We start from the raw sequence: 255,091 nt of genomic DNA, 5'->3' as shown, positions 1-255,091 counted from the left end.
TCTAAGGGGTGCACGGGCCCGCACGTAAGGGCACTGGCCTTTAAAAAATTAAATATTATCTAATCAGAAATTATGCCTCTCAAAGGAATCGAAACTCCAATCCCAGAATTGCAAGATGCAAGTTCAACCACTAAGCTAGGAAGCCCTTCGTAAATCTTAGTTGATTTTAGTGAATTAGTTCGTACAACTAATTAGCAACTCAATTTCGTTAGAAACAGTACCCGTTGTTCACAAAATAATTATTTTATTCTTTTTGAAGTTACTAAATAATTACTTATTTTGGGTGGATTTTGTGTGGGTTTTTTTTTTGTCTGATTTTGTATGTTTTTTAAATTTATTATTGTTTACTAAATAATAATTATATAAAAAGATTATACTCCATATTTGTGAGTTTTTATTTTAATTAATTTAAAATTTTTGATTTATGAGTGTGTTTTAATGATTATTAATTTTTAATTGGAGTTATTGTTATAATTTAAATAACATAGTATACTTTTTATGTAAGGCAAGATATTATATTGTTGAATTGTGTAACGATATAAGAGAATTATCCTTAGGTTTGTCCTTGTTCAAACTTTTCTAAAAATGTTAGACCTTCAACGATCACTCCTCTACGGACACCCCACTATTGCAACCATCAACAGTCACCGCTACGAATGTGATGTGGCCACCACAACAATACCAGCAACGACCACCAACGTTTTTATTAACAATTTTTTTAAAAAAAACTCAAAATTTATGAAAAAAACTATACTTTATTTTATTTTCTAAATTGCAATTTAGACTAAAAATTTTATTAGATTATTTTCTATAATTATAAGTAATATGTGCTCTCAGTGACTGTGAATTCTGAATCCGCCATGCTATTTATTTAAATGGCACTTACTCCATTAGTTATAAGTTATAACTAAGTTGATTCATATTTTGCACCTAATAATTTGCTCCTTTTACCGCCGCTTATTTATACTTAAAACTAAAGGAATAGTATGTAATGCATACGAACGATGAAAGGTGTGCCTTTTGCTTTTACTTTTTTCTGGAAAATACTTGTGTTCACTTTTGTTATTTTTATATATATATATATTTTTTATTTGTCGCTATCTTTTTTATTATATAACCCTTTTTTCTATTAACATTAAATTTTATTTTTTTATTTTTTAATGCTCTTTGAACTTAGTTATCTTTTTAAATCTCACAAATAAACATTAGCCATAAAATGTGAGCGATTTATTTGTGGAGTATGAACTAGTAGTCTTGCTAAATATTTTATGTTTCTCTCAATTAACATCACTTTTTTTTGGTGAAAATTAGTGGAAGGATAATCAAATTAGAAAATAAAATAAAAATAAGTGGATGATAAAAAAATGGTAAAATGGATAAAGAATAAGTTTATGAATAAAATTAAAAATTTAAACTAATATAAAAAATTTAAAATTAGTAAAAAGGACTAAAATGAAAAATAACCAAAAAAAATTAGTACTTATTGGAAGTTTGATGGAACAGGCGAACAGCTCATATAACTCGCTTACCCACTCTAAAATTAATGTTAGGTAATCATTCCCTCCATGCTCCATATATAAACCCTAAAATAACGCCGGGTTATCAGTTTGAATATTTGACATTTAGCTTCCTCAATCATTAATTGAAAGCAGCAATTGGTACGACCGAGTTAACCGGCCGATGATTTTTTTATAAAGAAATTATAAATAATTATTCGGATGCATAATTTATGGGTTCATCTTCTCAAAGAAAAATATTTTTTATCTGAAATAAAATACATAATCAAATTATCTGAAATGTGATCCTCACCGTAATTAAGACTTCATAGAATCTGGGGAAATTCTAAGCATGTTTAACATGTTTAATTGTATAGGGCTTCAAACATTTGAGGCTTTAATATCAATTTACGTAGTACACGTTAAGTGTAAGATACAAAGAGGGTGTTTGGCAAATGACTCATAGCTGATTAAAGTAGCTGATTTGACCAGCTGATTTTATTAATTGGTTTAACCAACCGATTTTGAACTGGCTGCTATTAGCAGCTTTTTCAAAAACAGCTTATTCGTATCAATAAGCTGTTTCAACCAGCTAATCCACCAAACACTAACATTAGCTGGTTTGACCACCCAACCCTCTATTTATATCAAAATAAGCTAAAATTGCTCGTTAATTTACCAAACACCCCCAAAATTAGAAAAATATAATAATTTTAAAAAATTACTCAGAGTCTTTAAAAAAATTTTAAGTATTTTTTGAGTGCTTTCTATATCCATTGATCTTGGAAGATTTAAGATACACTAGCATCACTTTCTGTCACCAGCTTTCATTTTCGGTTACTTGCCCTAAGTGCTACCCATAAGTCTGTCTGAAAAATAGATGTTGGAAAACAAATATTGGTTGGAGCTAGAGTTGTTCAATTGTGATCCCACTTGAAAATCAGAATCGAATTAAAAGTAAATTGACTCGAAAATTTAATTTTTTTTAGGTTTATTGAACTGATATTACCCAAACGGAAGTTGTACCCGAATCGGTTTACAACAGAAAATGGGAAAACTGAATCCGAGCTACGAACGATTTTAACCGACACATAACCGTTAATCAAGATTACCCAAACATAATAATGACCGACCCGAGTCATATCCGAGCCGAATCATGCTTGAAACCGAACTCGATCCGGTTAAAACTGACTTAACCCGAACGGATTTTGCATCGAACTATTGTAACCTGAACCAAATTTTAACATATAAGTATGATCGACTCATATTCATTCATTTTATTAGCTAATCTAATAAAGTGATTGATATTTGAATAAATGAAATTTTATAAATACATGGTTTATATATTTAGAGTTAATAATCAATGGTCAATGTTTATTTAACTACTTTTAATCAAATTATATGAAAAATGATAGAACTATAATTTTAATTTATTGTCAAACAAGTAAAAGTGACAATGTAATAATCACTAATTCATTTGCATTTTAACTATTTTGCTTTAAGTAAAAGGAATTTTATCATCAATTAAAAAATGACTAACAACTTTATCAGATATTGACTCGATCGATAGTAATTAGTAAATCGTAGCCAATTTCTACTTGAAAAGTACCCAAACCCGATCTGTACCCGGTAAAACCGAAATAATTATTAACCGATGACAACTCGAGACCGATTCACACTCGACTCGAACTTCAACCGACACCGAATCGATGCTAACCCGATAGCTCGAATAACCAATTTTCAACCAAAACGTGACTAACCGACCCGATCCGAGTTTCACCGTCATAACACGTTTCCAAAAAATAACCGATCCGAAACACAACCTAGCCGAATGACACCCGTCCGAAATCGACCCGATCACCCGCATGAACACCTCTAGTTGAAACTATTGATTGGTTTGAATAGTGGTAATTATTGGCCAAAAAAATTTATTGTTTAAACTATATGTGTTAAGTCAATTGTTATGGAGGATTGCGAAAATTAATTGTCAGTGTTTATTGTTGATTGGAGAAAAAGTGGATTAAAAGTTAAAACTCAAATTAAGAAATTATTTAAAATAGCTTTTGATAAAACTTAAAAGTCATCTTTTCAACTGACTTAAAATTTTTCATCAAAAACTTTTTTTAACTATTTGACAAATCAAAAACTAAAAGTCAAATTCTAACAAAATAAAAAGTCAAGAAAAAACTATTTATCAAACATTTTTTTGCTAACTTTAGCTTTTATCAGTCTTTTGCCTTATTAAATTTTATACACAAATTCTTGTATGAGATGGTTTCACCATGAGATATGTCCTATATTTAAGTTAAATATTTCAATAATAAAATTTTTAGAAGTTTACGGTGAAATAATCTCATATAAAAGGAGTTGAATATTCATTGTCTTTTTTATTTCGGGCTATTCCTTTGGGGGAGTGGGCTTTTGGGATACCGAACTTTAAGAATCAGTCCAGTCCGTCAATTACCAAACCTAAATTTTGAGGTGAGGGTTCATTAGTTGTTGTTTCTTGTATTTGTTTGTAGCTTATTCGAAACTAAAATCTAAAATACGAAATTATAATAATCGATTTTTATTTTATAGTAGTCGTTTTGAAATTGATTAAATTCCCAAATCCCAATAAAATAGAACAATTGCATATAACAGGTCCAACTTTGGCCAAATCAATTCATCGGATAGTCCATTAAGTGATCTGTTCGTCGGGACGTCCATTGAACTTAATTTTTTTCCAACATGCTTTTCCCTACTACTGACCTGAATATCCGTCCACTTGCTGACGTGGTTCCTTTGATGATATGGATATGCATGTGGCAACACATTTGGCAAGACATGCTGCAGTCACGTGACGAAATAATTTATCCATGACAACACACTGAGACGAAACTAAGCTAAAAATTAGTCCTAACAAACACAATACTTAAAGTTCAACTGTATAAATTATTTTTGACTAAAATTCAACTTATTACGTGTAATTTTACTTTTTGAACCAACCTCACTTTAACTTATTTTTTCAATAATATTCGTTCAAAATTTTTTCAATAATCTTCCTAACAAACATAAATTAATTCTAAACAATTAAAAGTTCTTATTAATATTTCTTACTCATTTCATTTTCTAATATTCTTTCCGTATGGAATTTTTCATCTTAAATAAAGAAATTTGATTAATGTTTTTGAGACATATTTAGAAGATAAAATTTATCCATGTGAGATCTCGTTAGATTCGTCTTAATGTATACTTTTTATTATGTATTTTTAAAATTTTTATATTATGCATATTAAGAGATATTAAAACTCAAAATTTGCTTTGAAAACTGTGCAAAAAGTAAATGAAAAAAATAAAAAAGAATTTTTCAATATACATGTATATGTATATGTATTGAAAAAATAAGTCAAGTGAGGATGGTTTGAGCTCGTGTGGCGCATGGGATCACAAATTTCTAACGACGATTATTGAAAAATGCATTGTTTTATACGACAATCAACATCCCTAATTTCGTTTCAACGTATTTAAGTTGTACTTTTATAATTTAAATAAATAGTGTTAGTTCACTAATTATAATGATCATCATGTGAAGCAAGCAAGGTGTATATTTTCTATGGATAAAATTCATAATATTCCCTAAACTCGCTGTCAATTACAGATTGCCAAATAATGGATATTCCTTTACTCTTGTCAACGACCTTTACTTACTACACGTGCGAAGATCAATTGTGACTTACATTTTTTCAATTCTATCGTTTTTTCCAATTAAGAGTGTAACATACATCATTACAAGTATGGATCATTTTGGATAAATGAAAATGCCATGATATTTTTTTATTTTATGTTTTCAAGACATTTATACTTCACATAATCACATAATATTTTTTTTATTTCCATATTATAATATATAACTATCTTGGCAAAATTACTTGGCCAAATAGTGTTCTAATATTTCTAAGGTAAAAGCTAACAACGTCTGAATAGTGACATGACGAGTTAAGGGATGTACAAGGGTCTTGGACCCTAAGGGTTTAGATGCTGAATAAAATCAAAATGTGGAAATAATAATATAGACATTTGTGTTTGGAGTTTGAATACTTGATTTGTATTATTGTTCATGATGAATTACACTGATATTTACACACAAACTACTTAGCTTTTTAAAGAAAACAATATTAACAATTTATACTACTTTCCTAATTTACAGATATTCTTATATATTATTTTATTTTCTACACTCCCCCACAAGTTGGGGTCTTAGGATCTCCAATACCCAACTTGCGCGGTGTTGTACCAAAGGCTTCAGAACTAACGGCGTTTGTGAGAATATCTGCAGGTTGATCCTTCAATCTAACAAAAGGCAGACTGATGATTTTCCCTTCAAGTTTTTCATTTATGAAATGTCTATCAATCTCGACATGTTTTGTTCTATGATGTTGAACTGCGTTTCCTAAAATGTTGATGGTTGCTTAGTTATCACAATAAAGCTTACATACTGTCTTTTGTGCAAAACCAAGTTCATTCATGAGTTTTCGGATTCACAGGATTTCTGTTATCCCTTTAGCAATTCCTCGAAACTCCGCTTCAGCACTTGAAAGGGCAACGACCTTCTGTTTCTTACTTCTCTATGTAACCAGATTTCCACCCACCAAGGTAAAGTACCTGGAAGTGGACTGTCTACCATCACGATTTCCCGCGTCTGTGTATGCTAAAAGGTCTCGGTGATCATTCTTATCGAAGTAAATGCCTGTGCTGCTGGTCCCCTTTAGATACCTTAGGATTCTCATCACAGCTGTCATCTGTTTTATTTGTGGAAGATATATGAGTCTACTCACTACTCCTACAACATATGCTATGTTCGGCCTTGTGTGAGACAAGTAGATAAGGTTTCTCACCATTCTTTGATATTACTCTCGATCAGCTAATTTCGCACCATTAAGGATTTGAAGTCCATGGTTAGCCACAATCGGTGTTTTAACTGATTTACAGTCAATCATTCATGTTTTTGCAATGAAAACCAAGAATGTACTTCTTTTGATGAATAAAAATTCCTTGTTTTGATCTCAAAACCTTGATACCAAGAAAATATTTGAGGTTACCCAAGTCTTTCATCTCAAATTCCAAGAACAACTTCTGTTTCAGTTCTTGAATTTCCTCTGCATCATTTCCAGTGATAATCATATCATCAACATATATTATTAGACGGGTAATCTTGTCTTTTCCCTTCTTTAGAAACAGTGTGTGATCTCAGTTGCTCCATCTATAGCCAAACTTTTTCATTGATGTGGTGAATCTCCAAAATCAAGCCCTCGGAGATTCTATTAGGCCATAAAGAGCCCTTTTATGTCTACACCCTTCTCCTGCACTAAACTCTTGAGAATATCTAGGTGGTGCTTTCATGTACACTTCCTCTTCAATACTTCCATGAAGAAAGGCGTTTTTTTCACATCAAACTGATGAAGAGGCCAGTCTTTATTTGTTGCAACGGGGAGAACAATGCTCGAATGTGTCTATCTTGGCTATCGGTGAGAAAGTTTCACAATAATCAATCCCATATGTCTGAGTAGGACTGAACAAAGTTTAGTCTAAACCGTAAACCAAATTAGACCAAACCGTAATTTAATTATTTGGTCTGGTCTACGGTCTAAATGGTTCGGTCTAGGTTTTAGAGTTTTCACACCAGACTGGACCGAAAAACCGTACATAATATATTTCGGTCTGGTGAAAATCTTAAATAATAGACCATTAATAAGCTGGTAAGCCTAACACTAATTTCTCATTCATTCTTCCAAATCCAATTTCTCATTTATTCTTCAAGACTAAATCAAGTTTTAATTTTTCTCATAATACATTCTTACTTCATTCTTCCGGTTACCTAACTTCATTCTTCAAGGGGGCCTCTCACTTCTCACTTTCAAGAACTAATGTACTTGAATTATGTTAGTATGAAACATTATGCTTTTTTGTGGTTATGATGAGTCATGACTTTTGGAGACTCAACTAAAAACTCAGAATATATATTACTCATAGTTAAAAAAATACATTAAAAAGAAAAAATTGTAGACCAGACCAAACCGGACCGTTGTAGAACGGTCTGGTCCGATCCGGTCTGGTGTTTTGATTGGTCTGGTCTGGTCTGAATTTTATGTCAAGCAGACCAAACCAGACCATGTGCAGCCCCAGTCTGAATGAATTCTTTGGCCACTAGTGGAGCTTTATATCTTTCAATTGTTCCATCTACCTGGTACTTAATAGAGAACACCCATATGCATCCCACCTTTTTCTTTCCCTTTGGTAGAACACATTTTTCCCATGTTTCATTTCTCTACAGGGCCATATATTAAGCTTCCATAGCTTTCCTCCATCTTTTATCTTTTAGGGCTTCTCTAACATTTTTTGGAATATCGGTGAAGTGTAGAGATGTAGTGAAAGCAATGGCTGTGTGGGATAAGTTTTCTTCACTAATCTTCTACACGGGATATCTAGATCGTTGAGCTTCAAACTCCGAACCATACCTCTTTGTTGGAACACCCCTGGTGCTTCTAGAAGGAAGCTCATACATGTCTGGTATCTCAATATTGGATATAGGTTCTATTTCACAATCAACGATTTCATGAGGTTCAGGAATTAATTCATGACTTACAAGAATTACCTGTTGAGTTTTCGAGTGCTCATCAGATGGGATTTGAGTGGACATAAGAGGGGGATACTATGTTTTTTTTTCAGTAACAACGTCGATGGTCTTACCTACTTACTCTTTTGGGTCCAGGTCAATCACAAATGGGTATGTTAACCATCTTAGGTCATCACTATATGTCTCCCCCTGAGGACCAGGCTGGGGATAGTATTAAGAATGTTCAAAAAGGTCACAATCCATGGTGGTATATAATCGATTTTGGATTGGATAAAAGCACCGGTAACCCTTTTGATTAACCCTATATCCAAACAAACACACATTTCACCGTCCGAGGTTTAAATTTGTTTCTTGCCTGTTTTGGAAGATGTGCATAAACTACACAACCAAAGACACGAGGAGGTAAGGAATGTGAGGAGAAAGAAGGAACATGGGAACTCAGGGTATCACGGGGAGTCTGGAAGTCTAGGGCTTTTGTAGGAAGACAATTAATTAAATAGGTAGCAGTAGCAATTGCTCCAAGCCAAAAATGAACAGGGACATGGGATTCAATCATAAGAGCTCTGGTAATTTCAAGGAGAATACGATGTTTTCGTTCCGCCACTCCATTCTGTTGTGGGGTATTAGGACAAGTGGTCTGGTGAAGCATGCCAAGGAAATATATACTCACTCCCATTATCAGATCGTAAAATTTTGGGTTGAATGTGAAATTGAGTGCAAAGCATGTTATAGAATTTAGCAAACACGGTATAGACTTTAGATTTGTACTTTAAAAAATAAACCCAACTCATGCAAGTACAATCATCCACAAATAAAACAAAATAAGAGCAACCTTTCGAGGCATATGCTGGGGCAGGGCCCCATACATCAAAATTTTTTATAGCACCTGGGTGGGTAGTATGAGTTATACAGGGAAACAGGCGTTTTAAATAACCCAAAAAAAGATGACCTAATCGTCAATGCCACATCCACAGTTGATGATCAGGAGACCCACGAGTTAGCATAGTCTGACCGTGTTGAGTCGTCTCCTCCACATAGTAAAAACCTCCTCGTTCAGTACCACGTCCAATAATTGTTGTGATGTTGGTGACGTGTCGTCGGAAAGTGAACACCGGTGTTGGAGACTCCTACGTTGGTGTTTCTTTGAGGTTCCGATTTCCATATTTTTTGTTTGGTAATTTGTGTTTGGTAGATGATGAATACCGATGTGTTGCTCCGTCCTGGATCAACCTTACGGCTCTGATACCATGAATAAAATCAAAATGCGGAAATAATAATATAGAGATTTGTGTTTGGGGTTTTGAATACCTGATTTGTATTATTCTTAATGATGAATTACACTGATATTTATACACAAACTACTCAGCTATTAAAAGAAACAATATTAACAATTTATACTACTTTCCTAATTTACAGATATTCTGATATACTACTTTATTTTCTACAGACCCGACTCGATCCTAATTTTAAGTGTTTGGGTCCACCTATCTTAGGGTCTGGGTCCGGATCCGGATCTACACGTATGAGACCCAGATTCAACCCATGGATCCATTTACATCTTTTTAAAAAAATAATATATTAGCTATCATGTGTATTTAATTGTTTGATTTGAAATTTTGTTATATTTTTGAATATTACATGATTTTGAACTTTGTCGGTTCATGTAATTCAAAATTTAGTTGTTGTATCTATACTTTAAAAATTAAAGACTTGAGAAATATGACATTATAAGAACTTAAATGTTGAAAATTTACATTTATTTCGCTCAATTAGTATAAAGTATAAGAAGATCCTTGTTAGTCGAAAATGTTTAAATAACTTTATGTAAATGATTGAAAATTGTACTTCATAAGATATTTTTAAATAACTTTTAGAAAAAAAAAATTGTTCTGGATTTGACCCATGCTTGTCCCTAATAATGATGTTTATTGATGATGATAATACTATATTAGTACAGTAATTATGAAATAAAATGAAATAAGATAGATAATATAATATTTTCGAATGTTAAATATACAAAAAGCTTCATACTTTTGTCTTTGTTTTACGATTTACTATGTTTGGATTGGGATCGAGTAGCCCTTGAATCGTTCTTGCGATAGCCTTAGTTGGACTTATTCGTCCTCTTGAAGACCTTCAACCTTTACCATGTGAACAGCCCTAGCTAACTGAGGTTAATTGTGCTAGATTTTATAATTCAAATGTCCGATTCTCTTCCCCTTTTACTTTTTCAAGTAATTAGAATTGAGATTTAAAAATAACTATTCTAACTCTTGTTATTTTCAATATCTTTTACTCCATTCTATTCAGCTTATGTGTCTTATTTTTTTATTGTCGAGTCACTTTAATTGTCCAATTTCTATTTTTGATATGGATTTTTGACTTTTATGCCTTTAGTAACTTTATCCTATTTTCAATTATACCCTCTATTACCCATACTAATTTTCCTCTCTTACATTAAAAACCCATAACACCACTCTCTTTCCTACCCTTAGGGTTCCACTTTTGGCTCTCCTTAAAATCCGTGAAAAGTCAAATAAGACTCTTAAGGTAAATAGGAGAGAGTATAATTTAATATTTAAATCTGTTATTTAGAATAATTGTTTATAAGAAAAATTCACTAAAATATAACCCAACTTTCTATTGATTTTCATACAATAATCTCAATTTTTTATTAAATATAAACAATTTCAATCATATTGTCGCATAACTAAGAACATTGTTCAAATAATGACCGTGCTTTGGAGGTTAATTGCTACAAAAAAAGAAAAATAGAATAAAAAATCAAAATATTAAAAATTAAAAGTTAAAATAAAAAACAATCTTACTTGATTTCTCTTTTTAATTTTTAATTTTTAATTTTTTTTAATTTTTTAATTTTTTTTAATTTTTTTAATTTAATTTTGTATTTACATTTTTATTTTTTATGCAAGATGATTTGTTGTATTTATAAAAGGTTACCTTAGTGCTTTTTTAACAAATATTATTCATGTAGAATCAAAAGCTTAAAATATTATAGAAAGATCAGTAAAATATTGAATTATAGATAAGTTTTTCAAATATATATCCAAACACAAAGTTTAATTTTAAAATTCAAAATTTATGTTATATATTTTTTTTATTTCTCTAACTTTTAAATTTTGTCGTCTCCCCAACCCATTATGAGTGATGAAGCCCACCACTAAAAAAGGGTACCCAAAAAGAGTTGATAAAAATAGAGTATATTAGATGAAGTCATGAAAGTGTAGATGATTCTAGAGACGGAACCCTAAGAAAGGTAAGATGAATAATACTCTTATCCAGCTTGTCCGAGTGTCGTTTCACAATTGCATCTCTATCTAAGAATAGGACCGACAAACTAATATTTTATTATTTTTATAACTAGAGATAATAATATGAGCACATATAAATTTAGAGGAAGACCTTTTTATGAGCACACTTTCTTCTACCTCATTTAATTTATTTTAATTTAATTATTTTGATTCCATTTATTAATTTACTTAATGTTATTTGTTTTATAAATAACTTTTTATTTTTTAAAAAATGTTTGGATAACATGTAAAGAAGAAAAAAAATAAAAAGGACGAGAATTATAAAAAGGCAAAAGGGCACCAAAAAAGCTTAAATTCAATTATATTTCATAAATTTTTATAAGAGACGGTTTATTTGAGAGATCACTTCTAATTTAATTAGTCCATTATCATCTTTATTTTTAATTAAACTTTAATGAATTAGGCTTGATTTATATTTTTATTCTCAATCTTTCAATGATGAAAGAATTCATTTGTACAAATTGCAACATAATTCTTCCCATCACGTTAATTCTTTCAAAATTTTTAGTTATACCACTTCTTTAGTAATATCCAAACAACAACAAATAAAAATTTTTTTTTGTTTGCATTTCCTTTCATCCAAGTAAAAAAAAAATCTCAAAAATAGAGTAGCGATATAGAAGTATTTATATAAGACATTGTGAATAATAGCTTATATGCAATAGCTATTATTTACAAAGAAGGTATGAATAAACTTTTTCCATATGAGAGTAATTCCAATCAAATACTAGTAATTTTTGTAAAAATTTATAGTTAGTTTTAAAATTCTTCATTATTATATCACTACAACATAATATACTATTAGTGATATATATTTGGTGATATTTAATTTAAATATCACTATTTTAAATTTCTAATGGTAAATAGTGAATTAATTTTTTAATATTTATTAGACTTTTTAGCAGCATAATAAAAAATTATATTAATATAATTTTGCGATATTGGACTTAGTACATTTCACACAAATGTCACGATAGATTATAGTGACAACTACATATGTCGCTAAAGGCACAATAAAATATTACTTAATCACTTTATTTTGAAATTCAAAATAAAAAGTAAGATAATGACTCTAAAAATTACTCCTTCCTATTCACCCAATGTGTTCCATTTGATTTTTCACTATTTTTAGGTGATCAAATGGGACCACATGTGAAAGAAAAAAGTATAGTGTTTTTAAATTTTTATAGGGGTAAAGTGGGGTTAATAGGTGTAAACATGTGAAAAAACTAAGTTTAGTAGGGGTAAATTAGTAAAGGTAACATACCCAAAATAGAAATGAGATATTTAAAATAACTCGACCAAATAAGAAAATAAGACACTTAAGATCAATAGGAGGGAGTATAAATTAGCAACTTTTTTCAATGTCACTAAATATATGCCATTAAAAATTAATTTTGCTGTTGTAGCGTGTATATATATAATAATTAATATACTTATACAAACAACTAAAATGGTATTTTATTGACCTTATATAATAGTTTTTTATTAAAAACAATTTTTACTTACCTCAATACAAATCATAAAAAGGGAGAGGCAAACCATAAAAGCGTAGACCCATCATAAACCTAAATTAAAAAAAAGGAAAATACATAGTATTTATTTATTCATATATATTAGTTTAATATTGAACACATTATTATTTATTATATTTCATAATTTTGATTACTTATAGTTACTTTGACAAAATAATTCTATATTTTTTGGAAATTATTCTAGTAAAATATAACTAAATGCAAGGCATTTATTTTTGGAAAAATTACCTTAATATAATAATCCAATCTTTTCATTATTTTCCTACAATAATCCAATTTATTGATTAACCATAAATAATCCCAACTTTTGATGGTATTTTCCTAGTGTAAACCCGATGACCTGATAACTTGTTATAACAAGTTTTATTTTTTTAACAAAAGTTAAATTAAAATAAAATATCGAAAAAAATGTTAAAGATGTTGAAAAAAATTTTGATTTTTTTATATTCACAATATTTTATGTATATTTTAAAAAGTCTTCTCTAATTTTACATTAATTTTCAGTTTATTTTTTTGTGAATTACCTATCATAGCAGGTCATCGGGTTACCCAAGTTTACTCAAGGCAAATATTTATTAAGTTGGGATTATTCATAATTAATCAATTGGTGAAATTTATTATAGGAAAATCATGAAAATGTTGGATTATTCTAGACAAATTTTCTTTTATTTTTCAAAATCTTATTATTGTTAGTAGTAGTATAGTAATGGAATATTATTGTTAGTAGTTGTATGTATAGTAATGGAACAATAGTAGTACTATTTGAATTATCATCATCATTTATATTATTATTATTTTTTCTTGATTACAAGATAAGCTAAAAAAAGGATAAAATTAAGTGAGGAGGAAAATCAATATCTTTTGTGCAAATGGTACTTGCTCTCCACTTGATAAAAGATTAAGTTCTCTATTATTATTACTATTATTATTATTATTATTTAACATGTATGAAATAAATTAATATATTTAAAGTTGATGTATAAAATAATTATATTTTCCAATATTTAGAAAATAAATTGGAGGACGCCTAAAATAATGTTCAAAAGATAATATGGCCGGTGAAGATAATTCTAGAAATTATTTATTTACAAAGCAAAAAAAAAAGAAATAAATATGCATTATTAAAAAGATACAGGCTGGCCAATAAGGTACCATTCCAAATATGTCAACAAATCATGATTTTGATATCTCCACCGGATAACCGGAAACCATCGGTAAAACTACCATTTCTCTCTCTTGTCATACCTTCACTACTCTACTATAAAGTACGTGCATCCATGAGAAAACCAGAACAAATAATACTCTCTAGAATTCCCCCAAAATTCCATTAAAATAATCCTCAAATTCTCTCAACAAAATGCCGATTTCTAGAATTGCCATAGGTCGACCGGAAGAAGCTCGCCATCCCGATACATTGAAGGCGGGTTTGGCTGAGTTTATTTCCACCTTTATCTTTGTGTTCGCCGGACAAGGTTCTGGATCGGCTTTCGCTAAGCTTACTGGCGGAGCTGCAAACACTCCGGCTGGACTTGTAGCCGCTGCAGTTGCGCACGCGTTTGCGCTATTTGTTGCGGTTGCAATTGGGGCTAATATTTCAGGTGGACATGTGAATCCGGCTGTTACTTTTGGTGCGTTCATTGGTGGAAACATTACTCTTCTTAACGGAATTGTTTACTGGATTGCTCAACTTGCTGGCTCTGTTCTTGCTTGCTTGTTGCTTGAATTCTCCACTGGTGGCATGGTTAGTTTTTTTTATATAAAAACATTTTAATTTCCTTGTTATTAATATGACTGTTGATCACCTGTCATAGTTAATGTTGATTTTTCATTGTGGAAATGAATTTTATGCGTATCTGCATAATAAGTTCCGAAGTTTACAGATTTTGAAAATCATATCCGTACATACTAGATAGGGATATATTACTCGTTAAATGGATCGGATTAGAGAGTACAGTATGCTTAATCATCTTTGTTCTAAATCAAATTTGGAAAAATGAAGTATAAATTGAAGGAATTTTACTTTTATGATGTGACGGGGATTTTATAGTATTAGTTATTAATTTATCTAGTCATAAATTTTCAAATTAAATCTATACTTATATTATGAGGGATAGTATTCACTAAATAACTACTCCCTTGTAGCATCATGCATCATGCATCATGCATCATATGAATTGCGCTTGTAAGTAAGACAAATAATAATTATTAGTATAACTAAGTGATATTTTAAACAAAAATATAAGTGGATAAGATTAGAAGAAAATTATAAATAGAAATAATTATTAAAAAAAACATAAAATAAGTAGATGACTTAAAAATAAAAATTAAATTCAAATTAAGTGTTGCGTAAGAGGTATTATAAAATATAGTTTAGCAAGCAATGTTATCTTCGGCCCGTTTGGTTATTGGTACTAAAAACGATGATAATAATAATGATTTATAATATAAATTTTCATGAAATGTATTATATTATTTCCATTATATTGAAACTTTGATCATTAAATTTCTATTAACACTAAATACTATATTTTTGTATGGTAATACGCTAAGTGATTTTTCAAAGAAAATGAGATAATTTGAGGAGAAAAAGTATGACCATTTAATTTGTCAATAATGCATACTACTACATCGTCAATAGTAGTATAAGGTAAAATATAGCTGTGAAAAAAAAATTATTTGATTGTATTGAAGGGAATTTTATTTAAATGTTAATAATGTGCTATTAACATTAATAATTAAGAGTGTGCATTATAAAACCAAAAAAATAGATCGTTTTCAATTAGTGCTCATTTGTTACCATATTTAAATAGATAGATTGGATCAAAGCAAATTAAAGCTTAAAAAATTTATAAGAAAACAGTAAACTTTCAATAATGCATACACCTACTCATTTGTAATTATTCGCTAATGATTATTCTAAATCATGATAACCATCACTTAAATTAAAAATTTGGTAACAATTAATTAATTTATTAATGTCGTGCAGGAAACAAGTGCCTTTGGATTATCCGCAGATGTATCAGTATTCAACGCCCTTGTATTCGAAATCGTCATGACTTTCGGCTTAGTCTACACCGTCTACGCCACCGCCATTGACCCAAAAAAGGGTAACATCGGAATCATTGCTCCCCTCGCAATCGGCTTCATCGTCGGTGCGAACATCTTAGCTGGTGGCGCCTTCGACGGAGCTTCCATGAACCCCGCCGTATCATTCGGCCCAGCCGTCGTCAGTTGGAGCTGGAACAACCACTGGGTCTACTGGGCTGGACCACTCATTGGTGCTGGAATTGCTGGTCTTCTCTATGAGTTCATCTTTATTGGTAACTCTGAACCTGCTCCCGCTGATTACCAGAGACTCTCTGCTTAGAATTTGAAAATTCAATTAAAAATTTGCTGATGATAATTAGGAGTATGTTTATGACTGATTTTCATCTGTACTTGTTTATTTGTTTGGTTAATTTTTATTTCATTATTTGAGAAGTTTGATCTTGTGAAGCGTTATTGTACTGCATTTTGTGATCAATTTTCGGATTATTATGGTGGTAAATTATTATGTGGGTGTTCCAATAATTGTTTGCGCGCTTTCCTTTGTTTATTATTCCTTTTTTTATTTGTTAATGGTGCGGGTTTTATGGATTTATAGATGGTAACTGTGAGGTTTTAGACTTTAATTTGGAAGATATTATATCTCTTGTGGATATTATTATTTATGTTATACAAGTATTTGTTAATTATATCCACCTTTTTACAAAGTAATGCTCAAATTATTTCTAGTAATTGATTTAAAAGGACAACTAGGAAATTAGCCAATTAATTTTATTCCACAAATTAATCTACAATGTGTATGGAAAAGTTGCTTGGAATAAAAAAGGTGTTCATGAATTAAAGTAGCTTTAATTAATTAATAATTTTTTGTTAAGACGGACTTCATAGTAATTTCAAAATAAGATTTAACATAGGATTAGATAAGTTTTACGAAGTGTAAGAAATGGTTTTTTCGAAGAGCAGCGATGAAGAACAGTTCTGAAATGAAGAAGGTTTGCTTATTAAAGGGTCACGTGCGTCACACGTGATAGTCAAAGGTTAGTTTTAACGGTCAAACTCTCAAATCCGTTAGAAGGTAGTCTTTTGCTAACAAAAGTATTACATAAGGTAGTTTTTTGCAAAAAAAATTAGACAAGGTAGTTTTTTGCAAATTCAGGTATAGAATAGGTAGTTTCATAGAATTTTCTCTAAAAATAATGCAAATTGAATGAAACGGATCAAAATAAAAAATACTGTAAATTTAATTATACAAAGAGATTAATACTTATTCTCGAACGTACAGGCATATACTCCCTCCGTCCCAATATTTTCTATTTTGGTCCGTCTCACTTAATTTGCATCATTTCTATTTTTAGACTATGTCCGCCACTTTCTTTTAATCTCATTTATACATTTTAACTCTCTTTTAATTTTAACCATATAATTCATTATCTCTCGGTATTTATTACTATTATCTAATAGAACAATTTTTCTTTTCATTGCTTCAATTTATATAGAACAAGAGTAGTACCTTTTACAAAAAAGAATAGGACTAGGGGATTAGTGCCGTAGAGGTGGGATGGCTATCACTTGTATAATCAATTTTTCACTCGCTCCTTTTGACTCTAATTAAAGTTATAAAGAACATGAGTTGAAAAACGTACTAATTCCGCATCATTTTTTCTTATAGTTTTTTTAATAAATTTTACTCTATTTTTAATTTTAATGATTATTTATATATTTTTAAAAATTTTTATTTACTCATTTTGTAACACCCCAGTCCGAATGAACTACTAATGAGTTTTTATGGTGGCTGTAAAACTGACTTCACATACCATCACAAATATTTTAAGCGCGTTTTTATCTTATTTGTGCACATTTGAGAAGACTACTCAAAAGGTCATACATCCTAAAAACTTTGCTTATTAAGTATATTTAGTTGTAGATATCTTAGCAAATGAGCTTACTTCAAAAGTAAATAAATCTTATTGACATAAATAGTTTACCAATCTTCTAATTTGTTTAAAATTCAATTCAAAATATCACACATTTAATTTATATATATAAATGTACTTGGGGCAAACCTGTAAAATCAAAAAAATAGTTTACATTATTATTTGAGTTGATGTTAACTTATTGTTGCATAGATATGAATTTATTTTTACTAAAATAAGCTGCAAAATTGAAACATTCATTAAAAATCTACAAACTTACATATTTTTTTAAGATTTTCCTCAACAGGAGCTATACATTAGATAGTTAAATAATTTTCTTAAAATAAGTAAACTATCATTGTACTTCTATGCATTTGGATAATGTGAAAACCAATTAAAATGGTGAAAAATAAAAACAAGTATACATAAAAGTTTAAATAGTATGCATATTCGGGTGATAATTTTGTAAATAAATGAACATTTGCTAAAAAGTGTACAATGCATACATGTTTAGATGACAGTTCTATAAATAATATGGACTTTTTTTCTTCACAATAATATATATGTCTTATAAGATAATATGTCTGCCATTTGCCACAATATGTATATTTTAATTTGATTTTCAATTTTGTTTTCAACTTATACTCCTATTATTTACATATTGTAGAGTAAATATTTTGAGGAAGTTCCAATATGATTTTAATTTTATCAATAATAATTGCCTTATCAGCTTTAAACAGATACTACAGAGCACGTGAAACTTGCTTCTATATTACTATGCTTGAAATTTCCAAATAAACTTTAGTATTAAAGTTTCCAGCTCGACCTCAGATTTGAGACTTTATAGTATATAAAAATTTATTAAAAAAGTGCTAAATTGATTTAAACTTTTAAACGCCACAATATATTAATTTCGTAAATATGGTTCACATAAAAATTATATTTATTCTCTTAAAATCCTGTTTGGCGGGAGATGAGAATGTTTGGCAATCGATTATTGGTTGTTGGTTGTTTTACCAACAGAAAATGTTCGCTATTTTTGTTGGCTTTTAAGTTGGCTGAAAAAGTCAGTTGTTTATGAAAATGTTTCGTAAATTTATTTTGGCTTAAAGACAGCTTATTAGCTGTCTTAACAGGCATATACAAAATACTTTTTCGACTGTTTGACCAACCAACAAGCTAAAAGCCAACCAAAATTCCTGTTATTTATGGATACATACTACGAGAGGGGGGATTGTTATATGAGCTACTTATAGCGTTTTTCAAATCGTTTGCTTAATTAAAGACTCGAACTTGTAAAGCATAAATGAAAGAGACACAATATTTTACGTAGAAACTTTCGAGGCCTAGAAGGAAAAACCACACCCCCTTTGGATTTCAACTTTTCTACTATGTTTTAGGCAATTAGTTACAATTACATAAAACAAACAAATAAAGCTAGGCCAACTTCTCTTTCTCTTTCCCTTTCTCCTTCTCCTTCTCTTTCACTTGCTTCATACGAAACTTCTCTCTTTTCCACTAAACTTTCCAAAATCTAGTTACAACAATTCTTTTAAAAATCCTCTTCTCCAAATTATAAGAGTTCACTCACTCTCTTCTACAAATTACAAGAGTTCACTCAAACTCTCTACACTTCTCTCAAAGTACAAACTCATCGTTGGATGAGCATAAAACTCTACGTATAATGAAACTTTAAATTATATTAATATACTTGTGAAACGGAACATACCATTACATGACAGGAACTTTAGTAATAGACTTCAAATATGTATTTATGATATTACGTGAAACTCAATATTTATGAAGTCCATCCTTTAACGAAGTAAACACTCTTGAGGAATGAATACCCACGGTGGAGTTGTGGAGAGTCACTTTCTAATTGATTAAAGAAAATCTTTATATAAAAATGAGAAAAACTATTTTCGGCAAGTTAACTTTCCACTACTTCCTATTAGTTATATAATTTTCATGAACCTTATATTTAGGAAAGTTGAAATATAAATTTAAGGATGATGTGTATGACTTTTACTTTTCTAATAACCACTTTTTAATTTATGTAAAACATAATTTTGTTTTATAAGAAATCTCTTTCACCGTAAAATATAATTTTGTTTTATATAAATTGTTTTCAAATAATCCCATAAAAATATTTAATAATATCATATTTGAAAAGATATATTTTTTGTTATAAAACAATTAGATAAAATAGCTATTAAAAAGATGAGATATTTTCTCTTAAAAAATAGCATACTAAAATAAAAATATCTCCATTAAACAAGTCACACGCCTTTTTTCTAGTGGAGTAAAACTCTCCTATTTTCACTCCACTTTTTAAGGAATTATTTTACTAAAGGAGTTGATTATTTCAAACAAAAACTTCTTAGTAAACACATGGAGTAAAAATTTCTTATTTTCACTCCACTTTTTCAAGGACGGTTTTTCTAAAGGAATTGATTATTTCAAATAAAAAACCTCTTAATAAGACACGTGGCCTATTTATAGCAAATTTTAAAAAACCTCTTAATAAAAAAACCTTTTATTTAAAAAAATCATTTTAATAATAAATTATTAATTTTTATCATTTTATGCCTTATTGTATTTTACGCAGATCTGTTAGCCATATATTTATTAAGGTGTTCCTAAACTGACTTATTCCGGGAGTCTCTTGTTCCTTCATGTATACTAACATATTCTATGTTTCATCATAGTTACATGAAGCTTAGTACACTCATACTTAAATCTTCATATCTCTGGTGATTGGCTTCGATTATATGTTAAATTGCTACCAATAAAAACAATAACAATGTTCACTAATCACTAGTTAGTATGATGGGGTATATTTAATTATTTATTAAATTTAATTTTTAATTATGATCTCACGCGGAGTAAAATACCCAATAAAAAATGTAATTAAATTTGGTATTAATTTACCGCCAATTGAAAAGTGAAGATTTAAGTAAGAAAGTAAATATCATGAATAGTCGGTCAGTAGACTATAGAGGATGCATTGATTGATCAATCACCAACACACCATTTACCACATGCTTACATTGATACTATATACTTTTTCCCTCTCATTAAATTTGTAATATTTATTATTTTAATTATTTTATCTAATTTGTATTATTTTTATTTTTCAATAATAATTTTTTATTTTTCTTTTAATGTCATTTACATATTTTAATTTTTTTTTATTTCATCCATAAATTTATTTTTTCTTTTTATTTATTACTATTTATTATTTTTTTAAAAAAACGCTAATTTTTTTAAGGAGTTGTTTGTAGGATTCATTTGATGAATTTGTGACCACAAATAAAAGCACAAAAGAACAATTTGTTTCTCATGGAATGGACGTCAAGGGCCCCAGCCACGTGAAAATACCTAAATTGTGTACCGACAATTCTGAAATGTGGCGCCGATCTGTCAACGTTACTCCATACTCCACAAACTATAATTTCTTCCTTTTTCTTTTTTTTTTTTGTTTGGTTTACCAACTTTAAGAAGGCTAGTTAAAATTTTCAGATTTTGAAAATTTTAAAATTTTAAATGATAGTTAGATTAAGTATATCACTCTCAGGACAAAAATTTTGGATATATGTTCATATATATTTTTTCTCAATATATCTTGTAATAAAATATATATTTTTTTGCGGATTTATAATTAGTATTTTACAATATCAATATAGTTCGTATATAGGCTTGTATGAGATAAAATAAAAGTGAGAGAAAATTCAAATAGGATAGCTATAAAAGTAGTGTAACCATGATATGTATACTAAGTTGGATGTGCAATAAGTAAACTGCGTATAATTCTAGATATGTATCCAATTAGATCGGTGTGTATATGAAAATTATGCTTATTGATTAAAAATTGCAAATAGGTATGCAAATAAAGGAGTAATACTAACACTTACCTAGTCAATTTTGTCATCTTTACTGATTTGTAGCATTTGATACTTTTTTGTCTTTTATTTTTCAATACTTAATATTGTTGATTTATTAAGAAAAGGGTAAATATAGGGGTGTTAAGTAATTAAATGGTTTTAATTGACTTTTTGATGGATTTGGTCAAAACTTTTTATAAAAAAAATTTGATAAATGACTTTCAAAATAAAATGAAAAGGCTAATTTGATTATGTTTTTTTATTGACATTTGACTGGTTAATCTACTTTTTTCTAACAGAAAACCAACTACAAATTCCAAATTTGACAAAACATCTTTTTAAACAGTTGACTTATTCAACTATCTTGACTGCACTCTCCTACATGGGTATGAGCTACCGACTCTCTTTCCTCCCCAAACCTTGACTATAATTGTCTATGAGCGGGATACACTGGATATGATGATGATGACTTATTCAACTATTTTAAAAGCCTACAAAACCAACTAATAATTTCAATCGGTCAAACCAGCTATGTAAAGATCAACACCCAACAACAAAGAACTATTTACCAAATATTACATAATCAACTAAGTGGATAAGAGAGTTATCAGATAAATCATTTGAAATAGAAATTTTAAAATTAAGAGATCATCTAATAGTGGTAAATAATCAACGACTTATGTTTTTTTTATTACCTAATACCTATTCTTTGAACTCATTAATTTTATGAATGTAGGTTTTTTATAATCAAAATTTATCACTTAAAAAATGAATTCCCAATAAAATTATTTAAGGTTGAAAGTGAAAAATCGTGCACGCAAGTAATAAGATTGAAGATGATATTTTTGTTTTTAGTTATTCTAATATTGAGTCGGCCTAAAAATGGGCCGGCCCCTTGTACGTCGGCATCAATAAAGCACACAATGGGCATGTTCACTTTTGATATTAGTCACCTGTACACAGTCCGGTAGCTTAATTTCCTTTACGTATAAAGGTATTTGAAACAGTTTTATCGTGAGATGCTCTCTACGTATGAAATAAATAGTTTAATTAATAAAATTATTAGTATATGAATTTCTTAATTGAGTTCTCTGTTAATTTTTATAATATGAGTTTGATTCTTACCTCTCTTGCATGTAATTTTTATGTACGAGATGTAATGGGAAGATGATAATAATAATGGATAGCAATTTTCATTGACTTTTGGCTTTTAACCTAATTTTTTTAAGCAAGAATCAACAATTAGAAAATTTTAACTTTTACCAAGCATCTTGTACAACAACTGAATTAAACAGTTGGTTAATCATCAAAACTACTAGCTAGTCAAATCAACCAATAACTTTAACCAACAATTTCAGCTAATTAACAATTATCAAACAGACCAATAATATAATATACTTGGCCTCAACCCACAAGCTTTAAACCACAAGTCTATTATATAACCCTTTGTTTCAAAATGTCAAAGGTAACAGGAATATTTGCAAAAAGCCTTTAATAAATAAGTATTCCTACGTGGCTTGTCAACATGCCAACTGGAGTGATAGGATTGACACGTAAGCAGGATATTTAATAAGAAAAAAAGAATTCTTTTATACTTTGATCGATTCAAACAAAAAATAAAACGTGGCAAAATATAAGTGGTACAATCGACGATGTAATGTTGTACATCTCAAAAGATATCTTAAGGCAGATCCTTGGGACCTATCATATCTTTAACTATCTGGCATGCCATGGCATCATTATCCACACGTTTTTAACACTTCAATCCCATCCTAATTTGATGACAAAGCTTTATTACTACTATATTCATTTTAATGAATAATACTATGTCATAAAATAAAATTTAGAGTTCAATTTAACATAATAAAATCAAGCGCTAATATTAAACTGTCTTTATATTTATAATCGACGTTGTCAAAAAAATAAAATAAATTCAACTCGATTATTTTTTACTAATGAAAAATAAAATACAAATTTATAAAATATTAAAAATAGCAAATAATTAGGATTGTACCTGTGCCATGTGCGGTTGGGATTCACTTTTATTTTTTTACAGATTGTTTGGGTTAATAACATGTACGACCTTTAACAAAATTTAACAAAGCCCTCATATAGAATCTTTTACTACTTCTTGGATATGCACGATAATTATCAATTAAGCATTAACAATTTTATACTAAATGTAATCATAATACATAAGATGCTTATAATGTTATCATGGTGATACACTTGAAAAGATATTATGATTAAATATTCCCTCTTAAATTGGATGTTAAAATTAAATCTTGAAACAGTATATAAGAAATTGGTGAACTCGTATATTTTTGATAATAATTGAAGTAATAATAAAAAATCTTCAATCGCACCATATACTGTTGTAACATGTGTGTTTTGTTTGTATATTATATACTATGGGTATCTTTGATGACTCTTTTTGTTGTGAATTTATAAGATAAGATAAGATTGCATAGGTTACTCTTAATGTACTATTAACTTCATTTCTCAAACGTTTCACCTTCTCTAGTAAACTCCCACTTTATAATGCATTGCATTAGGGAATATAAAGGAGGGGTTAAAAAATAATTACCTTACATTAATTAATCTTATATGAATTTGTGGATTAGATTAGTATTCATATATTAATGTTAATATGAATTTGTGGAGTTTATGTCATCACCAATTGTTTTATTACAATTACAACTACAACTACAAACACTTAAAATTGCATTGTAAGTGTGCTCTTGGCACACATGCTTGTAAAATGTTTTGCAATTGTTGATAATAACAGCCATCATGCCAAATCAAATGATACGACAACAGTGATCAGGGGTAGTATCGTCAACAATAGTCAGGGGTAGTATTGTAATAACAGAACAATGTTTTGTTTCTTCTTTGTATAAAAGTCTCTGTATCAATTGTTATTCTTGATTTCTTTCCCTTATGATCAATTAATCAATAAAATCTCTTCTTTCCTTCCTGCTTTCTATCTTCAATCAAAGATCTTCACTGAGAATTTTATCATGGTATCAGAGCGGGGAATCAAAGATTTTCAAATTTTTCGATTACTACAGTGAAATCAATTATAGCTTCGAATTTCTGCAGATCTCTACAAGAAATCGTGAGAGTTTGAGTGTTTTTCTCTGATAATATCACGAATTGAATCAATCAATCTGCCGGTAATTTCGTTCATACAGATTGAATCAATCAATTTGTTGTTTCTTTCGTTTATTTTCTTTTTCTTTTGCTTGAAAATGGCGGTACATCCGTCAATTCCAATAACTTCCGATCCAACTTCACCTTATTACATCAATCCATCTGAGAATACTGCCTTACCTATCATTTCTGAAAAGTTCTTCGGTGAAGCTTATGGTGAATGGAAGAGGAGTATGATGATTGCACCCGCAACGAAGAATAAATTAGGGTTCATTGATGGAAGTTTGCCGAAACCAGCTGAAGATGACCCAAATTGTGGTGCATGGAAAAGATGTGATGCTATAATTATTTCTTACATTTTGAGATCACTAGAAAGTTCGATTGCTAGGAGCGTTTTGTTTCTGACTACTTCTCAGGAAATATGGAAGGATCTTGAGGAGAGATTTTCTCAGACTTCAGGACCTCAATTATATTCTTTACAACAATCTTTGACGGAATTGAAACAAGGTCCAGAAACTTCTATTATAGAGTTTTTCACTCAGATAAAGGCTCTTTGGGATCAAATTAATCAGATGAATCCATTACCTTCTTGTACAAGTACTGGATGTACTTGTAATCAAACCTTTATGAAGCAACATCAAGAAGAAAGGCTAGTACAATTGCTTATGAAGCTGGATAATAAGTTTAATGTTGTAAGAACTAACATCTTGATGATGCAGCCCTTGCCAACCATTTCTATGGCATATAAGCTGCTCATACAAGAAGAAAAGCAAAGGGAAGCAAGCTTAATTGACGAAGAATCAAGTAATAGAGCCATGGTATTTGCTGCAGATTATAAAAGAAATTACAAGAATCATTATCAGGGTTCAAGAATGACTTTTCAGTCATCTAATGGAAACAGATTAGTGGTAGCAGGAAAGAGACCTTACTGTGAACATTGTAGAATTCCTGGACATACAATTGAAAAGTGTTTTAAGCTCCATAGATATCTTTCCACTTTTGCTAAAGGAAAAATAAAGAAGGTTACAGCAATAGCTCAAATGCAAGAAGAAAATGAAGAGAAAGCAGAACATGTTGCTCATATCTCCTCAGACCAATTCAGCAGTATTCTTAAGGCTCTACAGTCTCAAAGATCACATGAATCTCAAGTACATGTGGCAGGTACATGTTTCTTAACTTGTTCAAATCAAAATTGGATTGTTGACAGTGGTGCTACAGACCATATTTGTTCAAGTCTAGATTTGTTTAAGAATTATAAAGTGTTTGATAAAAGTCCAAACACCATTACTATTGCTGATGGTAGGCATGTGACAGTTGAACATATTGGAACTGTACTCTTTGATAATGGTACAGAGCTGCAGAATGTTTTACATGTGCCCGGGTTGAAGTTTAATCTAATCTCTACTCATAGATTATGTAGAGATTTAAATTGTGAGATAGTATTCACTCATGATAAATGCTTAATTCAGGGACCCACTTTGAGTCAATCAGTGGTGCTTGGTAAAATGGTGTCTGGGTTATATGTTGTTGATGACAAAACTATGTCAAAGACAGAGAAGATACAGAATCAGGAAGTTGCAGTTGCATATGCAGCTAAAGTTGGTAAAATTGCAGAAGATGCAAAACTTTGGCATCTTAGAATGGGACATATGCCTTTCAATAAGTTGCATCTAGTTAATTCTGTTTTCGACAATACAATAGGAAGTGAAGTGATTTGTCAAGTGTGTCATAAAGCTAGGCAGTAGAAAACCATTTTCTGTAAGTTTGTCTTAAGTCAAGAAATGTTTTGAATTACTCCATATAGATACATGGGGACCTTATAAGAATAAAACTCATGATGTTTTTAGTTACTTTCTTACCATTGTAGATGATTTTTCCAGAAATACATGGACATTTCTTATGAAGAATAAAACTGATGCTGTGAGCATTATTTCTGACTTGCTTGTTTTCATTAAGAATCAATACAGCAGCACAGTGTTATGTATAAGGACTGACAATGCCAAAGAGTTATGTGAGGGAGATATTTTGCTTGTGTACAGAAAAAATGGAATTAAACACCAGAAGTCTTGTACTGATTCTCCACAGCAAAATGGAGTCGTGGAAAGGAAGCACAGACATTTATTAGAGACTGCAAGGGCATTATTCTTTCAGTCAAGAGTACCTATAAGGTTTTGGGGTGAATGTTTGTTGACAACTACTCATGTAATCAACAGAATGCCATTGAGTTCAGTAAATTTTGCTTCTCCATATGAGCTATTGAATGGAAAGAAACCAGATCTGAGCCACTTAAAAGTTTTTGGCTGCTTGTGCTATGTATCAACCTTGAAAACTGGAAGAACAAAGTTTGATGAGAGGTCTTCACCTTGTGTTCTATTAGGTTATCCACCTAACCAGAAAGCTTTTAAGGTTTTTGATTTAGAGAAAAACAAAATAATTGTTTCAAGAGATGTATTTTTTTATGAAAAACAATTACCTTTCCACTATGAAACACAAGAGAACACCACAAAATATCCCATTTTCCTTCCCATAAACACACCCTTAGACCTAAATATGAACTATCCCATACCAGAAGCATTTCAAGATTATTCTAATACTGATATTTCTGCAGAAATCAGTAAGTCCAGTTCCTCAAACTTTTTAATTCCACAAAATATACCTCACCCTGTTTCTCAAATAAGACAATCAGACAGACCAAAGAAAAAACCTGCATATTTGGATCAGTATGTGTGTACAACAAATTTCTTGCACAATCATTGGTGTAATATTGTACAATTTGATGCTCTTCCTTTACCAATGAAAGTGCTGATTAATAAGGTCTCAGAAATTTCAGAACCATCTAGTTACTTAGAAGCTTCTCAAGATGCAGGGTGGATAACAGCAATGAAAAGAGAATTAGATGCACTGATTGCAAATGATACATGGGTATTGGTACCTTTGCCAAAAGAAAAAAAACCAATTGGTTGTAAATGGGTTTACAAGGTGAAGCTTAAAGCAGATGGAAGCATTGAGAGGTTAAAAGCAAGGCTGGTTGCTCAAGGATTCACACAAAAATATGGAATTGATTATTTTGAAACCTTTTCACCAGTAGTTAAAATGGCAACTGTGAGATGTCTATTGGCCTTGGCAAGAAGCAAGAAATGGAATTTGTACCAGTTGGACATTAATAATGCATTTTTGCATGGAGAACTCACAGAAGAAGTTTTTATGAGAGTTCCTGAAGGAGTTGACAACCTAAGCAATTATGTTTGCAAGCTTAACAAGTCTTTATATGGACTTAAACAAGCCTCTCGCCAATGGTATGCAAAGCTGAATTCTGAACTGCAGAATATGGGTTATAAACAATCTAAAAACGACTATTCCTTGTTCATTAAAGAGGCTGCTGATGATATCACAATAGCAATAGTGTATGTTGATGATATAATAGTAACAGGCTCAAATGAATCAGAAATATTTTGGTTCAAGGATCATTTACACTCAGTGTTCAGTATCAAGGAGTTGGGAGTTCTGAGTTATTTCTTGGGGATGTAGATCAGTAGATTGCAAAAAGGTATTGTCATGACACAAAAGAAATTCACCAAGGAGTTGCTTCTAGATTGTAATATGGATGTATAAAAGGCTGCTAAAACCCTTTTACGAGCAAATGTGAAGCTTATGATTGATGAAGGAGAGTTGTATGCAGATCCTGAGCATTATAGGAAGATAGTAGGGAAATTGAATTTTTTGAGCCACACAAGACCAGACTTGTCGTTTTCTGTACAAACTCTGAGTCAATTCATGCATCAACCAAGAGTGCATCATGTGCAGGCATTGAATCATGTACTAAGATATGTTTCTCACACCTTGGGTTAAGGAATTATTTTGTATGCTATAGATCGCTTGACTCTAACAGCATATTCAGACTCAGACTGGGCAGCATGCCCCAACACTAGAAGATCGGTGACAGGATATGTATTGTTATTGGGTAAATCTCCAGTATCTTGGAAATCTAAGAAGCAATCAACAATTTCCAAGAGCTCCAGTGAAGCTGAATATCGAGCAATGGCTTCAGCATCTTCAGAAACGACTTGGTTGGTCAGGCTCCTCACTGAATTGGGTGTAACAGACCTGAAACCAGTAACTTTACATTGTGATAATCAAAGTGCTATTCACATTGGTAAAAATCCTGTATTTTACGAACGTACCAAACACATCGAAATAGATTGCCACTTTACTCGTGAAAAAGTTCTTGAAGGATTGATTCAACTAACATACACTCCTTCAACAGAACAGCTTGCAGATATCATGACAAAAGCTTTGGGATCATTACAGCATAACAAGCTGAAGTCCAAGCTAGGAATGTATCTAGATACAGTTCCTAGCTTGAGGGGGGATGTTGATGATAACAGCCATCATGCCAAATCAGATGATACGACAACAGTGATCAGGGGTAGTATCGTCAACAATAGTCAGGGGTAGTATTGTAATAACAGAACAATGTTTTGTTTCTTCTTTGTATAAAAGTCTCTGTGTCAATTGTTATTCTTGATTCCTTTCCCGTATGATCAATTAATCAATAAAATCTCTTCTTTCCTTCCTGCTTTATATCTTCAATCAAAGATCTTCACTGAGAATTTTATCAGCAATAATGACACATGATATAAAATGCTTATAAATGAGTATATTGTATGATGACTACATATTTACATTAATAGAAATAAATTAATTACGATAATTACCCCAATTTGTGCCCCATTTTTCATATATACCATTTTTCATATTTTATAAGTGATTGGCTTTTAATAAAATAACCTCTTCAGTTACATTTATATATACATTTTATTAGAAATGTACAAAATTTTGTTTTTCAAAATACCACCCAAAAAATTAAATCCCTTAAATATTCTATATCTAAAATGCTCCCTACGAGGAACTGTCTCATTTATTTTTACCAAATCTTTTAAAAAATATAAGTTGATTGACATAATTTAAAGTTGCTAAATTAAATATGAATTTCTCTAAAATAAATATGAGAAGTATGCTTAAGATAAAATGAAAGCCAAAACTATTATGCAAGTTAAGAAAATGGCGTTTAAACTTAAAAAAATGTCCAAAATACATTAAATATGAACTTGATAAAGAAGTTGCTAGTTGGCACCATGGTACATATCAAAGAACAAGTCCCCTTTATTTTATTACATACTTTCTATCCCTTCAAGATTAATACAATAACTCTTCAAACAATGTGCTGATTAATTGTTTGAACCAGTGCCTTGCTTTGTAGAGGTGAACCCTTCTTCCGTTTATTGGCTGCAATGGTCTTGCGTTGTACCTTGCATCCTACCAAAAATCCAAAATTCGCAAAAAAAAATATAACATTTTATAAAAATCATTGCCAGAGTCCTTATTTCAACAATTAGCTAAATTTTTTTTTTTTAACATTTTCTAATGCAACTTACATCGTGGACTGCGTCCCGCAGCAATTCCAATTGTTCATTTGATACAGTTCCAATCTTCAAACAAGAAAAATAATGTAAACCATTAGAACGAACATGACTGAATCAAAATAAATTTCTTCAAAGTGAAATTGCAATTTTAATCTGATACCATAATAGAAATATTTTACGTGAATTTAAAATATAAAAATAATAAATTAATTTACAATGGTATATATTCTATTAATATGTTTACTTAGTAGTTACCTTAGTTTCAACGGTCCAAATTACACCTTCATTACAAGCAGGGGTGGTAAGTGAGCCCATGTATCTGTAATACATATTTCCCGGTTTCTGCACGGCTAATGGATTTACTAATCCAACTATTATTTCATTTGTATTATTACTTGATATTTCTCTTAATTCTGCTTCTACCTGCAGTATCATCATGCATTAAGATCCATAATTAATTATTATTAGGATTATCAAGTCAAATTACAGAATTCCAAACACTTGACTTAAAATTCCAACCACTAAAACAGTGGGAATTATGTTATTTAGCCTTAGCTGTAGACATTACACTTTGATGGCCGTAATTCTAAAAAAAATAAAAAATATTAAGAACGTAATTCATAAAAGGCCTAATTTTTAGGATTATAATGAGCAAATAATTCATTAATTAAAGGCAAAATTTTTTTACCGAGGAAAGGAAAGGATCTGGCTGGCCGAGGTCGTATAGAAATCCAATTACTGCAATGCTGTTATCTGGACCTTGATGAACAAAGTGCCCTTCCAAAGGATACCTATCATTTTATTTAGTGTACATAATACGTCATAAAATTCTACAAAACAATTAACATGTTTTTAATCAAATGACCTAAGTATGTTCGAGCCGAATTGGCACGAGTCGGAGTCAATAAAATTTACTTAGAAGGAGAGTGGCAGGGACATAACCAAAAAGTATTGCACAGACCTCTTTCCGTTTATTGCATGCTCTGAAGGAGAGTGCCAGTGACAATTGAGAAGCACATACTCAGTACCATTCAATCGAATTTTGCTTTTTCCATTTAGCCACTCAAGCTGCATGACCACAAATTAATCACTTTTATGTTTGGAAAATCCATATAATTAATACCAAGAATTTATAAATATGGTAAAAGCTAATGTATAGTTAACATGAATAATACTCCCTCCGAACCAATTTAGATGTGTCATTTGCTTGGGCACGGTTATTAAGGATGGCGTGGGGTCCATTAAAAAGGGTAAGTAGTAAAGGGTAAATAGTGAAGGGTAAGTAGTAAAGGGTAAATAGTGAAGGGTAAGTAGTGAAGGGTAGTTGGGTAAGTAAGGTACATGGGGGTATATTCGTAATTACTTGTGTGAACTAAGAATATTTAGGTAAAAAAAGATTGACAAAAATTGAAATGGGACAACTAAAAAGACTTTGCTAAATAAGAAAATAGGACAACTAAATTGATTCGGAGGAAGTAATATATAAGGAAATAAAATAAAAATAAATACAATGTAATATATTACGTGATTTTGTAGATGATAAGAGTCAAATCTCATCATAATTATTGTAAAATAGAAACACTCAACTATTAAACTAATTCATAATTTTCTTATTCAAAATTTTCTTATTCAAGTCTAATACCATACAAAATACTCATCATCATCAAGTGTTTTGGTTAGAAGACAAACAATTTCTATCCATGTATACTCCCTCCATACCCATACAAAATATTTTATAAAGTTAGTAGAAAATGTATGGGGATTATAATCCATATAAAAATGTTAAAATAAAGTTTGTGGAAAGATATATAAAAATCATAAACATTATTAAAATATTACAATGGGAACAGATAAGGTTAATTTTGTTTAAAATTTGTGATATAAATAGAAATATTATTTATTGGAACAACAAATTGAATAACAGAATTAAATTTCACCATTATTTTTATAGTAGTTAAAGTTGAGAATTTGAGAATGACTACTCAAACCTTGTCATTTTCAAATTTTCATTTATGATTTCATAATTTAAATCCATAATTTAAAATGAAATATTTGTTCCCAAACACCACCTTAAAGAACCGATGGAGTTATATTTACTAACCTTGATATCATGACCTCTATTTTTTAGCTTGGCTAGACCGTGAAAATAAGACCTTGAAATTTCCTGAGGGTATGGAACTGGTTGTACTATCCAAGGCAATAAATCGATGGGGGACTGTAATTGGCCGGTGTTACATGTCGCCCATTCTTCCTTGATGTTCCCCCAATTTTCTGGCCCTTTTTTATCTCCTTCAATGTAATTGAATTCTGACTCATCCTCTGCCAATTTTTCACTAAAAAACTTAAATTTTTTTATTTACATAATATAATAAAAAAAACATGTTATTAATAAAATAATTTGTAATATATAATTAAAAAAATTATCATATATTTAAATCAAATGTTGCAGTATAATAGTATTTTGCTAAGCTCATTTGACATACCAACTTCTTGAGCTAAAATTGAGGTTGCAAGTGACAAGAAAAGGAGAAGGGAGATCATTATTAAGGACTTGATATTTGATGATTTCATCATTTTCTTATGTTATTAAGCAAGAATTTGCCAAATTATTTTTGTGTATACACTCCTTTTACTAGGAGTATAGTGTCTTTAATTAGAGAATGCATAATATTACTAGGAGTACTACCTATTTATAACCAAGTAAAGCTTGGGTACTTAGTCCTTTTTCACTTATTAATGATAATGTTGTGAATTTATTTGTTGAAATATAAGAAATGAATCTCCTCAATTCAAACATAAAGAAGAAAAGATAATTTATTTATAAATTTAAAGGAATTTCACTACTAAAATCAACTGGTAGTAGTAAGAGTTACTATTAAAGTTTATAAAGTGGTATTACTTTTTTCTTTTTTTTTTTGATATGAGACAACTTACATATGAATATAATGGGCATTTCAACATGAGTTAAACGAAATTTTATAAAGTTTTTTACTTAATTGTTATGGTTTCATATGAAAATCTAATTTAGTGTTTGACAGATCCATAAAATAGATTTGGATTTGAGGCAATATCACTCTTATATTTTAAAACTATTTGATTTCAAATAAATTTCTTATTCCCAAACACAATCTAAATAAAAAATCTGAAACTAACACGAGTTGGATAATCATTTTTACATACTCAACTTTAAATATTTTTTAAGGTACGGGTGAAAATGTAATTGACACAAATTATAATTTAATTTTTTTTATTTGACGAACACTGAATTTGACCCAATTTTTAAATTTTCAAATGAAATTATTATTCACAAACACAACATAATAATTATTTTTAGTAAAAATTAACACTAAAACTCATTCTCATTATAGCAGTGGTTGATAATACTAACCAAACATTCCTTTAGTTCATCAATGTTCTTCAATTAGGTACCTAAACCGCACAATAGAAAAGATAATACTAATATAACAATACTAGAACAATTTAAATTTGTTTCTTAGCCAAACGAGTATTTAGTTTACATTGGCACATCTCCTGTAAATTGAATTAAAAAACATCTTGAGGAATTAGGTGATAATTTACAAAAGACGTGTAGTATTGTTAAACTACTAGTAATATATAATATATTATGTACTCAATGACAATTATAGATTTGAATTCAAGTGTTAAATGTAGGTCATTGGTGGAAGGGAAAAATTAGAAGATCATCGAAATCATATTTTATTTTGAAAAATAATACTCCTTCCACATCATTTTAATTGTCATATTTTCTTATTTGACAAAATCATATTAAGTGTCACATTTTTATTTTTGTCAATCTTTTTTTTACCTAAATATCCTTAGTTCACACACGTAATTACAAATATACCTCTATGTACTCTACTTACCCAACTATCCTTCACTACTTACCCTTTACTACATACCCTTCACTACTTACCCAACTATCACCTTTTTCATGGACCCCACACTACCCTTAATAACCGTATCCAAGCAAATGGGACAACTAAAATGGTGTGGAGGGAGTACTTGCTTTCCAATTGAAAATACATAAGTTTAGATTATAAAATAGGTAAATATGTTGAAAACTAAAATTAATAAATGTAATAAATCTTTGGAGAATATTTCAATCAAATTTAAACAAAGTTACCTATTTTATAATCTTAACTAACTCGTATATTTAATATATACTCAATTCTAACATCTTAGATTTGAAAGTCATGAGTGTGTGTGTGCTTCCGAGATTTTTCAGTTAAAAGTCATAAAATAGTGTGAACAAAGTCTTAAAAGCTGGATATTATATATTTCTTCTATTCTGATATAGTTGTTATATTACAATCACATTAATATTATTCATATTTCAAGTTTATTTTATATATTGCGACTAATTTATAAAAAAAATTAAATCAAGTGAGATTTTATTTGAATCTTTTACTAGCATATTTTCATAATATTAATTTTTTATAATATTTTAGTAATATTCAAATGTACATATGCAAAACGTTGTGATATGATATAGTTGGATTGACAGCAACACAACATATTGCATATTTGCATTCAACATCATAAATTCATCTAAAGGAAAGGACAATAATCAATAATCAATAGTGAATAGTCAAATTGCCACCTTGCAATCCAACGTATATCGAAGCAAGGGCGATAATTCCGGTATACATGAAAAAAACGTTTAAGTTGGGAAGGTCAGAAGCCGACGAACAATAAGGCGCCGATATTAGAACGGTCGCCTTTCCATCACCAAATTTGAAAGTCGGTCTTAGAATGGCGGTCAACAAGTTAGAAATAGATATTGTTAGACACTCAGCAATATAATTAAAAAATGTAATTAATTTATATTTTTAATGTCATAATTGTTAGTTTTTATTTTGAATTTCACTAAATTTAGTATTACTGATATAGCTCATTGCGATGCTGCATGTGTGATCTAGCATTTCAGAAGGTTCCATAGAAGAACAAGCCAAAGCCAAATAATTGACTCTGTTGTTTTTTAAACCTTCCAGTAATAAAAAGAAGTGGTTATCATAAAGTATTATTTGATGTATAAATACCTTAGTTGATCATCTTTGTATCGGGCATTCATTCTCACAATATTCATCATTAATAATCTCTCAAAACTCTCTTTCTCTATCTTCTTTCTTTCTTCAAAGACAATTCTTCAGTAAATCTGAGAATTGTAACATGATATCAAAGTATAAAAGATCTGCTATATCATACCTTCCGCATAAATTTCTCATCAATTACTAGAATTGTATCAAGATTCTGATCAAAATCAGAATTCATTTTCTTTGTTTTCCAGTTCAAATTCTCAGAATATTGAACTATTTTCTACCATACTCTTTTTTGAATTGTTCCACATTTTTTTTCTTATTCATCAAAATGTTTGAATCAAACTACACTTCACAAAATTCCACTCAAAATCCAATTGCAGATCCGAATTCTGTATATTACATTCATCCGAATGAAAATCCTACTGTTTCTTTGGTCTCAGAGAAATTTAATGGTGATAACTACGCAGATTGGAAGAGAGCTATGATTATTGCTTTTATTGATGGAAACCTGATTAAGCCTGAAATCACTGATCTTCTCTTCAAAGCTTGGGAGAGATGCAACAACATGATAATCTCATACTTATTGAGATCTGTGGATAATACAATAGCAATGAGTGTTTTGTATTTCTCCACTGCCTATGAGATCTGGAAAGATCTTGAAGATCGCTATTCAGTGATATCTGGACCGCGATTGTTTTCTCTATAACAGAATCTGAGCAAGATTAGTCAAGATGACAGTTCTGTTGCTGTATTTTTCACAAAGATTTTGCATTTGGGATCAGATCAGTGCTGCAAATCCTATACCAGTCTGTACATGCAATGGTTGTTCATGCAATTTAATTAAGAAATTTCTCAAGAATCAGCAAGATGAAAGATTAGTACAATTTCTTATGAAATTGGAAGGCAAACACAACGTAGTCAGAACTAATATTCTAATGATGAATCCTCTTCCAACTATTTCTGTTGCCTACAACTTGCTGATACAAGATGAGAGACAGCAGGAGATAGCAGAAGTATACAACAAACATTTTACCATGGCATTCACTGCTGAAGATGGAATCAAAGGAGAAACAAGTAGATCAACAACTTTCAAGAGAAACAACTTGTTAGGTGAATATTGCAAAATGACAAACCATACAGTGAACAAGTGCTACAAGCTAAATGGCTATCCAAAGAATGATAAGAACAGCAAGGCAACAAGAGAAAAAGAGTGGCAGCTGTGACTTGTGAAGATGAGTCAAGTGATGAACAAGATCAGGAAGTTGTTTTGTACAAGAAATTGGTGAATCTGATCAAACAAAGCAAGCATTATGATGATGTTCAGGCTACAGAAAGGGCCAACATGGCAGGTAACAATGCTTGCTTAATCTCTTGTTTCAATTCAAGATGGATAATAGATAGTGGAGCCACTGATCACATCTGTTCTAGCCTGGAATTATTTGATAGCTACAATATCTTTGACAAATCACCTAATAAGATAACAGTGGCTGATGGAAAGAAATTAAAGATAGAAAACATTGGAACTGTAACATTTGGAAGTGGTATCATACTCAAAAATGTGCTTCATGTACTAAGATTACAGTTCAACTTGATTTCAACACATAAATTGTGTAAGGACATGGATTGTGACATAGTTTTTACACATGATAAGTGTATGATCCAGGATCATTCACAGAGAAGTACCCTGGTTCTTGGTAATCTGGACTCAGGATTTTATGCAGTAAGAAATGATGATGTCAGGACGAGAAATTCAGTCAACATTGCTGTTACAGTAGAACTGAAGTTGATGCATTTAAGGTTGGGTCATATACCATTCAATAGGCTGTAGTTTGTTGATGATAGCCTAGCAAATAAGAATTGTCTAGACTGTGCTTGCCAAATTTGTCCTAGAGCAAAACAAGCTAGAAGTTCATTCCCCAAAGTAGGAAGTAGAAGTAAAAATTGCTTTGACTTGTTACATATAGATGTCTGGGGTCCTTACAAAGTCAGAACTCATAATAATTGTACATATTTCTTGACAATTGTTGATGATTTTTCGAGACATACTTGGACTTTCATGATGAGAAATAAAAGTGATTCAGTTGAAATTCTAGATTTTCTTATTGCATTTATACATAATCAATTTGATGTTATTGTGAAAACAATAAGGAGTGATAATGCTAAAGAGCTTTGTGAAGGAAGAATTTTAGATGTATATGGAAAGTTTGGGATTTTGGATTAAAGAAGCTGCACTGATACTCCACAACAGAATGGGGTAGTGGAAAGTAAGCACAGACATCTTCTTAAAATAGCAAGGGCACTTTATTTTCAATCTAAAGTTCCATTAAAGTTCTGGGGGGAATGCTTGCTTATTGCTACTCACTTGATCAACAGAATGCCTTTGAGTTCCATAGAAAATAAATCACCTTATGAAAAGGTGTATGGAATGAGACCTAATATTGATCACCTAAGGGTCTTTGGTTGCTTGGTTTATGCCTCAACTCTAAAGGCAAATAGATCCAAATTTGACTCAAGAGCCATACCTTGTGTCATGATGGGGTACGAGACAGGACAAAAAGGATACAAACTTCTGAATTTAGAAACAAACAAACTGTTTGTTTCAAGAGATGTCAAATTTCATGAGAAACATTTACGCTTTCACTTCTCTGATTCCCCTCAAACTCCTTTAAATCCTATTTTCCAACCTAGCCATACACCCTTCAATCTAGCAGAAGATCAGTCTTTACCAGATGCTTTCATTCTGCCCACAACAAAAACAGACCCTCATGCAGAAACCATACCTATCATACCTGAAACAGAACAGAATATGCAGAACATGCAAACACCTCATACACCTAACACAGACAATATTTTTGAAGAAACCTCCCTCACTCCAAACATACTTGTTCCACAACCACACCCACCAAATCTTATCACCAATTTACCTGATAAAAGACCACATAAAAGGCCTGCTTGGATGGATGACTTTGTTTGTGTTGCTTATAATGACACACAACACTCTTGTAACATTGTTCAGTTTGAAGAAATACCAGCACCCTGTAAAGCATTCATATCTCAGATATCTGTTCTTTCTGAAACCGCAACCTACTTTGAGGCTGCACAACATCCTGAATGGGTAACAGCAATGCAGAAGGAAATAGAGGCTCTCACTGCAAACAACACTTGGGAAGTTACAGACCTACCTAAAGAGAAAAAGGTTATTGGATGTAAGTGGGTTTACAAGGTAAAACTGAAGAAGGATGGATCATTGGAAATGTACAAGGCGAGGCTTGTGGCAAAGGGGTTTACACAAAAGTTTGGAGTGGATTATGCAGAGAGTTTTTCCCCTGTAGTCAAAATGGCTACCATCAGATGCTTACTAGCTATAGCATCTGCTAAACAATGTCCCTTGTATCAACTTGACATAAACAACGCCTTCTTACATGGTTCACTTGATGAAAAAGTCTACATGAAAATGCCACACGATATTCCTAATCCAGAGAACAAAGTATGCAAGTTGCTCAAGTCTCTCTATGGGTTGAAACAGGCTAGTAGACAATGGTTTGCCAGGCTAACTGTTGAATTACAACAGAAGCATTTTACACAAAGCAAGAATGACTACTCTTTGTTTATATACAAAGACAATGTGGATCTGTGCATTGTTGCTGTTTATGTGGATGATATCATCCTCACAGGCACAATACAACAATTCTTAATGACCTCAAGTTACACCTACATACTGTCTTTAGCATCAAGGATTTGGGTGAATTGAGTTATTTCCTTGGTATTGAGGTCTCCAGGGTTAATACAGGAATCATATTAACACATAGAAAGTTCACTAAAGAGCTCCTTGAGAATTGTGAAATGGATGTCTCTAAATCAGCAAAAACTCCTTTGCCAGTTAACCTCAAATTATTGGCAGATGAAGGAGACTTTTATCATGATCCTGCACAATATAGATGTCTAGTGGGCAAATTAAATTTTCTTACACATACAAGACCAAACATTTCTTTTGGGGTGCAAACACTTAGTCAATTTCTTCAAAGTCCTAGAATTTAGCATGCTAAGGCTCTCTCCTATATGTTAAGATACCTAGCTGGCTCTATAGGTCAAGGTATTTTACTCCAGTCTGGTGATGAGCTATCTCTGCAAGGTTTTTCAGATTCAAATTGGGCCTCTTGTCCAAATACAAGGAGATCTGTTACAGGTTACATCATGCTTCTAGGAAAGAGTCCTATATCATGGAAATCTAAGAAGCAATCTACTATTTCTAGATCTTCCTCTGAAGCAGAATACAGAGCTTTAGCCTCAGTAGCCTCTGAGATCACTTGGATAGTGCGTTTATTGTCTGAATTGGGTATTCAAAATTTGAAACCTATTAGACTTTGTTGTGACAATCAATCAGCCATTCACTTGGGCAAGAATCTAGTTCATCATGAAAGAACAAAGCATGTTGAATTGGACTGTCACTTTACTAGAGACAAAGTATTGGAGAGATTATTGGAGCTTGTCTATATCCCTACCATTGATCAGCTAGCAGACATTCTAACTAAGTCTCTTGCTTCTCCTCAATTCTACAGGTTACTTTCCAAGCTGGGTGTTCAATCTGTTGATTCAACCACCAGCTTGAGGGGGTATTACTGATATAGCTCATTGCGATGCTGCATGTGATCTGGCATTCCAGAAGGTTCACAAAGAAGTGGTTATCATAGAGTATTATTTGATGTATAAATACCTTAGTTGATCATCTTTGTATCGGGCATTCATTCTCACAATATTCATCAATAATAATCTCTCAAAACTCTCTTTCTCTATCTTCTTTCTTTCTTCAAAGACAATTCTTCAGTAAATCTGAGAATTGTAACATTTAGTGACACTTTATTTGGATTTTAGTGACATATATAATTGACACTATAGTCTATAGTGACTTTATTATGTCTAATGTTGCAAAAAAATTTAGTATTATGATTTTTTATTATGTTGCTAAATGATTCAATAAATGTCACTAAATCCATTATATACAACATCAGAAATTACAATAATGACGTTTAAATAAAATATCACTAAAAAACCCCACTAAAAATATGTTATGTTGTAGTGACAATTATACTAGTTACTATAGAATCATCAATTTATTTTTGTAAATGATTTTCTTTAGGTGATTTGGTATTATGGACTTACAAAGGGGCATCGGGTGCTATGGCTCAAGCCTCTACCAGAATAAATTCTTTTTTTGAAATATTCAAGAAAAATAGATTGAACGATCAAAAACTTTAGTTAAAGACTCTACAAAAAAAGTATTAATTGTACATATTAATACAATACATAAGTCAAAAGCACTGAACAATCATCCTCTACATGCCGGATAACTAGTTTTTCTTTCCTTGTCTTTTCATTGCTTAACATGTTTTCTAAACTAGAAGGCATACATTTGAAGGTTTGATAATATTAAGAAATTAAAAATAGAAATTGTGAATATCAAGTATGTACTTTAAATCATATAATTATTTTATATATTAATTATATCATTAATATCTATAATGTGGAACTTCAAAAAAAAATCTATAGCATGAGATATGTAATATGTTTTTTACAATATATATTGACCCTATGTTAAATTAGTTGTGTTCTCGCCATAGTTGTAATAAAAATCTAACCACAAATAGATTTCAAAATAACAAACCTTAACAATTACTTTTTATTTTAGTTTGTTCAACTCATTTTGCATTCTTTTGATAATGGAGTCTATTTATCATTTTTTTAATTTCATTCATATATTATTTTTTTTTTCATTTTAACAACTCATTTGTAAGATCCACTTACTTTTTCTCTTATCGATCAACTCATTTTACCTCTATATTAATTTTACACAAAAGGCAAGTAGTCCTAATAGAAAAGAACAAAAAAATAGTCCATTCTATTTAACTTAGGTATTCCATTTACTTTTGGAACACTATTCATCGATCATTTTTATACTGTATTTTATTTTTAATATATAAGTTAAAACATAGTCATGTACTCATGTAGGATTTTATTTGATTCGTTTCAATGTGCAGTTTATTTGTATCAACTTTTTATAATTTTTAGTTATACATAATTAGATATATTAAAAATTAAATAAGTGTATTGTATATAGTGTATAAAGTAAATAAGAGGGAATACATTGTATCTATAAAGTTATTATTGCATATATATATATATATATTACACGTGGAAGGCAAAAGGGTCTTTCATTTATTGGCGGACATAGTATTTGTAATGCCTATACCCATATGGTTTCATATAACTGTTTTAAATATGTTTATTAATGATAAATAAGAAGACAATAGTATACAGGTTTTATTTTTTGTAAGAGCATTATTAAGAATTAAGATACATGGGAATGAAGCCCAAGTTTGGGTATATAGATATTATGTATTGGGCACAAAAGGTTTAGCTGAAGGCTGAAACTAGGGAAATCTTGTATCATAGAGGTTCAACATTCTTCCATTTATTGGTTGCAATGGCCTTGCATTTCCACTTGTACCCTGTCAAACCCACAAATATGTATGTTATACTAATTAATGAGTATGAAAAACAATATGCATCTATATACTGGAAAATTTAAATTCGGTAAAATCCTTATCTCTATGTGTAGAAATTAACTTGATCTGTTACTATTTTAAAATTGCTTAAAATTAAAATGAATGTATAATAAAATTAAATAATTATTTATAACTCCATTTCTTTGTATTTACAATTGAAATTGACTTATTATAATGGAGGAATGTCACTTTCAGTGAAAATTTAAAAAAACAAAAGGATCAAAATTTATTATTTAAATTTTGCAACAACATCATACACTAGTGATCGGGCTATATGGGTTAGTTTTTAAGATTGGACACTTACGTCACCAAGAGCTCCCCGAAGCAATTTCACTTGTTGCCGTGAAACAGTTCCAACCTGGGTAAATAAAAGGATGTAAATCATGAGATTAAACAAAAATAACTTAAAATTAAGAGGACAAGAAATATATGAACAATATCAATAATACACAATTAAAAAATCTGTAAGCGTCAAACTATATAATTAAGTAATAAGAACAACTATAAAAGTAGGCCGCTGGGTTAGGACCCCATTAGTCATTCAGTCCCATGTGGCGTCGCTAGTTCATTGACAACAAAAATTTGTATAAAAAATGGAAATAAAATCATTAAAAGTTGACTTTTTAGTCAAAATTTTAAATAGTTAGTATGAGTAAGACCTTTGATTTTTTTTTAAACCAAATTTTTGGTAATTTCACTCAAATAAGCAATAACCAATAAACAAAATTATCAAAAAACTTCAATTTAAATTAGCTCATACAACTTTTTAGTAACCAAAAAGAACACCAAAGTCTAAAACTATCAGTTATTCAAATAAGCTAGTAGCAAATTTATTTGAAATAAATAATTTATAAGCCAAATGAAAAAAAAATTTCAAGTCAAATTAAAAAGTTATTTTTGACTTTTTTTTTTTTATCAATTTTTAAATTGTTTGACTATATTTTTATAATAATCAATGAATAATAAATAACTAAAATCAACTAATATATTTATTATAATTTACTTATACAATTGTTTTAACGATCAACAAAATCATTTAATATTTTCAACTGTTCAAACAAGTTAATAAAATTCGCTAACACTAATAACAAATTGTAAAACAATGAAAGAAGCAAAGTTGCACTTACAGTTGTTTCGACGGTCCACCAGACCGGTTCAGAACAAGGAGGAGTAGTGAGTGAGCCAATATATTTATAATACTGGAAACCTCCCATCCGCACCGTAGATGGATCAGTTTTACCGCCCTTTAGTTCTGCTGTCTCATGCGAAATTTTTTTTCTTATTTTATCTTCAATCTATTTCGTTTTTTGGACAATATATTGTTAGTATTGCGATATTATTGTGTAAATATTGCGATATTATTGTGTAAATATCTCATATGATGGGGTTAAGGTAATTTAGGAATAATTACTTATTTAGTTACGATATTTTAGGAGCATTTCCTAAATTATCTTTTGCCTAATTTAACTTTCATTGTATTATATATAAAGAAGGAGTACATAATACAACGTATGATTTTTCGGGTGCGTACCATTAATTTCTACATGGTATCGGAGCTTTTTTTTTCCAAATTTTTTTCAAACTTGTGCGTGTCCTTTTCCAATTCCCAATTGTGCCATTAATTGTGCCCCTTTCATAACCAAATTCCACTTTCCCAATTGTGCCGTCTTTCCCGATTCCCTAACCTAATTTCAAACAATCAGTTCTTCTCCTCTGTGCTTTACCTTTCTCTGTGCTTTCCATAATCTTATTCCATTATCTGTGCTTTTTTCTGTGCAATCATGATGGCCGGCGATTCACCCTCTCCACCGCCTCTGTTACAAATTCCGTCTACTTCACCATTTTATCTCGACCCACAAGATCGGCCGGGAGATTTTATTACTAATATTCGTTTAAAGCTTGCTAATTTCAATGAATGGTCTCACGCCATTCGTATTGCGTTGTGCTCTCGGCGGAAATTCGGATTTCTGGACGGTTCAATTATGAGTTTCGTTCCACCGTCTACGAAGGATGATTGGGTGACAATCCATTGTATGCTTGTTTCTTGGCTCATGAATACTATTGACTCGGAGGTAAAATCAATGCTCTCTAATTATGATAATGCTAAAAAGTTGTGGGATGATTTACACGAACGATTTTGTCTTGTTAATGGTCCTCGTATTCAACAACTAAAATCTGAAATTAATAGCTGTGAACAAACGAAAACTATGTCTGTAGGTGCTTATTATAGCAAATTATCTGTTTTATGGGATGAATTGGACAAACATGAGCCTCTGATTAGTTGTATTTGTGGAAATTGTTTGTGTGATGTTGGTAAGCAACACGCAACACGTCGTGATGCAGATCGTCTTCACCAATTTTTACTTGGTTTATATTCTGAATATTATGCATCCTTGCGCTCTAATTTGTTGTCTCAAGATCCCTTGCCCTCGTTAAACAAAGCTTTTCAATCTGTTGCACAAGATGAAAGAGTGCGTGGCATTACTAGGATCAAAATAGATTCCCAACAGTCCCAGCAGCAACCCAACTCGGCTCTTGGGTTTGCTGTCCATGTCACAGCAACAAGAAAGGGTCGTGGTCCTAATGGCAGTAGCTCTAGTGTGCCGGTGTGTGATAAATGCAATAAGCGCGGGCACGATATCTCTCAATGTTGGAATGATAAAATTTGTGATCATTGCAAGAAGAAGGGACATGTTAAAAGTGCCTGCTATGAGTTACATGGCTTCCCGGAGGGTTACACACCTCGTGAAACAAGAGGGGTTCAGTCTTCTACGGGATTTGGAAAGGGCTCTAACCCACGTGCAAATGCTATTGTTTCAGTCCCAGCTTCCCCTGTTTCAACAAATTCAAGTGCTCAATTGTTTACTGCCGAACAGTGGAAAGCAATCACTGGATTATTTGGTAATAGTACATTTCCAGATAACCGATTGAATGGTAAGTTTGACAGTTCTTCTTGGATCATTGATACTGGTGCTACTCATCATGTAACTGGTAACAAATCTTGGTTATTTGATGTTCATTTCATATCTTGTCCTGTTGGTTTACCTAATGGAGAAACAGTATCTGCTACAATGGAAGGGTCAGTCCGGTTGTCGAATACAATCACTCTTATTCATGTTCTTTATGTGCCAAACTTAAGCTGCAACTTACTGTCGGTATCTCAACTTAATGATAATTTACAAACTATTGTCCAATTTAATTCTTTTATGTGTGCAATACAGGACCAAGCGAAGAAGCTGATTGGAATGGGAGTTAGGCGAGATGGACTGTTCTACTTTAGCAAACTAGACGTGATGCCATCAGTATCTGCGGTGGAAGCTTCTTCAACCTTGGAGTTATGGCACAGACGTATGGGTCATCCTTCCGAGAGAGTAGTTAAGTTACTTCCTCATGTTAGTAACAATAAAAGTAGTTTGAATAATGGATGTGAAGTGTGTTTTCGAGCAAAGCATCATAGAGACAAATTTCCCTTGAGTGAAAATAGAAGTTCTAGGATTTTTGAGAAAATACATTGTGATTTGTGGGGTCCTTACAGGCATGTTTCGTCTTGTGGGGCTCGTTATTTTTTAACTATTGTTGATGATTATTCCCGAGCCGTATGGCTTTATTTATTGGTTGATAAAACTGAAGTGTTTCGTTCGTTTATGACATTTGTAGCCATGGTTGATAGACAATTTTCTCACAAAATTAAAATTGTTCAAAGTGATAATGGCACAGAATTTAATTGCTTATTTGATTATTTTTCCGCCATGGGTATACTGTTTCAATCATCTTGTGTCGGTACCCAACAACAAAATGGGCGGGTTGAGAGGAAACACAAACATATCTTGAGTGTTGGGAGGGCTTTACGGTTTCAAGCAAATTTACCTATTTATTTTTGGGGGGAATGTGTACTTTCTGCGGCTCATCTTATTAATCGCACCCCAACTCCTCTCTTACAAAATAAAACTCCTTTTGAAATTTTATTTCAAAAACCTCCCATGTTCGATGCCATTCGCACCTTTGGTTGCTTGTGTTTTGCTCATAATTAGAAAACACAGGGTGATAAGTTTGCTAGTCAAAGTCGCAAATGTGTGTTTGTGGGATATCCGTTTGGTCAAAAGGGGTGGCATGTGTATGATCTCGATGCTAAAGTTTTTTTTGTCTCTCGGGATGTGAAATTTGTGGAAGAAGTTTTTCCTTTTCGTAGTCCGGAAGATATTAATATAGATCCTCATATTGGTGACTATAATGGTGATGTGCATGATGATTTTGCGGATTTTCGTATGATTGATGTGGTATATGAAGATGAACGCGATTTGTGTATGCAAAGCACGTTGCCGGATATTCGTCATACAGGCAATACGCGGGTACAGGAACCACAAAGCACTGGCACCCCCCAGCAGCAGCCCTCCCCAGCTACTGATCTGCTCACTGGAGAGGCTGCCAGTGCTCCCTCTCAATTGCTGCCTATTTCGGGAGGGTCTCAAACTCAATCCAGTGATGCTGCCAGTTCCCTTGACCAATGTATTGAACCAGTCTTAGGTCGTGGGATGCGTGAAAGAATCCCAAATGTGAGACATCGGGACTATGTTGCTCATCATGTGTTTGCTAATGGTCCATCTCCCTTCACTTCTTCTTCAAATCACTCTTCCGGTACCTCGTATCCTTTAGCACACTATATTAAATGTGACAATTTTTCTGTGAATTATCTAACATTTGTTGCAGCTATTGTTAAGAGTGATGATCCAAAATCATTCAAAGAAGCTATGAAGTTCGAAACTTGGAGAAAGTCCATGAAAGAGGAAATACAAGCGTTAGAAGATAATGGAACTTGGACTCTAGAACCTCTACCACCGGGTAAGCGTGCTCTAGGTAGTCAGTGGGTCTATCGTACTAAGTTCAAGTCTAATGATGATATAGAAAGATTGAAGTCTCGTTTGGTTGTGTTGGGAAATCATCAACAAGAAGGGATTGATTACAACGAAACTTTTGCTCCAGTGGCCAAAATGGCAACTGTTCGGGCGTTTCTTGCTATTGCAGCATCCAAAAATTGGGAATTTCATCAGATGGATGTCTATAATGCCTTTCTTCATGGCGATTTAAATGAAGAAGTTTATATGAAACTTCCTCCCGGGTTTGAAACCTCCGACAACTCCTTAGTTTGCAGACTACGAAAGTCCTTATACGGTCTTAAACAAGCTCCTCGTTGTTGGTTTGCGAAGCTTGCTTCCGCTTTAAAAGAGTATGGTTTTCTTCAATCTTATTCAGATTACTCTTTATTTACATTTACTAAGGCCAGCATTCAAATAAACGTTTTAGTATATGTAGATGATCTTGTTATATCTGGTAATCATTCCGCTGCTCTCTGTGCTTTCAAGGCTTATCTCAATGACTGTTTTAAAATGAAGGACTTAGGTCCTTTAAGATATTTTTTGGGAATTGAGGTGGCTCGTAGCTCTGCAGGTGTGTTTTTGTGCCAGAGAAAGTACACTCTTGATGTTATTTCTGAAACAGGGCTGTTAGGAGCTAAGCCAAGTGGTTTTCCCATTGAGCAAAATCATAAACTTGGTTTAGCTACAGGTGATTTATTGGCAGATCCGGAGTCTTATCGCAGACTTGTTGGACGATTAATCTATCTTGCAGTCACAAGGCCTGACTTGGCCTATTCTGTGCACATTTTATCTCAGTTTATGCAAGCACCGCGGCTAGAACATTGGGAAGCTGCTCTTCGTGTTGTTCGTTATTTGAAGGGTGCTCCGGGACAAGGTATATTGTTGCGAGCCGATTCAGACCTTACTTTGCAGGGTTGGTGTGACTCCGATTGGGCAGCTTGTCCAATCTCTCGTCGATCTCTTACGGGTTGGATAGTTTTTTTGGGTAAGTCTCCCATCTCGTGGAAGACTAAGAAGCAACATACAGTGTCTCGCTCTTCTGCAGAGGCCGAATACAGGGCCATGGCCTCAATCACTTGTGAGATAAAATGGCTTAAAGCTTTATTATTGAGTCTGGGGATACACCATTCAAAGGTTGTTCCGTTGTTTTGTGATAGTGAGTCTGCTTTACATATTGCTAAAAACCCGGTTTTTCATGAACGCACAAAGCATATTGAGATTGATTGTCACTTTGTTCGCGATGCTATAACTGATGGTCTTATTGCTCCCTCGTATGTTTCGACCAAAACTCAATTGGCGGATGTGTTCACCAAGGCACTAGGAAAGAATCAGTTTGAGTTTCTTATTTCCAAGTTGGGCATGTTTGAACCCCATGCTCCAACTTGAGGGGGGGTATTGCGATATTATTGTGTAAATATTGCGATATTATTGTGTAAATATCTCATATAATGGGGTTAAGGTAATTTAGGAATAATTACTTATTTGGTTACGATATTTTAGGAGTATTTCCTAAATTATCTTTTGCCTAATTTAACTTTCATTGTATTATATATAAAGAAGGAGTACATAATACAACGTATGATTTTTCGGGTGCGTACCATTAATTTCTACAGTTAGTTATTTAATTGATGGAAAATGTTGCAAATATATATTTCCTTTTTTTGTTACACTTGAATAGTAAATATCTTTCATCTATCCATCTTAATTTACAATTTTTTGAAAATGCATAAAGAAAAATATAATTAATTAAAATTTATTCTATACGTTTATTGCATATTTTCATCATATTTATTTTTTAAAATTTTTTATTATGCACATCAAAAGAATCTTAATGTCAAAATATCTTTCATCTATCAAAAATGTACATCAAAATGTACACTTAAAAACTAAAATTATACTCATTAAAAATTTAAAAAATTTTACGTACCGAAGAAAGGAAAGGATCAGACAAACCAAACTTATAAAGAAAAGCAATAACTGCAATTTTGTTATCCACACTTTGATGAACAAAGTGCGCTTCCAATGCATACCTATAAAAATCAGGTTTTTAATTGATTATATTTTCAGCAATATTCTTTTCATCTCATTAATTTTACATCATACTCTATAATTTAAAAAATTCTTAAATATTTAAATTAATTTTAAAAAAGAGAAATACTCCTACATAATCTTAATACCTTATACCATTAAGTGCATGCTCGGAAGGAGAGTGCCAATGGACATTGAGTAGGAAATAATCAATGTTATTTATTTGAATTTTGCTGTTATTCTTCTCATTCCATTCAAGCTGTATTAAAGATTAATTGCAATTAGTATTGATGGATTAATTATACTTACGGATTGAGGAATAATTTAGCCGACCACAACCTTTTGAAATTTGGCTTTGTTATAATTGTAATTATACGAATATTTTTTAAAAAAATATATGCATCTTTACAATATCCATCCAATTTTCTTTAACTAGTCTATGTTCATAATACCATGTCACTACTTTAACTACATATACTGAATTTTTTTCGTTACAAAATCGAATAGGTCGAGGTGGTTGAAATAGAGAAGTAATAAATCAAATATAATTGTAAAAGTAAAAAAAGATCGACGTAAAAAAAAACATTTACTAATTTCATAAATTATAGTGAAATATAATCAGAAAAGATTTACTTAAATAACATCATTAAGGCAAATATATAGAAGTTGTAGCACAAACCTCAATAGAATGGTCAGTGTTTATGATTGTTTTACCAGGCTTGTAAAATTTTGTGATTTTCTCCGATTTTGGGATTCTTTGTGGTAGTCTTGGAAACAATATTATTGGTGACTGCGTTATGCCTATCTTACAACTTTCCCATTCTTCTTTGATGTTTCCCCAATTGCTTGGCCCATTTTCACTTCCTTCAATGTAGCTGAATTCTACTTCTTCCTCTACAATAAACATACATATACATCATCATTCATCATCCATATATCATATCCAGTAAATTACGCATATAGCAAGGATATGAGGGATAAAATATAAACAATCCATACCCATTTATACATCTCTTCAAGGAGAAGACGCGTGTAATGTGGTCAAGAGATCCTCAGAGAAATAAAGGGCCTTGCAATCAAGGCAAGGCAAAGCGCGCAATAATACATTTAAAGTTTAAGATTTGGTTTGTTTTACATTTTTTTTCGAAATTTTAAAGCCTAAAAACAAAAAGTTAAAATAAAGCAAAAGCAATGTAAATTAATGTAATTAATAATATAATTGGCTTCTAAATCTAGAGAATCATGTATGGTCGAACACCTTACATATTTTCAAAAATACTCTTGCTTACAATACAAGTAGTGGGTCGTATGCTTATATAGATCTGTTTAATTCTATATATTTAATAATAATTCATTCATCATTAAGTATACGTGATGACTTACCAACTTGTTGTGATATAATGGACGTTGCAAATGAATAGATAAGTAGAAGTGAAAACAATTTAGAGAACTTTAGGATTAATGAATCGTTCATTTTTCCTTCTATTTTTAAAAATGTATTTACTTGGCTGTGTTGAAACTTGTTATGTAATTTATACATGAATTTTGTACTTGTTTGAGGGAATACGTACGTTTGTTTTGTCAAGAATTACATGTATTACATTGAAATACTCAATATTATATTAACAGTCATTTACGACTACACCTTTTAGAAAAGTAGAGAAAACATAATCCTTTTCATGTATGCCATCACGATTATGCCTAGGATAATTATTCAAATGTGTCAAATTTTATTCCTTTTAATATAAGAGTTGTTTAACTGCACTTTATTTCCGTAAAATTGTGTAGAAATTAATTGTGTTTGGTTGACATAAAAAATCAATAACACAATAATTAAATATTTAAGGGAAGTTAAAATTTAATCATAATGATACCCCTTCATTATTTAAAATTTAAAATTCATGTATATATTGTAAATCTCCAGAAGCTAACGAAATATTAAAATTTATTTCATAGGAAATTTATGAAGTAAATGATGATTTCTTGGGAAATATAACTACCCGTGCAAATTAAATTCTAATGTCAACCAAACGAGTCCTAACACTTAGTCCTTTTTTTATTTTTATCTCCTTTTAAAACGTATTTCAAGCTTCAATATCTTTAAAAGCATTTTGTAAAAAAAATATACATTGAAATCCTAACAAGATGAATATTTGTTTTACCAAATTTAACAAAATTGTTGTGCGACAGCGGAAGCGAAGATCGAAAACAATAATGAAACAATAAAGATTCAAACAAACAATAAAGAAAATCACACCGAAAAATTAACGTGGTTCACTATCAACGTGATAGCTACATCCACCGGCACCGAGAATAAACTTTTCACTATAAACCGGGAGATTACAAGATGAACACGAGAAACCACAACAATGGCTCTCCAAGCTTTTTCTCTCTTAGTTTTTCTCACTTTGTGTTTTGCATTGCGTCCCGTTCTAATTCTAATTACATGGGGCCTTTATATAGTATACCTCATAATAAAAGGAAATTAGGGTTAAGAAAATACAAAAAACCGTCAAATACTAAGAGTAACCGGCCAAAAACGTGCAAAGAAACCGTCCTTACGCGAGCCGTGAAAAGGAGCAGAACCAACTCCGCGCCCCGCGACCCCGTGGAGGTCTCTCTGCCTGGCAACTTGTTCGAGTCACTCTTTTTCAACAAAAATCAAAATGGCAAATTACCAAAAGTGGTAAAGCTTCAGGAACTGCTTTTGCTAAATTTAACTAATATACCAAAATCAAATTGTCAATTAATTTGGAACTGCTAAAGCTTCAGTAACTGCATTTGGCAAATTTACCAAATTGTCGCCCACCTTAAATTCATCCAAACAAACTCTACATTTTTCATCTTAATTCTCCTGAATTCCATCCCAAATTTGCCCATTGAATTAACTTGCATGCATTATATAGTTGTTGTCTGAATAGCATCATTTAATATTTAAGGTCTTTTATTTTGAGGACTCTAGGTGGTTGGCTACCTCAACTATGCTTAGAACCGGCCTTGCATTAGCTTCGTTCTCTCCATTATTATCCAACCTAAACGATCAGTTGCATGTATTTTAAAGAAAACAAGTAATAAAAAAAACTAGTTTTTTCTATCTAATATGGTATCAGAGCCATAAAGTTATTTCGCTCATTGTATTTGCCTCGTATCAATAGTCATCTTTTATCTCGAACAGCAAAAAAACATAAGCAATAAAAGAAATTATTTCTAAACAAATAGTGGAAACTTTATTAGCGCTTATTTATCTAACTATACCATAAGTCAAACACCATAGGGGAGTAATCTTACAAACACATAATGTTAATCTTAATATATTTGATTAAAAAAAAACTTAAAAAAAAAATAAATAAGAATATAATGACAAACGAGCTAGTTAGTTTAGCACATATGTGCAGAGATGAGTATTCGGCCCAACTACATTACTATCTGAATTTACCGGTGCTTATAAACAACCAATAATAATGGTGGTGTGGTTTATCAATGATGCTTGATTCTAGTATTGTAGAGGCGAACTTTTCTTCCATTTAGTGGTTGCACCGGTCTAGCATTTTTTTCCGCATCCTACAAATTGCCCAAACAAATCACAATAATGCATTTTTAAAATTATTTTATTAATTGTATAATTAGTAATTATTAATTAAAACTATGATGAGAAACTAAAATTCTGTGGTTCAATTTAATTCCTTACATCGTGAACAACTTCTCGCATCTTTGCTACTTGGCTTTCTGATATTGTGGCAATCTGCAAAAGGGAGGAGAAGCTATTTGATTAACAATGCATATAAAACTAATTATTTTATATTCTTAGGCTTTTACACAATTTTATTTTACACTTTGAAATTAAGTTCAATCAATGCTAATTTTTAAAATATAACTTACTTTTTTCAAAAGTTCGATTGTTTGTAGATTCAAATGAAAATATACCCTTTTTTATCAACAGCTGATTGGTTGTTACTAACAACATGCTATTCTTTGCCACAAATTCGAATGAAGAGACATGTTTTATAACTAAGTTCAATTGACGCTTGTTTTTAAATTTATTGTATTAAAATGAACTCACATTTTTCAAACAATCGGTCTCCTAAGAGATCGTTTCTCTGAAAGACGTCTCTCAGGCCTAACCTATTAAATGTCTATTCTTGTCGATATTTTCTTTTATGAACTGACTGTACCTAATTAGAGATGGTCTTTTAAAAAAACCATCAATTATAAAAATATGTGTTTTTCAAAAGCTCGCTTGCTTGTAGATTAAGTTGAAAACATACCCGTTTATCAATAGTCCAAAGTACACCTTCAGTGCAAGGGGGAGTAGTGAGGGAGCCCATGTATCTAAAATACATCTTTCCTCTGAGTTTTATTTCTCCTGGATTTATTCTACCAGCATTTGTCTTGTCCAGAGCATGGGGAACTAATTTCAACTTTTCCATCAACTGTAAATCATTTTCCACAATGTTAAACAAATTCTTTTGTCAATTTAGTAATGCAACAAATGGAAAACATAATAAAGATAATTGTTCCTCAAAATAACACCAAGTAACCCAAGTAACTAATTAGGTGACTTAGTCAGAATTAGCAAGATGTTTGTCTCGAGTTTCTGTAAAATAACACCAAGTACCTTGGAGGTGGCTCGGGGCGATGCCTCCGACTCTCAAAGGAGCCTAAGGAGGCATAAATCAGAACCCATCTACTTACCCCAAGAGCGTGTATATATAAACTACAATGAGAGTCTGGTGTAACCTAGTAGAATTTTTAAGTAGATTTAGTCCATATAGAATATGAGATCATATTTTATGTATACAATTCATTTGTTTATGGATCTTTCCAAATTATCACTACGTAACTTTTGCCTAATATAATTTAGGACCCATAACGCATAACCAATGTTCTAGTATTTGCTTTGTGAGGAAAATAGACCTCAATATGAAAAGAAAAGATAGTGAAAATAATATTTAAGATAACACGAGACGGACAACCTTGTTTCTAAAACATAAATTAGAGGGCTAATTTTATACATATTGATATATTTATATATCTCTAAATGTTTAAATGATTTATTTTGAATGAATATTAATACATTTAATAATTTTTTTTTCAAATGATACATTAAATAAAACTTACTTTCATATATAAGGTTTCATGAAGTAAAAGATTCTATGTACAAACGTAATAGGATACATAACATTTCTATTACCTTTGCATACAAAAGGGAAAACTCTAATATTTTAATTTATTTTTAGTATTTGTTATTGAAGGTTCATATAATAGGAAAATTCCACGTATTAACCTTAAGTTTTTTTAATTTTTTATAAATATTTTCTAAATCCACGTCGTGACCTTGAGTTTTCAACTTTTACATGTGATATACAAAATGATAAGTTTCTGATTAAATTAATTATTTATTTCAACTTAATTTCAAAGTATGTGTTTAGTTAGGGTGACCACCATGTTTGTTTTTTGAAAAAATGTCATTACGTTTGGTAAAAATAGAGTAAAGTTAACTAAACATCTTTCCTTTTGTTTACCACGCGGAAAAATTAAAAGGTCAAGATCACCAAATGGATTAAAAAAAATTTATCTACCATAAAAAAGAAAAAAATTCAAAGTTACTTAATGAAATTTCCCAACAAAATAATTAAGTAATATCAAAAAATGAAGTTTAAAAATTGTACCACATACCCTGTTTAGAAAACGATTAGGCTTGCCAAATTTGTAAAGAAGCCCAATAACTGCTATTTTGTTATCTGAGCTTTGATGAACCAAGTGCAACTCTGCAGCAAACCTAATAAGTTGTTCCATACAAATTAGACGTACTTATTTATTTTAATTATTCTTGACAGATAAAATATTTTTTTTAACAATAAGGAGATTATTCTTTTAAGTGATTTTTACATGATACCTTGTGCCATTGATAGTGTGCTCTGATGGGGAATGCCAATGGCATTGCCTTAGGATGTAATTTGTGCCATTAATTTGAATTTTGCTATCTGCACTTTCCCATTCAATCTAATCCAAAATAAATGAGAAAAAACCTTGTTAAAAAATAAAGATTTTTTATTTAAGACCGTCTCTAAATAAAAAACTCTGAATAAAAACAATAATTTAAAAAAGATAAAAACAAATTGTACAACCTCTAAAATTAATATATTCACTTTATAATTTTCTATGTCTCCCAAAATTTCTATCTCCATAATTTAAGAATTCCACAGGCAATTTTTCTTCAAGTAATTATTTGTTATAGATGATTTTCTTTTTTTGTCGATTTTTATTTTACTTGTTTAATAATAATTTACGTTTTTTAAATGGTAGGAGGTTAATTTCGCCTGTTTATTTATAAAGTGTGTAGTAAAATTTATTCTTTCTGTCTCTAACAAATCGCAATAATAAGATTTCGTACAAACATTAAGAAATAATGAAACTATTTGAATTGTGTATATAATACTTCTATTAAAGATAAATTAAACAAATATGACCATCTTTGCACGAGATTTTCTCACTAAAATTACATTAAATTTCCGTTATCATCCCACAAATTATATAATATCGACTACTAAACTAGTAATAAGAGTTAATTAATTTGATAGAGGAATAAAAAAGGGCAAAGATGGAAAATAGAAAGTTACCATAATATCGTGTCCCCTGTTTTTAACAGTGGCATTACCAGACCGATATAACTTTATAATTTCCTCGGATTTGGGAAATACTTGTACTCGCCGGTGTAATAAATCTATCGGCGACTGCATTTTACCCGACCCGCATTTGGCCCATTCTTTCTTTATTTTCCCCCACCGATGCGGCCCATTCTCACTCCTCCTCATATAGCTGAACTCTGTCTCATCATCTGCCATCAGATTTTAATCATCTATTTAATCAAAGTTTGATGAAAAATTATCTTCAAAATCAAAAATAAAAGAACAAATACCGAGCGTGTTTAAAATCAACCGATTAAAGCAATTAATAAACTCAGGTGATCAAATCAATCACCCTGATCAACAATCAACAATCAACAATCAACAATTAGCAATCAGCAATCAGCAATCAGCAATCAGCAATCAGAAATCAGCTACAATCCATTTGTCAATCACCCATATCAAAAACCAAATTTATTTTATTTATATATATAAAAAAAAGAAAAATTATGAAATTTTTACCAACTTCTTGAGCTGTAATTGACTGTAAGAACAGTACGCAAAGGAAAAGAAGTGAAAGTAATGTAGGTTTCTTCATGTTTCTTGTTTGATTGAGATTAGTGTACAACAAATTAAATAACTTTTGATGTTCTTAATGAGGTTGGAATTTATAGGCTTAAATGTATTTAGCCGTTACTGTACTATCTAACTCCTAAATTTATGTTTCAATTTGTTTGAGTTAAAAAGTAATTATCAATATAAAAAATATGAAAGATTTAAAGTCTCACTTAGTCCTATTTACGTTTTTAAAGAGACGATTTTAAAATAAAAAGATTATATATATTTTTTTAATTTATAATTTTATTAATTAGACTATTTAATTCATATATCTAATGAATGTCTTTGAGTAATCGTTTTTCGCAAAAAAATTAATCTCTTCCACCTCTAATGAAAAATATTATTAAATTAAGCAAAAATCAAATAATTTATGCACACTTTGGCAGAATGATGTTGGATTGAATTTTTAAATCTACCCATTGACTATCTCTACGAGGTGGCGACAGCTAATATTCTGAATTCATATTGTATAAATAAATTTTAACCTCTAATTCGTAATTTTTCTTCTCATATTAATATTACTCCTATTTACTATTATTGTACTACTCTATTTGATTTGCTTTTATGTATTTGTAAACGTATATTGAATCATAAATATCTAAAATTGTATTTAATTAAAAATTATTAAATATTAATGTTAATAAAATTTACATCAAATAAATCATACAAAATTTCACTTGATTATGTTTAAAATAAAATGATCGATGAATTAAAATAATTAAAATAAAATACAATTTAAAAATGATCGATGAATAATATTACCTCTGTTTTTTATTTAAAGCTACACTTCACACGTTTATGTGAAGGCTTTTTGAGTGAATTGTATATAGTATACTACTCATTCCGTTTCTTTTTGTTTGTCCACTTTATCTTTGCACGCATTTTTTAGCAAATTTTAAGTCTTAATATCTTTAATTACGCATCATAAAAAATTCTAAAAATTATATATTAAAAAACTTTACGTCAATACAATTCTAACAAGATCTCACATGAATATATTTTATATTCAATATATACTTCAAAAATTTTATTTAAATTTCTCTCTCTTGAAATGGACAAACAAAAAAATAGAGGGAATATTTACTTTATAAGACGTGAAAGAAAAAAGAATTTACTTATATACAATTAAAACAAAAAAAAGGACTATTAACATTCGCTTTACTTTTCATTAACAAAAATTTTCAATTTTACGCAAATATCGATTTTATAATTTATTCACATTAATATGGTACCCTAACATTCATGTATCCTGCCCACATCTGTCTACCATATATCCAAGCACTAAAAAAATGTATCATAAATAATCTTAAACATTCTATCACCATCTTAAGCATTTTTAAGTGTACTTGTCAATTCTCCAATCGACACATTGAGCATTTATCACAAATATTCTAATCCTTTTTATTAAATGTGGTGATGAACATCTATTAATTTCTTCCATTAAATTTACCCTATTTTAATTTAAATATGTTTTTTTTTTTTTTTTCATCTAAATATTCAATTTAATATTTTAATTTCATCCACATTTTTCTCTCACAGTCTCGCTAATTCACCATTTTTCTTGATTTTCTCACCCTATCATAAGACGAATTTAGTAAGAGACAAGAGAATATATTTTTAAAACCCCTGATAAAACCAAAACTTCTTCCATTGACTTTTTATTTATTTTAATTCCCACATTTTGTCAACCCACAATAGTCAACACATACCCACTCCATATCAAAATTCTTCAGTCTTCAAAGTATCATAGTTAAATTGTTAGCTTTAGGCCTTAAAGTACACCTCAAGGTTCAATAATACCCAAATACTAATGTTTGTGACTCCTTATGATAGACGACTATGTAAGATCAATCACCTTATACATATTTACGGACCGATATACGTTAAATTAATATCATAAAGGACTATAATTAAGGGTTTAAGTAGAAAAATTAATGTTGGTTTGAAAGTATTCGTTGCAATAAAGTAAGAAACTAAGATCTTATTTTGAGTTTGGACCTTGCGTGCAAGCTAAATTCATCCATATCACCATATTGAAAATCACTTTGAAAAACTTAACAGGTTTAACAACCTCATTTTGACTTTTTTTTTATTATTAAAAGAAATTAAAATAAGAGTTGACTCAGCCCAAATTAGACATGTTAATTTTTGATTTGATGATCTAAAGTTAATTATAATTTCAGCCAAATATAAGTTAGTCGATGCTTATAAAATTTGACTTTTATTTAAAATAATCAATAAAAATTAGGTCAAATCTGATCAAACACTAAACATCCCTTTTTTCTTTTCAGTTTTAAGTCTTTTGTGGAGACCAACTATATTTCAAATTAATGTACATTTTAAGTCATTTGTTTCTTACTTGAGCATTAAAAGTGATATTAATCGTTTTATAACCCAATTTTTCAAATGAGACGATTTTACGGTTTGACCATGTACATATACAATCTTAAAATGATCATTTATAATCTTCAAATGATCACTTATAATTTTAAAGTGATCAATCATCATAGTCTTAAATTGATTACTTATAATGTTAAAACGACTAATTATAACACTAAAAGTGATCATTTATAATTTTTTAATAATAAATTTTTATAGTCTTAGAGAGATAACATATAACCTTAAAGTGAAAACTTACAATCTTAAAATAATTAAATAAAAAAATAAAGTGATTATATGAGCTTATCTCATAGTGAAATAGCGTCATACAAAACTTGTTGGTTTTATAAAGAAAAACAAGGACGGGAAGTCTCTTATGGAGCCCCTGTCTTGTGTATCCAATCTTAATTTGTACATAATTAAATTAATAGAGATAAATTCTTGTATGAGACAGTCTCACTGTGAGACATGTCTCATATTTAAGTTAAATAGCCGAATAATAAAATTTTTTAGCTTGTTGGCTTCTTATTTTAAGGTCATCTCACCGTGAGACGGTCTCATACAAGACAGGCTGATTAATAAATAGTTAACTGAGATCGTATTTGCTTTAGTTGTATTTAAATATACTAATATAAAATTTTTACAATTTTAATTATACACAATTAAAGATATTAACGATTAAAATAGTGCATTGACATGTATAAAACCAAAAAGGCACTTCCTGCATTCTAATTTACTTGCAACATTTGTTTTTTCACGCTGTTTAAAATACTAATTTAATCCATAATATCTCTAATTATGTATAATAAAAATTATAAAAATTTGATATTAATAATTTTCGCCATGAGACGAATCAATCAAGATTTCACTTGACTATGTTTTAACCTGTAGATTAAAAACTAATCACAAATTAAGAGTGATGAATAAATAGTGTTATTTTGCATAATGTTGCAACTAATTTGAAACAGAGGAAGTATATAACTGCGAACCAAAGAGAGTAAAAAGTACTTTTTCAATCCTTTTTAAATGCTACATTTATACTTTTTACACTATTTGTAGGTTGAGTTTGGCATAACTGCATAAGATATCTCCCTAGAATTTAAAAAAATTACATAGTCAAATGAGTCGTTAGATTTATCTAAAACTTTAATTAGTTTTCAAATACAAAAATTTTATAATCTTTTGATCACAGTAATTAAACATATTAATGATTCTAAATATTGTATCGAGTTGTTTATTCACATTGCAATCTTGTGTGTTAGTAGGATTTATAAAACCTAAAATCTTTGGATAGTTAGAAATTAGGTAATAAGTATTTTTATTGAAATATAAATAGCAAATAATCTAAATGATCAAAATTTCGATATTGTTTACTAAAGAAATATGTACAAACAAAAAGAAAATGAACAAGTAAAACCCAATTCACACAAATATACAATCATTTTTATATAGAAAAATCAAAATTTACACAACACTGAGTTTGGAGTTGAAATTAAATTTGCCTCTAACTTTTGATACCCGATTTATAAACTACTCTTTTATGCACTCCTTAAAGTTACAGATAATATTTGATAAAAATTGTAATTTTGTTTAATTTGTCTAATAAAAGAAAAATAAAGTGAAACTAACAAAATAAAGATCAATAAATATAAATAAAATCTAATAATCTATATATTGTATTATTATCAAATTACATAGTAAAATTAGTGTGAAATTCATATCATATACTCAAACCAATAAATAAATGCATCGTCCAAATCAAAGAATAAGTGAAATCATAAAGACTTGGTATTTGAATAAAATGGTTGGTTTGTTATAATGTGACAATTCTAATGTACAGCTTTATTACTCGGGACGATTTTTAATCATGTGGGCGTAGAGATGCGTCTTCCTTCCATTAATACGTTGCAAAGGTCTTGCATTTTGCTCTGCATGCTGAAAGAAAACACAAACGATTTATTGCACTGCCAAACAATATTATTTTATTACCCTAATGCTATTAAGTCACTTCTGCAGGGCTGTCATTTAAGTAACTTTAGGATCGTTTCTAACCCTAGGTAAAGTAAACAATTGTTTAAGGCTCAGAGCTAAAAAAGAGCCTAATACCTCAATTTAACAATATTATCACGTAGAACGTAGACATTATTTGTAAAATTGTAAATTTATTTTGATCCAATACCTCAACTTAGCATACATTTTAATTAGATTAGCTCTTTTAATCGTTTAAGATTTATGCCACACGTCTACATGTATACATTTATAATGATAATCATAACATATATAGGTTTGTTTTCTATTATTTTGTCAAGCACCTATTAGAAATCAGCATCAGCCCTCTATAGAGAGGGTCCTGTATTTCAGTATGCTTAGAGCCTATAAAATATCAGAAACGACACTGAGTGACTCTCATTTAAAATATATTGAATTTCAAGAGATAAAATGTATGTAACATTGTAATAAGAAGATAAAGAAAATTTGAACTTACATCATGAACAGCTTCCCTCAGCAAAGCTACTTGCTCTTCTGAAACTGTTCCAATCTGTACGTATATCACCTCTAAGTTAGTAACTTTTTGGCCATTTTCTTACACAAATTGTAGGTTTTTTTAAAAAAACTTTATTGTCTAAAAACATCTAATTTAAAAGTAGTAAGTGTGTGAAATATCATTAATCTGTTAATTAGTTGTAGAAGGTTTTTCCTCTATTGTTCGATATTCACAACAATCAATTTTTATTATATAATTTTAGATATTATCTTTTGCAAATAAACTATTTATAATTTCAAAAGGTACTTATTTTATAAACATATATATATAGTCCTTCATTTAGTTCATATACAATACATTAATTTAATTTTTTATATTTGTATTTGTTATAGTACATAAATAAAGTTATTGAGAATAATAAAGTTGTTACAAATAAGGATACATACCTTAGTGTTGATAGACCAAAGGACACCTTCAGTGCAAGGAGGGGTGGTAAGAGAGCCCATATATCTGTAGTAATTCCTCCCGCTCATTCTAACCCTCACTGGATTTATTATGCCAGCATCTATCTCCTCTGTTGTCTCTGATATTTTTTCTATTTTTTTGTTCAACTGCATTCAATATAATTGACTTTGTCAAAACATTATGAGTACTACGTACCATTTTAATTATATAAGTTTTTAAAAAATTTATCAAATCTATTTTATATAGAAATATCTTTTATTATAGGAGAACAAATATTCAAAAAAATTTTTTATTATAGGCTAATATATATTGTTTAATACGAATTAAAAAGAGATGGAATAGAGAATTTTTGGTTATAGTATCACTATGTGTCACAAATTTTCTTTTTAGTATATAGTATAAAAATTGTATTTTCCCTTTGTTAATTTTTGTTCACGTTGCTTTTAACATGCTTTTTAAAACAAATTTTGAGCATCGATATGTCTAAATACATATCATAAAAAATTATAAAATTATATAATAAAAAACTTTACATTAAGGCAAATCTAACAAGATATCACATAAATATATTTTATCTTCAATAAATAATAAACACCTAAAAACATTGTTTAAATAAATTCTTCTCTCTTCAAAAAAAATTGTAAAGTAGACAAACAAAATAAAACAAACGTATTGAATTAGACCAATATATACCTTAGCAAGGAAGTGATTAGGCTTGCCGATCTTGTAAAGAAGTCCAATGACAGCAATCTTTCCATCATGGCTTTGATGAACCATATGCAATTCCAAATCATACCTAATTTTATTAGTAGACAAGTCAATAATATATCTTTTAAATTTATTTGAAAACATCAATAATAAACAAAAATCTCCTGTAGAAAAATTAAATAAAGTATTACTATATTGTCAAAATTTAATGAGATCTCAAAACCTTTTCCCATTGATTGTATGCTCTGATGGAGAGTGCCAATGTGATTGTTTTAGGATGTACTCTGTTCCATTTATTTCGATTTTGCTCCTTTCATCTTTCCACTCCAACTATTATCAATAAAATAGACGCATTAATTTAATTCTTACTTTAAATTTAATTATTGAGAAATCAATTTAAATTACAGATTATATAAACAATTTAATGGTTGAAGTAATAAGATATAATTATACTAATTTGTTTCAAAATATTTAGGTTAAAAATCTCTCAGACTAAAATTCGAAATGTGACTAATTAAATAGGATAAAAAAATATACTTTATCATATCTTTCAATACAAGAGAGAGTCGAATTCGTGAAGTGGGCAACTCATTCTATGTTAATAGACTAGCTCGTGGAAATATTTAAACTAAGATTAAGGTTGATTAAGAATTAAGATATTTTATATACTAACTTTTACAATAAAATATTTAGCGATTAAAATTTTTAATAATCTATAATATTTCTTTGTAAATCACCAAATAAAAGGTTAAATATTACAAGAATATATTTCAAAGTAAAGTAAAAGTTTAGAGAATTTGCTTTACATTATTATATTTGGTGAAAATTAGTTTATACCAACTTGATAATCAAAGAAATTCTCCAAATCTATAATTTAATTTAGAGACAAAAAAGTATAAAGAGTAGGTGCAATATATTTAAAAAGCAATAAATATATTAAAATAATACAAATCGGGAATGCTTTAAGGCATCTTGTTTTTGTCAAGTTTAAATTGGAACGGTTATATTATTAATGAAAAGGAAAGAAGTAAAATTAAGTAAATTATAGATTTTGGTCCTAGGAATCTCCGTTTTCTTCCGACATGTAACGTGACACTAACAACCCATAACATCATGCTAGTTTATGTTTTCTCCAAAGTTTTTCATAATTTTTAATTTAATTTTTGTATTCCTTTTATTTTGGTATTATATTAAGTCTATGAGTTTTGTTATATTTTTTTTATTTTGATTTAGTCTGTGCAATTTACTATACTGTTATTTTTCATTATGGTTAACATTTTTTTACTTTTATTCAAAATTATCTATTTTAATCCTATTAACACATATCTCTCACTTTTTCATAAATCACACTTTTTACTTAGAGAGATAAAAGTTACTACCTATTAATTCAACTCAAAATTTTCGACAATCATAAATTAATAAAAATGACCCAATAACAAATATTTCATTACTATATTGATGTACGTTGAAATAAAAAAAAAAATTAAATTAGATAAAACCTCAATATCGTGGCCTCTATTTTTGAGAATTGCATGAGTGGGTTTGTACATCCGGATAATCTCCGAAGATTTAGAGATAATTTTGACTCTTGTATGCCACAAATCAATTGGAGACTGCAATTTGCCCGTCTTACAAGTCGACCATTCTAGCTTAAGTTCTCCCCAATGTTCTGGCCCCCTTTCACTTCCTTTTATGTAGTCAAATTCCCTCTCATCCTCTGCCAAACATATTATTATATAATATTAATATCATTGTCATTTTTTATTTTTACCACCAAACATTTTCATAAAGAACTGCTAATTTTTATAATAAATAATATACAATTAAATTTAGGTGCGAATCAAGTTTACGTAGTCGAAATTTGATGGAATTTTAGAATTAATGGTGATTCCAATGTAGTATTTTGGTTTGAATTTTTCTACTTCGGTAGAATATGCAAATGAAAATCAATTTTTTTCATTTAATGGAAATCTACACTTATTAAGCTAAAAGCCATGTTATAGTAATATTAATATTAAGTAACCAACACAATTAAAAGTTTAAACCGCTAGTTAAAATCTCAACATATGTTATACAGTGTTTGAGAACCGAATTTATGACTTTTAACACACTGACTTCTAATAACATTTTTAAGAAACCAACTCAATCAAAAAACTAATTTAATGGTTGAAACTCAAAAATATATTGTAACAGTTAAAAAATAGAAAATTGTTATCTAAACCATTTTTTCCTTTTTATATTTCTTTGTCAAGTACTCAAACAATTAAAAATTAAAGAAAATAATTCTAAGAAAAATAAATTGTTTTCCCTATAAGTAAATAGTGAATGGAGAGTAGTCTTACCAACTTCTTGTGCTAAAATTGAAGAAGCAAGTAAGAAAATGAGGAAAAGAGAAAGGAGAGAAGATTGAAAGATCGGTGCATTCAACTTCTGCATCTTCGTTTTCTTCATGCAAAGGATTTTTACGTGTGGAAAGTATATTATGTACAATCTTGTATTTATAGCCTCCCTTCCGTGTGGATTTGTCAAAGGACCAACTAAACATTAAATTTAAATCTAACCACTTTTCCTTTTTATATTTAAATATATATATTTTTTCCACTTATGTGATGTATGATGCATGAAAACTTAAATGTATAAAAATATAAAGCATAATTTGCATTGAATTAAAAAATAAATTGTGAAAATAGACTGTAAAAACTAAGAAGGTCGTGAGGATAGAATTCTGCTACTGCCGGCCCCATGTAACATCGCCACTGTATATAAGTAAAATTATAAAAATAATTTTTTTAGCCACCTAAAATTAATTAATTTAAAATTTATGGCTCTTTTGAAAATTATCTTAATGGAAATGAATGAAGCAGCCCCTGCATTTGGAAATTGTCAATTTAGGAATCTACCAAGTACCAACCGTATGATAAGAACAAGTCATGGGTTTATTGTTGTTTAGTATCATGCATGTATGATGTATGTTATTTCATTTTTAAGTATATTCTTTTGAATTAATTTTATAATTTTTATTTTTTTTACTTGATTGATTTTTGGAGTTGAAATTTGAATTAATAATTTGATTATTGATATCTAATTACTTATCATAATATATTTCTTTGTAATTAGATCATCATTGACTTTAATTTGATTTTAATTGTACTTCATCAAAGTGTTTTTCTAGAACTTAGTTATTTAATTTACAATAAGAGATAATTATTTTTAAAACATTGTCATTCAAGACTATCAAAAGTATACAAAGACCAAAAACAAAATGAGAAGCTAACATTTCAACACTCATGCTTGATAAGATTTTATTTTGTTACTATTAATTTATTGATGATTTTTGTCAAAATTTATTTTTTCAAAGTTGTAATATGTAGACTATTTTCGTTAATAAATTAAATTAAAAACTAATTTTTGCAATATACTTTTAATATTTCTTGCTTATTTTAGGGAGTTGACCCAATATTAAGCCTTTGACCGAGTGATTTTTAACATAAAAAATTATAAAAACGTTTTAAGCAGCTCTGTAATTTTTAAAAGTAGCTATTCTAAAAATACAATCAATACAAATTAAATAAAATTTTATATGAATATTTTTTCTTATACATAAACAACAAATACAAGATAATATTGGTTGATAAATACTATTATACTACTATTATACAAGTGTAATACCTACTTAAATACGAAGATTGTAAATGTAATAAGTTTGAAAGCCCTTCTAGTTGCTCAAATAAAATAAAATAGTGAATGCATCACCACATTTGGTATGTGAAAAATAACTTGTTTGACTAATATATACACACCCTTTTAAGGTTTTGATTTTTCAAAATTGAACCAAATTAATTAGTACTATTGTACTAACTAAAGTTTCTTATTCTAACTACTTTTTCTTATTCTAATTAATATTATATATTTAATTTTATACATTTATTGATGTAATTATATTTCAGTATTAAATATCTCTAATTTTGCTTGATTAAAAATTATAGAAAGTCGATATTACTAAAATTTTCATTGAACAAATCAAACAAACTAAAATCTCACTTTCCTATTTCAACTTATAGATTATAATAAAATACAGACTAAGAGTAAATGATAATTAAATTATATCAAAAAATGAATTGGACATTTAATTTCCAAATACGGTTTTGATGTGAATACAGAAATTGGGAAATAAGTTTGACAACCTTCTACATGTATTATTGGAAATTACTACTTGCATCTTGTTGAAAATTATCATTTGAAACGGAATAAGTCATTCAATAGTTTAAAGTTTTAAAAAATGCGTCTTATCTCATTGAAAAAAAAATACCTTTTTTATAAATATACTAGATAGATTCCCGTGTAAAAAACACAGACACTATAAATATTATATGATTATATTAATATCATTTTATAATATTAATTCATGTGGAGTATACCCCTCTTGTATGAGATCGTCTCACGGCGAGACAACCATAAAGTCTATAAGCAAAAAGTTTCTATTATTGGGCTTATCCTCTTCATCATCATCCTACCCAGTGTCTCCCGCTCATAGAAAACTAAGGACAGGGTCTGGGGAGGGAAAGACGGCGGCAACTCGTACCCATAAAGAAGAGCGCGGCCAAAGGAGTCTCCTGGCTCGAGGAAGATAAAAAGACGTAGGTCAAGCTTACTTATAGCGGAATTAATTATATCCATGTATAGGGAAGAGGAAACACCCTTCAATTTCCTTTGTGCTTTCACCTTCTTCGTATTCCATTGGGCCTTGGCAATTCAACTTCATCACTTGCGCTTTTAGAGCTATCAACATAGACATTAGTTGAATCTCAAACTGGTCTATATCTTGTGTAAAATTCATTCAAATCAGCCACACGGTGTTGAAATGTAAAATTACTACCACATGCTTGTTTGTAGAGATATGATGCATCCTTCTCCCCATCATTGATACCCAACCCATTAGCTCTCTTTCAATTTGCTTATGCTCATTGTAATATCCACAATGTAACATCAAAATTGATTTGACTTTATCGAGTTTTTTATAGCTATAGAAGCTCCATCGTGAATGATATGTGGTCTTCTTGAGGTCTCTTTATCATAAATTGTGAAGATCTTCCTCCATAATTTCGGACACCAAAAAACGACACATAAATCATCCTCATAAGACCACCTATCTTTGATCATCTTGTTCGCCTTTTTCCTTTCGTTGTTCATTGCCAATGTCATCGCCACCGGATTGTTGAGAAGGATAAAGTTCTTCAAATTGGTGTCTCTTGTTACTTCCATGCGTTCCTGGATAGAGTTGCTTATGGGTAGGGCTACCTGTCAAACTCGACCCATCCGACTTGAAAAACGGACGGACTTAAACTATGTTTTTTTTTTTTTAAAAAAGACGAATACTTAAAGATATATTAAAAAAAAACCATTATATTAAAATAAATTTCTTAAAGTTTGCTTGATATTAGTTACCCCAATACTTTCGTTGTTGAAATCATCTTTTATATTGTTTTAATACCAAATGATTAGTTGAAATTAAATTGAGAGAATTTAATTTAGAGAAAAATTGAAGAAATATTAAAAAAAAAGTCAAGTTAAATACATTGATCAGGTAAAAAAAAAAAAAAAAAAACCAAATTAATTGAGACAGACGGTTTACATGTACTCTCTTTAAGAATTATGATTAGACCTGCGGGGAATTATCTCTCAATTCCAAACAGAGCAAAACTCAACCATCCATGGCCGCAAACCCTTCCCGCCTTATCCTCCGCCCAACTCTAAATGTCTACTTTAAATCTCCCATTTCCAAAACCCTCCATCTTTCTCCTTCCTCTTCTTTCTCTCATATAGCTCCTCGCCGAACTATATCCTTCCATATCGCTACCAGATGTTCGTCTTCGCGCTCATCATCGCATGTCGGAACTTACAATGATTCATCTGCTAATGCCGGGCGCTCTGGTGGATTTATATCTCCGGCGATCACTGAAACTCCGCAGAAAATCGATGTCAATCCGCCTAAAGGTACCAGAGATTTTCCACCGGAGGAAATGCGATTGAGAAGCTGGTTGTTTCAGAATTTCAGAGAGGTTTTTTAAATTTGAGATGTTTTTTTTGTTTTATTTTTGAAATTTGGAGAGTTATTTTTGATGGATTTTGGTTTTAAATTTGGACTTTTAGGTATCACAATTATTTGGTTTTGAGGAGGTTGATTTCCCGGTGTTAGAATCTGAGGCATTGTTCATCAGAAAAGCTGGAGAGGAAATAAGGGACCAGGTGTTTATCTGAATCAACTTTTTTTAATTAATTTTTATTTTTATGGTGTATTGCAATTTTTGTGTATTTTTATACCACATTTTGTTTTGATGATAAGCTAATCTCTGGAACTTTTTAGTAGTTTTAAGTGTCTATTTGGCTGTTGATATTTAATAGCGTGATAACAAGAATAAGTTTAGTTTTAATTTCCTTGAAATATGTTATGTCATTCCCATGCTAATAAGTGGAATATTTTTTTTCTTACTATTCCTTCTATAAATTTTAATATCCAGCCGGACCATTAATGTAAAAACCTCTTATAGAAGTGAACATCTGGATCTATAAGCCATCATTGCCTATGAATTTTGCCCTGGAAGCTAAAACTTTTTTAAAGATAATGTACTAATATAATAACATGGTTGAATGACTGAGAAGATGAATCTAATACAATCTATTATTTTAGTTATTACTACTGGCTACACAATAAAATTGAACCCTCCTAACTAACTGCTTTGATGAGCTAGGTTTCTCCATGGAAGAAAGCTATCTTGGACACAAGTCCACTAAGTCAAATTACAATTGGTAATTAAGTTATTGGAATTGCTTAACTGATGAGCTAGCAATTCGGCCCAAGTCATCACTTTGAGTTCCAATATGAGTTGATGTTTTGATTTTGTAAATAAGTTGCTCAAGCTGTTGAGCTGGCAGGATCTTAGTGTAGACATGAGTTTATTGGAAGTAGTTGGCAAGTTAACTAATTGGAATTGAAATTTGGAACAATCTTCCAAGCCTTTGAGTGTGTTAGAATAATATTAAAGGAAGGAATGGAAGAGGAGGAAAGGGAAGGGAAGGGAAGAAAAAATATTAATGTGTTTTCCTCAAATTTTTTTAAATGTTAAGAGAATTTATTTACATAAGATTTGTTGGTTTGTTTCCTTTCATTTCCCCTTCCCTTCCCTCTATTTCCCCCTCCACTTTTGGTATCAAAATGAAGAAAACATCATCTTTATTTCCCTTCACTACCGTTTTATCTCCCTTTCTGCATATGTATCCATTTTATTGTGTCTTGGTCTTTAGTTGATATAAGGCTGATTCAAGTCTTCATTTTGTAGTTATATTGTTTTGAAGATCGTGGGAATCGCCGCGTTGCATTGAGGCCTGAACTCACTCCATCATTGGCAAGGCTAGTTATACAGAAAGGGTATTTGCCATTTTTTAATTTTCTGGCTTTTTTTTTTTCTCGAAATGCGTTTGATGTTTTATAGAATTTTAATTCACTTGTGTATGACTTGGCTAATTCATAAGTAGTAGAAATTGTTTAATACTTGATCATTAATATACCTTTTATGTCCAGGTGCACCAGCCAGAATTTGATCTCCGTGTTTTTTTATGTTCAGAAAATCCATATCCCTGCCACTGAAATGGTTTGCAATTGGACAGTGTTGGCGCTATGAAAGAATGACCAGAGGTCGGCGTCGTGAACACTACCAGTGGAATATGGATGTTATTGGTGTGCCTGAAGTTACGGTGCGTTCACTGTCTTCATTACATGTACTAACGTGATGTGTAATACGGATAAGATTTATGTTCATTTTTTAGTTTTAGCCTTCTTGAATAAAATCTATATATTTATGTGTTGTTTAACTCCATTTTGGAGATGGTTTGCTTTTTAGCTTGTGAGGTTTTATGGATGTGTAGTATTGTGCTTGCTTGTGTTCTTTTGTGTTATGAAATGTATGATTGCCAATTTGCTTTTATCTTTGTCTATGTAGATATCTCTACCGATATGGTCATGATGATATGATTTCTTACTCATAAAACCTGTGTGTGCTTGTAGCAATCAGTAAACCATATTCCATGAACATATAACAATAATATGTGGTTATTGTTTATCAATAATGAATGTAAAGATGTAATATGAAACCGTGAAGTAGATTATGGACAATGTGTAACTGTGGGTTTCCTAGTGTCACGATTGCTATAGAATGGCACTTAAACATGGATGGCCATACAAAGCCAGATGTCAAAGAGAGGGGAGGGAGATCTAGTTGGAAGCGTTTTCAAGACATCTAATGAATGATAAAATTGTTGGTTTTTGAAAATTAGGATTTGAGGGAAATCCCTGGATCCGACAATTGAATTTGAAATTCATACGAAGCAATAAAGGAGACGTAGAGATTTTGTTTAATGGGAACTAGAAAGGCAAGTCAATTATGATGGTGGAAGGTTATTTTCCTTTTTTCTTGTGCATTCGATTTGATTTCTTCTCTAGTGGTAACTTTCTGTTTGTTTTTCTCAATGATGTTCTCTCTCTGATCTCCTTGGTGTGGTGGATTCTAAATTCTTTCTCCCTTCGTTGTTGTACTTGTTACAACTTCAAAAATTTCAGATTAGTAACTTTTTTCTATTTTTATGTCCCTTCTTTTCCTCTCACTTGCTAAACTAACTAGAGCAAAATTGGTATTTTAACTTTTTGGGTCATTTTGAAAAGACAAACTAGTTGTTTTGTTTTTTTTTTTCGGAATTCACCGTGGCAATGATTATCGTGGGAAGGTGGGTAAGATTTTTCTTTTAAAGCCGTCCTTAAAATTGGAAGTAGCCTGTATTGTGCTATTTCCCGTCAATTATGTCAAAATGATCAGTAGATATTTAGTTTTGTCGAATATTAAATGATCAATAGATATTTAGTTTGGTTTGGTTCACAGTTTATGGTACTTTTGATGATTGTCCTGTTGAATGCATGAAATGAGTTGAAGCCTTGAATCCAATCCATTTTGTGTAAATATATTTCTGTTTTCTGAAACAATTCACTGATTTGTAAATTATGCAACTCAATCTGTTCGTCTCCTTGTTTTAATGTAAAGTTCTTTCTCAAATCCGCTACTTTTTTTGCTCTATTTGATTATTCATTAACTTTTTCCTTGTGTGATATCTTAAATAATACTTTCATATTATAGGCGGAAGCAGAGCTAATTTCTGCTATAGTCACCTTCTTCAAGAGACTAGGGATCACGGAAACAGATGTTGGATTCAAGGTTTCAAGCAGAAAGGTATAAACTATGAACTGCTTTACTGAGACCAATTCATTTGTCAATCTTGTAACACCTTTTTATCTTTATGCTTAGTATGTACTTTGCCTCTTATGCTAAAATGTCTGATAATGCTTATTATATGTTTATGCAAAAGAATATGAACCATAATGTTTTGTAGAGTTACCATTTGGATATTTATGTTTTTAGGTGTTGTGATAATCAAAAAGCAAACTTTTGTGAGCTTTAATTGTTTGCTGTTAATACATAATAAAAAAGAGAAAGCCATGATTTATTTGCAAGCAATTTAATTACGCTGTGCACTGTGGTGAATGTTGAGAACTATTGATGTTTATTTGTGATTTATACTTCCGTAGATGCCCGTGCAAGTCGGTCACAGTGAAAAATCTCGGATGCGGTCATGGTAAAAGTCGCTAAACTGGTTATCTAGTCAATGCATGGTTTCACGTTTATTGCGTTTTATATTGGTGTTGCGGTAGCCTCAATAACCTTTTTAATATGGTCACAATATTGTGATTAACCTTACTTTATGACCCGAATGCTATTAAGTGGCTTCTACCTAAGCTTCACCTATGTGGAGTTTTGAGACGTATGCAATAAACTCTCTTGAAAACAAAGAGGTATTTGAAATAAAGAGTTTGTTTCTGATTGATCCTTGATAGCAAAAATCCTCTACAACCGCACATAAATAACAAGGAGTGATTTTACAAGTCTATAATAATGCAAAACCATAGAGCTGTAAATTTTTTGCTCGACCAACATTTTGCAGAATTTTCAGTGAGCATTCAATACCACATTGGAAATTTAAGCAAACACTACTTGAAGTTTTATGTTGCTCCAAACCAATTGCTTTTTAGGTTCTATCCTGACAACATGGTTTTTTTATTGGGATTTTCTTCCCCCTATTATTTTCTTGTCTCCAGTGGTCAATTCAACTTTGGCTTTTTTTTTATCCTGCTTATGACATTGTCCATCATGAGCTTTCCCTTAGTTCCATCAGTTGGCACCAAGCCACCAAGTGGTTTGTCTTATTCTTGGCACTTTTTTCAGTGAAGAGTTGTGCTTTTGTTGATTAATGTCCATTAGAGGAAACGTAGGGAGATCAATGCAGGTAAGATATTGTTATGCATGAGTTACATTCATGTCATGCTTTCAACTTAGTTTTAAACAGCTTGCCTAAGACTTTATATTTGTATCTTCTCTCAGGAATTTGGCAATCACTTTATAAACTGGTGCATCCTTCTCCTTTCCCTGTTCTAGTTTTTGAATCTTAAAGGTCTTGAAGAAGCTTAAGGCTATTACCCATTTCTTGTTTGATGAGGCTAAATACGTGATAAAAATTCAGGATTGACACCCAAATCTATTTATTTCTCCTAATATGTATGTTATGTATTCTCATAATGGGAAGGGAAATTTAAATCGTATTTCACTCCTTTATTAGGGATGGTTTTTATGGAACAGTGGGTTTTGGATTATTGAGTTTTGATCCATGTGGTTAACTATTTTTTGCTTCACAGTGTAGTTGTGTGCAACTTAAAAGCAGCAAGGGTAGGAATCCATAACAAGCGTAACCAAATGTTTTGAGTTTTATCATTGTACAAAAATATTTTTGCATAAATACTATTTGAGAATTGCAGGATATCTATTATCATGCATTGCCTTTTTGTCTCATTGGATTGGGGGGGGGGGGGGGGGGGTGTTTACTGGATAATCTTTCGTGTCTTGTCTGCTTCTTTGTAATTGTTCCTACTATCCTCTTTAGAGGACTTCTTTTCCTGACCTTTACTAATGCGTACTCTTTACTATACTAAAATGAAAGGTTCTAAGTACGATTCCCTCTTGATATTTTTTGATGTAATGCTCCTCAAAAACAATTTTTTTTTCTGTGTGAAAGATGTGCGAACATTTGAAACTTAAAGCTTACATTCCCTTCATCTTCATTTTGTTTGGTAAGGACTTCTGAATTATTGAAATTAATATCATTGTTGAATTTATTTTCTTTGTTCAGGTTTTGCAGGAAGTTTTGAGGTTTTACGGTGTTCCTGAAGAATCATTTGGAAGAGTTTGTATAGTTATTGACAAGGTCAGTTAAGTATTCAAACAGGGTGTTCTATTTGCACAATTACAAGAAAAAAATGTTTCATCTCAAACTAAGTTTGGGATTGTTATCATCATTACTCAACCCCCGTCATGGGGGGCCAAAGTGACAAAATTTTCAGTTCTATTTTTCTGCAACAAATCAATTTTTCTGTCTTTTGAATCTTGCCTCTCCATAGAATGTTCACACTTCTAAAACTTAATTTCGATTTGTGTAGTTGACTGTTTTGAATATTTCTAAATGTAGATTGTTCTCTTTACATCCAAATTACTTTCCTGAATGACAGTTTGCTCACTTACAAGAAGTGGGTTGGAGTGGGACACGAGTATTGGGATATCATATGCTGTGATAAGGAAGAGTGGGTGGTTAGTGACCCTGTTTTTTGAAGTTTGTTTAATGGTTTCCTCTAACTTCATCTGGTACATGTTTTTCTTAGATTTTGTACAAATCATTGTGGGCATTAACTACGGTCCTACTACCATTCAAGTCGTCCACCTTGATCATCCATCCCAAGACTAGTGCCATTTTTTGTAGTTCATATATCCTTGTATTCCCTGTTAGGGAGGAAATTCCTATTTGCGTCGTCTCAAAACAGGTGCCATGAAATTTTCATGGTATTTCTTTTCTCTCTATTTTTGGTCAAATGCTGGGACACATGTACTCACTCACTATGTTTTTTCAGTATACTTTTTCACTCTCTTAAAGACGTGTCCGACCTATTTGTGGTACTTATTTTGTGATATAGGAAGTAACTTTTTGACTTCGAGGATTGGTCTTCGTGTGTGAACAAAAAATATATACGTGAAATTGAAACTCAATTGATACTAACAGGGAAAATCGTCAAATATATGATTGTCTTGTTTTCTGAATAAAAGGTGTAATAATTTGATCAGAGTCAATGGTATTTCAAATGCGTTATCACCATCATGACATGTAAATTGTTAATAACTATTTTCAATATTCCGATAGTGTAATGCCCAATGGGGAACGCGTTGGTGCTTATTTGTTTCTTAAATCTCTAACTTATTTGTTACCTCAATTTACAAAATTCTAACGAAAGTTTGTCGTTTACATGCATGATGAACAGTTAGAAAAGATTCCACTTGATGAGATTAAGAAAGAGTTGAAGTATGCTGGAATGCCTGATGATGGAATAGAGGAACTTCTTGAGGTCCTATCTATAAAGTCTTTGACACAATTGGAAGGTTAGTTCGCAAAGCCAAAAAATAAAAGTTAAGGGGGGCCGGGATAGATGAAGCAATATATAATTGAAAATTTTGTTGGGACTGAACTTAAAAAATAGGCACAAGAATAGACTAGAAAAGCAGCCGCTGTTTTTATAGATTGTGCTTCCTTTTATGGGTTGTTAGAAGTATTGATTATGTGCTTGGATTTGATTCCTGTGAAATACTAGACATGTACTTCTATTTTGCTGCATTTAATTTGTGTTCTATTTTCTTTTGAAGGTATTTGTACTGATTTTGAGCATGATCTTAATTGGACAATGCACCTTTTTTGTCAAAGATTGAATCCTTAGGATTTTTGTTTTTTGATATTGTAGCATAAAAGTATCTTCAATAGGATAACTTGATGAAAGCCTGAAACAATTAAATTCTGCACTCAGGTCCACTTTTTCACTATTGCACAGTTGTCCGTTGTCCCACTCAACTTGCCCATTATCCATTTAAGTCGGTCCCAATGAATTTGTTATGACCCCACCACTTTTACTCTATATTCTCTCTTATTGCTGAATGCCTTACTACTTTAACCCATTATATTCAATTTCTTAATCTTCGTGCCAAAAGCCAATGAGGGCTAAAGGGCTGGGACAAAGGAGTATCTATCTATTTTTTTATAAACTGGGTGGAGGACTCTAATGCCAGTTTAAGAAGATGGAACTGTGGAACTAAACATTTTTCTCTGTAGAAACATTGTTATATTTTATTGAACATTTTTTTCAAAAAGTATTGCCATCAGTCTAGAATCTAGTATTTTAGATTGTTACATAATTACCTTACCTATCTATACTATCAAAAGGCATAAACAATAGCGCTTATCTGTGACGTGGTATTCCAGTACTTCCCCTTTATGCAACAGAAATTTCCACATTAGCCCTACACAAATTAATGTCATTCCCTTAACAATCCAAAATAGAATTACTGTTCTTCTAAAGCTTTGACTCTACAACCTCATACTACATGGGAAATGACTTGTCCAATGCTGCAATGTTTTGTTGATATGTTATTGCTATTCTCATCCAAAGAATTATGATACCAGCTGTTTTTAATTCTTCACTTTCTGAAACGGGTTGTTCTTTTTTGTTCTTTCTATTTTACTATTATGGATAATAGTTCCTCTAATTCCCTTGCTTATGATGCCTCCTAACCTAACTAATTTCCCCTTTCTTATTTTTTCATTTGTGTTAATTATGATGATCACCCCACTTATTCCCTTTTTCATGATTTTTCATTAGTGTTAATTATGATGGTCCACTCCATTTGGTTTCTTAATGAATATGGTACATTTGTCATATGGTTCCCCTTCTCAATATAGGAAAATGTGTCTTAAAAAGTTGAAAATATAAAAGAAGTTGAGGGAACAGGTAATCATTTATTTAATGTGTTATAATAGATTATTTGGCAAGAGGGATTAAAGTTAATAGGAATTAAGAGTTAGAGTAAAGAGAGAAAAATCTGCTTGTTATGAAATAATTTGACAAACGTTAACAATCTCAATGAGCATGAAACATATTTCAAGTTAAAAGCTAGAAGTCTTAAATATAAGATGCGCTTTTTACCTGGCTACAAATTGACAAAAATATTATGTATTTTCCAATTTATTTTGCATAATGGATTCAATTAAGGATATGTTTTTCTAGGACATCTTGTGGCATTATTTTAGAGTTTATATAAAATCACTACTCATTCCTCAAAAAACATACAGTATGCCCATTTGAAACAGTTCCTGCTGAATGCAGAGAGACTTGGAACTTCTGGTGAAGCTGTCAATGAACTGAAGCAACTTTTTGCACTTGCTGAGCAATTTGGTTGTTCTGAATGGATCCAATTTGATGCATCTATTGTCCGTGGTCTGGCTTATTATACTGGGATCGTGTTTGAGGTATCTGTTATTTTTGTTTGATCTTATTGGCTGTTAGACTTTCACCAATAATATAATCTCTTCTGTATGTAGCTCTCACAAGTACTGTACTGTGGCTGTATCCAATGCTTGAAAGTGCATCAGGATTGAGAATGCTCTATGCCATGATTTGTATCGAAGTAGGAGCATTTTACTTGATGCTAATGCAAACCACTTAACTAGGGCCTTGTTCATGTATCCAATCCACGTGTAGTGTACTTGAATCTGTGGGGCTGCATATTGGAAGTAACAATTACTTTTAAGGGCTAGCTTATCCATGAATGTTTTCTTATCAAATATGATTATATGGTAAAAAAGGTTACTAAATTTTCTTTTTAGCTAAAGTTAAACATAGAGAATGTTTAGCAATAATATTCTTGTTGATCAAAAGAAGGTTTTAAAATTTTCTCTATTTAGTAACACGAGAATAATTGGAAACCTTGATGTATCTCATGATATGAATTTTAAATTGTTACTACATCAATGCCAAAGCCTTCATCCCAAAAGATTGGGTCGGCTATAAATTTTGAGTTGTTACAGAAAATTTTATTTTCACTTATATCGGATAGGTTTTTTAAAGATAAATATGAGGTGGATAGAAGAAAGAGAGATCCTATAGAGGCATATACATGTCTAGGTGAATGTCTACTGCAATAAATCAGCAATTAAGATGATTTGTGTTGTTGAACCTAGCAATTGATGTCTTAAAAATTTTAGAGTTTTTCTCCACGTCACGTCTCAATGTCATCACTGTTGCTGGAAGTTCTAGCTCGCTGTGTGACTGTGGGTTTATTGATGTTAGTACAATATTCTAAGTTTTATGTTCCTTATATTGTGTGGATTCATTCGTGTCTCTAATCTAATAACATCTTTTTTCTCCAAGTGGAGTTTGAATAACTCTGCTTCTCTTTTTTGTTCAGGGATTTGACAGACAAAAAAAATTGCGGGCCATTTGTGGTGGTGGGCGTTATGATCGACTGTTGTCTACATTTGGAGGTGATGATATCCCAGCCTGTGGTTTTGGATTTGGTGATGCAGTAATTGTGGAAGTAAGTCTTTGGCTTAGTCTGTTTATTCTGTTTGAAATTCCACTTACAAAGTGCTCAAAGCCTCATATACAATGATTTCCTATGTTGTAAGAGCAAACAAGTTCTGCAACATGATTTTAAATTTTCCGATCATTTCTAAAAAAGAATTTATACCTTATGTAATTTGAATTTTTTTATCCTAAAAAGAACGGTAGGGAATTAGGAAAGCTACTTTTCTTTAGGAGGGAAAGTAAGGGAGAGAAGAAAAGATATCATTTACCTTTCAAATCTTTCCACATTTGGAGAGGTTTGGTTATTAAGAAAATTAAGGGACTTAATCACTTCAAATCCTCTACTTCCAAATCCCTCCCTTCCAACATTGGTATCCAATAAAGGAAAACACATCTCTTTATATCCTTCCCCTTTCTTTTCTTTCCCTTCAATTTCCTCAATCCAAAAAAAAAAAAAAAAAAACACATCCCTTCAAAGCCTGCTGAAAGTTTGATGGTCAAAATAATTCATTAAATTTCTGCTGTAACTGTTTATTGCGTCAATTTTACAGTCCTATCATAGTTGCGAGCCAGTTTGGCTACTAGCCTGTTTTCTGCTTACAGCCCCATCCCTTGTTATATGAACCATAAATGAATGCCATTTGGATGACGTTATGTTGGATGACGTGATGTTGCACCTCAATATTTGTTTTATCTTTGTACAATTGGGCATCGTCTAGGTGACAGTGGACTGACGGTTAAAAGGGATGGAGGGAATACAATTTTCTTCTCCCAAAATATCGAGTTATTTACAAAATCTGTTTTTTTAGCAATCCTTATTCAAATGCTGCATTAGAAGCACCTCAAGTCTTCAATTGAATGGATATGCTCATCATGTGACATTCCTCAAATGTTCGGCTAAAATGGCTGCTGCAAACTTGATTACCAAAATATGGCCTGAAATTCTCCCTTACATACAACTGATGCTTAACAGAAATTTGAAGCCCTAAAGTTTGTTATGATCCTGTTTGCCTATAAGTGTGTTATTTGCTTATAAACCCGTTCCTCCATAAATGATCTCACTATCTTTCCTCGGCAATCTTGTATGTTTCTACAGCTGCTAAAGGATAGGAATCTTCTTCCTGAACTTGGCCTTGAGGTTGACAACATAGTATGCTCGCTTGACCCTGAACTTCAAGGTTCATCAGCATTAGTTGCTTCTACTTTAAGAGGAAAAGGTCAAAGTGTTGATTTGGTATTGGAAAGCAAGCCGTTAAAATGGTAAGCATTATAGCTATATGCTCTACAAAGAATGTGATTGTTTTCTTCACATCAACAAAATGATGGGGATTTGTAAAGCATTTTAGTTGCGTACTCTACAGTCTGCGAGGTTTGACATACTACTGCATTTTCAGGGTATTTAAACGAGCTTCACGGATAAATGCTCGTCGTTTAGTACTGATTGGGAGTTCTGAGTGGAAAAAGGGTATGGTGGCAGTGAAAATACTCTCAACGGGCGAACAATATGAAGTCAAACTAGATGAGTTAGATTGACAACGGATTATCTTTACTTTCTAGTGTTCTATTTTTCATATTTTTGTAGTCCCTAATTGATAATTTTCTCTTATTTACTTATTCTTGCTAGTTACGAATGTATGTTATTCATGCTACTTTGTTTAATTCTTTCCCTGCTTATTGAGGGGGTGCACATATTTGCTTGATGGGGCTTTATTTTCCAGGCTTATGTTTGTGGGCACTTATCACATGATGTGTTGCTGATCGAAGTGCCATCATGGTAATGTATCCACAAAATTTGAGCTGTAAAAACGTTAATGTTGACCAATCAGAAATATTGTGGTTCAAAAGTTGAAAGTTGTTTGTTAATGATTGAACCACAAATGCAACTAAAAATTTGAGCTGTAAAAGTACTTTAAGATAAATACTCGTGTTTTATTCAATTTGCTCAATTTTTCATATGAATTCATACCGTAAGTTGGAGTGGTTAGTTATAGTCATAGTCCTTACTTAGAGAAAAATAGTACTTGCTTCAAGCCTTCAATTAATACAAGATTTGATTTTTGGAACACATCTTGAATATATTTCCCATTAATTATAATCATAATCATTGATTTAATATTTTTCTTGAAAACATAATTTGGATGGGAAAGATAACCAACAATCTATACCTCTATTTCTCCAAAGAGAAGGCCAAAGAAAAGTGATTAAAATTATATCACAAACACAAAAATATGCAAAAAGAAAAAAATAAATGACACCATATGCTCAGGAGAAAACTACCTACAAATAACAACTATTGAGTATTGACCATCAATTATACTTCTGATTGATTCTACTAAATCCAAATGACCCACTTGGCTACTTGTGATAACCAGACCCGAATTTACGTGCCCATATCCTGGCCCAACTGCATCCAATTCAGAATTTTTGAAAAAGCTGAGCGAAAAAAAAAATGAATTGAATAACCGAAAAATCAAACTATTTCAAAAACTGAGCGTGAAACTCTCAAGATCTAAGGTTTGGGGCTGTTCGCAGTTACTAACTGCGAACAGGTCAAAAAAGACAAAATAGTTGTTCGCAGTTACTAACTGCGAACAACAAAAACTATTTGACCTAAATATATATATATATATATATATATATATATATATATATATATATATATATATATATATATATATATATATATATATATATATATATATATATATATATATATTCCTGTTCGCAGTTAGTAACTGCGAACAGCTATTTGACCTAAATATATATATATATATATATATATATATATATATATATATATATATATATATATATATATATATATATATATATATGTATATATTTTCCTGTTCGCAGTTAGTAACTGCGAACAGCTATTTTGTCTTTTTTGACCTGTTCGCAGTTACTAACTGCGAACAGCCCCAAACCTTAGGTCTGGGAGTTTCACGCTCAGTTTTTGAAATAGTTTGATTTTTCGGTTATTCAATTCATTTTTTTTTCGCTCAGCTTTTTCAAAAATTCTCCAATTCATTTGATCCTACCCTTCTTGAAAAATTGAAAACAATAGAATTTTTTAGAAAAAAATAATTCAAAATAAGCTTCGTAAAATTTTAATTCCCAAAATAAAGGTTTTCACGGCAATCATGAGGTCAAGTATTTATTCACTGTTACTTATAGTAAACAAAAAAGTTAGTCAAAAAAAGGTCAAAATTCTTTGTTCACAATGAACAAAAGCAAAACAATGTCATACCATTTAAAGGGACAAAAAAAATAAGCATTTGATGGTTGGCTATTAACGAACAGTTATGTATTTGATTGTATTGTCCTCCCAAATGTTATGAGTGTTATGACATTTTGTCTTTCTGCTATTCTTCTAATTGTTCTCTTAAAGATTTTTTAACTAGTTTCTTTGTTCGCTGTAGGAGTGAATAAGTCATGACCTCAGGCTTGCTAATAAAAACACTTATTTTGAAAATTAAAATTTTCCGAATCTTATTTCGAAAATTTTTTTCTACAAAAAGCTTTTTTTTTAATTATTATTTTATTATTTATTTTTCACCCTTCTTAAACATCAAAACGGGTCTACTTCTTCAATTCTAGGGTTTTCACAACAACAAAAGCAAAATCGAACACGAAACCCTAATTCGATACCGAAACAAAACTTGGTGACAGAAAACAATGGGAGGGAAATGCCCGCATAGAAGTGTGAAGAAGAGAAGATACTCTCACAAAACTCATCGCCGTTCCAAATTTCTAGTTAAAGGAGACGATTTGGTCTACGACGAGCTTCAGAAAACTGATGGTGACAGAAAACCATTGCCATTAGACGAAGATTTGCCTGGAATGGGTCAGTATTACTGCCTTCATTGTGATCGTTACTTCTCTAATGTTACCGTTAGAGATGAGCATTTCAAGACCAAACGCCACAAGAAACGGTTCGTATTTCTTACTTTCATGCTTTTCTCTTTAATTGGTTCTTATTCTAGTTTTGTGCGTAGTTGATATCTGCTTGAAAAGTGGAGATTTTGTCTTTATGGAACTTGGGTTTGTAGTGTTTGTCAAATTTAGGAGTGTTGCTCTTTGAGGAAGAATTTATTTGACTGGGTGATAATTGTTGTATTCCAAATTCTTTCATGTTTATCTCTTAGTCGGTTCTTGTATCAGTTTTGTGGGTAGTTGATTTCTGCTTGGAAAGGTGGAGAATTTGCGGCTATGGAATTTGTGTAATTGTAGAATTAGTCAAATTTAAGAGTTGATGATTTTGAGATTTAGGTTGCTTCTCTGAAGAAGAAATTATTGGCTGGGCGATAAATGTTTTGTTTTTGGTGAATAATTTTTAGTATTCTACTTAGGATTATTAGTTTGCTTAGATAGATGAGTATTCTAGGTTTGAATTGTTCCAGCGGTGGTAATTTTTTTCTTTTTATGACTTGGGGTTCAATATAAGAGTTACATATTTGTATCTTGTATGCCGGAGCATTGGCATTCTAGTTTGTGCTCTACTGCGTGACGTTGGATGTAAGTTGATTTGATAACGTGAATTACTTTTCTCGGTTGAAATTGTTTGAAATTTTGAAATAGCGAAAAAGTATAAGCATAAAAATAGATCGCTTTGTGCGGAGTTTTTTTCTTCATTTTGTTGGGAAACATTATTGCCCATTCCTTATAGACTTATAGTTGCTACAGTGCAAGCAGTAGTAGAGATCAGTTAATAGAAAGTACATGTACCATGTATATACTTTCTCTAGTAATGACTTAACTCTGTGCAGGTTTGTTAATGTCTCTTCGGTCTATTGGAGAGACAAAAGAAGATAAATCCTAGTGTTAATTGTTCTCTTTAGTATTCTTTGGGTTTCACCAGGGTCAATTCCGCTAAGTATTGGTGTTTCGCAACTTGGGTTGCCTTGAGTCTAATTCAATTTAGTCAAAACACAATATCCATGATTAGTGTTAGTTTATTACACTATTTTTTGTAGCTTTAGCTTATTCAGTCTTTAAAGTGGGAAAGTGTGAGTAATTTTATATCTAGGCCTTTTCATATTCAAAGTCAATCAACTATGGATGGAAAGGATTTGAGCTTATTGCTTTTGATTTTTGTAGATAAATACAATATACTAGTATGTGAGTTCGCTAATCATCAATGAGATAGAAGGTTAGAGATACATAGAAAGAGGTGAGATTAAGTTGTTTAGAATGGGAAAGATAACGTAAAGGATGGTTCTTTATAACATAAAATAGTTAAGTTGTCTCTCTGTTTGTGCTACTTAATCTCTCACTTTGATTCTCTCTATTTCAACAACAATGATAAGAGTTCTAAACCTCAAAGATTGGTGTCACATAACCATATATCTAACTCCTATAGCAGTTCATATGAATTCTTCTTCTCTATTCATTTTGGTTTTCTATCATCGCAATTTGTAAGTTAGATCTTTCGTATCTCTTTTCACTCCTACCCTCCATTTCATCTTTGACTTTCGTCGCTCCCTTTTTAAGTTTCCCAAGCTCCAACTTTGTATCTTTATTGGTTCGTTGATATCACATTTTTGCACATGTTCACTACAACAACAATGGCACCGCCTTGATTCCGAAAGATTGGGGTTGCCTAAAACCTTAGTTTTGAATTTTATATTCACACTCATTCGTCAATGTATTTGCATTTTGCACTTTCTTTCTTTCTCTGCTTGTGCTCTACTTAATTTCTCACTTTCTTTTTTGGTCTTTAATTATGTATTCTTTTTTTAATGGAAAATTTTAGGTGTACTTCTATATGATTTAAAAACCTAACAATAATCTATATCGATCATGAATAAATGTTGTATAATTAGTCTATATGTTAATCTATAATTATATGAAACCAAGTAAGCACAATTTGAAACTGGTGCCATGCCCTATTTTTGCATGATGGGTGATGTATGCGAAATATTCATGTCAATTTGCTCACATTTTATTGGAATACAATCATAGATAGGTAGCCTTCTCAATGTACTGCACCTTCTACATGTTGGAATATTCTTCCATTTTTTTTTGTCTTGCATCTTATTCACAGTTGTGCAATATTGAAAAGTTTTTAAGTGCTACCTATTCAAGTGATTCTAGAATGAAATGTTTCACCACCACTTAAGTTCATAAGATTTCCTTCAATTTTCTGGTTAGCTTTGAGTTCACAAGAAGAGTTGAAGGATCAGTAGTTTGATGGAAAAAGTGCATTTTTTGCCGTTAGTGCATGCTGGAGGTTTGACATTCCATTTTTGAGCTATTGATATTTTTAACTCAGAGCCAAATTTAGATTCACTAGTATAGTGTATTTAGCAATCCATTTTAAAGTTTTATCATTTTTTTGATCGAAGTAGTTAGATTTAGCAATCCATTTTAAAGTTTTATGTGGAACTTTTTAAAGCAAAGGCTTTGTCGGAAAGACAATAAAAAATGATTAATGTGGAAAAATCTCCTAAGTGCATGATTCGCACAAGGTTTAGTATTTTTTATGAAACATTAGAATTAATATTGCAAGTTGTGTCACGGTCTATGTTATGCTCTTCATTTATTCTTCAAACAATTGACATTCATTTTGACCTATGTCACCCTATCTCTTCATAAAATAGCACATTGCGAGTTTTGCTGCTTTTCCTTAAATAACAGGTCATTATGTTACTAAATACTTCGTACATTTTTTATTCCAACTATTCTTTGTGTAGTTGTATTTTACATAACCGTTATTGTTGCTTAGTAATAGCTTTATAACAGAGAATTAGGTAACATGGTTGTTTTACCAAGATAAAATGAGTGATCTCTTATCTGTAATAAAAAAGGTGCTTAAGTTATGATCATAGGCAAAATGCCCTCTCATCATTGTATTGCAACCATATTGTAGAGCTTTTTGAGCTTACCGTGACAGGAGATATAGGCCCAACCAATCGCAAAACATCCACAATGACCCCGAAAGCTGATTTGCAACTGCTAGGGTGGTCACTGGCCACACTTGTATTTGAGATTTTTCACTATGATTATGAATTGCCGGTTTTAAAAGAGAATTTTAAATGGGGACAATGTAGACTAAAGATGACTTACAGGAAGTTAAGTACTTGAAGAATATGGGTTTGTATCACTTTTGACACTATATAGGAGTGGACGGAGGAAGAATTTCATTGTGGACGAATAGGTGCAATTAGAATTTAAAGATTGGATTCGGATTGCTCTCTTCTATAACAAGAATTAAACACTGTTAATTTGTTATACCCGCATTTTATTGGCACATAAACACTACTCCTTCTGTCCTTAAGAGACAGTCACAAATTTTACTTTCATCCTTGCTTATAATTTTGGTTGTTCATGCATGTTATACATGTAGTCTTCAAGTGAAAGTATACATGCAATCCACAATAAACTTACATTTTCTTCAAAAAACGCGGTTCCGCATCTTTTGTCCTGAATGCATATGGAGCTATAAGAAATGAGATTGACTTGAAAGTTGTTTTGTTATACAGCTTGAAGACGATGTTAGGACCTGCACCACACACCCAACTGGATGCAGAGTTAGCCGCTGGCATGGGCATGCCTGATAATGGTCCCAAGTTGATGTCCGTGTAAAATTTTGTTTCCCTCTAACTATTCTAATATTTTTGTTTGAAGTTGTATTAAGATTTGAGATTTCTGAGGAAAATTGTTTATATAGGAACAATACTTTCAATGTTAAATTTGAATTTCATGCTGGTTCATTTCCTTGGCTGTCCGCCGTGTGTACTTGTGTTCTAAGGCTTCCATGTCACGGATAGTCAAACAAGCCAACTGAATCTCTTATTAGCCAATTATCAATTGCCAAACACCAATAAATTTCAGTAAACTTTAATTAGAAACATTTACTCTAATCATATAAGTCGAGATGAATTTAATAAGATTTCAGTAAATATATTTTAAGTTGTAGATATCCAAAAAAATTTATTTATGAATTTATCTCTTGAAATAAAATCATTTTTACTAGCATATCAAATGAAAACAGAGAAAGTATCAAGTCATAGTTATCAATTTGGTATTAGAGGAATCAAAAGCTTTTTTCTTTTTTTTTTATTTATTTTTTTAATACAGAAGAAAAAGCTTTGTTTTTGCGAGTTAGATCCCTCGCAGTCGACTTTATACAGTACCTTGTAATTTTTTTTTATTTTTCATTTTTTTGCTTTATTATGAAACTCTGGATCGGCGCATGATATTTCTTGATTCAATTCCCCAGCTTTTTACTTTTACTCTCCTTTCTTTTGTCTTACTGTTTTTAAATCTATAATCACATATTCACATTGTTGCTACTTGGTACTCTCGCTTTATTTAGTTTTTAGTATAAATTAATTTCATTTATATATTTTGTTAGAGTATATAACATATCCTGGGGCTTCAACCATCAGTTTAAGCTTTTGTCAAGAAACCAACTCAACCAAAAGCTTAAGCTGATGGTTGAAGCCCCAGGATATGTTATATACTCTAACATATTTATTTGTATTCTAGTTATATACTAATAAGGTAAATGAATGGGTATATATACTACATATTTAATGAGTTCGTTATTCGTAGTTAGTCAGTTATAGTCATCAACTCAGTATTACACACAAATTGAGGTCCGGGTGGAAAGGTAGCAGACACCTTATATTTGTATCTCCTTCAAAGAAAGGTAAAAAATATTGCATGCGCTCAAATAAAGTAAATTGTATAATAGTCATTTGAAGAATGACGAAAAAATAAATAAATGGATGCAATAGTGTGTTAAATTTGATCGAAATGAAATTAATTTGAATTGAAATTCACTCATTTGTCTGTTACATGTTTAGATTATATTGAGCCGTTTTGACCTGTCTAGATTTACTTTGTGTTACAACTTTTCATTATAGTTACTCTATAGATTTTATGGAATGTCTCCATGCTAAAATAGTGTAAAAAGTACTCTTATAAGATGTGATTTGCTATATTTTTATTTTTTTGTCATGTTTCACGATTTTTTTATTTTTTTATTTTATGTTAACGCATTTAACTTATTTTTTATTTCATTCATACATTTCTTTTACTTTCTCATAAAATATACTCCCTCTTATTTTTTCTATTAGTTCCATTTACTTTTGAGCTATTATTCACTTATCACTCTTAGTATGTATTTTATTTTTAATCTATAAGGTAAAACATAGTCAAGTAAGATTTTGTTTGATTCGTTTCAATGCAAGAATTACTAATATAAAATATTTATATTTTTAACTAAGCATAACTAGAGATATTAAGGATTAAAATGTTGCCTCGATAAATGTAAAAAAAAAAAATAAGACTAATAAGTTGAATAGAACATGTAAAATCTTAAAATTTTTTACTCATTTATTTTTAATTTTCACAAAATTAAACTTAATGCCCTGAGAATTGACATAGAGTGAGTAGGAAATAGCGGTTAATTGGTGATTAGAGTTGTCATCATTATGTCATGGCACGTAATCATATATATTTGCTCTGGCCAGTAAATTTAAGGAGATTAAATATCTGTGGTGGAGAGTGGAGACAAAGAAATGAAAAAAAATAAAATAAAAGTTTGGTTTTTTATTAGAAAAGTTCATAATTGTAAAAATAATGAATGTTCAAATGATAATTTATGTTAATTTATAATTGTTTTATTTTAATTTAATGACTTATTATTCTAAATTAATTTGAAAATTAAAAAAAAAAAAACAGAAACTTTCCTATTTACAAATGGATGTTGTACTCTTAACTCCATACTCGTATGTATGTATCCTTGCTTATGATGTTGGGACCACTCTGCCCTTTTAAAGCATCGACACATTCCATGCTTTCATGACAAGAATAATTTGACTGTCATTTTCTCCTTTCTTAATTATTCTTTTTTAATCTTTTATCTTTTTCATTTATAAAATTAAAAATAATCTTCGTGGCTTTTCATGCACACCCCACCACTAGGACCCCAGCTTTTCTGTTTCTTTCTACACACATAAAATGATAAAATACCTCCTTTTTTTTTATTTGATTAAGAAAAATAATCTCTTAGAATTATATAGTCTATGAAACTTTTAATGTAAATTAATTTTATTTCTTTTAATTTACATGTATTTTGATGATTTATTATTATTTATATATACTATCTCAATTTCAATATAAGTGTCTTATTTTCTTATTAGATCGGTTCATCACAAGTGTCCTATATTTCTAATTAAAAGTGTGAGTTCCTCAAAATATTCCAACGTAATTTCTACTCTTTTATTCTATTTATTTTTCATCATTTACGTGAAAAAACTCTCACATCACAATTCAAATGATGCAAAATATCAACCAACTTATTTTTTAAGAGAAATTACACATGGTAGCATCAAACTTTTTGAAACGCCAGTGGTAGCACTTTTCTAAGATTTTTCCACATGGTAGCATCCAGTTTATGCCTTATTTAACTGTCATAGCATTTTCTGTTAAATTCTTGTCAATTTCCGTTTAATTTACCATTGTGACGTTTCTACCCTTATTAAAGTGTTGGTTGTTGTTTTTATAATTTTTCCTAAACCATTTTTATGCTCTCAAATGTTTAATTCATAATTTTGACATTTTATTCACCGTTTAAGAGCGTTGATGAATTAAACAGTTAAATTAAATGTCAAAATGGTGAATAAACATTTAAGAGCATAAAAATGATTTAGGCAAATTATAAAGCTAAAAACCAATACTTAATAAGGATACAAACGTCAAAAGGGTGAATTAAACGGAATTTGATAAAAATTTAACAGAAAATGCTACGATAGTTAAATAAGGCATAAACTGAATGCTACCATGTGGAAAAATCTTAGAAAATTGTACCACTGGCGTTTCAGAAAAGTTTAATAATATTACGTGGAATTATTTTTTTTTAAAATTCATGAAAAATTAAAGAGGACACTTATGATAAGATAAAGTGATATAATTTCTTAGTAAAGTGTCACTAAAAAAAGTACACTTTCTCTTTTCATGTGTGGATTAATAAAGGTATACAATAAACCAGAAGTTCAAAACTAAATTATTGTGCTCCTATAATGTTTACATCACTCATGACTCATGACTTAACCTCCACCCCTATGCTCTACACCTCTTCTTCATTATCTTCTTCACTCATGTCTATTCTTACTCTATGTTTTCAAGGGTGCAATGCTATGCTCACCAGCCTCACCCGTCTTCTCGGACAAATAAAACAGAAAGAAAACGCATATATAAACATATTATATTTATGTCACTCGAACACTTCATGATTTCAATACACGATACATATGTTTTTTGGTACCGCGTGTTTGTGGTAGGATTAGTGTTGTAATGAGAATTTTTGTACCCTATAGTTGATGTTGTGAATGCATGTGGATGTACAAAAAATAGGGTTGAATGTCTCCAAGTGAAATTATCTTGGGTAGAAACACTATATTTTATAAGCTAAATTAGATAACACATACACAACATGGCTATATATGACAGCAAAAATCAAGAATTCCAAACTGATGAGAAGGGATATTGGACTATACTCTTTTTCTTCCTTTCGGTTTCCTCGATCTTTATACGAAATTTGGAAATTCTTCCCCTTTTAAGGGTATCAATTTTCTCTTCCCTCGTCTTCTCTTGGATGTAAGGAAGAGGTTGATCCTGACGCCATTTCTATGGCCTGACCGTGTGAGAACCTTTGCAGCTGTATCATCCGAGCATAGCACCCGTCTGGGTAGTTCTTTAGTAAATGAGAATGAGAACCTTGTTCTGCCACTTTTCCTTCATCAATAACAGCAATGACATGGGCATTCCTAATGGTCGATAGCCTGTGTGCCACCACGATTGTAGTCTTCCCTGTGCAAGCACGGTTTAGGGCTTCTTGAACGGATCTCTCCGACTCTGCGTCAAGTGCACTAGTAGCTTCATCGAGCAACATTATTTCCGCCTTTTTCACGAACGCTCTAGCTAGTGCAATCCGCTGTTTTTGTCCCCCGGACAATTGAACCCCCCTTTCTCCTACTTGGGTCTTGTACCCATCGGGCATTGCTGATATGAACTTGTGCGCGTTGGCTAGGGTTGCTGCTTCAATTATCTCAGTTTCTGTTGCATTATCGTTGCCATACTTGATGTTATCGTAAATAGTTGTGGCAAAGAGGCAAGGTTCCTGAGGGACTAAAGCCATATGCTGCCTTAGAGACTTGAGATTGTACTTTCGGATGTCCTTACCATCAATCAGGACTCTTCCCGATGATGGATCGTAGAATCTAAGAACAAGGGAAATGACAGAACTCTTGCCACATCCACTTGGGCCTACCAAAGCAAGAGTCTTTCCTGCACGTGCTCGCAAGTTAAGGTCTTGGAAGACGGAGATGTCAGGACGTGTGGGATAGGAGAAGTCAACATGCTTGAGCTCCACTTCCCCTCGAAGTCGTTCAGGAATTAATGTAGCATTTGGATCATCCGGTTCGATCTCAGTTTTGCGATCAAGAAGCTCAAACACCGATTTCATAGCACGGCCTCCCTTGATGAAATCAGGAGCCAGGGTCAAGGTCTCAGCAGCACCATTAGCAGAGACCATAAGGACCATGAAAACCCGAATTGTCTTGGAGAAATCAGAGATGCCATGCTTAACAAGCCACGAAGCATACCAGAGACCAAGAGCATAGGAAGCATAAAGGGCAAATTGAGCTATTCCGTATCCGCTACCTGCAATCTGCCCCTTCCAGAAACAACTTCGTAAAGGAGTTTCAAGATTAGAAGTAAAAAGACCGACAATTTTCGCTTCTGAATTAAAGGCAGCAACAGTTCTGACATTCGACACAGCTTCTCCTGCCAGCTGTGTAGCCTTAGCATGGGCAGCCTCTAGATCTCCAGAGAAACCTTTCAGAAACATTTTCTGTCCACAAAACAATACATGCATCAGGAATTATCATCTGGTTTCATGTAGTAACTGTCTTGTTTAGCAGTAAATCACATGGAGAATTCATGATTGCTCAGTTATCCCCTTTTCATAATTACAAGCATATATTATTCCTTAGAAGTATTTTTTTAAACAAAATTTAACTGTTGTAGAGAAAGGTACGAAGGACCGACTTTTTCTAATTCGTAAGACACAGTGTCACATGATTAGCTCATCTTGTGAATTGCGAATCGAAAAAAGCAAATTATGGTCATTTTTGGGCTGTTTTGGCTTATTTTGAGAGAATCAATGTTACGTGGGCAAGACAATCAGCTTAAGACACGATGAAACAAACCTGCAGAACAGTAGCGGCAACCACCACAGGGAAGACAGCTATAAGTACAAGGGCAAGGCGCCATTGCAACACGAATCCAGCAGTACAAGCAACAAGCAAGAGGGCAGAATTCTGCATTATAACAGATATTCTGTCCCCAATAGCGGATCGAACATTATTGGCATCAAGAGCTAGCCTAGCAGCAATTCGAGCACTCTCATTTTCTTCCTGGTCAAACCATGCCATCTCGTTCTTTATCACAGCTGCCATCATTTTCTCTCTAACCCTTTTTGTCAGATTCTCACCGACCACGTCCCAGAAGAAATGCTGCAGCGTGTTGAAGATGAGGGCAGCTGATGAAAGTCCAATTAGTAGATAGCAGTACTTAGCAATTTCTCTGATCATGAATGCATGGTCTGGGTTATAGTAGACACTAAGGACAGCACTGAGAACATAGGCAAAGAACGCACTGAGTGAACCACAGATAACGGAGCCTATAGAACCAACCAACGCATATGGCCATTCAGGAGCGTTCATCTTAGCAAGACGGCGAAAGGAATTTGCTTGTTCTTTGAATGCCAACTTCTCAAGCCGGTAATTTGCATGGGCAGCATCGATGGAAAGACTAAAATCAGAAGTAGAGAAATCAGAGAGCCGGCGTGAATAAGGCGATCGCCCATATGATGAATTCCGTGTAATAATTGGTGAGCTAACCGAGTTTCTAGCACTTGAAGGCCTGCAAGATTAAGTACAATGTCAAACTAGTTTATTGTTTTCTCTGTTTTCTTCCAATGGAAAGTGTCCGGCGACATGCTCCGAAAGAATTACTAGAGGATGAAATTCCCGTAAATCTTACCCCGAACAAGACACATTAGTAAGGTGATCTAATTTGACAAACTGTCAAAAGTGTTCATAGATAGACAGTACCTTGCACTACTCTTTCTGGCATTATTCAAGGCTGTTTCATGTGCTGCTTCTTGCATACGAATGAGCTTAGAATAAACACTATTTTCTCCTTTGATCATGAGTTCATCATGGGTTCCAATCTCCGATACACTTCCCTGCTGCAGTACAGCCACAAGATCAGCCTTACGAATGGTGGAAAGACGGTGGGCAATAACAAGGGTTGTCCTTCCAATCATAAAACGATCAAGTGCCTCTTGGACGAGCTTCTCTGATTCCGAGTCTAGGGCACTAGTTGCTTCGTCTAAGAGAAGTATTGCGGGGTTCTTAAGCATCGCCCTAGCAATCGCTATCCGTTGTTTCTGTCCTCCCGAAAGTTGCAAGCCTCTCTCCCCGACCTATCATTTTCAGAAAAATTATCAGACTTTAATCACAGTCATTGTATGAAGATATTAATGGACGAAGTAAGGCATCGGAAAATATCATCGTCAACCTATAACAGCAACAGATATGGAGATCCCCGAAAAACTACATAGAAAAAAAGAAGCATAGCACAATTTTTCCCGGAAGACATGCTTACTTGCTTAGTATGGTGTGCAAAAAAAATTGTCTACTAGGAGAGTAGTACTTATTAAGGAGTATAATCAAATAACATGGAATCTTTGCTTGATTCCCAAATCATTTGTCATTTTTTTTAATTATTTTAAAATTTTATTTTTAATAATATAATGTATAAGTCAGAGGATTTCACATCTAGTTCTTAATTATATTTAAAAATTAGAGTATAATACAAGTAGGTTTTGAACTTTTGATGAAAGCTCCTTTTAAAGTCTTTGCTGACCCACAAAATGAGGGAGTTGCCTATCAGAAGAAGAAATAACATTTTATATTGCATCAACTTCAGGAAATTATTAATAGTAATTTTAAGTGCTAATCATGTCATGTATAAGAAAATATAAAGTAGTGAGTAGATAATATAATACAAACTGACAAATACTCAAGTCCAAATGGTCCTTGTTTCTGAAGAGGAAAAAGAGTAAGCTATTAATATCTGCACATGCATTGTTGACTGAGACATGCTACCATTTCTTTAAATGCTTGACCAAACACCATCTTTGTAGGGGCAGAGCAGAAATACACAAAAAAATTAGGCCTTTTTATTTATATATTTTTTATATTTTAAGGCCTAAAAACAAGTACTTAAACTAAAGGAAAAGCTAATATTTTAGAGTTACTCTTGTGAGATACTGTCTCTCGGTAAGACGACCACGGAACAAAAAGCCCATATGTAAATATGCAAAAAAGTGTATGATTGGGCTATTTAACCCATGAATAAGGCGATCCCACAATGAGACCGTCTCATACAAGAATTTGTGAATATTTTATAACCCTTATAGGACCAGTGTCACTGTGGTCGAACACCTTACACATGCGCACAATCACCCTACTCAAGCATTGACTTTTTGAATGGGAAAAAGAGGTTAGGTTCTATTTATTGACTAATCATCCCAATTTCAGTCCTTTAAGAAAGCTCACACCTAACTATGTACTACTAAACACTAGTGTATGAATGTAATGAAGAACAGGAAATATAAATTAATTAACTAATAATTAATTATATGAATTGGCAAAGGAAGAATAATCCTTTTATTAGAGATACTATTAGTAGACTAGTCATCAACTAGTATCACTTGTATCCAAGCAAAAAGATGCAAATCAAGCTTATTAAAAACAAAAGAGAACCATCCCCTTGATGGTGAAATAGTGTTTATCTTATCTATGCTTGTTCAAACTCTTCATATTAGTCAACATACCGGCCAAATCTATGGAAAATCTGAACACAATAAATGAGACTAATAATATTTTTCTTTTTTTTGGATATTACAGAAATAACAACATTTCATTACCCAATGCCATCATTTGGCGATTTTAGGATTTTGAAATCTTTATACCATTTGAGTAATGCCGAATAATTAGATTTTCTTTTCCATTTAAATCAAGTGACGAGGAAAGAACGTCATTTCGATTAATTTTAAACATCTTTCCCTTAATCATATCATATCATTCCCTTATTTCTTAACAAAGATTTGTGCAACATACTACCTCTGGTCCAAATTAGTTGCTACCTATGTTATTCGGAATTTTCATTTTGCTTCATGTTCCCATGTCTGATTCTTGATGCTCAGACATTGGTACCAGTATCTGACACTTGGACTCGTACCAATATTTGACATCAGTACCCAAGTCCAAGTGACATAGGTTGCTACACTTAGGTATTAACCAACAATATCCTTTGACATAATCACAACCAACAAACAAGCTGGAGGTTGGGTCTAAAATCTAGATTTACAATCCCATTTTTTAACAAGAGATCAGATTTTTATTGAATGAATATACAAACAAAAAAAACACTTCCATAAAATGTGCTGAAAATTTGTCTAACCTGAGTGTCAAAGCCATCAGGAAGCTTAATGATAAAAGAATGGGCATTGGCAACTCTAGCAGCTTCTTCGACCTCGGCCAAACTAGCATCCGGTCTGCCTAGAAGTATGTTTTCTTTGATGCTGGTCGCGAACAACGCAGGCTCTTGGCTCACCAAACCGATTTGCTGCCTTAACCATCTAAGCTTCAATGATTTTATATCATGCCCATCTACAAGAACTTGTCCTGTACATTTTTGTGTTTCTATCAGCTGATATCTTGAAATTTCATCATGTAACAAGTTCCCTAAAATCACCAAATTAAGGTGGAAATTTAGAAGCAAGTTTACCTTCGGTTGGATCGTAAAATCTCTCAATGAGAGACACCACAGTGCTTTTTCCGGATCCACTACTACCAACTAGAGCTATGGTTTTTCCAGCAGGTACTGTAAGACAGAAATTATTAAGAATTTTCACATCTGGTCGAGATGGATATGAAAAGTCGACATTTTTGAGCTCAATTTGTCCTGTTACTGATTCCAATTCTGTGCCTGATTCGTTGTTTCGATCTACGTTTGGTTTGTGATCAACTACCATAAAAATCTTTGCAGCTGCAACTTTTGCCTTGGCAAATGCACTCATACTCGGGACCGATTGTCCCAAACCTCTGATTAATCAAATTAGTAAACAGTTCAATCTTTAAACTCACTATAGAACAATTATACATAGAAATGGAAACATTGATCAAAAACAGGACTTACATTCCCCCGATCATGACCGCGAACATAGTAGCTATGGCAAGTCCACCATTTGTTAAATGATGCCTAACAAGATATCCTCCATACCAAAGAAGAAGAGCATAACAGCAAAATACAACAAAATAAGTTCCACCCAATCCCAAACCCTTGGCTAATCCACTCTTGTAACCCAGCCTTTGGGCGATTTTCAATGCATCTGAGTACCCTTGTAGAGCTCTCGATTCACCAACAAATGCGAAAACTACCCGAATTTGAACAATTGTCTGCAATTTAACACCAATTGAGAAACACCCAGATGAAAAAAATCACCAAAAAACATGTTTTGTTGCTCTAAAGGTCAAATTTGGCACCAATTGAAAATACCCAAATGATATAAGTATCAAAAGACAGGCTCAAAAGGTTATATTTTAGGAAATATACAAGCATTGTTCATAGAATTGTACCTGTTCAACAATATTCCCAGCTTGTGACATAGCTCCTTGGCTCTTGCTGGTTAGTTTAGCTAATGTTGTAGTGTGGATTCCACCAATAATTGCAATAAGAGGCACAACAGCAAGAGTTACTAAAGCTAATTGCCATACAGCAGTAAATCCCACCACAAAACCAGTCACAAATGTTGCTAAGTAATGAATGAAACTACCCAACTGTAAATTCACCCAGAAAAGCAAATAAATATCCAAATTTACAGAAAATTTAAGGTTAATAAACAAAAGAAAAAGAGGATATAAATGTTTACCTTCTCACTTATGGCATCTTGGACTAATGCAGCATCAGTGTTAATGGCAAAAACAATGTCAGAAGTTCTAACTTGAGTATCAAAGTACTGAATGTCCTGACTTAATGCTGCTTCTAAGTACTTGATCCTCATTTTTGTTGATTGTCTTTCTCCAGTCCACATCCAACAGGCAATTTCTGTCCAAATAATTCATCAAATTACAGTTCTATTGAAAATGGGTATAAAAATTATCATTAAAAAAAACTAAAACAAACTGGAGTATATCATTTACCTGCCCATGAAGATGCCCAAATTGCAGCTCCAACAACAAGAAAATAGTATGCATACTGCACAAGTAGGGTTAAAACCCATCAAATCAAAATTTTCAAAGTAAAAAAGTTAAGTTCTTTTGAAAGTATTTGATTAAATGATGTACCTTTAAAACTTCTTGCATCATTTTATCAGGATTATTGGCATAAGAACCAAAAGAATTAACAAGATCAGCAAAGAATCTAAGAAAAAGTGGCAAAGAACACCCATGAACAAAAGCTCCAAGAGAGCCAATCCCCATTAAAATGTAATCCAAACCATCAGCAAATCTGAATAATTCTTGAAACCCAACAGCAGGAGGAGCTTCTTTAGGTTTCTCTGATCCATCTTTTTTCCCTTCTGCAACTTCCATTTCTTTTTCTATCTTGTGTTCTATTACTTTAGGTGCTGTTTTTGATTCTCTATGTAAATGGGGATTATTTTCTGGTGTTGTTGATGATAAATTGCTGGAAGGAAGAAGATCAATCCCTTGCATTTCAGACCATCTCCACTGTTCAATTGTCTTTATCTCCTTAGAATCTTGTGACATTATTTGTTAACTACCAAATTTAAGCTTCGTTTATAAGCAAAAAGTGGTAGGGGCTAAATAATAAAAATATATTAACCCCCACTTCTATTTTCTTCCCATTTCTCTCTCTCCAAAGTTGCTTTTTTTTTTTCGTAAAAGATTAAAACTTTTATTTTGTTTTTAGTTAATGGTTCATAGCTTCTACAAAACACCATCTTTATTCTTAGGGAAGCAGAGAATTACTACTGTCTGGTACATATTTGCTTGTCTTTCTGTGTAAAAATGTAGAAAGAGAGAGATAAAGAAAGATTGAGGAGGGAAGTGACAACAGATGTTTCAATCACCCTTCATTCACTTATTTTCATTAGTACTCATTTTGGATGGAAATTATTCCAAAGAAAATTTTATTAAAAAAAATAAGACTAAGTAGATAATAAAAATAAATAATTCAGCTAAATAGAAAATAAATTTATTATTGAGATCAAAGAGAAGAAAATTAAGTCATTGATAATAAAATGGTGCAAAATTATTAAGACAAATTAAAAGAGTATGCTCAAATTAAAAGGAAGACATAGAATAGCTTATAAAGGTGAACTTAAAATACAAGATATGTTACATAATTCATGATTCATTCATCCATTCATTAGTTTGGTTGTAACTTGTAGTTGTAGCTTGTAAGGGAGAACTTAGGATATATTCTGGGGCGGAGCTAAGTTTTTTCTTAGAGTGCTTAAATGATTACACTTGGATTTCTTAAAAATTCATTTAGTTAGTAATTTTGTGTTTAATCTTCTGTAAATGGAGTGAGGATAATAGAAATTAATAGAAAAAATTGTTATGAATAGTTATACACATTGCTCATCTGTTGTGACTAATTTATATTATTGATTATTTCTAAATATTCAAACTTTGTATATTTTTGGCTGATGGCACTCATTGTCACATATTAAATGGCAAATATAGATACCTTTAAATTGTTACACTTAATTCTTCTTCCTCCTCCTTATACTTCTTTGTTGGTTTACCCTTATTTCTTTGTTGGTTTAAATAAGGTAAAAATAAATAAAAATCGAAAATATAGAAATTTATGATCAAACGACTCAAATTGATATAGCCCAAGCAAACTCGAGACTACGGTGGAAGATGATAAAAAGAAAGGGACATGTGATAGGGTAAGAGTCTAAGAGAGGTGGAGGAGAGAGAAGGAGTGCGATGTGAGGAGGTTTCTAAATCAATAATTTAAACATCCGACAAAAAATACTGTGTAAGAAGTTGAACTACCAATGTGAATGTATATGTGATTGTATATTTGTATATCAACTAAGAACCTTAACTAGTGTAATGCACCTAAAACCCACATTCATTGGTCATGAATTGGGTTAGTAACTTAGTATTCATCATTCATCTTTTATCATTCTTTGACATGACCGCAGTCACGGTCCTGATCGCGATAACAAAATAACAGTAAGGTAACGAGAGTGTTGCGGTTATCTTAACGTCTAAATACCGGGTGAAATTATAAGATATTCTTTAATACAACGTAGAACGTGATTTTTTTTACACCTTAACAATGTGAAAAAGATTGGTTCATTTATTTTGAAAATCTTTACAACGCAACCGATACGATGCGATGTGGCTTTGTTTTTACCCTATAATCTTAACCATTTATGATTATCGAGTTATCTTGGAGGTATAACCATTTTGTGTGTCTACTCCTATATACTTAGAGTGAGTTAAAAAGTATAATTAATGCAAATCATAATATGATAATACATTCATAGACTTTATGCTTAAAATTTGAGAAAATGCAAAATAATAAATAAAAGTTAAAAGTTGATGAGTTTTGTAGGGATCAAACAAAAAATAAAACACTTACTCTAAAATGGTTGAAGTATAAATTTGTCCTCGCACACTCCAAAATGAATTTGGAGAGTTCTTCCATTAAATATACTAACTTAAAAAAAATCAAATTTTATTTCAATTAAAATAAATTTTATTTTTTTACAATTTCAATTAAAATAAATATTATTTTTTTACATGAGAACCTGAATTCGATTCAGGTTTAGTAATACCCTTCCTTGAGTCTTAACTCCTAATCCAAAGAATAAATAATTAGTTAGCTTAGCCCACGTTTTGTTGTCCTAATTGGAGATAAAACACAACCACTAGGCAATAGGCAGTAAGCAATAACCAGAAAGCAACAAATATCTATTTTGTCACAAATTGCTTAAACACTAAAAACTTCCAACATTGTCAATTTGTCACTTCCATTTAATGATAATAATATATAATACTTATTTTTCAAATAATATATATTATTATAATACGTATATGTAGTCCCACTGTTGCAATCCTCGACCCATATTATCACATGAATGCTTTAACACCTAAATTTTTTTTTATTTGTTAATGTGTTTGATAAGCAATTAAATATATAACAAAGATCCAAAGTCAATTTCCATCTTTTGAAACATTTTTTTAATCAAAGAAATTAATTTTCCTATATTAATCTTCCATTTTTTATAGTTTTTTCATGCATGTAAATTCAATATATATAAATGTGAAGTTCAGTGATACATATCGATTGTTAAAGGATTGTATTAGTCGAAGTAAATAATATAAATGAAGTCAGTGTTAAACCATATAGAGATGTAAATATTAAAATTAAATATTGAAACTAATTCAAAGTAAAACTAAGAGATAAAATATGATATGTTGTTTTAACAACGATAATTATAGTAAAAATGTCGTGAACATAGATACGAATGTACACCTAAAAATTTGTGTTTTGGTGTATATTCACTCAAATTTTCATAATAACAAAGAAACTGATCAAGATGTTAAACATATGATTAATTATGCAGTTTGGTTTGATTTAAATTTTTAATACATAAGTCACAAGTAATGGTGATGTAATTCTTTTTTTTTTTAGTTTTTTTATTTTTTTTTTATCTTTCTAATACTGTCTCATTTGGATATGTAAATAACAGCAAACGCATGGTACTTCATTCTAACATAAAATTTTAGTGATAAACATTTTTTTTAAAAAAAATCTCATATTCTGTCGTTTGGTTTGATAAGCGATTAAAAATGAAAATATGGTTAAAAAACATTTTATTCTTTGCAAATAATTTTCAGCCATTCCCAAGTTTTCACCACCTTCATTTTTTCCAAAAAAATTCATCAAATCTAAATATAAAATTATTATATTTACTTTTTCCGAAAATAGCTTTACAATAGAAATACTACTCTATTTAAAAAAAAAAAAAACAAAATGCTAACCAAAGAGTAAGACCCCTAAATCCTAAGAGAAACCAAAGGTAAAAATAATAAGGAAAAATTACCTTGAATAATATGAACTTTCACTGATTTTCCTACAATAATACGAACTTTCAATTAACCATGAATAATACGAACTTTGATACATATTTCCCGCTGGCATACCCTTTTACCTGTTACCGGTAAACTTACTCATTCCTTAAAATTTTTTTTTTTGGCTGATAAAACTAAGTAAGAAAAATTACCCTGAATAATACGAACTTTCACTGATTTTCCTACAATAATACGAACTTTCAATTAACTATGAATAAAATACGAACTTTGATACATATTTCCCGCTAGCATAATGAAGAAATGGGGAATTTACCGTTTCTCCAGGTAAAAAACCGATCAGGTATGCTAGCGGGAAATATGTATTAAAGTTCGTATTATTCATGGTTAATTGAAAGTTCGTATTATTGTAGGAAAATCAGTGAAAGTTCATATTATTCAGGGTAATTTTTCCAAATAATAAATGTTGGATCCACGCAGCAAATCTTGGGCCATATCTTGAGATTCATATTGACAGCAAATGACTCCACTTTGTTCATAGTTATAACAAGCACTTTCAAAAAAAAAATTTAATTAAAACACAAATTCTCATTTAATATGATCGCATCGAGAGATAATTTTAGTTATTTATTTAATATTTAACATGTTATTTTAAATATTAAAACTGATAATTTAAGTATTAAAACATTCACTTATTTTATTTTATTTTTAAATTGAATTTCTTATATAAATCTATCTTATTATAAAACTATCTCAAACAAAAACAAAAACCGCTGTAATTAAAATATGTTACTTAGCTAAATAACTGAACATGATCTGATTAATACCATGTCAGTTTACTAAACTCAAGAAATATACAAATGGAGTACTATCTATCTATTTCTATAATTCTGTATACCACATTCTTAATTCTTTAATTACTGCTTTTCAGAAATTTAAGAGTTAATAAAGGGACTTTAATTATCTTTCTCTGGCTTGTATTATAATTAATAATAATAAAGAAGACTCAAGTAATTATTAATTAACTCGATTATAAAATAATTGTGATTAAGTTTCCTTTGCAGAGAATATGTTTAATTTAAAGCTGGTTTTCGTTCTTTTTCTTCAAAATTGTTTGCTGGACTTTTATACCTTTTTACAGAATTTACTACACAACAATTTATGAGTTGATTAGTATTGTAAAAAGTAATTCTTCATCCCTAACATATATCGTTTATTCCACTCATAAAAATTTATATAATCAGAATTTGAAGATGAATGAAAGACAATAAAAGAGAACACTGCCAAAGAATTTCTCAGCTCGAGAAAGACCTAAAGAAAAACACATGACAAAAAATAAGACAAGACAATGCAAGATAATTTTAGGCTAATAACATGACCAAGGAAATACAATTACTCAAACTTAAGTACACTTTTAAGTTATTTTTTGTGTTTAATTTGTGTAATGAATATTGATCCCTAATCTGAAATCATCGTCATCATATTCAATGTATCCCGCCCATAGAAAAACTATAAGCAGAGTCTGAGGAGGAAAGGAAGGCGGCAACTCATGACCATAAAAAGAGGGCGACCAAAGAATTCCTAATCTGAAATGATAAAATTAAATTTACAAATTTCACACATGACACATCATCACTATAGACTATATGGAGAGTAGAATAAAACGACTCATTAAAACATTTACACTTCTTATTAACATGAAGTTGCATAACATAGAGTTAATCGGAAACGATCACTTTGCTAATGTTATCGGTTATACTAACATGGGTAACAAGGATAAAGTTGCATAATACTTTCAACCTCTTCAAAGAGCACTCTAAATAAGAGTTACTTAATAACATTGAACTAATAAAATCTTGTTTTTGTTGTATACATGACTATACTACAATAATACATGTTTAATGTATCCAAAAGGCCAAAATGTGATATTTTTACATCTTTACCGCATAGATTGTATTGGCTGTTGATTATTGAATCAATAGAATAAAAACCTTTAGAATACAATTTGATGTTCGTATTTCTGAAACTATTAAAGAATCTAAGACAAGTAAATTGGTGAAAATGTTGGTTTAGAGTCTAGATTCTATGAGTCTAGAAGGAAGAGTGATGAAATCAGCTGTTAAGATGTCCCTTTCTCGATGAATAATTTCCCACTTTAATTGCGGGAATTTGCTTGTACGGTTTGTCTCCCAAGCTTGATCACTATTGAACCCCTAACATTGGAATTGGATTCTCTCTTTGATTACCTATAATATCAATAAGCTTACACTGTGTTTGGATAATAATCTTGGACAAAAAAAAATAAAAACGGAAAGAGAAAAGAAAGAAAGACAAATAAAAAAAAAGTAACTCTTGTTTTATTAGGAGGGAATGCCAGAAGGGCAGAAAGAGAAGAGGAGCAAGATGATTTTTTTTTTCAAATCTTTCCAACGTTAACAAATATTATTCATTTAATCCCTCCAAATTTCTTCCTTTCAAATCTCTCTCCTCTCGATTTGTTATCAAAACAAAGAATTACCTCCAAATCACTTCCCTTCTTTTCTCTACATTTCATTCAATCCAAACTATCCCTACCATGATCTACTCATTGATCACTAGTTTAGTCCTTTAATAGTGGAAATTAGGACTAGGACTTGACATTCAACATCAACAGAAATTTAAATTGATTTTCATATTTTCAATACTATTTCTAAACTCATAATCGTGTTTAATTTTAAAGAAAAAATATACGCCAACAAACTCTCAATGCAATGTAGTTTGTATGATGTTAGATCCTTTGAATCCCATAGCTCCAAATGCAATGATAAATCAAGGTTTTCTAGTATTTCATGTACTAATCCTAGCCCACACATCATTAATTTATAGGACAAAATGGAAACTCTAATCCGGCGCACATGTCTAGCCACATTTGTTCCCCTTCATCCTTAGTAGTGGATGCCTCATGCCCTAGCAAACGCTCATCCTTAATCGCTTGTTGAGATTTCTTATCGGTGAGTGGACATAGAATTTATTAAGTAGTTGTGGACACAAGGGTCCATCAACAAATCTTGAACGTGATCTTCAGCCCACAAGGTTCAGCTTGCACATGACAATGGTGCATTCACGCTCCGAATACTTGCAAGCAGGAACCTTGATGAATGTGTTGAATTCATCACAAATCTAGGACAGCCACAGTCTAGATTTGTTTATTTACATTCTTAAGAATATCCCATAAAAGCTTTACATCATCATATTTATCCTAGAGTATTGCACACAAAAGATTCCAATATGTTGGTGATCCAAAACATGGGCATGGAATGAACAACCACCAAATACTTGAGTTTGTCAGCTTTCGTAGGTTTCGAGTGGTAAATTTGTTATTGGGTTTGTACAACAAGAGCCGCAAGAGAGGAGAGTTGACTGCACACAAACCTGATGAGTTCTATCCAAAAACTAATTGGTATTAGAAGTAGCTAATCAAGTATATATGTAAGTCAACCTCCCTCTAATTATTCGATTTAGGATCACATGTGGGTTATTTACCAACATCAAGATGGTTCCTATGATGAAAACAAATTTCCCTTTGGTTTTTGAAGAGGTTCAAACTTGTTGACGAGAAATCAACACGAAAGTAAGAAAAGCATTGCACCACACAAAGTCTTGAAAGAGATCACATTTTAACAAAGATGCCAGTATGCCACTTCCAAAATTTTAGCAGCAAGATCTAAGCAATTAAACAAAAGCTGAAGTAGAGGGATACAAATAATGATACCTTTCTTTCCTTAATGGAAGAATGACAGCAGCTTTTGTTAGCAAAACCTTCCCATTTCCTTCACTAAAGGATCACACCCATCAGCAGAATATGGAGCTATCAACTTAGCTTATAGCGCCTCAGCAGTTCTTTTACGCCACATGTATTTAGCCGCACATAGGAAATTAGCTTCAAAAACCCCTGCAATCCTGAATGTTAGAAAAGTAGGGCAGGCTAGGCTAAAACTATGGAGGGTTTCAGAAACAATCTCAAGTAGAAAAGGGAATGCTGCTTGGTATACCTTTACAATGAATTTTCATGAAAAGAATACAGCAAGGCTACTATCCAGAGCCAGAACAATAGATGAACTTATAGCTATTTTCTGAATCCTAAGCATATTCTACAAGCAGCAGCATACCTCACATTATCAACGTTTTACAAATCATTAGTTCATTCATCGAAAAGAAATGGTCCCCTTCTTAACACTTCGCTTCGTTTCTCTTCCCTTTTCATCATCCTCGAAATATCTATAAACCTCCAACGTAATTACCTTCATATTCCAAAACTACCAATAGTCTTTACAAGAGCAAACACCGCCTTTAAAATGGTGAAACCGTGTGGCATCTCTAACGATAATTTCTCTGTCCACCAGCTTTGAAATAAATTTGATAGCACTATGACAGTCATTACACACGCGCAAGTTTTTCATTATTCTTAAGGTGGTGTTTTCAGGGGTATTCAGAAGCCCAAATGCTATAGCAAGCTTTTCACTGTGGTACTGAAGAATATTTTCTTTCATTTCTTCATCAAGATCATGTAGCACTGAACTAGTGTCTGGAACAAAACCCATTTTCTTGATCATCTCCCAGATTTCATTCATCTTTGCGTAGATTTTTTCTATTTGAGGGTGAAGCACATCGTCAGCTCCAAAGACATGGACCTCGTGTTTGAGCTCAAGCCAGCTCAGACCTTGATCTTTCTTAACACCCTTTTCCTTCATTGATTTCCTAACTTTGGCGGCCTCTGCCCACCTTCCACTGGCAGAATACACATTAGCAAGGGCTGCAAAAGCCCCACTATTATCTGGATCGAGTATAAGTAATTTTTCTGCTGCAACTTTCGCTAACTCTACATTTTTGTGAACTTTACAAGAAGCTAAAAGGGAACCCCAAGCAATATTGTCAGGTTCAGTACACATTTTCTTAATAAAATCCTGGGCTTCTTGCAGTAAACCAGCACGTCCGAGGAGATCAATCATGCATGAATAATGGCTATTAGTTGGTGGAATATTGTGCACTGTTTGCATCATGTTGTAATAGCTCTTTCCTTCTTCTACCAAACCAACATGACTACAAGCAACAAGTACACCCACATAAGTTATATGATCTGGCTTAATGCCCAAAGCTAGCATTTCCTCGAAGAGCTCTATCGCTTCTTGTCCATAACCATGCTGTGCTAATGCAATAATCATAGAGGTCCACATAACAGTGTCTCTATATTGATGTACATAAAATACACGCTTAGCATCAGTTATGCTTCCGGCCTTGGCATACATGGTGATCAGTGCATTGCTTACACTAGCAGATGAAAATTCTGACGACCTTATGGCAAATGCATGAATCTGTTTGCCTTGACGCAGAGAAGCCAAGCTCGAAATGACACTTAACATAGCAGCCAATGTGTAACTGTTTGGTTTCGGCCCTTCTTTAAGCATTAGCCTGAATAATGCCACTGCATCATCATTAAGTCCATTTTGCTCATACCCTACTATCATTGCTGTCCAAGCAACCACATCACCGTCTCTCAACGAGTCAAATATCTCTCTTGCAGGACTAACATCTCCAAGCTTAACATAGCCATCCATCAAAGCTGTGAATGCTATAACATTGAGATTGGTAATCCCATTTTTCTGTATAATCGTACGAGCACTTTGTACACCTCCACACTTGGAGTACATTGTGATCAAAGAATTTTCCACTGCCCCAAATATATAAAACTCGGTCTTTATCATGTAAGCGTGAATTTGTTTTCCAAGTTTCAAATTCTCAATAGCTGCACAAGCAGATAAAACACTAGCTAACGTAAATTTGTCGGGTTCCAATGACCGATCCTTCAACATTTCAGAGAATAATTTCAGAGCTTCATGATGAAACCCTGCTTGGTTGTATCCCGTTATCATAGAGTTCCATGACACAATGTTACGTTCATCCATTTGATCAAACTGTTGTCTAGCAAGAATGACATTTCCAGACTGCATATGTAAAGAAATCATACAATTCCAACTGGACACATTTCTTATCCTCATCCTATCAAAAACAATCCTTGCCCTAAAAAAATCACCCATCTTTACATACATATTAAACAATGAATTTGCTACAGGTACATAACTCCCAATTCCATGCTTGACTACAAAAGAATGAACCTTCCTACCAAGACTCAAATCCCTCATATTTGCACATGAAGAAAGCACACTAGTAATGGTGTACTGGTTTGGTTTAACCCCATCTTTAATCATTTCTAGAAACATATTAAGTGCATTTCCATAATAACCCATTTGGTGGTAACGCACAATAATGGCAGTCCAAGAGACAGAATCAGGTTTAGGAATTTGTTTAAAGACATAACCAGCGGAACCCATCATACCCACTTTAGCATATCCTGATATGACAGTGTTCCAAGAAAATGTATTTTTCAGAGGCATTTCATCAAGCACATGGTGTGCAACAGAGGCTAACCCACATTTGACATAAAAGTTAAGGAGATTATTCAATAGATATACACTACCAAGGAGACCTTGTTTGATGATTTGAGCATGAATTGATTTCCCAATTGATGGGTCTTTGGTTTTCAAGCAAGTTTGAAGCAATGACACATAATATTCAGAAGCAGAAGCCAAAGTGAATGAAATGGTGCCCATTGTTTGAACTTAGAGATGATTTCCTGCTGATATGCTACTGGGCATCCTTAATTTCATTACTAATGACCTAATTCTTGAGCTGTATTCTGTAAACATTCAATCATTTTTGTTTCACTTTTTCTTGAATCAATTTTAAAGAGACAAATATTTTGGAATTCAGCAATGTTAAGACTTCTTTTAATAGTTTTTGATCAAGAAATAAAATAAAATACTAATAATGACACTAATCTAGATTCTAGACTTACTTAAATTCAATTGTTATAAATATTTGTTATTATTAGTCTTTTATCGTATGAGTTGAACAAATTTGTGTGAAAGTTTATTTTTTAATTGGCAAAGTTTTGGCTTTTATGTTTTGTACTTTTGTTGTTTGTATTTTCTATGTAATTACTATTTTTAAATTTTTAAAATCAAACATTGAATTAATTATTTTTTATTAAATTTAAATTCAATTCCAACAAATTAACTTTAAAAATAAGACCCAAATCTTAAATTGAATGAGTTGAGTATGAAAACATCAGACCTAATCCAAGGGCGATGGCATTATAAAGTAGTACTATCACTTTGAAATCGTCTCAAAAGTCAAATCAATAATATGATTCATAGATTAGCTAAATGGGTAAATTCTAACATTTGATAAGGTGTGGCTTGACGGTGATTCATGTAGAATCGATAATCTTATTGTTTCAAAGTTTATCGATTAGTAATAAATAATAAAAGCTTATACACCTTTTCCATCAAAAATTATAAATTTCAAAATATAAAAAGATAAGTTTGAGAAATACATGTATAAGCCAAAAACGTAAAGCTCCGACCACTTAACCTAAAATTCCGACTACTAATATGATGGAAATTCTGTGTTTTAGTTCTAATTTATAAATTTTGATAATTTAGTAACTATAAGTAAAATATAAACATTAAAATTATAATTCGTGAAAATATTAAAATACTTTGACATGTGGGCTTGCGGTTCCGCTTCCCTGCCTGATTCGGCTGTGTGGCGTAATTTTTTTGATCGACAAAAAAAGATAGATATCTCTGCGACTCTACCCATCACAACCTCCATTGAAAATATTCATTTGTAAATATTTTTTCTCTTTTACTCTCAACAATGGTGGAAACTTCTGCTTTGTGTTTCGCATCATATACACCATTGTCAAACAATAATCGAAACTTTCGTCAAATTCCTCCCTATATCTCCTCCACGTTATCTCTTTTTACTAAAAACACGAACATTCATCGCCAACCCTGCTTCTTGATTCAATCAATTTCTTCTCGATTTTTCCGATTCACGGTGAAAGCTTCTCCCGGTGATCATTTTGAGTTTGGTTGTGGCTCTTACCCGTGGGATCCTCAATCTCCCAATTCGGATTCTGGTATGTTACATCTTTACCTAAATTACCTTCATTCTTTACTTCTATAATTCGATTTTTCAGGATTTGACTCGTATTAATTGCAATTCTTGTCCATCTTTTTGATGGATATTTGTTTATTTTTTGTAGTTTGAAAAAGAGTAAGGAGTTTACTATTAGATTGTGGATAACCCTAGTACCATGCTGGTTATGTTTTGTTTAGCAATTCAGCTTTGTAAAGTTCTTGTATGTTTAAGATTATGAGGCTATGGAAGCAAACTTGAGAAGTAACACAAACCTTTACCTAACCGCAACCTGAAATGGATCTCTTTGAATGAAGTATAGAGCCCAGTTGTGAAATATTGTATCTTCAAATGATCTGTAACTTTAAGCACGATTTTTTTGTACAAAATACACTTATAAGAACAGTAAATTGTGAACAGCTAGGATTTGGTGTGTGTTGAACCTAATTTTAAAGCTTGGCATTTGAAAAGACACACAAGAATGTGAGAGCTGTAACTACAATTACATGGGGTAGACTATATTAAATGAATAAATTAGCGCCGAAAACCTTGCTCATTGTTTGAATCCTACTCATAATATACAACTAATAAATTCATAACCATATAACTTAAATTCTCTTCGTTCTTTCGTTCCTTTTTTTGGTCATACACTCTTCCAAAATCCCAATTTTTGTCATTTTTCACTCCTTCTATTGTGATCTTGGTCTACCTCTTCCCTTTATTGGCCAAAAGTAATTGAAACTCTCACTTTAGAGTTGACGGAACTCTTTTGCACGTAACTTCACAACATCCTTACTACGATCCTGCATGCCAAAATGAGATTCCATGTACCATGTCATACTTTGATTTAATATAAACTTAAAATCCAATCTCTAGTTTCTTCGACTATTACGATGTCATTTGCGAATAAAATGCACAATGAAACATTGTTCTTAGTAAGCTTTGTTGTCTCATCTAAGACCGCTATAAATAGAACAATTGTTCCTTCCAATGCCTCAAAATTTAATTCCTCATACATATCTGGAATATACTTATATTCTTATGTGGCTTACCTTTTTTTACCATAACGAACCAAACTACCAAAGTATTTCTCTTGATTCTTTGTCGTATGTGTTCTCAATAAAATCTTGTTCAAATTATTTTGATTTACTTTTTAGTCATCCATGTGTTAGCGCATCAGATGTATAATTTTCATGGTAGTGCATCTTCGAAGGCAGTTTTTATCACTCTCTCCATTACATCAAATGTGATTCAAAATGATTTTAGTTATTGTAGATATATTACAAAGCTTATCATATAGTCTTTTGACAATTTGTTTGTTCTCCATACTATGTTTAACAAGCTAGTTAACCAATTCAAGTATTCAACCCAATATGCCCTAAACATTTCTAAGCCTCATTAGTTAAGTCATTGGGATCTACTTCTTTTTTTTGTTTCATTTTCTTCAAAGCTTCGTCCACCTTTACTCTATTTATTTGTCTCATCTCATGAATTTCCTTATCTCTTTCACCGATTCTATCAAGTTGTCTTATGTCGACCCTTCTTGACATTGATTGAACAATTCGTCAAAATATACCTGTGTATCCTTGGTCTCTATCTTGGACAACAATGTTGGAATGTTTATCTTTGACACACTTTATGCTATTACGATCCTTTTAAGTTTTTGTCTCCATTTGGTCGGTCTATGAAGATCCTTCTCCCCATCATTTAACATCCAATTTATTGTATAACTCTTCATTCACTTTTACTTTATCTACTTACTTCTTGTCTAGTCTCGTTTTTCCTTATTTATTTAACATTTGTCAATATGCTCATGAACCCTACATTTTCTTAAAGCTAAATGGCACCCTTTTTTTTTTCTTTGTTGCAACATAAATTTCCTTATTCCACTGTGTTGTATCCTTTTTCACTACCATATGACTTTTATTATCCTTAGAGGTATGAGCATAGTGCAAAAATAAGGTCGTATTGTATTGGTCGTATCATAAAGGTTTTCAAATTTTCCGAATCTGTATATCGTCGTTGTAAAGGTGTTAAAAACCACGTTTTAGGTCGTCTCGAGCAATATTCACTGTTTAGGCTGATATTTAGAGATAGGACAACTATATTACCCGCAACACCGTGTTTACAGTTGCTACATTTTTGCACTATGCGCGTGAGTGATGTATTTTTTTAGCCTTTTTTCATGTTGATTCTTCATCTTTTGTTCCCTTGTCCCACCAACTTCCTCAATGACTTGCAATTATTGTTTTTTTCATTTTCGTTTTTGTAGTTCTACCATTTATTCTTCAATCTTCATTATCCTTGGATTTCATTCATGTTCGATTTTGATTGCATTATTACATACGAACATCGAAGATTAGGAGTTTAGTTTATACTGAGTGATTATACAATTTCTTATTATGACCTTTTAAGTTTAGGAAACTTTGTCATTTTTGGCAATCAAAAAACTGTGGCAAGTAACTAAGTTTTACACCAAAAATTAAGTATACCAAAATCTTTAATCAATGTTAAATGTATGATGATGATGATGAATATGTTACTAAGTATACTAGGATGAATTATACATCCATTTACTAGCTCATTCCTTATAATGATCATGTCATAATGGAGCAAGTTGCCTACACATCTTTGATCCCTATCCCTTCTTTCCATTTCTTATCTAAACAAAGAACGAGCTATATCTATTTTCCATCATATCAACCTTAAGTCTATGTTCCTCCATACAGCCAATAGGTCTTTTTTCTAGATCACTTATCATAAAAACCCTCTACATATCCTTATTCTGATTGGAATTCTGTAGAGCAATGTAGTACATGGAGGGATCAATGAGTAAGTTCTTTGCGTCACATGGGTTTATGAGACAATCAAACAAAGATTATTGATCATAGCACACTAATTGTTCCTATGTTCATTGTAAACAAAAACGTTGAGATGAGGAGGTTGATGACATTAGTTCTTTGTTCAAACTTCAAAGTGATCTAAGCGACAAATTGCGAGGCAAAGAATTTTTAATGGTGTCACTATGAGTAAATAAGGAAGAATGGAAGGTCTCAATTAGATGATAATCAATAATGTTTGTATGAAAAAAGGTGTTGAAGTGGAATATGGTGTTCAAGACTTTTAGTGCAATAATTTTCACGAAATGTGTTGCATCTGCAATTTAAATGGTATATCTATCTAGAAGTTTGATCATACCCCTTTGGTTTTTTTGAAGAACCAATGAAAACGTAGTTTCCATCAGATAAAAATTTGATCATATGTTCGAAGGAGCACACATCAAATTTCTTAATATATTATGATGAAATGGTTCATTGGTTTTAGATAATGGATTGTAGCATTATGGCTCTTGATCATTTGCACTTCTTATATATGAAGTTGTATATGGTGTTTTCTATCACGAGTCTATCGAGAACAACTTTGTTATAAGTGTAAGACTGTGTACTTTGACCCCTATACCCTTCTTAGGTGGGTAACCCTTAGTGGTGTTGGAGTAATGTAATGTATTAGGATGGAGAGTAAATTTGAAAGGAAGTCCTCACTAAAATATCTTAGCAGTTTATGAAGATTACTATACTTTAGGTTGATTACAATCGTACTTAAACTGTAGTTTGGGTGTCTAACCACCTGATATATGCTTTTATTATCTTTCTCCTTATTGTTATATCATTGCTGCCTTTTCGGATTTAAAAAATTGATGTCTAGATGAACTTCTTCCCTGTCAAGCGAAGTGTGGTCTTAATAGTCAAAAATGAATGTCGCAATGTGTGTAAAACCGCTTGTTGTTGATGATTGCTGGATGAAATCGACTAGAAATTGTTGCCTTTTATGTAATTTTTCAGAATGAGTCCATTAAGTGAGCTCTATGACGGGTTGATTGATTTAAATAAGATTAATTTTCGAGGGTTATGTTTTAGTTTATTGCTGGAAATATGCTAGAGTTGCTTCTTTATTCTATGGTTGAACTAATTGCTACAGGATTCACAATACTCTAGTTTCCTATGTTAAGTTCGTGTTTTGAATTTTTACGAGTTCGACCAAGAAAATCTGATAGATGAATTGTGAATGACCTGGTATGCCGTTTTTATTGGAAAAATTCTGCTTGATTTATAAGCGGCTGCAAGTTGGATATGAAGCCTTTTTCTTTAAATGCAAGGTTGTTTGGTTATGCTTCCCATTCTTGCTTCATGACTTGGTGCAATATTACTAATTACAAGTTTGATTTTTGCTTCTTTGACCACATTCTTGATTGTAGGCAGCATACTTTCTGCTTGAGTAATAGCTCTGTGATAATACTGTTTTCAGGAAGATGGTGTCTTGTGATCTTATTTGATTTACCTCTACAAGAGTTTTGCACTCCAGCACTGACTTCTGCTTTATTATACTGTAGATATTCAGTGGGTTCGTGAGGAAAAAATCACAATGTTCACTTCAGATGGGCTTATTCAACTTGGAGGTTCTTTGGTACCTAGACGAATTTCTTCATCCAAGGTATGCTTTCATGTGGTCAAGTGTGAAGGTGATATGTTGAGTTCAAAGACTTTGCCGGTATGGATCACATCTAGGTTTTTAGGTGTTCAATAGAATTTGAAATAATTTATGAGTTCTTATTGGTGAAGCCTCTATGTTACTCGGAAGCAGAATCATAACCAATATTTGACACGAATAATTTAAGTGTCCAAGTGTCCTATCCATGTCCGAGTGTCAACACGAGTATTTGAGGTAAAGTGGAGTGTCCGAGTAACATAGGATGAGGGAATAGATTTTGTGTCTTCTATGAATGATCTCCCTAGCATAATTTTTAATGCTTATTTGAATGCTTAAGATAGTTTTGGCTTGGAATTATTTTTTTTCCTTTTGCTTTGTTGTATGTCATTTTTTTGTACATTCTGCTGCTAATAGAAGATTATAGGCATACAGTTTTGTTGCTGAGACTAAGAGCATATGCATCATAGTTACATGGAATGTGGAACGTAGCCACGTTCCGCGATCCGGGAACATTCGTCCCCAATCACTACAAAACGCGATGCCAAATCGCTCAAGGTGACGTCCCGGTCATTGTGGCCTTCATTTACAAATTAAAGAGTAAAGAAGGGAGGATAAACGAGATGAAACCTAAAAAACCAAAAACATTCTTCTTAAAGCAAAAAAATCTTTTTAATTTAATTTTGTTTTTAATATATATTTTTTATACATAATGTATCTCGTACCCAATCTTTCCCGAGTCAATTAAGGTTGCGTTCCTTGTTCCCGTTCCCGTTCCCCGTTCCTAACCGAATGTCGTTCCAAGAAACAATGATATGCATTTTAGAATATTTTGTTGGCACTTACCTTTAGGCTAGCCACTAGCTTGGTTGACAAACCCCCTTACTCATATACTCATATATGTATCAATGTATCATCCTTTTCTTGATGCAACTTTTGTTGATTAAAATGATTTTAGTTGTTTGACTTCTCTTTAAATTTTTAGTGTTAAGATAGTGGACCAATTTAATATTCCTTATTTTTGATAATGTAGTTCTTTTTGATAAAGAATTGCGCCAAATCTTAGAACAAACCATAGGCCTTTGAGGCTTTGCCCAAAGCTAGGCAAAGAACTTGACTCTTTCCCAAGTTACATCTAAAGGAAGAACACTATCCTTAAAGGTTCTTTTTCTTTCTATCCCAATTCCAAGTAGTCCACAAAATGGCAAAGAAGCAACATCTCCAAAGATGTTTTATGTGATGCTTAGCTTCAACCTATTTGAAGGGATATCTTTTATTGTCAAAGGCTCCATCCTAGACACTTCTATCCTATGATGCTTAATTATCTTTTCCACATGTGTGATATGTGCTTAAAAACTTGCAGACTTGCAGAGTAGAAAGGGTGATCATTATTTTCCATGCTATTAAAACACATTATGCACCATTGGGGGTTAAGAACTGATTGATGGCCTCTTTTTTGGCTTTGCTATTTACATGTTTGGATGTATTTTGCACATTAAGCAATGAATGATTTTATTACTTATATCAATTTTCAGAATGTTTGGTGTGTATATTGCATGTTAGGCAATGAATGAAAGTTGATAAGTCGCCACCTTTTTTGTTTTCTTACAATGCAGAAGGAGCAGGGTAAGGTGAAAATTCCTCCAAGGTATCAGCGCTTTCAGGAGAGTGATTACATGGATCCAAAGCAAAGCCTTTGTCTGGGTGCGCTTTTTGATATTGCAGCAACAAATGTGAGGAATATTGATCTACGATTTAATCTATGTGCTGACATGTTCAGTTCACAATGAATAACGCTTTACCATTTGGTTATGTCAGGGCCTTGATATGGGTAGAAGGCTTTGCATCATTGGCTTTTGTCGCTCAATTGAGATGCTTAGTGATGTTGTTGAAGACAGTGTACTGGAACAAGGTGGAGAGGTTTGTTCCAATATAGCCTGCTTTTTTATTTTTATATTTTCATGTTCTGAGTTTGGGCTATGTTATCTTAGTATTCCTTCGGTCTCAAAGATTGAATCACATTTTCCTTTTTAGTGAGTCCCATCTTTTTTTTTTTTTCGTGACCCACACTCTTTGTTTAATTTTCATCCACATATTTAACTTACATTTTCATCCCATCCAGACATTTTGCATGCCTTTCCAAAAATATACCTTTTTTACCACTTCAACTCACTTTTCTTGATTTTCACCTCATTTGTACTTGGGGCCAATTCTTTGAGATAGAGGAAGTAATACTTTAAGAACTCACTTTTGGCTTTCTGAATACTTAATCTAATGCCAAATTTTAAAAATCTAATATAAATGACCTGGTTTCATTACTTTCTAGTTTCTACTACCATGCCATTTAAGATTTGACTAACACTATTGAATTAAGCAATACCAACAATACATACCATTATTCCAATGCCATTAAGTGGCTCCCATCTAGGTTGAGATTTGAGGGAGTCGTATATACGCAAACTTCGCATATATACGAAGTGCACATGATTTAATGAGTCATTTTGCTATAGTCCATTGTAATCCAAAACAAAGAACTATTAATCTTTGGCCCCATCGAAATAAGAGACATCTATTAAATCAAGCAAATAAAAAAAAAAGAAAGTTGGCAGGGGATAGGTGATTTTTACAGGGATAATTTAGTCTTTAACCAAATTCATGTGCTATATTTCAACCTAAAGGTTGTCTTCAATAGATTTCCATTTAGCCACACTTCATTGCAAAACCCGGAAATTGACCATCTGGCTAGTCTGAGGTTTAGATGTCTATATGCTTTTGTAGTAGAAATGAGGTCCAAAGTTTTACTATATGCTTTGGACATAATATATTTTGGTAAGTGTATTTCTGTGGTTTAACTATTGGTTTTTGGTCCTTATGATGCACTGAAGGCTGAGGTTTGTTTGGCATCTTGTGATGCAAATCTCATTATCAGCTGCCTCATTGTGTCACATTTATTGCTAACATCAAAATCATACTATTAAAATTATTGTCCATATTTGTTTTGATAATGATAATGATTTGGTAGTGTAAACGATTGGAAGTTAAGATTGGGAATGACAAAATGTAGAACATATTAACTTTGACCCCCTCTCCTCTCCTGGATATGTTACATGAAACCAAAAACAATTGAAAGCATGTTGGATGATATCTTGGAATGGAACACTCAGGTTGTTATCGCAGAGAAAGCAACAGAGGGTGGTTTGCAGGAGAAATTGAGCATGACTGTTGCTGTACCGCTGCTTTGGGGTGTTCCTCCTGCATCTGAGACGCTCCATCTTGCTGTTAGAAGTGGTGGGGGGATTGTGCAGAAGATCTTTTGGCAGTGGCACTTCAGGTAAATATAAAGCTTCTGACTAAGTTGGTCACTCTAACCCATCAATGATCAATTTGCACTGTATATATGCTTTAGAACAACATTGTATATTTCAGAAACTGTAAATTTGTGCAAACCATTCAATCGAAAGCTCTATAATATGTAACCATTTTCCTCTTCACTTAATTGTGAACATTCTTGTTCGCCTCTTACTATATTCAGGATGCTATTCATTTTCACCTAAGAACCTGACAACATTGGCTCACACATGTAAAAATTTTGGGAGGTCGGATGTACGCAACTTTACCCTTTTGCTCGTTTGAGTAGATTGCAACTACCACACAATACCTCAAACCATTCAAGCACCTTAACGCAACAATGCAACACTATGCTCACATTCATTCACCATACATATCTAAGCCTCCATATCAACATACAATGTGAAGAGAATCAGCAATGAAGCCAGTTTAACCAAATTGAAAGCTTGCATATGAAAATTGGAAGTATGGATTCAAGACGCATCTGCTGATAATTTACAAAATTAAGCTCTCTTCAAACTTCCATTGCCTTGCCACGTTACGGACTAACATCAGTAATTTACAATCAATAATAATACCTAAATATATATTTCTCGAAATCAATGATTCTGACATTGTTACTATTGTAACCCATTTAAGGAAATAAACAAACTCATCAAAAATTTTACGTAACTAAAGCATCAACTTGTACGAGTCTTTTTCCTGGGAAAATGAAGATTAGAATCATAGCCAGTAACCATCTCAAATAGCATCTCTTGGAGCTCTTCTAAACTGTACCCCTCCTGCCCATTCAGCAATATCACAACTTCATCAATGTCTTTTATTAATTCAGCAAATAAAATGCAGAATTGAATTAGCTTAATTATTTTTGGACATGTAATTTTGGTGATTGCTTTCTTTCTTAAATTTATACCTTGCATCTAGTTCTTTTAATTGTGGCTGCCATGTCTTGCATAAAACTGGTGAAGTTCTGCAGCAAAAATACGCTTATCAAACTTAAAATCCAATCTAATTTGATCTAAATCAACCACAAAACTTATAACATGATAGAAATATGAGACTCACTTCATCGTCATCATCTGAGAGTAAGTCGAATAATCCAGCATCATAAACTGATCTTTTTCCCTTATCTAACAAAACTGCTCCCAACAGAAATCAACCGATGTCAATCATAGTACAATAATACGGGAAAAACAGAGCAAATTGACATGCTATTGCTGCATATTTCGATCAAAAAACATGTATTAAGCTGCGAGTTGCATCATTCATATAGAAGTTTATCTCATTTGTCGGAATCATCTCTACTGTGAACCCTTATGTGTCACATTTATAATCTTCCCTTAGATTTAACGATAGTAATAAGAATGTAACGATCAGATGACTAGATGAGAAGTTCGAATAATTACCAGAATAAGCCTCATGAACTTGCTGAAATCTCAATTTAGCTTCCCCAGCAAGTGCAGAATTAGGGTTCTTAATCCACCTATCTGGATGCCATTTCTGCAACAATTGTATTTGTAAGCCATATATTATTACTGTACAAAAACAAATAGTTAAACAGAACACAACATGCTAGCTATTTGCATCGAGATTTACCAATGCCAGCCTTCGGTAGGCACGACGAATGTCATGAGAAGTGGCTTGCTTGCACAGACCCAGAACTCTGTAATAACAACTTGTGTTAGAAGTTACAGCTTCAATGTCATCAGACATTTTTGTTTTTCTGTTAATTTGAGGTTTTGGTTGTTTTGGCGGTTTGGTTGAGGAGTTTGTATACGAGAAAGGTAGTTAAATAGGTAGTTGGGTGTTTTCTATTTCTGGTTATAACTTGGTAGAAGCTTCCAGAGGTTTTCATGCATCTTTTTCGTGGTCACTGATCACCACTCAGCAATGCACTACATTTACTAAATCTGCGGTGTTCCATCAACTTAGCTTGATATCATTTTATTTTGTGTGGACCTGGTACAGGTTATCATATATTCTCCTGGTAAAAGATATCGTTAGAATTGAATTTTTGTCACAAGAATTAGGTCAAATAATCAACCTGTAATTCTTATTTTTTTCAAATTAAGTGAATAACTTTGTTAAATGTTGTAGTAGTATTTAAAAGCAGTGTCTTACTCCACAAAATACAGCCAATTTTTTTTATTCAATTGTTGAGTGAAACTGTCTTTTTAAAAAATTATCTCTTTAGACTAACCTAAAATTAAAAACGAAAGAGAACATGAAAAATAATAAAAACTTACATGAGATACTATAAATAAATACTTTACATATTTCATAAACAACTACTACTTTACATATCGTAAACACTTATTTTGTATATAATAAACGCCTACTACAAAAATCATGTATATATTAAAGATTAAAAAAATGTTAACAATATAAATCTTTGAGGGAACAAATTGTTGAAATCTTTTCAGAGAAAATCTAACAATTATATGCACCACCAAAACTATTTATAAATTTACTGTCAAATAGTAATATTAGAAAAATTATTTTAGCTTCATTTAAAATCCAAACACGGTCTTTATGATCAAACATGATAGATTTCATAATCAAACTTAACCAACATCATATCTCAACGAAGTTAAACAAGTTTTATCATTTAAAATAATTTTTTATATCACCATCATAGTAATATTGTATTATAATTTATATGTGATGTGATACGTCAGTACGTCGTCCGTTGTCTGTTGTTTGTCATGCTAAATAAATTAAAATAAGTACAATTTGTATTGAACATAATCAGTTAATTAAATTTGGATGATCGTAGATTTATAAGTTTTTAATAAACATCATAAGAGAAAGAAAATAAATATAGAAGGGTCAAAATTCTCTTACCTCCTTATCTGTTATTAATTAAATATTAACACAATACGATGCCAAAATTATGGAAATTATATACAGTTGGAATTATTAAATAATTCCGGTTTAACATGATTTACTTTTTCAAATTTACTTTTTAAAATTGCAGTTCGCATAAAATTATTAAAATAATAGCTTAAACTGATTGTAGTCGATTAATTTGCCTTTATAGTTTTCAATTCATAAACAGACTAACGAATCGTGTGACACTAATTAATACAAGTGAAAGTTATATTTTTTTATTTTTTACAAAAGGAATTGATTTGTCTGGGAGATACTCCCTCCTATTCTACCAATTAGTCCCATTTATTTTTTTTTACTATTTACTTATCAATCTTAATTTGTATTTTATTCTTAGTCTATAAGTTAATACATAGTCATGTAAGATCTTGTTGAATTCGTCTCAATACAAAGATTATTAATATTAATTTTTATAATTTTTAATTAAGAATAATTAGAGATATTAAATGTTGAAATGTTGTCTTGATAAATGTGAAAAATTAAATGGGACTAATAGGTTGATTAAGAGGTAGTATAATAAAAGGGTTGAAAGCTACAAGCCTACTGCATTCTTGCAATTAGATATTTGTCCCTCTGACCTCTTTGAAAAACATGGCTCTTCATGTAGGCTATGGAAATTACCATGATATATTGCAGAAATAACATTTTATAAATACTAATCTGCTATTAATATTAAATATGGTTTATCCATATATTACTAAAGAAAATACTCTATCTCCAACGTTCCACCTTTTTATTAATATGAGTATAATATATATATATATATATATATATATATATATATATATATATATATATATATATATATATATATATATATATATATATATTATATATATATATATATATATATATATATATATATATAATTTTAGTGAAAATACTATCAACATTTGATTAAGAGAGGTTCCAAACATATATGGTGTATATTTAACGGGATTATAAAATTAGAATGTCTCAAATATTAATGAGTTATTCATACCGTATATAATTAAGTATTTTGATATGAAAAAATAGGACTTAAATTTTTTTAAAATGTACGATTTTCAAAATATGAGCTATTATTATAAAAAACGACCTCAAATGAGGAGTTTATATTTGTATTATATGTTTGACGTGGATTATTTAATTCATACTTCCTCCGTTCTATAATACTTGCTATTGATAGTGATATACTACAAGACACATTTAAAGTTGTGTAAATGTTGTAAACTAATGTTTATTTAGTACATTATCATATGATAATGTTTGATTTAACGAGATTAATTTAAGTTAACCAATAATCTAAAAAGTGAGAATTAAATTAGTCTCAAATTTTATTTTTATTTAGGTCTTTTCTTTTTTTGGTTTGTCATGTAATAAAAAATAATAGAAATAATCAAACAAAGTATTAGGAGCACTTAATAGAGAACCAATTTTAAAATGACATGTTGTTAGAAAGGTTAGGTGGACGTTGCTTGTTTCGAGTCAAACTCGTGGAAAAAAACTGGTAGAAATAATGTCAGGAGGGAATACTAATAATAATATATGAATCATCTGTCCAACCCTCGCCATAAATTTTTTCTCAAAAAAATTAAGTATTTCCACAGCAAAAAAAAGAACATTAATATTTAATAATTGTTATTAGGCTTTAACTTCTTAAAGATGCTGAATGCATATTTGCACCAACTTTTGTTAATCAAAATTATATTTAACTTAAATCTGATTATTCTTATTACTCTCTACTCCCAAAATATTGCAACAGTGTACATTTGCAACTTGCAAGCATATTAAAAATGCAAATTCTCAATAATTAATCAGTTGGATCTGAAAAAAATAAACTCACATATTATTTATTTTTAAATAAATTCACATATTAGGAATATTTGCTAAAAATAAATGTTAGCAAACATATAACCTATTGTTTATAACCATCTTTAAAGCTTCTTTGTAAGTCAATATTTTGGAATAAATAATAGTTTGTTTATTTTGAGCAATTATACCGAATAAGTGGTTTATTTAAGAAATAAACAATAATTGAGTTTATTTTTAGTATATTGAGTAAAGGTTGATTTATTTTTTATAATTTCTCCTATTAAGAAAATAATAAGAACAATAAATTATGCGGATAAAATTAAAACTTAATAAGAAAAATGAGAGAATGTGTATACATAAGAATAAAGAAAGCGATAGGAACATCAGTCAAAATAAAAATATTACGAAGTTAAAAAAATAGGTGAAAATAAAAATATTCAAATCAAAGAAGTTAAGAAAGTATTAATTGTTTGAGTTTTTGAGGAGGAATGTGTAAGGAATTGAATCTCAATCATCTTAATTGAGTATAAAACACATCTCTGGACTTTAATTAAAAATTTGTTCTTTTGATTGAGTGAGTTTTACCTTCATGGTTTCATCTGATCCTTATTTAGAATAAAATATTTAGTTTGATTTGAAAAAAACATGTATTGCAATCATATTTTTGCCTCAAAAGGCATTTATATTTTTATGTTAAAAATTAAAGAGATAAAAATATAAAGAGGTAAGAGAAAAGAAAAATATAGGAGGTGTTTGGCAAATTAGTTTATTGAGTAATTTTAGCTTATTTTGATGTAAATAGAAAGTTGGATGGTTAAAAATCAGATCGTGCTAGTATTTGGTGAACTAACTGGTTGAATAGCTTATTGATATGAATAAGTTGTTTTTTATCAAACTGCAAATAGCAGCGGGTTGAAAATCAACTGGTCAAATCAGTTAATAAAATCACCTTATTAAATCGGTCATTATAATTAGCTATCAATGCCAAACACCCAATGGTAAACAGACATTTAGATGATTAATTCATACAAAAACTAGTAATATGAAGTAACAAATAATTTAAAACATAAAAATAAAATATAAAAATATAATGAAAGAAGTACTTCTATTTGATTTTGCAAAGCAGATGAAAAGAATGGAGGAAAGTCCAGTTGAAACTGTGAACTGTGAAGTCTTACATATTGACATTGTTGAAATCTAAGAAGATAATGATGAGAGGCAGTCAAACTGTTGCAGAGATGAAAAAAATGATGAGAGGCTGTATTGTATAGATTTGGTTATTATTTTAATTTCCAACAACCTAACAATAATAAGTATTTTTTTATACTTGTCAGGTAAAAATACTTATTATTTTAATACTCTCACTAATTTATACTTGTTATCTTGTTTAATTTTTGTACTTTATATGAACTAATTTAATCCCAAATGTAACATCTGCTTTTTTTTAAAAATAATAATAATAAATAAAATAGTAATAATAAATTTATAGAAAAAAATTTCAGAAATTTTTTTTAAAAAAAAAATAAATAAATAACTCCCCATTAACAAATAACTTTCCACTTCTGCCTCTATATCTTATAAGTTATAACTAACCTCATTTACCCACTATAAATTAAACCAATTACCCTTAATTCATTCATATTATTACTCACACTTCTTTTTTCTCCTACAAACTACTTCCTCCATCTTCCAATTGCTTAAAATTTAATAAAGAAAAGGCAAGATATTGATATTAAAGGTATGAATTTCATCTATTTGTTAGAAATTTTTTTTATTCAAAACCCAAAAAAATTTATGCTATTAATTGAAAAACAATCTCTTATTTTAAAAATGAAAAAAAAAAAATAAAAAAAGTATTTATGACCTTAGTTTTTCGGCGATACTGCGGCCATCGGGATACCACCGGCGTGCGACGGCGGCTATCGGAGCCACCTCCGGCCAGCACCTTCTTCCTTCTCCCGCTTTCTCTCTCTCTCCCTTTCTCCTACTCTCTCTTCTTCCCCCTATTTCTTTTCGTGGATATTGGTAACCAGTACCAAATTTCCTAAGTTTTCTGAAGCACCTTTATATATATATTTTTTTTATAATCTTTTTATTATTTAAACTTTGTCCTTTTCTTTTAAAACTATTACTACTAATCTTTAAAATTTTAACTACATTTTAAAATTTGTCATTTTAAATAAATTATAAAATATAAATCGAGAGTCTTTTAATTTATTTATTTCGATTGGGTTGATCGGGGTATTAATTTGAGATATATTATTTTATCGTGTAGACAACAAATTCGTAGACAAAGATTATTAGGAGCGTACGTTTGTCTAGGATCGCGTGACAAGGTAATTCTCAATGTCCATCTAATTAGGACTATCCCATTAATATTATGTGCTAGTGACATGATTTTATATGACATTATTTTGTATGATATTATATTTTATATATTCTCAAATTATATCTACTAGTATTATTTTTGTCAAACTTGAATTTATAATTACTATTTTGATAAAATTTATATTATTATTTTGATAACGAAATTAGATACTGTTTAATTTGAAAGAGAAATACTTATAATATTATTATTTTGATGAAAGTTATATTATTATTTTAATAATGATTTTAAATGCGATTGAATTTGGGAGAAAAGTATTATGATATTAATATTGCAATTGAATATTCTTGAGATATATTTTTCTTGTGAAAACCTATGATCATAAAATAAAATATATAATGTATGTTTGATTATATGTTTGTGTGTACGCGACTAATTATTACATAAAGTTTGCTCCGCACCAAGCACGCTTAACTGTGGAGTTCTTAGCATATGGGCTCCTTAGAAAAGAAGATGCACCTTGTTAGTATGAGTAGTCTATTTCAAGCTAAATTTAGTGTATTACATAAAGTTATTAAGTTATTTCTTAGTCGTTAAGCCTTACATTTATTTTATTAGAAATAGATGTGGCGATAACACTCCCATGAGTAAGTTTTGACTCATGTTTTTCATTAAAGGTGTTTTCAAAAGTTCGACTTATTTTGAGGGTGTTACACCAAATATCTCTAGTTGTGTATAATAAAAAATTATAAAAAATTAATATTAATAAAATTTACGTTGAGACGAATGAAACATGATCCTATTTGACTATATTTTGACATCTATAAATAATATAAAAAATCTAATAAGATATTTACTTTGAATAAAAATATACCTTTTAATATATTAATATTAGTACATATACACTTTCTTCGTTTTGAAATACTTGTTTTTGTTATTGACATTGTTTATAGTTCTAGCTTGTTTTATATATTGCGATAAATGTGTAATAAAAAATATAGTCAAGTGAGATGCTGTTCGAATTGTCTAAGATCATACTTTCATAATATTAATTTTTTATAATTTTAAAGATATATAGTTCAATATAAAAATTATGCAAATTAATGTATTAAATTGCATAAAAAGTCAAATATAACAAGTATATTAAAATATAAAAAATAAAAGTAATAAAATAAGAGTATAGACCATTTCTAAAATACTACCTCCTATTCAGCTGAATTGTCCCTTTTTTTTTTGGCACTATTCACTTATCATTCTTAATTTGTATTTTACTCTTAATCTATAAGTTAAAACATAGTCATATGGAATCTTGTTTGATTCGTCTCAATACAAGGATTATTAATATCAACTTTTTATAATTTTTAATTAAGCATAATTTGAGATATTAAGAGTTAAAATGTTGCCTCGGCAAGTGTGAAAAAACAAATGGGACAATTGAGCTGAATAGGAGGGAGTATTATAGTGAATCCCTCTTTGTTGTGGTTGTGGAGTACTTTTATAAAAAACACTTCGAGATGATGAAACTAAGAGTCTACTCTGCTGTATTCTTAGTTTCTGATACATTATTCATACATCATTTCCCAAAAAGAAATGCAGTTCAGACCAAATTACTAAATCAGAAGCAACATCTTTTACTTTATATCATATACTGTCAAAAATATATACTACTATATTCCCATCATAATCAGAATTGTAGTGTACTACTCCTTTTTAAATACTTTTTTAATTATCACTCTTATCTTTTCTCTCATATCTTACTCCATTTTACTCTGTCTTTCTACTCTCATTTCTTCTTATAAACAGTATGAATCAAAATAACACACTCCCCATTTTGCAGATCACACCTTACTTTTTACTCGCTTGACAATAACACATTTCCTTATTTGGTCAATTCACTGAAAATATTTCATTTCTATTTTTATCATTTTTTTATCATTTTATATTTCATACAACAACACAATAACACATTAATATCAATATCCTTTATGGAAAAAGAGAGTTTTCCATCTCCACCTTTCCTTGGTTTTGGTGCAAAACCTAAATGTCTCATTCTCTATGAATAGAAAGGAGGATTTTTCTTCCAAAAATTAATCATTGCGCTCATTTTTACATGTATATATAACAAACCGACTAATATTCACAATTTAATATCAATAGATCTATTAAAAGAATTAAATATTGTCTCAATTGGAGTATATGCAATTATCCCTTTAGCGTAAACTACATAATGAATTATCTAGGAGCTAGCCTCAACTAAAAGCTTATAAGCTAATGGTTGAGTCTCTATAGTATACGCTAAGAAGCTCTAATACCATGTTGTTTTAGGAGGAACTCAGCTAAAAGTTTAATTTAATGATTAAAACTCCAAAATATGTTATATAATTTAAGATTGACTTATAAGATCCAAGATTCTATATAAAATAACCTAAAGCATGAACTAAACAAACTTGCACTTAAATTTTACCCAGATAAATAGATTTGCATAAAAAGAACTATAGATAAAAAATTTGCTAATTCAAAATAATATGAGACTATTTAAAGTTCTCATCAAGTAGTCGTAAAATCTTAAGATCAATAATGATAGTACATCACCTTAGAATCCTTATTATCTTCTCCTTTACTTTGATGATCAAAGTAATTAAAGCTGCTCATATTCCCAATATTTATATGGTTAGTACAACTAATTAGCTGCTTAATCTCCTCTAACCCATAATTATCTAACAATGAGGCATTACTTTGACTAGTTTGCCCCCATAAACTGCTACCATTAACAACACAAGAAGGCTTCTCATCATTCCTTAATAACATCGTCTCATGATCTTGATGACTTCCATAATGAATATAATTAGCATCACTTGATTTGATCTTTCCTTGATCTTCATGATGATTAACAACATGATGATCATGATTAACAACATTATTATGATGAAATCCATAATTTTGTTCTTCACATTTCACTTGATGATTAGTCATCTGAGTAATAATACTCCCATCAGAACTACAACTACTAATTTGATAATGTTTATGATTGTGATTATGATCATGATCATGATCATGATCATGATGTTGTTCCCCACCAAAGACAAGAAGAGTACTTTTCTCCTTTACATGTTGTTCATAGTTCTGCCTAAGAATTAGGGCATTATTATTATTATTATTATTGAAGGACATGGTTCTAGAAGAAAGACTAGAAGATGGGGAATTATAGTATGAGGTAGCGTACTGGTGATATGGTGAGGATGATGATGAAGCTGATAGAATTGAGGATAATAAAGATGATGATGGGTAATTATGATTATGATGAAGCATAGGATATTGATGATTTTGATTAAGGTGGGTTTTTTTGTGATTAATATTATTATTAATGTTTAAATTAGGGGTTAATGAAGTGCCCATAAGCTTCTTTTTAAGCTTTGTATTCCAGTAGTTCTTGATATCATTGTCTGTCCTTCCTGGTAATTGTGCTGCAATTATTGACCACCTATAATATACCAATAAATTAGACCATCGCATTTGATGCTCTTATTTATTTATTTTTTTGACTAATTTATTCTCTTCATAATACAAATATAATAATAACTACTATATCTTATTATGGTTGAAATTAAATTAATAAATTTTAAAAATTATATATTTGAAATTTTGCAAAAGAAAACCCATGAAAAAGATCTAATTAATTAATTCTCTTTATTAATTTGACATGCATGAAATCCACTATGATTCTACTCTTTTTGAGATTTCATCTTTTTGTCCATAATCTTCTCTTTATAGTTTATATATCCCCTTTTAAAGGCATTTATTTTTTAATCTACTATTTCTACTTCTATAATATCACAAGGACAAATTATGAAAAGTTTATTTTTATAAAAAACCTAAGCCACATAAGGTGAAAGAGAAACAAATTTTAATATCAAAATTCACTCTCCATAACATGAAGTCGATTCGTAAATAAAAAAAAAATATATATATTCGATTTAAGAAAAAAGGATGAATTAAATTAACAAGTTGTGAATTGTCTTCCAACATATAATCCTAAGACTAAAATTAAAAATAAAAAAGTGTAGAAGATAAAAAGTATATATAATTAACAAGATGCTAACTACAACATATAAATTAATTAAGAGGGATAATATACCTGCTACCAATACTAGCATATAAGCTGCAAATGATCCTATCTTCATCATCAGAGAAATCCCCATGTTTAATATTTGGTCTTAAATAATTAAGCCATCTTAATCTGCAGCTTTTTCCACACCTCTTTAAACCTAAACCCAATAATTAAAGGTAATTTAATTTACTACCCATACTCCCAACGTGCAAGATCATGATCATAAATAAATAAATAATAATAGTAATAATAATAATAATAATAATAATAATAATAATAATAATACTTTTTTTGGTGGAAAATAATAATTTGGTAATTACTAACCAGCTTTTTGAGGAAGGGCAATCCAATTACCACCAGTACCATATTTTTGAATATAATCTTTGAGTTTTGCATCTTCTTCAGGCGACCAAGGTCCTTTCTTCACATTTGCTTTGTCACAACATGGTGCTCTTCCCATCTTTAATTTTTTTTTTTTAAGTTTCTCTTTCTATCTCTTCTTGTGTTCTTCTTTAATTTGTCTTTCAGTGTTCACAGAAAGAATAATAATGTGGAAAGTCCAGTGGCTTTGTATAGTTGTTAACTTGTATAATATGGAAGACTTTGGAGCTGCCTACTCCAAGACAAAGTGGATATATATATATATATATATATATATATATATATATATATATATATATATATATATATATATATATATATATATATATAATTTAGTGAGAGAAATAGAAACTTTAAGAGGTCATAAGAAGGTAAGGGATACTAATACAAAAATATCAATCATCTCTTTATATATATAAAAAAATAAATAAATAATAAATAAATAATTCAATCAAAAATTTAAACTGATAGTTGAGCCTCAGAATATATTATATACTCTAAAACGTCTTTTAAATAAGAAAGCTCTTTGACTAGAAATATTGATGCAGTAAGATGCTTCTCATACCTGTCACTGAATATTTTACTTCATATAAGGGTATTTGAGATTCAAAATCGTGACTCTTCTCATTTCATGTTAAAGAATTAACTCACCTAAAAGCTTAAATTAATGACTAAGTTATATAATATTCTTAACATTTCATAAATATATATTGAATACACCCTCCATCGCATTAAGATTGTAAATGTTATATCTTAAGAAAATTTATATAGATTTGTGTAATATTGGAATCTTATGATGAAATACCAGTACTATACTTAATAGTGATTAGCTAACATAATAGAAGTTCCCACATTTTATGTATATATAAAATTCAACTTACTGGATTAGACAATATATAAGTGGCCAGCTAAATCACAACATTCAACTTTTAAGTTTGACCTTTTAGCCTTCTTAGAGCATCACCATAATTCTAAGTAATTTTTTCTCTCATTGTTAAGATATTTCTTTTTTTATGAATTTATATACTTGGTAAATTGATGTTCAAGCTTGTAGGAATGCACGTTATTAGATAAAAAATAAATAGAGTATATAATATATTTTAGGCTTTAATTACTGCTCAACTTTAATTTTTAGTTGAGCTGATTATATATATATATATAGTACCAGAAGCTAACGTGAAAATAGACTCATGCGTTCAATTTCACTCGCCTCTTATTTCAAGTGGACTATATATCGCACCATGTATGAATATGAGTGTTTTATCCTTGAATCCAGTCTAAAGGGTTCTGTTGTAAGTAAGTATGATTGAGTATATAATACAAACCTTTTGGTTGAGTTGTTTTATTAATAGCTATAAGCATCAATTTGAGCTTTTATGTGAGATGTTTTCTTGATATGTTATCAGAGTCAGTCGTATAAATGTAATCATTAATGAGTTTGATCTCATGTATAACTACGTACATTCTAAGTTAAATAACTCTCATGTAAAGAGATATGAGAGAATATTTACTAATTTTATAAGGCTAAAACAAATTATTTAAATTTTCTAGTGAGATAGTTCCTTAACATAGTAAAAAACTAAATTCAAGTTAAGTATGATTTTCTTCCACCACAATTCTAAGGTTTTTTTCCCTGATAACTTCTCATTTTCCACCTCTCTATTTTCCTTTTAATTAGACCATCGCATTGAACATGTCATTTTTTTATTATCCACCCTCTTTTTAAATTCTAATTCATATATTAAATTTATTTTTATTATCTCATCTATTTTTTCACTTCCCATTAAACATATATAGTTTTTAATTATTTTTCTTAATTTTCAGCCAAAATATACTTTTGACAATTAAGTTGTGTATAGTGTATTTAGAGATATCAATTTCAAATTGATTCAATGTCAAATCTAAAGTTATAGAGGTGAGTATTATACAGTATGTAAATGAAAGCCTAAGAATAGGGTAGCAATTAATTAAAAAGTAGCTAAAGTATCAATGTTCTTTCTGGGTTCAAAGTGGCAAGTTGTAGCAATCATCAGAATATAAAATAACCGATGATTATGCAACAACCATAGGAATAATCGTATAATTTAATCCTACTAAATATATAATATATGTGCCATTGGATGCATCCACATCAACACACATTGCTTATTTGTTCATCCGTCTTGTATTCTTCTACCTCATCTTGCTCACTCTCTATATTTATATTTGTCTAATTAATTTAACTTTATTATTTTGGACATGAATCAAGTATATTTTAGGTGTTTAATTAATATATTTACAGAGTTATTAGGATTTATTTTAGTATTTAGATTTTATGCATCGTTAATTTAAATAATTTAATTTTTGAACTTAGTAATATGATATAGGAGTACCAAATTATATATAAAGGATGATACACAGCAAATAAAGACACTATGTAGTATTCACTATGCAGTACTGCTGCCACCTTAAGTTCCTTCTTTCACTCTTGATGCAAGCGAAAAAGTCAAAGGAGTAAAAACAAAACAAAAGAATAAGAATCTAAACCCATAAAAATAGAGCGTAATAAATGTTATAGATGAAGCACAAAGAGGTTGTTTTGGCTCTTAGAATTGCATTAGGATATAAATTTGTATGAGAAAAATCAAAGGTCGGTAATTCTACCTTCTCATTATCTATTGGACTAGTTTAATCATATAGTTCACAATTCAAAAACGATAATAATAAAATAAAATAATAGTTCTTATTAAGATCTTAGAGATTTATATCATTATTTGTGTAATGGTATAACACAATTAAAAAAACTACGATCTTTCTCTTACAACGTAAAACTTATTCTGTGATTTAGGTCAAAATACATCATTTGGAAGAAAAAAAAAGTTTTTCAAGAAAAAACACGCGACAAATATGTATTTTATAAATAGCTTACAATTGAGAAATAAATATATCAATTTTTCCCCTCATCAAACTCTAAGTTTCTTAATATCATATATTTATCAAGTTGCAATTTTATTTCATTTCTATACCCCTTAAACATATCTAATGCTTCATCTTTGAAAGAATATAAAACCCATATGAATTAGATAATGAAAAATAAATCGAATATATATATATATATATATATATATTCCTTGTAATATATCATTATCAATAACATACAATCTCAAAGAAACTGAAAAATATATAAATAATATTTTTACCTTCATTTAACTTTATTGTTGATTATATACATGTGTTTATTTATTTATTTAAAGAAAAAAAACTATAAGTTGCTCTTAATTAAGGTTGGTTCCCACTTCCCACTTTTGTCCTTGTTTTTGTTATTTAGGGTTAACGTATTACAACAAAATTGCTTTCTAAGTTTCTTTGTCAACAGAAAATAAATCCAGCAAGTGTAAATCACACCAAATTAGCCTAAGTTGGCACACTTTATCACTTGTTTTTCATTATTGCTAGCTTTTTGTTTTGACTTTTTATCACCTACACATAAAAGTATGTGACTTATCTATAATTAACACAAAGGAAATGTTCAAAGAATATTGAAATTCAAGTCAAACATAAACCCTTTATTTATGAATTTTTTAATTTTTTTAAGGTATTTTAGACATGGATTATGGCCATATGGGAAATTGGGTTTTCACTTTTTTAAATGAAAAATAGGCTTAGGCTATTAATAGTCACCACAATAATGTTTTTAAAATAACTAGTTCAATGCTAATTTTGGCATCTCATTTAAAACACCATAATTTTTTTAAATGGACGTATGACGGTATGAGTACTACACATTTAGATTGTTTCCTCGACATACATACGCCGTAGTGCCTCACAATCATATACCAAATCAAATTTAACTTATGATCCGTAACCTAAAAAAAATTCTAAGGACACTCATTTGAGACATACTGATATGAGTGTTGAACTTGTCTAATTATTATTTAATTTTTCGCATAGCAGAGAATTACAAAAGAGTGTTATGCTTAATTTATAGGCTTCATGAATAATTCATTAAACATGTGACATATTGACATGAGGGTTGAACTTGTCTATTATTGCCTGACTTTTTCATAGCAGAGAAAGACCAAAAAAAAAAGTGTTATTATTAATTAATAGGCTTGATGAATAATTCCTTAAGTTAATTTTTGTCCTCCTCGCGAGCCTCTAAACCCACTTTGTAAGCTATAATGATCATATGTTAAAAGGAATAAGGGAATTTTATGCATGTAAAAAGCAATATTCCATTTTCTTTTAATCTCAATTAGTTTTATTTAAATATAGAAAATGTCCAAAGTTTTATTTAAATGATTATAAAGGGTTGAGAAAAAGGAATTAAATAAAAAGAAATTAAATAAGAATTAAACTTAAGATTTTTTTTTTAAGTAATCTTATTCTTCAACTAAAATAAAATTCGATTTTTCGAGAAAAAAGTCCAAAGTTAAGAGTCGAAAGTTAAGAGGAGAATAAGTTTAACTTTGACGGTGGATGCATAGACCGACTAAGTGCTCAAAAATAGGTCACCATTCAGTGAACTATACATGATGTTACTTTCATTGGGAAAATTTGGTCAATATCAAAGAAATAAAACCAGTAGTTAATGGAAGAAGAAAACTATCAGTAAAAGATTATTTTGCCTTCCTTTGGGCCCCAATCTTGTTGAATACTCTTAATTTTTGTGGTTGCTAAGAATGAATTATAATGGATTAATTATTTAATATCTTACTCATACGCAGATGATTCCTATATGATGACAGCTTATATATTCACATACTTCATTTTATTTTTTATTTTTTTATTTACTTGTTTATTTTATTAATTTTAATGTTAGAGAACATTCCATAAATTTTTATTTAAGACGATTTTATTGTGTAATAAATTTATATTGGAAAAGATAGTCTAATTATCTTAATGAAAACATTGATCACTTTCGTACTTATACTATAATTAGTTAGTAAATTAGGCTTTGCATATGAATTTATCACGCTGTAAAACAGTCTTATACAATAAGTGTTCGAAGGGAGAGTTTAGAAAATGAATATAAGAAAGTGATGGTCCAAAACCAAAAGGTCTCACTCCAAAGTCTTCAATCAAGCCACAGGAAAAATTTAATCAACGTAAGTGATTAGAATTAGAAAGACAACTTGTTAATTTAAGCCCATTTTGAATGATAATTGTTAGTTACGACTTTATATAAAGGCACCTTGATCTAACTAAACTATGTTAACACTATAAGGATGATAATAAAAAAATAAAAATTAAAAAAATAAGTTAAGTATGAGATCATTTTATTATAAGAAAAGTGCATATAATTAGTTTAATTGTCTAATTAATCACTTTAAAACTGTAAGTTTATATATGCTAGTCCAATAGAAATAATTTCACCGTGACTATCCCTTTTAGAATTTTGTAAAATTAAAGATCTCAACTTTAGAGGTTTCAATTCTAAAAATCTTAACTTTCAAATTAAAAATATTTTATTCAAAAAAATCTCAAGTTTTAAATATTTTTTAAGAACGTGAGATTATTACCAAAAAAAATATGATTTAAATGAGTGGGACAAACTAGTATAAAAAATAGTGCAAATTAATAGGAACAAAGAGAGCATAAAAAACCTTCGAAATAGGGAAGAGTATGTTGGTTGGTGGTTGAAATTTTATTTTACATAACCTAAGACCAAATTCTGTAAAATATATATATTTTTTCTCTTTCAAAACAACTCTTTAACTCCCAAAAATCTACTCACATTATTTAATTTTTACCCAATCATCAAACATTAATACTCACCATTTTGATTTCTAAAATAATATAGATATTATTTCTTAATTTTTTCAATCTTTCAAACTTTGTGCACTTAGATAATTATCAGTTTTCATCATCATCCATTTTTTTCTCTCGCTTCATAGTATTAGGCACGAGAATTTAATTTTTAACAACTTAATTTAAGATATATTTTGTAAAATTAATTTTAATGTAGTTAAAATTTTCTTGAGTTTTTTAACATAATAAATTAAAAATCAAAATTGTATTGGGTTTTATATTAGTTTATGAAAAAAAAATTTAATTAATAATAAAGAGTCCTAATTTGCAAATTGATAAAAAATAAATAGCTTCTCAATTATCTTTACTCATTCTCATTAGCCTTTTAGGTTCCTTATGCTTGGTAAGACAAAACATGTCAACATTTTAAAATGATGCCCCTTTAAAAATTTTTTGACCAAAAGGGTTAATAAGTTTATTATTTGTATAAAATACGGTAAACTGAAGGAAAAAAATAAGTATGTCATAATTAAATTTAAATCTTCTTTAAAAAATAATACTTACTTTTTAATTAAGAGAAAGTTCGATTTTCATATTAGAATACGAGCAACTTTTATAGAAGATGATATCGTCTTATAGTGAAATACGTTCATAAGTATAGTCATAATTCAAAAAATGAGTATTTTAATTTGTTAATTTTTACCATGAAAATGACTTTTAATTAAACATCAAACAATTAGAAATTATTTAAAATATAAGAGTTGATATTTAAATTAATTTAGTTGAACTATCTATCCCATTTAGAAATTTTGGACCTTAGCTTACCTTTAATCGGCCCTAAACAAAATCACCTTTGAACTGCCCATGTTTATCTTCCTTAATTTTTCAATGTGAAAGTTGTTTAACTGAGTCTATCCTCTCACCGCAGTAAATTTTCCTCAAACAGTGCTTAGAAAACAAAACTTTTTCATAATTATTGTACACATAAGACTAGTATAAGTTTTCTAAAATTCTAGTTGAAAATCATTGACATAGTTAGCAATTTTTTTTTTTTTTTTTATAAACAACTGACATTATTTGCAATTTTACTTTATTATTAGCAAAATTATTCTTTTCTTATAAAACAACAAAAGTCCATTAACATTATTAGTTATTTTACACATAAAAAATCGCCAATATTATTAAGAGTTTATTATGTTAAAATTACTTATACTATTAAGTATTTTATAATATTTCTTAAAGTAAAACAAATTAGAAATGTTAGCTTTTGCCCATCAACATATCAAGAGATAGCAACATTAACACTTCATTTAAAAGCATTATAATTTGTCTGTACAATATTAGCACTTTTGTAATTGTATATAACCGCTAACATTATCCATAATTCATATTTCTACAAAATTAATAAGTACATTATTTTTTTTCTGTTAAATAAAAAATCTTTATTTACCACAAATAAAACATTCCAATAATCAAAAACTTTATGATTAGGGTATTTTTTTTTTCCAAGTTTAATGATTACCCACTAACCAATACCAATTATCCACATAAGAATCTTTCAATAGGAGTTACATTATAATCCGAACACCCCTAAATTGAAATTGAAATGCTTTTCGATCTGCTTCACTCCACGAATGGCTGCCCTTTCTGGGTTCCCGCCTCACTGTGTTTCGTTATCCTCTCGTTACTCCCAATCCCAAACTAGTTCTGCCTTTTCCTTCTTCTGTCATCACTCTTGCTTTCATACTAACCGCCGTTATATCAATGGCCAGTTTTCTATAGTTTGTCTTGCTAATATCAAAAAATCAAGGTTTAATTTCATTTCACTATTTGTCTGTCTTTTCGATTGTTGAATTTGGGAAAATTCATTGTGTTTAGCTTTAATAGGTTCATGGGTTTTTTTGGGTTTCAGGCCAAGTAGGAAGCTTATGGGTGATGATGAACTGTGCAATGCTCTTCGGGAATTTGTGGCTTCTGTTGGATTGCCTGCGGATCATGTTCCTTCTACCAAGGAGCTTAATCATCATGGAAGGTTGATTTATAGATAGTTTTAGTTTTCATATTGAACTTGTCAATGTATGTCTTATACTTCTATGAAACCTTACCCTGATTCGGAAACCCATATCTTACAAGGGTATCTGTGCTCGAGTGTCCGAAATGGTATTTTAACTCAAATAATTATGTCAATACTTGATACCCATGTCGGGGTATCGAGGATTGACATGGGTATTTGAGTTAAAATGAAGAGTTGGGTAACAAAGCTTTTATGTATTTGTTTGTTCCGTTTTTCGTAGGGGGGGGGGGGGGGGGGGGAACGGAATTATGTGCTTGAATTGTATGTCAACTCGTTGGAATGGCTTTATTGGGTGTTATATTCAGGATGGAATTTTTTCTGAAATTGTTATTTAGTGTACTACTTTTGGATGTTTCAATCAGGGGTGAACTTTTTTTATGTCACTTGGTGAACAGTTTTGATGTTTGTACTCATCTTATTGATGCAAATGATTTTCTTGTGTTTTGGGGGTTTTGTTGTTCTTAGAAAAGGGTTTAGCATTCACTTGTGTGATGTTTTGTTCTTAAGAGCATGCTTGTATAAATCAAACTGAAGCAATGAAGCTAATGACGAAGCATATGAAGAGGAATTATATTAAGAATGCCTATTAGGGTTCTCTCATTTTGATATTTTTTCAATTACTCACCTTTATTTTCCAGCCTCAATTAGGATACTCCTAAAAAAGAATTTAACCTATAGGTAAGAGTCTCAAGATCTTAAATATTTATTTTAGTTTCAAGAAGTTATTGTTCACAACTTGACATGGTTACTTTACCAATTGCCAAATTTATGTTGTTCTATCATTTTACGGATTTTGTACCCTTGCAAAAACTGGTGGATGGTCTCAGCATGCTAGAAGCCTCTAGAATTGATCTTTCTATTGATGGTCTCTCTTTTTGCTCCTATTCTTTTGGTAGCATACAGAGAGGGCAAGTTATGGTTGATGGATTAATGAATAATCAAAGAGCGAGAAGCAACCATATAGGATATTTTTACGTGATGTGTCTCAGCCTTCTCTTCTCCGTCGTTAACTTTTGTCTATTTGATGAACTTGTGGAGTGGACCTCAGTTGCAGATGTGTCTTGGCTTGTTTATGGCAATATGTTGATATTTAACAGAGAGGTTTGACCATGTGAATGGCCTCACATAGACTTGATCACATGGTCATGGGCTCATGGCCCATGGGAGCTCCACGCTCCTTAACAAGCTTCCCCGACTTTATTACTTAATTTCAATTTGTAGCCCTATGTTGTCTCTGTTGGTAGCTTGTGATTTTTCCTTTGTCTTATTTTTTTCATATCTGTATTTTTTTACAACTTCAAATTTACAGGAAGGATCTGGCAAACATTGTTCGAAGGAGAGGACACAAACTTATAAAACAGTTTCTTGTTAACCCTTCTGAAACAGAATCTGATGGGAATGGCTCACTCAAAAACTTAAATGGTGATTCGCAAGAAAAAAGGGATTATAAAGAAACAGGTCAATTTTTTAGCTTTGTTCAAGTGTAATTTTGAGTACATACCATTCAAAGTCTGTATTGATTGCTTTATCTACTTTAAAAGGTCAGGAGGGGAAGCTACATAATTTGATTGAAGATCCTATATCTATTCCTTCGATGGATGACAACTCTGATGCTGTGACCAGCGCTTTAGCTGAAGACGAATCAACTTCTACTGCTAATGGTGTAAATCATGTATTAGAAGAATCCACTATGACCTTGCAGGAAAAGGTGGACAATTTTATGAAACATGGAGTGCTAGATCCAGTTGAAGGTATGCCGTATTTATCAATTACCAGAAAAATGTTTAGTATCATAGATACATGATTTGTCTGTAGTTTCCCACCATGGAATAATTATTCTATCTAAGATTATAAAAATAAATTATTTAAGACTCCTTTTTAACAGAAAGGATTAGTACATATTTGTAGTCTCCTGCCGCTTATTTATTATGATAATATGTTTATAAGTACATTCCACCCATGAGATTTTCTAAGTTGTGCATTACAATTGGCCTTCGATAAGTAGGATGAAAATTTTAATATAGTGAGACTGGGTGTCCTTTAGTGATATTGAGGGGAATGGAACATTGCTGAAGTTTTGTACTTCCTCCAAGTATGAATACTTGCACCATTGAGACTTTTGGTTTTTGACGCTCAACTTATTTTTATTATCTAAGAGTAAAAATTATAAAAGTTGACATTATAAAACTAGGCATCGAGATGAATCTATCAAAAACACACTTGACTGTGGCTTTTTATGCATTAGTAACCATTTGAGGTCAAAATTTGTTTTTAAATAGTGTAATGTCAACATGCTGCAAACTGTTCTCTATGGATGTAGTGCATTGTAGTTTGTTCAAGACTGTTTTATTTTATCTGCTTTTTTAATGTAGAATCAACTGCTATAGAGGTAGTATTTACTCTAGTATTCACTTCGAATGTCGTTCTCTCAGTGTAATAATAATACTCTGCATTTGTCCACTATTTACAGTTGATGCTTGTGATGACATAGTTCCGGAGGAAGGGGGCACAGTTTTGAATCACGGGCAGAGTGAAGTTGAAACAGTGCCCCATAGTGAAAGGGATTATGGACATTTGGCTCGTATTAGCGACTCTAATATTGGGCAAAATGGTACTCTATTGTTACCAAGGGTGTTTTCCTCTCTTGAAACCGAAGGCAAATCCACAAGGTTTAATTTTCTTCCCCTGAATCCCCTCCCCTTAGTTTTTCTATATCTTAATTGGATAACCAGGATTTTTCATTTTCTAAAATTATGTTTTATTTGATAACATTTTTGTTATTTTACTAATGTGTCTACAAGGTAGTTTTTGACAGTTTTCCTTATTGTATTTTTTAAAAAAGCACTTGTATTATTTTATTTATGTATTTGTATTAGGTTTTATTTGATTGCTTATAGAGATGTTAATGTGCTTGTAGTTTATAGATTGATCAATTTTTAACCTCACGTGATAGACTTAAATACCTACCTTATAATCTTGGTCTCTGGCTCTAGAAACTTCAGATGTCATATAAAGAACTAGAATAGAAAGTGGAAAATAGTAATAGTCAAATTTTGAGAGCTCTAGTTCATTTTAGTTTGTCATTAATCTTTGAATGGGAAGAATTATGCTGAATACAAGGAATACTAATTGGTCTAAATTTTTATTTGTTAGCATTTGAATTAACGAATTTAGTTTCTTTAGGGGTATAGTTTATGTTAAATTCTTTCTGTTTTGAATTGTCGTCAAACTTAAAAACACTACGTACTTATGGTTAGTATTAAATATTAATTTAGGTTTCAGCCGAACATTATGCGTGTAGTTTTAATTTTAAACTCTATAATTTTCCTTCATGTATTTTACTATTTGAGAAAATAGTTTCATTTTACTGCTGTAAAGTTGTACCCTTGTTGAAGCAATGACATGTCTTTTGCTATCTGTATTTTTTATGCCCCGATGATGAAGTTTCTGATAGACATGACGTTTTTAAATGTTTTGAAATTCCATTCAAATATCCCCTTTAAGTTGTTTAGTTATTTAATGATGCTTCATTCTTGAGGTTGCAGTTTATCTCTAACAAGATTACTTTAAGTCCCTTTCTAGTGAGAGAAACTAGTGACATATTTGTGATTTTCCTACGCTCTTTTCGTTGTCTCTTTAAGGAATACTGATGTCATATTCATTATTGTTTACCTTCAATATTGTAGGGATATTTATTCTTCTGCTCAAGAAACACAAAATGATGATCTTGATGATGAGCTCGTAGAGGTTACTTGGATTTATTTTCTTTTTGGGTCTTTTTACTTGTTAAATCTTCAATTTTTAACAATTTTTATTTCTGCAATGATCATGAAGGCCGGAAAAAGGGAAAATGAAGCTGAGATTAGCCGTCTTAAGCAGATTCTGGTACTTGTTATTTCTGGGATTTCTTGAGGATATAATTATCCATGTATTTGTGAATTGCTTAACTTTTAAATTGTTGTTACTTTTGCTCCTGCCTCTTTCAATAACATTTCCTTATTTTATGTGTTATGTGCAGCATCAAAAAGAGTTGGAGTTGTCTCTGCTGAAAGAAGAGATTGAAAAGGAAAAGGTGTGATTTTCCTATAGAAGTTTATTTGGACCTATTCAACAAAATAGAGAATTTTTATGTGTTTTCTTGTGTTCCATTTACATGTTTATTAAATGCAGCAGTAGTGTAAAGTGTTAATTGTCAAGTGGTTTATGGTATGTGCTTTTTTTTCTTTCATTTTATACTGTCAAATGTCAGTCATAGTTTGAAAATCGAAGCTTTTGTGACATCGTCCAATGGGAGAAAGTAGGGCAGGATTTTGCTAGAGTGGTATGAAGATGATTTATTCTAATAAGTTCAACATAAATGTTTCACCTTCTTCGTATAGTATTGTTCTTCCCTCAGCCTACCCTGTAATCAAAAAAATATTAGTTCAAGCAAGTCCTGCAGGAATTTCATCTTCACGTAAATCAAACAAGAGCCGTTTATGTTGAGATTCTTCCGTCGTGTTAGCAGTATTATGTCTTTCTTCTTTTACAATTCCTTACCATCTTTGAAATTTACATTTCATGGTGTTTCGGCAGTATGCTCTGTCACTTTTGCAAACGAAAGCAGAAAATGAGATTACCAAAGCTCAAAAGCTTATATCAGAAAAAGATGCAGAACTATTTGCTGTTGAAGAAAGTCTTTCTGGACTCGTGGAGGTAATTTGTCCCTAACAAATCTTGCATGCATATTGACAATGGAAATAATAACGTCATGCAAGTTTGTTTTCCATGTGCTACCTTCCTGTATTTTTCCCTTCTGTCATTCTCCTTGTGGGCACATTAAACTTCATTTTTTTCGTCTGGTCCCTTCATAGGTATAGAAGAATCTTGCTTTTGTTTGGATTTTTTCTTCAGATGAGAAATTTTGCTTACCATAATGTACTCATTTTCTTATATTAGGCGAAGATTGAATATTCAGGAGAAGGAGAAATGGTAGAGGTCGCTGGTAGTTTCAATGGATGGCATCAATGGATTAAATTGGATCCGCAACCATCATCTGTTATAGTAGACCCTGTTGAATCAAGGTCTGTTCTACTTATATGTTAAATTGGATCCGCAGCCATTATTTTCTTATATTAGATTGAATATTCTAAATTTACCCAATTATTGTCAATGCTTTGTGCTGATTTTGGTGATTTTATCATGTATTCTTTTTGTGCTTTTATGCATTTTTACCTTGAACAATTCTTTCTCGAGAATGATCATGATCAATGTTGACAGGAGATCTAGGCGCTGGTCAACAACTTTATGGCTTTATCCTGGGGTGTATGAGGTAAGATTATGTAAAATCTTGTGTTTTACATGGTGCAAATAAGTAAAACTTGATCAATTTGTTCATTCTTTTTCGGAAAAAACATTTTGCGACTATCCTTGACAATTTGCAGATAAAATTCATTGTTGATGGCCATTGGAAAATTGATCCCCAAAAGGAATTAATCAACAAGAATGGTGTAGAGAACAACATTCTCCGAGTTGATCGATAAAATACTTTTGAAGGAGTTCGATGCATCTTTGAACACTGAATCGGTTAGGTTTCGTCTATTTATCTGTACAAAGTAGTTAATAACACAACAGCTAAACAAGGAGATGTAACGAGATGCCACAGTCTGCCTTCTTCACTCAACTGCTTTGGAATAAACTGTTCGAAAGATCGGCTTCCTGATCTTCATGACCATGAGCCTGCTTTGTAGTTGCAAGTTTATGCCATATGGATTTCGACAACTTGTGCAGCAGGCTGTCGAGCAGGAAGTTAGCTGATGTTTGAGAAAAGAAAGCAGTGATGTATTAGGTTAAAGCATGAATTAAGGTGAACAGTCAGACCTTAGATTTATTTAGCCGCGATGAATAAGCAAGGGAATAAGAGCTGTTGGATAATTATTCCTACTTGGAAGCAATTGTCATTGTCATACAGACATAATAAGTTATGATTAATTTAGTTTTGTTTAGGGATGGCAGTGGGTTAGATCTGGACTGGGTCCAAGTGGATTTGATCTAAATCTGTTTTTTGAACAGGGACCAGATTTGAATCCCCATCTGTAGGTCTAATTTTTGCACATTTTATTTTTTTTGCCTTGTATTAAAGTAATTGCATTACAATAGAGAATTTGGATTGCTTGAGCATTACTTTTCCAAAAAATTTCTCAGAGATTTGATACTAATGTGCAAGAAGATCATTTAAATAATATACAAATATAAAATACTCCTATTTATTTTATGAATAATAAAACGGGTCTTGTGGACCCATAGATCTGGATATTTATTTAAGACTTGAATATGGATCCAGGTATTTATTCTAGACTTGAATATGGATTCATCAATTTTTATATGGATCCAAACCCAATTCGGACTTAATGAGTCCAAAAAATAAGACCCAAATCTGCCAAAACAAGTTCGTTGTTATAGTATTATAGTTTTATCAAATCCATTAATCTTGAATAATTTTTATGAGATGACAAACTTGTTATAAAACTAAATGATTAAAATAATTTGAACAAGGTCCAATAAGAACTTTAAGCTTATAATTTAATTTCAAAAGACCGTCTAGTCCCGACTCAACCAACACTAAAATACAAAATTGGTCGCACGTTCTTGTAAAACAATGAAATGCAGAGTGCAATGCACAATATTAAAAGTTGATTTTAAAAGGAGTCATATTTATTCAATTTCCAGTAACTGCATAATCTTAGCTCAGCTTTTAAGCTCATCTAAGACTGCTCCAACGAATATATGATGTCCAGTCGAAAATTAGTACAACAGGAAAGTGTGTGCACTAAATAACAAGTAATCTAATGTTTCACCTGCCTTATTATCATGTCAGCACTAATCATATGGTGCTCCAGGGTTGGAAAGCCCAAAAAAATAAACTTCAATAAATTAAAAAGCTACTTGTTATACTCTCTTTGCCTTTGAGATTGATTATGGAACAACCATCTTCTGTCCCCTCGTAGATTTCTTGTTTTCCTTTGAATCTTAGGGTTTTCTATATCTGCCATACTTGTCGGAAATGAGATTAAGATTCGACACGCTTTCCACGGCCCAAACACGTACAGTCATTGTTAGAAGATAACATAAAGTTGAATCTTGTTGCCACAATTCAATTTTTTTAGTGACAATAATGGAGGAAGTAGATGTCTGAACATTAAATGGTTTCAGAAAATGCCCCTGGATTAAACTTCTTCAGGACGGCTTCAGAGGCCAACTGCACTTTGCCTTCATCCTAAAATAAAAGAATAGCTTGTTAATGCCAAATATGATCTCAGCAATCAAATGCTTTCCTTCAAGTCTTAAAAAACCAAATGATTTCTTCCATATCACACCTTTCCTTCTACAGTAATCACAAGAGGGCCACGCCTAGATTTTCGATAACACCCTAAAACAGAATGAATCAATCGTTACTTAAGACGTGATGAAAAAGCATTTCAAGACACTTGCATTTTCTTTCATCTATTTTACTATGCTTCAATGATCATTTTATGTTTGCAGATCAACTGATTTTAGCTTAAAGAGGAGTGTAGTTGTAGTCTTTTTCTTCTATTTAGTTGACATTATCTTAAATAATCATTTCATGGGGCCAACGATTTTACAATTCTTTGTTTCGGATTATAATGAACTAAAGTAAAAATGACTCATTAAATCATGCGAACTTCTTGTTTATGTGCAGTTTCACATGACGTTTGTTACCAAGAGTCAATCAGAAACAACTTCTTTGTTAGTCTTAATAACTAACAAGAGTAAGGTTGCGTATATCCCCCAAACCCCACCTTAAGTGGGAGCCACTTAATGGCATTGGAGCAATGGAATGTTATTGTATGGAATATTGTAGTTTAGTAGGAATAGAAGAGAATAAACCGTGATGCAAAAAAGTCATACCAACATACAAATCAGGAAAGTGAATACGCAGAGCTGCCAATGGTTGAGCAACTTCTACCTGCACGAACATAACAAAAATGAATTACGCAGGCAGCTGGGATCAATCAACTAGAGCTTGTTGAAATAACCGAATCTAATTAAATTGTCAAGATCTAGAAGGTCTGTTGTGAATCATAGAAATCTACGTTACACATTAAAGCTGGATTTGTTAAGTTATCTAACCTGGGGACACCAAGCCATATTTTAAGGATTAATCAGTATATTCATATCTAAGAAGGCAATGGACATGTAATTGATGCATGTCTGCTAAGGTAATTTGGAGAGTAGGTAACTAAATCAACAGGATTAATTTAACATACATTACATTAACTCTAATATCTCACATACAGACTTTAGAAACAATAGAAAACTTTTAAAGATAAAACCTTGCTTATTTAGAAAATGAGTACACAGGAGTCAAGACCTGTATAAGAAACCTATATAATTTTGCAGACAAAAGGTCACTGTACATCATATGGTAGTGAAACATTTTTTAAAGCTCGAATTGGGCTGATTGCATAGTTAAAATCAGTCTACACTTTCTTACAAGGACAGTTTCTAAACAAAGCAAGGCCACCATGTACAACCCCAAATATACTGGTTACTGACAGACAAGATAATGGGATGGTCAAGCAAAATTAAGTCTATTTTTAAAAGACAACACAGCAAGTAATATCTCCGAACTAAGAAGTGACGAATATATTTATACATACTTCTGAAAGAGTGGTTGTCAAATACTTTGAAGAAAAAGGTTTTGTCAACATCAGAAGCCCAGTAGAAGTAGCAAGCTCAATCAAGCATTTCCATTCATTTTCCAGCTCTATTAGATTTGTTGCCATGAATATGACTACATTCTGACACTTCATCTGCAAAAGAAAACAGCTATAAGTTTTAACATGACTTCAAACAAATTTAGTAATTAAGAACAAATTATTTTAACTGGAAACACAAAAAGGGTAGTCAAAAGACATCTAACCAACTTCATAATGCAGCCAGAAAAAGTCAGCGAAATTTTGTCATTAGCTTTATTATCTCAGGTAACCTGAACTATGAAAAAAAGGAAGTGTTCTATTGTAGATCAAATGGGAGAGCTCGTCCCAAAAGACTAGTCTATTGTGTGAGAGAGCCTGTTTAATCTCTAAGTCCCTCATTAGTTTCCCACACACCTGATATGGGACAAGTGCCTTAACTTGCATTGCGCAACCATTGCATTGGACTATCCAAAAGGTCCAACGTCCTTGTTAATCACTACTTGATTAACCCAGACATCCACTTCATGGGCCTACACTCCGAGTTGGTTCTAACTTCTATTTACTAATACCATTGCTATAGACTAAATAAAAAAGCTCATCCCAAAGACTAGCCCATTTGATCTATAGACTCCTCATGAATTGCCCACAACTGATGTGGGACAAGTCCTATAACTTGCATTGGTCTCAAATCCGTTACATATGCGTATGTATGAGCAATAAGGTTGTTAGACTGTAGATGATGTGAGAGTGTAGCTTTGAGCCAACCTAAGCCTATAAAGAAATGAAGTTTGCCATCCAAACGTACAATAAGTGTATTTTTATGTGCACAAGAATGTCAGTTATAAATATGTAAACCACACATGATGAGACTAGAGCTATAAGTGGGTACAAGCAGACAAAGATTTGTAATTCAGAAGAAAGCCTCATCATACAAGTGTCTTCTCTGCCACATACCAAAGGTACAGGAAGCTTTTCATGATGCAACAACTCAGTTATAACCTCTGGTAGTTGCGCCATCTGAAGATACATACAATTACACAAGTGAGAAAATGCCAAAACATTTAACCATTATATATTGACATGTAAATGTCAAGGAGACTAACAAGGACGTTATTATAAAGAAATTACAAGACTTTATTAGATGGGTACAAGTTCACATCACTGCCTAGTTTAGTTAAATTTGCCAAAAAACGTGTCCAGGTTGTGTGTGCATACACTATACAGAAAAGAGATCTTAGAATAAACCTCATTCCTATCACCAGTACAGCGGTAACCCATTATGTTCGTAAGGTATTCTTCAAACTCTTCGTCAGGAGCCTAAATCAAAGACAAATTTACTTCAGCTTTATATTTGACATATGAGCTACCAAATTAATAAGAGGAACATATTAAAAACGAACCAGACGGACACCGAATGCTTTTGCAATGCCAGCAAGAGTAGCATCTGAATGCAAAGGACCAATCCCACCATAGACAAAAACCTAGAAGAATAATTTAACTTCTTTAAGTAAGCTATACAAGGATCACAAAAGGGAAGAGTCAATCACATGCCTTTGTAGTACTCTATCCGACACTAGAATTGTTTAGATCAATAATACTTTACCATGTCATTAATAGATTTTTGTCGTTCTATACTTTCAGCAACAGAATCAATCTACATTTTGAAAAGAAAGTGAGATAATACAATGTTAGCAACACTTTTTGTAATAGGTAATCAACAATCTAGATTAGAACTAAATAACATCTATTTCAAGAAATCATATTTGAACAGTTAAATGAGAGTACAGTTATGAGGAAATGCTTTCATCAAATATATCATTACACAAATTAGCCTAATCCTTTCAACCGAAAAATACTTAAAAGCTGTAGCCTCCCAAAACAAAAATATAAAGCTAGGAAAGTTGCTTTGTCTCACAGAAAATCACATGATAAGATTGCTCAAATAGACTGTTTATATATGTAACCTTGTACGTATATTTTATCACTATATAGTTAAAAAAAGCTAACAGTGACCACATTTAAATATGTATGTGCTTTAATGAAAGTCATCTCCTTCCAGCCACAACCGCAGAATCCAATAGGATTGTCCAACCACTAGCATATCTATGCAATCATCATATCCTAGTGAGTTTTTCGAAGAATTATTGAATTTGCAGTTTTAAAAACACAAAAGTTACTTACATCGTTTCGGAGGATACTCGATTGAGTCACAGCCCAGCCAATGTCATGCAGTTTTTGACGTAATGAAGGACCTATAGGATCCTCAACACTTCCACATCTGCACTATCATATCATAGATATCAGAACCTAAAATATAAAAACCTGCGTGCAAAAATAATACTTGAAATTACAAAAAACTATATTTTATTAATAGGCAGACCATCAAAACATGGATAGCAACTTGACTACAGATGCTATATTGTGCATTCAGCTTCAAATTAGAAAGGCTTCTAGGTTTTCCTGATAATTAGTTTACGGATCTACAAGAGGTCTGAGACTCTGAGGAGTCTCTTCCTAGAAGGTACTCTGCTTACCAAACTATATATGTTGATTTTACCATGTTAGTGCTTAAATGTGTTATCTTATATATCCTTATTGGTGTTTGAGATGTAAATATTGCAAGTCATTAATAAAATTTTTGCAGCTTCAAATAAAATATGAAATATTATTGGTGAATAGTGCAAAAAAAACTTGTGTGCAAGAAGGGAGGGAATAATAAGTAAAATGCCAAATCCTAGAAGCAATTTCAGCATGAGCAACAACGGCTAGATAACTTAAACATGGAAAAAAAGGACTTACAGAATCTCATCGCCAACACCAATAACTGCAGCTGTGGGGGTACAAGATTGATGTGCTTCAATATCAGCAGCTCCGTTGCTCAAAGACATACTACTGTGGGACCCTTGAGTAGATTTCCTTGCTCTCCCAGCTCTTTCTGATCTTCCATCTGCAAGCATGTGTGCTGGCCTGTATTTCACTTCACCGCCAGAGGGATTACTAACAAATAGCAGCTTGTTTGGAACTGTATCATATATACTACCAATAGAGGTATATCTGCCACCAAAGATTGAAAAGTAGTGAATTGATAAAGATTGATCTTGTTAAATCTATTAGTGGATACAGCAAACATTGATAAAATAAGCAAAACAATGAGTGTCGTAATATGACAATCAACAGCCGCAAAATAGATTTTACTTATTAAATAAAGAAAAAATTTATTACTTAAGTCTTAAAGAAAAAATTTGCAAGATTAGGGAGAAGACTTCCCTATTATATAAGAAATTTATATTAAGATTCTCGATTGATTTCTACAAAGATCTCCTAAAGAAAAATCAGATAACACACCATTGGGCTCACAATAGATAATTGACAAACAACAGTAGATAAGATGCATAAAACTCACTATAGGATAAAATTATTACCCTTGATCATACAGGCTGCAGTACGGTACCTTGGAAGTCAATAGAAAAGCCCAGACATCTCTGGTCAAAGGATGATTAGAAACTTAACAAGTTAAGAACTCTACAGAAACAAAATTACATTTCACACATAACACAGGTGTTCGTAATAAATGACAAAAATTGGCAGTTGGATATATATTCTTTATGCGAAATAGAAAAATACAAACCTATAAGACCAATCTAAGATGGGATTCACTCTCATAAAAGGTGGCCAACCACGAGAACTGGGAGAGAACTGCTCCTGACCTACCTGCAACATAATTTATCATGATGAAGTATCAGAATTCTCATATTCATGTGCAACGTTTTGTGTAGAAGTTGCATCTGATAAGGCAAGAACTATAATTTCACTGTAATAAGAAAGAGGGGAAAAAGGCTCAGTATTCCATACTGCCGTAGGATCGCCTATTCGGACACCTAGAAAAATGGATCTTATAGGCTTGGTCTTCAATAAACCTTCCAGACCAGATTTAAAATCCTCACGAATGATGTCCAATTGCAATTTATAGCTGCTCAAAAAGTCGACTAATCAGAACATTTACAACTACAATATCGTTTAATTTCTAACAGCCTAAACGAGGAAAAGCAAGTAATAAACCTTCAAGATGAGGAACTTTAGGCCAAAAACAATAATTAGGTAAAAAAAATCTTACGCAGCAGCTGTGTCGTAAGTGAATGAGTTTATTTCCGGGAAAGCACTGGGGCTCTCAAAATATATTGTCCTTATTGGGAATTTGCATTGATCATGTGCAACATTTCCATTATTACTTTCTTGTTCCTCTTTATGTAGATGATATCCAGCTCTTAGTAGATGCAACAAGACCTAGCATTATATGCATTATTAAAACAAATGAAGATGAAACAGCTTGATAAGGGATTATTTATAATCATGAAAGCTTACAGTTGAATCCTTCCCTCCATTGAAGCTGAAAGCTACCTCTTCAATACTGTCATGGAGAAGTGTACAATTATATTGAAGTACAAAAAAATGCAAGCATGATTAAGATTAAAAAAGAGCAAGCATAATCAAGATAATTGCCTTTGAAGAGTGCAAAAATGTCTTAAAAGAACACCTACAAATAAAACTCAAGAAAGTTCTATGTCCAAATCCAATACCCATTGAGGTTCAAATATGCCTAGGAAAAGTAGATAAGGAAGACAAACAAGATGTTCCAAGATTGTAGGAAGAGCATTCTAATTTCAATTTATAACATGAGTGCATGATGCACAAAGTAAAATCAAACTATTGAGTGCTATAGTTGATTAATCATATTGTGAAACTATGAAAAATTGTGACAAATTCTAAGAGTTACAAAAATTCACACAATGTCGGTGCCTTAATCCTGAAAGATTGAGAACGTCTACGTGAACCATTAAATCATTTATAGTGTTTATCCACATGGAACAATTCATAATAACTTAAAACTGTTTTTTACTGATGTATGATGTATGATGTATGATGTATGATGTATGATGTATGATGTATCCAATGCCGTGTAGCTTGGACTCTGGCATCCATATCAAACATGAATATGGGTCCAAGTGCACCCTGGGTGAATTTATTAAAATTTTTTCCATATTTTGATCCAAAATGAAGTGCTAAAATTCGCTACTTTTACCAAGCATCAAGCATCCAACTAATGAAATGAAGTCTCCCACCAATAGAAAAACTCTGTAGTGGGTACCGAATGACCCTCCATCCCCAACCCACAATAAAGTAGAATGGAAATATACAAACAACATCCAACTACCCAAATGAGGCAAATCTCCATGAATTTATGATCTTGATCAATGCAATTCACTCAACACAAATAAATTTCAATCCGTACTCTAAATCTACTTCATACCCTAAAATCAACCCAATAGCAAATGATGAAATTAAAATCAAATTAAAAGGAAACCCATACTTGTAAAGAGCAAGAGCTCTCTGAATGACATAAACTGCGTTGTTGTACTTTGTCTTAAGCCTTCGATCACTGCAATCCCTAATTGCTTTATCGATCTCCATGAAATCACTGCAAAATAGCGAAAAATACATGTAAAAATCAAAAAAGTAAGCGATTTCAAAGTAGTTCTGATGAAATCAAAACTCACACGAAAGAAAAATGAAGAGTCAAATTTTGAAAATCAACACAGATTCAAATTGTGATGCGAAGAAGAAAGAGTTTTGGTTTAATGGGTGAAGACTGAAGACCGAAGAAATTCAAGAAATTTGTTTAAAAATTTGGGTACGAAAATTGGGTATTGAGACGAAATGGGGATGGAAGAAATGTCAATCAGAATTCATATTCCACTACTTGTTTATCATCTTCGATACATTGCATTTGGATTTTTGGACTTTGGCCGTTTTCTTTTTCATTTCCCTCTTTTTTTTTTTCTTTTTATTAACCAATAATATGGATAAAAAGTATATTCTTTAAATTCCATCCCTCCAAAAAAAGTATAATAATTCGATATTTGTAACCAGCAAAAAATTTAAAATAATGATATAAACATTGATTATCTCTGTGAATAAATTCATATAATAAGAGAAAGTTTTTAACATCAAGACAAACTTTACTTTTTTGTAATTTCTATAATTATAAATAAAAAAATAAAAGAAATGAGGTAAATGGTAATGTTTTGTTTTTACTTGTTTGTAGCTTTGTATTAATGAATATTGAATATTGAATATTGAATATAGATATTGATTAATAAATAAATGAATTATTTCATTAGTTATTTCTTAGTACTCAAATGATATGGAATAATATTATAATTTATTTAAGTTTATACTTCTTACTATTTTTTTAAGTCTATATTTCTTACTAATTATCTTACTGTAAATTCTAAAAATTCTTATAGTTTATACAGATATATTTTAAAAAAAAAATCATAATTCTAAAAATGAATAAAATTAACGTAGTTAATAAAAAGATTATGCAGACCTCTAGCAAGAATTTGAGATTGGTTTGACACGGTATGATAGGACATGACTCGTGCTTGACCAAGACTGCAAAAGGGCTTGAAATAACACGAGACATGACCCCTACCCAAGTTTATTGTTTAGTGAAGCTTTAAGTTGTTATATTGATTTTACATTTGGTAATTAGATATCAAGTGAAAAAGAAATGCTAGTGTTTTTATATGTTTTCTTCATTATAATCAATGTAGAAAACTTGTGAATATATTATTATGAAGTATCATGTAAGAGATTATATCTAAGTGAGACGAGTTAAATGTGAGAAAATTTATATTCTCATAATTTATATGAATTGAATTATTTAACTCATGTGTAAAGTGCATTTGAGGATTAGCCGCCTCATATAACAATTTGTATATGAAGAAAATTCTATCAAATTTTAATTGATAATTAGAGATCGTTTATGTATGTTCATGTAGTTGTCCCAATAATTTGTAGCCAAACTTTGTCATAGTGAACACAATGGTTTGTTAACATGTGTTTTTCTTTTTGTTGATGTTCCATGTGATCATGTGTTACATTTGAGCCCAACTTTTAAACCTCAAAACTAGCAAAGCTTCTAGTCCAACTTCAACTAGGAAGACCTTTAGTCCAACTTGTAGAATTTTTAGCCCAAGCAATTTTAAACATTAAATACTTATTATCTTTTTTCGAAAATTTGAAAAAAGCGCTTATTTTAAAAAAAAATCTCAAAATAAGATTAGAGAAATTCTAACACCCAAAATAAGTATCTCAAAATCAAAGTTGAGGTCATGTATTTATTCGTTGTTATTAACGATAAACAAATAATATGGTCACAAAAGTCAAAACCCTATGTTTACTATTGTTAACAGCGAACAAAAGGAAAACAATGTTATAGCTATTACATAGGAAAATAAAATATCAATGTTGGTTCGATGTTCATAATAGCAAACAACATTCATTTTTTTGTCCTTTCAAAAATTATAATGTAATTATTCTCTTTTTTTCGCTGTTAATAACAACGAACTAACTTTGATCTTTTACGATCTTAATCTTTGTATCAACTAATCTACTTGTTGCAATTTTAAATGAACACAGAGACAAGCCATTAGGGGATTCGTTTTCATCCCAAAGTCCCTAAAAACAAACACCCTCTAAGATGTAGAGGTAAATGGTGGGCGGATATGCTGCTAGACATGTAGTTATACACCCTCAAACGTCTCACTTATACCAAATAGTCATTAGCCATCATAAGTAACATTATTCATATTCATATTGTTATATGATGTATCATTTAATATATCGCCAAATTTGTATTTACTATAACGAAAACTCATAATAAACCCATAAAATTTTACCACTCAATTCAACCATTCACAACACAAAAGAAAACTAAGCATTTTTATAATTTGCCCCCATCTCCCAAAATTTAATTCAAGATATTTTTCAAAACATTTTAAATGAAAATTAAAACAAAAAAGATTTGTATAATATATTGTGTCTAGGATACCCGTATCTCCCAGCCAGACAACGAAGAAAAAGAATTAAATGTAATAAAATTTCAATTTTATTACTCACTACCTCCCACTTATTTAGTACTGTTAGTTATTTTTATTCGTCCCACTCATTTAATTTCGATAATAATAATTAACTGTTTTTTCAATCTCATACATACGTACATAATCCTTTTTTGATATAATATCATCCACCGAAATCATTTTGTCGTATCAAATATTCATTTTTTTATTTAAAAAAATACTTAATTTCTCTTTGACAGTATTACAACGGGACAAAACAATACAAATATTTCATTGTTTTTCTATTCATCCTGTCATTATTTGTCTAAAATGGGGCCTCCACAAATACTATTATTATTGCCATGCCTTTTCATTACTCCTAGTCCTACTCACACACACACACACACCGACATCAAACTCACTTACTACTCACTCACACACGTTCACACAAACTATCCATATTTATACTCTTCACTAACACCATTTTTTTCATCTCAATCCTTATTTTTTGGGTTTTCTTTCCATATAAATCCCAAAAAATATGGGTGTTTTTACTGTTACTGTTCATAAGTTGATGTTCATTATGATCATTGTTGTATGTATGGTATCACAAAGTATTAGCATTGCTAAATGGCCACCTTCCCCAGGCTATTTTCCAAGTAAGAAATTTAAGTCTATGAGTTTTTATCAAGGTTTTCGAAACCTTTGGGGTCCTCAACATCAAAGGATGGACCAAAATGCTCTTACTATTTGGCTTGATCAAAACTCAGGTTCTTTCCTTTTCCACACTACTGTTTTTCCTTTTTTCGATTATGATTTAATTTGGATGCAAAATATATCCTTCTCGTAATAACGTTAACAGTCCGTTTAGTGATCAGTATAAAAGGTGGGAATGATAATGAAACGTTAGCGTAATATGACGATCGATGCATGTTTTCCTTCGATAATTTTATTTTTCTTCACAAAATTTATTTCAATGCATTAATATTTGAACATGTGATATTTGGTGGTAATGAAAAATTGTGAATAAAAAACTTTTTATCATCAAACATTCATTTAATATGGAAATGATATAGCACATATCATGAAAATTTACCTTACACGAAAATCATTTATATTATCACCATTTAACACCGTTTAACGGGCTGTAAATATTTTATGTGAAATACAATAAGTGATAGATGAAATTTGAAACCATAATTTCCTGCATTGTCACATTTTTAAATTTCATGTTAAGAAATCAATTGAATAAAAATTTAACTGATGGTTATAAAAAATTTTAAGCTTTGATTTTTTTTTTTTTTTTTCTAATTTTATATATTTGTGGTACAATAGAATTTTGATTTCATTTCTAAGAGATTGTTTTGGTGAATAGGAAGCGGGTTCAAGTCGGTCAAACCGTTTAGATCCGGGTATTTTGGTACATCAATCAAATTGCAACAGGGTTACACAGCTGGAGTAATAACGGCATTCTATGTGAGAAACACAAACATTCAAACTAATTAATTACTCAATATTTTATTTTTAATCTGTCTTTTTTACTTTGCTATAAAAAATATTATAATTTCTTTTTTACTTAATATCATCCGTACACCATTCAAATCTTTCCTTGTCACATTTTAATCTTTACTTTTTATATAATTGTGATAATTTTTAAAATTGTAAATATATCCTCAAACTTTGCCGTATTTAAATTACCACATTATTATTAATTGAAATAATAAATATAATTTTATAAAAATAAAAAGGAAATTTTTTTGGAGATTATATTAAAATAAAATTCGTATTATTATTAAAATGATTTTCCTTTAAAAAACGGAAATCAGAATCTAAGTGGGGCTACTCAAGCCGCATTATTAAAGATTAAAATTTGTTGGTTTAAGATTTGGCACTATTCATTCTACGTCTTTCTCAAATAACAAGTGTCGTATGAAAAAGGCTAATCCAATTTTCATAATGTTTATATTATCAACAATGGAGATTTGCGTAGCTCACTTTCTAATGTGTACAAATTACCTTCACATTCATCCAACCACCACTTCATACCTACCAATAAAATCCTAACATATTTAGAATTTTTGATTTTTTACGCAATCTAATGTATTATTTTAATTATTTACATAATAAATTTTATACATCTAAAAATTATAAAAATTAATATTATGAAAGTATTCAATTATACAATTCAAAAAAGATCTTACTTAACTATGTTTTTTTTACTCATTAACCGCAACATGTAAAATAAGTTTAAATGATGAATAGTATCAATACAGTATTATAACGAGCATTTTAAAAAATACGTGTAAAATGTCTGAAAAAATCGTATATATAAGAGATCTTAAGGCAATTTAAAAAAAAAAAAAAAAAAAAAAAAAAAAAAAAAAAAACCTTTTTACTACCTCATTTTCAGAGAGATTTTAACATGTTTTACAAAATGCTATTAAGTAAAATGTTGGTACTCTATAAGAGCGAGGGAGTATACCCACAAGTCATCCACTATAACTTAATCATGCATTATTCCTCGACAAATAAAACAATCTACCAAGATCTCTTCTTTCAATTTCTTCAATAATTCTGTCGGTTTTTTTTTTTTTTTTTTTTAATCTATGTATTTTAGGAATTCTTGTGAAACGTTTCTCTAGATGCTTCCTTTGTTATAAATTGGAAATTGGACTTTGACTAGTAGTACTTCACGGTTTTTTGTCAAATTCATATACTAGCTAGTATTTGTTATCTAGCAAAATACTATTCACATTTGTCCCACTACATTAAAACTCACAAATAATTATTACCTTATTAACTAAAATAAAAATTATTTAAAATACATTAAAATCAACTACAAAATACACTTAATCATAAACAAAGTAGTTGCACACGTAACATGACTCCATCGTATATAATTTATTTTGTATATTTATATAACCACATATGTATATCACAAATTTTAAATGAGGCGATCTTATGCATGGTAAATTTTAATTAAAGTGATTATTTAAAAAAATGGGTTAATTATATGAGCCCTCAAATAAGACGATTTGTAAATTTATATAGTACCCAAGTATAATAAACATAAAGTTTCGTATGACTTGGTCTCCACTATTTGATGTGTAGTGTGTACCAATCTTAAAAGATAAAAAAATAATATGATTTTCCAAATTGAAAAATAAAAACTTTTGCAACAATAAATTAATACTTATTTAGCATCATATTCTATACCTTAAATGACAATTTATAGTTTTGATCCATTATTAGTATTATTATTATGAAAATGATTGCAAATAAAAAATATGGCCGTGTATGCTTATTATTACACTATAGACTTCCGACACATTGAATGTAATAGAGCTAAATACAAACAATTGTTTAGTACAAAAGTATGGGCATACTAAACCGTGACTAAAACTAGATCACGAGATTTGTACCTCAACAATCTTTTACAAGTATTTATTATTTATGTAAAAATGTTGAAAATTTTTGTGGAATTAAAGTTCGGGTTTATCCGACAATGACATTCAGGTTATGATTTGATTAAAAATTTATTAATATTAAATTATGTACGGAATAATGATAATTGTATACAGTAGACTTGTAGAGTTGAGCGCTCGACTATTGCTTTATACAAATTCTTATGAGAGACGGTCTCTTTGAGAAACCATATCAAATTGGATCGGCCTATTATATATTTTTTAAAATATTGTAAGCAGACATTAAGAATGATGTAAGCAGACATTTAAGATATTGAAAGTGGACATTAAGAATATAATAAGTAAGCATTAAAGATTATGTAAGTAGGCATTAAGAATCCTAAATAGGTTTATACTAATATTATAGATTTGCCTTTATTTTGATTTTTCACACTAATATTTTTTTATTTATCCATATAATAATTAATAATGTTGAGATTTTTGGCAGCTATCAAACAATGAAGCACATCCAGGGTTTCATGATGAAGTAGACATGGAATTTCTTGGAACAACATTTGGAAAACCATATGTTTTACAAACAAATGTGTATATAAGAGGTAGTGGAGATCGAAATATCATTGGAAGAGAAATGAAGTTCCATCTTTGGTTCGATCCTACTAAAGGATTTCATCACTATGCTATTTTTTGGAGTCCCAAAGAGATCATGTACGTTTTTTTTAATTTATTATTAAATACTCTTTTCGTTTTAATATGTTTTTTCAAATACACTTTAATTTTAGTGTTAAATTTTGACTATGATTTCTCATTAATCTCAATATTTATTTTCTAAATATCAACTTTTTAAATTTTAAAAAGTTACAATTAAAATTATTTAAATTTTAAATTTGCATTGAGGTCTGCATATAAAATAAACGAAAAGAACAAATGAAAACAAAAGAAGTATTTCTTTCAATTTAACAATTAATTTTGAAGAAAATATTTCATAGAAAAACATTTTCTTAAATCTACATTAGTTTGTTTTACAAGATCAAATTCAAATGAAAAACAAGGGTGAAAATTAAAATTTAGGAGTATTAATTATATTTTGCATTTTCATTGGAAAATAACTACAATAGGAAAATATTTTTCAAAATTTTAGTTTCTGTCTAATCAAACACTCTCAAATAATTTACGAGTTTGACATGATTACAATATTAAACGAAATATACTAGGTATGATGATGATGATAATGATTTGACACGATTACAATATAAAAAAATGTGCATAAGTTATAAATTTTTATACTTTTTTTTACTAAATTATATATACATATTTTGAATAAAAAAAATATTTATTTATTTTTAAAAACTTAAATATTTTTTGGGACCAATGATTACCTTCAACCTTTACGAATCTCTCAAGTCTCAACCTTTTTCTCAAGTTAAGTTGCTACTCGTAGTAGAATATTTGCATTGATTAAAATATGTACTATTTACTTTTTTAGAAATTTTTGTTTCTTTTTCTGACGTTTGCAATTATTTCATTCTTTTGTGGTGTAGTAGTTGGAATATAGCTGGAAATTAATTAATGACACCACTTGATTAAAGTTATTATTTTGAATATAAAATTTTTTGTTTTTTGGCTCACCCTTTTTTACCTTCCTTTACGTTACATTTTTCACAATTATATTTTTTACAATCATAGAAGTATTTGGAGAATTTTTCAATACGTAGTAAACATGAAAAGATTTATGCACAATAAATATATAATGCATATTCTTTATGACAACTCTTTAATTTAAGTAAGGTTGCATCATCACAATAATAACAAATAACGTCGTTAGAGTTAATGCCAATTTTTTAATATTGTTTTATTATTGGCTTATTAAAATGTATTTATGTCGTTGTATTAGTAGTTGATTTGGAGCGTTTTGTAATTTTTTTTAAGAGCGTACTTAACTTATTTAAAATTTTTAACTGTATTAAAACATTTTAAACCATATATGATCATGTTTTATTCTAACTAGAAAGCTGAGTGTTGTCATAAAAATTTAAAAAAATTAAGTTACTATAAAGTTACCGTAAAGAATTTTCCATATATCAATTTATATATTTTGTGATTAAATAGTTTGAATCATCTAAATTTTCAAAAATCAAACCATTCAAAGGTAAATATAATGTTTTTGAAAAGAATATGGATCGGAGTAGAATTTAACTTGTTTCTATTATTCATGCATAGTATTTCTCATTCCAAGTCAAATAACATTGGTGACTTGCTACCAACTACATTACAAACATTTAATGCTATCTTTTTCCTTGATTTCATTTTCATTTATGAAAGTTTTACAAATTCATTTCATTTTCTTAAGATTATTATTGTAGTATTGTACTTGTATAAGTCAATTAGAAATTATAAATTTTTATAAATTGTTCATTTAAAAAACAAAAACCTTCAAAATTTTGTTATATGTTTTTAGTTATTTACTATAATAAATTAATACTATCCAACCATGTTTTTAAATTCTGGTTCTGCCATTGAGTCCCTCATAATACTTGCATGAAATATAATTATTAATGTCCACATTTATTTGCACAGATTTTTGGTAGATGACATACCCATAAGAAGATACCAAAGAAAAAGTGACACAACCTTCCCACTAAGGCCAATGTGGGTATATGGTTCAATATGGGATGCATCATCATGGGCAACAGAAGATGGGAAATACAAAGCAGATTATAGATACCAACCATTTATAGGTCAATACACCAACTTCAAAGCCAGTGGTTGCTCCGCCTACGCCTCCCTTAAATGCCGCCCCGTTTCGGTCTCGCCTTACCGGTCCGGCAGCCTTACACGACGGCAGTTCTCCGTAATGAGATGGATTCAGAGACATTACATGATTTATAACTACTGCATTGACCATAAACGTGACCACTCTTTGACCCCAGAATGTCATTTACGTGGTTGATATATTTTATATTTTTTTGCATCATATAATCAATCAATTTCTTATCAAATTTATTATGAGTGATGAATTTTGTATTCAATTTTATTGATCATTTATTTCCAGCGTTACATCCAGCAAATCATATTATTTAAACTATTTGTTGTTATTATATGTAACCTAGATTTGAAATAATAATGTTGAGCTTTTTGTTCAATGCATCGTATCATTCATCACGCAGAATCGTATTTGGGGTAGGACAGAATGGGCATGCACTCTAGTCTTAAGCGTAAAAATGAAGAACATACTCTATTATATATGAACAAAAATGAATTCTATTAGATAGATGTATATATACTATATACTATCGGTCAATGCCTCATTTTCAGACCCTAATCATAATAATATTTATAAGGAGATATCCAATATAAAAATGAAAACTATCACTAATTATGATATTTACATTTAAAAATACCAGAAGTAATAAATATTATTTTATATAAATATAATTAAGAATAAAATAGTTTATCCTAACAAATTAAATTCAATATACATGGATCTCATATATAATAATAACAAAGAACAATTTAGGATCGTGAAAACTTTTACACGCTCTTAAGTTTTTTATAGCTCAATTAATTTGTATTCGTTATCAAAAGCTTTAAAATAGGTCTAAATTACTTTTTTTTTTTGAAATAATAGGTCTAAATTACTTAGATATATTAAAACAGTCTCTTGAGAGACGGTCTCTTTGAGAGTCATATCTCAAGTCCAACCCATTAAAGATTAATGCCTACTTACCGTATTTTTAATGTCTACTTACATTATTTTTAATGCTTTCTTATCGTATCTTTAATGCCTACTTTCAATATCTTAAATATCTATTTATATCATTCTTAATGTCTACTTACAATATTTTAAAAATATATAATAGGCCGATCCAATTAGAGACGTTCTCTCAACAAGAATTTATGATATTAGAATAACAAAATATTTTTTTTATTTATATTTTGTACTAAGTTCATCCTTTAAGATGACATAATGACGTACACCAAAGGTTAATTATCTTTGGTGTCTGAGGTAAAAGAACAGTCTTAGTGCCCCCTTACCGATGGGCAATGAAGATAGTATAATCTGATTCAGATCATGAAAAATTGGGTCTGAGAGTTGTAATGTTAACCCCAGTTACATAAATTTGTAGGAACCAGTTTCCTGATCGCCGACAAATTAGCGCAGAAAAACTTTTACTAAACAATACTCTTTCTGATTGTAGCCGTGATAATTCGTCACACGTACAATCATCTCGATGGCCTACTTGTGTGGACATAATACTCACTGGCACCTGTGAGCTCGGACCAACAAACCTACGAGTAATAAACGTTGACTTGCATACAATACTTGATGAGTTTTACTCTTTTCCAAAACCATATCATATAAGAAGGATTACTCACCAAACATCATACGCAAGTCTACAACCCAACATTTTAGCGATTGAGATCTTCCTCACATTTGAAAAAGCTCTGCTACTAAGTTAAGGAACCGATTCAACCAAACACTTAAGTTGACGATTGGAGCCACATGATATGTTATATACTCTAACACTGATCTTCTCATTTTTACGCTAGTTATAAAATGGATGAAATTAAGTATAAAGAAACATTAAGTTGAAGGAGACAAAAAAAAAAAAGTGAAGGATTAAAATGAATGATAAAATGGAAATAGAGTAAAAATTTGCGAATAAGATTAAAAGAAGAAAAGTAAGATCATTGCCATAAAAACAAAAAGTGCAAAATCAATAAAATGAACGATAATGAAAAATGGTGTAAAATAAGAGAAACAAAAAAGTACTAAAAACAATTCTGTCCCGTTAAATTTATATGATTGATGTAAAAACTTATGATAGAAACTAGAAAAAAAAATAGTTTACTTAAAAGTAAATTATTCCTATTACATTTTCCTCAAATCAAAGTGTCCCATCTATTTAAAGCATGAGCAATGAGCATTGATTTTCGATCTATGGGAGTGCAAGTCCGCCACAACTAATTTTTCTTCAAAGTTTTGCTCTAGTGCGAAAGTACATCTACTTTGTAGGTTTGTATATTCCTAAATTATGATCTGAATCATTTGTTAAATATTTATTAACATAATATAGCATAATTTATGATAGAAAAAATAACAATTGCGTTGATTCAGTACTAAATATATTACACTCCATGAGTCCATATAAGATGAATATTTAACTCACTCTAAATCATTAAGATTCGTCGTTAATTTAATTAAGTTGTTTCAAGTTTAGTTGATGATATATACTCTTGAATTATCTGTTACTTTTAAAAAGGAATAGTCATGAAACTAATTTTGAGGATGTGATTTTTAATTTGTAAAAATAATCTCAAATGTAATCCTAATTTTGAGGATGCCATTTTTAATTTTTTCGATCATCAACATGTTTGGCTTGGGCTTTAGTTGAATTTGAGTTTTAAATAATTGGATTTATGAGTCTTAATTAGTATAATATTTTCATACTTAGACACGTCTAGGAGTCGTCCCAAATCCAATTTACAACTCATTTGAAACTCACTGAGATTAATTTAGAATTATTTTAAATCTAGACTCAACTTTATTAGATTGATTTAAACTATATAATATTGTAAAATAATGGTGAAATAAACAAGATCACGACCCACTTAAACTATTGTGTATATATTTTTCTCTTCTTCTTTTCCTTTCTCTCCTCTACTCCTTTTTCATCTTCAACAAAAATTGAATTGCAAATTTATTTATCTAAATCTTTCGTAACAACGCCACAGATTAAACCTACAGATCAATACAAATTTTTTCTGACACACTTTATGCTCACTCATGCGCACCCTAGCTAGCTAAGAAATTATCTTAAAGTCACTCATCCTAAGAAATTTTCGTAACAAGATCACCGAACACGTTAATTGTGGAATTCTTAACAAATAAACATCCTTAAAAAGAAAACGCACTTTGATATATACTACATCGATCCTTTTAAAGCTTTTTTCTTTCCTAATCTCAATTCCTAGGATTACATCTTTTATTCTCAAATAAAAGTTTTTTAATTATTGATTAATAAGAGCTTTTGATAGGAGTAAGTACCAGAAGAATGCTTGTCCAAACCTGTGTGGACTGTGGAGAATAGGGTCTCTTTTAAACCTTCTTTTATTCTATTTCCTACTCTTATGCTTTAAGGGAACCTAATATGATAGCATAGACTTGGTCGGTGCGCTTCTACTAGTATTTGTGATTAAGTTTGGTTAGAAAATAGTTTTATTTGGATCAAAGTAATCCTTTCGGATATTCTACATTAATATACTTAGCCAACCTTTGTATTATTGGGATAAAGTTTGGTTAAAAAACGGTTAGCCAACCTTTGTATTAAAAAATTATTAATAAGAACAAAATTATTTTATCAACTCAAATTGATTATTTTACTTGTTGTATTATATATATGCGCCCTACTCAACGTATTAATAAGTGGTTCTCATTTGCACATTCTATGATGAAATGTGACATCAAATAATGCAAAGAACAAACATTCATGAAGGTAATATATGATAAAATTGATGAACTAGATTTTACATATAAAACCCTTACTGCCCCTTTGGTTAGTGGTATTAAATGATGATAATGGCAATGATTTTTAGTGTAAAATTTCATTAAAAGTTTTATATCATTCCATGGTAATGAAACTTTGATCAAAAAAAAAATATTTTTGTTTATAAATTTCTATTACCACCTAATACCACCTCTCCCAATGGTAATGCATTGGAATGAATTTTATGAAGAAAATGAGATGATTGAAATTGGACAAGCATGGCCATAAGGTAATTTAGATATTTTTCAACCAAAATTACACTAGTTTTTCATTCCCATTACCACCGTTTATTACCACCTACCAAACGTGGAGTAAATGATAAAAAAAAACATTTAATGGGCAATATTCTTTGGAGTTGACTGAAGCAGATTTGGATTCATCAAAACAACCAAAAAGGGAATGTAAAGCTAAAGTTAAGCCAAAATAAGTGAACTGCAACCATGTGGTGTTTGCCTTAGTTTACAATGCATGTCATATTATTGTCTGTGGAATTTTATGGAAGATTTGGATAGCTTTTGTTGATTATGTTTTGTAGGTCATGAATGAATGGAACAATCATAACTTGATCTCTTAGGTTCTTCTACCTAACAAAGAAAATAGAGGTGCATAGATCTCTTAGTCTTATTTGGTTTAGTTATCATTGAGGTTTCTTATCAATATGTTATATTATTGTGTTGTGTTCTGTACCCATCATTCATGTGATCTTACTTGATGCCTTCAAACCATGGGAATAAATGGGTCCCTAGTCTCAATAGTTAATAGGATTATAACATTGTGCCATTTATCAAAAACTTGAAATAAATAAGTTTTTTAAAAAAATTCTCAAAACTAAGCTTGTAAAATTTTTAGTTTTCACAATAAGCGTGCGTTTGTCATTGTGAAGTTGAAGATGGTGATGAAAGATGATAACGGTGAGATGTTTGCCATTATGTCACTTGGTTGGCATAAACAGAAAATTAGCTTTATTTGTTATTTTTTGTTTTAAAAATTATTACTTTGTCTTCTTTTTATGGGTTGTTACTTATAGTGAACAAAAACGTAGTAATTTTTTTTGACTTTTAACATGATTTTCTAACAACAAACAAGCCTCGACCTTATATTCGGACACGAAAACGCTTATTTTTAAAATTACTTGAGAGCCAATCTTTATATTAAATTTTTTAATTTAAAAAGCATGTTTATTTCCAATATTCTCGATTTGCAGACTAGTTTTAGACTAATTTTGGACTCCTACACTATGAGCATATATAATATGCAATCCAACAAAAGCTTAAAGTATTGATGGGAACTCACCATTTGTGACTTCAAAGTTGGTTCTTGAGCAGGGGATCAGTACACTTTTCCTCCTCCAAAGAGTTCTCCCCCATTGTGAGAATTACAGTCCGATCATGCTCCAATTTGCTGGTGAAACTGGTATGCAAATCAATATCGAAAACATAGAGTCATAAACCAATGTCATTTAGATTTGTATATTTGCATTCGACTAGGATGCACATTTATGTATCCAACTTGGCTAATTCATATAGAGAACGGAATATTTTGAACCAAATTAAGGTGTCCAAGAGTCTCAGCAGGCAGCAGCAGAGAAAAACAATAAACCAGCAGTATGATGATAGAAGTAATGTCCAACTCGGTTGTTTTCCTTCTACTGCAAAAATGTATAGATACAAATACAATTCATAAGATATCATTTCTGCAACCTAGTTCCGGTTAGAACGATGGATACAGTTAAACCAGCTGCCTTTTTATGAAATAGTAACTTAAACAATATACATTATTACCTAATTTAGGATAAATTTAATGCTAACATACTATGAGCAGCCGAACGAATACGCCTCATCTCATTCAAAAGAGCTTCAAAATTAGCACTCCAATTCCTACAAAAGTGTCTGCATACATGAAACGAGAAGAAACAGACTTAGTAGTGATCAAAACCCTCATGCTCATTGGAAATATCAGTAACATAAAGCATTTTGAAACATGACATACTGATACATATGACTTCACATGTAAGGGGCCACGATTAGGATTACTAAGTAGATATCTTACCAAGAAAACACAGTACCATAAGGCCCTGTTTGGTACTGGAATTGAGTTTTAGTGCAAAAATTTCCATTACTATTTTCACTTTTTTATACCAACAACCAAAAAGGCGCAAAGTAAAAGATTAAATCTAACACCACGATTTTGTTCAAAATAAGCACATTTGAAGGGGTCAAATTTATTTTCTTAGACCCCATTGATTTGTTCAACATACTATGATTATAATAAATGCACTAATGGAACCATTAGACTTGTTAATTTTGAATTCGTAAAACATTTTATGATAAAATCAAATACTAACGATCAAACAGAATTAAAACACAAAAGGTTCAATAAAGAAAAACAATTTTTCCATTTACCTTTTCACAAAACTTTTTGAGAGAAGAACTGCATCCTGTCTTTACTCAAGCAGCATAATATACTGGGTTTTGTAGATGTAGTGTACTTCACACCACGAATAGGATGGTAGGATTGGAGACGTTGCAGAACTGTTAAGGAGGGTAACTCTTGCAAGACTAAATTGGATGTTGCTTCGTCTCCACAAGCAAACACAGGGGTGCCATCCCCCATTCTAATGATAGCAGATTTTGGAAGTAGAATTCCAGGAACAGAAGCAAGAGTTGATCCAAACCTTTGATAACCAGAATTCACCCTCTGCATAAAGACATGTGATCCATGAACTTGGTACCCAGTGGAAGATGGGAAAGTGTGTGATACTTGAGAATTCACATAAATGTCTGACATCTCCACTTTGGGTCGAAAAGTCGCAACTATATTGTCACTGCTAGGGCAGTGAGCAAGTGATATACAAACTCCTTGATTTGCTGTTTCTGCAACCAAGGATGGGCTGAAGGAAATAGGAAAAAATATCAACTCATAGTATCAATATTTAAAGAAAGGAAAGATTTCAGCAATATACGAGTGTATTTCGAAAAGTGCACTAGCAACGGAAAGAACTTGAAAAATTAACAGCAGCAATAGCAAGAACTTGACAAAATAATTGCATTATACACTTGATGAAACAATTTTATTACATTTTACAGCTTAGATATGAAGCACAACCTATAATTGAATCCACTTCAAGAGAGTGTTCACGACAGTTAAAATAAGAAATGGAAACATTCCTTTACTTGCACAAATTAGAACTGTCCACAAACGTTGCCAGGTACATCCGTAAATGAAGGCCTAGATTCACTTACTTTAATTTTGTCTAATTAGTCAGATCAAAAATGCAAAACACAATAAGCGGCTTAGCCTTGGTATTACGGGTGCTAGAACTTAGAAGCATATAAAAGAAGACAAGGTTTTGGCAGACCCCAGATACCTACATATCCACTATGTTCCCTTCACAAATCATAACATTTCCTACAAATTACTCCCACCATTCCTTAAAAGAAGTTTTCATTTGCCATTTTCGAGTGTTTTATTTGTTATTTCCATAAAGAACCTTTCTATTTATATCACAAATTTTGGATTAAAAATAACCTTTAACCTTTTTAATCCTCATTTTAATATTTTAATAATGTTTATGGTCCCCACATATCTTCAATTAAATTCATTTTAATATTTTTATATTTCGTATGGTCTCCACTTGTTTTCCACTAACTTTATAAAACCATTTTTTTAATAATGGTGGTCCCTATATTTTTTCCACTACCTTTCTATTAATATTTTTTAAAGTTTATGGTCCCCACTTTTTCCTCCATCAAATTTATTATTCAATAAAATAATATATCACTATCTAAAATATTCTATCTTTCATAATTCCCGTGAACATTCCTTGTGGGAACGGATGGAGTTTTTTTTATACACCCATGACAACCGAGCTTATAAAAAATTCAGCATGCTAAAGCCTTATTCCAACAAGGGATATTCTACAGGGTAGCAATCAGTTTTAAGATAACGCAAAAGGTTGCATTTTTTTAAGTTTTTTTCCACATGATAGCAACAAGATTTTAAGTTTATTAAAGTCAACATTTTCAGTTAAAAAGTAGTATATTCCGTTTACTTTAGGTTTTATGTTTTTCCTTTTTTAGTTTTATGATCAAAGAATAAAAAAATCAAAACCCTACACCCAGCCACCCCCACCCCAACCCTGACCCAGCCCCTTCGCCCACAGTGCCTTTTACCCCCTTCCCTTCTTCCGCTGTGCCTTCCACCCCAACAAAAGAAGGACGCAAGTCCAGCCCAACCCTTTCCGACCACCCGAACTTGACCATGAGCAATGCACAACTACATCAAGCCATGAGCAATGAGAAGTCTCCAAAACATCAAGCCACCCTATGTAACTTCTCTATTTGGAATCCTCGACCAAGCTTTTAATCCCTCATCTCTTCCGACAAACACATTTTCCTGATAACAATGCACAACTACATTTCCCTCAATCTTCCAATCGCCACTCAAACTCGGGTTTGGATCCTTAAAATACACCCTTGGGTCCGCACCCAATTACCTCAAATCAGCCACACCCAAATCACTTGTTTTTGAACCCAACTTCGCCAAAAACAACCCTTTTGGATTTGTAAGTAGAGTTGGGTTAGGGTTGGCCACTTAGGTTAGGTGGGAAGGAGATGTTCAAGGGTGGTTTGTTGGATAGATATGGGTTAGGGTTTGGGTAAGTGGTGGCTAAGTATGTAGGGATATGGTTTTTGGTTTTTTCTTTTTTATAACTCAAAATATATAAAACAAAGAAAAAATTAAAAAAAATTAAGGGTTATATAGTCTTTCCATTTATTTCTAACAAATATTTAATAGATTTGCTACGATCTTCAAAAAATTAAAAGTTTATAGCTATCATGTACAAAAACTTTTTTAAAAGCTACCACTCGTATTTCTCTAAAATTGGTTGCTATCATGTAAAATTTTCCATCCAACAATATAGGGATGGCTACATAAACCAAAACAAATAAACATTAGTTTACATCCTATGTGATCATTTTCCACAATTCAACTACGTATACAATTTTAATTCACCATCATTCATTCCCAACACTAATTAACACAAGGCCCAAAAATCAAAATAGCCAATGAATGATGTCATATATAAAGCCAACATCAATTAATATATGGAAAGTTATGAAGTGGTTAAAGCTAGAAATGGGTTGAATAACTAATTGTGTTTTTAGTCTCTCCAAGTAACCGTCTAACTAAGATAAATAGACGACAATAATATGTAGTATGTACTTTTATTTGGTTTACGGGATATCCAAAGATAGTTCTTGAATCCATCCTTTGAAGAGGTTTTCCATCAATAAATAAGGTCAAGAGGTCATAAAGTGCCCTCAGTTTTATACTCCTGCCCCCGTAATTTCTTTTAGAGTTGTAGCTTTGAAAGTGTTGGAAATGGGGACAACCGATAAATGAAGCCTTTTTTCTTGGTGGGGATAAGAGGAAGTTTGTAATTTTAATTTTTAAGTGTTATGGAGCAGAGAATTCAAACATGGCAAGGGGAGCAAGAAGATAGAGGAGTATACAAAGGAGAATGCGGGATACAATTTAAACCAAAAAGAGGAATTGATCAAATCAGTAAAGAAACAAAAATTGGCTTGAAACAGCAAGTGCAAACAATTCCAATATAAAACTGGATTATAATTTAGCCGCTCCCGTTCTTAAAACTCACACAACCCCAAAAGAAACAAGAGCTTATGTAGACTAATAAAATATCAACAAGCAAATTTATTATCAATTTTGCCTTAAAGGTAGATCACTCTTCTAAATGGAAAAGCTAGATAAAACATACCTTTCAAGTTCAACACCAATACTCCACTCACACAAGCCCACTGATGAAGCAGTAAGAAGTTTCTTAACTCCTGAGTGAAGTGGTGAATCCTCCAAAAGAGAGTATATGGTATGAACAGGATTACTACTCAATCCATTCTTTGAATCCAAAGGCCTTTCAGTTTGTCGCATATCAAACACTAAAAGCATGCCATTCTGCACAAATTGATATACAAGAATACATAAATAAATAGTTCAAAATCATATGTAATGATTTATCCCAAAGTGCAATGTCTTACTAAGTGGAAAAAATTTCTACTATATTTCAGGGCAACACCTCCAGAAATCTATAAGGGTCATGAAGGACAAATCAAATTCTCACAAAAATATCCCCAACATCTATACATACACTTTGTGTTACAAAATAATTTCATAACACTTAGGAATTAGGGAAAGGAGATATAATCACTCGTTTTCAAATTAAACTTTGCATTATTTATTCAAATTCTTAAGCATAATCCACGAATATGTCATTCATGTTTTGAAACGGCTTTCATAGGCACAAATGTTTTGCATTTTAGGGTGAGGCACATCAAATACAGATTGCGTTCTTATACAATCTAAGTCACAGACACCAAAACATATATTATAATAAGTTAATAAGTGACACCGCAACATCAATAATGCCCACTCGCTAAATGGCTAGATTTAATCATATTCCTCATTCCCCTCTTTCAAGTCACAAGTTCAAACAATATATGCTTCTTTTGCCTTCTAAAGTTTCCCTTATTGTATATATAACTTTTTAATTTCAATTATTGTCTCTCATTTCTCCATTTCTTTTGAATTCTTTTCTTCACTTCCCACTTACGTAAATTAAACATTCATTTTCTAAAGAAGTTTTTCTTATTAGGATTTTTTTAAAATTACTATACAAAGCAACAACATTCTTTTCCTTCGCAAAAGCTATGAAGAGTTTTGATTATTTTTTTGCCTTGTAAAATGCCCAAATTTACTCCTATCAAATCTATACCAAGAAGCTCTAGAAAATTCTTCAAGGTTGTACACTTTATGCCAACAAATTTTTTAATCATGAACTGTTGAGTCAAATATGGTCCACATAGTGAATAGCATCTTGAAATTGATTTCTATAAGCGTGAGTGACATGCAGAGACAAGGTAATAGCTGTTATATGGAATCCAGGAATGATGGTGTTTCAACATTCATGTTCAAGATATCCCTTGATATCATTGTCATCACCCTCAACTTCAAGCCACTTATTTTGATGAATTCAATCTAGCTGAATCTCATAATGAAGAATTGTGGATGGTAAACAGAGTTGAATGAACTTGATAGTTGATACTAAGAGCAAAGTGTGAACGTAATGGAAAAAAAGAAACCCGGTCAAAGTAAGAGACCCAATTGCTGACAGATAAACTTGATGAATAATTGACACTAACTGTCTTCACATCATTCATGATGATCTAAAAATGATTTTCAGATTGAAAATGAAACGGAAAAGAAGAGGATGAGATGAGAAAATTGAACTCAGAATAAAAAGGTGTCCCATCTATATCTAGATGATTATTTGGAAAGGAAGTTGGAGTATGAATTGCAGCTCCATGACAGTTATGTTGAACAGAGCCAAACACCCTTACTCTTAAAAAATGCATGAAATAAAGACGCTGAAGAAAGACCACCAACCATGGACCAACAAAATACAATTGTAGCATCAACCTATATATCAAACAATTGAAAGTAGGACCTGTAATCCAGCATATACATAATGTGAACTGTTGCTATCCCATGCACATGACCAAGCAGCAGCCTGAAATCAATCAAAAACTTCTATGAATTAGAACCAGAATTCAAAAATGCATTTTAAGATGCTTCACTCACTGTAGATCTGCAAAGAAAAACAATTTTAGACAGCAATGCCCATATGTTTAGAATTAGAAGAATAAGTGCAAGATTAGAGACAACAGCCACTGTTGCTCCCCTTCTCTCATTTCCACCCATCCTCCACACCCCCCCCCCCCCCCTCCTCTTTCTACTTTCCCTCCACTGTACATTTTGACATCAGCAAACTACATAGATGGCTGAGCATGACTGCTGATAGCCAAGAGAAACATGCCATGGACCCAGGGCCCCAAAGTTCATACATAGTAAATGCTCGTGCAAATGAGTTATAAGCCATCAAATCATGCTTATTTGGTTTTCCCTGTGCATGCTCAAGCTGCCCATAAGATCTAAGCTAGGTTTCGTAGTTGTATGAGATGTGTGTGCCGGCAGCATTTGCTTAAGACAATTGATAGTTCAATAAAATTATAACCCCTTTTTGGGTTTATTGACAATCGAAAACCTTCACAGAAGATTCACTATAAGCCAGCACTTGAGAAAAGGAGGACTCATCATTAAATCAGTTTTTAGTGTTAATCCACTTACGTCCCTAAATTGTTTCTTTGATGTTTTCAAAGTCGATATTCTTGTTAAAGTAATTGTGCATTTGCTTTCAATTAACTTTCTGCACCTCACTCTCTTTTATTTATCCCCAATGCCATACTTTTTTTAATTGCATTCCTGAGTCGAGAGCCTCACACTCTCACGAGGTGCAAACTATCTCCTTTAATAAGGGTATGGTCTGCCCTCGCCCCTCATCCAACCTCCCCACGCCTTGATCATAGCTTTTATGAGCTGGTAATAATGATGATGATGCCATATTTCATTTAATTTCATTTTTCTGTCTATCTACAACCCATTACTAATAAAGTGTTGGAATCTTTAGTTTATTGGCACATCATAATACTCCCTTTGTGCATAAGAAATTGTATATTATGAAAACAGTGGGAAAAATTAAATTGTGTGGATAAGACTAAAAGTAAGAGAAGGTGTGTGGATGAGAATTAAAGAAAGTGATGAGACTATTACCCAAAATAGAAATGTAGTATAGTTAAAGGAAACTAAAATGGAAAGTGTTGCATTCTCTTGGGGAAAGAGGGAGTAATGAGAACAAATTTCTAAGTGTAATTTTGATGATAGCATCATAATACACAAAAACCTTTGTCTAAATTCATAATCATAATATTATAAATCTGTTGGCGCCTTCAAATGATGAGAGAAAAGAAAAAGGATGGAACATATGCATAATTACAATAATTATATTTAAAAACTACAGAAAGTATAGAAAATATACCGGTAAATCATAGTTGAGGACAATATTGTTAGTTTCCATGCTGCAAGGAAGCGTGTGAGAGAAAAAAGTAAATTAATTAGACACCCAATGAGAGAAAGATATTCATAAGTGTGAAATATTCTATATTCTAACCCCTTAATTACTAATACTTCAAAATTAAAAGTCGTTGCTAGGTGATATTGTATATATTCAATGATTTATTTTATATTTAGACAAGTGCTAACTATGTTATGTAAATTAACCAACTTTTACGAGTCTATCTCTCATCATTTCTTTATTAGTATGTATGTTTGGCTAATACAATGGCATTGCAAAGGAAGGTGGAAATTTAGGTAAAAAAAGGAGTCCAGACTCCAGCGTAAGTACCACTTCAAATAACAGAGAGTTAAATTCCTCAAACACTCCTAATAATAAGGTCACACAACTCTACTGAATTTGGAGCAACTTGTTGGGCTTGGATACATGCAAAAGGCTAACAGCTACATTTGAAGGGAAAAAGATTCAAAACCCATTTAAGCTACCAAATTCCATTGTCAAATCAAACGATTCAGTTCCCTCAACTCATCACAGCAAGCTTCATGAGAATCAAGGTGACAAAAGATTGACAAAAGAAGCGATTCAATGTTTGAATTATATTCTTGAAATCATTATACCATAAAAGATTTTACTTTCATGAAAAATAAATTTAGCAGCAAGATAATGTATATGGACCATAAAAACCAACAAGCCGAAAGGAGATCACAATGAGGAGCAGTAACTGTTGAAGGAATATTGTGACTTTAGTGCACATTCAAGTCTATGAATTAGTGTGTGCATAGAAATGGAATCCTATGGATGTCATGTGTCGTTAATATGGTGATTAAGTGTATGACATAAAGTAGTGTTTAAGTGTATGGTTTAATATGTGTGTATTGATGGAGGCACTTAAACATGGGAGTTATGGTGGAAGTTATGGAGTGTGATGAATGTGATTAATGAGGAAATTGCATCAGTTTTGATTATGTATTATGTGCCTTGAACAAGGCAAGAGAAGAATCCAAGGTGCCTTGAACGAGCATTAAAATCAGTAGCTGATTAGTGAGGTTCTGGAAGAAGTGCTCGGACGAGCACAAGGAATGCTCAAACGAGCACATTGATCAGAGGAAATCAGTAGAAGCAAGTCAGGGCTGCTCAATGAGCTGTGGTCTTGCTCGAACGAGCAGAGCTGGTCAGTGAAGCTTTGGATTCTGTTTCATCCTTTGAAGTTCCTAGAGCTGGTTAATTATGCAATTATTCTTTGTCTTAATTGTATTTACTCATCAATGTAATCACCCCTATAAATAGGGAGTTCATATGCTCATTGTAATTACATCAAACACAAACTCCTAAGCCTAAACACATAGCCTTTGCATCTCTTACTTTCAATTGTAATACTTCATTTTAAGAGTTGTTATACTCCACTTTTATAGTATAAACAAGAAACTACGCACCACGGAGGACGTAGTCATTATTGGTGAACCTCCTTAAATTCTTGTGTCGATTTTTTGCAATTTAATTCTTTCAAACATTGTTATTTTCATTGAAATCATAATAGTTCATGTTTCAAACCTTTCAATCATAGAGATATTAGAGTTTGAGTTTTGAACTTAGACTCTAATCTGGCTTTCATTTCAGTAACCAAGAAAACTTGAGCAGCAAAATAACATATTAAGCAGGGTTTGTTTGGCTTCTTATAAACTAGAATGAAACCTTCCATTCTACAAAATGTTCAACTTTTTGTTCATAGAGACCTTATTATTGTCACCCTCATCAATCCTGTAACACAAAAAACTAAATGTTGAACTATAAACGTTTACATGCAACAGATAAATTCATTCTTTAGTACGATTTTTCACATTTAGGTTTCAGTGCTCCTCCTTCGTTAATGTAATGTAGAGTCATAATACTAAACATCAAAATAGTAGTGGGACGAATAATGTCATAATCCCATTGTGTTCCAACACTTATTTTCCCTATGTCGCAAATTAGTTCAAGCATTACTATTTTCAGCAATGACCTACCAATCTTTAATTATTTCTTACTTCTCTTCTTAGGCCCACTCATTCCCACCTCACTCACAAATTATCTCCTCATTTGGCCTACATAAATACACACTACCATAGTGCAAAAACAAGGTTGCATTGTACTGTATCACCCAATTCGAAAAGGTTATCAAATCTATCAAAAAGATACTACTTGCATTATAAAGGTGTAAATTGTAACAGGCTCAAATTTCTTAATCTTAATCTTCTGATTTATTATTCCGAAATTTTTTTTTTCGAATTCCTAATCCTTTGGTTATCTAATTCAAATCACCTTTAATTCCTAAACTTTATTCTAATTTTGTAATTTCTTCCAAATATTAAACTTTAAAAAAAAATATGTATATATATTCTTAAATTTCTTTATAAGCACTAAAATATTATTTTATTATTTTATACTACGAAAAGTAAAATTTTAATATTATATTTACGGTTTTATTAAAACGTTACGTTTCAATTTCGTTTCCTTAAACTAACTTTACTACTTATCATTTTAACCTTACAACTTTGATTTAATTATTTTATATCTAAAAATTAACTATATTTTTCTTATTAACTTTAAGTATAGTTTTAACCAAAATTTTCTAAATAAACTGTCATATTTTCATAATCAAACCTTAATCATACTTTCCCATTAATCTAAAACATTTCACTAGTATAAACTAGAACAAAAATTTAATGAACCAAAATCCTTTCTACATCAATCCATAATGTTCATCACTTACACAAGCTATCACCATTTCCTTACACAAGTTAACCTTCTTCTACACTCCAAACTCTTACACATCCACTTACACACTCCAACTCTTACACATTCACTTACACACTCTAAATCACTTACACAAGTTAACCTTCTTTTTCATACAACCTTATGAACTAAAAAGTTGCCCAAAACCCATTATAAATACCCCTCCTTAGCCATGAGATCACTTGCACCCCATCATCAAATCTTTCTATCATTCTTTCTTATATCTTCACTTCATTAACATCTTACTAACTTTATACCCTTTTTATTAGTTGAAGAATCAAATGAAGATGGAGCTTGATCTTATCACTTCTTACGCCAATAATTATCAACTTTTGAAAAGTCAAGTATTATCTTTTGGAGTTTGGATATCATTTTCTATTGGGTAATTGAAGATCTACTTCTTTGAAGCTTGGAGCCTTGAAGACTTTCTCTTTTGGAGCTACTTCTTTAAGTTCTTATTTTCCTATTATTATCCTCTTACTTGGTTTAGCACCACCTTTGGAGGAAAATGGTACACATTTTCTTAACTCTCTCGGTATGTGATATTTATTTATGGTTACTCGATAATATAAAAGCATGATCAACATGATTTTATTTTAGTCATTTAGAATTTACATGATAATATTAAAGTCATATCCAGTTTAGTGATATTTTCGTCAAAACAATAATACTTTTGGGACACTCGAAAAAAAGTCATATATATGGAAATTTTTGATTAATATGATAATATAAATATATATGAATTTTACTAGTTAAATAAACTTATGTGTTTAAAATGATTCCATATCATCTTGGTGTTTTGATAAATTTTTAATCGGTTTATTGGTAAAATAGTCAAACAAATTAGTTAAAATGCTTAGCGTTGTTTTTCTCGAAAACTCATTTCATTTAGATTTTGGACCCTTAATAACTTGTCGGATTATGTTTTTTATAGTTATGATAGATCCGTTTTACTATTTTACTGATTATTTGATAAAATACGTTATTAATATTACTCTTGACTTTTATGATTATTTATGACATAATAATGACTTAGTTTAGCCTCAGGAATCTTAGTATAGCTACGAAAATTTGTTATTTAATTAATATTAATTTATTAGATACTAGTAATTTGTTTCTATTAAAAGGGTAGAATTGTCAAAATTTTGACTAGTGCAAGTTTGACTTATAAGAATGTAAACTATTTCGGTTTAGAGTCTTGTTTGATATTGCATGATATTGATTTTATGACTCTGATAGTAAGGTAACGTCGAACCATGGTCCGGCATGTAAAATCCCGGCGTCCGTGTTAGCCGGCACGTAAAATGCGGCGTCAGACAGGGGGTCCAAGAAAAACTCATCATGTGAAGTCTCGAGCATAACAGTATTGAGAGGAGTGACGACTCCCACCACAGTTAGGGTTTAGGACTACAGTCCTCACCTAACCAAACCCTTACATATATCAGTTGTCATTATTGTTGTGATCTTGTGATGTGCTATGAGGGTAAAGTTATGAGGATTAATTGAATTTGATTAAATAAGCATTAAGGTTACCAAGTATTTAGTAGCAGTAATGAACTTCTGCAAGTATTGAGAATGTAACTTAGTGGCTTAGTAAAGGCCAATAATAAGTAATAACCTTCTATATTTTGCTTGATGATTATTCTGTAAGCATGATTTAACTATCGCATCATAAGCTTGTTGAGAAAATTGTACTCGGCTTTATCGCTGACCGATTTAATCGGCTGTCATCCGTATTATGGATGACAGTATTTTGCAGGAAAATTTAGCTCAGGTTTCGATCCAGGCCGCAAATTTAATTATTCTATCGAGGACTTAGCTGCATTGATTTTACTTGATGACTTTGATGACTATATTGTACTTATGTTTTTTTATCGTATTTAAGTAAACCTTATTTTATATTTTCTCAGTTGTAAGATATTTTTTTTAACTTATGTTTTGAACGGTTTTTAGTTTAAATGGTTTGTAGTAGTTCGGCGTTTTACACTTCCGCATTATTTATCTTAAATATAATTATTAATGTTAATTATGTATCGAGAGTGCCGCTCCTGCTACATAAATGAACCACGTTTTTCATACAAAGGAAGAAGGAAGACAATTTTGAATTTGAAGTAACACAAACCTTAAAACTGAAAGTTTCTTTCCCATTGAAGCCAATAGTGCAAGTTTGGCAGACGAAGATATATGTAAATCTCTAACTGCGTTGAGTGATGAAGGAAGCAGCACGTTATCTTGCTCATGAGGAGAAACAAGACTCATCTGCAATATGATAATGTAAAGCTAACAGCACAAACCTTATATTCACCTCCAGCAAACTGAAAAAAGAGGAGGGAAGTTTTTACTTTGGTAAGGATATGCGGTCCACCAATCCTTGATGGCCTTCGTGCAGCAATCAAAACCCTCCCAGTATCATCCACGTCAAAATAACGTGCACCATCTATGGGTAAGTCTTGCTGCATACACGAATTCTGATATTAACACAACACACAATACACAACACAACAACAATGCCAAAGCATAATCCTAAAAGACAAGTTCAGCAACATGACAATACACAGCACTAAGGACTTTTTTGAAATTATTCTATCAATGTGACTAACCTGTAATTCAAACGTATGAGAAGATACTTGACTATATGCTAATCCAACTTTAATCCCTGCACAACATAATGTGCAAGTAATAAGAAACCGACTATCAGAAATTTAATTTTTTTGTTTTTGTATCACAATATACAAAGGATATTGTCATTTGAAGCAGAAGACAGCTTCTGAAGCACAGAAACAGCCAAGAACCAATTTATGGCACGGAAAAGAGATAAAAAATTAAAAATTAAAAAAAAAAAAGAATTTGCATAATAAGATACCTTGAGCAGATTTATTTTGAAATCTGTCATTAGCAACAGCTTGGACTAAAGATGAGTATTTTAGGTCCTCAACAGCTTGTTCGAGCATGCTTGCCCTCTGAAATACGTATATTATATTGAATTTGAGGGATCTATAGGAAAAATTAACATATACCAACTAAAGAAAAAAAAAATTACATGCATTGTATTTATTCATGGAAGTAAGGTGTTTCTTTAGGAAAAAGCAATTCAATGTATCCACACTCAGCTATAATATTATAGCTTTAGACAATTATTTTACTTCCATAAACGTGTGAATTTTAATTACCAGATTAAAAACAAACCATCATTCTAGGAGTATATTCAGCTAAGAGAGGACACTTAATAGAATCAATGCGAAAGAACCGACTATGATGAAGATTCGATCTACTTACATACCTCACTTAATTGCTCCATTTTCTGACACATCTCTTCATCTCTCTTCTGCATGGCTACCGCTTTCATATGCCACTCAGCTTCCTTTTTACGCCATTCTTCCTCCTGAAGAAATTGAAGCCAAATACATCTTTGATGAAATTGATAGCCTCGGAGAGTCATCAAAATAAATTGCTTGAACAGAGATTGGGAATATAACTATAGAAAGCAATTCCTCAGATGCACAGTGCCAGTAAAAGATACACATAGTACCAAACAACAGAAGACAATACTTTTATATTTAAACTTCACTTAAAAGGCTTGGGTCAAATAAGCCGCAAACACTCAAAAAATGGAACTCTTGGACATATAACCCTGAACAACATAAGCATGAAACTCGACATAAAAAACCAAAGTACAACAACAATGCCAAATCCATAACTCCAAAGACCAACTATATGAGATCGGCTACAAGAATCAAAATAAATCAACGTTAAAGATCGATACTAATAAAAAAAAATATTATATTTAGCCCTTTTCTATAATAAAAATCTACAATTAAGAACATCAATTCTAATGAACGTAGACGTATATTCTCATTCTCCATTCATTTAAGGTCACGGAACCATAGAGTAAAAACACGGCGGCAATGCATCGCAGCGGCTGCGTTGTAAAGGTTTTCAAAACAAAGAAACCGATATTTCCAGCATTGTAAAGGTGTAAAAAAACCGCATTTTGGGCCGCATCAAGGGATATCTTATGGTTTTGACCGACATTTAGGCGATATGATAATCGCATCAATCCCGTTACCGCATCAATGTTCCGTTACCACGATCGCGACCGTTACCACATTTTTACACTATGCACGGTGAAATGAAAGCCTCAAAGAGGTTTAACAATGAAAAACAAATGAAAAATATAATGCAAAGATGAACACAAGTGTATATGAGGTAACTTGGATACATCCCCCTCAAATGTAGTTTATTATATAGAATTCAACAATTACAAGTATAACAAACCTCTCCTTTTCTTGAGAACAATTTCTAAAGATCACAAATACTAAAGCAAAGTAAGAACACTCTCAAGTTTCTAACAATGCAATAACCCTCTCAACAATATGTGTGTTTTTTGTGGTGAATGTTACTATGAGTGATGAATCCTATTTATAGGCAAGGTATTCATCACTTTTAGTATTCCCTCATAAATCACCATAAACTCACATGTAACATCCCAATCAAAATCCTAATTAACTACGACAATAAACATTACAATAAACAATAGAGTAATGCACCACATTATTGCATAGTCACTACAAATTCTGACCAAAAATAGGATCCAATGTAATCTGCTCGACTACCGCTCAACCGAGCCACTACCTCGCTCGGTCGAGCGAGCTTCCAGTGAAGCTAATGATTCGTTCTGGACATTCTGCTCGACCGAGCCAACACCGCTCAACCAGTCGAGCTGGGCACTGCTCGATCGAGCGCCTATGTTTAAAGTTAACGTCATCATTAAGATTATTGGCGCTTGCTTTAACACACGGAACATAAAAAACAAGAGTTGAGGATTATTTGAAAGACTTTTAAACACTCGTGTCCACAACAAAACCATAGCCTTAATCCCAAAAATATGGGAATTACGTCCACCAAATAGAACTATTAAAAGTTAACGCATACCATGTATAATATATATATAATAGTGTATGAAAAACACGAAAGAACAATCCAAAATACAAAAAATTGCCAACAAAGAGAGGAAAGAGTCGTGCTATATGCCTACATGCCATGCCATTTATAATCTCAGAACTGATAGTTCATACCTTCTTTGCAAAAGAATTACATTTGGCCTCAAGAAATCGTATTCTCTGCAAGTTAACAAAGCACAAACAACACACAGCTAAGAATCATTCATATTAAACAATATAGCAATCCACATAATTTGCCTAAGAATTTAACCTTATGTGACTGTTCATCAACTACAACCACCCGTGATCCATAAATCCTTCGGATTTCTTTGACTGTACACTTTTTGTTGCATTGTGGGCACTGTAAACAATAGAAGGTATTTAACCAGAAAACGCAATACTTAACCAGTTCTTTTGCACATTAGTAAGCCATGCACCTTAGTTTTAAACAAAGAGAAATTCTCAAATGCCATACCTTCCCAGAGTTTCTTCGTTGTCCAAGCCATTTTTTGATACAAGACAATCCAAACAAGTGACCGCAACTAAGACAACTGCATATCTCATATACAACCACCAGTTACACAACAAAACAAGTGATGTTATAATCAATGTTTTTGAATTTTAGATTTGTATCATTTTCCTATTATTGAAGGTTGAATGATACATCATACACGCATGAGACTATTTTCGCAAAGTAATTGCAAGTAATAGTTATTATTATAATCTCTCTAAAGTAAAAATCATATATGCATGACCAAATTCGAACACACATGAACCATGCAACTAAAGATAAAAATCATATCTCAATATCATTCAAAAAGAGAGTATACCTAAAATACAAAAAAAAAAAAACAAGAAAAAAAAAAGCAAACCATAGTTGTCAAGTTGAAAAACCTTTTGGCCTGTAAGACATCTAGAAAATCGTATAGCCTCAAAGACAGTGTTTGAAACCATTTGAAAAGATGAAAAAAGGAAAAGATTCGCTCACATAACTTATCCCCTTCACTCATTTAAAATGTAGCAAACATCATTGCTAATGAAATTATATGATCGATATGTGATGATAGATGACCATCAACAACAATTTCAAAAAAAATGTCTCATTACAATTAAGGAGTTGGTTGATAAAACGCAATCAAAGTTTGATCTAGATAGGGTTTGGTGGACGATGTTTTAATGGCCACTAAAGCAATGTATTATAAGAAGAATTTCTCTCCTAGATCTAGCTGCACAGTACAAGTTCACAAAGGCCTATGATTCATTGGAATGATCATTTCTAGATTAATTCAACTATGGTTTCCCAAAACTTTTGTCACCTAAGTAATAACTAGTGTCCTACAATGTTCTTATAAGTGGATCTCTTATGTAAAGGCTAAAATTAAGAAATCTTTATTTTTATTCCTCTTTGCTCTAGTGATGGAGTATGTTAGCAGTATGAGGAGTCTTCATCATAACATCCCGATCCACACAAATTGTTGATGACCAATCATAGAAGTAGTACACTTGCTCCACAAAACAACACAAATCTTTTCAATTGCACTTTGTCTTCACTTGTGCAAACCCTAAAATCTTTCAGAAGGTCATTTGTCCTAATTCCTAAGACTACTCCACACCCAACATATGGTGTTTTCAACAAATGTGCTCCCATGAAAAAATATGCAGCTTGTTGGCACGGGAAATATCATCAATTCTTTATTACTCTTTTTCCTCTATCTCGTCTAAACTTGCGGTATTACAATATTTAGTACTCATGAGTTCAACTTTAATCAACTTATATATACTATTATAAAAACATTCAAGGGCATACATCACGCCAGATTGGTGAAGCACTTGAAAAATAAATTAATTTTGGTATTACAAGACTCCGTTATAAATAAAAAGTAACAAGTATAGGACTCAATGTTGTCGTGTTATAGAGAATAGGATTTTAATGGTAATGTACTCTAAATTGACATCTACTAAGTTTGTACAAAAATAAATTAATATGAATTGGCATTCAAATCTTCAAAAAACAACATTCTTTTGTCACAGTAGCATCAATTGCTTGATAAAAATAGCATCATGTGACTCCCGACTAGGCAAGGTTTGGAAATTGAGGGTATGGACATATGCAATCTTACCATTGTAATAACAAAGAAGTTGTTTCATCAATAAGCGGATCTTGGGAAGTTTTTAGTTTTTCGCATGTTATAAGTTAACAGTACTAGAACCCAACATATACTTCATCTATTTAGTAATTTTCTGCTTTAAAAAGGTTATCTTCAGCACGGCTTTTGGGCTTGTAGCCAATTCAGATTACATCAAGGCCTATTTTAGTGGTGATGTGTGCCGTGTGCGAATCAAAAGATTTCTTTTTGTGAGTTGCATTTGGGTGTTCAGACAGTTGGGATTCCTGTCTTCCAAAAACCTAATATGTTTAAATTGTAAGCCTTGAGTAGATAGGATTTTGGCTAGAGCAAGGTGAATTCTTCTAAGATATGTTTCTTATAGATGCACTTGGTTAACAATATTCAATCTAGTATGCACCAATTGCTAGCTCGGGAGACTTTACAAGAGGGCAAAGACCATATATGACTTGGAGGAGAATAATGGAAAAAGGATATAAATGATTTAGACTTAAAAATTGAGTTGGTAGAAAATCAGAATAAATAGAAAAAAACGACCATTGGAAATGATATAAACCCTTATGGGATTAATGCTACGGCATGACATTGTTGTTGTACAAGATATAAAATTGTACTTGCTCTATTTCTATTTCTAATCAACAAAGAAATACCTAATTTCGGCAAATATCAAAATCAAAACACAATTCTATCAAAGACAAACTGAAACACAATTAGCTTGTACAAACCTAATTGTAGAACACACAGAAGGATAAATAGTAAATACCTAGGTTGATGTTCGCCAGAACTCGTCCAAGGTTCCATACAAATAGGGCAAAAAGCACCATCAACATCCTCTCGATCCCACTCTTTCTGGCTACCTTCTCCTTCATTACATTCTCCACTAATCGAAGTCGTAGCTTTAGAATCCTGATTTAATTTCGTCAAATCTTTATCCATCTCTTCAATTTCCAAACCCCTAGATGTCGTTGCATCAGAACTCGGGGGAAAATCCGTCCCCTCCTCCACTTCGTCCAATTCATTAACATCTTCTCTCTCCTCCTCCTCCTCCTCCTCCTCCACCTCTTCTTCATCATCATCTGATGAATCCTCTACATCATATTCTTCAAATTCTTCTTCATCATCGATTTCGACGACATCATCGTTGATGAACATATTATTAATTAAGCGATTTGCCATTGATTAATAATTACAATTTAACAAAAATAGTACTCCATATGAAAGGGGCTACTGGAGTCTGAAGATATGAATTATGAAAAGCATAAAGCATAGATCTTTAAGGTTTTTGGAATTTATAGCTCGAACTAATATTGACTTCTTTTTGAATTTTGCGGTTTCGGCGCATAGCTTTCGTTACACGTGTGAGTTGTGACATGTCAATTTTTATGAAAAATTAATATTAATAATTAAACTTTTTATTTGTCGCTTGTAAATTATTTCAAATCATTTACATAGCTTGTAAATTAATATTAAAAAATAACTCAACATTTCTTACATATTTGCCAACAGCATCATCATCATTATCCAGTATATCATGCTCTTAAAAAAACTAAGGCCGGGGTCTGGGGAGGAAAAGACGGCGGCAACTCATACCCATAAAGGAGAGCGTGGGCAAAGGAGTCCCCCAGCTCGAGGAAGATAAAGAGACGTAGAAAAACACGTGGAAGACAACTAAAAAACCTATAAAAATAGGAACCACTACAAAAGAAAACAAAGAATAATAGAAAGGAAACGATAGAGCAAGGGCTTAAGGGCACTAAAAGGTCAACTAGTCGGACATCAGTAATCTAAGACGTAGATATGACGTCTCCAACTGCTCCTATCTCTAGTCAGGTTCGCAAAGAGGTTTAACTCATGCAAGTCAATTCTTATTTGCTCATCCCAAGTTCTCCTTGGTCTACCTCGACTCCTCTTACCCTCTACTATAATGCTTTCTACCCTCCTCACAGAGACATCGAAAGTCTTCCTCTGCACATGACCAAACCACCTCAATCTATTCTTGCGCATGTTTCTAGATATAGGGGCTGCCCCTAGTTTGTCCCTAACTCTTGGTTCCTAATTCTATCCATCAATGTGTGCCCACTCATCCACCTCATCATATGCATTTCTGTGACTTACATTTTATGTTCGAAAACCTTCTTTACAGGCCAACATTCGGTCCCATATAGCAAAGCAGGTTTGATTGCCACCCGGTAGAATTTTCCTTTTAACTTGCTTGGGAATTTCCTATCACATAACACTGCGATGACTGCTCGCCACTTAAGCCAACCTGCACGTATATGATGCTTTATATCCCCGTCAATCTCCCCATCCCTTTGAATGATCGATCCCAAAGATTTGTACTTGGTTGTGCTCTTAACAACTATATCATCGATGGACACCTCTGGTTCACCTACCGGTAATGTCCCACTAAAGTCACAGCACAAATACTCGGTCTTCATACGACTAATGTGCAAACCTTTACCTTTTAAAGCTTCCCTCCACTCATCCAATTTGTTACTAACCTCCTCTCTAGTTTCTGCTACCAGCACTATGTCATTCGCGAATATCATGCACCACGGTACCATCTCCCAAATAGATTTAGAAATCTCTTCCATTATAACAGTAAAAATAAAAGGGCTTATAGCCGATCCCTGATGTAGTCCCACTTTGCCAACAGCATATATTAGGGTAATTTGCACAAAATTTTTTCGAATTTATGTCCAAATTATGTCAAATATTCACTATTCTCGAAATTTAACTTTTAAATCGAATTCGAAATCACCATCTTTTCTTGTTGGAAACTAAATAATTAACACACCTTGCAAAAATGCTAAGAATGTCATTTAAGTCCACAAAGGATTATGAACTGTTGGTGAGGTTTTAAGTTGCTATCTAAAATGTTTTGAACTTTAACCTGCACAGTGAAAAAACGAGGTCGTAGAGGGGTGCTCTAAGAGACCTCCTCCGATGATAAAGTCAGTAAGAGTATAATAATTTTTTTCTAACATTTCTCTTAGAGTGCACAATGGCTGTTAGCTATAAAAAAAGAAGTATTAGAGCTTATTAGCGTATGTGAGATCCTTAGCTTAAGAATGCAGTAATTGCTTAAGAGTATAGAATGTTATAATTGCTTGAATGCTAAGAGTTAACGTACCTTTGATAGTGCATAGCACTGTATATTTATAGTAGTGGGCTAGAAGAGAGGTTTCCAAACCCTAATTGCATATCAAATGATTTTACCTTAAGAGAATCTTTCTCAAGATCATTGAAAGGTGTGGGGAATAGTAGAATGTTCAACAGAATTTGCATGGAGCTCATTAATTGGTTGATGTTTACTTTATAGTTGTCTTTCGATCGTTTAATGTAGAATACAGTAGTACAGTACGAGGTAGGTAGTGGTGTCTTGCCTTAAATAAGTGTAGCAACTATTATCACGTGACACAACTGTCATTAAACACGTCATCATAACCGGTGTAACCTTCTCAGAGTGCAAGTGTCTCTGTCTTCACATGCGTTCTTTTCGGTTCAAGTCTATCATTCTTAGGAGTCTTGTCACCCTGAGGCCTTCATGTCTGACTGTCTTAACCTTTTAGAAGGTCATGGTGTCTTTCTTAGAGAGTTGGGACCTATGAAGAAATCTTCATTAGCTTATTCTTTTTTTACTCAATAGAGCAACAGAAGTCTTTCTTGCTTGAGAAAGTCTTAGGAATGAGTGACATTGCTTTAGGATCGTTTTTCCATGTGTTAGAGTGTAGGGACCCTTGGCTAGGTTCTGGTCCGTCCACCGTCCACCGTCCAATTTGAAAAAGTTACGAAGATGAATTAGAAGCACTGAATGGGTCTTTTCTGTCTAGTTTCATTTCTCCAACCTCAATTAATTGTAATGGAGATTTAAAGAAAGGTTATGGTGATAAATATAGTGTGTTATCAGGGTCTATCTTGACCTAGGTAAGGTAAACATCTGTTTAGAGTCCATAGCTAGAAGAGGGTTTGATACTTTAACTTAGTAATATTGTCTCGTTCGACATAAAACTTCGTTTGTAAAATTATAACTTTAATTTAATCTACTACCTCAACTCAACATGTATTCTCTATTATGTTAGTTCTGTTATCTATTACAAATTATATAACACATCCAATTTGTAACGATAGTTACAATATATATGGTTAAGACTTTGATATATTAGGAGAAAAACCATAGCAAAATTTACTTTTAATTTTTAAACGCAGCAACATGTAACGTTCAAAAAACAAACCAACGTCAATAGACGCGACTCAAATAATTATTTACAAAAATGACAATTCGTCTATTAAATAGTGTTTTAATCTCGTTAAATCACTAGCTATTCATTTAAAACATTACAATCGATGATTCGATGTAGACGCTCTCTATATCCGACGCATTATCCATCCAAACCCGTTCATAAATACTGTTATCACCGCATCCTGGTTCTCTAACGGGTGCGGGGTGTCGAATTATTATTGAATCCGGGTGCTGAGAGCTGAGTATGGCACACGCACTCTCCTATATCACCGGCTCCCAACTTCTCTCTCTCAAACGCCATCCTAACATCGCTATTGTCGACGTTCGGTAACCCTAATTCCTTTTTCCATGTCTGTTGACTATGTTTTCATTGTTTTTCATTGATGGATTGGAAATTGCAGGGATGATGAGAGAAGTTATGATGGTCACATACCTGGATCCCTTCACTTTGCTAGTGATACTTTCTTGGATAAAATCCCTAATCTTGTTCAACAAGTTCAAGGCAAAGATACCCTCGTTTTTCACTGCGCACTTAGCCAGGTATTAAATGTTTTTTTTGGATTGTTATTTTTGAGTGAGCAATTGTGTTTTTATCATTCTTTTGCTGTTTATTGATAATTTAGAAAGATTAATTAGGTTTAGTGTTGTTAATTGAATATGTCCTTGTTGTTTTTGTTATTTTTTTGAGGATTCTATATACATTGTATTGTTTGATTGGAGCTTGATTAGTTATGAATTATGATGGTATATAGTTGTTGGAATTAATGCAACGATAACCAAATTAATTTAGAGTAGAAAAGTTGTTACTCTGACCAGGGGCAGAGGGAGGGGTGTCACGGTAGTCAAGGTGACATCACTTAAATTTAGAAACAAATTAGGTTAAGTTGGTCCAGTAGTTATCTTTTAACCATTTGGTCTGTGCTTCAAGCCTCACCAATTACTTTTATTTTTTCTTTCTCTCCTCCCTTATTCACACTACTTTTACTCTATAAAAACCGAAGAAACAATTAACCCATTTTGCCATTCACCTATTTTTATCCTCTCAAGTGGCATCACTTTTTTTTAGAACCGCCCTTGATTCAGATGGTGGGAAGTGGTATGAAGGCCACTGGCTTTGAAGCAAATTTTGCGCCTACCGGTATAGATATCTAAAGCGCATTGTCTAGTAGGACGGATCTAAGGGGGTTTTGTTAGGTGGGAATGGAAATTGATGAGAGAATTTAGGTGATTTCTGGAGTGAGACTTTGAGATATTTTTGTGAGGGACCGTCTCTCGGTGAGACGACCTCTAGGAGCTTACATTCTCATAATATGTATTAAATAAAGTATTAAATCCAGGTATGAAACACGTCTCATACAATTTGGGTGACGCTTACAAAATAAATGTTGTATGTCCTTCTTTGGCGAGTGATAAATATTGATAAAGGATTTTGTTTGAATTTGGTGATATTCACAAATTTGTCATTAACCTCTTCATTCTTCTTTACTTCCATTGATGACAAATATTTCTTATCCTAATTTAATCAGGTCTAAACTTAAATATCACCTAAACTTCATAGGATATATTAAGTAGTACTTTCCCATACCCAAGTACAATGCCCCATTCTTCCCTTATTCTCTCGATCCCTTCAAATGAACGCGGAATTTTTGATTCCCACCTTAAGGTCTCAATCTCCATAGCATTCTAGGATCGGAGAAAATCCTATAAAATCCAACCCCAATTCCACTTAACTTGTGAAGTATATACTCGCATAGGCTACATAAAACTGAATACTATTCATTAACTTTGTAAGACTTTTGATTATCTTGGCATAATCACTTTGAGAAACTCTATTTCTAGCGTGTCTACCTACGTTCATGTAAAAATTAAAGGGAGTTTTGAATGGCACCATATCATAACAGTTGAACTGTTTATGTATCTTTTCCATGTTTCTAACAAAGTGAAAGCTTTTTCTCGGTTCTAGTTACCTTCACACCTAGGCTTTTGTCAACTTGAAATCTTTCGTTTAAAATTTAGAGAAGAACCTCTTGGTCTCATTAATTGAGCTCATTTGTTCCTCATAGTTACTAGGATCTAAACAATTTCTTTCTTCGTCCTCGTTGAAAAAATCGCTAAAGAAAGAGGTTATAAAGTGTGAAAATAACTATTTCTTGTTCGTTGTCTTACTTCTCTTAAGTTGATTCATTGGGTCATCTTGTCCAGGATGTGTAGAAGCTCGAGACTCAAAAGAAGACACAAGCACTTGTCCACTAGACTTTTCCTTTTTCATACGACACATTTTCAAAGAATTCAGCATAATGAGCTTCACGTGTAGAATAATCAATCCAGCGCATAAACTTGAAAACATCATTGCGTTCAGCATAGCCTAAACACATCAAATATAGGTCTATTGAAAGAAGATTATCTCACCTTAGTTAGACTCCCACACTTTCACTTAAACGAGGGGAAAATCCGTGCACATTAAAAAGTGTACTAGATTGCTGTCTAACTTTTTGTGGGACTCTCTATTAAGCGCATAACTAATGAAATCCCCCCATATGTTGCAATGGAGCGGGAGTATTCATGATTGATATCCTTTCCTTTACACAAGGTCTTCAAAAAACATAGATCCTTTCTTTTTTATTTCACTTTTCCACTTTTGCCTTCATACAAGAAGCTTCTCCTCGACCTCATGTTTGGATTTTAGAAGGTAGAGATAGCTAGCTTTGAGTAATCATTTATGAACCTCAAAATGAGGGAGTAGTTGTTTCTTATTGCTTAAAGTTGTGTTTGAAGGTTGAGGATACGTATTCGGTTGTAGCAATCAGTAACATGATAAAGTACTTGATTCTTCATGAAAGAGTTGAGTTTAGAAGCTCATGATTTTTTTACCATACGAGTGAATTGAAGGTGGCAATGAAATAGAATGAGAGATTTCCAATGATTTATAAGATGGCCCAAAATGGACTTCAAATGAGGGAGATATTTAAAACTGCTGAAGTTGTCCAATTAACAGCTGTGCCAAACTGCTTGATGGTCCTTTGTTTTATGATGAAAGATGTTATCTTGAATCATCAAATTTTGTCCTCTTTCAGCTGTAGGCTTTCATTTATGTAATGTAGGACCTAGATAGAGAGTTACTTAGTGTTTAATATGGTGCTTTGTTGACCTACTGTTTAATTGGAGCATGCTTAGACTGTATGTACTTTTAAGTTTTAATTACCGTGCTTAATCTGTAGCAGGAGCGGCACTCTCGTTACATAATTAACATTAATAATTATACTTAAGATAAATAATGCGGAAGTGTAAAACGCCGAACTGCTAAAAACCATTTGAAATAAAAAAATGTTCAAAACATAAGTAAAAATATATCTTACAACTGAGAAAATATAAAATAAGGTTTACTTAAATACGATAAAAAAACATAAGTACAATATAGTCATCAAGTAAAATCATTGAAGCTAAGTCCTCGATAGAATAATTAAAGTTGCGGCCTGGATCGAAACCTGAGCTAATTTTTCCTGCAAAATACTGTCATCCATAATACGGATGACAGCCGATTAAATCGGTCAGCGATAAAGCCGAGTAAAATTTTCTCAACAAGCTTATGATGCGATAGTTAAATCATGCTTACAAAATAATCATCAAGCACAATATAGAAGGTTATTACTCATTATTGACCTTTACTAAGCCATTAAGTTACATTCTTAATACTTGCAGAAGTTCATTACTGCTACTAAATACTTGGTAACCTTAATGCTTATTTAATCAAGTTCAATTAAGCCTCATAGCTTTACCATCATAGCACATCACAAGATCACAACAATAATGACAACTGATATATGTAAGGGTCTGGTTAGGTGAGGACCATAGTCCTAAACCCTAACTGTAGTGGGAGTCGTCACTCCTCTCAATACTGTTATGCTCGAGACTTCACAGGATGAGTTTTTCTCGGACCCCCTGTCTGACACCGCATTTTACGTGCCGGCTAACACGGACGCCGGGATTTTACATGCCGGTCCATGGTTCGACGTTACCTTACTATCAGAGTCATACAATCAATATCATGCAATATCAAACAAGACTCTAAACCGAAATAGTTTACATTCTTATAAGTCAAACTTCCACTAGTCAAATTTTTGACAATTCTACCCTTTTAATAGAAACAAATTACTAGTATCTAATAAATTAATATTAATTAAATAACAAATTTTCGTAGCTATACTAAGATTCCTGAGGCTAAACTAAGTCATTATTGTGTCATAAATAATCATAACAGTCAAGGGTAATATTTCTAAGTACTTAATAACATATTTTATCAAATAACTAGTAAAATAGTAAAACGGATCTATCATCACTATAAAAATAACATAATCCGACAAATTATTAAGGGTCCAAAATCTATATGAAATGAGTTTTAGAGAAAAACAATGCTAAGCATTTTAACAAATTTGTTTGACTATTTTACCAATAAATCGATTAAAAATTTATCAAAACACCAAGATGATATGGAATCATTTTAAACACATAAGTTTATTTAACTAGTAAAATTCATATATATTTATATTATCATATTAATCAAAAATTTCCATATATATGACTCTTTTTTCGAGTGTCCCAAAAGTATTATTGTTTTGACAAAAATATCACTAAACTGGATATGACTTTAATATTACCATATAAAGTTTAAATGACTAAAATAAGATCATGTTGATCATGCTTTTATATTATCGAGTAACCATAAATAAATATCACATAACGAGAGAGTTAAGAAAATGTGTACCATTTTCCTCCGAAGGTGGTGCTAAACCAAGTAAGAGAATAATAATAGGATAATAAGAACTTAAGGAAATAAGCTCCAAAAGAGAAAGTCTTCAAGGTTCCAAGCTTCAAAGAAGTAGATCTTCAATTACCCAAAAGAAAATGATATCCAAGCTCCAAAAGATAATACTTGACTTTTCAAAAGTTGATGATTATTGGCTTAAGAAGTGATAAGATCAAGCTCCATCTTCATTTGATTCTTCAACAAATAAAAAGGGTATAAAGTTAGTAAGATGTTAATGAAGTGAAGATATAAGAAAGAATGGTAGAAAGATTTGATGATGGGGGTGCAAGTGATCTCATGGCTAAGGAGGGGTATTTATAATGGGTTTTGGGCAACTTTTTAGTTCATAAGATTGTATGAAAAAGAAGGTTAACTTGTGTAAGTGATTTAGAGTGTGTAAGTGAATGTGTAAGAGTTGGAGTGTGTAAGTGGATGTGTAAGAATTTGGAGTGTAGAAGAAGGATAACTTGTGTAAGGAAATGGTGATAGCTTGTGTAAGTGATGAACATTATGGATTGATGTAGAAAGGATTTTGATTCATCAAATTTTTGTTCTAGTTTATGCTAGTGAAATGTTTTAGATTAATGGGAAAGTATGATTAAGGTTTGATTATGAAAATATGATAGTTTACTTAGAAAATTTTAGTTAAAACTATACTTAAAGTTAATAAGAAAAATATAGTTAATTTTTAGGTATAAAATAATTAAATCAAAGTTGTAAAGTTAAAATGATAAGTAGTAAAGTTAGTTTAAGAAAACGAAATTTAAACGTAACGTTTTAATAAAACCGTAAATATAATATTAAAATTTTACTTTTCGTAGTATAAAATAATAAAATAATATTTTAGTGCTTATAAAGAAATTTAAGAATATATATATATTTTTAAGTTTAATATTTGGAAGAAATTACAAAAATCGGAATAAGGTTTAGGAATTAAAGGTGATTTGAATTAGATAACCAAAGGATTAGGAATTCGAAAAGAAATTTCGGAATAATTAATCGGAAGATTAAGATTAAGAAATTTGAGCCTGTTACATAATCATTTTCGAGTTATTGGGGATTGTTTTAGACCTATAATCATACCTGAGATTGGGTTTGTTAACAAGCCGAGTTGAGCCGTGCTCAAGAAGTTCTCGAGTTATGCAAACTCCTGTCTATGATCATAGATAGTATATATTATTGATTTCATTCAAGCTGAACCCAGAAAAAAACAATCAAAAGATATCCCGAAAACTCTGAAAATTCGGGATTTTGCTTTTTCTGGATCAATGGCTTTAACCTTGTTTCAATTTCTGTGTCATAGTTTTTCTGCCAATTAACAGCCATCAGTAGGATATCTTGTATTTGTTTCATGAAGTCTCCCTATGTGTTTAGTATTTTAGAGTACTGCTCGGCACTTCTAGTATTGTCAAAAGTTTTAGAATATGATATAGGCAAGGAGATTAAAGCATAGTTACCCGGAACGCCAAACGTTTCGGGATGTGGGACGGGAACGGGAACGCGGAATGCTACTTGAGGTGACTCCGGAACAATGGGGACGATTTGTCATTTTTTATTTAAAATAAATATAAAAAATGCATTAATAAAAATTAAAATTGAAATCATAAATTGCATTACATGAAGTTTTTTGCAACAAAGCAATTACACATTAATACTTAAAAGTTCTACCATTTAAATAAAACAAACTATCTTTTTCTCTTACTTGAATTAGCTTCACAACCCTTATGACTTAAATTGATTAATCTAATAGTTGAATCCTCTATTATGAACTTTCGGGATCAATATCCCATTTTCTATAAGGTCCTTCGTTGTAGCTGGTCGTAAATCGTGATATTAGTCTTATATTCGAATGAATAAAGATTAATTTATCTGCACGAGTGGCATTGAGGCAATTCCTTTTAGCATTGAGAATGTATGAGTATGTGCTCCACGCTCTTTCGGCCGAAGAGCTGCTAATCGGTTGGGACAGCACTTTCAATATAGTACACATAATTACGGCATCGACTTTAGCCGCTGCTGTTCCAAAAATCCCTTCTTTGGCTTGTAACTTAGCCAACTGTCGACGTAATAAAGATCTTTCACTCTCATCTTCACCAATTTTATTAAAAGCTTCAATCACCCCATGCATAACTTCTATATCGCAATTCGGTGCATGTCTAGCAAGTAGCAACGCCACCGGGTGCTTCCGAATTCAGATATCTTGAGTCATAATAAAAAGGGTTAAGAGCGAACCCCAAGCAATGCATAGGGATATTCATTTTCTCCCATTGATTGACTAATATTTGTTGCATAGTCGGGAGATCATCAACATGAACACTGTTTATTCCAACATCATTGATTTCCCAATCATGCAATCCATTCTTTCATAAACTTCTCACATTTTTTGCCCTTCCCCATCAGCAAATTTAATCATTTTATAAATAGGTTCAGTAATTTTAAGAATATTATCAACCTTATCCCAAAATTTTTCATCAGCAATAGTGGCAGCAATTTCACTAGCTAACTCTGTTTTTTGAATCCCCACTTGTTGACCATTCCTTCCATGCCCTAAGAACAATAGTAGTAGCAAGAGCCTCTCTACATTCTGATAGCCTTTTTAATAGAACATAATGAGATTCAACCATTGCAAGAAATGGCAGTGCAACCATTGCAAGAAGACACACACCAGCATTTTACCAAATTTAATCAAAGTTTGATGTGTGACTACAGGAAGTTATTTTTTGAAGAGGGATGGAGGGAGTGGGATGAGATGTGCAATGATATTTGCAACATCTTTATTTTACCAAATGCTATCCAGACTATACTTCTAAATATTATATAACTTGTTCTAAAAGTTCCTGCTGGCAATATGTGATGATGTTTATTACATGTATGCTCTCCAATTATATATCCGGTTGATACAGTTTTCCATTAGGGAGCTGTCAAATTAGCTGATATATGGTCTAAATATAAATTTTAGGTCCGGGGCCCAAAATGTGCAAGGAGGCTGTCAGAATATCTTGCTGAAACATCTCAAATTGCTGGAATAAAAAACATAATGGTATTGGAACGCGGCTTTAATGGATGGGAAGCTGCTGGTAAACCTGTTTGTCGCTGCACCGATAATCCCTGCAAAGCCGAAAGTGTGTAATATCAAATTCTATGCTCGGAAGAGAAAGTGACCATATTCTTGAGTCCGAAGTATTAGCTTATCGTCGTTGATAAGTCGTGGAATGTAAACTTATTGTATGTATGAATGCTACGATATTGTTTAGACCAGACTTCTTTACGCTCAGCCCATAGATTGCAACCTAAACTCACACCGCAGACTTGAAAGAGCAGTGACTGAAACTTGAGGCTGTTGCGTTGTCTGGAAGTAAATTGAATCTGAGCTCGTCTTCTCTGAAGCTGGTCAGACGATACATGTCATAACTGTATAATTGATTTACCAAAATCATATTTCTTGAATGAAACTACTCCTAAACTTATTAATTGCGATTTTGATTATGGTTGATGTATCGATCAAGTTGATACACTGATTGAGACCATGATACCTTTTGTTGGATTGCCCTTACACAGCAATATATCAACGAACAAATCTAAAAATATAAAAAGATGTTATATGTCGATGTCAATTGGTGAACATATAATATTATGACATGCATCCAAATTCAGTTTGGGCTTCGTTTAGCTGTCTTTCTATAAAGCCTTTCTAGTACATGGAAACCATAACTCTTGAAACACTTCCTTGTTTAAAGACTTGTTCCATAACCTTATGGAGTTTATATTGCTAAATTAATGATATAATAATTAAAGTATTATATTATATTATAAAAAAACATATAAAGTAAATTCTACTCCTTGATATTCTTGATAATCCTGTTTACACCTAAAGAGAACTCAAGAAATGGCTCATTGTGGAGTCCTATTTCTATAGGCGAAGTGGTCAGCATCTAAAAACAAGAATAGAAGAGGACAGACAGTACATGAATTTCTGATAGTAATACTTGAAGCAAGAACAAATTTACTTTTTGCTCCACCAATAGATAAGCTCCCTGTTGCCTCTCATTCCTCCTCATCAAAATACAATTATTACGCTTACTAATCTTTAGTTATTTACTCTTTGAAGTCATCAAATTTGATTCTACTATATGAAGGACATCTTTTCCTAACTTTAGGAGTCCATATACTTTTCTGATCGCATCATTTGTTATGGGTAAGGGCTGCATCCTACTTTATAGGTATGAGTTGTCGCCTTCCTTCTTTCTTCAAATCCTGATCATTTTCTATGAGTGGGATACACACTGGGTAGTGGGTATGATGATGATGATCTGTTATGGGTCCGTATGATTTTTTTGTTTTCCGCGCTACTCAGACTTTGATCATTATAGTTTCTATAAGTAAGGTATATACTAAATATGATGATGATTGGATCAAAAGTAAGGCTATCCCAACAAGGGGAAACTTATCTTTCTATAACTAGTGGGAATCAAACCCTATTACAAGAGTGAAAGAAAAAGTCATTAACCACTAGAATAACTCATAATTCTCGCATACTTTAATATATTTGTACATATTTTGATTATATCGAAATGAATGAAAGTAACATACAATACAGTAATTAATTCATACTTTCTTTGTATATTAATTCTTACTATTCATTTTACTGTCCGGTTAAAAATACAAAAATATATTGAAAATTTGGAAGAAGCCTTTATTTTCGGAATTATCCTTTTTTTTTGTGTGAAGGAAGTTGCAGATTACTGACTTCAAAGACGGATCATGGATGAAGCCATTTGGAGTATATTATATTAATTAATTATTCACCAACTCCCACTTCCCGGTGTTACTAAATTCAGTGTAGGTGGCTGCGACCTGTGATAATATTTACTCCTACTCACATGTCACTACTGGCAAGTGCACTTTGTTTATCCAGTTTTAGATTTCTTGCACATGAGATTATCACATCAGATTATTAATGCAAATAGATTTTGACCGTTGATCATTTACCGATTTATTTAGTTTGTTTGATCAATTGGATTATTTTTTGTTGGTGTTTATGTTAGTCGGATAAGTCCGTTGTTTACGAAAACATAAGGTAAAATTATGTGTTGATTGTTAGTTGTTTATTAAAGAAAAGACAACAATTCAAAAGTTAATGAAAAAAAGCAAATTAAGTGCCCTTTTTCATTTTTGCTTAAAAGACTGTTTTTGAGGTGGTTAAAAATCAAACACACTTTTTTGGCTTTTTAACTTACCAAAAAGCCAAAAATTAAACACGTTTTTTTTGGCTTTTTGACCAATTTAAAAGCTAAAAGTTAAAAGTCAATCTAAAATTCGTTTACTAAAAATACCTATATCTTTTAGGCCGCAATAAAAATTACTATTCGTGAGTAAATTTTTCATTGACTTTTAACTTTTTTATCTCATTTTTCCTCTAATAAACACATGATACTTAATATCTAATTTTTATCAAATACTTTCATAATAACGACTTAAAAAATTAGTTTAATTACTAAAAAATAATACTTTCTGCTAATCAGGTGACAACTGGTCAAATAAGTGTACTACCCACACCCCAAATTCCAAGACCCCTTTGTTTGTCCAAGATATTAAAGAGATATATCCTTTGAGAACTGATCATCTCCCATTTGTCAAAATCTTGACAATTTGAGCTCCCTAAGTAAAGGAAGATAGAGAAAGGTAGGAATACTAGTAAGAGACTAAGTGTGTCACCATCACCATCAACAATCTTCAAAGAAAGAACAAGTAAACTACAAGAAAACTTGCAAGCCCACCTCTCCCTTTTTATCCTTTCACCATTTTGTTCCCTCATTTGCAGCTCTCCCTCATTATCTCTATCTTTTCTTCCGAAGTACCATTTCTCCCTTTTAGGCCCCTCAAAAATGGGTAACATTTATGTTATCCCCTCTATCTTTCTATGATCTTATCTCATTTTTAGGGTGTAGGACATTAACCCATTAAGAAATCTGTATACTTTTCTTGTTGTAAATTTTAAGGCTGTCACAAAAAATATGTGGATTCTGCATGATGATGTTGTAGTTTTTAAGGCACCAGAGAAAGAAGGAGATCCAACTGTTATTACTGTTAATTGCCCTGATAAACTTGGTTTGGCTTGTGATCTCTGCCGCATCCTTCTCTTTTTTGGATTCATTATTTCCAGAGTAGGTGAGTTCTAAGATTAAGTTCTTCTTAACCCTAAGTTTTTATTTAGCTCGTCTTGTACGAGATCGTCTCACGCCCATGTAATTAGCTTATTTCTCGACTAAATATAGATGAATCTGTTCAATAGAGATAGTCTCGTCATAAAACCGTCATATCTAAGAATTTGGGTTTTTGATTAATATTATATTTCTCCAACCATTTGTGCCTTTATAGTTGTTTGATTTTAGATTATAAAGACTATATTATTTAATTTTAGATTATAATAGACTATATTAAGATGAAGTTCAATAGGAAACATTCTCTTTGTTTTCGCTAACAAGGGTAAGATTGTATATATACGTGATAAGTCTTTTGGTGGGATCCGACATTGGAATAATGGAATGAAAACATTTGTGTCTCTTAGATCACTATAAGAACATTGCATGAACAAAGTCATAGTTCTTACCCAAAAGTTTTTTTTTTCTGTTTTAGGGGCTTTGTGATTATGTAAATTTTTCTTCAAATTATTGAATTTATTCTTAATTATTTCTATTTGTGTGTGTTTTTTTTTCTTGTGGTGAAGATTTTGCAACAGATGGAAGATGGTGTTACATAGTGTTATGGGTAATAGGGAAGCCAGAAACAAAGTGGGGTTTGGTGAAGAAGAGATTAGTGGGGGCATGCCCTTCTTGTTATTCAGCTTCTGGGATCTCTTATTATAGGGAAGAGTTTTTGAAACCACCTAGATCTCCTGATGTTTTCTTGGTGAAGTTATGCTGCCATGATCGAAGAGGACTTTTACATGGTATATTTTTGGTTAATTCTTTGATGTTGTTTGGTATCATTGTTTTGTATTTATCAATTGTTATGGTTATTACTAGGTTGAATCTTTCATTCTTGATAAATTTGGGCTTGTACACAAACCCATATAAGAGAAGAGTTGGCTACACACAAACCTGTTATATCCTAAAATCAATCGATGATAAGAGTAGTAGCCCATCAAGCTTATATGTTAGTCAATCTCTTTCTAATTGTTCGATGTGGGATAACAATTCTATCCTTTAATGATGGTGTATGCATGCACTAATGACTAGTGAGCCTTATGAGATTCTTTTTGATCAAAAACTTTGATTTAGGGATCAATATTGTTTATTCATTTTATGTTGGGATCTTGATTTTCACCCTCAATCCTCGAAATTGTTGGAATGTACTTCTATATGGAACATATGACTCGGGAGAATCTAGGCCGGGACTTGCTTAGGCTAGTCCGAGTCATTTGATTAAAAACCTATTAATATTGAATTGTGTAACATATAACACAAACAAAGTGGTAGCTGAGTTGGTTCAGTATACATTCAGATATGACTTATTAGGTTCGACCTAACTTGGATTCACCCTTGCATACAAGTTGGGTAAAAATGATTATTAATTCACCATGAGGTGGGATAACTTAACAATGAATGTTTTTTTTGTGTGAATGTCCATTTGTGATTTGTGGTATTACTATTGTCCACAAATCAATAGGGTACAAAGTTATGTATTGGTTGTTTAGGTTTCAATTTAACTCACTTGGTCGCATTGTTATTTGACAGCTACATTTCATTTGTCTCATGGCAGATATCACTGAGGTTTTATGTGAGCTGGAGCTTAATATACAACGAGTGAAGGTATCCACCACCCCTGATGGAAGAGTGTTGGATCTCTTTTTCGTCACCGACACCAGGTTCAATCAATTTCCCTTCATTACATTTTTCGTCTAACAATTTCAGTTATTGTTCCTCTAGTCGAGCAATAGTTTTCCCATCTGTGAAAACTAGTGATAGGCTGATAGCAGAAAACTACGACATGTACTATTTTGGGTCTTCGGAAAATTATTCTCATTTTCTAATTATAGAAATCAATTATGCATAAATTCACACATCCATGCTTGAATAGAGTGGTTGGCTAAAGATGCTACATTTCCGCAATCTAAAAGGTTTCTTAGAGCTTAGTAATTTTCGTCTTTATCTGTCGTTTGATCGCTTCTAACAATGAAAAAATTAACATTAGTTTGTTATTACGCTGCGTTATAATGTGCAGGGAACTTCTGCATACAAAAAAGAGACAAGAGGATACCAAAGACCATCTACGGGAAACTCTGGGGGATGCCGTGATCTGCGACATAGAAAAGGTTGGCCCGGAAGTTACCGCCTGTTCACAGTCATCTTCATTTCTTCCTTCTGTGATAACAGATGAAACTTTCAACTGCGTGATACCAGATAAACACCATAATGGAACTAGTCTCACCAACTCGGTGTCCATCATGTTGGATAACTCTCTAAGCCCTTCGCACACTCTAGTTCAAATTGTTTGCCGGGATTATAGAGGTCTTCTTTATGATCTAATGCGAACATTCAAGGATTATAACATTCAGGTATGAAGAGGAATCCCTAGTTCCTCCACTCCGAAACATCTAACTACTTAGCCGGCTATTTTAAGTTCATATTTATCCGTCATTTGATTTGTTATTACACTGTATGTCAGCTATGTTACTTGGACTCTTCATATTGCATCACGTACCCGTGTTCGATCCTTGATCCTCAAACATTGGTATGGCACGTAGACACTTCATTTTAGGCATAAAATTGAGTATTTAGACGTATCCGACGCTTGGACATGTACCAGTATGGCAGAATCCGACATCAGTAACCGAGTCCAAGTAACATAGTCTATCAGATATATCAATACGGCAACAATATAGTTTTTTATGATGTTCCTTAAAACTTGTAGATTTCTTTATACAACAGTAAAACGGAAAGGCGTAAAAGATTAATATTAGGTTTTCACGAGAATAAGTTTGTTAAATTAATGATGGATGCTAAATTTTTATATGTGCTGGTTAATAGATCTCTTATGGCCGAGGTACCACTAAGCAGAAGAACTGTGAGATTGATTTGTTCATTGTGCAAGCGGATGGAAAGAAGATAGTTGACCCTAACAAGCAAAATGCTTTGCGCTCTCGTCTTTTTAAGGAATTAGCTCGACCGTTTAAAGTTGCTGTTGTCAGCCGTGGCCCTGATACAGAGTTGCTGGTTGCAAACCCAGTGGAGCTCTCTGGAAGGGGAAGGCCTCATGTCTTTTACGATGTTACTCTTGCTCTCAAAATGCTGAACTTATGCATCTTTTCGGTACTCATCTCGATCTTTATCATTCCTATCTCACTTGTACTTAAAGTTTAGATATGCACCTGTACGCCTTTACATCAAAGAAAAACTCATTTGCAGGCAGAAATCGGGAGGCACGTTATTGAACATCGAGAATGTGAAGTGTACCGGTTCTTGCTGCAGGAAGGGGAATGCTTATCAGTTCCGAGAAAGAAAATCGAAGAAATGGTATGGAACACCTTAATGGGTTGGGAGTGACATCTTTTTTGACGGGTGGGCTGGGTGCGGTATGTCTCAGGGTCTGTACAGTACACGAGTAGAGAGCTAGAGCTATATTTTGCTTGTAAATTTCTGAGTTCTGACTTAATGTACAGTAATTAGTATCTTACGAAGCTTATCTAGCAGCGAGGTAGAGAGCTAGGGATGGATGAAGGAAACAAGAGAGAAACTGTTATCGAGGGAGGCGTGAATGGAAGATGTAGTGCCATTTTGTAGTTCGTTTCTTAATCTTCTCTTTGGAAGAGGGAGATAGAAAGGATCTTGACCAAAGGCATGCATCCAGCTAAGTGCTAACTAATAGTCAATAGACTATGGTTTTGCTTGTACATTGTTTTGTTGTGCATGCAATCTATGAGAAAAATTATATTCCTTACATGTTCTATTGTCATCATGTGTTGCTTGCTCACTACTTACTATAACCAGTTACTCTTATGAGATACCGTCTCTCAGAGACAACTACAAAACACAAAGTCTACATTCTTATTTCCTCTTTAAGTTATATTAAATGGGCTATTTAGCCCATATACGTAATGCGTCTCTTGGAGAAACTGTCTCTCACAATAATTTGTGTTTAACATATCACATTCGCTCTTACATCTTCACTATTCTTTCAGTTTATAGAGTTTAGTTTAAATTATTTTAATAAGGCCTTTATCTTGGGAGAAATCTAATGCCCAAGAAAGATATTGTAGAGAAGTTGCAAGAACATCGATAACTAGAATTTATTAGAACACCTATATTGTCCAAAGATGCAACTTGTGATGACTTCTCGAGAGAAATGAGTCATTAAAACGAAATAAAGGGAGCGAGTTTATATACATATAATCATGGTTCTTAAGAAATTAATATTCCAACATTCAACGAAAGGTGCAAGTTCATAAGAACCGAGGGAGGGAGTACATTATAATTTTCAAATTTTATAGAAACGTAAACAAAATTTAGTTGCTTGACGGCCATATTAGTTGAAAAATAGTCCTAAACTAACCAGTGTACCATAAGACTGCAATATACTTTAGTGGGTGCAATTTGTCTAATCTAACATTCTACCAAGTACAAAACCCAGCATCAAAGAGAAGTTATCACTTACGAGAGCTTTTAGAAATTCTATATCCTAGCTTGGTAAATTTCTGCTAAGCTCCCCGATCTCCGCTTTCTTAAGGCACGGTTGCTCCAAAATAACAAGATGGACATGAATCATAAACGAGCAGTTGAAGTTAAAAGACATCAGACTGAATTTTGGAGCCATAAGAAAAGTTCTATCAACTAGTTCGGTTACTGAATCTCCTTCATAGCAACAATGATATCTCTAATATCAATACTCCATGGTACACTGAAAGCGACAGACCATCACACGGGCTGATACCCGTCGAGTTTGGCCAAAACAAGAAGCTTGTCACTGACACCAAATTACCGACACCTCAAAAACAAGCCCCAGTATCTCGTGATTCCATATATCCTCCTGATTCCTGAAGCAAACACATCCCAAACTCACCAACCTCAAAACCAATCCTCAGCATCAGGCACAGTAAGGTCGGAGTCTAACTCTAAATTCTTAGTCAAGTCCTGGACTTTAGCAAAAATAAAAGCCAAACGGAACCTCACCACCAATGAACATGATCGATAAGGATAACAAAGACCAAATGGAATGAAAAAACTGTCAGAGCTCTTTCATTGATTTAGCTGTACAAAATGCTTCACATATACAAGCTGAAAACTAAATTAAGCATTATCCGGCAAAGGGCAGAAGAAATCATGAATGGTAGCAACAGCCTCAAAAACTGGACCACAGCCATCAACCTCAGAAGAACTTGCTGCTGGCAGCAATTATAAGCCAATACTTGGCCACAAAATCAAAAAAACCAGCACAATGATAGTTGCAACTTCAAACTCAAAAAGACAGCCACTCATGCATATTAGAAACAGCAATTTCAAACAAGCTACATAAGAGTTTCTACTATCTCAGACAATCTGAAGCAGAATATCCAGTCATTCGTAGGAGTTCTACATAATTTAGATATACCAATCCATGTTGCCAGCTCTAGAAGTGGTGGTAAGTCACTGAACAGCTTCCACGTGTTGTGTCATTGCTAGTAAATGCAGCTTGATTATCTAAAGAAGCTGCACTTAAACTGCAGAGCACACAGCTAATACTGGCCGGGTATGAACAGAAGAAAGCTATGCATCAAGGATGGAATTTAACATCCCTGCAGCTACTTAGAAAACAAAACTCTGGAGATTTGATTAGTTCAGATATACAAAAGATTACAGCACTAGAAGAGCAGAACCAACAAGGATATCAGTGTCGGCCCCTTCTTCGAGGAGCATCATAAGGGTGAGCCCTGTCACTAGAGCTTCCTTTGTCATATCGAGTTGGGCCGCCAGCAGCATACCTATCACCACCTCTAATGCCTACTTCCCTATCAAAATCTCTATCCCGAAATTTTCCATTTGGAGCATAACGATCCATATACCGACCACTAGCAAAACGATCAACAGAATGTGCATACTTCTCCGTGCTGTAGCGGTCACGAGACCCAAACCCTTCTCTGCTGTCCAAACGATCTCTACTGTCATAGTGTCCCGCACCAGAACGATCATAATAGTGATCATAATCACGATCTCCCTGGATACCAGATCTACCAAATTCAGAATGTGAGGAATACCTGCCACCATCACCTGATCGACAATCCCTCGCCCAGTGTCCAACACGGCCACACTTAAAGCACTCATCAGACCGATCCCCTAATCTATCACCCCCTCTATAGCTCTCCCTGCCACCTGATCTACGATCTCCACCATACGCAACATAAGGATCTTCAGCTACCAATCGTGGCTCTGCCTTGTTCACTGAGATTATACGGCCGTCCATCTCTCTTCCATGCATATCTCTTATGGCATCTTCCATGGATCGGCGGTCGGTGAAGGTTATGAAGCCAAATCCACGAGGATGTCCAGTCTCCCTGTCCGACATCACCTAAAACAACAAATATATATATATATTTGTACTCACCACCTTTGAAGAACATTACATAAAGAATAAAGCTCATTGAATTAAACCAAAATCTTGTACACAAATCTAAAAATGAGACATTATTGGTTTGACAGTGCATCAATAATATTTACACCTTACGGTTATTCACCTATGTACAGGTGTAAAGACAGTTGGAACAAAGCATAGATCGCAACTACACAATTTTTTTCCTTCAAATCTATTTTACTAGAAGACAAAAGGTTACCGATTCAAAGACATAAAGCTAGCACCATCTATATATAAAGTGATGGATAAGACAACGCACATCCACACATATAGAACAATTTTAGCAGACCACAGATCTTCAATTCAACACGATGCCGCACATTTCAATCTGGGTCTTATGCGGATACGATTATCACATCTACTTATACATAATCAAGAAGCACAAGTAAAATGTGATACATCTTTCTACTGTATGTCTATATGTCTATATGTAACCAATGCCAGAACATTAATCTCAAAAATGTGGGTCAGAAATAACCATGAATCAAAATTTTTAGCATTTGCTTGTGTGTGGAAACAGAGGGCATTGAAGCACAGGGAAAAGGCTCATTGCGTCTAAGGTGCTTCAAAAGCACCTCAAGAGCATGTCTCTAAACACTTGTTTATATCTCAGTCCATCTCATGCATTTTATAAAACAAAATTTACAATCTTCCTGTTTCATTTTGATATAGTATGGTAACAGATACTTCTATTGAATAAGAAAAATTTAAGGTGAATACTATAAATATTTATAAGGAAGACGCAAAAGATGACCTAGATAACAAGGGTGAAAATGACAAGAAGAATTGGGATTGAGGAGCATTGATGACATAGAAATGAATGGAGGATAATATATGTGAATGATAATTTATTCGCTTTTCTTAGTTATATATTGGTATCAGATAAATGCGAATAAAGTATAATCTTTCTCATCATAAATCTCTCCTTTGATATGTTTTGGTTCATATAGCCTGAAATTAAGGTTTTAACAATATTGTTTTTGTGATCAAGGATGATTCAAATTCAACTATATGCAATGTAGCTTGTTTGCCTCTCAGATCATGCTTAATTCAATGCATATAACTGACAATCTCTCTTATCCTTTACCGCTTTTGTTTTGATTCATATAGTTGGAAATTAAGGCTTTAGCACTATAGTCATTTGCATCTCTTAAGGTTTTTACACCTTAACAACACAATGAATATCGGTTCGGCTTTATTGAAAACCTTTACAACGTGACCAATGTGATGCAACCTTGTTTTTGCACATCAAAGTTAGGCTCAAGGCAAAAGCCAAATTCTAACAATTATGAGCGTAACTTACGCACTTTTTCAGTAACAAGCATAACATACCACTCATGGTCAGTAATGAACAACCCCCACCCACCCACCCAAAACCCAAAAAGAACAAATTAAGGGGAATTGTTCTTATCAGTTTAGAGGTAGGTTGGTGAAAATACGATAAAATCATTTAGAAAAGTCTTGGGAAATTCAAACAAGGGTACTAAGTTCTATTTACAAATAAAAGTAAGTTCAGAAAAGGTCTGGTTCTAATTTGTTCAATTTGCTCAGCTAACTAAATACAAGTACATGTTTAAAAATGGGGTTTTCAAAGAAACAACAAACTATTTCTTTAATTCATGAATGGTTCACAGGATGAAAAACACAAGTTATCCCAGCCAATAGTCTCAAAGCAATTTTTCGATAGTAGTCGGGATTAATGCTCTGGCATTGTTGTTATCTTGAATTATCCCATAACATTTAGTCCAATTACTCAGTAGTTCAAAATCACCTTATCTTTAAAACAAACATCTAAAGTTCATGTTGGGATTTTGTGACTCGAACCGAGTCCAAGATCGGTTTAAGATGAAGGGAGGATTTGCAGGTAGCAAGATTTGTAGCGTCTAGCGAATAATGTCGCAAAGTTACTTGTTTTTGTGAAGAAGCAAGTTGCAGATCGCGAGCTAGGTCACGGATTGCGAGTTTTCGAAACAAAGTTTCTGATTCTGGAAAACACGCATGTCGTGGGCTACGAGAAATGTCGCGAGCCGCGAGTTTTATGCACTTTTCAGTTTTTCCACTTTTTTTACGGTTTCTCTTGTTTTTAGGACGTTTACTTTGTTTTCTTTTTCTAACCTAATTTCTTTTTGTTATGAGCTATACTACTAAAGGCCCCATGTAATTAGGGTTAGTAAGTGAGATGCAACACAAAGTAAAGAAAAACTAATAGAGAAAAAGCCTGAAGAGCCATTGCTATTGCTAGTGCTTCTCATATTCATCTTGTAATCTCCCAGTTTATAGTAAAAGTTTTATCTCGATGCCGGTGGATGTAGCTATCTCGTTGATAATAAACCCCGTTAATTTCTCGGTGTGATTTTCTTTATTGTTTGTTGAAATCTGTTCAAGTCTAAATATTCAACAACAAACCTAATCTCAAGTTTCTAACCCAATAAAAACCCGCCAAATCTATAATTAGTAACCAGAAAACTAAACTTTGAAGTTAAACATAATCACATACATCACAATAGAAAACCACTTGAAAAAACGTCAAAACCAATTACAGCCAAAATATGAATGCCATATGACCTAATCCACCAAAAAAAAAATCAATAGAAAAATGGGTAATCGGTGGTGGGTATGGAGTAGAACTTACAAGACAATCAATAACTTTCCCGTAACGACCAAATGCATCTTCTAAGTGTCTCTGTGATGTATTCCAACCTAGCCCTCCAACAAATATGCGGTATTCTCCTCTTGTAGCCATTTTTAAGCTTCCTGTAAGATTAACACAAAAACTGGGAAATTAGGAAAGGTTTTATAAAGGAAACGGAACAATTAGAATCATTACTAGCAAATTAACTGCCAATTACAGTCAAATCAAAAGAAAGATTTTAACGGAAAACAAACCCTAATTCGGTTCCTTAATACTTGAGTACGGAGAACCTGTTGGATGTTGCGTATTGTTTGTCGGTTGTCGTACTCGGATAATCTAAACAAACACCAACAGATGAAAGGTAAATTAAGAATTTTTAGAAATCTTTTTAAAAAGTACTACTCCACATATATATATATATATATATATATATATATATATTGAGAAGTTCAAGTGAAAACCACCCTTATATGAAAATCGTGAGAATCATCAAGATGTGTTACTTTTTATATAAAAAAGTGTTACTTTTCTCAGAAAAACGTGTTACCTTGAATTTGTATTTTTTTTCTGACAGTTACTGTTTTTTTAGTAAAAAGTACCACATTTTTTTAAAAATAAAAGTAACACAGTTTTTATGCAAAAGTAGCACGTTTTCTGTAAAAAGATAACACATTTTTTTTGGTTCTCACGGTTCGCATAGAACCGTGGTGCGAACCGTAGTTTACACCTGAACGCGACCCTATATATATATATATATATATATATATATATATATATATGTGTATATATATATATATATATATATATATATATATATATATATATATATATATATATATATATATAAATAAATAAAGATTGGTTATTACTTATAGTAAGATTAAGGAAAATTTCATGTGAATTTTTAGTTTTGCACCGCAGTAGAAAAATATTTTTTTTAATTTATGGAGATTTTAACCTTTTTACTTTTTTATGGGTTAGACGAAAGGAAGATTTTTTTTGATAACTATACGTTATTTTTACCTAAAACAAAACGTTGCGATCACCCTAATTTTATCTACCATATGGAAAAGTTTGAACTTATAGGTCACCACGCAAATTTTAAAACATTTGTGAAAAAACAAAAAACTCAAGGTCAACACATAGAATTTTCCTAAAAAAATATATTATTTTTATGTTGATTAAGAAATTATATTATAAATTCATAACCAAATCAAATACTTAAATTGGTAAATAACGTCTAAAAAGATTTATAAATATGTACTCCTATTTTATTAAATAAATATATATATATATGTACTCCTATTTTAATGAAAAACAATTATAGAACAAAAGCAAATAGCATATATTTTCAAAATATTATCTAGATATGATTGCTATTTATATATATAATTTTTCACAACGTATTTGGAATCATCAAATATTTTATTGTTTTTTTAACAACATCACTGGGTACTTCAGCGATTTTGAAATTAGTATTCCTTCCAATTCTCCGTAAATATTCCAATGAAATGTGCAGATTATTAAATGTATTTATTAATTGATTGTTTATATTAAAATTTATAAAAATTAATATGTATAAAATGTATATTTAAATAATCAATTAAATTTCTTCTTGACCACGCATCATCTTTTAGTTAAGAATAAAATACAATTAAGATTAATAAATGAATAATAGAAAAAATAAATGGAACAATAAAAATGCATTTTACCTTGTTGATTATTTTAAAACACTTCAAGCATGTCCCAACTAATTTTGAATTGTTGCATTTGAATAAATTTTTGTTCAGCTGATCTTAGATGAGAGAACCTCGTAATAAGACTATCAATTTAGCCCAATTCGCGTGTGTAACAACTTGTGTTTTTTTTTTGGCATTTTTCAATTTTGATCTTAAAGGTATCAATTTTAACCTTAAAGGTATCAATTTTCAAAATTGATACTTTTAAGGTCAAAATTAATAAATGCCCAGAAAATTAAAATATTATTACACGCGCAAATTAAGCCGGCCTAAATTGACGGTCTTTTAATGACGTCGTCTCATCCAAGTTTTTGTGATTTTTGTTTTATCTCAAATTGTTTTTGCTTGTGGGCTTCTTTTAACAATTTATCCTCGGCCTTTCTTTTCAAAATTTTGCATCAAACTCCCTACTTTTTTTAGAGAAAATAGATTTATATTCCAAAAAATATCATAAGGCAAAAACCCAAAATATTAAAATCCCACCAAAAAGAACACAAAAAAGTGAAGCCCTTTTTACATGGATTGCACATATCCACCCTTCATATGGTGGAGAACCAACACGGCTACACCAAACAACCAAAGAATTTTTGAAATTCTTGAGTGAAAAAAAAAAATTAATTAAATAAACTAACATTTAAACTTTTTCCAAAAGTAAGCGTTCAAACCCCAAAGCTGTGCTTTGGAGCTGTTCGCAGTTAGTAACTGCGAACAGGTCAAAAAAGACAAAATAGTTGTTCGCAGTTACTAACTGCGAACAGAATTTTTTTTTTTAATTTTTTTTTTCTGTTCGCAGTTAGTAACTGCGAACAGCTATTTTGTCTTTTTGCTGTTCGCAGTCTAACTGCGAACAACTATTTTGTGTTTTTTGAACTGTTCGCAGTTACCAACTACGAACAGCTCCAAAGCACAGCTTTGGGGTTTGGACGCTTACTTTTGAAAAAAGTTTAAATGTTAGTTTATTTAATTAATTTTTTTTTTCACTCAAGAATTTCAAAAATTCACAACCAAAAGCATAACTAAGGAGGCACATATGCCACAAGATACCCTAAATAAAACATTTCAAACAACACAACATAAGGAACTAAAAACGAACTAAAACAAAGAAGGCACGCATGCCACACAAAAACCCAACGAGAAGATCTAGTTGCCCACTACAAAAATAGAAAGAGATTTTGGAAATAGTTGGTAGTTGGTAAGTTGGTAAGTTGGTAGCTGATTAAAATGATTAATTAATCTCTTGATTTTCACAACGAATTTGATTAGCTGATATTTAACATACAGCTCAGATCATTAGATGGTTCAAAAGTTCTTTTTTTATATAATACTCCCTCTTATTCAGCTTATGTGTCCCATTTTCTTTTATGGTCAAGTCACCTTAATTGTCCCATTTCTATTTTTGATATGGGTTTTTGACTTTTATATTCTTAGTAACTTTATCCTATTTTCAATTATACCCTCCATTACCCATATTAATTTTCCTCTCTTATATTAAAAACCTATAATACCACTCTCTTTCCTACGACCCTTAGGGTCCCATTTTTGACTCACCTTAAAATCCGTGAAAAGTCAAATAGGACTCTTAAGGTGAATAGGAGGGAGTAATATGTTAAGACAAGCTAATTTACCAAATATTAGCTTACTTAGATGATTCGACCACCAAATTATTTATTTCTGCAAAAAATAAGCTAAAAATGTCCAATAAATTATTTTGCATGACACCACCAAAATCATCCACTAGTAGCCCCAACGCTGCACACACCTATAAAAGCTCTATGCAGGTTATGCGATGACAGACGTATTGAATTCTCTTTCAGCTGTGGCGTATATGATTATGAATTTGGTGGGTAAAAAATAAATGAAAATATAACCACACCTGCTATGGATACTCGATAGGTGGTAGGTATAAAGTGTAGGACCCACTTGACCTGCGCCTACTCTATGCTTGTTCACCCCATATCTATAATGTACGATTTTATATCAACTTTGTATGTTTTTATTAAAATCTAGTGACAAAAAATTAAAGATATTATTTTACGTTTTGATATTGTATGATTCAAATATAATAAATATACAATTAAATTTGTATAAAACATGATTATTTATAGATATTGGACATGACAAATATAATAATTTTAATTAAGTATGAAAATTTTAGTTGAAAACTTATCGTCATCACATTTTGACAACCCTCTTGCGCAGCCAAACGCCCAAAACCCCACCGAGTGTTAAACCCTAATCAAGGAATAGGGTTTTATAAAACTCAAAAACCTATTCTCATTCTCCTCCTCCCCGGTAGGTGTTAACCTTCCGATCACCGGCGACACCAACCTCCGTTAATAATGTCTCTGATTGCGGGCTCATACGAAAAATTTCTTTGGGGATACAAACTCAAACGATCCTGCACAGAACAAACCATAGCCCTAAATCCCCAATTTTCTTACGCAGCTCATCTATCCCCAATCAAATCCGTCGCCGTTTCCGGAATCGTAGCGGCATCCTCCGCCGGAGACGACACCGTTAAACTTTATGACCTTTCTACCGCTTCAGAACTTGGTTCACATCTCCTTCAAACTTCTGTCACTTCCCTCTCTTTCTTTACCCCTCCTTCTCTCTCCTCTTTTCCTCGCAATCTCTTCGCTGCTTCCGATGATGGGTCGTTCTCTATTTTTGATGTAGACCCTTTTGTTTTGCTCAAGACGATTTCTGTTCATAAGAAGGGCATTAATGATTTAGCTGTTCATCATTCTGGGAAATTAGGTTTAACTGTTGGGAAAGATTCCTGTTTAGGGATGGTTAATTTGGTTAGAGGAAGGAGGAGTTTTATTTGTCGGTTGGAAAAGGAAGCTAGTATTGTTGAGTATTGTTTTAACGGGGAGAAATTTTTTATGGTTTCTGATGAGAAAATTAGTGTTCATGAAGCCGAAGATGCTAAGTTGAGTGGTGAATTTGAGTGTAGCAAGCGTGTTCTTTGTGCGGTCACCGGCGAGGTTTGTGTTTTTCTTCATTGCATTCAGTGTTAGCCATTTTATTTGAGCTATTGTGTGATGATAGTACCGGTTGTAAGTTTTTTTTGCTATTATAGCAGGGAAAATTTAGCAAATTATAATTTTTCTCTTATGACGAAAATGGTTGAAAATTGATCCTAAAATTATCATATTTCCGAAATGGAAATGTATTATGGAGAGCATTGATGTAGTTTATACTCCTGCGTTTTTATCTGCTTGCATTGGTTAACTTCAATAGAGGAATAAGGAATTGGTAATTTGATTAGACTGAATTAATGAACCAGTGATCACTTAATTCATTGCTTCCCTTGGTAGTTGCAAATCGAAACAATTGAATTTTAGAACATTTTTGGTGCATTAGGTAACACTACTTAAAGGTGCTTAATCTGTTCGAGACACATGCACTTTATTTTTTGTCATTTACATTTTGGTTCAATCAGACATGCCAGTAAATTTTACCTTTCAATTTTAGATTTAAGGCTATCTTTAAATTTTTTTGGATGGCTTTATTTATTATAAGCATAGAGCTGGATACGGATCAAATTGTGATTCTTTATAATTAATATTTTGATGGAGGGACTCAGTATGATTGATTTATTAACTTACTTCAGAATGGACTTATTTTTACTGGTGGTGAAGACCGTGGGATCACAGCATGGGATACGGGTAGTGGAAAGGTTGCCTACAGCATGAATGATGCGCACAAGTCCCGTGTGAAAGGGATTGTTGTGCTCTCTAAGGAGGGAAACTCTGGCACTACTGAGAATCCGTATTTGATTGCTTCTGCATCTTCTGACGGGGTGATCCGTGTTTGGGATGTTCGTTTGACCGATAAAGAGAAGTCGGTGCCATTGACCGAGGCCAATACAAAGTCAAGGCTAACATGCCTTGCTGGGTCCTCTATTAAGTGTGAGTACTACTCTATCATATCTTATTCTTCGCTGCACTTTTTTTTTTCCTTTCAGATAGACATTGGTTGCCAAGCACCTTTCTAACTGTTATACCTAGGGACATTGGCAGTTTCTAACTTGATGCACATATGTTCTTGCATGTCCTTGTTTTCAATACACTATTTTGCATTTGAGTTTGAGGTGCTTTTTAATAAACATTAAGACTTTGGAATAGGTAGACCAAGGGCGACCTAGATAATAGGAGGGAAGAATCACATGAAGAGTTGAGATTTATGACCATATATAGAAATGAATGGAGGAGGAGATTATATAAGGATGATCATTGACATTGATTTTCGTACTTAGACTAACATTACAGATGGGACTCATTAAAGTACTTTTGTAAAATAATAATGGGGGTCACATAGTTATGGCTTCAAAGTTCGAATAACTTGGGGGGTTACGTGGTAGATTTTAGATTTTTTACTCACCACATGGAATTTCTGTATTTTTGAGATCATCATATATAATTTCTTTATGTTTTATGACTCTGTCACCCGACTTGTTGAAACTTCAAAAACTGCAGCCTTGTTTGGTAGGCGGTAGCTGGTAATAAACGGTGGTAATGGAAATGAAAAATAGTGTAATTTTTGCTTGAAAAGTCTATTGGCTACTTTGATGGCCATGCTTGTCTAACTTCAATCATCTCATTTTCTTTCTAAAATTCATTCCAATGCGTTACTATTAGTAGATGTGGTATTATAAGGTAATGAAAATTTGTAAAAAAAACTTTTTTGTGATCAAAGTTTCATTACCATGGGAATGATATAGAACTTTTGATGAAATTTTACACTATAAAATCATTTCCATTATCGCCCATTTAATACCATTAATCAAACGGGTTGTAAGAGTTTTTCACCGATAACCTCAGTGGTATTTGCTTCAAGAAAAACATAGAAAAAATTTGGTGACCTTGAACCTTAATATTTTGCTGTATGTTTATGAAAACTATCACATTATCATTACTTCAGAATCCTCATAATTCTTGTGATGTTTTGCAGCTGTTAGAAAGCCAACAGTGAAGAAAGATCCTTCAGACAAGAATTCTACAGAAATGGAAGATTAAATGTAAACTTATCCCTGAAAGCTATAAGTTAATCCAGTTTTGGTAAATTATAGGTCTAGTGTGTAAGTATATGAAATATGTCTGGATCTGCACGTCACAGTCAGATACTGTGGTCAATAGTTTAGTTTCGACAGGACACCTTTTTGACATATTGGCTTTAGATGAAAATTCATCTCTTTTTGTGAGACATTTTGATGGATTTATCTCTGATTTTACATAACTTGCATGACCTTTCTCATGCTTATTACCAAATTTAATGATGCTGATGTATGTTACTCGTAATCTTCATTTTACCTCAAGTATTTATGTTGAGTTCTCGACACAAGGATATGTGTCGGGTGCACGGATATAGAAAGATATCACTGAGCAAAATTCTGCAAAAATGGCTGAAAGCCTGAAACTTCATTTCATTACACTATATTACATGCTCTGTTAATACAACTTTACAGCACAAAAAGTGATACATAAATTGGAATTCACGAAAATCCCACCTCAGGAAGCCATACATCTGGAGAAAGAATGGAAAGTGGAGAGCCATATCAAAGTTGGTATAAGGAATATTTTCTTTGTGCACGTTAACATCGGTATCATCTTCTTCAAAAATGGTGTCTAATTTCGGAGGAGTTGAACACTTTCTCTGTTGTTTTCGGCTTGAGTCTGGCAATGTTGATGCTGGTGCGACCTTGATGTAGTTTTGCATATGCATCGTCGTTGCTCCGACTGGTGCTCTGAAATACTTTTGTTACTGACAGTAGTGTAGTGTGTAGTGTAGTGTAAGTGATTTGGAAGTCTTGAAATGTTTGTAAATGTGTTTGTTTTGCTAGAAAACTGGGTTGCAATGAATTTGGTATATAAACAAAAGGGGTTGGAGAAAAGGAGAGAAAGTGGGAGGAAAATGAGGTTGGATGTTGAGTGATGAGTGTTGAGTGTTGTGGAGAGCAATTTAAAAAAGGAGTGAATGGTTGAGAAACATGAACAACGTGGGTTAATTGCTTAAAGGTGTGGTGGATGCTTTTGTTTTAAAATTGTTGGTTACAATCCTGCCAAATAAGAGATTTAAAAATATAAAAGTATTTATTTGGTGGTATAGATTGCCAACTACAAGGACAATGTGTCAATTTGATTGTTAACTAGAGTTGTTAGAGTTGTTTGATTTGATCAGCCGAAAATCATTAAAGGTAAATCAGTTGTTTAAGCTAGTTGTTTAATTATAAAAGTGTTTAAAACATAGTAGACTTTAGACTTTCTTGGATTTGAGCATAAAGAAATTTATCCTGATAGAATATTAAGGGCTATATGGCAATTTGTTTTTTTTTTTTTTTTAATTTTTTTTTTTGGCATTTGACTTTTTTTTTGTCAAATAATCAAAATATTGTTTGATAAGTAGAAGTAACTTTAAAATCAGTTGAAAAGCTAGTTTTTTTTTTTAGTGTTTTTTCCAAATCATAATAGTATAGACTCATAATAGTTTTTATATTGCTGTTTAGCTTTGGCTTACTGTTTTAATTAATAAATTACTAACAACCAATAAATAGCTTTATCATATTTTCTTAACCATTAGCTTAAATAGTTGGTTTAAAGAGTTTATTTGTTCGCCAATACATTTAGTTTGTTAAACCAACCAACAAGTTTAGCCAACAATTCTAACTAACAATAATTTGCAAGTTTTTTTTCGTTTGAACAGCAAGAGGGAAGAAATTTCTTTTTATTGACTTGAACATTATTCCTTTGCTCTATTGAATTTGTTGCATTATTTAAACTGAAGTAGCATTTTAAGGTGTAATATGACAAATGAAGTATGTTGTATATTTCTCTCTATCCCATAAAAATTGTCCCATTACTAATGCAAAAAGTTGAAAATTGAGAATAGTGATTTTTTTATGAGATAATGAGATAACTTTTGTGGATGGGATAAAAATATATGATATTTACGTGGGTGAGAATTAAAGGAGTGTAAGTTATGATGAAAAATAATAAATTTAAATTTAATGAAAAATACTATAAAGAGAAATGTGCAACGAATTTTGTGGGACAAAAGGAGTAAAAAAAAAGACTCGGTGAAAAAAGCATATAAGATTAATATTTTAATTTTTATATGCTAATTATGAAATCTGCTGGTCTTGGATGAGACAGCCTTATAATGAGACCGTCAATTTGGGTCGGTCCAATTGGTGCGTATAATAACTTGGGCATTTTTTTATTTTCTGGGCATTTTTTCAATTTTGATCTTAAAGGTATCAATTATTAAAATTGATATCTTTAAGGTCAAAATTGATAAATGCCCAGAAAATAAAAATATTGTTACAACTTACACGCGGATGAAATGGGCCGGCCTACACTTCGTCTTAACTTGCAAAGGTCTCGTTCTGTTATGAAATAACCAAGTAAATTTTTATTATTTAAAGATTTATATTTGAATATTTAATAGAGAACTATGAATATAAATATAGTAAATGAACTTATAGTTGAACGTATCTAGTAGAATAGAGGTAGTAATTTTTATGTCTCCATGATTACAAAATTTATTTAATATTTTTTTACTTTGCCACCATCTTCTCTTAACTTTTCACCTAAGTATTTTTTTTTATTATAAATTATGATACGAGACGGTGTCATTAAAAAATACATCTTATATATAAATTAAATAACTCATTTCATACATATATTAAGAATAAAGGCTCCATATTTAAAATCATACAATTAAATATCAAATCTCATACATATAAAGCTTCTATGTTAAAATTTATCTCTCATAAAAATAGCACATAACGATATCAGGAGGCGAGGGAGTAAATAATTCTTAAATTTAAAACATATGCATGAACTCTGGAATCTTCTAACAAACAGGCTGAGCATGACTTGCACACGGTGTTGACTCCACGCGTGCAGTGACCAATTAGTCTAATTTCATCATCATATTTAATTTATTGATAAAGACGCTTAAACCAATCTCTTTTTTCCAAATCACTCTTTTTGTCGTATTTCATTTGATTTTTAACCAAGTGTTGTTCAGAGTAAATAAAATTTTTTTTAAAAAAACTCTAGCTATAGAAAGCACATGTAAAAATTAATTCATAGTTCAAAAATAAAATACAAAACAAGTAAAAAGTATAAATATTATAAAAACTAATTAAATTTAAAATTGTAGCAAATTTATTAGATAAAAAGAGTATGCGAGTAAATTTGTTAGACAAATTTGATTGAGGGACTTGAGATAATATTCGCTTTCATATCCCACTCCTTTTAAAAATATGTCGATCAAATTAAGTTTCGAAATAAGATAATGTTCGAATTTTTCTTTATATCTTTTGAAATCACATTTTCACTTTTTTTTAAACTAGCTGTTTTAATACAATCTTCTTACAACACTCACACCATCTTAGAAATTTTAAAAAATTTATCAATGAAATTTTTTATAAATCATCTTTCATCTCATATACAAATTCACCTTTTTTCCTTGTCCTCTTTCACCAATTTAATTTTATCCTATTATGCTAAACAAAATTTGAAAATAACTAATTAAAATATAGAAAAATCAAAAATTATGATCAGTCCAATAGTCAATAATACGTTTTAATATTGTAAAAAAAACACAATTTGCATCAAAAAAATAATTAATTTCTTTTTTCATTGTATATTGAAATTCTCAATCCTACTTTCTTTGAAAAAAAATCTTTGCAAAATCACTCCAACATCAATATTCTAGCAGTTAACCCACGTTCTTATTGTCCTTTTTTTTAGCTAAAATAATAAAATAAAATAGTAATACCAAAAATCTATAATTTTCCTTGAATCTTCCTCTAAGTCTTAACCTCCTCTATAAAATCCAATCACCACCCACCACTCTACCTCAACTCAAACTTCCCAAATCCTCTTTCTTCTTACCACTAATTAAACAAAAACCTAAAATCAAAATCTTGTTTTCAAACAGAGAAACCAATCAAATCAAATCTTGGTTAGATCAATCATGGAAAGGCAGATGAATTGGATTGAGGTTGCACCTGATACTTTCGTCAGTCAGAAGAAATACTCTGCTCCTCCTAAATTGGAAACCATTTTTGAAGAAGATAACGTTGAATTTCTACATTTTACGAACAGATTGGTTTATTTTCTTCCTCTTTTCCTTTTTCTGGGTTCTTTTTTGGTTTTATTCAAGAATTTTGACGGATTAAGTTTGTGAAAATTTGGAGGTTGATTTAAATTTTGTAGCAGAAATTCAGTTGTAAAAATTCTGTGTTTATATAAATATGGGATTGGATTGGGTTTGATATTAAACGGAACCCTAATAATGGCTGATTATTTTTTTTTCCCTTGTAATTCTTCTTTGAATTCGTATGTAATTATGTAAATATGTATGATTTATTTTGTTATGAGAATGCTAAATTGTATTCCGATTCAATACTAGAAATCTTCTTCGCTTTGTGATCATGTATGTGTGGCTTCCTGCATAAATATACGTTTTCGTGATTGTTATGATTTGAGATTAATTTGCAAGGGGAAGATGATTTTTTGCGTTTTCCTTTTTTGTTGATCATTTATTTGGATAATCCGTAATTTCCAGATAAATTAAGTTGGGAGCTGTATTTTAGATGAAAAATACATGAAAAAATTAAGTTGGGAGCTATATTTTTGTGTTTTACCCACAATAATCTAACTTTTCGTGATTTTCTTACTATAATCCCACTTATTCATTAGCCATGAATAATTCCAACTTTAAAGGGGTGTTTTTCTAGAGTAAACTCGGTAATCAGATGAGTTGCCGAGCAAGTTTTTGTTTTTTTAATAAAGATAAATTATAATAAAATGTAAAAAAAGGTCAAAATTTTTTAATTTATTATTTAGAATTTTTTATGTAAATTTTCAAAAATTTTTTGTTATTTTAAATTAATTTTCAATTTAATTTTTTTGGTAAATTACCTACTATAGCAGGTTACATAAATTTACTCTAGATAAATACCTTTAAAATTAAAATTATTCATGGCTAATTAATAAGTGAGATTATTGTGAAAAAATCATGAATATGTTGAATTATTCTAGATAAAATTTTCAAAATATAAATAAACAAAATAATTATTTTTTTTTGTATTAGTATAAATTATTCATTATCTTCATATAAATCATATTTTCGAGCGAATTTTAAATGGTTAAATTTTAGATTGATAAGTATGACTTTGAATATGCACCGAGGGAAAGGAAAATAAGTCTTTTTATTACGTAGAAACGAGCAACCTATATTTCATCCTTTTGTGCGCAATGCACACTATAACTACTTGCGTAGACGTGTAACATCTTCAATGCAAAGGGACCGTTGCGAGCATATAATAATCAAATCAGTGAATATATTTTCTTCATTTCAAATTACTATAATGTTAAAAACATTGCATTATGCATTCATCATGTTTAATTTGGCGAAGATTATTAATATTAATTTTTTATAATTTTTATTTATTATACATATTTAGAGATGTAAGGATTGAATTATGCATTAGAATTGCGCGAGAAGTCAAATGCTGCAAGTAATTTAGAACTGAGGAAGTATATTACTGAAGTTTCTACTAATTTAAAATTAAGGAGTTTAGTTAGTTGTTAGTTGCTTTATTTGATCAATTGAAAGTGTTGATTTTTCTTGCTTTTAAGTTGATTTGATAAGCTAATGTTTAAGAAGATATTTGGTAAAATTATATTGGTTATTGACTATTTACTAGAAAAAATGTGAACCAATTCGCCAAAGTCAATAAAAATAAATAAAGTTAGCTAAAACACCTGAAATACTACCAAATACTCTATCTATTTCTATTGATGTTCTTATATAGAATGTTCATAAACAACAAAAAATAACAACTAATTAAGTGACTTAAAGATTGTCATCTCTATGAAATATTCGATAAATTTAAGTATTGAGTTTATGTGGTCTAATCGAAAATAAAAATGAACCTAGTAAGCTCGTATCATTTGATCGATATTTTCTTGATGTCTATGTTATGTATGAAATTATGAATGTTTCTAGATCCAAAACACAAAAATCATGTGATAATTTAACATATGCATAATCCATACTCAAGCGATGATATTATTCAACTAAACGCGGAACAAACATTCTTAGTTACAAGCAAAATACCTTTTAAATCTAAAATTGAGACTGAAATTATACTCATGATTATAGGTTGAACAAAATAAGAATAATAAAATTATAAAAATATTCAAGATAACCTTATATCGTATAGATTGTAATTTTTTCTCTACTCAAATTTCTATTTATTTTCACTTATACCATAAATATCTTATGTCGAATAACTTTTACAATTCATACATTTTGGACAAATCTTATCTACCAATTCACATCCATGTATGCAAGACTAGTTTTTTGAATATAAATATCAATTGATGGACTAGACGCTTTATGAAACTTTAACAACGTTTTCAAACTTCTTCCTACTTGGATATGATTCTCAATTTTACATTAACAATTTACTAAATTCTCTATATAGGAATAAATATTCTTAAGATAGTTGTCAATTGAATTCTAAATGGTTTAAAAATGTTTTTAGTATAAGATAGCAAGTAAAAATTAAAATTCAAAAGTGTAACAATTTAAAATAAATATTTAATATTATGTAGCAATATCAACAAAATCAAAAGGGTAATTTGTATACGTACTTATTTTAATTAGACGTTTTATTTGTACTTTATTCTCAATTATTAAGTTAAAACATATTCAAGTTGAATCTTATTTGATTAATTTTAATGTAAATTTTACGAATATTACTTTTTAGTAATTTTATTAACATTACTAAGTAAAAACTTGTGACTGAATATTTGATTATAATAGATAGGGGTTGTTTTGTACTTGATTTTTACAGTTTTACATTAATTTATTTTTTTGACTTTTGGCTTTTGATTTGTTGGTTGGTTAAATTAAATAATTATAAAAGTGTTTGGTAAATAATTTATAAACCAATTGAAAAGATGACTTTTAAGTTAAATAAAAAGCTACTCTAGTTAGCTTAATTTATTGGCTCGTTTTTTCTCTAATAAACAGCCAACAGTCAATATTTAAATTTATCAAACATCTCTATAAATAATTAATTTTTTCATCTAGCTTAAAAAGCAACAAAAACAAACAATATTTTTAGTTGGTCAAACAATACAACTAAAGAAACCAACGTTAAACAACCAACAACCTAGGTGAATGGAGTATCTATTCTATTTGTATAAATTGGATGGTGTTGAATGTTGATATGGAAATCAAAATTCATAAGTCAACCTTTGGACCCCACCTAGACAAGTAGCATTATCTTGAAGAGAATGGCATTGAGCAAAGATTTACAACTAGAAAACATAATTATCTTTCCATAAATAATTAAAAATCATTACCCTCTTCCTCTCCTCTATCAAAAAAATGCACAATCAATGATATTCCTTCACATATTTTTTTTTCCTGTTTTAAGGTTTCCCACCTTTTATTTTCTGTCTCTCTATCTTTTTTTTTTCTCTCAAACTCAACTTTCTTCACACTCCCAAAAAAAAAAAGAAAAATCATTCTCTTACATTTCCATTTCCCATATCTCCCCTTTTGCCTCTTCCCAGAGAAATACCCAATCACCCAAAAGAAATTGCCCATTTTTGCGATGTTGCGATCATCTGATCAAATGGTAACATTTTGTATTTGATTTTGTATTTTTTTTTATTGATTTTATGCATTTGTTTTCGATCTAATTAATGTGATTTGAATGTTGATTGTTGCAGAAATATTTGAGTTGGGATCTGATTCAAATATTGAGTTTAATCTGATGGGATTTTCAATCTAGGGTTAGGGTTTTCTTTGGGGAAGAAGAGAAGGGGAAATAGTGAGTGTTTTTTCAAGATGTTGAACAAATTTATGAAACGAGGGAATCGAAAAGGTTCTAAATCAGATGATATAGGGTTTTCTCCTAATCCTCGAGGATCTGGGATAGTTGCTTCTTCCAATGTGGTTGTTAATCATGCCTCTAGAGTTGGCGCTCCGTCTGGCCCGAATGCTACACCACAAGGCGCAGGTGGGGCTGTTGTCGTGGCTTCCCAGCCTACAGGTTCGGTTGAGGCTCTTCCTTTGTTTAAGGATGTTCCAGCTGCTGAACGACAGAATTTGTTTATGAGAAAGTTGCAAATTTGTTCATTTCAATTTGATTTTAGTGATACATTGAAATCAGTTAGGGAAAAGGAAATTAAAAGACAGACGTTGATGGAAATAATTGAGTTTATTCAATCTGGGTCTGGAAAAATTCATGAAACTGTTCAAGAAGAAATGATTAAGATGGTTTCTATTAATATTTTTAGATGCTTGCCCCCATCATCCCATGAAAATACTGGTGTTGAAGCTACTGACCCTGAAGAGGAAGAACCCTTTCTCGAGCCCTCGTGGCCTCATTTGCAGCTCGTTTACGAGCTTCTACTGAGATATGTTGTATCCCAAGATACGGACACGAAAGTTGCTAAACGTTACATTGATCATTCCTTTGTGTTGAAGATATTGGATTTGTTTGATTCAGAGGATCCCAGGGAAAGGGAGTATCTAAAAACCATCCTTCATAGGATTTATGGAAAGTTTATGGTGCATAGACCATTTATTAGGAAAGCTATCAACAATATCTTCTATCGGTTTATATATGAAACAGAGAGACACAGTGGTATAGGTGAGCTATTAGAGATTCTTGGAAGTATAATCAATGGATTTGCTCTTCCCATGAAAGAGGAGCATAAGTTGTTCCTCGTTCGTGCGCTGATTCCACTTCATAAACCAAAGCCAGTTGGGTTGTATCATCAGCAACTATCTTACTGCATTACTCAGTTTGTTGAGAAAGATTATAAGTTGGCAGATACAGTTATAAGGGGTTTGTTGAAGTATTGGCCTGTTACTAATTGCCAGAAAGAGGTTCTTTTTCTTGGGGAGTTGGAAGAAGTATTAGAGGCAACGCAGGGTGCTGAATTTCAGCGCTGTATGGTTCCACTGTTTCGACAGATTGCTCGATGTCTCAATAGTCCTCATTTTCAGGTTTGCTAACTCAATTTGTCATCCTTTATACCCTTTAGATGTATGCATATAATGCCATTCTTGAATCTTGATATTATCTTTTTAGTGAGATTGTAATTGTGTGGAGACTTTGACTTGAGCATTTGTTTGTTCTTTTCCCTTGGTTGATCATGTTATTAAAAATTGCTATTCGGAAGACAGCTAGTGCAGAGCAATATTTGGTTATTGATCGTCATCCTCAGTTTGCTAGATTGCTAGTTATAGATTATACATTGCTTGGGAGTTGTACGCAATCGAACTTAGTGTAATGTTTTAATATCTTAAGTATATGATACTACCAACCCTGCTTCAGTTCAAAAGGAAGCTGTATAGAGAGAAACAGTTACTTTAGCTGAAGTTTGATCTCATGGTTTTTCTTTTTTTGTTCACATGGAATTGTTGCAAAAATTATAATGGGTAATTTATCACTTTTTTTTTTTTAATATTGGGGCTTTGGCTCACAAAGTAAGGCTAAACACAAATCCATGCTCTAATCTTCCATTTTCTCCTAGCATATGTTTCTTTTGGATTAAGACTGTAGCATTGTTGTTGTCGTTGTTGTTGTAGTCGTTCTTCTCTCCTCTTTTCATACCTTGGTGACAATGACTTTTTCCTTTTATTTTCTATTCTTTCTTCTAAAACGACACTATTTCTTGCATATCTCAAATATTAATATACCCAACGAACAACCTATGTTGAGACTATTTTATCTATTTCTATTCCTGTTCAGGTAAAATTTAGCAAAAAAAAGGAAATAATTTTTACTATTGCCAAATTGTGAATCCTTGTACTCAAGATCTTAGTTAGGACGGTGTTCTGACCCTAATATGACATTAGGAGTAACGCGGTGTCTCATATCAACAAAATACATGAAATACGTAGTGTATACTTGAAAGGTGGTTCCACACCCTATTCAATTCCCTTATCTGAGTTCATGTAACATAGCTGTAAAAAAGTAAGGTCATCAATTGCATAAGAGCTCCAAGTTAATTCTATCTTTGGATAGGATATTTAAGGTTCTCACGATTCAGATTACATTATATTTTCCAAGACAGGCAGAGTCTCAAAGCCTGAGGCGATAGATGACCTTTCCTCCTTTTCCAGAAGGTGTGACAAAGTAGATCATTACTTTTGATGGGTTATTAGCGGTGACTTGCACACATGTTATCGTATTTCCTTGTTTTTCAATGCACCTTATCGCATTTAAGTTTGAGGTGTTATTCACAAACACTTAGGCTGTTCCTGGTGTTCCAGTACTATTTTGCAAACTGTTAATCACTGTTGTGATGTTTCATTTGTGTCTGAAAACAAGTAACATTTTATACTCCCTCTTATAATCCTATTTTGATCAAATGTCCAATTTTTTTTTTTGCTATTTACCCTTCACTCTTATTTAGTATTTTATTCTTAATATGCAAGTTAAAACATAGTTAAGTAGGATTTGATTCGTCTTAATGTGAATTTTATTAATATAACTTTTTAAAATTATTAACCAACCACAATTAGAGATATGTAAGATTGAAATAGTGTATCGACAAGTATGCAAAATAAAATGAGATATTTGATTAGAATAGGAGGGAGTAGTTTATATCTGGTATCTTTATAAGCTGAGTTAAGCAAAAAACGTTTGTTGACCTCACTAAAGTTGAGAAAAAGGGAAAATCACAATTAAAAAGGTTTTTTCATTACTTACTGTAGCAAATGAAAAGGATTTTTTGGTCCTGGAAACTACTAACCTTTCCATTTTAGTATTGTAAAAATCTACTGGTTTATTCTTATAATAATTGGCTTTTTTCTGAGCTTTGATTAATGCATTGGCAAAAGAGATTCTTGCTGAATTTGTTTAGAATCATAAACATATGTTCTGAAATCACATTTGTTTTTTTGAGGTGTTTCTTCATAACCTATATTTTTTTCCTGAAAAAAGTAGTGATTGATTTTTTTAGCGTTTGATATGCATTTCAGAGGAAAGTATTTGTGTCGTCTGTTCATCTTTTTTCCCCTCAAAGATTTGCTGCATTGAATTTATTGAATTCCGTTTCAGCGAAGGTTGAGGCTGTCATATTTTGCTAGTCATTATGTTGACATGTTGTCACATTGATCGACTATCCTAAGCTCAATAGGTACTTGAAATTTTGAGTTATTGCCAGTCACTGGCCCATACATGGGCTATCCAAGTTCAACTGGTACTTGAATTCTTTTTTTTTTTTTTACATAATTGCCGGGCAATGGCTTACTGCATAGTCTGTTCAGTTGGTTCTTCGAGTTAATTGTCTCTGCAAATAACTGGTAAGCTGAATATGTAACTGTTATATTTGGTTTGGCCAAGCTGGTTTTAAATTTGGGGTGGTTGACCAGTTTTCATGTGTATTATGGGATGCCAAATGTGTTCTTTATAGAGAAGAAATCTGATGGTAGCAAGTACATTTTATGTCTAGCTGTGCTGATTTTTGTTTTTTTTTCTCTTTTGTTTTGAATCATATGGTGGTTGTGGCCCCTAAGATTAGTCTCCGTTTTGTCTCATTTGATTGTTGACATTATCGCAAGCCTTATATTATTGACGTTTATTAACCAATATTTTTTTACTAATATGAGCACACTATTGGCATTGCAGGTAGCTGAACGAGCCCTGTTCTTATGGAACAACGAGCATATAGTTAGCTTAATTGCGCAAAACCGAAATGTGATACTGCCCATCATTTTTGATGCATTGGAGAAGAACATTCAAAGTCATTGGAACCAAGCTGTTCACGGGCTCACTGTCAACGTCCGAAAAATGTTCCTTGAAATGGATGTACAGCTCTTCGAAGAGTGTCAGAAACAATACGAAGACAAAGTATCTCGAGCCAAAGACGTAGAAGAGCAGCGATTGTTGACGTGGAAGAGACTAGCGGAAGTGGCGGGTGAGGACATGCTTACTGCTTGAACGATTCGAATGTTGGTTAATTTCGTATCCAGCAGCATCAAGAAGCAAAAGCACCTTATGGATTTTTCTTATCTCCATTTTGGTGGTATTCTTTTTTCTTTCTTTTTATTTTCTTATCTCAAAATTTTTTGATCCTTTGATATATTTTTTTCCTTCTGACCACTGAAGATGTTGTGGAAATCAAATGAGTGATAAAAATGTAATTTATTTTGTATCAAAAAATTTGTCAGATGAAGAATGTATTGCCCATGTCTCTTCCTAAAAAGTGTATTTGATGTTCATTGCTAGATTAAATCCAAATTAGATTTATTTTTTGGTGATCAAGGCCTGATTTTGTACTTAATATAAACCAGGATGTTCTGTATTGTCTTGTCTAAGTTCAAGTGTTCAACTACTACTATTTGTTCATCTTTTGAGTTTTGTTTTTATAGAAAAGGAATTGTTGATACTCCTCTTTTTTTAATTACTTTTCTTCGATGATTATTATTATTATTATTATTATTATGAATTCTTTGTTTTAAGATCGTCTCATTAAGACTGTCTTTTCCTAGAGTAGCTTTTACTCTATTTGGAGAAGATAGGGAAGATGAAGATATGATGACAAGGAATTCAGAAAGATTTGGCGAGTGGGAGATTTCATTAGAGCTTTGATTCTATTTTGTGTCTTAAACCGTTCAAGTTTACTCATGTGTTTATTTAGATTAACGGTTCAATTTCGGATCTAATGTTTCGAGTTGGTTCAAAATTAGTTTTTGTGTCCACAATGATTTCTATATAATTTTAACTTTATTTTTAAGTTGAGTCAAGTTAGGTTCGATTACAAGGTCAGGTGAATATTAAGTCATTGGGTTAATTTAAACAACTCTACAATGTGTTTGGATTGAAGATATGGATATCCAAAGAAGAAAATCCAAACCACTCAAACTAAAAAATAATTTTTAAATCACAATTGACTTATCTTACATTTCTGTTTTGGGTCGAGTTTCACCACTTTCTTTATATCCTTCCACATCGTTTGTTCTCTTTTTAATATCAATCCCACAATTCAAATATTTCGTTTATTTCTTTTGATTCATCTAACTAAAAATAATATTTATCACAAAAAAAAATATATTAAATGATAAAAATCATCCCAAAACCACCCATCAATAAAAGACCAAAGTCAATATAACAAACTACCACTCCTTCGTTTCTATTTGATATTCCGAAAAAAATTGTTTAAACGATTAAAGCAATGTGAAATCTTTAAAACAAAAATGATGATAATGTAGATACTGAAAAATATATATGAACCACTAGCATAAATTTGACAATATTAAATGTGATGAGAAGGACTCAAATGGGTTAAAAGAATTTTTTCTTTTAAAAAAAACTAACACAATCTTATTATAAAGTAAACACAAATTCTTTCTTAATGAGAGACGATTTCTTTGAGAGAACATCTCTAATTGGGACGGTCTATTATATATTTTTTAAAATATTGTAAGTAGTATTAAGAATAAAGTAAGCATACATTTAAGATATTGAAAGTAGACATTAAGAATATGATAAGTAAGTATTAAAAATAATATAAATAGACATTAAAAATACAATAAATATGCATTAATCTTTAATAAATTGAGTTTAAAATATGTATTTGAGACAATAGCTGTAAAGTAAAATAATTAGAGTTGAATAGAAGGAGGACCTAAAAACACATAAGAAGCTTATAACTTAATTGAGTTTAGAGTAGTTGGCTAATCCAAATTGGAGCATTACCATTTACACAATTCCCTGCTTCACGTTATTTATCTTCAATCTTCAAACCTTCCTACTCCACTCTCTTCTTCCTTCTTTTCAAATTCGACTTAAACTGACACATAGGAGGAAGTTATTCAATCAAATTCTGGCTTTCGTATAACATCGACCATTATAGCCATTAGCCATGTCTAAGAAAGGAGGAGTTGGGCTTCAAAAGGATGCGCCTTGGAGGGCTTCTCAGGGAAAACCCATCCCCAAAATTCACCGTTCTCCTCTGCTTCGTGTTCCTCAGAACCCCTTTTCGGATTATGCTCTTTCTGTCATGAGGGTACTCTATTATCTTCTTTCTTTGCCTTTTACTTTCTGGGTTTTTTATGGAATTTTTAAAGATGTTTTTCTTTCTCAATTTATTTAAGGAGCGTTTGTTTTGGCGGATAATATTTTTCTTGGGATTGTTTTTTGTTCATCGAATCAATTTTCTGATGGAATAATTAATTTTGCTTTGTTGGTTTGATGGAAAACTGTGATGGGGATGGAAGGGTGGCGGATTCCACAAATGGAAGTAAATATTTGCAGGAACCCAATATTTTCATTTTGATTATCTTGTCAAACCAAACAAGGGAAATTAGGGAAATAATTTCCGGTATTATGTTGTACATGAAACCAAACACCCCCAAATTTCCACAACTTATATCATTTTTGATTAAGGAAGGTGAATGCAGGATCCAAACCCAGTGGGAAATGGGTTAGCGGTGGATGCTGTGTTAGAAGCAGCAGGACCAGATTGCATTGTTCCTGGTCAGGTTACCCCTGTCAAATTACTTGGTTTGAAGGTCTTCTTTCTATTCCTTCTCTGAATTTTCCGAACTTTTTAATGAAATTATATTGCTTGATTTAGCTGAGTACATTTCTTGATGATGATCAATGTTGGATATGATATGTCAATGCAATTCTTGGCTTATTTGGTAGGCTGTAACAATGGCCGGTATGGTAATGAGTTTATGGGTAGGTTGTAATAATGGCGGTTATGGTAATGAGTTTATGTGAAATGAGCTGTGTTACCCTTATGTTTTATGCAAAGAGTATGACACATGAAACTATGGAAGGAATACTGGGAAAATCTTCTTTCCTTCTTTCTTGTGTAGTGCTATGTGAGAATGGTTGTCAAGAGTTGTTATATGTATGACTTTTACTGGATGAACCAATACCAATAAACTTTAAAAAAGTTGCCAAGTTGCCTTGAAATCGTAATTAAAGAAGTTGTGTGTTAACTTGAGTTTGACAAACATTTAAACATGATAATATATATTTTTTTTATCAAAATTGTTATTTGCACTCTAGTTCCTCTCTTATTAGTGTTAAATAGAGCAGCTCTCAAGTCGCTCTTAGGCAAGAGCCACTTATTGAATCGGGGCAATGAAGTATTGTTGATTGTATGCACTTTATTTTATCTCTATATTGTATATTGTTTAGTAGGAGGCTCCCAAGATGGTTTATTTTGGTGGTATAGTCTTCTTTTCTAGCCAGAGTTTAAGGAGAAGAATGGCTTTCAAATTAAAAAAAAGAAAAATTTAGTTTTAGTTGTTTAGGCCTTAGGGGCATGATGTCCCTTATTTCACAATGCCAAAAATTAATAGTTCTTTTGTTTCAATGGAAGAGTTCTAACTTGCTATGACCCTATCTTCTAGTGTCAGTAAGATCTCATATTGTGAAGGCAGTGACATTCATCTCCCATCCAACCTATCAGATTGTTAACTTATTTTCTATTATAGTAGTGTCAAGCTTGTCTTTCTCACAAAACACTGGTAGCCAAGAATTTTTCATTTTCGTAAATAATAGTTTCAGTGCTATACTTGTTTTGAATTGTTGTTCCGTCTGTTTATGTTCAACAGTAATCTTATTCTTGATTGGGATCATCATTTTTAAGGTTGGCGCCTATGCTGATTCTGATGTAATGAATTGCAAAGGAACTTCCCGTTGAATTGTGATGATAATCTCACAATACAGTTTGATATGATTTGATTTGACGGATTTCATTTTAAATTCTTCCCTTGTGGCCTGTGTTTTGTCGCTGCTTGATTGTATCTTTTCCCTCTTTGCTTGCTTCATGTTCTGCTGCTTACCAGTCTCTTCATGGTCTATTTCTCTGAGGTTTTTGACACATGCATATGGGTGAGGGGCTTTGTGTTAATTAGCTCCTCCTTTAATGGTTGAATTGCAGCAAGTTACCCTCTGAGCTGTCTTCTTCCTTGCTATTGAAGTAGCTAATTTATTTGTTATTTTATTCGAAATATCTGGTTAAAGGTTACAATGACCGAAATTTCATTTTCCGGTGTTAACTTTTCCTGTCATTACTCATACATAAATGTTGTCTCTTGATGTCATTGGCTTTCTAGTTTTTGTTCATCTGTCTTGCATTTTTCTGTATGTTCAGGTGTGGCCTATAGAAGTTGACTTGAAGTTTATGGAGCCTGTTGGACGGGAGCTCAAAAATATTGGAAAGGTAAAACTCGGAGACATTTCTTTATTTCGGCTTCGCTATTCTTTATGTTTTATGAAGGCAATTTATTGAAGTTTGTTGTCTCATAGTTGTGTATTATATCTTGCATAACTACATCCAAATTCCTTTTAAGCTTTTATCAAGTGCTTCCTCTGTTCGGTTGTCCATGTTACTGTAGCTTCCATAGTTAAGGAGGATGATTAAAAGATGTTGTAATTATAACGTGTTGGACAAGAGTTTGAAGAGAGAAGGAAATGCAAGAGAAATGTGTGTCCAATGAGTAGCTGGAGGGGTAAGAATGTGCAGAAAGCGTAAGACATTAAGGAAAAGATTCCAAAGTTAACAAGCAAAAAGAATAGTATAATATTAGAAAGATGGACAAACAAAAAGAAGCAATGGGAATATTATGAAATGATTTACTTCGCATTCTATAACTCTGCAAGTTCACAGTACGACAGGAAGATTTGGTTGTTACTTTTTAGAGACGATGTGTATAAGGGAACATGTTTTGTTCCTAATTTTTCTCGAAATATGGATTTAATATCAAATGAGGCATAACTTTTGGTTGTCAAGATCATCTGATCTTTAATTGAGTAGAACGAAACTACTGATTTATTGGGTATTTGGGTTTGATTAATTCACCTCCTGAGATCGTTTTCTTACTTTTACTGTTGGTTGGCCTGGGTAGTTATCAACATGCTGTCTGTTATGCAAAGTACTGCGTATGTGGCTCCACTCTTTGCCATTGGTGGAATAGCTTTAGTCCAAAGGGCTTGTATTTTTTGTACCTAACTAAGGGTTAAAATTGGCATTTCCGTGTGCTTTGCTTGGCATGATTATGAATTACCCTCAAAAATACGTGGGGGAGAGAGATTATTGCTAGTTGAATCTTCTGATTTTTCCACTTTATAAGATTGACCTAGGTTTTTGGTTTATACTTGCCAATACGATAAGAAATTGACAGAAGATGTTGCTTTGCAATCTTCGTTTGACTATTATGGAGCTACAACCATCATTTTCTTCCTTTACTAAAAGTCAAAATTTTTACTGTCGGTTCGATTGTGGAGGAAGGAAGTGAAGTGAAGGGAAAGTGCATGATGGGGAAGAGTTGGATTCATAATTGAAAATTCTTTGCATCTTTCTGGACCTGTATGGATAATTTGCTAACATCGAATCCTCCTAACCATCCAAACCTCCTTAACTTTGCTAACTGTGAATCCCGTCAGCTTTTTAAATAAAATAGAAACCGTAGCTTCTGATTTCACGATCAACAGGAAGAACAATGAGCACGTAATCCCATCAAGGTGTAGGCGACTGCATAAGGCCAATCAATTATTTATTGAATCATCATCATCATTCTACCCGATATATTCCGTTCATAGGAGCAATTATATATTGAATGGTATAGGGAAACATGATTTATGCAATTATTTCTTGATTTTGGCTGAAATTTCTCGATTTTTTTATAATTGTGGGTGCAGTTCATGGATTCAGCCGTGGATTTGATGAACAAGTCCTTCATTGACCGTTGATAACTATTCCATTGTGAGAAGCTCATCCTCAAAATGGCTGTTTCGTGGTGCATGCACATTGCTATTGCATATCTTACAAGGCTGCTGTTGTATTTACAAAGGCATTTTTTCATACTGTTTTTTTAAGACATTTTCCATGGAATTTTTTCAGCGTTCCATGACATATTGACATTGATGTAACATATGCCTATTAGGAGTTAGAATGATGGAATGTTAAACATAATTAATCCAGACATTTTAAACAAACTGTATACAATTTCGACGTGTACTAAGAGTATATGCGCGATATAGCTCCAATCACAATGCTTTTGGCTTGAGTCATGCCATTGAATGCGTCGAGCTGTCGACAATAATGCAAACTATGTGCATTTGCAGCTATTGTAATGGGCTCCTGCTCAACTCAATGCGTATCGACTAATCACATAATTTAGCTATCAAAATTTGAATCTTCAGAGCTCCCTTTACTGTATTAAGATGAGAGTTGAGAGAGGATTGTGCTGCTTAAATTAGAGTTTTAATATTCATGGGGTTGTAGACTGGACCCACAAGCATAATATTAGACTATTTTGTTGCACTTTGTTCTTACTCTGTAAACCTCTCAAGGAAATCATCCATTTTAGGACTATTCAACACACATGCTTGGCTGTGGAGTTTTCGACAAATAGATTCTCTTAAAAAGAGATGTGCCTTGTTGATATGGTTACAATCAATACATTCCTATAAGAATTATTTACGGATTTTAACGTGGACGGAATCTTAGAAGTAGGAGTAATGATGAGGTAGATAGTGAAAAATGTAATTTTATTGATTAATAAAATCAATGGAGAAAATATGTAGACCATAACATAAGAAAATAGTGAATTGAAAATGAGGCAAAGGGAATTGGAATTTTCCAATCAATTTTGAAGTTAGAACTTAGAGTGGGTTTGGCGTAACATTTCAAGTGGTGCTTAAGCGGTTTATTTTGGATAAACTGCTACTTAATAAAAAAATATTAGTGTTCCATAAAATAGTGTTTTGCAGTTTGATAATTGTTTACAAAATGTTGATAATTAGCTTGAAGTAGCCGTGTAAAACAAAGTACTGCTTGGTTTTATGAGAGCAAAAAGCAATTTTATTTTGTAGCTTTTTTAAAGGTTTGTAGCCACCTTTGCGTTTTGACTTGAAATCTATTGCGTTGCATTTTAAAATAATTGGGTCTTTTTTTATGGAATATGTCAAAAAATTCTCTACGTATTGATTTTTTTCATGATTATTTAGTATTTTGAATTTGTAATCGTGTCATTTTTATGTAATTTTTCTTATGACTAATGTTCAATTCATTTTGCTATATTACTATTGAAATTTGATTAATAAATTAGATCAAATAATTAAAAACTTGAAGTATTTAAAATTAGTTAAAACAACATATTATATTCTGACAGCTATTTCTGTCGACAATAATACTTTAAATAATAAGTTAAACAACTAGTGCTACTCACAGCTAAACATGTCTAGCTATTGCTGTTCACAGCTACGTAGATTGCTAACAATTACTTTAGTCCAAAAAGTCCTTAAAACTAGCCGAAAATCAGGGAGAAGTTGTTTCCAAAATGTATGTCATAGAAGGTTAATGTTGGGAATGATATACAAATAAAGGAATGACAAAATTAACAAAAGAAATACAAGGATGTAAGCTGGGGGAGAAAATGATGAAGAAGTGCCTCCATAATCATAATCATAATCATTTGTATCTAATTCTGATTTATCGCCCGGTCCTGCTGTCCACTTCCCCAAGTTGTGTCTCCTATACGTATATATAAACAACACGTACTTTAACTATCTTTGCAAATTGATTGGAACGGAGAAAGTATTATTTTTTATGAAAATCCGAAAATACATACCTATCTCCGAGAACGCCAGCGTACATGACGAGTTGATCAATGAAGGAAGCTGATTTAGGTTCGACACTATAAGCTTTCTCATATTTGACCTCAACTCCTGCTCCTGATGCCACAAAATATGCACCATTCACCATTTCATCTCCTTCCGATCTCCAATTCCATCCTTTCCAATCCTTCTCATTGCTATCCACCCTCTTTGTCACCTGTTTTTTTATAAGTGAATCAGTATAAATATCAGAGGTGAATCCAAAATATTGATATAAAGCGAAAAATGAACACTAATTTATAAATAATGTGACATGAATTGGAACTTTTAATCGAATCACCTAGGATTCCTATGACAAACATGTCATGCCTTTATTTGTAAAAGAAACATAGTGAATCAACCATCAATCACTTTATTTACATAAATATAAATAATGAGATAGTAGAGATACTCTCACAGTTTCTAAAAATTAATACAGTTATATATTGCACAAAAGATTAAGAAATAGTTGGATCACTTAAACTATGTGGATATTAGTAAAGGATAGTTCATATGTGTGAATGGAAATAAAAAAAAGTGGTGGGGACATTTCCATAAAATGAAATTATAGTAAAGTAAAAGGACAGACTAAAAAGAAAAGTATGACAATCTCTTATAATTAACAGAGTTGAGGGATAGTATGAGCATTATTACCTCTTTGGCAAAAGGATTATAAGGAGCAATGTAACGATTTCCTTGGCTATTAATGGTGGGATTGCTACTTCCTCCAATTGCATACATCTCCCATTGTAAGAAGTAATTGTTTACAACATGTATATACCCTTTCCTACATCTTGGCATCCTTTGTATTAACTTGGGCCCAAATTGGTTGAATGCAATTGTCACCTGTTCATTTATTTCTAATTTAAGTCACTAATATGATTACTTGAGAGTGAAAGTACTTAAATTTATACCAATGCTTTATTTGGGTTAAAGAAATGCAAGAAATGGATGGAGGGAACTTTTTATTTCTTTATCCAAACAGAGTCTAAGTGACACACCTGCATTCCTGTATCGGGCTCATATGTATCACTATGGCCGAGAAGCATGACCTCATTATGGTGGGAGAAATGGTTGTTGGACACAGTGATCCCAGTCGAGCCCATTATGATATCGATAAGCCCATCTTTACAATGGGACAATGAGCAATGATCAATCCAAAGATCCTTGGATCCAAATATGGAGATTCCATCCCCATCTGATAAACCCCGAAGACCATAATGGGTCGGGCTAGATCTGACCATGGTATTACCAGATTGATAGCAATGGTGGATGTGGATGTTATGGATTATCACATTGCTTATGAATTGTAAGGTTATGCATCCTCCTCCGGTTATATGCACATCCGCTCCTCGTCCGTCTATTGTCTTGTAACTATTGAAAATTAGCTCCTGCAACATATTGCTCAACTAATAAATTACTAATGAAATTATGATAAATATAATAGATTCACCAATATGGTTAACGCGTTAGGATATATTGTACATTGTCTTTCGCAATATTATTATTATAAGTATAAAGTTGCATACCTCAGAAAGGTGAATAATCATGTTGGAAGCAAAGATGATCCAAAGAGGCTCAGTTTGAATAACAGCATAGCGAAGTGTACCGGGTTTAGGATTGACAGGATCGTGATCAGAAGGATCCGTGACTATATAAAATTCACCACCTTTTCCGCCTAGAGCATATTGCCCAAATCCAATGCCACAATCCGCCAATCTTTGTCGATTATTTTCCCAATTCGGATCACATCTCCAACAATCGTCGATTGGATTACCAGTTGCACAGTTTGGAACTTGGTCTTCACTTAGATGTCTTCTTGTTATAGAAGCATTCACCTTTCTGCATTTATATTTTTACTCGAATAAGATATACTAAAAAAAAAAAGGAAAGATGACTGTGAATAGTATAATATTTTGTTGATTATACTACAATAATATTAATTTCAACTTGCGCGATTATTTTTCTATAATAATACCTACTTTATTTCAATTTAGTTCAACTCTATTCAATTTACATCATTTATACTCTTATATTTTATCATTACTTTATTCTTTAAATTTCCTTAATTTTCTATAAATTCATCTTTACACATTTCACATGGAATTTAAATTACTATGTTTATCATTTTGAGCTTACTACATAAATATATTGAAACCCAATTCACATTTAGGGATAGTATCCGGTTCATTGATCACTAACTTAGTAACTTGACCCACTCACATTTTGGTACAGTATCGACCCGACTAAACTCGGACTGTTGGTAGTGTGCACCGCTTTTCATAATTGTGTTCATTTTTTCTTCACTTGTTTGACTTTTGGTATGTAATTTTAGACAAATATCTCATTTCAGGGCCTACATCAATTATTATTCGGAAATTTATTAATGGTAATTTGTATCTTTAAGCTAAAGATTAGACGTGACTCTTGGATAATTATTTTTAAAAAGTTGTCTCATAAATCATCAAACTAAATATATAATCCAATAGAATCAGAATGCGTATAATACACTCCTAAAACAAATTTCTAATTTATCTCAAAAAAAATTACTAATTCATATAAATTTTTCTAATTAGACAATAAAATTAGTAATTATTTGAAATTTCATTTAAATATTCTCTAATTATTATTATATTTTTATGTTTTAAAAGATATTTTCTATTAAATTTATTGTCTAAACTTATAGGTTTAAGTGCATAGGTTAGAAAAGGCAAAACTTAAAATAAAGAAAGTTAGATTAATGCTCATTAAATCTCGTTTTTATAAGTAAATAAACTAATAAAGCTTAACAAAATTTTGAGACTCATTTCAAATGTAACTCTACATTATATAGCACTTGAGTAACGTTTCAAAGTAACTCGAGCATTATAACATTTAAGTTCATTAATATTTTAGTATTATATACTTTCTCCATTCTAAAATACTCGCATCCGATTATGATATAATATAAGACATTGTTACTATTAAAAACAAGTGAAGTATAATGGATTAGAGGTACTACAATCCATTTTAAATTGTAACATTAACAACAACAATAATAATAATAATAATAATAATAATAATAATAATAACATCTTAATAGTAATTTTAAGGTGTCTATGATTACCCACATATGAGTTGTTCTATCCAATGAAAGAAAAGAGGATATGCCACTTTATAAGCTTAAAGTAACTTGTAACACTCTAAATTGATTTTAGTAGTAAATCGTCTTTAAATTTGTATATAAATTACCTTTTCTTCTTCTTATTTGAATTGCTCAAACTCGTTTTCTAAATTCTAACGAATAATAATAATAATAGCTAGCTATATCTCGATTCTGGTGCTTAATTAGGATTTACACTGCTCAAAGAAAGAGATATGGAAGTAGGGTTGCAAGCTCCCATTCCAATAACAAAGCTACCACCTTTTTCAAATTTTAATTTTATTTTTGACTTGGAATCATGCATGATGCATTAAAAGACCAGATACTCTTATCCCTATTCTATTATCCTAAACAAAAAGTAAAGGTAAAACTATTTATTAAGATTATATATAATTAAATACTACTTTTACTATTACAACCAAAAAGTGAAAAAATGTATCCAATGGTAAACTTTTGAGATAATGTATTGATTAACAAGATTTAGTGATATATTTCTGTACCATTTAATTTTAGAAATACGTTAGAGAATATAAAAAATAAAAGTAATTAAGTTATATTGAGACACATTAAAATAAAAAATAATACAATTAAGTGAAATTAAAAAAAAAGGTTCAATTAATTGTGTTTTAATGTCATTATTCTTAAATTATTATCCTAATATTTCAATCTTAATTTATTTAATATGTCTTAATATTCAAATATTTTAGTGACATTTGATAAATGTCACGATATTGATAATTAAATATCACAATTGGCTCTATTATTTGTAGTGTGAGACAAAAATAATATAACATTTTAAAATTTTAATGACACTAATTTATTTTTTTTTAAAAAAGGACATATTTTTCATAAACTTTTTATGAATATTAATATTTCCTTTTGGTTCATTATCTTGTTATACATTCGATTTTTTTATAAAAAATATTAGTGGCTTAAGAATAATTATTTGTTGTAGCTTCTCAATAACGAGTTATGAAAAGATTGAAAACATAAGAGCAAGGAGTACTAGAGTTGGACATTGGTTCCTTAAAATTTGAATAACTACAAAAGAAATGCATTAACCCGAATAAAAGAAATGATGAAAATATAGGATTGAAACTAATAAAAGAAATGCAATGTAAGTAAATATCGACGTTAAACCTGTGAAGTTGGTTCGCTATGGCTTCTGGGTCAGGGTGTTGTCCAGGAAGAATGAGCGCAGAATCAGTAACTTCAAAAATGATGAATAATACCACAATGCAGCTTCTTACAACCATTTTTGAGAGCTTAATTAAATAAATCTTTTAAGGATTTGAATTGGGAGTTTCAGATTTTAGTGGATAAGTCAAAAAGATTAGTAAGTGAGGAGTGAGGAGTGAGGAGTGAGCAGTGAGCAGTGAGCATGAGGAGTGAGTGAGCTGCTCGATAGCCTGCACTACACACTTGGGCAGTGTGACTTTAGTATGTCTATTTGTCTATATTTATAATCATTTTTGCTTTTGGACCCTTTTTTCTTCATTTCACTTCATAGAGCGGTTAAAATTAGGTACATAGCTGAGAATTGAATACAAATTCTTTTCTCATGTTTTATTCATCAATCAAAACATGATTTAATTTAGATCAATTCAATTTTAGTAGTTATAGTGATAGTATCAATTTAGTATTTGGCACTGGTTAGGGTTCAGAAGAGAAAGTTAGCGGACTGACTTTATACGTACTCCCTCCAAGAAAAGGGCAAAGAGAAATGCGCGTACTCAAATAATTCTTATCCTGCAAAAGTGAAAGATGAGTCATGAGTGGTATGAAGACACCTCCAACTAACAAAAAACATTAAAATTATAACTGAGGTATGATAATAAGAATAAATTAAAATGAATAGCACATAATAAAGTGACTAAATAACTGAAAAGTAACTAAGGTAATTAAATAACTAATAAAACTTAAAGGTACATGTTAATTAGACTAATGGATACAGATACACAATTACTGGACTAATGGATCAGCACGTTGCATGTAAAGATGCAAAATTTTAAAAATTTATTTATTTATATATTTTTGAAAATTATTTAGGGTCTAAAATAGAATTAAGTAGTTAATGAAAGAAGTTCAATTCTACAAAGATTCCTAAGCAAATGCTTGTAAAAAATGATGTATGTGCCTGCTTATTGGGTGCTAGAATACTAGTGTTGTTCCACTTTTTTGAGCCTTTTTTGGCTTGGATTATGGATGTTATTCAACCTTTTTTAAAGTTTACATGAAGATGGGTCTTAGTGATCCTTCAAGAGTTTTTTTAACATCACTTTTATTTCATGACCATTATTAATATGGAAAATATTTATGAAATTATCTTTTACAATAAAGAAAAAGTTTAGTATGTGGTTTGATAGTAATTAAAGATAACATGTAGACTAAACGTCTAAACCATACAAATTAATAAGCAATTTAAATTGTTTACTTATAATGTATGTACAAGTTGGTAACATTGATAATAGACTTCAAGTACTTGCAAAAGACAAATATATATTTTTCTATTCATTTAAGTTTATTATTGAAAATAATATTTAAATTCATAACTCATTATCTTTAATAACAAATTTAAAGGGATAAATTAATACTTTTGAGAGAAATATAATATGTTTATCCCATATTATTATCAATTTGAATATCTTGCCTAAACATTACTCTCTTAGTGGTCCATAGACTATAATACATTTTATTTTAGGTTATCCTTTTAACATTACTACTTTATATATAAAGTACTATTTTGGATCATTGTCTTATTGATTTTTAATTCTTATCCACACATTTATTTCTTATTTTTCAATATTTTTAATCATATTCAATGGCCACTGTAGTTAGTTCGTAAATCAAACTATTTACTTATTGCTCTAATATACTCTAATTCTCAATTTTAAAGTGTTGATTGTGGTACACTCGTGATATTTTGGTCTTTAAAATCTAAGAGAGCTTAAATATCTTTTTTAAGTTGTATTCTTAGTCTTACCATTCATTTAAGGAAAAATAAATATTAATAGTGTCATATTTGTCTTTTATTTATTTATTGTTAGCGAAAATAATCATTCTTTTTTATTACTTTTTAATTATTCAATAATTGATGTGGATTGTGACCTGTTTAATAGGTTGTTTCCTATTTTTTTAAAAAGTGAACACTCCGTTTGTTATAATTGTTCAACATTTGCTATGACCGTGGCATTTGTTTTTATGAAACAAGGTTATTATGATGAATAATAACAACGTAAATTTAACAAAAATTTTAATTTTTTATCTAACAAGTGGAAAAAATAAAGGTTCAAGGTCATCATATAGATTAAAAAACATTTACCACGTAAAAAAATAAAAATTCAAAACTATGACATAAAATTTTTTTAAAATATAAATATAAAAATAAAAATATTGAGAAGCTCATTAAACGAAAAAGAGAAAAAAATTAGGAGTTAGAACACTCCGTTTGTTATAAGTAGGTAGAGCGAGTATGAAGTCTCAAGTACTTGTAATTGGTTGAGGTGTTTCCCACCACATATCCTTAAACTTCGAATTGGTGGTCGCAACTGGCAAGGCTAATTGTTTCACATCTTTTCTGTGGTTCCCTCGTTTACTTAAGGTCGGGATTGAAAATAAGTGTTCCTCTATTTTATATTTGATTTTTCATAAACAATATTTAGTTTAAGTAGAAAGAAATTTGTTAATAATTTTGTTTACTTCTTCTGCTTCTATTTAATGTCAAATCTTATTGGATTTGTTTTGACATATAAATTTTTATTATATATTTTTAATGAAACGTATCGATAGATATTGACATATGCTTTGAAGACTATAAAAAAACAAATCAGAACATTAAATAGAAACAGAGGGATTAATTCATTTTAAATAATAGAATTCCATTGTAAAATTATATATTAAAGAATTTGAGAATAATATGGTTGAAATATTTACTCTCAAATCTTCAACTATAACTACTAAAACTAAGTGTAAAATTGACTTATATCCAAATTTAAATTTTTTCGTTTGGCAAACACAAATTCTAAACTAATTTTAAATTTTCAAATGACATTATAAATTTAGTTGAAATATAAATGTTTATCATCTCTTTATATAGTCTCATGGTCTAGATGAAAAGTGATCATACATAGTCCTTTTATTCACCTTAAACACTTTCAAGGGCTTGTATTGTTAATGTATACGCCTATACCCATCATATTATAATTAACTTTTACTACAACATAATATATTTCTAGTGAGAAATATTTAGAATAATCTAATTTAAATGTTGTTACTTTAAATTTCTAATACTATATATAGTGAATATAATAATATTTATTAGACTTTTTAACATCGTAATAAAAATCATAATAAAATTTTTTATGACATAAGATTTAATAACAAAAATATATTTATATTTGGCAATAAATGACCATCCTCTTGGAATCTATGAGCAACAAAAGTTTGGATGAAGTCGATTATCAAGTGAACATGTAACTCCTATTCGCATTGGAGATACATGTCATTATAAGAAACGAATTTATCGAAACGTTTTTTCAATAAAAGACCTTATAAGTTATAACTACCAAAAGAATTTGTTTATTCTCTCTCGTGGAGTAAAATGAAACTTTATGACACTTCCATCATTATAATTATTTTACAATATTTATCTTTTTAATTAATCATAATTAATTTGCTACATCTTCACTTTTACAAGCATATTCCAATGTAAAAAAACAAAAATAACCCTACTTCTTAGAAATCAAAACACCAACCTAAAAGTTAAAACCCTACTTCTTAGAAACCATTTCTTTTTCTGTCTTGATATCAAATACAAAAATAACCCTACTTCATAGAAACCAAAACACCAATCTAAAAGTTAAAATCCCTTCCATACCACCAAATAATGGATGACATATTTGGTTCCTTATTGCCATCACCAATGTAAAAAACATATATCTAATTAATAATGATAGATTTTCATGATCATTTTTAACCATTAAACTTCTAGATTTGAAAATATTTTAGATCAACAAAGATGCACTATGTGAGGGGATCAAGAGATATGACCTCAAATTATTTTAAAAAATTTCGCTGTTGCCTTTTATTTCCGAATCTTCAATTTCTTATCATATTTTCTTAGCGGACAGCTAGTGATTTTCTATCAGGACTTATGTGAAAAGTAATCAAAATTTTAATTTTGAAATTTAATTAAAAAAATTCGACCAAATAAACTAATTTATGATTGAATGCTATTTATTTATTTATTTATTTATTTTTACTTTGTAAATTAGTCCATAGTCCATACCAACAATTTCAAAACATACTTCTACTTGAGAATAAGGAAAAACTAGGATGGAAGTAATATCTTACCACAAATCAAAGCAAAGTCATTTAGCATTATTCCACCTAGTAAAGACCTCTAACCAAAACACATATATATTATATATATTATTAGTTAAATCAAAGCACATGTACGTTATAAGTACTCATCCTTTGTGCTTTCTTTGCTAGGATTGCAATTTAATTGCTTTTATCCCAACAAAGATCTTCATTTAGAGGAGGCTTCTTCCACCAAAAAGATGATTAAAATTGTGCAATGAAGCTTCTTCTTGCAAAAAGATCAAAACAAACTAGCAAGTACAGAAGATAATCTCTAACTCTATAAATAAGCTCCAACAAACCATCAAATACACACATTAAACTTTTTAACTAATTATATATTTAATATATTCTGATAGAATTTTTTTAATTATTTTATTAGTAATTTATCATCTAAGAAAATGGCAAGCAATGCGTTGGCTCACTCTGGTGCAACTGTTGTCTCAAACAAGGGCTTTACTGGTGTATTACCAGTTGGGTTGGGCCCACCTTTTGCATTGTCCACAACACCACCAAAAAGGGCTTCTTTAAGGCCTTTGGGCCTGGTGGTCAAAGCCCAGCAAGGTGGTGGTTCCATAGTTGACCCGATGGATCCAAGGGCAGGTGAACTGTTTCACAAGAAGGTTGCCCTTATTGATACATCTCCTTATGGTGATTACTCCACCTCTTCTTTTTTCATTTACTCTTTTGTTCATGACTCTATTTTTACAAACTTGAAGTTCACTCGGGGCCGGCTAGGCACGGTGAGTTGAGAGGTTTGGGGGCAACACATTAATTATATATATTCCTAATTACTAAATATAAAATTATAGATTTCTAACTATAAAATATTAAAGTATTCATGGACTTCGGCCACAGATCCTTTTTATCCCTTTAGAGGGTCAGCCATGAGTTCACTAGCTTACTAAACAAGAATAACAAGAATATAAGAATATAAGAAAACATAATACATACCTAACAAAATTAATACATTAATAATCCATCTTATACTATTCAATAACTACCATAATCAATTATGTAGTTATTTTTATACATATTCATGGCCTCTATTTATTCTTGTCTATTGTCATTTGTTCCTAAAAATTTGATTTTTCCAACAAAAAATGAATTACCCGATCATAATTAACATTAACAATTTGCTAATTAAGTTTTTTACTTGAATTTTGTTGTCAAAAAGTAAAAGTATTTAGAATTAGTATACTTAATGTTTATATGCAGTGCGCACTCCTTGGAGCACAAATGAGGATGAGCACGAAATCAGGATGTGGTTCGACATGCCAGGATTAGCAGCCGAAAACATAGATGTAAATGTGGTTGATAATCTGTTGGTAATCAAGGGAGAAGGTGGAACTGATGCATTCGGGAAAAAGATCTTTAACCCTTACGACAGTAGCGTTCAGTTGCCATTCAACTCGTGGAAAGAAGAGATAACAGCCATGTTTAAGAATGGTGTTCTTTACATTACTGTGCCTAAGATCACCAAATTTGAGCACAAAATTATCCATATTCCTGTCAGATCTGCTTAAACACTTTACAAATCAATTAATATTTCCCTAATTGGGTGAATGTGGGTTATTCTGAATCAATTACATCCTAAATTAGAAGTTATTACCAAATAATACTTTATTTAAGACACAACTGATTTTCTGTGGTTGTGCAGTGATGTAATGATGAAAATTCTATTTTGCTATACTTTATATGAATCTTAATTTATTGTTTGAAAAATGATGATTTCATTTGAAAATATAAATTTAACTCGAATTTAATATTTGACAAATAAAAAATTTACTTTTTGATTTAAGTCAAATTCACCATTATTATAAAAGTGATATAAGTCTTGACTTTTTTACTGGAGTGTCTATAGGTAAATCACAAAGTATATACATATGACATTGGGATATTTTATCTTTAAATCGGAAGGATTTTTTCACAATTTTTTCTTTTGTTGAAAATGTTGAGGCATATTTGAACTTTGATTTTTTTTATTATAGGAGAACTAAGTGAGATTCAATTTTATAATGATAAAATATACTAATAAAGAAACAATTTGGTATACATGTCACATTCTTATTAAAATATTTTCCGCCTATTATTTATCATTAGCATAGAAAATTTTGATACTTGACTTCATATTTAAGAAAACAATTAGCACATTAAGACTTGTAATATTTGTTGATTGGCCAACAATATATGTGATCTATTGATACACTATATTTCCTTATGTAAACCTATAATTTTTTTTATCCCAAATCATAAAGAAAATTAAAACTTGGTTCATTAAACAGTTATCAAAACTGAAGTGGTCCAACCAAAAAAATGACAAAAATAAAAAAAAATACTAATTAAGAAACGATATGGGATACGTGTCACACTCTCATTAAAAATTTTTCAGCCTATTTTTTATCATTGACATTAAATTTTTTTTGATATTTAACTTCACACTTAAAAAAACAATTAACAAATTAAGACATGTAATATTTGTTGATTAGCTATAAATATATGTGATCTATTGATACACTATATTTTCTTATGTAAACTTATAATTTTTTCTTTTATCTTAAATCATAAAAATAATTAAAACTTGATTCATTAAACCGTTAACAAAACTGAAATAATTCAACAAAAAAAGACAAAAATAAAATATTAATTTTCTATTTTCATTTACACAATTAAGTCTTAAGCTCAAAAATTATATTATAATAGTATTTTATATTCAGTTTATTTTTTTATGATTCATTTAAAATTTTTTAGTATTTCTTTTTGAAGAGATTAGTTATTAATCATATATCATAAAATTCTATAAATTAAGTTAAAATCTAATATATTAATGAAAAATCTATAATCCTTCGATGATGGATCATAAAATTTCTTGATATTAAATAGAGTAATCTATTGCATGTTAATATTGTAGTAATTTAAATTTAAATCTATTGACGGACATTTATTGACTTACTAAATTTTTGTTGATTGATAGTATTCTTTTTCTATTTTTTCACATATATGTTTTAATATAATTGTATAACAAATTATTTCTTCACTTTGATAATTATATTATTAAAACAAATACAAAGATTTAACACATATTCTTGTATGAGACGATATTACCGTGAGACATTCCTCATATTTGAGGCAATTCATGTTTTGAGGAGACGAATGGAGAAATATAGGGAGCGAAAGAAAGATCTACATATGGTGTTCATTAACTTAAAGAAAGCGTATGATAGCATACCACGACGTGTCATTTGGGATAGCCTCAAGGCTAGAGGTATTTCTTCAGTGTACATTGAGGCTATACGGGATAAGTATGACAGAGTTTCGACTAACAATCAAACACCGGTGGGGATAACGAAGCTTTTTCTGGTTAAAGTGGGAATACATTAGGGATCAGCTCTAAGCCCTTTCATTTTTACTGTCATAATGGAAGAGATTTCAAAATCTATTTAGGAGACGGTACCGTGGTGCATGATATTCGCTGACGACATAATGCTGGTAGCAGAGACTAGAGAGGAGGTTAGCAATAAATTGGATGAGTGGAGGGAAGCTCTAGAAGGTAAAGGGCTGCGCATTAGTCGTACGAAGATCGAGTTTTTGCGCTGCGACTTTAGCGGGTCACCACCGGTAGGTGTACCAAAGGTGACCATAGACGAAACAGTTGTTAAAAGCACAACCAAGTATAAGTATTTGGGATCAATCATTCAAAAGGATGGGGAGATTGACGGGGATGTAAATCATCGTATACGGGCAGGTTGGCTCAAGTGGCGAGCAGCCACCGCAGTGCTATGTGATAGGAAATTCCCAAGCAACTTAAAAGGAAAATTCTACCGGGCGGCAATCAGACCTGCTCTGCTATATGGGACCGAATGTTGGCTTGTAAAGAAGATTTTCGAACATAAGATGAAAGTTACAGAGATGCGTATGCTAAGGTGGATGTGTGGGAACATCGAATTAGGAACCAAGAGTTTAGAGACAAACTAGGGGTAACCCCTATATTTGGAAAAATGCGCGAAAATAGATTGAAGTGGTTTGGACATGTGCAGAGAAAGACTTTCGACGCCCCTGTGAGGAGGGTAGAAAGCATTATAGTAGAGGGTAAGAGGAGTCGAGGAAGACCCAGGAGAACTTGGGATGAGAAAATAAGAGTTGACTTGCATGAGTTGAACCTCTCTGCGGACCTGACTAGGGATAGGAGTAGTTGGAGACGCCATATCCAAGTATTAGATTACTGATGTCCTCTTAGTGTACCTTTTAGTGTCCTTAATCTCTTGCTTTTCTCGTTTCTTTTCTTTTAGTTCTTTGTTTTCTTTTTGTAATGGATTCTTCTTTTATTTATTTATAAGCCTTTAAATTATCTTTCACGTATATCATCATAAAGAGTTGAATGTGATCAATTTTGCCATGAGTTATAATTTGTAATTGTTATCAATTTAATGAATTAAAATCTTATTTTTAATTGAGTTGTCTTATAATAATAACCAAAATTAAAAATTTTCAAATATAAATCCTACCTTCTTAAAATTTAATCTAATTTTTTCCATTTGAAAATCATATATTCAGATGTGGCATTATGTAGTCATATCCTTTGTAATCTTATCTCTTGATGTTGTGGTTTTTCTTATATTTTGAAACTTTATTATACAATCTTATCTTTTGAAATTTTATCTTAAAATATCTATTGTATAAAACTTATTAAGAGCTAATATTGCACAACATCATGTATTTTATATCTATTTATTAAGAGCTAATATTGCACAACATCATGTATTTTATATCCATTACCACGTCTCTTAACCCTAGCAACAAAAAATAAAGGAAATTATCAATAATATCCTTAAGTTTTTGCAATTTATTAATGACACCCCTAAGTTTTTTTGATTATCGTACCCTCGTGTTATTGAGCGTCTTACGACCGTAACTTTTTTTGTTTTTTTCGTCCAAAATCTTCCGAAACCATTAACTTTTTTTCTTTTTCTTTTATTTTTCCATTTAGAAAATTAGAAAATGTTACGATTGTAAGACCGCTCAATAACATGAGGGTACCATTGATCATCGAAAAAAACTTAAGGATACCATTGATAAAGTAAAAAAACTTAAGGATACCATTGATAAAGTGTGAAAACTTAAGCGTACCATTGATAATTTTTTTTTCAAAAAAAAAAAACAGAATGAGTTTCAATTACACTTTTCAAGTTCTTCTAGCTCTTCGGAGATAGAAAGTTACTTTAATAAACCATTAACCAATATAATGCTGCATCCTTCAAACGCGTCTCCCTATAACCCACGAGGCCACGACTAAGCAGAGACCGAAAGAAACCTCAGATCGACCATGGCGACGCTGCGCAAAGCGTACGAACTGCGGCTCCATATATCCCTCAAATACGTAACTGCCAATGTTATGGACACCAGTAACGGCCAAATCGTGGCGCAAGTCTCCACAATTGAGCACGCTCTTAAAAATGCCTTTGATTTGGGACGAACCACTAAAAACCCTCAAACTGCTATTGTTGTTGGTGAAATTCTTTCAAGGCGCATCAAATTGGAAGCTCTAAGTCATCCAGTTTTGAAGCATGGAATACACGCTAATGTGTGTAAACAGATCCAGAAAAAAGGGGTTGAAGATGAAAATGCTAATTCTAGGATTGTTTGGTCTATTATCAATTCTCTCAGAGATAATAGAATTAGGGTTACTGTAATTGATCCTGATTGTAATGAAGTATGAATGATTAGTGATTAATGATTCCACCACTTCATTTTGTATCAATTCGCTTAGAGTGAATTCTTTTGTTCCACGTTTCAATTGCAAAGAGGGTTCCTGTCATTTTTACTAGAGGAAGTTGTGAAATTATCATTAGCGTTCTTATTATGATAAAAAAAAAACAATTATTAATTATTAATTATTTGATTTAGAGGTTGGCCTATCTACTATGTAAACTTAGTATGTACATGATTGATTTTAATCATAGATTAATCACTATTACTATATTCATCATCAATTAAAGAAATAAATTGATTATATGAGTTTGTTTCATAAGAAAACAGGTTCATACAAGATGAATAAAAAAATAGTGAATTTGAAAAGTTATTTTGTAAAGAGAAAATTATAATAAACTACCTATTGTATACCTCTATTTGCAAAAAACTATCTTATCTAATTTTGCAAAAAACTGCCTTGTATATTACATTTCTTTGCAAAAGACTACCTTTTAACGGTTTTTTGCATTTGACCGTCTAAATTAACGGTTGACTATCACGTGATAGTCAACGTGAGCTTATAATGCTTTATTTGTTCTTCATTTCAGAATCTTCATTGCATTTGCTCCTCCTTCTTCATTCAAAAAACCCTAAATTGTTGCTGTAATTTGTCTTTCTCCCTTCTTTCTATCAATCCCTTGATTTTCAATCCCTAAATCATTCAAAGAACCCAATTTTTTTCAGGTAATTAGTAATGTCTTCTCCTTCTTCTTCTACCGAAAAATCGATACCTGAAAAATGTGGGTGTGGAGTTCCCTTTGCAAGGAGGGTTTCATGGACCAAGGAAAATCCAGGAAGAAGGTTTAAGACTTGCGTTTTTTATGATCCTGATACGAATTGGAGGGGATGCAAAAAGTTTAAATGGGTTGATGAACCTGAAATGACTGTTTGGCAAAGAGAAGTCACTAACAAACTTGTGGAGGAGAAGCGACAATTGGCAACCGAAATCAAGATTTTGACATCAAGGGTTTGTTGCTTGGAACATGAAAAGGAACAAGCAATTTTAGAAATTAAAAGGATTAAGAAGAAATGGATGAATGAGAGGAAGCATGGAAATCAAATTACAAGCTTTGTATTAGGGTTTTTCTTTTGTTTTTTGTTGGTGTTTCTTTTATTAATCAAGGCTAGTAATTGAAGTTTAGGACCTATTTAAGAATAATTGTAACAGTGATTTGGGTATTGTAACATGATCATGATGAATGAATGAATTAAGTTTTTATTTTTTCCATTTAATTTCTTTGCAAGTACTGTAAATACACTTGTGTTTATGTAATGTGTGTTGTGTTTGCTGTGTTTGCTGTGTTGTGCTTGCTGTGTATGTTGTGTTTGCTGTGTTTGCCTTCTGCCTGGAACAACAACATACAGTGCTTAAGTGTTTTGCAGCACCCAAACATACTCATTCAGAACACATTTGTTTTTCAACACTGATTTGCAGCACCCAAACTTAAAATGTATTTGCTGTGTTTGCCTACTGCTTGGAACATTGATTTGCAACACTATTTCAGCTTTCTTTTTCAAGAATGCTCCTGCAATGAGTCAATGAATTCTTTTGTTTTGCTGTTGTTGGAAATCAGATGGCTCAGGTGCATACAGCAATTAACAGCATAAGACTTCAGTAGGCTCTGATCAAACAACAGATCAAGGTTTTTAGAACTACATGCTGTACACAACATACAACATATAGCATACAGCACTGATCCAGTGCAGTACATACTCAACACTGATTCAACTACTTGCTGCACAACACAATGCACTTAACCAATCAACTTCAGCACATACTCAACTTCAGTAGGAACTGATTCAAACAAAGTTCTTAAACAAAAGATCACGTTTTCAGAACTAATTTACTTAATTAAACAAACAGAGTACATTCTCAGTTCATATACTTATATACAGCAAGTTGCTTACATACTAGCTATTACATGCTGCACAACACATATCTCTTAATGAATCAACTTGAGCACATACTCAGAACTAATCAAGTTCAATAACCATCTGAACATTGATCTTAAACAACTGAGCACATACTTAGTTCAGTAACTAATTTACTTAATTAAACAAACAGAGTACATTCCAATCCTGTATGTATTTCTCAGCTAAATACAAAGCAGTGACTTTGTTATTTTGGTGTTGGTGACCACAAGTGTGCTCGGGAAAATAACTCCTTATTTGAAGTGTCTCCTCATCTTTCAACTTCACAGCATGAACCTTAAAATAACACTTCTTATCCTTCCCACAAACACAGTTCACAATTCTAGCTTTCGATTTCACGCAATCGCATCTATTGTAGCAATACACACTTATCCTACTTCTACCATTATGGAGGTAATAATAATTGTAACCACATTCAATAGCATGGTACCTTAATGCTTTTCTAAAGACATATGCAGAAGGAAACTTAAGGCCTAAAGACAAATTGATCTTACCCTTAAAATTAGAGGTGATCATGAGTGGCCCGGCCCGAAAAAGTGAGGGTTTGGGTATACAATAAGTGGCCCGATTTTTTTTGGGACGGGTTTGGGATTTGCTTTTGGCCCGCGGGCTGGCCCGACCCGGCCCGAAAGGAGGTAATGCCCTAGTACTAGTAGTACTAATAGACAGAAATCAGAAATAAATAAAAGGTAATGCCCAAGATTCAAGAAGCAGTAATGCAGTATCATTCTCATTTCTCACTCATCTCTCAAAATCACTAAACCCTATTCTCCCTCTGAAACTCAGTCACGCCGTCACGCTCACTCTCATTCTCATCTCACTGCTCTCAACTCTCAAAGACTCAAACTCAATCAAAAATCTTCATCAAGGTAATTCACTAATTCTATTTAGTATTTTCTTTTAAAATTATCAATTTCAATATTCAAAAGACTTCCTTCTCCATCTCCACGAATCTATTCAAATGGCAGTTTTGTTTGGAGGAATTTGTCTGGGTAAAATCGTTGATTAAGATTTTAGTTAGATTTGGCGGTGCAAGTTGAATGTCAAGATTCATACGACCAATTTGACAACTCGTTCTTCTTTGTATAATTTGTGTCTTTAATCTTCTGTCTTTAATCTTCTCTGTCTTTAATCTTCAATCTTTCAATGACTTTTAATCTTCGATCTTCTCTGTATAGTTAGTTTTGATTCTCTTAATTAAGATTTTTCTTAATTTGTTTGGAGGAATTTGTCTGGGTAGTTTCTTACAATGACACTATGGCAGTTTCAATTTGATTAAGATTTTTCTTTCAATGGCACTATGGCAGTTTCTTACATAATACATTCTGTTAGAAATTGTCTGTGATTTGTGTATTTGGAATGCTATTTGTTAGAAATTGTATTTGTGTATTTCAATTATTTGTAATTTGTGTTTTTAATTATCTATAAATAATATAAAATATAAGCCCGCAAGCCCGCAAGCCCGCAAAAAGCCAGCAAGCCAGCATAGTACGGGTTTGGGCAGGAAGTTTTCGGCCCGCAATTTGGCCCGGCCCGCAACAACGGGCTGCATTTTTACACTAGGCCCGGTCCGTTGTTTGATCAGGTCTACTTAAAATCAACCTCAGGATTGAATGTAGGATAGCTGGCTATACCTTCCTCATCAACATTCAATGCAACCAAATCATCATCATCAGACTCCAGTTCATCATCATTAAAGTATATGTCTCTATTGTTTTTCTCATCAACCTCCTTATCTACTAACAATCTAATTTCATCATCACCTATAAACACATCATCGAGACCATAAACTACATTTTCTGCTAACAAATCAGAATCATCCTCATATTCATCCTCATCACCACAACTGTAATCATCATCACTGCTATCCTCAAAATCAGAAAGTTCTTGTTGTATGTGGCCTCTCTCAATTGGTGTAAGGTTTAGGGTAGAAATAGCAGCTGAGTTATTTGTTTTAGATCTAGGGTTAGCACTTACACAGTCTTTATAACCCGTATATGTGTTTGGTGGTCCCATTTGCCCAACATCAACATCTACATTTGCTCTTTTCAACTCATCCACAACCTCATGTGCCACATCAGATCTTTCGAGCTCCACTTCATCTACCCTAACATTGCCCAACTCAGTTGCCAACTCAGAATGCTGCATTTTCGAAGTACTTGCTTTTTTCTAGATTTTCAATTTCTTCATCTTATTGATTTATCTAATTTTAGGAACCCTAATACATTATTCACACACAACAACAATCAATTAACAAATTACAAGATAAAAACAGAAAATTGAATAGGAAAAACCGCAGCCAAAGGAAGCAGATTTCTAAAACGAATTCAATTTTAAAGACAAAATAAAATACAACAATGAAGAACAAAACCTTAATTGAGTAGTACTACATACCTCTAAAGGTTAGATGTTTCAGCAAGAAGATGTCGCAAGGAAGAAGGGAGCGAATTCAAGAAGTTAGAGCACTGATTTTTTCGAATGAAGAATGGGAAGCAAATGCCTGGAAGATTGTGAAATGAAGAAGGAAAGAATTATAAGCTCACGTGACTATCACGTGATAGTCAACCATTAATTAAGACGGTCAAACGCTACAAACCGTTATAAGGTAGTCTTTTGCAAAGAAAAGTATTGTATAAGGTAGTTTGTTGCAAAAATTTTTAGATAAGGTAGTTTTTTGCAAATAGAGGTATACAATAGGTAGTTTATTATAATTTTCTCTTTTGTAAATAAACCATCCCAAGAAATTTTATCACTATTAATAATTAACATATTTGGGTTTTTAAGTTTTCACCCAAAAATTTCATTTTGGTGATAAAAAAAATAAAGTAACACAATTAAGATTTAATTATAAATTTTCACAGATAAATTTTAGAATATATTCTTTGTAGTATTTAGGAAAACTATAACAAGGAACAAAAATGAAAAAAAAAAATTTCTTCTATTCACTATTATTGTCCTATTTGCTTTTTAAACATTATAACTTTAAATTTGTGTGTTTTATTCTTCATTTATAATTAAAACATAGTCAAGTAATATATTATTTAATTCTTTTCAATATGAATTTTATTAATATTAACTCATTATAATTTTTACTCAAGCACAACAAAAGATTTTTACTCAAGCACAACGAAAGATTTTTACTCAATATGAAAAGGGATAATATGTATCATGATAAAATCTAAATCATTCGTGATTCTTCAAAAAGTTCGAGACTTCTCCAAGGTCAAAATCAAAAACAGCAACCTCCCAGTTCCCACTCAACAATCCACAAATCACCCTAATTTATTTGCTGATAAATCATATGGCTAGAACATTTACATTGCCATTCTCACTACCACAATCCCAGAATCTGAATCAAATTCTGAGCACCCAATTCAATCAAAAAAGCATAATTAATTTGTTATGGACCCGAAAATTCAGCCCAATTTTTCATAATTCGAATTCTATAAATAGAAACAATAATGTATTCTTACATGTTAGAAGAATCCCCAGTTTTTGTGCTTCTTCATTGCCTTCTTGTTCTTATAGTAATCTTCCTATTTGCTCGAGTAGCAATTGTATTTGTTTTTCTTCTGTTTCTTTACTTCCTTTGTGCCGATCTCGTTTATCTTTTATTGGGCTCTCAGTGATGTCTCAAAGGGGTGAAGATGGTTCAATTTCTCCTCAAGATTCAGCCAAAACTGTACGAAATTTTACTGTAAATTCGTTATCCTTCAGTTCCTATATTTAAAGATAAACTGCTAAAGTGATGTTCTTTTCTGTGTTTTGGCCTGTATTTGTCTGAATGTTCTAAGATGCGTTTTTGTTAGGTTTTGTGTTTTAAGTACTGGGTTGGGAATAATTGTTTTCTGCAATTGGGAATTTCATGGGTATTGATTATTATGATTTAGTGTCCGATTAGAGGTGAAGTGGAAACAATCTTATTAAGGTAAGATTACGTCATAGTGTAAAAACAAGCCACATTTTTCAAAAACAACAAACCGATATTTCTTAAGGTGTACAAAAATCGTGTTTTGGGTTGTATCAAGGGATATCTCTAAGGTTTTGACCGACATTTAGGTGTTAGTATGTTACAATAACCGCATTACTCCGGTTGCCACTTCACCATCGTCACCACATTTTTAAGCTATGCCCTTCAAATCTCACCCTACAATGGCATTGGGGTAATGACTAATGGAAGTTTGTTGTAGTGGCTGATTAGAATGGCAATATTTTTGAACTTTGATGGCTATATACTGTTAATGCATGTAAATCCCATCTACATTTTTGTCGAAACAGGATAGACTTGCCTTGTTGGTATTTTGAATTCATCTTGAAGCAAAATTATCTGAAGTAGTATAGGAATGGTGTTTGTTAATGCAAGCTGAATTGAATAATTTGATTTGCACTTGTGTTACTCTGACAGTCCTACTGGCCCCGCCCACATAGAACAACACTATGATACTGTAAAATAGCCTGAGAATTTAGTATTTGGCAGCATTTGCGTATTGCTCACTCCGTCCCACTCATTTTGCTAAATTTTAATTCATAAACTTGCACACTAGAAAAGAAAATGTGGCAAAATGAGTGAGACGGACTAGAAGATTCTTTGATACCTACTATATCTCACACATGACATAACGCATACGAGTCTCAGTAACATAAGTGGAAAAAATGATTGAATCAATTTGCTTCAAACCTTGTCAGTATTATCTGAAACAACACAAGTTTTGTGAGATAAGCTAGGGAGACCGAGTTAAATGAGTTGAGAGATTCACCTTTTGTTGTGGGCAGATAAGATGCGTGATAAAGGGGAGGGTTCAAGGAGTATTCTACAGGAACTGGACAATTGAAAACGCAAGTCAGTTGGGTTTGAAGGGTTGGGTGCGAAATAGGCGAGATGGGTCTGTGGAAGCGCTATTTTCAGGTAAGGCTGAGACCGTAGATGAGATGCTGCAACGTTGTCGTCGGGGCCCTCCAGATGCTATGGTGACTGCTTTGGAAGCTAATCCTTCTAATGAGGATCCTGGGACAGGTTTTGAACGCAAACCCACTGTATGAGCTTCTATCTAGTATCTACTTTTATGGATTACGGTTTAGCAATAATCCTAGAGTGTTTGTTCTTCGTCTGCTCATGTAGGCTTGTATTATGCTAGTTTGGGAAATAATACCTTGCTCTCTTGTAACTTTTGTATCTCTTACAAATACTACTGAAACAATTTCATATGAAAAATAAAACTAAATAATTTCAGGTGTAATGTTGTTGAGTTCACTCATCAATGATCATGATAAGGTATCGGAATAGGTCTATGCACATACTTTACTGTCCTGCCTTACGAATATTACCTTCGCGTTATTTATACAAATTAGTTGATTTCGTTTTATAAAACTTAGCATTACCCTAATAGATGTATACGAAGCGAGGGAAGACCTTTCCTATTAAGATGCATAGACGAGGCAGCTTGAATGTCTAACCAAAAGGGCTAATGAAAGCAGGGAAAACTATGCTGAAGAGAATAAGAACTACTAATACAAGTTACATCTGACCTTCGAAAATTTGCCAAGTATCTGTCCTTTCGAAGATTGCTACATTCTGATTCTGAGTTGCCGGTGGCAATTCAGAAACACGGTCGAGTTATTTTAGGTTGTTTGATCGTAGACTAGCTTTTCTACAAGATGTTTATCAGTGCTTTGCTTCCAGAATCAAGAAGGTGCCCGATTTCATTATCCCAATGCTGTTAAGTGGCTCCACCCACCTAGGGTGCGGTTTGTTATATTCTATTTTTAAGCTTCACCTGACTTAAAAGCCTAATACAGTCCCGTTTAAACAAGCTCATAGAGTGTACTTTCCGCGCATGAATCAATTTGCTAAATTTTCTACTTTTACTTATTTTAATCAGCTTGTTATCTTGATGGAAGTATACTTTATTCTTTTGAGTATGCTATTGATATATATTGATGGGCTGTTTGGTATGGTGTTTTGATGCTCAGGTAATGGATTCAAGTAACAAAATTCCTTACTAGTTGTTTGTTTTAAATTTTGAATAACAAATACCATTACTTGAGGGTAATGGTTACATCTGTTTTGTTACCTCTACAAAAGTTAGGGAAACAATTAATTTTCTCCCTCAAACAATCAACCATACCAAAATAACTGACCGTTAGAAATTATAAGGTGGAGAAAACCTTGGACATAAATGGGTTTTTTCTATTGACTTGTGAGATGGTGAGTAATATTGGAATGAATATATGAGAATTTTAAAAATGTGTTTCCATTACCCTTTCTATTCAATTTTTTTTCTATACCAAACAACTTTAAAAAATAACCCTCTATCTTATCCATACCCTTTCTTTTAAATTCCCTTTCCATTACATTTTCACTCGTGATAACAAACACTCCCTGAATGTTACTTTAGCAACCCAAGATTAAGAAATGAGACTGACTAATTTTATATTATGGAGTACAAAGATATGATATGACTAGTTGATAAATTAAAATAATTTTTCCTAATTGATAGATATTTGTGGATCGGAGAGCAAGATGGGGTTTGCTTTGTCTAAAATAGAGTTCAATGGCATAGGAGGGAAGTAAGTTTGTGGGGATGGAGTTTGATGTAGATTCCTAGGAAGGAAGGATTGCCAACTCCCATTTTCATTAAATTATACTCATTACTTATATATTCCTTTGAGAGGAATGCATGCTACTTATAGTAACAAACTCAAAAAAAAATAGAAGTACTTCCTTTATTCCTATGGAATTGACATAATTATATATTTAAACAAAAATTTAATAAATAATATGACTATTCAATTGTGAATTTTATTAAGGAAAATTTAAGTGTAGGTGAAAAAAAAGGTGAGGACATTTCTACAATAGAAACTTACAACAAAAAAAAAAAGATAAACTACCAAGAACAATTATGATAATCTCTTAGAAACACAATAACTACTATCTTTATTCTTTTTATTACCATTCTTTTTTTTATTTTGAGTTATTTCTCTCATTTTGCATCGTTTTTATTTTTGGTTATTGATCCACCACTTTCTTTTACACTATGTTTGAATAGCAAAATTAAAATAGAAAAGAAAGGAAGAAGGGGGGAGGTAAAGACTAAAGAGGGAGTATATCTTATTTGTTTAGAAAGGAAAGGAAGGAAAATATTTTCCTCTAAATTTTTCCACCTTAGGAGCATATTCATAACAAAAGTTATCCATATTTTTCCTCTAAACCCCTCCCCTTCAAATCTAAACATGAGATTCTCTAACTTTCCAAATCTATCTCCTTCCTTTCTCTCTATTTATATACTTTCTCTGTTCTGTATTAGATGCTACATTAGCATGGGGACACAAATTAAGAAATCTGCTCACCTACAGTGTAGCTTACTGTTTACATTATAGAGTACTTCAGATTACTGTTTACAAAGTACTGTTCTGTATTAGATGATAATATTAGTAACTAATTAATAATTAGAATTTCAAGATTATCACAAAAAAAAACTGATCATTATTCAAATAGACCTAATAAAAACTGATCAATATAAAAACAACATGCAAGAGTATCATTAATTAAAACATAACATGTAAAAGGCTTAAATTAGATCTTAATTTTCGGCTTAAAAACCAAAGAAACAGGTAATCAAAAAAAAAAATCAAAATCATAATCAGATCAAAATAAACATGAAGTTAGACTACAAATGAGCAGATCCACTCAAAATCATCATTAACATACAAAGAACAAACAAGATTATCAAGAAAGAAA

The 255,091-nt window shown here is 31.5% G+C and overlaps 26 protein-coding genes across 36 annotated transcripts; 14 read left to right on the top strand and 12 right to left on the bottom strand.

Annotated features, from left to right (window-relative positions):
• The first annotated feature begins 14,089 nt into the window (after positions 1–14,089).
• Positions 14,090–16,549, top strand: LOC130813178 (aquaporin TIP1-2). The gene is made up of 2 exons (XM_057678937.1): positions 14,090–14,720; positions 15,966–16,549. Exons 1-2 carry the CDS (start codon positions 14,337–14,339, stop codon positions 16,344–16,346), a joined length of 765 nt encoding a protein of 254 aa, XP_057534920.1. The 5' UTR covers positions 14,090–14,336; the 3' UTR covers positions 16,347–16,549.
• A 13,469-nt stretch (positions 16,550–30,018) lies between these two features.
• Positions 30,019–33,143, bottom strand: LOC130813898 (alpha carbonic anhydrase 7-like). Its single transcript, XM_057679806.1, has 7 exons — positions 32,881–33,143; positions 32,499–32,716; positions 31,359–31,465; positions 31,086–31,188; positions 30,653–30,820; positions 30,410–30,463; positions 30,019–30,290 (listed from the first exon to the last, which is right to left on the bottom strand). Exons 1-7 carry the CDS (start codon positions 32,969–32,971, stop codon positions 30,171–30,173), a joined length of 861 nt encoding a protein of 286 aa, XP_057535789.1. The 5' UTR covers positions 32,972–33,143; the 3' UTR covers positions 30,019–30,170.
• An 8,592-nt stretch (positions 33,144–41,735) lies between these two features.
• On the bottom strand, positions 41,736–50,396 carry LOC130813302 (alpha carbonic anhydrase 7-like). Its single transcript, XM_057679109.1, has 7 exons — positions 50,306–50,396; positions 49,602–49,816; positions 49,072–49,181; positions 48,822–48,924; positions 43,148–43,315; positions 42,325–42,378; positions 41,736–41,963 (listed from the first exon to the last, which is right to left on the bottom strand). The coding sequence occupies exons 1-7, from the start codon at positions 50,394–50,396 to the stop codon at positions 41,886–41,888; spliced, it is 819 nt and encodes a 272-aa protein (XP_057535092.1). The 3' UTR covers positions 41,736–41,885.
• Positions 50,397–52,126: 1,730 nt separating this feature from the next.
• On the bottom strand, positions 52,127–56,266 carry LOC130812940 (alpha carbonic anhydrase 7-like). Of its 2 annotated transcripts, XM_057678595.1 has the most exons (8): positions 56,071–56,161; positions 55,842–55,982; positions 55,543–55,760; positions 54,819–54,925; positions 54,599–54,701; positions 53,188–53,352; positions 52,611–52,664; positions 52,127–52,483 (listed from the first exon to the last, which is right to left on the bottom strand). In XM_057678595.1, the coding sequence occupies exons 3-8, from the start codon at positions 55,735–55,737 to the stop codon at positions 52,400–52,402; spliced, it is 708 nt and encodes a 235-aa protein (XP_057534578.1). In that variant the 5' UTR covers positions 55,738–55,760; positions 55,842–55,982; positions 56,071–56,161; the 3' UTR covers positions 52,127–52,399. The 2 variants fall into 2 exon arrangements, with proteins under 2 accessions (XP_057534578.1, XP_057534577.1); XM_057678594.1 differs by lacking the exon at positions 55,842–55,982 and having other exon boundaries at positions 56,071–56,266.
• A 3,928-nt stretch (positions 56,267–60,194) lies between these two features.
• Positions 60,195–64,667, bottom strand: LOC130813890 (alpha carbonic anhydrase 7-like). The gene is made up of 7 exons (XM_057679794.1): positions 64,546–64,667; positions 63,703–63,920; positions 62,427–62,533; positions 62,189–62,291; positions 61,477–61,641; positions 61,031–61,084; positions 60,195–60,480 (listed from the first exon to the last, which is right to left on the bottom strand). Exons 1-7 carry the CDS (start codon positions 64,652–64,654, stop codon positions 60,391–60,393), a joined length of 846 nt encoding a protein of 281 aa, XP_057535777.1. The 5' UTR covers positions 64,655–64,667; the 3' UTR covers positions 60,195–60,390.
• A 3,157-nt stretch (positions 64,668–67,824) lies between these two features.
• LOC130812818 (histidine--tRNA ligase, chloroplastic/mitochondrial-like) lies at positions 67,825–79,453 on the top strand. Its single transcript, XM_057678430.1, has 11 exons — positions 67,825–68,262; positions 68,354–68,449; positions 69,541–69,629; positions 69,826–69,955; positions 71,386–71,478; positions 73,487–73,561; positions 74,664–74,781; positions 76,554–76,696; positions 77,635–77,763; positions 78,850–79,013; positions 79,148–79,453. Exons 1-11 carry the CDS (start codon positions 67,915–67,917, stop codon positions 79,284–79,286), a joined length of 1,524 nt encoding a protein of 507 aa, XP_057534413.1. The 5' UTR covers positions 67,825–67,914; the 3' UTR covers positions 79,287–79,453.
• Positions 79,454–81,341: 1,888 nt separating this feature from the next.
• Positions 81,342–85,472, top strand: LOC130813387 (uncharacterized). The gene is made up of 2 exons (XM_057679218.1): positions 81,342–81,688; positions 85,238–85,472. Exons 1-2 carry the CDS (start codon positions 81,432–81,434, stop codon positions 85,338–85,340), a joined length of 360 nt encoding a protein of 119 aa, XP_057535201.1. The 5' UTR covers positions 81,342–81,431; the 3' UTR covers positions 85,341–85,472.
• A 3,675-nt stretch (positions 85,473–89,147) lies between these two features.
• On the bottom strand, positions 89,148–97,378 carry LOC130812748 (ABC transporter B family member 1-like). Its single transcript, XM_057678325.1, has 10 exons — positions 96,188–97,378; positions 96,044–96,098; positions 95,773–95,948; positions 95,480–95,680; positions 95,040–95,299; positions 94,629–94,945; positions 94,302–94,525; positions 91,883–92,256; positions 90,977–91,691; positions 89,148–90,618 (listed from the first exon to the last, which is right to left on the bottom strand). The coding sequence occupies exons 1-10, from the start codon at positions 96,608–96,610 to the stop codon at positions 89,332–89,334; spliced, it is 4,032 nt and encodes a 1,343-aa protein (XP_057534308.1). The 5' UTR covers positions 96,611–97,378; the 3' UTR covers positions 89,148–89,331.
• Positions 97,379–100,704: 3,326 nt separating this feature from the next.
• On the bottom strand, positions 100,705–106,867 carry LOC130813344 (pentatricopeptide repeat-containing protein At2g22070). 3 transcript variants are annotated; one of them, XM_057679166.1, is made up of 3 exons: positions 103,951–106,867; positions 103,671–103,850; positions 100,705–101,505 (listed from the first exon to the last, which is right to left on the bottom strand). In XM_057679166.1, exon 1 carries the CDS (start codon positions 106,564–106,566, stop codon positions 104,215–104,217), a length of 2,352 nt encoding a protein of 783 aa, XP_057535149.1. In that variant the 5' UTR covers positions 106,567–106,867; the 3' UTR covers positions 100,705–101,505; positions 103,671–103,850; positions 103,951–104,214. The 3 variants fall into 3 exon arrangements, with proteins under 3 accessions (XP_057535149.1, XP_057535150.1, XP_057535148.1); XM_057679167.1 differs by lacking the exon at positions 100,705–101,505 and adding an exon at positions 101,586–102,181; XM_057679165.1 differs by lacking the exon at positions 100,705–101,505 and adding an exon at positions 101,586–102,165.
• A 664-nt stretch (positions 106,868–107,531) lies between these two features.
• LOC130812867 (uncharacterized) lies at positions 107,532–117,877 on the top strand. 2 transcript variants are annotated; one of them, XM_057678493.1, is made up of 6 exons: positions 107,532–107,942; positions 112,332–112,432; positions 114,043–114,159; positions 114,245–114,346; positions 115,591–115,757; positions 117,743–117,877. In XM_057678493.1, the coding sequence occupies exons 1-6, from the start codon at positions 107,678–107,680 to the stop codon at positions 117,822–117,824; spliced, it is 834 nt and encodes a 277-aa protein (XP_057534476.1). In that variant the 5' UTR covers positions 107,532–107,677; the 3' UTR covers positions 117,825–117,877. The 2 variants fall into 2 exon arrangements, with proteins under 2 accessions (XP_057534476.1, XP_057534477.1); XM_057678494.1 differs by lacking the exon at positions 117,743–117,877 and having other exon boundaries at positions 114,245–114,338; positions 115,591–115,917.
• Positions 116,418–117,504, bottom strand: LOC130812868 (uncharacterized). The gene is made up of 5 exons (XM_057678495.1): positions 117,371–117,504; positions 117,181–117,274; positions 116,840–116,913; positions 116,688–116,744; positions 116,418–116,556 (listed from the first exon to the last, which is right to left on the bottom strand). Exons 1-5 carry the CDS (start codon positions 117,485–117,487, stop codon positions 116,455–116,457), a joined length of 444 nt encoding a protein of 147 aa, XP_057534478.1. The 5' UTR covers positions 117,488–117,504; the 3' UTR covers positions 116,418–116,454.
• Positions 117,878–125,245: 7,368 nt separating the features above from the next.
• Positions 125,246–127,505, bottom strand: LOC130812931 (transcription factor RAX2). The gene is made up of 3 exons (XM_057678581.1): positions 127,216–127,505; positions 126,919–127,048; positions 125,246–126,264 (listed from the first exon to the last, which is right to left on the bottom strand). Exons 1-3 carry the CDS (start codon positions 127,349–127,351, stop codon positions 125,355–125,357), a joined length of 1,176 nt encoding a protein of 391 aa, XP_057534564.1. The 5' UTR covers positions 127,352–127,505; the 3' UTR covers positions 125,246–125,354.
• Positions 127,506–134,535: 7,030 nt separating this feature from the next.
• LOC130812538 (protein PTST homolog 3, chloroplastic) lies at positions 134,536–141,235 on the top strand. Its single transcript, XM_057678047.1, has 12 exons — positions 134,536–134,812; positions 134,915–135,034; positions 136,386–136,534; positions 136,618–136,827; positions 137,547–137,745; positions 138,763–138,823; positions 138,911–138,961; positions 139,095–139,148; positions 139,652–139,771; positions 140,015–140,139; positions 140,336–140,387; positions 140,500–141,235. The coding sequence occupies exons 1-12, from the start codon at positions 134,637–134,639 to the stop codon at positions 140,596–140,598; spliced, it is 1,416 nt and encodes a 471-aa protein (XP_057534030.1). The 5' UTR covers positions 134,536–134,636; the 3' UTR covers positions 140,599–141,235.
• A 516-nt stretch (positions 141,236–141,751) lies between these two features.
• On the bottom strand, positions 141,752–149,596 carry LOC130812537 (uncharacterized). 4 transcript variants are annotated; one of them, XM_057678042.1, is made up of 17 exons: positions 149,331–149,595; positions 149,144–149,251; positions 148,138–148,183; positions 147,890–148,059; positions 147,628–147,745; positions 147,404–147,486; positions 147,198–147,257; positions 146,575–146,829; positions 145,957–146,053; positions 145,379–145,429; positions 145,176–145,256; positions 145,021–145,092; positions 144,730–144,792; positions 143,737–143,889; positions 142,985–143,042; positions 142,432–142,484; positions 141,752–142,331 (listed from the first exon to the last, which is right to left on the bottom strand). In XM_057678042.1, the coding sequence occupies exons 2-17, from the start codon at positions 149,242–149,244 to the stop codon at positions 142,254–142,256; spliced, it is 1,539 nt and encodes a 512-aa protein (XP_057534025.1). In that variant the 5' UTR covers positions 149,245–149,251; positions 149,331–149,595; the 3' UTR covers positions 141,752–142,253. The 4 variants fall into 4 exon arrangements, with proteins under 4 accessions (XP_057534025.1, XP_057534029.1, XP_057534028.1 ...); XM_057678046.1 differs by lacking the exon at positions 142,432–142,484 and having other exon boundaries at positions 149,331–149,596; XM_057678045.1 differs by lacking the exon at positions 144,730–144,792 and having other exon boundaries at positions 149,331–149,596.
• Positions 149,597–152,081: 2,485 nt separating this feature from the next.
• Positions 152,082–158,241, top strand: LOC130813158 (probable xyloglucan endotransglucosylase/hydrolase protein 32). Its single transcript, XM_057678916.1, has 4 exons — positions 152,082–152,446; positions 153,052–153,152; positions 155,589–155,806; positions 157,676–158,241. Exons 1-4 carry the CDS (start codon positions 152,218–152,220, stop codon positions 158,046–158,048), a joined length of 921 nt encoding a protein of 306 aa, XP_057534899.1. The 5' UTR covers positions 152,082–152,217; the 3' UTR covers positions 158,049–158,241.
• Positions 158,242–163,260: 5,019 nt separating this feature from the next.
• Positions 163,261–181,722, bottom strand: LOC130813157 (uncharacterized). 3 transcript variants are annotated; one of them, XR_009042175.1, is made up of 15 exons: positions 181,237–181,716; positions 178,823–178,898; positions 178,619–178,708; positions 178,483–178,527; positions 176,688–176,789; positions 176,271–176,367; positions 176,008–176,063; positions 175,750–175,860; positions 175,530–175,666; positions 170,600–170,639; positions 169,172–169,234; positions 167,429–167,622; positions 164,049–164,536; positions 163,428–163,535; positions 163,261–163,294 (listed from the first exon to the last, which is right to left on the bottom strand). XR_009042175.1 is itself a non-coding variant. In XM_057678915.1 (14 exons), exons 1-13 carry the CDS (start codon positions 181,647–181,649, stop codon positions 164,053–164,055), a joined length of 1,908 nt encoding a protein of 635 aa, XP_057534898.1. In that variant the 5' UTR covers positions 181,650–181,722; the 3' UTR covers positions 163,261–163,535; positions 164,049–164,052. The 3 variants fall into 3 exon arrangements, 1 of the variants encoding a protein (XP_057534898.1); XR_009042176.1 differs by having other exon boundaries at positions 163,459–163,535; XM_057678915.1 differs by having other exon boundaries at positions 163,261–163,535; positions 181,237–181,722.
• Positions 181,723–184,810: 3,088 nt separating this feature from the next.
• LOC130813156 (dual specificity phosphatase Cdc25) lies at positions 184,811–192,997 on the top strand. Its single transcript, XM_057678913.1, has 3 exons — positions 184,811–185,043; positions 185,118–185,256; positions 192,480–192,997. The coding sequence occupies exons 1-3, from the start codon at positions 184,961–184,963 to the stop codon at positions 192,648–192,650; spliced, it is 393 nt and encodes a 130-aa protein (XP_057534896.1). The 5' UTR covers positions 184,811–184,960; the 3' UTR covers positions 192,651–192,997.
• Positions 192,998–195,093: 2,096 nt separating this feature from the next.
• LOC130813154 (ACT domain-containing protein ACR10) lies at positions 195,094–199,474 on the top strand. Its single transcript, XM_057678911.1, has 6 exons — positions 195,094–195,688; positions 196,248–196,469; positions 197,282–197,387; positions 197,744–198,077; positions 198,550–198,831; positions 198,928–199,474. Exons 1-6 carry the CDS (start codon positions 195,535–195,537, stop codon positions 199,063–199,065), a joined length of 1,236 nt encoding a protein of 411 aa, XP_057534894.1. The 5' UTR covers positions 195,094–195,534; the 3' UTR covers positions 199,066–199,474.
• Positions 199,475–200,729: 1,255 nt separating this feature from the next.
• LOC130813155 (glycine-rich RNA-binding protein RZ1C) lies at positions 200,730–205,133 on the bottom strand. The gene is made up of 3 exons (XM_057678912.1): positions 205,010–205,133; positions 204,756–204,877; positions 200,730–202,060 (listed from the first exon to the last, which is right to left on the bottom strand). Exons 2-3 carry the CDS (start codon positions 204,864–204,866, stop codon positions 201,383–201,385), a joined length of 789 nt encoding a protein of 262 aa, XP_057534895.1. The 5' UTR covers positions 204,867–204,877; positions 205,010–205,133; the 3' UTR covers positions 200,730–201,382.
• A 3,525-nt stretch (positions 205,134–208,658) lies between these two features.
• Positions 208,659–212,438, top strand: LOC130813358 (uncharacterized). Its single transcript, XM_057679185.1, has 3 exons — positions 208,659–209,481; positions 210,111–210,408; positions 211,451–212,438. Exons 1-3 carry the CDS (start codon positions 208,834–208,836, stop codon positions 211,513–211,515), a joined length of 1,011 nt encoding a protein of 336 aa, XP_057535168.1. The 5' UTR covers positions 208,659–208,833; the 3' UTR covers positions 211,516–212,438.
• A 6,407-nt stretch (positions 212,439–218,845) lies between these two features.
• On the top strand, positions 218,846–223,814 carry LOC130813180 (serine/threonine protein phosphatase 2A 57 kDa regulatory subunit B' beta isoform). The gene is made up of 3 exons (XM_057678940.1): positions 218,846–219,167; positions 219,262–220,546; positions 223,179–223,814. Exons 2-3 carry the CDS (start codon positions 219,380–219,382, stop codon positions 223,488–223,490), a joined length of 1,479 nt encoding a protein of 492 aa, XP_057534923.1. The 5' UTR covers positions 218,846–219,167; positions 219,262–219,379; the 3' UTR covers positions 223,491–223,814.
• Positions 223,815–225,207: 1,393 nt separating this feature from the next.
• Positions 225,208–229,539, top strand: LOC130813282 (uncharacterized). Its single transcript, XM_057679083.1, has 4 exons — positions 225,208–225,558; positions 225,953–226,063; positions 227,665–227,733; positions 229,212–229,539. Exons 1-4 carry the CDS (start codon positions 225,415–225,417, stop codon positions 229,260–229,262), a joined length of 375 nt encoding a protein of 124 aa, XP_057535066.1. The 5' UTR covers positions 225,208–225,414; the 3' UTR covers positions 229,263–229,539.
• Positions 229,540–230,655: 1,116 nt separating this feature from the next.
• Positions 230,656–235,745, bottom strand: LOC130812866 (probable pectate lyase 12). The gene is made up of 6 exons (XM_057678492.1): positions 235,453–235,745; positions 232,700–233,012; positions 232,172–232,561; positions 231,825–232,016; positions 231,146–231,348; positions 230,656–231,048 (listed from the first exon to the last, which is right to left on the bottom strand). Exons 1-6 carry the CDS (start codon positions 235,566–235,568, stop codon positions 230,862–230,864), a joined length of 1,401 nt encoding a protein of 466 aa, XP_057534475.1. The 5' UTR covers positions 235,569–235,745; the 3' UTR covers positions 230,656–230,861.
• A 4,067-nt stretch (positions 235,746–239,812) lies between these two features.
• Positions 239,813–241,363, top strand: LOC130812910 (small heat shock protein, chloroplastic-like). Its single transcript, XM_057678551.1, has 2 exons — positions 239,813–240,324; positions 240,892–241,363. The coding sequence occupies exons 1-2, from the start codon at positions 240,075–240,077 to the stop codon at positions 241,197–241,199; spliced, it is 558 nt and encodes a 185-aa protein (XP_057534534.1). The 5' UTR covers positions 239,813–240,074; the 3' UTR covers positions 241,200–241,363.
• A 3,633-nt stretch (positions 241,364–244,996) lies between these two features.
• Positions 244,997–245,389, top strand: LOC130813647 (uncharacterized). The gene has a single exon (XM_057679490.1). The coding sequence runs from the start codon at positions 244,997–244,999 to the stop codon at positions 245,387–245,389; it is 393 nt and encodes a 130-aa protein (XP_057535473.1).
• A 5,160-nt stretch (positions 245,390–250,549) lies between these two features.
• On the top strand, positions 250,550–252,677 carry LOC130813355 (uncharacterized). Of its 2 annotated transcripts, none has more exons than XM_057679182.1 (2): positions 250,550–251,035; positions 252,127–252,677. In XM_057679182.1, the coding sequence occupies exons 1-2, from the start codon at positions 250,655–250,657 to the stop codon at positions 252,391–252,393; spliced, it is 648 nt and encodes a 215-aa protein (XP_057535165.1). In that variant the 5' UTR covers positions 250,550–250,654; the 3' UTR covers positions 252,394–252,677. The 2 variants fall into 2 exon arrangements, with proteins under 2 accessions (XP_057535165.1, XP_057535164.1); XM_057679181.1 differs by having other exon boundaries at positions 250,550–251,050.
• The last annotated feature ends 2,414 nt before the right edge of the window (positions 252,678–255,091 follow it).

This window comes from Amaranthus tricolor, chromosome 5, assembly GCF_026212465.1.
Source record: "Amaranthus tricolor cultivar Red isolate AtriRed21 chromosome 5, ASM2621246v1, whole genome shotgun sequence".
Taxonomy (NCBI): Eukaryota; Viridiplantae; Streptophyta; class Magnoliopsida; order Caryophyllales; family Amaranthaceae; genus Amaranthus; species Amaranthus tricolor.
The sequence above is the reverse complement of the archived record's forward strand: the minus strand, read 5'-3'. Positions and strand labels throughout refer to the sequence as shown.

What these genes read in the sequence shown, in the direction of transcription:
- LOC130813344 (XM_057679166.1), bottom strand. Translation starts at nt 106,566, where the DNA reads ATGGGCACCATTTCATTCACTTTGGCTTCTGCTTCTGAATATTATGTG.
- LOC130813157 (XM_057678915.1), bottom strand. Translation starts at nt 181,649, where the DNA reads ATGGCAAATCGCTTAATTAATAATATGTTCATCAACGATGATGTCGTC. An exon ending in AACGAAGAAACTCTGGGAAG is followed by an intron (nt 178,709 to 178,822) that starts GTATGGCATTTG and finishes TATTGTTTACAG; the next exon opens with TGCCCACAATGCAACAAAAA. An exon ending in TCAAAATAAATCTGCTCAAG is followed by an intron (nt 176,064 to 176,270) that starts GTATCTTATTAT and finishes TATGTTGTGCAG; the next exon opens with GGATTAAAGTTGGATTAGCA.
- LOC130813178 (XM_057678937.1), top strand. Translation starts at nt 14,337, where the DNA reads ATGCCGATTTCTAGAATTGCCATAGGTCGACCGGAAGAAGCTCGCCAT. An exon ending in AATTCTCCACTGGTGGCATG is followed by an intron (nt 14,721 to 15,965) that starts GTTAGTTTTTTT and finishes AATGTCGTGCAG; the next exon opens with GAAACAAGTGCCTTTGGATT.
- LOC130813387 (XM_057679218.1), top strand. Translation starts at nt 81,432, where the DNA reads ATGGGAGGGAAATGCCCGCATAGAAGTGTGAAGAAGAGAAGATACTCT. An exon ending in ACCAAACGCCACAAGAAACG is followed by an intron (nt 81,689 to 85,237) that starts GTTCGTATTTCT and finishes TTTGTTATACAG; the next exon opens with CTTGAAGACGATGTTAGGAC.
- LOC130813180 (XM_057678940.1), top strand. Translation starts at nt 219,380, where the DNA reads ATGTTGAACAAATTTATGAAACGAGGGAATCGAAAAGGTTCTAAATCA. An exon ending in TCAATAGTCCTCATTTTCAG is followed by an intron (nt 220,547 to 223,178) that starts GTTTGCTAACTC and finishes TTGGCATTGCAG; the next exon opens with GTAGCTGAACGAGCCCTGTT.
- LOC130813898 (XM_057679806.1), bottom strand. Translation starts at nt 32,971, where the DNA reads ATGATGAAATCATCAAATATCAAGTCCTTAATAATGATCTCCCTTCTC. An exon ending in AATTTTAGCTCAAGAAGTTG is followed by an intron (nt 32,717 to 32,880) that starts GTATGTCAAATG and finishes AAAAATTGGCAG; the next exon opens with AGGATGAGTCAGAATTCAAT. An exon ending in CAGATCCTTTCCTTTCCTCG is followed by an intron (nt 30,821 to 31,085) that starts GTAAAAAAATTT and finishes ATGATACTGCAG; the next exon opens with GTAGAAGCAGAATTAAGAGA.
- LOC130812868 (XM_057678495.1), bottom strand. Translation starts at nt 117,487, where the DNA reads ATGTCTGATGACATTGAAGCTGTAACTTCTAACACAAGTTGTTATTAC. An exon ending in CCTACCGAAGGCTGGCATTG is followed by an intron (nt 117,275 to 117,370) that starts GTAAATCTCGAT and finishes CAATTGTTGCAG; the next exon opens with AAATGGCATCCAGATAGGTG. An exon ending in AGTTCATGAGGCTTATTCTG is followed by an intron (nt 116,914 to 117,180) that starts GTAATTATTCGA and finishes TGTTGGGAGCAG; the next exon opens with TTTTGTTAGATAAGGGAAAA.
- LOC130812867 (XM_057678493.1), top strand. Translation starts at nt 107,678, where the DNA reads ATGGTGGAAACTTCTGCTTTGTGTTTCGCATCATATACACCATTGTCA. An exon ending in ATCTCCCAATTCGGATTCTG is followed by an intron (nt 107,943 to 112,331) that starts GTATGTTACATC and finishes ATTATACTGTAG; the next exon opens with ATATTCAGTGGGTTCGTGAG. An exon ending in TTGATATTGCAGCAACAAAT is followed by an intron (nt 114,160 to 114,244) that starts GTGAGGAATATT and finishes TGGTTATGTCAG; the next exon opens with GGCCTTGATATGGGTAGAAG.
- LOC130813158 (XM_057678916.1), top strand. Translation starts at nt 152,218, where the DNA reads ATGGGTGTTTTTACTGTTACTGTTCATAAGTTGATGTTCATTATGATC. An exon ending in TTGGCTTGATCAAAACTCAG is followed by an intron (nt 152,447 to 153,051) that starts GTTCTTTCCTTT and finishes TTTGGTGAATAG; the next exon opens with GAAGCGGGTTCAAGTCGGTC. An exon ending in TGGAGTCCCAAAGAGATCAT is followed by an intron (nt 155,807 to 157,675) that starts GTACGTTTTTTT and finishes TTATTTGCACAG; the next exon opens with ATTTTTGGTAGATGACATAC.
- LOC130813302 (XM_057679109.1), bottom strand. Translation starts at nt 50,396, where the DNA reads ATGAACGATTCATTAATCCTAAAGTTCTCTAAATTGTTTTCACTTCTA. An exon ending in CATGCACTTAATGGTATAAG is followed by an intron (nt 48,925 to 49,071) that starts GTATTAAGATTA and finishes TGATTTTTATAG; the next exon opens with GTATGCATTGGAAGCGCACT. An exon ending in GGTGGACCGTCGAAACAACT is followed by an intron (nt 42,379 to 43,147) that starts GTAAGTGCAACT and finishes TTATTTACCCAG; the next exon opens with GTTGGAACTGTTTCACGGCA.
- LOC130812931 (XM_057678581.1), bottom strand. Translation starts at nt 127,351, where the DNA reads ATGGGAAGAGCACCATGTTGTGACAAAGCAAATGTGAAGAAAGGACCT. An exon ending in TGCCCTTCCTCAAAAAGCTG is followed by an intron (nt 127,049 to 127,215) that starts GTTAGTAATTAC and finishes TATTGGGTTTAG; the next exon opens with GTTTAAAGAGGTGTGGAAAA. An exon ending in TATGCTAGTATTGGTAGCAG is followed by an intron (nt 126,265 to 126,918) that starts GTATATTATCCC and finishes GGTATATTATAG; the next exon opens with GTGGTCAATAATTGCAGCAC.
- LOC130812748 (XM_057678325.1), bottom strand. Translation starts at nt 96,610, where the DNA reads ATGTCACAAGATTCTAAGGAGATAAAGACAATTGAACAGTGGAGATGG. An exon ending in ATTTTACGATCCAACCGAAG is followed by an intron (nt 94,526 to 94,628) that starts GTAAACTTGCTT and finishes AAAAATGTACAG; the next exon opens with GACAAGTTCTTGTAGATGGG. An exon ending in GCCAGAAAGAGTAGTGCAAG is followed by an intron (nt 91,692 to 91,882) that starts GTACTGTCTATC and finishes TTAATCTTGCAG; the next exon opens with GCCTTCAAGTGCTAGAAACT.
- LOC130812910 (XM_057678551.1), top strand. Translation starts at nt 240,075, where the DNA reads ATGGCAAGCAATGCGTTGGCTCACTCTGGTGCAACTGTTGTCTCAAAC. An exon ending in TATTGATACATCTCCTTATG is followed by an intron (nt 240,325 to 240,891) that starts GTGATTACTCCA and finishes GTTTATATGCAG; the next exon opens with TGCGCACTCCTTGGAGCACA.
- LOC130812940 (XM_057678594.1), bottom strand. Translation starts at nt 56,146, where the DNA reads ATGAAGAAACCTACATTACTTTCACTTCTTTTCCTTTGCGTACTGTTC. An exon ending in AATTACAGCTCAAGAAGTTG is followed by an intron (nt 55,761 to 56,070) that starts GTAAAAATTTCA and finishes ATCTGATGGCAG; the next exon opens with ATGATGAGACAGAGTTCAGC. An exon ending in TTTGGACTATTGATAAACGG is followed by an intron (nt 52,665 to 53,187) that starts GTATGTTTTCAA and finishes TCCCTTTTGCAG; the next exon opens with ATTGCCACAATATCAGAAAG.
- LOC130812818 (XM_057678430.1), top strand. Translation starts at nt 67,915, where the DNA reads ATGGCCGCAAACCCTTCCCGCCTTATCCTCCGCCCAACTCTAAATGTC. An exon ending in TCAAGGTTTCAAGCAGAAAG is followed by an intron (nt 71,479 to 73,486) that starts GTATAAACTATG and finishes TTCTTTGTTCAG; the next exon opens with GTTTTGCAGGAAGTTTTGAG. An exon ending in TTTGTATAGTTATTGACAAG is followed by an intron (nt 73,562 to 74,663) that starts GTCAGTTAAGTA and finishes CATGATGAACAG; the next exon opens with TTAGAAAAGATTCCACTTGA.
- LOC130813282 (XM_057679083.1), top strand. Translation starts at nt 225,415, where the DNA reads ATGTCTAAGAAAGGAGGAGTTGGGCTTCAAAAGGATGCGCCTTGGAGG. An exon ending in ATGCTCTTTCTGTCATGAGG is followed by an intron (nt 225,559 to 225,952) that starts GTACTCTATTAT and finishes AGGTGAATGCAG; the next exon opens with GATCCAAACCCAGTGGGAAA. An exon ending in AGCTCAAAAATATTGGAAAG is followed by an intron (nt 227,734 to 229,211) that starts GTAAAACTCGGA and finishes TTGTGGGTGCAG; the next exon opens with TTCATGGATTCAGCCGTGGA.
- LOC130813156 (XM_057678913.1), top strand. Translation starts at nt 184,961, where the DNA reads ATGGCACACGCACTCTCCTATATCACCGGCTCCCAACTTCTCTCTCTC. An exon ending in ATCGCTATTGTCGACGTTCG is followed by an intron (nt 185,044 to 185,117) that starts GTAACCCTAATT and finishes TGGAAATTGCAG; the next exon opens with GGATGATGAGAGAAGTTATG. An exon ending in TTCACTGCGCACTTAGCCAG is followed by an intron (nt 185,257 to 192,479) that starts GTATTAAATGTT and finishes TATAAATTTTAG; the next exon opens with GTCCGGGGCCCAAAATGTGC.
- LOC130812866 (XM_057678492.1), bottom strand. Translation starts at nt 235,568, where the DNA reads ATGGTTGTAAGAAGCTGCATTGTGGTATTATTCATCATTTTTGAAGTT. An exon ending in ATAGCGAACCAACTTCACAG is followed by an intron (nt 233,013 to 235,452) that starts GTTTAACGTCGA and finishes ATATAAATGCAG; the next exon opens with AAAGGTGAATGCTTCTATAA. An exon ending in ATAATCCTTTTGCCAAAGAG is followed by an intron (nt 231,349 to 231,824) that starts GTAATAATGCTC and finishes ATAAAAAAACAG; the next exon opens with GTGACAAAGAGGGTGGATAG.
- LOC130812537 (XM_057678042.1), bottom strand. Translation starts at nt 149,244, where the DNA reads ATGGAGATCGATAAAGCAATTAGGGATTGCAGTGATCGAAGGCTTAAG. An exon ending in ATGGAGGGAAGGATTCAACT is followed by an intron (nt 148,060 to 148,137) that starts GTAAGCTTTCAT and finishes ATATAATGCTAG; the next exon opens with GTCTTGTTGCATCTACTAAG. An exon ending in CGAGTATCCTCCGAAACGAT is followed by an intron (nt 145,430 to 145,956) that starts GTAAGTAACTTT and finishes TTCAAAATGTAG; the next exon opens with ATTGATTCTGTTGCTGAAAG.
- LOC130813155 (XM_057678912.1), bottom strand. Translation starts at nt 204,866, where the DNA reads ATGGCTACAAGAGGAGAATACCGCATATTTGTTGGAGGGCTAGGTTGG. An exon ending in GGAAAGTTATTGATTGTCTT is followed by an intron (nt 202,061 to 204,755) that starts GTAAGTTCTACT and finishes TTGTTGTTTTAG; the next exon opens with GTGATGTCGGACAGGGAGAC.
- LOC130813647 (XM_057679490.1), top strand. Translation starts at nt 244,997, where the DNA reads ATGGCGACGCTGCGCAAAGCGTACGAACTGCGGCTCCATATATCCCTC.
- LOC130813890 (XM_057679794.1), bottom strand. Translation starts at nt 64,654, where the DNA reads ATGAAGAAAACGAAGATGCAGAAGTTGAATGCACCGATCTTTCAATCT. An exon ending in CATACAATCAATGGGAAAAG is followed by an intron (nt 62,292 to 62,426) that starts GTTTTGAGATCT and finishes TAATAAAATTAG; the next exon opens with GTATGATTTGGAATTGCATA. An exon ending in CTAATCACTTCCTTGCTAAG is followed by an intron (nt 61,642 to 62,188) that starts GTATATATTGGT and finishes TATTGAATGCAG; the next exon opens with TTGAACAAAAAAATAGAAAA.
- LOC130812538 (XM_057678047.1), top strand. Translation starts at nt 134,637, where the DNA reads ATGGCTGCCCTTTCTGGGTTCCCGCCTCACTGTGTTTCGTTATCCTCT. An exon ending in TTGATGATGAGCTCGTAGAG is followed by an intron (nt 138,824 to 138,910) that starts GTTACTTGGATT and finishes ATGATCATGAAG; the next exon opens with GCCGGAAAAAGGGAAAATGA. An exon ending in AAGAGATTGAAAAGGAAAAG is followed by an intron (nt 139,149 to 139,651) that starts GTGTGATTTTCC and finishes GTGTTTCGGCAG; the next exon opens with TATGCTCTGTCACTTTTGCA.
- LOC130813358 (XM_057679185.1), top strand. Translation starts at nt 208,834, where the DNA reads ATGTCTCTGATTGCGGGCTCATACGAAAAATTTCTTTGGGGATACAAA. An exon ending in TTTGTGCGGTCACCGGCGAG is followed by an intron (nt 209,482 to 210,110) that starts GTTTGTGTTTTT and finishes AACTTACTTCAG; the next exon opens with AATGGACTTATTTTTACTGG. An exon ending in TGCTGGGTCCTCTATTAAGT is followed by an intron (nt 210,409 to 211,450) that starts GTGAGTACTACT and finishes GATGTTTTGCAG; the next exon opens with CTGTTAGAAAGCCAACAGTG.
- LOC130813355 (XM_057679181.1), top strand. Translation starts at nt 250,655, where the DNA reads ATGGCTAGAACATTTACATTGCCATTCTCACTACCACAATCCCAGAAT. An exon ending in AAACTGTACGAAATTTTACT is followed by an intron (nt 251,051 to 252,126) that starts GTAAATTCGTTA and finishes TGTTGTGGGCAG; the next exon opens with ATAAGATGCGTGATAAAGGG.
- LOC130813154 (XM_057678911.1), top strand. Translation starts at nt 195,535, where the DNA reads ATGTGGATTCTGCATGATGATGTTGTAGTTTTTAAGGCACCAGAGAAA. An exon ending in TCAAGGATTATAACATTCAG is followed by an intron (nt 198,078 to 198,549) that starts GTATGAAGAGGA and finishes GCTGGTTAATAG; the next exon opens with ATCTCTTATGGCCGAGGTAC. An exon ending in TGAACTTATGCATCTTTTCG is followed by an intron (nt 198,832 to 198,927) that starts GTACTCATCTCG and finishes ACTCATTTGCAG; the next exon opens with GCAGAAATCGGGAGGCACGT.